The sequence below is a fragment of the Acromyrmex echinatior genome, chromosome 13, assembly GCF_024713525.1.
Source record: "Acromyrmex echinatior isolate Ae372 chromosome 13, ASM2471352v2, whole genome shotgun sequence".
NCBI lineage: Eukaryota > Metazoa > Arthropoda > Insecta > Hymenoptera > Formicidae > Acromyrmex > Acromyrmex echinatior.
Window position 1 is genome coordinate 8,504,246 of NC_141864.1, and position 243,255 is coordinate 8,747,500.

The 243,255-nt window shown below is 33.8% G+C and overlaps 8 protein-coding genes and 4 long non-coding RNA genes across 50 annotated transcripts; 7 read left to right on the forward strand and 5 right to left on the reverse strand.

The window, feature by feature from the left end:
• The first annotated feature begins 8,507 nt into the window (after nt 1-8,507).
• On the forward strand, nt 8,508-12,359 carry LOC147907608 (uncharacterized). Its single transcript, XR_015547106.1, has 2 exons — nt 8,508-9,235; nt 10,410-12,359. It is a non-coding gene; the product is annotated as an uncharacterized LOC147907608 (long non-coding RNA).
• A 2,815-nt stretch (nt 12,360-15,174) lies between these two features.
• LOC147907609 (uncharacterized) lies at nt 15,175-18,669 on the reverse strand. 8 transcript variants are annotated; one of them, XR_015547103.1, is made up of 4 exons: nt 17,878-18,598; nt 17,145-17,385; nt 15,851-16,280; nt 15,175-15,623 (listed from the first exon to the last, which is right to left on the reverse strand). It is a non-coding gene; the product is annotated as an uncharacterized LOC147907609 (long non-coding RNA). The 8 variants fall into 8 exon arrangements; XR_015547105.1 differs by lacking the exon at nt 15,175-15,623 and having other exon boundaries at nt 16,076-16,280; nt 17,878-18,261; nt 18,540-18,669; XR_015547101.1 differs by lacking the exon at nt 15,175-15,623 and adding an exon at nt 17,547-17,741 and having other exon boundaries at nt 16,076-16,280.
• LOC105143064 (uncharacterized) lies at nt 18,457-21,268 on the forward strand. 2 transcript variants are annotated; one of them, XR_015547107.1, is made up of 3 exons: nt 18,457-18,558; nt 19,326-19,374; nt 20,988-21,268. It is a non-coding gene; the product is annotated as an uncharacterized LOC105143064 (long non-coding RNA). The 2 variants fall into 2 exon arrangements; XR_015547108.1 differs by lacking the exon at nt 18,457-18,558 and adding an exon at nt 18,612-18,754.
• Nucleotides 21,269-27,642: 6,374 nt separating this feature from the next.
• Sam-S (S-adenosylmethionine Synthetase) lies at nt 27,643-44,362 on the forward strand. Of its 4 annotated transcripts, none has more exons than XM_011051059.2 (10): nt 27,643-27,842; nt 30,965-31,324; nt 36,052-36,129; nt 36,425-36,547; nt 39,290-39,402; nt 40,354-40,497; nt 40,813-41,031; nt 41,328-41,510; nt 41,634-41,767; nt 42,344-44,362. In XM_011051059.2, the coding sequence occupies exons 2-10, from the start codon at nt 31,210-31,212 to the stop codon at nt 42,447-42,449; spliced, it is 1,215 nt and encodes a 404-aa protein (XP_011049361.1). In that variant the 5' UTR covers nt 27,643-27,842; nt 30,965-31,209; the 3' UTR covers nt 42,450-44,362. The 4 variants fall into 4 exon arrangements, with proteins under 4 accessions (XP_011049361.1, XP_011049363.1, XP_087268524.1 ...); XM_087412398.1 differs by lacking the exon at nt 27,643-27,842 and adding an exon at nt 30,692-30,934 and having other exon boundaries at nt 31,005-31,324; XM_011051060.2 differs by lacking the exon at nt 27,643-27,842 and adding an exon at nt 30,692-30,934 and having other exon boundaries at nt 31,008-31,324.
• Nucleotides 44,363-45,978: 1,616 nt separating this feature from the next.
• Nucleotides 45,979-49,954, reverse strand: LOC105143068 (uncharacterized). Of its 3 annotated transcripts, XM_011051070.2 has the most exons (6): nt 49,503-49,641; nt 48,784-49,031; nt 48,275-48,599; nt 47,812-48,081; nt 47,527-47,709; nt 45,979-47,156 (listed from the first exon to the last, which is right to left on the reverse strand). In XM_011051070.2, the coding sequence occupies exons 3-6, from the start codon at nt 48,570-48,572 to the stop codon at nt 46,786-46,788; spliced, it is 1,122 nt and encodes a 373-aa protein (XP_011049372.1). In that variant the 5' UTR covers nt 48,573-48,599; nt 48,784-49,031; nt 49,503-49,641; the 3' UTR covers nt 45,979-46,785. The 3 variants fall into 3 exon arrangements, with proteins under 3 accessions (XP_011049372.1, XP_011049371.1, XP_011049370.1); XM_011051069.2 differs by lacking the exon at nt 48,784-49,031 and having other exon boundaries at nt 49,493-49,954; XM_011051068.2 differs by lacking the exon at nt 48,784-49,031 and having other exon boundaries at nt 49,503-49,953.
• A 3,667-nt stretch (nt 49,955-53,621) lies between these two features.
• LOC105143066 (uncharacterized) lies at nt 53,622-76,649 on the forward strand. Of its 6 annotated transcripts, none has more exons than XM_011051062.2 (8): nt 53,622-53,804; nt 54,753-55,028; nt 62,432-62,591; nt 64,752-64,852; nt 67,894-67,973; nt 69,699-70,040; nt 70,422-70,559; nt 75,136-76,649. In XM_011051062.2, the coding sequence occupies exons 3-8, from the start codon at nt 62,467-62,469 to the stop codon at nt 75,412-75,414; spliced, it is 1,065 nt and encodes a 354-aa protein (XP_011049364.1). In that variant the 5' UTR covers nt 53,622-53,804; nt 54,753-55,028; nt 62,432-62,466; the 3' UTR covers nt 75,415-76,649. The 6 variants fall into 6 exon arrangements, with proteins under 6 accessions (XP_011049364.1, XP_011049367.1, XP_087268525.1 ...); XM_011051065.2 differs by having other exon boundaries at nt 53,629-53,804; nt 70,425-70,559; XM_087412399.1 differs by lacking the exon at nt 53,622-53,804 and having other exon boundaries at nt 54,774-55,028; nt 69,750-70,040; nt 70,425-70,559.
• Nucleotides 76,650-76,738: 89 nt separating this feature from the next.
• Nucleotides 76,739-86,319, reverse strand: Herc4 (HECT and RLD domain containing E3 ubiquitin ligase 4). 8 transcript variants are annotated; one of them, XM_087412378.1, is made up of 18 exons: nt 86,199-86,319; nt 83,231-83,417; nt 83,042-83,152; nt 82,817-82,939; nt 82,452-82,727; nt 82,142-82,293; nt 81,947-82,063; nt 81,497-81,757; nt 81,194-81,321; nt 80,840-81,008; nt 80,323-80,613; nt 79,880-80,059; nt 79,675-79,761; nt 79,427-79,612; nt 78,937-79,247; nt 78,709-78,858; nt 78,277-78,616; nt 76,739-78,016 (listed from the first exon to the last, which is right to left on the reverse strand). In XM_087412378.1, exons 2-18 carry the CDS (start codon nt 83,343-83,345, stop codon nt 77,864-77,866), a joined length of 3,150 nt encoding a protein of 1,049 aa, XP_087268504.1. In that variant the 5' UTR covers nt 83,346-83,417; nt 86,199-86,319; the 3' UTR covers nt 76,739-77,863. The 8 variants fall into 8 exon arrangements, with proteins under 8 accessions (XP_087268504.1, XP_087268506.1, XP_087268505.1 ...); XM_087412380.1 differs by having other exon boundaries at nt 86,184-86,313; XM_087412379.1 differs by lacking the exon at nt 86,199-86,319 and adding an exon at nt 85,980-86,127.
• Nucleotides 86,320-88,639: 2,320 nt separating this feature from the next.
• On the forward strand, nt 88,640-127,993 carry Moe (moesin). 7 transcript variants are annotated; one of them, XM_087412392.1, is made up of 12 exons: nt 88,640-88,888; nt 98,085-98,140; nt 105,116-105,295; nt 116,096-116,119; nt 117,579-117,611; nt 120,105-120,227; nt 120,836-121,108; nt 121,590-121,919; nt 122,217-122,459; nt 123,269-123,444; nt 123,533-123,749; nt 123,947-127,993. In XM_087412392.1, the coding sequence occupies exons 2-12, from the start codon at nt 98,129-98,131 to the stop codon at nt 124,109-124,111; spliced, it is 1,776 nt and encodes a 591-aa protein (XP_087268518.1). In that variant the 5' UTR covers nt 88,640-88,888; nt 98,085-98,128; the 3' UTR covers nt 124,112-127,993. The 7 variants fall into 7 exon arrangements, with proteins under 7 accessions (XP_087268518.1, XP_011049380.2, XP_087268522.1 ...); XM_087412396.1 differs by lacking the exons at nt 88,640-88,888; nt 98,085-98,140 and adding exons at nt 103,242-103,798; nt 110,967-111,077; XM_087412391.1 differs by lacking the exons at nt 88,640-88,888; nt 98,085-98,140 and adding an exon at nt 103,303-103,798.
• A 224-nt stretch (nt 127,994-128,217) lies between these two features.
• On the forward strand, nt 128,218-140,669 carry Mekk1 (mitogen-activated protein kinase kinase kinase 4). Its single transcript, XM_087412377.1, has 19 exons — nt 128,218-128,559; nt 130,425-130,562; nt 130,992-131,265; nt 131,463-131,654; nt 131,785-131,975; nt 132,123-132,548; nt 132,719-132,964; nt 133,314-133,538; nt 133,906-134,319; nt 134,515-134,625; nt 134,705-134,864; nt 134,930-135,386; nt 135,617-135,982; nt 136,093-136,280; nt 136,357-136,525; nt 136,607-136,729; nt 138,215-138,366; nt 138,584-138,786; nt 139,038-140,669. The coding sequence occupies exons 1-18, from the start codon at nt 128,474-128,476 to the stop codon at nt 138,770-138,772; spliced, it is 4,107 nt and encodes a 1,368-aa protein (XP_087268503.1). The 5' UTR covers nt 128,218-128,473; the 3' UTR covers nt 138,773-138,786; nt 139,038-140,669.
• Nucleotides 140,670-140,671: 2 nt separating this feature from the next.
• On the reverse strand, nt 140,672-236,495 carry ChAT (Choline acetyltransferase). 8 transcript variants are annotated; one of them, XM_087412386.1, is made up of 15 exons: nt 236,193-236,495; nt 233,584-233,821; nt 207,719-207,810; nt 204,326-204,382; nt 189,573-189,764; nt 159,183-159,355; nt 157,504-157,684; nt 157,049-157,223; nt 154,712-154,941; nt 153,127-153,338; nt 152,871-152,993; nt 152,163-152,346; nt 151,537-151,608; nt 149,927-150,127; nt 140,672-147,955 (listed from the first exon to the last, which is right to left on the reverse strand). In XM_087412386.1, exons 1-15 carry the CDS (start codon nt 236,478-236,480, stop codon nt 147,749-147,751), a joined length of 2,625 nt encoding a protein of 874 aa, XP_087268512.1. In that variant the 5' UTR covers nt 236,481-236,495; the 3' UTR covers nt 140,672-147,748. The 8 variants fall into 8 exon arrangements, with proteins under 8 accessions (XP_087268512.1, XP_087268511.1, XP_087268510.1 ...); XM_087412385.1 differs by having other exon boundaries at nt 151,531-151,608; XM_087412384.1 differs by having other exon boundaries at nt 152,142-152,346.
• Nucleotides 159,367-225,377, forward strand: LOC147907610 (uncharacterized). The gene is made up of 2 exons (XR_015547109.1): nt 159,367-169,985; nt 222,715-225,377. It is a non-coding gene; the product is annotated as an uncharacterized LOC147907610 (long non-coding RNA).
• VAChT (Vesicular acetylcholine transporter) lies at nt 225,242-233,723 on the reverse strand. Its single transcript, XM_087412397.1, has 2 exons — nt 233,584-233,723; nt 225,242-231,979 (listed from the first exon to the last, which is right to left on the reverse strand). Exon 2 carries the CDS (start codon nt 231,802-231,804, stop codon nt 230,047-230,049), a length of 1,758 nt encoding a protein of 585 aa, XP_087268523.1. The 5' UTR covers nt 231,805-231,979; nt 233,584-233,723; the 3' UTR covers nt 225,242-230,046.
• Nucleotides 236,496-243,255: the final 6,760 nt, after the last annotated feature.

Consider the following 243,255-nt stretch of genomic DNA (forward strand, 5'->3'; position numbering starts at 1 on the left):
ACCCCGGTGTCTCTTGCTCGCCAATATTCATAATAATATTTTTATTATGCATAAAATGTTGTAATTATGCATAAAAATTTTTAATACTGTAAAAAATTTATGCATATATATAATTACAATATTAATAATTACAATATAATTAAAATAATATATAATATTTTATTTATTTTCAGAATATTTAATTTTCTCACAATATTTACTACATTGAAAAATTAAATTGTAATAATTTGTTTGTATATTTGCAAAAAAATGTATTGAGTAAATATTTGTTTATAATAAATAAATATTTACTCAATCAAAAAAGAAGATAGTTAAATGTAATTAGAAGGTAGATGTAATAATTATTACATTGAAAAAACATTTACTACATTGTAATAAGCTTTAATTTGTACAAAAAGTTTACTAAATGTAATAATGTAATATAGCAATAAATGTAAAATCGTATCTTAAACTTCAAGATTCGATATCTTTTCCCATTGTATATCTTAGTACGAGATACGATTATTTTTACGATTATATATAATAATCGCGTTAATTATACACCAGTTCAATAAACCAGCAAGCGATATTAATCTAATTTATCAAAGAGACACTTGAACGTAAACTTTGAGACAATTAGGGTCGTGATTCAACTTGGGATCCAATTTGAGTTAGGTTTGAATTAATCTTTTATTTGAAAACCGCTTTTCAAATCACAATTTAATCAATCTGAGTAAATCAGGTTACATTTTTAGTCCAAACTTAGCCTGAAATGAGGATCAGTCTACGATTATGAACGGAACTACGGATCCTAAACAAATGAGAATCAAGTGAACAGCTATTTGAATTCATAAATAAATAACATGATAAATAAATAATTCTGTCGCAATAATAAATATAGCAATTTAATTCCGGTGGTTGCCTTTTAACTATTTATCAATGTATAGAGAGAGAGAGAGAGAGGAGAGAGAGAGAGAGAGAGAGAGAGAGAGTTCTCTTTATTTCTTGACCATTAATGAAATTTTTTACTAAGCTCTTTGATAAAATTTCTAATAACATTCTTCCTGCGATAATAATTTTAGTACAAAATTTATTTTATATGAGTTTTTATGTATATAATATATCACATTATCAACATTACTGTTTATAAATAACGCCTACCTTTAACATTATTTGTGCTATATGTACTATATACTAATCCAATTAATCAATTCATGCGTCTGTTCCTTAATCTCGATTTAATTTATTCTTAATCCTCTTCTAAGAATTAGAAATATATTATATCTTCTTCTTGTACAATATTCAGTTACCAAACGTTGGCTTTCATTATTAGCGATGTTTTCTGCTAGAGGAATAAAAAGAGAAATACAAAAGACTTCCAGAGCCATTCTCATAGGTTTCGAAGTACAATCGAAGGGTATCGATCATATACAGGATGCTTCCGATACCTACAGATCGGGTTGCCTATCTGCCTATGGGGACACTCTTTTACTGTTAATGCAGAATAAGGTTAGATCGCAAGAGTCTGACGGGGAATGATAGAAGAGAAATTGAATTTTACATTTTGGTATAGTGTAAAATTCAATAATATGATATAAAATATGTATTTAATAATACAAATAATATCTGACCTAATCTAAATGAAATTTAATATTTAAAAATATGCCTTACAGTTTAACTAGAAAGTGTAGGTATTTATTATTAAGTGTAGATATTTTTATAGAAAATCACAGTAGCGCCTACCTTACCGTAGGTAATATACCGTTTGAATCTTTGAACTAATCTATTTTGCAGTGTGCATCAAAAAGTTGCGTTGAGTAAAAGTAAACATTATTTTTTAAATTGAATAAAACAAAAATTTCTAGGCATATAAGAATCAGGCGCGGATATCGCTAAAAAATTATTCATGCAGTTAAAAAAGTAACAAATAATCTACATATAAAAGTAACAGGTTTACAATAGTTAATAATTTTCGTGAGATAACATGCATGAATAATTTCACCGACTCCTATATGCCTATATTTCCGATCCGTGGAAATGTTGACGACCTGCCAGAAAGAAGACTATCTAGTGCAATAATTTCGAAGGAGGATAAAGCGTTCTTGCGTCTCTTTCAAACGAATCTCAATCTTATTCTGCGTAAGAGTAAATACTATCGTATCCAGAATCTTCTCGGAAATGGGATTAGTTCAGATGTTTGTTACATCCTCCATTTCGTTATTGCGATACTCGTGGAACTCACCCGAGGATTTTGCTCTGATATGAGGGAGATTTCCAATTATTTTTTTCATTGGAAAGAGTCGGACACACCAGAGCGCAACGATAAAGTTTAAATTACTACGAATTCATTATTGTAATTTTGCACCAACAAAATTTGCACTCTTAAAATTGCTTATGAGTAATTAAAAAAATTAAAAAATTATTGTAACACAAATGTGAATGACATATAAAATATTTTATGTTATATTCAGAATAATAAATACCGTATTTTATTTAGAATTCACTTTTTCCGTTGTTTCTCAAAAAACGGTTTTCAAAATGTAAAAATAACCAATAATAACCAATAATATGGATTTTCATGCAAGTATATATATATATATATATATATATATATATATATATATATATATATAAAACTAAATTTTATTTTTAGTTAAATATAGCATATATATTATGAATAAAATTTTACAGAAAAATAAATCCAAATTTATCAATTATTAAAACAAGAGCAAGTTGAATACTGCATATAAAAACCATGAAGAATACAATGTAATGGCGTAGCACTATCTTGATACGCGCAATTAATAGTGATATATATATATATATATATATATATATATATATATAAAATATAAATGTAAGTAAAATTCTAACCGAAAGAGTCTACATATCTCGCTTAATACCATCAAAAGTCGCTTGCACGAAAATAACGTAGATTCACACGATTTTTCAGACATTTTCAACAGTCAAAAAAAGATTGAAACGTGAGTATTCTGTTTCATATAGGCTACAACATGGACATGGACACACACATACACACACCATGCAACCCGGCACCAACCCTCCTCCCACTCACTATAGAAATCAATACATATCAACACTTACCCAATGTCTCGCTACATTGCAAACTTGTATCTCGACATATATCTGAACATGTATCTCATCCATCTAAAAAATATTAAAATAAAGGAGATGACGATTCTCCAATAAGCGATCAAGACTTACACGACAAGCGGAGTCAATTTCATAACCACCCCTTCAATAATTATCAAGAAGTCTTGAATGTTTATATCCTTCAGAGGGTAATAAAAAAATCCTAATTTATCAGATTAATTCACCCCCAAACGTAGTCCTATATATATTAAACCGCGATCACGCGAACCGAGCGCAATATTAGTAGAAGCAGAAGCAATCCCCCAGTTCCTTTCCTTCAACTTATTCTATCTCCCAACTTATAAATCTTTGTTTTCGAATATTAATTTTTTTTTCGTGTAAATGCGTGCATGCATGTGTGCATGTGTGTATCTCACTCTCGGCGCTCGATGTTACTCAAATAATGACGCGGATATGATAGATATTTGTTCTCCATCTCCTATGTATGCACACGCACGTTATTGATTCTGGGTAACGCCGAAAGTAGGTTATATACATTTATAATTATACACACATTTTAGCAAGATATTAGAAAGAATTTAATTTTTTTTATTAAGCGATAGCAGCATCGTAGAGACCTATCTGCCACGAAGGAAGGACGTCATCTGCGGTCCAGAAGGAGAGATCGAGGTCTCGTCAAAAAGGGATGCTGTCCCGTATATCTTGAGGGAAGCAAGGAAGGATGGCCTGATCGTTAGCACAACTAACAGAAGCGGCTTTTGATCTGGTTGGCTCCCTCTTCCACGCGCACTTCAGAAAGCGATAAAGATACTTATCTCCAGAATATAATCATAATCGCATTGTGCCGATTCGTGAATCAGAATAAAGTATTAATCACATTCGACTACGAATCGTAATCAAAGAAGATGACAAGTAAGCGCTCATTAGCCAAACGCATCTCGATTTTGAATTTAAGTTGTTAATTTATTCTAAAGGAACATTTGCGAGCAAATATATCGAAGTGAGTGTAAATAGAACTAACAATATTATCATAATAAAATAATCTGATAATTTCTTGTTGTCATAATCAATCATAAATAATGCAAGTTATTATAATCCTCTACTCATTCCATCCCCTCGACAATCGAACTTTCGTTCAATACTCTCATTTTTTCATCTCGTTCCATTCATGTTACATGCATAAATATGAACGGGCCACCTGATTGTTTGATCGTCATTGCATACATGAAAGCAAAGATTGACTAAATATGGCATAATATTTTTAATTAATTGTCAATTTTTAGTTGTGTTAGCCTATCGAAATCCTATACTGACATTGCGGATAAGCTAACGCAACCAAAAATTGGCTACTGTAATCAATTAAAAACGCTGCGCCATATTTTTCCATCTAATTTATTACAGCAGCCAATCTTTTTTTTAATGTATATATATATATGTATATATGTTCATGCTGTTGACAAATTCGCGACAATATCACTAGCTTTTTCCGGAGTTCGACAAGCTTTCGATTAAGATTATTCAAAAATTAAAATCATAATAAAAACTCTAACAATACTTTTATTAGATATACAATATATGTAGTACCAGCGCGATCTTCCAATCAGTCTGAATAAACTTGGTGCAGTCGGTACCAAGATCTAGAGATTAAATCCGGGAAAAGAACTATTTTAGATTTTCAAATTTTTTTCAGTCACGCGTATAAACACATGCATGTAAAGCGTTTTATCTATTAATATTTACAATGTTTTCATTCAAATAACATTATATTAAAATTGTAAGTGAACATTAATGCAAGAGCCAAATTTTGGAACGAAACTATGAAAAACTAAGGCACTATAGTATGAGTATTTGGGAAAAAGTGTAGTAGCGCAAATCAAAATTTGACATTACTATTGTTTAGTCCTCCTTTCCTGCCTTCTCTTCAAAAAGGCTGTACTCGTACTGTTTCAAATTTCATGAAATTTAATATACTTTTAAGTTATATAATTTGAACTTAATTTCATGACATTACATTAAATTTTATGTATTTATAACTAAAAAGTATTTATGTATATGTACATGAAATTTAATGTATTTTTCATGAAAATTTATGAAATTTAATGTACACGTTCATTTAAGTAACTATTATAACTTAATTTTCAATAATTAAATCATTCACTACTTTTAATTTCATTCATAACCACGAGCTTCATTTACATGTAAAGAAAGCTTGTTCCTACATTTCTAACAGTGTAAGAGCTACTCATTCCTTCCCTCCGTAAATCCACATCAGTTTCGTCAAAAAAATATTTACAAATGGCCGCGTCAATAAATTAATTTTGCCTTTTTATATAATAGAATAATTAAAAGAGGTAATCGTGTTGATAAGCGGATCTAAGTAATCAGACTGTATAAAAATTTGATAGGGAATTCGATTTCCGTCTTTCTTCGAGATCCACACCACAAACCCTCACAACTTCCCTCTATCAAAACATCGCTCACCCTCACACGAACCTAAATCGTAGAAGGAACCTCCTACACAAGAAGACCTACACAGAACCCCCACATCAAGATAAAGGTGCAGCAATCTTTTCATCCCAAACGTAATGCCATGACCGACGCATTTGCCCCATGTTGTCGGAGTATGCACTCTATGTCCATTTCGCAACATGCATCAAAACCTACCAACCGATCACATAATAAGGATATTCCGATATAATTAATATTAAAATAAAATTTGAATTTGAATTGTGAATTAACGGTTCTAAAATATTACAATAAGTAGCGTATAAAAATATTTAAAAAATGATTTTATAATGTGTCTTTTAATCGATAATTCATGTGTCTTAAATATCCATGCTGCCGGAGGTGGTGCATCATTAAATTATTTAAAAGAGATATTTGTTGTCTGCAGAAGTTAGTTACAATTCTTAATTGACAATATAAATCGTAATACGAATATAAATTCTGTTAATAAAACATATTTTTGTACATCTTTTTTTTAGTGATATTTTGTAACTTAATAATGATAATTGAATTACAATAATATATAAGACATAAAATGTAACTTGATAATAATTGAAATACAATAAAATATAAAAAGCCATAAAACATGCATATCATTATAAAATAGTCGCAATTAAATACAAAGTAGTAAGTTAAAAGTACAAAAATATACACAAATTATAAAAATATATATACTTTAATAAATGTGAGTAAAAATTAAAACATTTTTTGGATCCAAAGTGAAATCGTAAAAAGAACGCAGCCAACTATACGGCAGTCAACGAAATAAAATTTAAAAGTAGGCAAAGGTGTGGTAAAATACATCGCGACGCAAACGAGAGGAGAGAGTAACGCGAGAGACGGAGCAGTCACCAAGAATAAAACTTCCAAAGGGAAACTGACTTAAAAATCCTTTTGAGGATTTATCATTCCAAGATAGAAGGGACCAGAACCTGATGCGCTTTGTTCAATGGTTCGAATAGATCGCCGAGTACGAGGAAGTCGAGGAACGCGATAGACTTTATTATTTCAGGCGAACGATGAGGGACAATGCTGCGACCTGGTTTGAACTCAACGAACCAGAAACCTACAAGGAAGTCAGAGCAATGTTCCTGGAGTAGGCGAGATTTAGGCAATGAATCTATACTGGCGGATTCAGACCGGAAAAGGGAATCATGATGGCGAATAACATTGGAGCTCGCCAGGCGAAGCTGCTAATTTTCTCCAATAAACGAGAGTGAAATTATTAGAGCGATCAAGAGTCATTATCACATAGATGTCGCGAGGGAAATAAGGGCGACAATGGTCAGTAACCTTCGTGATCAAACTTATCACGAATATGGAAACAGAGAGGAGAAGTGCAAATTTTGCACTTCTCGGTCGATTTCCGAGAGACTCCGCCTCCCGCTACTCCTCTCACTGCTCGCCGCAGTTCATTCGACGTTTAGGGGCTCCATACAATAAAAGAAACAGGGAACAAAGAACAGAGAATAAGAATTTCAACCTATCAGAAATAATGTATTGTAGTACACATGGAATACACAGTTTCTGATAGGTTGAAATTCTTATTCTCTGTTCTCTGTTCCCTGTTCCTTGTATTGTGCGGAGCTCCTTTAGGAGCGTCTAACGTTCAAAGAGATAAGGTGTTCGCTTTGGGTGCTCACGCTGTAAACTTCATTCTATCTTTTTTCGCTCATTATATAATTAAGATAGGAAGCAACGGATAAGTGCTTCTCAAAATGAATACATCCAATGAATTTTCAATAGTTTTCTACGTCACCCTTGAGATACTATAATATTTTTGATGCATTTTTTTAAGTGGTATTCCCAACAAGCCTAGTCCACTAATAAAAATAATGAATTGTACGACCAAGTAATTAAACACAAACGAAGTGAAATGAAAAATACTTATTCTGATTTTCGGAATCTTTTATTGGCGAGATCAGAAACGTCGATTTGCATATTACACGTAGCGAGCCGCATAAGATGAGAAAAAGAATCATCGTTCAAGGTAGAACGTCTCTCATTTTTTATAAGCTTCATATTTGAAAAGATATCTCACATAAATATATAGATCCAAACATGGAATGAAGTCTAAAATCTCGAAGATTGGGGATGATTCTTTCAACATTTTGTAAAAATCGGCACCAGTTTCTTTAACTGTTTTAAAAGCAATATCATTCTGCAAATCACATAATTCATCTTGCAAGTCAGATGCTGTCCTTCAATTGGCGCTGTAAGGGGATTCTCGAAAAGAATTAATTCAGTTCTGAGTTTTTCGAACCAAATAAATCGTGTATCAAATTCATCTATAAGAGAATCTAGAAAATGAATGTATTCTTTGAAATTGCAATTATTGTCATGTTCTTCGAGAAGAATTTGACAAGAAGGAAAAAAGTGAAAAATATTATCATTTAAGTGAGATTTTAATACCTGCAATTTTCTTCGGAAAGAATCAACGTGACTCACTAATTGGGAAATATTTTGATTCGTCCTTTGCAGTTTTAAATTAAGAAGCCTAAGTTGATTACTTATATCAGTAATAAAAGCGAGTTCAGTAAGAAATGTCACATCTTCCAAAAGAGATATATTCGTGAAATTTTGAGTTGTTCATTTCTTTTAGGAAAAGGAGAACGTTTTTTCCTATCGCAAAAAATATTTTTAAATTTTGCAACACTAAACCAACGAACTAGACAATGAAGGGACATCTATGTAAACAGCTTTATGTTCATCAAGAAATAATTTAAATTTCGGTGAGTAAGGAACTTATGTTACTTTTAATTCCATTAATTATTTTAGTAATAGTCTCCATAGCTATTGAAAGTTTTACAACTTTTAGTTTTACCGGCTAATGCTTCCTGATGTATTATGCGGTGAATATTTATTTTTGAGGAAATTTCGCTGCTTTAATTGACCGATGAATCCTTTCTTTAAACCTGTCATAGCTTTCGCGCCATCAGTCGTAATTGAAGAACATTTACCAAAATCTAAGTTAAATTTTTTAAGAATTTCTTCAACTGGACATCGGTGAAGAATGCGAACGATAAAATCAAATGCAAACAATATGGGCGTGGTAAGCGAGCAATACTAACGTGTTGAACGGAGTGAACACTATGCACCATACGCAGTACGCACGAAATGCGGTCACACGGAGTGGTGAACGACGAGGGTGGGGATACGCAGCCAGCAACGGCAAGCGAGCGATAATCATCGGGGAGTCACCTCGCGGCCGCACTAGGCGTGGTACACTACCAAAAATTAATTGCAAGAGAAGTCCTCCCGACTGTCGTACAGTATAGACGTGTAAATGGAGTAATCTCCTGATCGTAGGTCCTCTCCCGATCATAAGTCCTCTCCCGGTCCTATCGCGGCAACGAACTCGGCAAATCGAGAACGCGATCCATCTCTCAATCGTCCATATAATAAGCGTGTGTGAGCGTGCTAAATATTGTGGAGCTGTTTAATCTATACAACAACTATATTGTGTCAAAAAAACTAGATTAAATTTTATAATAGTTAATCAAATTTTATAATTGTTAATTTGTTAATCAAATGTGAGCTGTGCTATTTTGCAACCTCTCCTTCATTCCAGACAACCTTCATTCTGGACAACAACGGATGCGTATTATCGCTTTAGAAATTTGACTACCAAGATCAGGTGAGACACGTTGAAGGAAGGGAAGTTTTGTGATAGCGATGTTATAATTAATATTTTTAATATTTTCTTTTTGAGTACGTAATTTAGTCGATCTTAAGTTATCTATTTTTTTTTATCAATATTGTAATTTTCTTGATCTCTTCTTTTCTCTCTATTTTGTTAAAATTAATTTCTTGATGACAATGCAATACTAAATTGGAAAAATGCACTACTAAAAGGAAACGAAACATTAATTGATCTATAATTTGTAAAAACCCAGATAACAAGCTACGTCATTTTTTCGTCATTTTGTCATCTTTTTGACGTTATTTTGCTACTAGGGAAGTTCGTATTGCAAATGTGATAATTGTTTGTAAGCATCATTTAATTCTATACGTAATAATTTTTAGATAAAATTGTGTTTGAGTCGATCTATTTTTTGTGTAGAAAAACTATGGCGTGTAATTATTTCATGGCGCAAGATTTTTTTCGAATGTACAGAGATTAGTTTTTCATTTAAGCATGTTTTTAAAAAATGAATTCTTACTCTTAATTTCGCGTTTAAACAAATTGATTTAATAAAAGAATTGATTCTTTACCTAGTGATGTATCACCTTCGGCGTTTTTCAGTTGCCAAGAATTGAATCTTAATTAATTATGATTTAGAGTTCTTTTTACTAAAGGACAAGAAATTATTCTATGATGCTTGAATAATTCATTTTTTATGTGAGCAATTAGTTTATACGCATCTTGTAATTCTAATCCAATTGTTTTTAAAATAAAATTTTGTTTCATTCTATTCATTTTATTCAAAGGAGAACGTTGATATATGTTAGAATTAAAATGTATAATTCCGTATAGGTGCTGCGGAATTAATTTTTCTTTAAGACATATTTTTAAACAATATATTCGTAATTATATAAAATTCATATTGTGTCTCATCAATTTAATAAAATCTTTTAACAGAAAACATATTTCAATCCCAAAGTAAATTCTGATAAATTCAAAAAAGGATAATGTTAAATGCATATTTATGCCCACGTATAAATTTACGTATATTTCTTCTTTTAGATGGACTTTCTAAATTATCTAAAGAATCAATTAAAACGTTTTTAACATATTTTCTTTTCCAGTAGTTTAGAAAGCGTGCTCTAGGTGCTATTTTTTAATTTTAACGAATTATTTTTTGTTCCAGATGGGATCAATTCTGGTTGCCATAATTGTAGGTTGCTTTATTGCGGGGGTCTTAGAGGCTGCGCGCAGGCGTCATCTACGTCGTCAAGAACGTCGTGCTGCCCAAAATCGAAAGTAAAATGCTCTTCATCACTTGCAACCTCATCATGAAACTAGCTTTCGTCACAGCCGCCACCGCTGCGACCGCCGTCGCCACAGCCATAGCCGGCTATCAACATAACATTGCCGGATTTGTTCAATCACTGCCAAATTTATAGCCAATGCTCAACCACCATTATCTATTATCCTGCCTGAATTCTTGCAAAGAAATTTATGCTCAAACGTTTTTGTTGTAGTCGTAGAATATCATTGTAGTAGACAATTATGTCGTAGTTTAATATATTCCTTTTCTTCATTAAGGGGGGATCCTACTCTAGAGAGCTAAGAAATAGGGCAAATTTAGGAATTTTTTTTTTAAACTATTACTCCTAAAAACTTTAAATTTTAGGGGCATTTTTATACATATTTGTTAGTTAATTTATTATAAATTTTTTTAAATGATTTTATTAAGATTTGTCCGAGATATACCATATTGGTACGAGATGTTTCATGTAACCATTTGCTGTTGACATTGTAGAATCCATTCAAACGATGAAACAAAAAAGTAAGATATATTTTCATATGTTATTAAATCCTCTTCTGTCTAAATCTCGCTCCGGATAAAAAATTACAAAATTTTTTTAAGTAAAATTTGTTTGAAAAAAGATTTGATTTTTTAATTTTTTCGACACGTTTTTAACAAAAAAAAAGAGTTATTATTAACATTTTATTAGTTTTATAAGTTTACACAAAAGATGTAACAGTTATTTCGAATTATCCAAAAGATGAAGCCAATCCGATTATTAGTTTTTGTATTATGATATCAACGGACTTAAAAAATACGATTTCGAGAAAAACACATTTAAAGTTTTAGATACTATTTATACACACTTTTTAATACTTACTTAATTTCTGGTTAATCTGCTATTCCTAGTCCATAAAATAAATCTTCTGCTTCCTCAACAAATTTGTTTGCCTCCTTTATGTTGCTTTGGTCAGCAATAGAACTTTTTTTTGTAGCTTGAGCGATTTTTATTTCTGCTCATGCGAATCGCCGTTCGTCTGCGCAATCCGCAAACATTTTGCATTGTTGTCCAATAATTATGAGGTTTCATTTTCGGATGTAAATTAACTGCCTTGATATTTTCTTTTTTTACTTTTGTCTTGACGGTTAGGGCTTCCTATTCTATGTTTCCTTTCCATAATATGTATTATCCGTTCACGTACCGTTCAAGCCAAAGTTCGAAAAAAAAACTGAAAGACCACTAAGACTCTAACTGTTATAGCCGTTGTGTTAAGTTAGATACACACATATAAAGTTTGTTGTGTGTGTAAGAGATCCTGTTTCTTTTATTTTGATGCTTGGAATTCTTGGAATATAAACAGATCTTCGCATTTATACTCAAACTTTTTTGTTGTAGTCATCGTAGAATATCATTGTAGGACATGTTATGTCATAGTCTATACCTTTTCTTCATTAAGGGAGGATCCTAGTTTAGAGCGCTAAGAAATAGGGCAAATTTAGGAATTATTTTTTTTAAACTATTACTCATAAAAACTTTAAATTTTAGGGGTATTTTTATACATATTTATTAGTTAATTGTAAATTTTTTAAAATGATTTTATTAAAATTTGTCCGAAATATACGCCATATTGCACGAGGCGTTTAGTGTAACCATAATTTGCCGTTGACATTGTAGAATCCATTCGAACGATCTAAAACAAAAAAGTAAAGTATATTTTCATATGTTATTAATTCCTCTTTTATGTAAACCTTAGGTAAAAAATTACAAAATTTTTTTAAATAAAACTTGTTTGAAAAAAGATTTGATTATTTTCATTATTTTTTCGTTTTTAATAAAAAAAAAGAAAATTATTATTAACATTTTATTAGTTTTATCCGTGTTCTGAGCGCGGATTTCTTACCTGAGCGCGTGAAACGATCAGACGGTTACCTACTAAATTGTTTATATATTCGTCAATTTTTCGAATTTTGAAATAATACTTTAGGAACATTATTACATATTTTTTAAATGTTCTACTATCAGAAAAAAATTGTTTTCGATTTTTTGAAGGTTCTAGACTAAGATTCCCCCTTAACAAGATTTTGTGCGTCGCTATTAATGACGCTATTAATAACTGTACAATCATCAATAATAATGAGTATTAAATCATCTTGAAAACCAAGAATTGTATTCAGGCCTAAATTATCCCCAACAATATACATTACGCGAAATAATATTTTTTGCTTCTTATTATCATTTATAGTTATGCCATTAATACTGAGATCAATTATTTGTCAACAATATGTGATAAGATTTTATTATCTAATTTTTTGTGATCTTGATAATTATGGAGGCGCATGAAAAAAATATTATCTAAATTGTTACTATACTGAAAGGATAGGCTTAATAAACTCAAAAAACGGTACCTAATTTATGAATCGATTTGCGCGATCTTAGCGGATTGTTGATTTCAAAATCATCAAAAAATAATGTTATTGATAGAATAAATTCATTCTTTTTTAATTCTGTAGAATTCCACATTTTGTCATTGTCACGTCCGGAGTTTTTGGAAACCTCGCTGGGACGATGGACGCGAATCGTACGATACGGGAGTTTGTCGAAGTGAGGAGAAAATGGAGTCGAGATCGTGCAGAAACCTGGAATCCCTTTTCGATTGATTGCCTCTGGCGAATAGAACGAAGAATAAGAACAAATAAAAACAAATGTACTCGGCGATGTTAGACGACGTTCTTTTTATTATATAAGGTAGGGAAATTATAACATGCAACAAAATAATAATAAAAAAAGAATATGAAATTTAACTATACGGAGAACAATCAGCGTCGCGGCGGGATCACTTTTATCGTCCTCGTCAGCCGCCTCTATTCTGACAATTCGCGGCAGAGCGTGGGAATCGGGATGGGACGGCAGCGGGTCTTGGTTTCCTAGAACCGGATGATACTGCGGGATATCCCGGATCAAATGTCGCCGCGCGATGGTACTCGCGTACGAGAGCTCGTAAGGCCTGTTCGCGGTCGGCCCTTCTAGTAGCCCATCGATTGTTCCTGTGAACATTTTCTTTCTCTTACTCGCCACGATTTAAAGCTAATCGGCGCCAGTAAACGAGAATGCATAAAAATAATCGATTTCGCTGTCCTGAAAAGTGAATTCTTGTCTGCGAAAATCTTGCGTTTATATATATATATATATATATATATATATATATATATATATATATATATATATATATATATACACGCCAGGGTAGCTTTTCGCCCTAAGAGAATCCCCAACCATGGCCCGCGTTTCATATGCCAACATTATTAGAGAATGTTCTAGAACATTCGCTAATAATCTGTTAACGATTATTTTCGTGCCGATAATTGCGATTTCCAATACAATCTTTCGATTTTACGTTGCATCATGGATTACAACAGCGATCCCGGCAATGATTCTTGCTCTCTATCTATTTCGACTAATATTTTTATGCAATGCAAGCATTTTTCGTATGGATATCAGACTCAAATAAATTTTTTTACTTTTTGTTGTTTAAAAATAACAATATGAAATTATAAATATTTGAACATAAGACAAAAATACAAAATAATGACAACATAGAGAATATTAACATTTTTTTAAATATATTTTTAATGTTTTGAACTTTTATTGTCAGTAACTAAAATTTGTCAATTATTAAAATGTTTTGACATTTCAATAATTTGTGTCTTCCGACACAATCTTCAAGATAATGTATATAATTTAAAATATGAATTATTTATTCTGTCTTATAATATTTCAATAAAATTTGTAAAAAAATTAATATATTTATATGATAATGTACGAATATATCAAACGACAACAGATAGATAACACACTGATTGATGACGTTGGCTGCATGAAAAAGGATGAAAACTCCATGTTGCTAACACACCATATAATGCTTCCATCGTGGCCATTAGCATAGGTGCATTGCGCTGATGATTTCAAATGTCGCTACCACGCGGTGAATGCGCGATGTCGCTTTCGACCTCGCAGTTCACGTCATATATCGTTGCTATAGCAACGATTTCGGCTTCGCGCGTGTTGCCAAATTGGACTCGTTTATAGTATGTGGAGGGGATATGGCAGCAAGCGTGACACATACAAAGGCAGGTCCAAATTCTTCTTGAAAAGAGGGAGACAATTTTCAGTGCCACCATGGTCTGAACCCGGAAGTGAACTAAAGTAGGTGACATGACAAGAGATGGGGAGCTAGCGCTATATTCGAATCTATGCGCACCTGTATATGCAAATATAAATATTCTAAGTCATAAATTTCTAAGCAGTTAATTTATATTATTTATATTATTTGCATTATTTAAGATTGCATAAAAAGATAGTCTATAAGAAAATATTTTACTAAGAAATAAAATACTTGTATATATATTTTTACTTAGTAAATATATTTATACATAATTTTTTTACGTAATCTTAAATAATGCAAATAACAAAAATTAACTGCACAGAAACTTATGACTTAAAATATCGCAAAAATATTTTTATTTCTTATTAAAGACTTTTATCTCTATCCTAAATAATACAAATTTAAATAAATAAAAATTAAAACTTAAAAATTGATAACGCTTTAATATATTTTTTATAATTATATTAATTATAATATTATAAAGGTAATTTCAAAAAATCTTATTTCTTCTGTATTATGATTTATTTATTATAATATATATATTTTCTACAACTTTCTAATCAAATTTGTTGAATTTCGCAATTTCACAATTTTTTACATTAAGCATAATATTATTTTGTAACTGCATTATTTAATGACTAAATAATATTATAAATATTTTTGTCTAATTTTTGTTTTGCAATGCAATGCAAGACTGCGAATAAAAAAATATTAAATATCCGGTCATTAAAAAATGCAAGACACAGCATATTATAGTCGTTTGAAAATTTTTGATATGATATTATAATTGTTTATATTTCTCTCTATTCTCTTGTTTGATATATTGATTTTAGTTTGCAGTTAGTTTTAATAAGTAATAGGTTCGGAGTTGGCAAAGCAACTTGCTTCCGAGCATTGAGGAAAGTTATATCTGCTCTTTTCGAAATTGCATATCAATTCATTCAATAGCCTATTGGACAAAAAACTGTTAAAGTGATGGAGCAAAAATATTTTTATTTCTTATTAAAGACTTTTATCTCTATCTAAATAATACAATTTTTTCCGCATTTCAATTTTTTTTTCTTGTATTAAATATACAGTACAGAATATTAAAAATATGTGAAACAATTTTAATGAATAATATCAAAATAATTTTTCATCGAAAACAAAGGATAGAAAATTATACTTTATTGTTACCTCGGACAGTTTTTGCGGAATATCACTGGCGATTCTAGTGTTAAGATATAAACTAATCACAATCCTTTATTTAGACTTAATCAATGCAGTCACAATTTAATTTGTACTCTGTATAATCATAGAAATTGATTATTTAAAGGAACTTAATAAATATATATATATTTACTAGTTTTTTATCGAGTTCAATGTTGTTAGTGCATCCAATAGTTTCTATTCCATCTTAAGTTTTTCCTTTTGCATATTAATCTTTTCCTGTCTAAATTTATTAGCATTTCTAGTTTTTTCTCTTCTCATATTTTTTTTTCTTCATAATGGACTTTTGTTGTCATTTATCAATTTCTTTGAGAGAACTTTTCTTTTTCTTTTAAGCACTTTAGGAGTTAATGACAATGATGATGTTGAACTGGACAATGATCGACTTGGACAGCTTCTGAAACATTTTGGAGAAATCTATACTCGATTGCCAAAAATATTATATTCTAAAAAATATATTGTTAAATTAATATCATTTTCAGTTTATCTTTAATAAAATATAAATTTTGAATTTGTTTGTAGTTATTTGTTGAACATAAAGAAACTACTTGCATATTCAATTTAATTCTTTGTCTGTTATTTTTTGTAAATAATGATTTGAAGAAATAAAATAAAATGAAAATTTTTGTATAATTTAAGAAAAATATAAGTAAATTGCGCTTGTATAAGCTTCCACAGTTATTAGTGCATAAATAATATACTTATAAAGCAATAAGATATAATTTGCAAACAACTGGAATATAAACAACTACTTTGCAACTAAATTAACTACAAATATTTCAACTATAGTTTTAAGTCCTCTTTAATACAAAAGTTACATATGTAGAATGAAAATCTATTGTTAATTTCGTTAATAAGTACATTATAATTGTTTGCAAATTATATTTCTTATCGCCTTTTAATAAATTTATAAATATTATTTATTAATAACCGCAGATAAGCAATTTATATTTATATTTGATTCGCATTCTTGGAGCCATAAAACTATTTATTTTAAGAAAAATATAAAGCTTAAATTTTTAGGCTTTCACGGATATTATCTTCATAGATGCCAAAAGGTTTGCTGATTATTGTTGTGTTTCTATCCATTGCTAATGTCAACGTTTCATGAATCTTGCCGTTCACTTCATCAGGACAAGGAGCGCACTGATATGGTCATCACTTCTCGTCATGAAACGTTGGTATTACAATGGATAGAAATACAGCGATAATCCGCAAACCTTCTAGTATCTTTTTAAAAATATATATATAAAGGACTAACCTCTAATGATTTGAAGGAACTTACTCTTCAGATTTCTTCAAGAAAACTCCCACATAAGGTTAAATCTTTCTACATATTAAATCGATCAGAATTGGATTATTAATCTCAATGAATGTAATAAATCTGAGAAATACTGGATTTCTATTGATAACAATGCTGTACATGAGGCCATACTCCAGGCACCACCACAGTTGCAGGCAATAAGGCAGGATAAGTTCCAAATTGTTCTCCATTATTATCACTAAACATATATAAAACAAAAAGTTATATTCTCAGAAGTCAGATATAATATATTTTAAATATTATAGAGCTAATATATTTATAAGATCATATCATTTTCTTACACAATTGAAAGAAAATTAAGATTTCCAGAAAGTAGAAAAAATTATTATTCAACTTAACAGATTATTAAAAAAATATTGCTGAAATAATTCTTAACATAATCAAATATCATTTCATTTCACAATCCTTAAAAAAATCACTTTCTAAATTATAACATTTTGATGATCTTCACGAAGTTAAATTGGTTTATTTTTGATGATTGATAAAGTAATATTTATAGCTGGTTCCATCATAGTAATTTCAAAAGTGATGCAACTAAAAAAATATAACAATCATATGTAGAATATTTTTATTTTAATTTGTTATATGTAGGAATTAATAAAATTCAAAATTGATTTTATTTTAAATTTTAATTCTCTGGGAGCCATAGATATATACTTATTCAATTTACCTCAAAGGTTCTTGATCGGAATATCTTTTGCTATGAAAAATCTCACCGATGTCATTGCGGGATGAATCCGGGTGATCCTGAGTAATCCTGATCTGTAACCTGAGCATTCTATTTATACAGTCTAGTGTAAAGTATTTATGCAGTCGGCAACGGTGTATGATAATCCGAAGCTGACCGGTTTACGTGAAATAAACGCATGATCGCACTGTGCTATCTCAGGATCACCGGCAACTTAGCATTCATCGCTATCACGAGTCGCATGGTCCTCCAAAGCTATCGTGAATTCTCATAAACCATATCTCATTTTGTTTGGCTTTACTGTTTCTTGTATTCCATTCACGCCAATTGTTGCATATATTGCATACACACAAATCGGAGGAAAACCTGAGAGAAGACATGACGGTCTAAAATCTGATGATGTACGTTTACATCTCTATATGTAGCACGATTATATGGATCAAATATCGATTTTTTATCTCCAGGAGTGCTATTCTGTAACTATCCTTACACGCCTACCAACAATTATCGGTGTCGTTGCAAATATTTTATATGGTGAAACAGTTGCGCATCGACACTGACAACTGTCTATAGGCATGTAATGGCTCCGGCACACCAGCACGATGTTAGTCGCACACGACACGCGATATTCAATGACAGTATACCTTTAGAATGAGAATATCGGTAAAGTACACGCATAAAACAGTTACGGAATCGCGCCCCAGTCTTGAAAAGTGGACGATTTGTGTACTCTAAAAGTAGACGTTGCTATATAATTTACATCCACTTTGTCAGAGGGCAGTAGTGCGTGGCAGCATTTTGCGGTTATAAGGGTTGGGTCATGTCCTCCCAGGTTTCTCTCTGCTGCTATTAAAAAAAAGTGCGTACGTCAAATTAAATAGTCACTAAATAGTGACTATTTAACATTTGTACGCACTTTTTTAAAAATAACATTTAATAATAACGTTATAATTTTTCATAAAATAATAAGATTAGCAACAATATACATATATATATATATATATATATATATATATATATACTTTTAGTTTACTATTTAACTTCAACTAAGTGGAGCTTTTTCTTACTATTTATATGTAAATACTTTTTGATAATAAAAATATAGGTAAAAGAAATACCGGTAATGAAAAATAAAAGTCGGTAGAAATACTAGAGTTAGAAGAGGGTGAAAGCGCTCGAAGATTACAAACACCTGGGCGTAAATTTTTTTTATATCTTGCATAAGTGTAAATATAAGGCGAATTTTTTAATTCATTGCATTGTGCACAAATGTAATTTTATTTCATAAAAGCTGCATTTACGATTGATCAATCGATGAATTAAAAAACTCGTCCGTAGTCGTTGTTCAGCCTGCAATAAAAAGCAATAAAACGTGTCATGAACCCTTTCGTGAATAATAAAATTGATTAAAACAATAAAATTGATTTCAGATCATACAGATGTCAGCACAGATGATAGAACAGAGGCATCCCCATAAGTGTAAGATAGATATATGATAGTCTAATGTAAAAGTGTAAAAGTTTGGATACTCTATGCTATTTTCGGTGGCCTCTATTATTTTACTATCTCAATATATTATTATTTGACGCTGTGTATAATTATATTGGGTCATCTAAAAAGTATCCGCGGTTTTTTGTCACTAGATGGGTTGACCATTAACACCATCTAATGACAAAAAATCGCGGATACTTTTTAGATGACCCAATATTATGATTTTGTTCCAACTTAATTTCTAGTGTTTTCAATGATTGTTTGCGCCATAAACTTTTTAGATATAAGATTTTGTCCCCATGTTGTCGCTAGTATTAGTACGCCACCTATCTGCAAGGCTGTAATTGTATGTAAAATGGCTGTGTATAGTACAGCACTCTAGAGCTATCCAGCAAATGAGAATGAAAATTTAAAATAGATTAAAATGGATTCAGATTTTCAGAAATATGGATTCATGAATATTAAAATGAATCCTTTTTAATCCTGAATACATTTTTATTTATTTATAAAAATTGCATATTTCTATGCCTTTCAATCTAAAAATAATATTAGCATTTTCTGTGCTTTGTAAATATTACTCAATCAGAATTGTGAATAAGAAGTACAGTTTTTTTTAATTCAGAGTTAAATTCAAAAATATTAGCAATTTCTATGCAATGTTGTTCAATTCAATATTCTGAATATGAAATGCAGTTTTTCAATCTAATTAATAATAAAAAAAGTTTTTATTTAAAATGAATCATATAAATGCTACTTAAATTATTCAAAATTATAAATAGAACATTTTTCATTTTAATCCAATTAAGTTTAAAAAAGTTGTAAAAATAATTAAGCTATGTTCTTTCGTTTCTTTTTGATTAAAAGTAAAATGAAAGATGTGAACACTTGCAAACCTAATCGAACACAGCCCGAATATTAAATATAAAATTTAAAAATATTAAATTTATGAAATTTAATGTACTTTTAATAAAATTTTATTACATTAATTTTGAAACATTAAATTTCATAAATTTTTATTAGGTGTTGGAATTAATTCGTAGCGTTTTTTAATGAAAGAATGTTATTTATTTCACATGAGCATTAAAAAATACATTAATGAAAGTACTTCCCATCACTTGTAAAACGCTACGAATTAATTCCAACACCTAATATGAAAATTAGATCAAATTTTATGTACATGTACACAAGCATATTTTTTAGTTATAAATTATTAAATTTAATGTAATGTTATGAAATTAAGTTCAAATTGTGTAACTTAAAAGTTAATGAAATTTAAAAACATTTCTAACAGTGTACACTTAGTCCGCAATCGATAAGAACATTTAAGAGAAATTCTCAATGAGACACATACATACGTCCCGCTGGTCATAAAGAATTAATTATTAAAAAATATGAAAACTTATACATATGTATAGCAATATAAAATCTTAAAATACACTATATTGCCTTAAAATTTAGATAAAAGCTAAAGTTTTCTTAGTCACATTGTCTAAATTTCGATCAAAATATTATCTGCATGTTTCAGTCATAGGAGCGTGAAATTACAATTTTATTACAAAATTAAGCAAGTTTCTATGTCAGTTTCTATGTTTGTTTTACAGAATTTTTACGAGATACATAGTCTTCGTAATTTCAGCTGATAACATTTAAACAGATATCTGAGATACTAATTCTTAGTACTTCAGAGATATCTGTTTTTCCAGTAATTATCACCGGTTTTGGACCATGGTGAACCTTTGGAAATACGCGGCTGAGTAGGGACTCGTCTGATACGCAAAAGATTGGAAACCTTATTTTTTCTTCGTTAATCTCGCTGAGGATGACCCCAAGAGATCGAAACGTTTGAGTGTACAGCAAGTCAAATACAATTTATATATACATAACCAATAATTGTGTTTAATTAAGTACCGCACCGAACTTTCATTTCCTACATTATTTTAATTTCGAGAGTAACTAGTAATTCTTAAAAATTAAAAATGTTCAGACGACTGATTAAAAATTCAGCAAAGTTTGAATATTCAAACTACAACTAAAAATTCAAAGAAATATGATTAGAAATTGATTTAACTATGACTAAAAATTTAGACAATATTCTGTCCGAGAATTCAGATAATGTAACTGTAAAAACATTTCAGCTTTTTTTCTGAATTTTAAAGCAATTTTTTACAGTGCAATAATAAATTTTGATTATGACGGGATATTTTGAAATTTTATGTCAATAAACTATTTAGAAAGATAACTATAAGATTAAATGTCACAATAACAAATAGTAAAATATCTTTACTTCTTGATTACGTTCATTAAAAAATCGAATATATGTACAATACAAATCGAATATAGAATAACGAATGCAAAGTAGTAAAGATAACATAATCATTAAAACATATGTATCAAGTATCTGCCAATAGAATTCATGTGCTTCTATTCATGGATCACGAGTTGCATAGTAAAATGCGATATTCAGGAGAAACAGGAAGTTCGCTCAGCAAACTTATCATTAATCTTACATGTTTTTTATAAATAATTCGAATAAACTTTCCATGAATTATGTATTGCAACAAAGTAGTAATATCATATCTATCGTTGAATTCAGAGTATTCGTAGCTCATTGAAAAATATGAATTTATTCTGAATTGCAAACAAATTTGTCATCAGCAGAGTTTAACGTAATTTTATTTAAAAAATATAAGAAAATTAATGTCAAATGCAGTCTCATAAAAATTATACTAGTTCACAAAATCTTTCTACATGTACATTTTTGTATCAATGTTGATGAAAAAAACAACCCTTTCGCAATATTTAACATTTTCTTGTAAAAAAAATTAACAGCTCTTATTCAGCTGCTCCCCCCTCCTTCCCCCACAATGTCGAAATAAAAAAATGCATAACTTAGAATTAGGAGCAATTTATGAGCTTCCAAATCCACTTTACACTGTATCGATAATTATAACAGAAAAATTGTAACAAAGAAAATATTTGTTTATAATTTTTTGTGAATTAAAAGAAATATCAGATTATTCGCATTAGATATTTGGAATTTAATTCTATTAATATTTACAATTAATCAAAAAATATTAGGTGTTGGAATTAATTCGTAGCGTTTTACAAGTGATGGGAAGTACTTTCATTAATGTATTTTTTAATGCTCATGTGAAATAAATAACATTCTTTCATTAAAAACGCTACGAATTAATTCCAACACCTAATAGCATAAATAAAAAACGAATAATAAATAGTAGGCACAATTAAATAATTTTTAGCGACATACATTAAACACAAAATTTTTAAATTTAATTTTCTTAAAAATAAGAATCTCGTAGAAAAAGATATAGTTTATTTTTTTGCTTTATTGTATTAGGTGTTGGAATTAATTCGTAGCGTTTTTAATGAAAGAATGTTATTTATTTCACATGAGCATTAAAAAATACATTAATGAAAGTACTTCCCATCACTTGTAAAACGCTACGAATTAATTCCAACACCTAATACATAATTGGATTATTTTCGGTTGAATCGAGAGAATTACATTCCCATGTATCTTAAATTTCATTTAGAAGTCTTAGTCTTTGCACTAAAAAATTAATGAACTCAAGATTTATCTACTATATCCAGTGAACGTATAACTTTCAAACTAGTCAGCAGTTTAGTTATCAGTACTCAGTTATCTGTTGTTACTGATGCAGATTATATTGCACATTTGGTTTTAAATATTAAACTGCTAACAATATAGCTACGATGAAATTTTTTTTTGTATATAAATATTTCGTCCGAATATTAATTATATTTTGTGTTTTAATTATATTTTGCTACAATATAATGGCGCGCTTGTGTGTGTGTGTGTGTGTGTGTGTGTGTGTGTGTGTGTGTGTGTGTGTGTGTGTGTGTGTGTGTGTGTGCGTGTGTGTGTGTGTGCGTGTGTGCGTGTGCACAGGATATTTGGAAAGTAACGATAAATTTTTCGCATACGAGCAGAATAGATTAAACTGAGAAGAAAAATCCTCTACCATTTTACGATTTTAGCAATAATTAATAAGATATTAATTGTTAAAAATTGCCAAAAATTGGTCCTCAACAATTTTTACTCAAATAGTATCAACTTTACAGCAAAACTGAGACAAAAATTGTTTATTTTCTTCTCATAAAGTTCTGAGAATTTTTTTCAGAATTTTTTTCTAAATTTTTTAATACCGTATTTTTTTATGTTAGTAGAAATAAGAAAATCAATTCTAAAAAGTTGATAAAAAATTCTGAAAATATACTTAGAATTCTATGAGAAGAAAATAAACTATTTTTGTCTCTTGCAGTTTTTCTGTAAAGTTGAAGTATTTGAGTAAAAAATTATTAAAGACCAATTTTCGACAATTTTTTTTAGCAATTAATATCTTATTAACTATTGCTATAAATCATAAAATGATAGAGGACTTTTCTTTTTTAGTTTGGTCCATTCTGCCCCTATGCAGAAAATTTATCATTACTTTCCAACATCCTGTATATTAGTAAATAGCTTTTAAAGTTTACAAATAACTATGAATATACGTAAGAATATTGCGAAAAAAATTTGTAATGTGTTTGGTGAGAAATTTTTTCTGAAATTTTCCTTATATTAAATATTTAAGAAATCTTTTTTCTTCGCAAAAGAACTTCCTTTTAAGTGGAAAGCTAAGCTTGAAATTTATTACAAAAACACTTTTTAACACTAAAAATATTATCACTGATTCACTAACTTGCTTCCACTAGAGTCAGTTCCATTATCAATGTTTACAATAACACGTTTCATTCATCAGAATAATTTCAGAATAAATAATATATTTCATTTAGATAAAAAAAAATTATTTAAAATCAAAAACGTACCAAAACGATCTTATACGACATCATGACACCAGTTAACTAAATCACTGTAGACGAATTAAACTCTGATCGTCAGTTTACATTAATTGCGATAGATAAAATCAAAAATTTCATATTGATCATCCCTTCTTCGAAGATTGTCTTGCGTTAAAATAATCTTCGGTGAAGACATATTAAGTGCAATATTATTACAACACTGCATGTGCAATGTGTTGTTACAAAATATTACTGCTTACTATTAATCTTTTTACGAGATTAAAGTTATTTACAAAGCAGAACCGATAAACAGAGAACATATGTGTTATATTTTTTATAACATTTGATATCATCGGTTAAAAATAAAATACATAGGATCCTCATTTTACTTTCCATTGAATCTTTGTTATACTACTTAAAAATTATTGCAAGTTAAATTTATTACCTCCTTAGGGAGAAGGGGATAGCTTTGAACACTTTTTCTTCTCAGACTCGTAAATACAGGCTGCGTCCTGTAACCTAACTTGATTAACTATTAAATGTGGAAAGATATTTAAAAAACCTGTGTATTCGTATCCGTTATATCGTCGAAAGCAATTAAAAATCTGCAGTATAGAGAGTCCTTATCCTTATACTTGCGTTGTAAATCTTATTATATGTAGATCATGTCTCCGATGCTCATCACCAATCAAACGTAACCTTATCATACAAATCTATGAGCGAAGGACTGAAGCTTACGGCACATACAAAAACGTGAAGCGGGGAGCACACTCTTGCATAATGCATAACACACATAAGGCGTAAGAAAATGAACCAATCAAAATACTTTATGCCTCATGTTTTATGCGTTATGTAAGATCAGGTTTACATCTTAACGGAAAAGCGAAAAGCGGAAAAGCGGAAGCCAATCGAAACTCGCAGTAATAGTAGTACATTTCGCTTGTCTGCTTCTGGCTGTGGTCAAAGTCTCGCTACAACAAATGCTTTGAAGCGTTTGATGGACCAATTAGAAGAAAGAATTTTACAAATTGACCAATTAAAGAACGCTTCAAAGCATTTTCAACATCGCGTTAATCATACCCCTCTGTCTTTCCATGAATTCTGATTAATAACTTTGCAACTAAAACAGATGTCGAAGAAAAAATGCAAAGAGAAATTATGTAATGTAAATGTAATGTAAATGTAAATGTACAATATTATCTGATGTAACTTTTCAGCATTTTTCCTCCGACATCTGTTTCAGTTGGAATCCTGCAAAGTTATTTGTTATAAGTTAACTGGAGCTTGATAAAATTCGCCCTTACTGTCTACGTTTTTATCATTACCTATGTACCATGGGCTTTATGGGAGCTCGCGACAGTCGCGACTGAAATGTTCTAAATTTGTCTTATTTGTTTAAATCTACCCTATCAGTCATATTAAATATTTTATTTAATTTACCAGAATATTGATAAAAATCAAATATTTTATCTTTATTACGTAGAAAATGAACGTAAGAAAAAATACATAGCACAATAAAATGTTAATTATTTAATGGTTTAATTTTAAAATGCTTACGTGTGCGAGAAATGTTTAATACGAAGACACAAAATGTTTCTAGATTAGATTAACAATTGCGACCGCGGCAGCTATCACTTGACGGTTATCTGTGACTGTATAATTGCCATTTCAAAAATGACAATTTGTAATCGCAGAAGAGGACAGTTCATTTTTAATTTGTTAAAATTCAAAGCTGCCTCTGTACAAAGCTGCCTTCCCCCCCCTCTTCCCTCCAAACGAGAATGGATTGAAATGAATTGAAATGGATTCAGATTTTCAGAAATATTGATTCACGAATGTTAAACTGAATACTTTTCAATCCAGAATGCATTTTTATTCCTTTATAAGAATTGCATACAGCATATCTCTATGGCCTTCAATCTAAAAATAATATCAACTTTTTTTGTGAATACTGTTTAATTCAAAATTTTGAATAGGAAATGCAATATTTCAATCCAATTGCAACCAATTGAATTTAATTGAATCCAATTGAATCCAATTAAATCCACCAAAAAAAGCTATTTGCTATATTTAAAATACGCATATTTGGATAAAAAAATTTCAATCCATTTTAATACATTCTCATTTGCTGGGCTACTAATTATTTACATTTACTGCTTTTACTACAATTATTACTAATTAACGGTTACTTTTATAATTAATGAGTGCTATTCCATTGAATGGCTAAAAGATCAGTTCTATTTGTAATAAGTATCAAAGATATTGGATGATAATCATTATCGCGTTTAAACTTAAGTGCTAGTCATCATGCAATCGTTTCACGTTCATTAACATGATTCACAACTCGTCACTTACGAGAACGTATATGACGTATAAAATGATCAACAACTTTAACGTCATTAACGTTTGACAATTCAATGATAAACAACTTTGACTGTGATTACAACATGTTAGTCGTGTATTGCATATTGTATTTTTCCACGAGTCAAATTGTCAAAAAGAAGTACACAAGATTTACCATAAGCAAAATTATCAATAACAAAGTATATATAATATTTTATTACAAAAAAATAATTGGAAATTTGAATATCTCACTTGCTTGCACATTTTTTAATTGCTGGTTCTAAAGTTCTCACTTTTGAATGGTTATACTTCTGCAAGTACAGAATTTATCTTTATTATAATTGAAAGTAATTTTTTCACAATTGAGAATAATTTATTTTTTGAATTATTACGTTTTTACAAAGATTGTAGATGCTTCGTAAATTCTTATTTGTAAGCATCTGTAAGCAAATCATATATATTTCTAATTCGAAACTTCCAAATTCGAAATTTAACAGTTCATAGATTATGAATTTTAAAAATACTCGCTTCAGATCTTTTTAGTTTCATCCAATTTAGTTTAAAGTTTCCTAGATTGTTTCCTAGATTGTTACGTTCAAGATTGCTTTTGATTGACAAATATTTTATTTTATAGTTCTTTATCAACAACAATCTTATCACAAATTTTGAGCAATTTTGAATAATTTTAAACAAATTTAGATAAATTCATCTATAATTTTACATCCAGCTTTATATTGCAAAAACAAAAAGATGAGATCCCTTATATTCTATAACTCTTAACAATAAATCGGTATTGTTATATTATCGTTACGCAATTTGTTTACCACATATTATAATATCTGCGCAACGATAATGTCAACATTGTCGTTAAAAGTTATAGAATAGCAGCACTATATAGATTTTAAATTATATTTCCATCGCTCCAAGAAAACAAATAAGACCATAAACACTTGTGCAATTTGCTGCGAACTGATGTCATTCGAGCATTCTAATACAGTTGCGAGTTTACCGATCCCACTCTAAGAGTTTTTCGATTCGCTAAACGATAATATATAAAAGTCTAGCTAGTTTGCACATTCTCGCATAGTGTAATTCTATCGAGTGACGATAACGTTTGTCTCTTCTCGAATATGCTCGAGTATTACAACTTTGTGGCAAACTTTATTCTTCTTATGTCCTGTGCGAATTAGATATCCGGCTGTGTCAAAAAAACGCGACGACGTTACAAAAGACGCGGAATTCAGCATTTCTCAAGTTGGGACTCAAAGATAGCAACTTAGAATCACGTGGTAAACACTTGACCAGTATTATCAATAAGTATCTAGGCCGAATTGTTAATTTCTATTTATACATTACAACAATAATAATACCCGCCAGATAAAACACAAAATTATAATAAAATCAAAATGATGTCAGGTAGAAGTTATTTTACCAAAAATCATAATATCTTTCGGTACATTTTTGATGAAAATTGTTTAATGAAGTTTTTGACATAATAATGATTTTTAACTAACTTGCTTTTTAATAAAAGATCAATTAAAATTCTTAACATAACGATGGTTTTTAAGTAATTTAAAAAAAATTACTTAAACATCACTGTCATGTCAAGAATTCCCCCAAGTAGAACACAGAAGTCATTATAATATCGGAAGGATATCATCACGATCTTACAATTTGTCATTTATAAGTTCATTTTTAAGAATCAAATGACAATATGATAACGTCTTATGATATCATTATAATTTAATTATGATTACAAAATCATCATCAAAAATGTATCGAATAATCGTTATGATTATTTCTGAAATGATTTCTATTTGGTTTTTTTATCTTATTTTGATACACTTGGTTGTAGGAATAAAATTCTGGATTGGAAACATTTCAGCTTTGTTCACAATACTAAAAATCATTCCGATATCTCGGAACAACTGATTCTAGCATTAAGAACACAGAGTTTTACAATTTATGTTAAACATGAGGATTATGCAGATACAGCGATTACTTTTTATTTTTTTTAATTTTCGAGATCACTCCATATGCAATGATGCAATGTTAAAAACTTCGATAACGTTTCCGAGTATAAAGTATGATGGGCAAATCCTAAAAGTGATTATTCATCGTAAAGATCATAGTGTCATGTTGATAAATCAACAGAAACGTTATAGTATATCAAAATAAATCGTAAATTTATCATAGTGTCCTTCAAGCTTAGATTAGATACATATTATATGTTTCAATAAAGTTTAAATTTTAATAAATTAATATTATTATATAATATTAGGTGTTGGAATTAATTCGTAGCGTTTTTAATGAAAGAATGTTATTTATTTCACATAAGCATTAAAAAATACATTAATGAAAGTACTTCCCATCACTTGTAAAACGCTACGAATTAATTCCAACACCTAATATTAATATTATGAAATATTAATTAATATTTCACACTCGAAAATTAGGAGACCATATTTAAAAGTATCAATACTTCATTTATAAGTAAAAAAAAATTGCAATAATTCTAATAATCTTTCGGTAATTGAAATTGTGAAAACTAAATTAAATCATAACATAACTAGAAATAAATTTATTCGCGATTATAAAAAAATCAATGTAAGAGACAAACAAATAATTGTTTAAAAATGTTCTTAAAATATTGGATAGAGCTTTCAATGCAAATAACCACAGCGGTTAATAAATATTTGCATAAAAATGTTTGTTAATGCATTTCTCATATTCTCTTTATGTATAACAATCTAGCAACAGTGGCAAGCAAAAAACAATGAATTTTATTATTGTACAATAACATTCATACTTCAACAATGATTTTCACTATGACACAGGAACGGAAATAGAGTATTTTATATTAGAAATATCCTCTCATATTACGGGTATCTTATATTACGATTTCCACGCCTTATGATTTCATAATCATCAAATCTAACTTTTGTGTTATAATAAGCAATTCAACATATTCCGTTATATTTTTCTTTATTACGACTTTACTTTATCACTACATGAAGAATTTATTGCCAAATATTTACTTTTTTTTATTAAATAATAAACAAGATTTAAGCTTATGAAACTTGAAGACATTCAAATTCTAAAATCTTTTTACAACGACTACAGGCATGATCTAATAATGAATTTTCCTAACACTAAATAGTTTTCAATCTAAGAGGAATGAATTCATGATGAAACAAATTAATAACGTTTTTATTAATTAGTTTAGCAGAAACGCCACTATCTCATATTAAGCGCCTATTTTATTAGTCTAATAGGGAGTTTTCCTCTATATATTCATTTTTTGGGATTGTCAAAATATTTGGCAATAAATAAAATATTTTATATATATATATATATATATATATATATATATGTGTGTGTGTATGTATATATATATATATATACATATATGTGCAAAAATGTAAAATTATAATGAACTTGTATATAAATAAATTTATCTTGCTGAAATTGCGTATCAATCTACATCCGTTCTCCGCTAAAACTTATCAAAAAAATGTATCTTTTTAAAAAAGAGAGAAAAATTTAACATTTTTGGAAATTGTTCCTCTCGCGAGAGAAACAATTTTCAATACAATTATCCAATTTTACAATTGAATATAATTGAAATCCCCAATCATTCGAAATCTCAGTCGTCAGACTCTGCCTCTGAGAATTCTATTCTATAATTCTTAAAATAATGACTGTAAATGATATCGTTATCATTGCAAGTTTTGTGAGTAGTAAAAAGAACTACGCAAAAATAATACAAGGATATCATTAAAAGCTAAGAATAGATCCTAAGTTTCACCTCTTAAAATCTCATTTTACAACGCGCGTTTCGTTTTTGTAGGAGTAGAGTTGACGAGAGCGAACGAGGACGAGTAACAATTGTCGAAACACACACGACGGGACTCCATTCAATTCAAATTTCGCGCGTATGGTAGCGTCACGTGACTGAATACCGATCAATCATACAAGGGTGCGTTCCAAAACTTAACTCTGTCAACTCCGAGTATTCTTTATTTTTATTCAACATTTAATGACCAACAAGGATAAAATAATACTCGAGTTGACAGAGTTGAATTTTGGAACGCAACTCAGACAGGCGGCCGGAGGTAAACCGAGGTAAGCAAGGCGGAGCGAGGTTATAATTAGAGAACGATAGGCTGCAGAGAGTCTCTTCGACTTTCCGCTACGCGTCGCGGCGCATTGCTTCGCTAATCGCTTCGCCTGTTCATTTCGCTCGCTCGGTTCGCTTCGGCAATTATTACGCGGTGTGCCGTGTGCCTGTGTGGAGTTCGGGTTCTCTCACGATTCGATCACTTCTCCTCTCGTGCAAGTTGTGCACGTTGTCGCTCGCTCTCGACGAAAGTAACTACAAGTAAGTATAATATATAATATCTCTTGCAAGAAACGCGATTGCATTACATCGACCACGCGGTAACTTGGAGCAGAGCGCGCGTAAACGCAGAGAGGCAACGACGACAACGAGAAGGAGAAGGCACGTGGAGAGACGTTCGCCCGCAGTGCAGACGGCCATTTACATTAAAAAGACTCAACGGTGTGGGCGATACACCCAAAACGAATCTGAGTAACGAATACCAACTTCAAGGCGACGCGGCGACTACGGCGGCGACGACACCGAAACGTAGAAAGATGCCGGAGACCGCACACCATATGAACGGCTACGCGAATGGCCACGCGCCGCCTGAGCTGCAACAGGACACTGCGTTCTTGTTCACATCGGAATCTGTTGGCGAGGGACACCCAGGTGAGTTATCCGAGGACCATCTCACTTTATTAGAGGGGCCTTACCGGAGTGATTCTGTATCGGTCGGAAAAAATTTTGATCTCCATCTTTCTCCCTTCTGTCTCTCTCTCTCTCTCTCTCTTTCTCTTTCTCTTGTTCTACGTCCTCCTGTACTTGCGATTTTCTCACCCTTTCTACCAGCAAGGCTGCATTCAGAATCATCTGAGTACATTCAGATATCGTTTTATCCTTGTTTAACATTCAATGAACAACAAGGATAAAACGATATCTGAATACACCGAGATGATATTTCGAACGCGACTCAGTATTATCATCATCATCCCGTTCCGTGTGAACGCCGCCATGGATCGCTTTCCAGAGGGAGTGTGCCGCGCTTTTTCCTACCCTTTTCATTTTCTCTTCTCAGATCAGATCTCGATCAATGCTAATCTTCTTTAATGCCTTCCGGTGATGCTTATCATCGAAAATAGCAATGTTCTGGAAAAGAAAGCATGATTCCCGAGTGAATGAAACTCAGTTCCTCGTTTCTCCTAAATTTCGGCGGGAAGCTCCCGCATTCTTCATTCTCGCCGACATGATAATCTGGCCATGTACAATGCCGCCATGTGCTCGCGCTGATCGCGCTGTGCGATCGACGCGAATCACGAGGCCGGTTCTTTTTGGCTGAACTTTTTGCATCTGTTGATATTTATAAAGCAATAAATAATATTGTTAGCGTTTTAATTCATTCATCATATAGAATACTAACTTGAAAAGTACAAATCGTATAATATTACGCAAACGTTGAAAATTTAATAATAAATTTAATAATTTAATAATTAAAATTAATCGATGGATAAATCTTAGAAAAACCAAGATTTTTATCTGGAATGTTCTTGAATTATTCTTGAATTGATTTCAGCCAGATTTCACTGGACATCATGTATTTAGTGATTTATTTTTTGTTCCTGCACTAGGCTGCACTAAAACTCTCTTTCTCGCTTTTATCAAATATTGGGTCATCTAAAAAGTATCCGTGGTTTTTTGTCACTAGATGTGTGTTGATGGTCATATATCTAGTGACAAAGTACTGCGGATACTTTTTAGATGACCCAATATATAACGTATCTTATCGTATTTAAGTTCCAAGAATGTATACTAGTTCAAGCACAGAAAACAGACATTAGATTTAAATCTTGCTGTTGAATTTTCTATTGTTCTCCAAAAAATGTATATTATTTTCCAAAAATTATTACAAAAAATGATTATTCATTTCATTTCTAATACAGAAAGCATAACAGGATATTATTACATGGAGCGAGATCTAGAAACTTGCAGTAATGTTTGCAATGTTACTGCAATATTAATGGAATGTTGCAGTGCGTTGTTGTAATATTACTAAAATGATGTGTATAAAATAATTCTGCTGTCTAAAAGAATTCTTTTTGAAGCGAGCTTACAATCAAAATATACTTTGTTCCATATTTTTTTAAACAATCATAGAGGGATATGTTTCTATATTGTTTAATCATAGCTTCGTTTCTCTCTCTCTCTCTCTCTCTCTCTCTCTCTCCCCATCTCATCTTTCTTTCTGCTCAAGGACAAAATAAAATGTCTACAATTGAGTTCTATCTTATGTTGACGTTTTTGTACTTGGAATTTAGACAATAAATATATTATTGATTGATCAAAGTTAATCGATCCCAAAAAAAGAAACATCAACAACTACAGTATGGTCAAGAAGATACTCTGATGTTTGTTGATGTTTCTTCTTTCGGGATCGATTTAATATCGTTAATATATTGATTATCTAAATTCCAAGTCTAAAAACGTCAACATAAAATAGAACTCAATTATAGACATTGTATTTTATCCTTTGGCAGAAAGAAAGATGGAAAATGAGAGAGAAGCTATGACTAAGCAACATAGAAGCAGACTTCTCTGATGATTGATGTCTCTATGTTGTTTATGTTTCTTTATTCTTTATTTTGACTTTCCATACCTTAGCTAGAATGTTCAAGAACCGACTTTAAAGTCCATGAGAGACTGATGCTTACAATCGCGATACTCTGTCTTAATAAATAACTATAATAATAATTTTATTTGTAACTACTGTTGTAATGCTTATCTGTAATATATGCAAGATCAAAGCATGAAGTAGACAGAAATTATTTAATCGTTTTAAGTTTTTGTTGAGTCGATATTAATCATATTGTAAAATATGATCATATTATAAAATATTTTTCACATACAACGCAAACACTACTTTTATCGATATATTAAAAACGTGAGTCACAATATTCAATATTTATTTTTTATTTAATAATCTGATATACTAATACGTCCTAATCTTTATGATAACAATCGTTAATAATCTAATGTAATGTTGCATTAGACATAGTATCTATCAGATATCACTTCCCAAGGTTGAACAAAGTAAAAATCATTTCATATATTAAATAAAATATTATAATTATATGCAAAAATATCTTATATACATATAATTGTACACAGTATATTTATTATACATATATATGTATAATATATTCATATTTATATGTAGAATATTTTACACATATAATAGAGTAGACATAATTTCATAAATGAATTTAGAATAATTTTTTATAAAATATATAATACATATGTAATATATATGATATTTTATATATATATATATATATATATATATATATATATATATATTGGGTCATTTAAAAAGTATCCGCGGTATTTTCATTCAAAAATTGAACAAAAAACGGATACTTTTTAAATGACCTAATATATATATATATATATATAATATATATTTTTTTATAATTTTTTATATCTTTTTTTTTCAGAATTATCATTATTACAAATTTTCAATAAATATTAACAGTTGTTTCAACAGAAAAGAATTGTAAAATTAGTTTTTATTTAAATAATGCTCTGTTCTAAATGTACTAGTGATCGATATCCTTTATTTGTTTGCGTATCTATTTATTAACTCGACTATGCTTATGACGATTACTAGTCCGTAGAATGTCTAGATAATAACAATTACGGATCTAATTTTTTTATTTAGATTTTGGATACATTATTCGATTTACAAGAATATTTTTCGGCCCATCTAGTTCCAGTAATCAACAGATATGGCGATATGTGCTTCGGTAAATCAGCTTGTCACGTAAAAAAAATTATGAAATTTGTATGAAACAATAATTTATGATAGTGTGCGTAAAATGCGATCTCGATTTATAACTCGAAGAAGCTCAATTTACCTCATGCAAGTTGCCAATACTCCAGAGTCACGCGAGATGTCAAACAGTGTCTCTTAACTTCACAATGAAGCATTTGATCGAAATCATAGGCTCATTTGCTGCACATATTCGATTTAATCAATAGTGAATTCATATATTTATGAGTTTTATGAGTTTTATAATATAACATTGTAAATATTTCCTTGGAACCAATAAAAATATCAGCAAGCCTCATGATCAACAGAAAGCATTAAAATATGTCTTTAATGAACTTAGCGATTATTGGTACCCTGATTTCTGGGCCAACTACCTTATTTTGGATATGAAAAACAGGTCAAAATCAAACAAAATGACTTCTGTAACTAACTACAAGGATAATTGAAATCTTTCAATTTGATAAAAAATAATCTTGTAAGACATCAAAAAATTTACTTTATTCTGTCAAATTAACGAAAATGTAGTGTTCTGTAGATCTGCTTTATTAAAATTCTTCTAAAATAATTTTATTAAAAAAAAATATGTCTATGTTAATGATAATTTATGTTGCATTTATCAATTGCTTATGTAAACTTCTTTCTTTGTAATATCCAATCTGAAATAATTATAATAAAATTGCATTTCTGCATGTGTTTATACTCTAGTTTTAAATGTATTGTAATTTATTTTTTAAGGTTTTAAAGTAATCTTAATTTTTATATCTTTTAACCACATCAACTATTTTTAACTTAATTATTTCGAAAAATAGTAATTTATTTTTTTGTTCGTGTTGCTAATTATCTTTGCAGATTATTAACTTATTTTTTTTCCTACATCATAGCTCTAATTATATCAAAGATAAAGAAAGAAAGTTCACGAGTCACATGAGCAATTTAGGTGAACTAATCTTGGATTAACGATTCACCGTTTGTCTTATATTATAATACAGACAAAAGAAAAATTAACCATTATTCCTTTAAATAATATTTTTTATGTGAATCTTATTTTATATTCTGTATACTTCACATGTTGCATACAAATTTTTTTTTACATTTGAATAGAATGGAATGATGTAAGGATAGGGTCACTTTAAGGTTGCGAAGAATAAGAGCTCCTATTATATATTTTCTATTTTTGTCCAAACATGCAAATCAAACAATATGCCTTTTATTATCATTGTGATTAGTGTGTCCGGTAAATATATCTAATATTTGAATAAATAAATAAAAAATGAAAGAAAATACTCATTCGAATTCACTTTTTTCTGTTATTTATTGCATTCGTATAATAAAGTTTTTTAATAAGATTTTAATTCTTATGTAGAATTTCCTAATTTTCTAAGGGCTTGTTCCATCTTTAGACAAACTATGAGGTAATTTATTTATTGGATAAACAAAAGAGTAAGAACATAAGAGAATAAGAGAGTAAGACAGTGAGCTGAAGTTTATCGAAAGGTGGAACAACCCAGCTTAATGGTTTTTTTTTTTAAATAATTCATCTGAATTAGTAGATTTATATATTTTATGTTTTCAGATAAAATGTGTGATCAAATAAGCGACGCCATTTTGGATGCACACCTGAAACAAGATCCCGACGCTAAAGTAGCATGCGGTAAGTTACGCCAAGACATGCTGATTTCTTCAAGCACTTGAATATGTATCTATTTATAAATTAGTTTGTTCGGCCCCGAACTAGTTTTAGGTCGAAACTTTTGACTTCTAATTATATTACATTCACAATATATATTATTAAATTAATCAAAATTAACTTTTGAAAAAGAAAAAAATTTTTCCAAATATATTGTGGTTGTCTTAATATTTTATTTAATGTCTTTTAAATCACTTAAGTCACTATTCTGCACATTAAATATATAATGTACAATTATCAAAATTTTTATTTATCACAGAAACCGTAACAAAAACTGGGATGATATTATTGTGCGGAGAGATTACATCAAAGGCTGTAGTGGATTATCAGAAGATTGTTCGTGATACAGTAAAACACATCGGCTATGATGATTCCTCAAAAGGTACAACATCTAGTCGAAGCAATATTTGCATTCTATTTGCCCTTAATTTTAGTGATGCACGTCTTTCACTTTTCCTGATTGTTTTTGACACTTTGTTGGATGTCAATGTTTGCGCGAGAAAAATTGAAATCTATACTCCCAACGAAACGAGTTTCGTCAGGAGTGTAAAGATTTCAATTTACATTATATTCATGTAACACATGCATGCTCTGTGGCTAGAGATGTAAAATTACCGTCAAATTCAATTTAACAATTACTTACGGTAAAATTACGGTAAAATGGTAATTTATTGGTAATTTTTAAAATTTGTTGTTTTTTTATAGTTTTATGCACAAATTGGTTTTATTTATGTTTTTCACATTAATGCATAATATAAAATAATAATAATAGGACAATAGACAATAATAATAGGTTCATTAAATCTAAACGTAAAATCTAATCGGTGCTAAAATCCGTTTTCAATATATGGTTCCTTAGAGATTTGATACAGTGACCAAAAAATAAAAAGCGATACAGATTGAAAATTTCAGTATTTTTTTTTACATAATACCTTGTTTTATATTTTGAAATTTAGCTTTTTATTGAATTATTTAAGATTATTCTATATTTCTATTTAGATATTCCGGCAGTAGTGCAATTACAGAAATATTATTTTATTTTTTATGTATAATTGTGTCTTTGCTTTTACTTTAATAAAAACTTTAACAGTCTAGTTGCTAAAATAGCAAGCAAATAAATGAAAGTTTTATAAATTTATTTTAATTGTAAAGTAAAAAATATAAAAATACAAATAAAAAGATTAAAATATATACAAAATAGCTTAAGATACTGTACTGTTACATTTTTTCAAAATCCTGATAAAAAAATTTATTTGAAGTTTCTTTAGTTTAGACTATGTACCTATGTGCTATTTTGGGAATTGAAAAAACAAAGATTGTTGTTTCATAAATATTGTATTTTTGTTCTACAAAATAAAAGAAAATTGAGTTTCAGAGTTAAAATAATTTGTGGATGATTCGCATCACAAGTATGTCAACGATAGGTTAATATTACATATTGATATACAATATATTATATTGTATACCAATATATAATATAATATTAAAATGAAAATATGAATAAATGAAACATTTTGAATTTAGTAACTAAAGACTAAATGCTTCTACATCAAATTATTTTATTTTTATTTTTTTAAAATTATCATTTTATCAGTTTCCAAAAATTACTGACTAATTTACCGAATAAATTACTGTAAAATTTGATCATTTTCATCTCTCTGTGGCCGAATAAATAGCCAATCTTTGCTCATCTCCTTGCATGATCTTTTTTTTTGTCCGAAAGATAATGAATAGAATACAGATTATCCAATCGATTGAGGCATGGAGGATCCAAGTCAAATATATGTATACACAAAGAATCTTTATTTGTCTTGATATTATTATTTTAATAAAGAAACAAAAATTATAATGTCTACAACTTGAATCTTTTGTGTCATGATTCGATCGTGTTGTCATAACGATTCGATAAGGGAAAATCGTATGAGGTGGATTTTATGAGGACGACGGAGCTATTCAGCCACAGAGTATGCATGTGTTAAGATGATTATAATGTAACACATGCATACTTTGTGGCTGAATAAATAGCCAACTCCCTCGTCCTCATAAAATCCGTTTCATATGATTCTTCCTTATCGAATCGTTACGACAACACAATCGAATCATGGCACAAAAGATTCAAGTTGTAGACATTGTTTATAATTTTTGTTTCTTTTGTACTGAAATATAATATTAAGACAAACATAAAGATTTTTTGTGTATACACATATTTGATTTGGATCCATGCCTCGATCGATCGGATAATCTGTATTCTGCTCATTATCTTTCGAACAAAAAAAAAAGATCATGCAAGGAGATGAGTAAAGACTGTGTAACGTAAGCATATCGTGGCAGGATTCGATTGGCGTACATTGAACCTTTTGGTGGCGATCGAACAGCAATCACCGAATATCGCGGATGGTGTCCATATGGACAGACAAGAGACGGACGTGGGTGCAGGTGATCAGGTAACCCATTCTTAGTCCATGCCACAGAACAGTAAAAAATAATTCAATGTTCTTATTTCTTATTCTCCCCTCTCTCTCTTCCTGGAAAGATTGCCTCAAAATCTGTTTTGCTATTCTGTGTGTCACAAGCGTGTGTTACATCTACGTGTGTGATAATGCAAGCACTCGTATAAGTATTTGTAAGCACTATTGTTGTAAGATAATATTATAACATATTTTTATGAAAAATTCTTCGCAATGCTGCGTCAATCGTGCAGGAAATTTCTAATTTAACAGAAATATCTCGAAGATGAATTACTTAAAGCACTGGAATGTGATTCCAACAAAGTGCCGATATTACTTATCATGTTTATAGGAAGTAAGGCTGTCTGTAATATGTTCAGATACACGCATATAACATTATTCATTATGTATAATAAGTTCATTGTTTAATCTATAAATAAGTATAACATGTACCAGACAGAAGAATTAGTATTTCAAAGAACTGAAATTTATTCGATATTTTGAGAAGTTTGTCTGAACTCGTACATTCAGCCATCATATTAGCCATTTTAATCAAGCCAGGATCAATGCAGTATGATAAAAGCCCAATACATCGAAATGGCGGAATCTCATGAAAGAAGAATGTTGATGTATTAACAGCAGTGAATATCTTTATCTTACATAGTTGATTTCTGCAGGTTTTGACTACAAGCTGTGCAATGTTCTGTTGGTACTCGACGCTCAGTCACCAAATATCGCGGCAGGCGTTCATGAAAACCGTAGCGACGAAGAAGTGGGAGCAGGAGATCAGGTCAATTAGCATTTCCATCGTTGAATTTATCTTTTCTCTTTGTTTCCTGTTTTCTTCTCTTTGACCGTTTGCCTCCTGCGCTACTAAGTACATTCTTTACAGTACTAGTAACATCACTTCTTCTTTACTTCACTTGTATCTCACTAGCCTGTTTCTTATTTCTTCATTGTAAAGGTGGAAGTGGTATTTGATATATTGAGTGTCTTTCAGCATTGCTGCATTATATTGCTGCATTACTCATAGTAGTCTAAATGCACTACTATACGAATGATTCTGTTATGAATTCTGTAGCTGGATCTAGAATATAGGAAGTGTGAAATTGATTGAGTGTATAGAATTGTTTGTGCATGAAAGTTTATGTAGATTTGAAAACATTTATACGTTTTACACTATTATAGATCTCTAATAATCCCATAGAATAATCATTTCAGTATGATTCTATTGTATTTTGTAGTTGAGAATGTAATTTATTGTCAAATAAAATTGATCTGGCTTATAATCCTAATCGAATTTGTTATGTAATTAAATTGGTTGGTTGTGTTATTAATGGTGTGAGATGTAAACATTTTGTAAATAGATTTTTTACTGTAATTATTAATGACAATATCCCTTCTATCATATTTACATGTTCTGTTCTGTGTGTGGCATTCTTTATTGCATTATTTTTTATTGCTTTATTACTTGCTTTTTTACAGTTCTGTATAGCATCACATGTATATTAATATTATGCAATAATTTACTCTTTATAAAAGCTTTTCTATTTTTATTTAAACTTTCTTTTATTTCACGCACAAAAATATATTTACTTTTATATTTTGACAGCACATAATTTCAAATAACTAATCTATATATAAAATTATATGTACAATATTTTGCTTGTGAAGCTTACATCTCATAAATTTTAGTTGGAATCATTAAAATTAGGTGGAATCATTAAAATTCTTCCATCAGGGTCTAATGTTTGGATACGCAACTGATGAAACCGATGAATGTATGCCACTGACGGTCGTGTTGGCGCATAAATTGAATCAGAAAATTGCCGAGCTAAGACGAAGTGGCGAACTGTGGTGGGCTCGTCCAGATTCAAAAACACAGGTTTGATTTTTATATATCTATATATATTTATCTTAATAAAGCGTAGAGTTTAAATCTAATATGATAAACAAACAGAGAAATATTTACCGGAATTTAAGAAATTTTTAGGAGAATTTCAATCTAATCATTAAATGAAATTTATAGACAATGACGATTATTCGAAGATGAATTTTATAAAGTATTTGCTACTCACGAATGCCATGATGTTAAAATTTAAACTGAGAATAATCCATCAAATATATGTGTTTACAATACATTAATAATTTAAAAAATTAGTGTAAAATTATACATAAAATGTATGTAATTATGCGATAGGTAACCTGTGAATACATCATGGATCACGGAACCTGCGTACCTATAAGAGTCCATACTGTTGTCGTGTCATTGCAACATAGTGAAAAAATTGGTCTAGATGAGTTACGTAAGGCGGTTATGGAGAAAGTCATCAAAGAAGTGATTCCAGCGAGATATTTAGATGAAAGAACAGTCTTCCATGTGAATCCTTGCGGGCTTTTCATTATTGGTGGACCACAGGTATCATTAAAGTATCAAAAAATGAAATTTATAGACAGATGATTATTCGATGATGCATTTTGTATATTTGCTACTTTTGAATGCTATGATATTAAAAATTAAACTGAGAATAATCCTTCAAATATATATTTTGCAATGTTTTAATTTAAAAAATTAATATACAATTATATATAAAACGTATATATTTTAAATTATTACATGACAATGCAAATATTAATCAATCTTAAATAAAAATATGCATTATGTTTTATAAGTTATGTTCTCTCTTTCTGATACACTCTTATTACAAATTTCAGAGTGACGCTGGTCTTACTGGTCGAAAGATCATCGTAGATACGTATGGCGGTTGGGGAGCGCATGGTGGTGGTGCGTTTTCTGGTAAAGATTTTACGAAAGTGGATAGATCAGCTGCATATGCTGCAAGATGGGTTGCCAAATCCTTGGTCAAGGCTGGTCTTTGCAGACGATGTCTTGTACAAGTAAGAAAAAATTTATAAGCATCAAGATTTTATTACAATAAATTAAACAAATGTCTATAACTTTTATAATGTGAAATTCCATAACTTTGTATTACATAGAAAATTTGGAATTATTTGTGTCAGGTTTCTTATGCTATTGGAGTAGCGGAACCATTGTCTATCACGGTTTTCGATTATGGCACATCCACGCGTTCACAAAACGAGCTCTTAGATATAGTGCACAAGAATTTCGATTTGCGACCCGGAAAAATCGTCAAGTATGTATAATTAATTTTTCTTGTAATTTTAATACTTTTATAATTATAACAAATATGATTATAAATCAAAACTTACAAAAAGAATAAAACCACAGCATAAGATATTGTTTGATATTTATTATATCATTACATTAATAAAAAAAATTTTTTTTAGACGTTTCGGCCACAATCTGGCCATCTTCAGTAAAATAATAAATATCAGTAAAACGCAGAATTGACATAAATCTGACATTAAATTCAGCCGTCCACAATATAAATATGTATAAACGTATTCTTTCATTTTGTACATCATAAAACGTGATTGCAACGCCAATTATCATATATAAATATTATCATATTGCAAATTATGTAGAACAAGAATTTCCAGGTTCTCTTAAAAATTAAATTATCGTTAATATCTTCTAGTCAATTTATAAAGTTAATCCTTATAAAATGCTCTTCTTTTTGTAAGTTTTAATACTTTTATTACAAATTGTTATAATAATAATAAATATTATTTTGTTTACATGATGTATTATAATGATAATTCATTAATAATAAATTAAGAAGATAAATTAATTATATTATCTTCTTTAGAGAGTTGAATCTTCGCAATCCTATTTATCAACAAACCAGTACATATGGTCACTTTGGACGAGACGGTTTTACATGGGAGCAACCAAAAAAACTGGTCTTTGATTGATGAGAGGATGGATTTTAAATTGATTTTGGCGTTTTTCGGTTTTAGGTATTTGATAGAATCTGTTTCTCATTCTCTAATTCTATCTCCCTCTCTATCTTTTTCTCGGAGAAAAAAATCGCATTTTAAGTAAAAGAAAAGAATTTCGTCCGCGATATACTTCGATCTCCGTGCCGCAGCCATTATCGAGGCCATCGATTATGCCAATACTTAGCAATAGAGAGGACTAAGTATGGGCAATTCTCTTTCTAGTTTTTTTTGCCATGGAATACCGCATTATATATGTGACGACAGGCATAGTACAAATATCGTTTATAATCCAGTATATTACACCCAATCCAATACATTACATCGCATTATGAAAAAAGCGTTACGAAAAGAGCGAACTGAGCCTATATTATAAAGCGCATTTTCATGTTTAGATGTTCAAAAATTTCTTTCTTAAACTGATGTGAATGATTCACAAGAAAACACAGAGAAGTGTCCCTCTGATTTTAACGAATTTTAATTTGTATAGTTCAGACTAAAATAAAAGACGTGTTTTTTTTATACATGATTATAATAAAAACGTGTTTTTTTTATACATGATTATACTCATTTTTATGTAATGGAACGCTTTTTTTTTAGATAGATCATTTTTTTCAAAGCGAATATCAAAACTGTTAAAAATTTACCGTTATAAAATACTACAGATCATTCACACACAACTTTTATCAAAAAATTTTTTTGATTTTTTATAGAGCCGATTTCATCAGTGTTTCATCCCTTCAAAATGCATATAAAAATATATATGTTTCTTATTTTAGTCTAGACTATAACATATTAAAAGCTGATTAAAATCGGAAGAGATAGATACCTTCCTGTGTTTTCTTGTCAGTCTGGTAACAGCTGATTACATGCTGATGCTATTTACTTGCAAATAAGTAAGAAAAAAAGAAACTTGTATTAGATAAAAATTTTCATCTTAAAAAAAATGTATAAAGCGCATATCGATATGTGTTTTCAGATTCGGGAATGTAACTGCAGGTCTTGTAGATTTTTAGCTGTATTAGTCCCTCGCACGTACATGAAAGTTCGATACTCCGACTTGATTAATGTTCATTTTTACCAGTGTAAGTTAAAGTTAATTTACATTGGTAAAAATAGACATAAAGCTAATTTTTTAATCAGAATGCATAAATCACATACCATTGATTTATGTAAAGTATTTTATTTCATTAATGACACGATCGATCTTTCGTGTACGTATCTTCATTAGAATTATTAATCGTTGAGGAAGAAAAAGAAGTGTAAATTGATAATGTATCCTTGATGTATGTGTAGCAAAGAAGGAAATGACGTTGCACATCATGAACGCGTCACGTTCATGAGTTTTACGAAAGATAGTTACAACATAATTAAATACATTATCAATTAGAGTAGAATCATTATTAAATATCTTAGAGTATTTAAAAATCATCAGATTAGAGAGTCTATAGCTTCGTAATAAAATTAGATTTCACATCATTTTATAGTATAGATACACGCGAATATTCGTAACTATGCAATGTATTTAATAGCTCCATGGAATATACGGTCATTTCCCCCTTTGCTATTGTTTTAACTAAATAGAACAATTGCAGCAGATATTATAAAAAGATGCAAAATTGAAAATCTAATCTCGGTAGAGGTCCAGCACAGACCGTGTGACGGAGCTCGAAACTGTTGTAGAATTTTTCATTATTCTTTGGTATATTGTCCGACATTGTCGGATTTTAATAGCAGACAAAAATTTAAAAAAACCCTTGTAAAAATATTAATCATCTTCTGGCAGAATTGATGTGTGCGATTTGCGTGAAAATGATATCGGCAATATGTAATAGTGCACAGATCATGAAAAAAAAAACACAATAAAACGGATTTTTTAATAAAAAGCATTCTTTGTCGTTTTGTGTATTACCGCACCATTACATAGATAAACATTATCCTCGATCTTCCTAGAATTTACAACACATAATTTGCATTTAACACTAATATTGCATTTCTGTGAATGTTTTTCCCGACAAATGGCATGAGCTCTGTCGCACAAGACGCTGCGACTGGCTATATAGTTCGCGAATATAGCAAGTCATTTTTATATGCATTTGCACGGTCACTACAGTATAACGAAATGTTAACACGTAAAATAATCCGAATAATCAAATAGCTCTTGTATGTCACCTGTTGCCGCACATTTTGTTACATTATAGCGATACTTTTACAGTAGAGTACCATAGCGTATCCAATAAAATAGATTTAAATAAAGCGTACACAATAGACTCGTCAGTGCAACTTATTTCTATTGTACATAAGATTTTATAATATTTTTCTCCTTTTATATGTCAAGTAATTATCTTATTTTAAAATATTTCCACATATAAAAAATAAGAGCATAAAAAACCACAGCACAAGTTATAGTTTATGATATTTAATTATTATTACATTAATTAAAACATTAAACGTTTCAGCCACAATCTGGCCATCTTCAGTAATTCAATAATATTCTTAAAACGCAGAGTTACATCTAGTTGACATTAACTTCAACAGTCGAGAGTTGTAATTAAATAAACATGTTCTTTTATATGTGAAGATGCTTCATACAGTAATGTTACACCGTCAATTGTCATATCAAGAAAAGTGTAGAACAAGAATTTCCAGATTCTAAATAAAATTGTATATATTAAAATCTTCTAGTCGGAATATAAAGAAATAGAATCATTACCTGTTTTACAGCAAAAAAACTAAACGATGAATCTCGAGTATTTCTTTTACAGTTAGAATTTTGTCGTGACATTATGTGTTGTTATTTGTTCTATCATATATTTTACCGCTATTTATATTAGGTGTTGGAATTAATTCGTAGCGTTTTTTAATGAAAGAATGTTATTTATTTCACATGAGCATTAAAAATACATTAATGAAAGTACTTCCCATCACTTGTAAAACGCTACGAATTAATTCCAACACCTAATATATCTGAGTCAAAAATTTTTAGAAAGTTCTAGAATTGTTTATTAACGGAAAGAGACATCCTTCTTTAGAAGAGGAAAATAAACCTCAGGCAAACCTTCCGTGTCACTTTGCTTATTGATACCACTTGTTTGTCTTTTTATATGTATCATTTCCGAAATTCTTCTTTTCGCTAAAGATTGTTCTATATCTAAAATTCTTATATTATCCCAATCTAATTCATGCATCTCATTCATACGGTGACGTGAAACCACAAAAATTTCGGAAGAAGGTTTTCTTATATCGGCCTTATGTTCTTTAATCCGAGTTTTTAATTTCCTTTTGGTTTGGCCAACATAAGACGATTCACAGTTTAAGCAATTAATTTTATAAACTACTCCGCATTGGTCATCCTTAGGCAAAGAATCCTTTCCTATCTTAATAAATGTATTCAATAAAATATTTCCCCCTATAAATAACTATACATAGCATACAATAGGTTTTAGGAAGCCAGGTAATAAGGATAATAATCACAATAGAATAGCATTTATGTGCACTTAAATAATTCCATTAAGATAGCTTTGTATTTAGAACTATATACATCAATTATAGATAATAATAAACTTACATCGGAAAGAATACATGATACATAATCATTTATGATATATTGAATATAAAAATTATAATATAAGAATATAATTGCTGCCTAAAAGGGGAAAGCTAAATTATATTAATGCAATCAATGTTGTTATTATTCTATATTTAGCTGACGTTTTTATTATGTTGCATATGCTTCATTCAAATTGCACTTAGTATTAAAAAATGATACGGAATTATAATTCCTTTATGCATACAAAAATATCAATTGAATAAAAAAATGTTCGGAACTTAAAACTAATATTGAGTTTATTTTAATCATTCTTGTATAAATAGCAATGAAGTAATCAAGATGTTTCAATACTTTTTTGTATATTTTACTTGCATTTTTAAAATTTTTAATATTTTTTGTTTTGAATTTTTGAATTTTTACATTTTAGATTCCATTTCGTGTACATACAAATGCATTGTTTGCATAGTTTCTTAAATAAGTTTCTTAAATAAGATTTGCTAATATTTATACAAAAGTGACCAAAATAAATATACGTTAAATGTTCCTTAACATTAAATGTATGAATTACATATAAGATTACACAATTAAGCCCATCTCAATGAAATAAACACAAAAAACTCTTCAAAAATCTAGATTGGAAATTTTTCTCGCTAATATAGACAATTCACTGCAGGTCTAATTCCGACACAGATCAAAAATTTGAAAGAATTTTTCATATCCACTAGATCCCAGGAAAATCACAACAAACTGAACAAATATTGCTCAATTTGCTATGAGTTTCTTGGGCGCATGGATACGACTGTGTCTTAGCAGTGAACTCTTATCTGTAAATGTCTTCTCGCACTCAACGCACTTGTACGTTCTACCAGTGTGCGTAACCAAGTGCCTGCTGAGACCCGACGCGTGACAAAACGCTTTTGGACAAAGTTGACAATGATGCAATTGAATATCATTCGGATTCAATTTCTGATGCCGACGCATGTGTACTTTAAGCGCTTCTCGCTGCGTGAAGCTCTTATCGCAATGTTGGCATTGAAACGGTTTTTGGCCAGAATGTGTCATTAAGTGCCGGAACAAAATCTCTTTCTGAGCGAAAGCACGGTGACAGATGTTGCAACCAAATGGTTTCTCACCTGCAATATAAATAAAGATAACATTAATTGTATTAATGTTATATTCCTATAATAAATTTAATAGTTATGCATTTTTCAACGAATTAATTCATAAACCAATACTATGTGACTTGTATTGAAAAGAAACAATTTGTTCAAAAAGAAGTTAGATTTTTTACGATTGTGATTAAAATTTTTAATATCATAAATGTGAAATGGCAGATCTTTTTCTTAATAGGCAAATTGTCCGAGACAATTTCAGCGAGCTAGCTAGCCAGATAAGCTGAAATCAACATCTTTAGGAAGAAATAATAATGAGAAAAATGTCTACAAATATTTAGTTTATATGTATGTATTCATAATTAATATGCACAAAACAACAAATACCAACCTGTATGTGTACGCTCGTGTCTTACTAACGCAGATCTTGTCGGAAACCATTTTTCGCATGCCTGACACGTAAATCCTCTCTGTGTAGAATGTACTGACTGATGACTCTTCAACATTATTCTCCGGGTGAACGCTTTCGGGCATTTGTCGCATTTAAACACCTTCAATTCTGGATTAGCATCAACTGCAATATACATTTGCCTTTTACATAACTGTCGTATTCTCGTCATTTCTTACTTTTATTACAGATAAGATATCTGTAATAAAATATTGTAGAATTCTTTACCGATTGTATCACCCAAGGGCTGTAACTTCAATGAATCAGGCTCATTAGGATTGTCACTGGTGACCTCCATCATGTAAACATTCTTGTGTTCATTTCCTATTCCTCGCTGTATCTCTTCCGTCTCGTCATCGGACTCCTGCTCTTGTTTGATACGCGATGTCCTTATCGTACAGCGTGCCTTCGCCATTCGTTCCTCAGCAGGTACCAGCGTAATGTTCTCCGGATCCTCTGAGATATTTTCCTCCATCTCCGGATTTTCAGAAGTCATTCCTGCATATCAATTAAAAACGGTACATATATATGAACTAAATATTTATAATAATTTCTCAATGTTACTTTCTACCAGAGTAATAAATTTTAAATATAAGTTTCTAAAATGAAGATTAAGCAATCTTTTCTAATAAAATTTCAATTCTAATTATGACTATAATACAATGAAATAAACTCCTTGTCAGTAACACACCCAGGATATAGCCACCAACGAGTTCCTCCTCTGTCACCTCGATAGGATCTCCATCTGTCTGACCACTGTTGCCTTTCGTTGAAACTAGATCAGCTAGCAGCTGCTTAACTTGCTTGGACTTTCCCGTGGATTCTTGAGACTCGTCCCTACTGCTATCCTGATTCTCGCCTTCTTCGTCCTGTCCAGTCAACTGTTGTATCAACTTCATATGCTTTCTAAGTTTGGAGTCTGCAGCCTGACATTTTTTTCTGAATTGATAGGATTTCTCCAACTGATATTTGCAGGGATGACATATCATGTTAGGCAGGCCATCCTGCTCAAAAACCTAAAATATTGATATCAAGGTCTTCAGTTTCATCAACTTTAATTATATTGAAGCTTAATAAGATAAATGGATGGAACTAAACTGATACTTAAAAAATATAGTACATATTTTATCAATATAATTAACATGAGATTCCACTTCAAAGAATTTAGTAACAATCAAAATCTAACAAAATTTATCTTGCCTTTCTCTAACATAGTCGAACGTTTCGGATCAGAACGCGGAAAGCTCGAGCATCTTTCGGAGTTCATGTGCCATAGAGAGAAGTCGCCATTCGAAGAGGATGGCGCGTTTCAAAAAGCTGCGATTTCTCAAAGAAACTCAGCTGCGAATTACATCGGGACGCTACACGTCCGACGCGTACTAACATTACAGATCTCTATAAATCCGTAGAGTAAACAGGAGTGCCTCCGCCGTGCCGGTTCTAGGTCTCTGTAATGAGGCAGTAGCGCGCGTAAAAGACGCACCGCTATCTATCGTGTCGCATAAGTACGTCGATAACTCGGTAAAGCCGGTACTTGCGAATTCGCGACCGCGCGCAACATCGATCGCCCGTACAACGTCATTCGCGCGCGCACGCGTACACATGCATGTGACGTAGCTACAGCCTTACCGCTGTTACCGTGCGCCGCGCGTGAATGTGTGCGTGTCATGTATTCGCCACACACGCGGCAAAGAGGGGAGATAATATGCGAGAGGACGCCGTGCGCAGAGAGATAAACTAGATTCCTATTTTTCAATGAATGGCTCCTCCGGCCGCTGATTATTATCACCCGATGCGAATCGATCGTGCCGACAACGGTGACGACTACGACGGTGACGACGACGACGTTTTTCGCGACGGTGATTTGCGTCGTGGAATTCACGCGTATCTTTTTCTTTCCTCTCCTCACCTCGACCCACCTCGATATTGACGCAGGAGAGTATCCGCAGCGGCATTGGCACAGTCTCATCGTCGTAAATCGGCACCATCTCCTCTTCCTTCGCCAGGCAGAGCCGGCATAGCTCGTTGACATGGATGATCACGTTGCTTGGGCTGTCACCCTTTTTCCTGCTGTACGTTTTCATCGTGCGCCCTTTCCAGCCGTGGGTGTTCGCTGTGCCGCTCTCGTCGATCTATCTGTTCTACTCCGAAGTATCCCTTTTCCCACCTTCCCACGCTTCAGCCAGCTCTATCTATCCGTGTCCCGCGCTCTCCTTTTTCGAATTTGCGGCAAGTGCACGATCGGAGCGTATAACGTCGAAAACGCGACGGAGTTTTTCCGAGTGAGAAGTCGCAATCGGCCAACGGACTCGGTCACACACAACGGAATCTATAATGGCGGTCGTCCTCAATGGCGGGCGCGTACAGCGGACTGCAGCGCTGCATCCTCAATGGCGGAAGAAGCGCTATGAGTGTATACATACATCCGTCCGCGCGCGCGCGCCATGCGAGAGCGAGAGAGACGTGCGATCCGGACAGCCGCGAGCGCAAGCGAGAGGTAGATCGAACGAAGAGAGAGATCTCTAAAGCCGATCGAACGATGGCAGAAACATCACCGCGCCGTGGGAGAAGCGTCGAGAGAAGAAGCGTCGGGAAGGAGATCGAATGAGTGGCTGCCATTGCCGCGCGCGAAAGTCGGTAAGGGCGATTACGATTATTGATCTTCCATTCTTCCCAACGGCGGGAAATGCGAGCCCTGCCCAGCTCGCCTCCCTCCCCCCCCCGCAGGAAAAATGGACTGTCGTAACGGATAGTCGTATATACATTGTAAAAGTTACAGCAATTACAGTGGCCGGATAATTTCAAAGTTCACTATCGCAAAGGTGTATATTTAGATATACTTGAAGTAAAACCACTATCAACTTACAAGTAAAATTATTCTTCTTTGTAGTAACTAAAGAATTTGAAAAAAAAAAAATTATTCTAATGAATTCTTAAGTTTATAGAAATATTTAAGTATTAATTCGTCAATTAATTACATACAATTTTTCTTAAGCCATGTTATCGAAGTGTACAAATATAAAAATGTAAATATGATTGTGTGTGTGTGTGTGTGTGTGAGAGAGATGCTACATTATCATTATGTTATATTGTTACAAAAATATGCATACATTTTATAAATTTTCCATTTAACATGAAGGTATATTTACACGATTAGATATAAAAGTCCTAGTTTTTGTAAGAACACATAATTTTATATATTTCCACTATAAATTATATATAGGTAATTTTTGCATACATTATTTAAGAAATTTTTCACATTTGTTTACAGTGTATGTATCCGGATCTCTCTCGTTGCACGCACCTCTTCGGCAGGAAGAACCGCCGTGGAAAATGAAGGAGGCATGCGATGTGCACCGCCCGCCGCGTTCACCTCCTCGCCCGGAGCGATACGTATCGACGGATAGACCGAGCTCTGCATCTAAATCCTCTTTCATCATAGCTCATTATCAATTTGAAAACGGCTTCACCTGAATTAGCTTAATCGGCAATTAATTCACCCAGCAAACTCGAATCATCGTTCCTTTTGATTTTTTTGATCTATGTACCCCTCGTTGACAATGGACACATTTCCGTTGTTTCCATTGTCAACGAGGGGTACATATTTATCAGAAAGATCCAAAGGAACGAAGATTCGAATTTGCTGGGTGAATTAATTGCCGATTAAGCTAATTCAGGTGAAGCCGTTTCCAAATCGATAATGAGGGAGCTATGACTCACGTAAAGCGGATTTAAATGCAGAACTCGGTCTATCCGTCGATATATATACTTTTAATCTTTCTGATACATATAACCCTCATTGACAATGGAAACAATGGAGGGGTACATGTATCAGAAAGATCCAAAGGAACGATAATTCGAACGTTTAACATTCTAATGTTCATTTCTACCAATTTAGATTAATTTATTTAATGTCCATTAACTATAATTTATTTAACTTACTTTTTATCTTTTTCTAAACATTAGAAAAAGATAAAGAATAAATTAAACTGTAATTAAACTTAATCTATATTAGTGGAAATAAATGTAAGACAACATTTGAATCGAATTTTAGTTCAGCGATTAATCCTATTAGCAGAATTAATATTGAATCTATTTGTCTATTTTTTCACATATTAAACAAAAGAATTAATATAATTCTGTTAATGATAATAAAATAATACAGATACCACTGAATAAAATAATTACCAATTAAGTCAAATGAAGTTCGTTAATCAGAGTTATCTCTAAATATTCGGATAAGTAATAATCGATGACCTTTTTTCCAAACATGAAGTAACAAAATAGATATTAATAATTCTATTTATATTAGACAGATATTAGTTAATATAATATAAATTAAGAGATAGCACAGATAGTGCTTAATATAAATTAAAACAGTACAGATATTACTTAATAATACTCGATTATAAATTAATTAAAATTTGATCAATATTGCCTTAAAGTGAAAATTGTGAAAATTAGTGATATCAAATTATTCGATTCTTGTGTTATATTGTTAAAGGACTTTGCTGTCGAAACTGTTAAACGTAGATTATTATCACCAGCAGAAGTACGACACACCGATAATCAAAATTAGCGGATTCTACTTTTGATACATGTTTTTATGAAATCATCAATGCGTAATTTTCAATACAGGAGAGATTATGATTTTGCAAGATTTTAATTAACGTATGTTTTTTTTTTTTAGTTTGAAACGCCACTGTCATGAAATTACGCTGCATACGAAAGGGTTAGATTCGGAACAGCAGCATGATTGCTTGCAGACACGGATCTTTTTCCCGAGACGGTAATGTAGAAATCGAAGTGGTACGAATAACTGGCCGTGGAAGTTGCTAACAACTGAACACTATGATTTCATTAGTAACTATCATATCAATATCGTAGGATAATAAAAATAAATAATATCGAATCATGATCAATTATACGATCATCTCAATAAGAAGTAAATTATTGGGGAAGACAAATTGAGCAAATATTACATGCATGACTTTATAATAACTCAAAATTACTTTTTTTTGAATTCCAATTAATTTAATTGATAATCAACTTTTCAAACTGTACTTATATTTGGACAGAGTTATTAATTTTTTTATTGTTTTACATAAAAAAATATTAGATTAGGAAAATAAAATTAAATAAAAAAATTTGTTTTAAGCAATTCACTGATTAAGTTAATCAGAAATTAATTTATCAAAGTCGCTCTGAGAATAATAATATTAGAATTGTTTTATATTAAACAATTTTAGCGTTAAAATTATTTTGAAGGCCGTCAATTAAATTCCGATTAATTTAATTGATCAATTTTATATATCAAATCATTTTATTAATAAAGAGTTATTAATCCTTTATTGTTTAATATATAGAAAAATTAGAGACTACGAATTATATGTATAGTTAAAAATTTTACTTTATGTAATTCTGCTTGTAATCGATTTGAAGCTTGGTTGAAGTTGCTTCCCCAATGTTTTCAAGCAGAAGCACTCGTTGTGAACACCTGTTTCCGGAGATGAAACTTAAAATATCTTTGGAAATATAAATGAATGTTTCAATGAGAAGTACAAAGCAAAACTTTATTCATCTTTCGTACATATTTTCTTAAGAATTCACTCTTTTTTTCTTTCTGTCTCTCTTTCAGTTTAATAAATATTCAATTGAATAATTTTGTAAAATTAACCTCTTTTTCTCTGCTCCCCCCCCCCCTCTCTCTCTCTCTCTCTCTCTCTCTCTCTCTGTCTCCAAAGAAATACTAAATTCACAAAATATTATTAAATTCACAATTTTTTATTTTTTATTTGTTAAAAGACACATTTTAATTAATAATTTTATCTTTTATTATAATAAGTTTATTAATCCATTAATCCTTTGGAATACTTTTATATCAATTTACTTCAAGAAATTTTCATCGTCAATGAACTTCGTTCAGATTATGGATAAATATCATATAACATTATATTTGTTTTTTGATAAAAGATAGATTATCTTCTGATAGCACCATTGTAATACCACACTCTAATTTCAGTGTCTTTCAACCGCAATGTCAGAAAACGTCGAGAGCTAAACATCATGGGAATTGTATCGCATTTCGCTCCAGAACAGACCGGAACAAATCATGGAAACAAAGCGAAGCACGATGTCACTTCAAACAGATTTATTTTCATTTACGTTAGCAGAGGGATACGAGTTACACAAAGCGTAGAATTTACCGGCTGCGAACGCTGGTAATTGTCCGCGGCGTAACACTCGACAATGTTATGCGCCAGATATTCGACGAATATAACTTTTCGGAGTTATCGAATGTGGATATTACATAGATACACATCCGTTTCTTTTCTCCTGTTCTTCATTAAATCATAAGGAATGCTATCACTAAGATAATTATTAAATATAGACCTTCCATAATTAATACGTGAAAAAATTGTTAGATGTTTCCACAACAGATTAGAAAGAATTATTATTTTTTTAATTTATATACAGAAAAAAATTAGAGTCAATGAATTAGATAATTACAATTTTTAATTATATAATTGAAGATGCCACTTAAAGCTCGCAATATGATCAAACATCATTTGTTTTTGTTTATGTAATATTTGATCAACAAAAAGGATGAAATTATTTTTACAATTAGAGCGTTGCGAGCGTTAAATATCTTAAATTGATAATTTTCCTTAGTATAATAAATTATTATTTATTAGGTGTTGGAATTAATTCGTAGCGTTTTACAAGTGATGGGAAGTACTTTCATTAATGTATTTTTTAATGCTCATGTGAAATAAATAACATTCTTTCATTAAAAAACGCTACGAATTAATTCCAACACCTAATATAATATTGTAAAAATTATTAATAACGTAATAATTAATATTTTATTAACATAACACATATCTATATAGAATCAAATTATTAATATCTTTAAGAAGACTGCTGTCATAAATTCTAAACTATGAAATCTCTTGTCAAGTTTTTAGTTTTATCTGCGCATAAAATATATAAAAAGTTGGCTCAATTTTATTACTTATTGCGAAAGCGCTCAATTGTTTATGAAAGAGTGAGAAAAGTTCTTTAAATTCTTTTCTCGTGATATGTTTTTACTAAAAATAAATCGTCGCCGATCGGCAGCGGTGTTTCTTCCAATTACGTAGATCACTTATATTAGATGAAATTTTTAGAAACGACACGCGGGTGAGAGTTTTCCTGATTGCCAGGAAATCCGCCGAATACCGCGAGCATCGAAGAGGGAGAGAAACAGAGATCTCGGGAGTCGAAAATAACTGCAGCGGAGGAAGGTGTCGAGGGAACCGTCCACGATTTCGGCGGTTCCGGGTGAGGGAGGGGACCGACGACAGTTGTCTTCTGCTGCTCTCCGGTGCTTTCGCTTTTCCGAGGGTCCAGTGTGTTTCGCCACCCGAGGAGAACCCGCGTACTCCACGTATAACAGCGCGAAGGTAGGTGCCGCGTTCTTGTATCATGCATTGAAATCTCCGTCATCGATCGCGTTTCGCGAGAAACAAGGATACGAGAGATCAGGTGAGACAGGAAAAACCGAGGAAGTAATAAATGAAGGAGATAGAACGAAAGGCGAACAGAGGCGTAAGAAAGAGAATGCAGGTAATGCAGAGGGAAGTGAAAAATTCATAAGAAAATGTGAGAAAAACGTGAGTGGAAAAACAAAAAAAAAATTAAATGATGTAGAAATTAAAAAATGTGGAAAATTGAGGATCAAAAAGTAAATAGAAAATCTAGCCTACAATTATAGTTTGGGAAAAAAATTCAGTAATAAATTGCATTCTTTTCCTTCGCATTAGAATCAATCGATCGTACTACCTGTCTTATTATTATTGACAACGTGAATGCCGTACTCAATTATTTTGGCATTTAACCGCTTAATTGTCATGAGAAACTAGGCCAAGCCGTCGTTGCCATCAATTACAATTAACGGGGACAGAAATGATCAGTTCTTCTAATAATGATCTACAATGAGATTGATTTAATTGCTGATTCTTTTTTCTTCTTCAGTTCTTCGGCAAACTGCACAATTTATGATTCTAATCAGCATAAAATATTCAAATAAAATCAAGAAAATTTAATTTCTATTCTAGTGTGCACATAAATTATATCTTCATATATAAATTATATCTTCATGTAATTAAATCGTTAAATCGAGCAGCACGTTATAAACAACAGTAAATGAACTGTAAAGCACAATAATTAATTATATCACGAAGAAATCATTTATATTACTACATTCTCAAATTAAACTAGACGTGAATCAGCGAGGCATTGTTTGTAGAGTCCAGCCAAAAAACGTGTGACGTCCCGTCAATACGTATCTCGTCAGTATGCTGCGACTTGCAAATGAGGTGGTGATTGAAATTTACACGACAACGCTCTCTCAGCGCGCCGCCCCGTCTATTCACATCGCTCTTTAAACCGTCGCGGGTGAATCCGTCACAACATATCGCGAACGGCCAAAAGTTGTTTTGAACGCAACGTTGCACCGTATCGTTGAAACAATCGGTCAAAAATAGACGATACGTCATGCGTCATACTGACGAATATAATTTCGCAATGCGCAAAAATTGTCATCGTCTCTTCCATGTAATATTAATTCCCAATCCGATTGTAATATCAATATTACTACATCATATTATATCAATATATATCAATATCAATATGCAATATCAATATAGGATATTATTGTTATCAACACAGAATATTAATCAATATCCTATGTTGATAACAATATTTTATAATATTAATATTACATATTGATATTGATGTAATAATATTAGTGTGCAGTCGATCTGCAAATCGAGTTCCAAAAAGAGATTACTTCAGATTTTCAGATTTTTTCAGATATTGTCACACGTATAAATATAACACGCATACATATAAAGCGTTTTATCAATTCTGCTTTTCACAATGGGTGCATTCAGCCTACTCAACGGTTGAGCGTTATTGGTGTATTCTTTCATTCAATCAGAATTTTAGAGAGCTAAAAGAACACTCCAATAACAGCGAGCACTCATTCAATTATTGAGTCCTCTGGATGCGCCCAAAATGCCTTCATTCAAATAATATTATATTAAAATTACAATACAAGTGAACATTAATACATATACATGTGTAATAATTATCAACGTACATGAGATAAATAGTGATAGAATGAGAGAGAGAGAGAGAGAGAGAGAGAGAGAGAGAGAGAATGAGAAAAGGCGAGAAAAAGTGGAGGCAAAACTAACAAAAGAGAGGAGATCGAATAAATGAACTGCCATCGCATCGCCCGCGTTGCATGCACAAGGATTATAAAGGCAATTATGAATTATTGTCCTTCAGTATTCCCAACATGCAATGTGGAAAATGCGAGCCCTGGCCAGCCTCCCTTAGGGCAGGAGAAGGGAAGAGAGTACGACAGCGAAAAAGAGAGAAAGAGTGGAAAGGAGGGAAGCAATTGATTTTTATTTTTTATTTTTATATATTATTAAATACTCAATAAGTATAATTTATTATTATTATTATTATTATTTTCTCTCTTTTTAGAAGATTTAAATTCTATATTATTACGTTTTCAAAAATTTACAAAAAGTAATGAAATCCCTAAAAAAAACAAATATACGCCAAGTGTATAAAAAAGGTGTCGAATATTACATTCTTCTTAATCAAATACGAAATAAATGCAATTAGTCCAGTATTTTATCACACATAAGATAGACTGAAAGTGACTAAAATGGATTGTAGTGAAAGAAAAACTCTGCATGCTCGGATAGCATTAATTGCACTTCTGTAAATATATTATCTCAACACAATATTTGCATTATGAAAATATAAAAATAATAGAAATATGTATATTAATATAATATATACATATGTATATAGTGACATAATTTGTGAGATATAAAAATATATTATACTTACAAATAATAGATGTAATATTAGGTGTTGGAATTAATTCGTAGCGTTTTACAAGTGATGGGAAGTACTTTCATTAATGTATTTTTTAATGCTCATGTGAAATAAATAACATTCTTTCATTAAAAACGCTACGAATTAATTCCAACACCTAATATAAATTTATATGGAAAAATAATATGTAATATAATATGATAATACTTAGATATGGAAACATTATAGGTAACGAATTTACAAGAATAATAAGCAGTTATTAACACTTCTTTTTATTAATTCATATTGCAAATAATTTTCGTATTATGAAAACATATTAATCTTAAAATATTGCGTTTTAATGCGGCATAGTTTTTTTTTCACTATAATCCAGTTGATCATTTTAGTCACTTTCAATCTTATATGTCTATAATATTATATCATTTGCTTTGTTGCAGCCAAGCTTTTCAATTGCATCTCTGAGAAATCATACAGCATTATCGTATTTATTCAGCGACCAAATATCGGCGCTTATTGATTTCGTGCTGTCTCTTCCATGATAAACGATCGAGAATTTCAAGGAATCTGTATTATATCGCATATTAATATTATACGATTTTTTTCTTAATGGAATCTGCCACGATGTACGCGTAAAGTAGTCGAAGTGGATTTCGACCAGTTTCGACGCGGCCGAGCAAACGCCGTCATCCAAATGCCGCAGCTTGGAATAGATGCGAGTTATGTAAAGGAAACCGGCCGGTCCCCGTGGATTCCGACAGACAACGAAAGCTATCCCCGTATATTTTCATGGATTTTCGAAAGAAAACTTCACTTCAAGCATCTGATCAACTTGCGCCGTTAAATTTAAATCTTTTGACAACCCCAACATTTAGTGATTTAATCTTTAAGACTGCAGATTTTATTAGAAAAAGATCTGGTTGAAAATGGACAAATTAAAAGGTTATATCAATCAGAATTCCAATTATCTCAACTAGAATTTAGTAGATTTAACTAGAAAATTTTGATTCACCCATTTTCAATCAAAATTCCAATTAATTCAACAAGATATGTTTTTCATAGTCGTTTTTCTATTTTTATCAATAGAATTTAATATTAATCTTGGTTTAATTAACTCTTTATTTTTCCCTAGTTCTAAAAATTAGAAAAATGGTTCAACCAGGTTTTGTATTTATTTTAAATTATACATATCTTTACACCGATCAATTTGTGAACGACGGTTTAATATACCAAAATGCATACTGAGTGCGTCTAATCAAATTTTCTGTTATTGTTTATCTTTTTCTAATTCTTAGAATTCGACATCGATTAGAATTGAATATTAAAGTTTATCTCGACGAGAGATAAGACCAATCCTTCAGTATTTATTTCAAAGCTTACGTGGTAATTTACGATTCTTATTATTAGCAAGAAAACATTGCGACGAATTCAACCTCGGCATTGAACGACAGCGCCGGTTGATACATGCTATTGTTAGATCGACATCGATGCCGGTCGTTTTTTTATCGCGGCGTAAGAGCTTTAATGTAATTCAATACGACCCACGAGAAATGGGCTCCAAAGACTAGCTGGTGTAGGAGGGGGGAGAAGTAGAGATTTTGCGGACGATGTAGATATATTCGGAGGAATTTTGTAGGCAAAAATAACCGCGGTAGGCACCGGTGGCCGCCCAGCAGGGACGCGTCAGCGAGAATCTGAGGTTTTCGGGTATTAAACTAGGTCTGTGTAATCGAATTCAGTAAAGAAAGACATTTTATTTATTATTCAGTTTTTAAAGATTTATTTTTTAAATTAAATAAAATATTTGGTATAATTTCTGTTGAAATAGTAAGCAAGCGTTCTTAGAAGCTTTTTAAGATTAAATTTGATTGACAATAATATGGATGAACATTTATTGCCAATTTTCTTTGGAAATGTTGAACGTATACAAGAATAACAATATAACGTGCAATTATTTTGAAAATTTATTGCCGCGAGTGATTTTGTGGCATAAAAATGTCTTATTATACAATTAAATTATATGAAATACTCAGTGGAGAAACATGAGAACGGCATTTCGTATTTACGATTAGGAGATATAAATACGTTCCAAGTTATGAATAAAATGTGAAACGCGTAAGAGATCGCAAGGAAAATGCAATAAAAATAGATCGTTGCAATTTCGGCAAGAGAAGCATTTAATGAAACGTACTCAATTTGTTTCTTTAAGAGAAAAAAATAAGACGTTTATAGCAAATATTGAGTATCAAACTCTTGTTCAGTTGGCCTCCCCATCATGCCGAAATAAAAAACGCATAGCTCAGAATTTGGAGCAATTTATGAGCTTCCAAACTCTGCAAAAAAAATTTTGTTCCAGTTAGCAGAAATCTTAATTTAAAAGTGGGAGGGGGGGAAGGGCTGAGTGAACATCCACTCTCCTTCCTGTTAAAATAAACAATAGGGAATCGCTCCTAGGCTCAGAATTTAAGAGTTCTTTGTGAGTTCTTAAATCAGTGCTTTTTCGATTTTCGAGATCCATCCCTTATTCCTAAAATTAGTTTATATTGCCCTCTTAAGAGTCCCCTCGCAAGAGAGAACTATGTTGCAGTATGAAAAAATAAATCGTTTAATGATTGGAAATTATCTGCAATATATATAATAGCTTTTGAAATACGTACGAATAGATTTTTAAGCTGCACTCTTCCTTAGCAGGAAAACCGTCCCATGCCCTTTTTACTAGAGAGAAATATGTTCTAGAATGAGAGAAAATAAGTCATTTAATGATGAGAAATTACCTGCTTAGACAGGAGCTTCCGAAATACGAAGAAATCGATTTTCGATCAGCAACCTCTTAACAAGGAAATCACCCCACATATTTTTCACGTAAGAGAGAATTATGTTCCAGTATAAGAAAATAAGTTTTATATGATAGGAATTTATCTGCTGATTTACGAACTCGCGAAATAAAAACAAATCGATTTTCGAGCTACAACCCGCCTTAGCAGGAAAACTACGCCATTCACATTTCTTGCAAGAGAGATGTTCTAGAGGGAGAAAATAAACATAGTTCTTTCTTGCACAAAAAAAGGGCAATGGGTAGTTTTCCTGATAAGGGGTTGCAGCTCAAAAATTAAGAATTATATATTTTTATATTAGATTTATGCCAGAATCATATTCATTAATGAAGTTTTAGGTATAGTCCTATTTTCAATGACTTACCTGTTGATTGTGGACTAGTTTTGGGGTTGTTTTGAGGATGAGAGAGAGAGAGAGAGAGAGAGAGAGAGAGAGAGAGAAAATCGAAAAAGCTGATTTAAGAGCTCATGAAGAGCTCCTAATTCTGAGCTTAGGAACAATTTCCTATTGTTAATTTTGAGTGACGGGGAACATCCTCTCAGCCTCCTCCCTCCCTCCCACCTTTAAATTAAGATTCCTTCTAATCGGGACAAGCTCAAAAAATTTTTTTTTGGATTTGAAAGCTCATAAATTGCTCCAAATTCTGAACTATGCATTTTTTTATTTCGGCATAGTGGCAGGGGGGAGGGGAATCTCGTCAAGGGTGTGTATCAAGGTAAGAATGGGCGTCATAATTCCGTTTTTAAGCATTCACGACCTCGATAAATTTGAACGGGAAACCTTGAAAAAAGATTTTACCACGATGGTTCCTAAGAATCGGGAACTATTCAAATATTTCTCCGAATATTTTCTCTAACGATGCTCAAAAAATTTCCCAAACGTCTATAAAGTTATTAACACTTTTACATCAGAAAAATTTCTAGTTAAAAATGAATGAATCAGAATGTTTTAATGATATTAGAATTATATAGTTAATTAGAAATATAATTAGAGACTCTCCAATTGCAACCAGATTCTTTTTTTATTATAATATGGTCTTCGCGTTTCCACTCTATAGATTTCCTGGATTTAAAAATTTCCCGACGTTAAGGATCTTAAAGTTGTTTGTGTATTTTACCAATTATTTTTCAAATAAATATTTTTCTAATTTCTTTTACATATTTAATCCCTTTTTCACAAGTATAAACAAGTATAAATAAGTATAATATATAATTCAATCCGTGTTTCACTTTATGCCGAAAGCGAGAAAGAGTTGGAAAATTACAGTTTAATGTTATCGACTTCTAGTATCGCTTCATAATAATATTTGTTTATTTGCTACATAACGTTATACTATAAACTAATATACATAGTCTACACCCTACACTATTTATAATTGTAGTAACTGCATAATTTAACGTACATTAATTTTACATATAAAACTTGTAAAAGTTGTCACTATTATCTTTTTCTCTGAATCATGGACAAGAAACATTTTATTTTTTCCTCCTTCGTTTAAACGCGCGATATCTTTTAACGCATGCGTCCCTGCACGAATTTCTTGGCACGAGACCGGAAATTTAATGCCACGCTTTCTATCAGACCACAGAATCCGACCACAGATTGACGGCATCGATCGCATCTCACGGAATTGAGTAGCCAAACAATCGCTGAATGATCATTAAAAGATCACAGGAAACGATAGTTCGTGATCCACTTACTAAAATTGCACTCTTCAGCTTCGCACGATTTATGATCGAATTGAAATATACATGAAGCAAAGAAGTGCATCGTTCGTCATGTAAATTCGTCGCTATCGCATCATGATAAATTAATGATTGTAATTCTTTATGACGACTTATTAAATAGTTCAATTTGCGGTTTAACGTTATTGACAACTTTCGCCGAAAAAAATCTAACGTTAAATATAGATGATCTCTTTCCATTTTTTGTATATTTAATTTTTATGTATATTACATAAATACTCGTACCTTATAATTAATAACAAATTATTTTTTATTAAATATTAGACATTAAAACTTAGACGTCTAAAATGTTAAGCACCTTACATTTTTTTTACATACATAATTACGTACATAATTTTTTTTCTATAATGATGTTTTTTATGTTACAGTATAAACTCAAGAGTAGACTGATTAAGGCACCAACATGGCCACGCAGAAAGCGAAATTTGTAAATAAACAATTCAACTCTCCTATCAATTTGTATTCGCCACAGACGATACAGGAAACTCTAGATAGACAGACTCAAGTTCTGGCTAACGGTGCAGTCGGGTAAGTTGTATCAAATAAAAGAGAGAAATAACTCAACAAATGTAATTTGTTGAGTAGTAATTGTTTGAGTAGTAATTTACTAAATAAAACAATAGAAATACAATAAATAAAATAAAAATTCACATTTACAAATGAATTTTTACAATACAATAGAACTCCATTTATCTGAACATGTCAAGGAACAAGACAGTTCTGATAATAATCGAATAGTTCAAATAATATAAACTCACTTGTTTTTTTCTTTATCAGTACTTATTAATTCCAATAATAACAGCTGACGTTTAGAAAACTAAAATCGAGCTCCTACTATTCAATCTATAGCATCATAAAAGCTCAGCTATAAGTTCGTATATTTAGAATTGAGCACAAACTTGTTCATAAATGAAATGCAGATAAACGGAGTTTATTTCTATTCTGTAATAGCAATCACTTTCCAACAATGAACATATTATAATCGTTGATTTATCGAATGAATATTTATTTTTTTTAATATTTTAGAATAATCATTATCAGTTTCATGAGATGCGTCAAATCATTGCGTACTATTTTATTTATTTCAGTCTATAAAGGTCCTATAACAGAATCTGATTACTAATAATTTTGTTGAAATCTCACAAGAGAAGAAGGTATTGTATATACTATCTCACTTTAACTTATACTGTCTCACTACGTAATTTTAATTAATATTAAAGGGTGATACTCTTATAAGTTAGAATGAGTGGTGTGGCAATAAAGTTTGGCAATAAATATTTTTGAAAATCTAATTAACATAAATGACCTTTATTATTCTCCCTAGAGACAATACATTTCCGACAATGTTCATATAGCTTGCGGAACTTTCAGAGCTTCCGCAGCTACACGAACATTATCGAAAATGTATTATCTTTAGGGGAGATTCCTTTGAAAGACAATAAAGGTTTATATATTAATTAAGTGGTGTGTTTACTTTCTCATAACATTCGAATTTTATTGCCACATCACGTATACGAAGACTATACCTTTTTTTCTCATATAGGATTTTGATAAAATCGCGTTCAGGAACGCGATTACACTCTGTTAGACTCTTTATTTCATCCTAAACAACACTACTCCTTGACCTAGTCCGAATCAAATAAACCTAGTTCAGATCCCACAAGTGAATCGTCAATCGACTCGGATGACTCACGAGCAAAACCGCGTGGGGAATCTGATTTAAATCCCGGCGACCACCTTGCGTCAATCATCAGCTTGTGGTCCACGTGGTGTCATGCAATCGTCCGTATATCGGCCGATGTCAGTCGGTCATTCGACGACGCCGGTCGCATGAATCAGCCGACGGCGTTGATTCCGTTCGCAACGTCAGTTATTTTCGGCGGACCGAATCACCGGCCGGTTGGAAATAAACGGCCTGCGCGAAACCGACGGCTTGCATCGCCGCGTCTCGTCTTCGTACTTGACTTAGTTTCGCGTTTGATGGACCGTGGATGCGCGCCGGTTCGCTTGCTGTTCCGTTCTTCTTCACTATTGTAATCGTTATTTCTATTATTCTTGCCACTTCAGGATTACCTCTTGTCAAGATGATCGCCACGAAAAGGTGACCATCAATTTTCAGTCCTTAAGATCTTGCAGACTTCTTCTGAATCTTCTTTTTCGTGAGCTTGAATTTTTCTTCTTTTTTGCGAATTCGTAGTTTTTATAAACGCAAACTGAAAAAGTGTTCTAATTAAATCAACAAAGGCATTTTGCCCTAAATATAGCATTTTGATATGAGCAGAATTTCTGATTATAATAATTAGAAATTCTATTTGTTTTCATCAAAATACATTTCCTTTTGTTCGTTTAATCAGAAAATTTGTTCAGTGTATGAAGCAAAAATTTTCCATATTTTTTTTTTATTGTAATAAAAAATCGACTTTATATTTTAAAATACTTGTTTATAAATGTCATTATTGTCAGAATTAACATGTTTTTTTTTTCATATAAATTTGCAGAAAAATTGTAATGCATATTTCATATCATTTAAGCATTAAAGTAAACATAGAATTTCATTCATAATTGTCGCAACATTATTTTCCGAGAAGTAAAAGCGAAAGCAATTATTTCATTTTATTCATATGGATGTTTTTGTAGCATTCGAAATATTATTAAGCCGAGCTTAAACGTGGAAATCTCTCTTTCCAGGATCGACTTTAGTCAGTTGGCCAAGCCAGCGAACTTGCAGAATAGCGCCGTTCTACGTATGCTCGAAGAAGAAGAAGCGAGGCAGCGCGGTGGTCAACCTGGTAAGTGAAGACATGCCTCTTCGAAATTTACATATTCCCAGAAAGTAACTCAAAATTAAAATTAGAAAGATCATAACATTCTTTTGATGTCCATAATTTGACATCAAAAGAATGTGACTGATATTTATGTCGGCGGAATTCGATGCTTGTTTTCCTGCTGGAAATTGTTAGCTGGATCAGAATCTTGCCATCGTATTGATAATGCCCGCATCGTAGTTAATACAGTGACAAGAATCTAGGTCAGCTAGCAATCCAGCAGAAAAGCAAGCATCGTATGCCGTCAACTTTAATATGAATTTAGGTCGACCTGTTTCCTCGGACAAATTTGCATTCAATTTAGGCTAAAGTGTATTATCTGAGTCTTCAGGGGATCCTAAAGTCATCAATTTTATGGATCCAGTAAGAGTTACACACATACGATTTACGATTTGTCATTGATACATCAATATTGCGTACACACATATATACAAATTTTCTAACTAATCTTTCATATTAGGTATTTGAGCCTAAATCTAAGAATTCAACATTGTTCATGTAATTCCAAACCAAGATTGTTTTATTCGTACAAGAGAGAGATATAAAGCAAATATTGTTACGAATCGATGCCAGAAGCCAATGGCTGTGTTCAATAGTAAAAGCAGTTTACTGTTGTGGAATTTTTTGTAATATGATTGATTTATTTATTATGATCCAAGAGAAAGGAACTAAAGGTAAGGCCAATCATATTAAAGAATTTTACAACAGTTGCAAAACTGCTTTTCTACTGAGCGTAGCTAATAACAAAACTATCATTTTTCAACTATTTTTTTGGCATAAAATTGATCAGTTTAGATAACATTACCATTGATACTTTAAAATTATAATAATAAGCTCAATAAAATTAAATAATAATAATGACAAACGCTACGAGCCGAATATTTAAAAATTTTAATGACATGTAATAATAATATATGTATATTACAATAATAATAAATAACAATACAATAATAAAAACAGACATATGTTTTGATCCAAGCAGATCATTATTAATATTAATTGAAAATTTTTAATTTAATACAATAATAGTCAGTTATTTAAAATTAGACATTAGTTATAAATGTTAACAAAATTCTAGAATGTTCTTGATAGAATCAGAAACGCACAGTAAGATAACACAGAACAGGCCGACTTAGTAAAAATTCATTATAATGGTAGATATTCATTACCATGACGAATACTATTAGAAAGTACTATTTATACTGTAATTGTGTGGGCGTAGAAAAGAATTTTTAAATCTGTGTATATATTAAAGCAGTTAAAAAAATACTTATTTGAAAAATAATAAAATAGACAACTTAGATTCCCTTTAAGAACTTTAAGATGATGAGTTACAGATGCAAATATTATCAGTCATCGATCACCTGATCTGGAACGACATCAGCTCCTTGAGTTAATACCGCTATCGTTGGCAACACGTTTTCAATTTAGCATGATACAACCATTACTCTTTGGCCACGACTCAAAGACGAGTTCACCAGATTAGCAACGTGTTTTCGCAAAATACACGAGCACCTCCGTCCGAACACCGCGTGCGTTGTGTTCGAGAAAGATCCTCTTTGTGAAACACGCCGCATTGATTCATCGCCCAAAAGTTGTCTTCAATTAGAGCGGAGAATCATTGTGTTCGAATGTCAAGCGCGCGATTTTCGATGCTAAATTCGCTGAGAATAAACGGCTTACTATTAAAACGAGAGTCCACTTATATTAATTTATATAAATGATATATATATATATATATATATATATACATATAAAATAACGGAGATATTTTAAATGATCAAGCTAGAGGAAACACCCTGTACAGTGTCAAATTTAACAATCGTTTTAATATAAAATAACGACATATTTAGTAAGAGCAGTAGCGACTTAAATTAAGTTAAATTTCACGCTGTAGATTTAACAGAGAAGGACGCTGCCCCACCCTGATCGGGCACAATGTCAAGCCCCACTCTTTGGCTGGTCACCAGAAAGGCTCTAAAATCGGTAGCCAGCTAGTTTCCGCGATAACGAAAGATACAGGTGACTCCGCATAGCGTTTAGTAGTTGGCGGGTGCCTGTTTTGGCAGAGTCGCGTTCCTGATCGCCGTAGCGGCTGAACCAGCGAGCTCGCTGGGATCGCATCGGTATGTGGACGCATAGGGTCCAGGGTTTATTAGTTGCCAGAAAATATGCGTTCGCATTTTGCGCGATTAATGATGCGCGGCCCCATATGGATGTCATAATATTCGACTGCCTGTTGCGACACGCTCGCGGTACTCGCGATCGATATATGATATGAGAGCTACGTGACACAGTTAAATCGGAATTGTGCATTTCGTTAGAGATACTATTTTGACGGAATGATGAAAGAAATTTTGCGGAAAGAGCGACATCGCTGCGATCCATCGTGTGAATAAAGTTGGATCAAGTGCGTCATTGACAAAAATTGATGACAATGATGGTGGTTCGATGACGATAAAAATGAATGCGATTAAATGAATATGCGAGACATTGGTGATTGATGACGTTAGTGACACGATAAATGAGTGACTCTTTTTTTATCTATTTTCTATCAATTTTTCTCAAGTTTATATTAATCTACAAAAGGACATCGGTATTAAAAAATATCATTTTTTATCCTCTCGTAAACTGTTTAATACTAAAAGTACTAAGATTTCTTACTCTTAAAGGCGAATTATTATGAAAATAAAGAAAGTGATGAAAAACAAAATATTTTTTCAATATAATTATAGGAAAGTCAAAAAGTTTCAGAATCCTATATTTTATATAAAAAATAATTTTAATTATTTAAAAAATAGAAACGGTCAACAGAGTGATGATCACTCCAGTACTTTTAATGTTAAAATTTCATCTTTAAAGAACTTATATATCTGTATGTTATAATTCAAGCGAATTTGTCCAAATCTAACTGATTAACACAGATATATTGCAGTCATAAACTAAGAAATTTCATACCTCGCCAAACCGATCTTTGTCTCTACGAAACTCTATTATTATCCTAGGTCTCAAACGAGTAGCTTGGCCACCGCCTCCAGAAGATCAAGACTTCGACTACATCGAGCAAGCTCCCGTCCAAGCGAAGGTAATATAACAGATAATTAGATACGTGTGTACATATTTTCGCGCTAAAGAATCAGATTTCGTTGTCCCACCATTTTACGCTGCTTCAATAAGACAAAAGGCAATGACAAACAAAATTTGCAACTCTTATTTTTCGAATGGTAATATAAATTCAGCGAAATGATGATAAAATATTGACAAGAAACAAATTAATGTATTAAGATGTAATATTTTATCGCAAAAATGTTGAAATCAAATTTTGATCCATGAAGACCTGTTGCCTTTTTTGTTGTTAGCGTAGCAACTCTAAATTCTTTGAAGTAAATTTTACTCCAAAAGAATGAAATCTCACTCCGAAGAATTTAAAGAGAACACTCATCAGTTCATATAGACGAAATGAGAATATAGACGAGCATATAATGAAATAATTAAATCGATGACATTTTCAAAAATCTCCGAAAGAACACGGATATACTTTTGAATGTCTACGTGTTGTATGCATTCTTTTTTCGTAATATTTTTTATTTCCATTTAGTGCGATAGCTTCTCCTGCATCTTGCCATGCGTGTGAATGCAACGTTCGTTACGTGTTTCTTTTATGTATTGTTCACGCTCGTTCCTCTTTGTGTATGTATATCAGTCCTATTTCGTTCGGAGCAGAGATGGAGAACAAATACGCGATATATACTTCAAGTCTCTAAAGTCAGCAATTTTGATCAGCTGGTTTATTCTTCGATAAAATTGAAATCGATTTCAAGCAATTTTTTTTTAATTGTCATTAAATCGCGGAATAATTATGCTGCAAATAGAAAAATCGACTGAAATAGTTATCTTTAACATAGAATAAAATAAAACTTTGTAAGAATTGTAGCAATTATAACAATCAATATTTTATATATTATTGTTTTATTAAACGAAAAATCGATACGACATGTCGTTCCATCTCTGACTCGCACTCGTGCACGCAATGAATATCGATATCGTTAGAAAGTTTACTATACAAAGCGACATCCGAATATCGTATTTCTTAAACACGCGAATCCGCCCATTGCGGTCGTCGAGGCAGGTCTACCGATTAATTATTTGCAGGAAGCGAAAAAGAAAACGATAGATTGTCAAATTGGTGCATTGGTCTCTTTTGATAAAACCGACGATGCTTGGCTCGAGCGAATCGCGGACAGATTTTGAAAAATTTTTAATCTGAATAATCGAGAATAATATGAATTAATTCGATGTAAAAAGTTAGTCTTACCCTTATTAGCAGTTTGAATGTTCTACATAATTATTTTGACAGTCGAACAAAATTATTTTCTGCATCTAGTTAATTTAAATATACTTCAACAAAACAATTTTTTCTACATTCATTGATTTCTACTTGTATAAAAATATTTTTTTTGTAAATATTTTACATATAATGATACAAGTTTAGATTCTTAATTCGAGATTCAAATAACTGATCTCTCTGCTTTATTAACTCCGATGGTCATTTTTTTATACATCAATTTTATAAATCTTCTTATCGTTCTATTTATCCAAATCATCAGCTTCTAATTTTTTATTATGCAAATAGTGTTAATAATGACCAGTATATCGAAAGAAATAATTTAAATAAATAATATAGGCATACAAGGATTATATTGGGTCATCTAAAAAGTATCCGCGGTTTTTAGATGATCCAATATTTATCGAGTTATTTCTCGCAAATATTCGCGCACCATCTCTCTCTCTTTTTTTGGGACGACACCAGTCCGTGCGTTCGCTCGAGCCTACAAAATTATCTGTTTTCCCCTCCGGTAAGACCCGTGGGTACGGTGAATTCGGCTCGTACCAGAGTAGTCTCTCATCGGGTCCGTCACCCCAACCGTCCTCGACGGTCGCACGGTCGTCGACACAGAGCGCCGTCCCGTCGTCCCCATCGCCGATCAGTCCTGGCGGCACGCTCCTGCGACAGCCCTCGCACTTCCAACAGCAACAGAACCTCAGAGGCTGGACGCCCGTGACACCCCCGGCAACCTCGCCGCTCTCTCAGCAGCATCCCCTGTTACCGGGCCAACAGCAACAACAACAACAGCAGACTCAGCCTTGGCAGGTAGGTGATGCTTGCATAAACGTGGCTGATGGTCGGTCCTCCGCAATTTTGGAAGAAGAGCCGATGAGAAAGAAGATGAGCGGTAAGAAAGAAGATGACACATGGCAATTGCTTGCGATCTTGGATGTAAGAAGCATCGTCGCCGTTGTTGTTTATGCGAGAGATATATTATTAGTTACGCATGCTGCTCTTCCTCTCTGTCTCTCGCACTCAGAATCCATGCACTCAGAATTATGCGGCGTGAGACGGTTTTAGCCAAGCGAGGATAGCGGAAGATTTGCAGGATAGCAACTGGTACGGTCGTAAATGTCTTCGCGTGGGTGTGACACACTCGCGACGGTGGGCGAATCTTTATCACTGTGCCCTTTACATTTTTTTCAGCAGCACTCCCAGGATCCATACGACCGGGCACCGCAGAGACAGCAACAGAATCTATCCGGTTATTATACACCCACCCCTGCGGCGTTCGAGGCACCACCCTCCACTATCGTCCTCCGTCCTGAGCCGCCTATCTCGCAGGTGAGAGTTTGGTAATACAAGCTTAAAGAACTTCAATCTCATCGTCAAATAATTATAATTCTAGTTCTCTAAGCCCAAGAAGCACATCAAGTCAATTAGAGAAAATCAAAATGACAAAATTTTATTCATCATTTTGACTTTTATCACAAAATTTTATTTCTTATTCAAAATGATGATTTTAAAACTGTTTACTGACGTTAAGAAGTCATTTTGATTTCTTTGTTGACATACAGAAGTCATAATAATATCATTAAGACATCCTCATCTTATTTGTCACTCAAGATAAATGTCCCAGTTTTTGATCATTTATTAAAGAAGCAGTTATTATTAAGTTGTAAATATAAATCTTAAAATAAACATTTTAAATAAAATATTGATATATTATTAGGTGTTGGAATTAATTCGTAGCGTTTTTAATGAAAGAATGTTATTTATTTCACATGAGCATTAAAAAATACATTAATGAAAGTACTTCTCATCACTTGTAAAACGCTACGAATTAATTCCAACACCTAATATGTTTTGCATATATCAAAAATTTTAAGTCGTTGTGTAATATTTTATTAAATAAAATTTTATTAAATAAAATTTAATACAATGAGCGGAGATATATGAGATGATTGACTTTAATCCTTAATTATTTTAAAAACAAATAATTTTTATAACGTGAAGAAAAACCTTATACCTTTTTGAAAATAATTTTACGTTACGTTTGATATTATGTTGCAATTCCCGCAAAACTATGATCCGGCCAAGAATAACGCGGTAAATATTACGCGAGTTTCCAAAATTTCGTTTAATATCGGACGTGGGTTGCGCGGTGCGATACAATATTTTTGCGAGAGTATCCGTGCGAGATCTCTAGCGAGAGCTGCCTTTGGCAGCATATCAGCCGTTAAATATACGTCGTCGTCATTCCGGCAGCATCGATTACATCTCCCTTGTCTGAAACTTACTTCTAAGAATATCCTGAATATCTAGATGTTTCTAATCTGACCCACGACTTCGAAAGAATAGTACAGCTGTTGCATCGCTATCCAAAGAGAACAATTAAAATAAAGTCAAAATGATATTATATTGACTGAAACATGACAAAAGAATGACATAAATTGACAAATTCGGTCAATGATCAGTCAATGTAAAAATATATATAACGTCAAATTGATATTATTTTTATTTTCTTGTTCCCCTTGGTAACAAGAATACGGTTCTTTCACATATTTCCGCTTTTGGTATTCGTAAAGTTGAATTTTGAAAATACTCAAAAAAGGATGCAATCGTTTTCTCAGTCCGCAAATATAATCCGATAAAAGTCTGAAAGAATTAGATAATTTACAATATGATGATATCATCTTTCTTGTAAAATAAAAAAGTTTTTACACTTCAACTTGCGCCTCTTTAATCACGTTGTACTCTTGATTTTCTTTGTTTCTTATGCTAAAAGAATGAACTTAAATGACGCCAAGATAAAAATATGATACGGACCGCTTGACTATTTGACTTGATGCGAACGACATATTTATGTATGTTCGTGCCGCTGCCAAATTCGTAATCACTAGCTTTTTTGAAGTTGTGACATCGACAAATTTTCGATTAAAATTACTCAGAATAGTTTCCGACATCATTCAACATCTTGCATCGCTTTTCTCTCTCTCTCTCTCTCTATTTGTTATCTTTTTGTTTCTTGTTTTTAAAATTTTTTTAAATTTTCTTTTTTTTATTTATTTTTATTTTTTATTTTTCTTTTATTTTTATTTTTTGTTCTTATTTTTATTTTGTATTTTTTGTTGTTCGTTTTTACTTTTATTTTTATTGTTATTTTTATTTATTTTTATTTTTTATTAATTTTTTTGTAAAAAATATTTATTTGGAGGCATAGTTCTGGGCGTTTAAGGAAAATAGTTTCGTATTACGGTTATCACGAATTTTTGTTGTAACCTCAAGCATGTTTGTCGATCAACCTCCATGCTTCGTATATTGTTTGCTCAGGCAAGGGTAGCAACAGTACAGAGGGGCGGAACTTAGGGTAGTCCTCTAGACAATTGTCTCTAGGCAATTTTGTTATAACGTACCTATCTCGTGTACGAGCTTGCAAATTAAAAATAATAAACTGCGCAGAAACCGCATACGAATAGAGAGCCCGAAGGGCAGTTATTCTATACCCTTCTCGTCCCTTCTCCCTCCGCAGTTTCCGCACGGGTCATCCATTTTTTTTTATCTGCGAACTCGTATGGGTATTATATGAGACAGGTACATCCGTCGTGACAAAATTTAGCTATAAATATGTGTATATATTATTATGCATTGTATATTTATTCAATAAGTAATTCGATATTATTTGAACTGTGATCATGGCACACATATATATATGTATATAAAAACTCAATCAAATTATAAATTTTATGCTAAAATTATTGTTACGAGAAAAATGTTGTTATAATTTGCTTGTCAAAGAGCCCAGTAAAGAATTTCATTAATTGTCAAGAAATAAAGAGAACTTGATGTATTTACATTCATAAATAATTAAATATTAAGGCAATTATCATAATTAAATTTCTACATTTATTATTGTAACAGAATTATTTATTTATCACATTATTCATTTACGAATTCAAATAGCTGTTTATTCGCTTGGTTGTCACTTGTTTAAGTATCTCTTTGACAAATTAGATCAATATCATCTGCTGGTTCATTGAACCGACAAGCGTCTCCGTGAACGCCGCGTATAATTAACGTGATTATTATATACGCGTAAATATATCAAAGTCAGATAACTGCTAAATCGATCCTTTGTGCTCATTATCATTATTATATGTAATTAACGTCAATGTATTTATCACCGTTTACATCCCAACGGTTTCTACTGACAGTTTCCTCTAATAATAGATATAACAAACGGCTATTTGCATTTAGACTGTTTAAAAAAAAAAATCATCAAATTGACATCGATTCCATTGTCATTTCTTATTGAGATAGTCGCTTACTACAAAATTCATTTGTTGTACATTTGTTCTGAACTTGCAAAATACAACTCTGTCTATATTTTGTTTATGCTCTGATTCTACGTTTATGTCAATATTGCTCAATATTGCTTTATTTCACTTCGTATCTCGATACGTTTTTTTTTGCGCTGTCCAAACGCTAAAGCTACCCACGCGCAACGTATTATACATACATCATTATGTATGATATTTGTCGATGTTAGTATACGTTAGCCGTATCGTTTGGGGATGCCTTTGTATAGCGAGAACATTTCAGGGGAGAAGAATCATTGTCAGCGAAAGAGATTAACAGCCTTCCAATTAATAATGAGATAAACACTGCTTTTGTTTGAATTAAATTTCTGATGAAATGTAATTAGACTAATTAATTTACAGATGTATTGTAACAATGTCTCCGAAATTTCCACATTACAGAGACTGCGTGATATATGTACTTTAATTGGCGGGTAACATTAATGTGTATATCGATGTACATAGTTTATGATCCTGAATACTCGACTCCTTAATCCTTTCGTTACGACGCCTCGCGGCGACGATATATAGTCGTTCACAAAATTCCGTACATTTATACTGGATTTGTAAAATACTCTGTCTATATTTTGGTTTATAGATATTGCGTTTACGCCCATGTTATTGATACGTTTCAATATTGATTTCTCGATACGTTTTTTTTTTTTGCGCTGCCCGAACGCTATTATACTGCCTGCGTGCAATGTGTATCCAAGCAGAACAATTATGATATCAAAATAATTCCATTAAAAGTCATTTTTCAATCATCTCTCATTCATTCATGATTCATTTTGACGTTATCATGATTTGTTGTTCATGGATAAATTTCTGGCGCAGGCGGCGTCGTCTGGCACTTATAAATAAACGATATGATCAATTTATGCGGCACCTTTGTGCACATTTGCTAAATATTGATTTACAATATAAATATTGATTTATATTTGGATAATGATGTGTATCATATATGTGTATGATATTTGCTAATTAACATACGTTGGCCATACCGATTGTTTGGAGACACCTTTATGTAGCGGGAAGTTCCAAGGGAGAGAAACCATTATAATGAAGGGGGTTTAACAAACATCTAGCCTCTTCCAATTAGCCATGAGATAAACACTCTGCTTTGAGTTCAATTGCTGATCAAACACAATAAAGAGGAACGTTTAGAACGTCGTATCCGGTTTTTAGTAAAAAGAATGTAATATTCGATACCTTTTTTATGCACTTGGCGTATATTTTTTTCTTTTTTAAAAAAGGTTTTTTTTTTTAAGATAACGTATATTATCAATAGATTAAATTTTTCAATAGAAAAGGACAAAATAAAAAGTATTCTCAAAGCAAAACGCGGGTAATGATGTAAAACTTCAGTTTACTCGACATTTTCCATCATTCCAATCTAGCTTTTATTTCAATTAGAAGTAACAGAAGTCATAATAATATCATCAGAACATCTCATCGTCACTCATAAGTTCATTTTTAAGTATCAAATGATGTGACGACATTCTGTGATATTATGACTTAATCATGACTCTGTGTTCTATCTGGGATTCGGTCTTGATCCACAGGCACCAGCACCGGTGTACCAGGCCCAACCCGCAGCAACAAAAGCTCCGGCAACAGGCAATATGCGAGGAGATTTGAAGTGGCCGCCGGCGTCCGTGAAGGCCCAGTTCGAGGCGGAGAACCGTGCCAGGATAGAGCTCGCAAAGGGCCCTGCTTTTAGGCCTCGTCGAGTGCACAAGGACTATAGCGGTTTCTTCGCGCAACACGCCCTGAACAGCAGCTATCCGGGCTACCGAGCACCTCCTGGCACCCAGTACTTCACCCCGGCTTACCAACAGTAGCGAATATTCCGTTTCCGAGAGCAACGCATTCGAGCATGAGGCATCGTCCCGAGTTTCTCATCGATTGGGATGCTCAGGACGCTGTTTGTGAATCTTGCGAGATTCGCAAGAATCAGAGAAACGCATGAAAGTCGATTTCTTTGTGAATAAAAAAAATCACGATTGTAAAAAAAAATCGATGCAGAATTTCGTCTTTTTTTTGCAATATGATTTCTTCTTTCCTTCATTCACGCGTATCTGCACATGAATGCTTGTGCTGTAGTTCTTTCAGAATGTGATTCAGTTAATTGAAGAGAAATTCCACGTCATGCGTTTCTCGGGTTTTTAGAGATTTTCGATCTGGATTTCTCGAGCTTCAACGAACCTGTATATACAGAGACTGAACGATTACCTTTCATCTTTGCAGGGTAGCGTAAACTAATAACAATTATCGAAAATCTGGCTCATTTACAGCATTCGGTTTATTATTCGAGCATCGTCGTTCGGAGTTCCCACACTTGTGAGCGTCGCGTTCTCTTTTTTTTAATCTAAATTCTTAGGTACGTTTACATTTGTAATGAAACAATAGGATAAACAGCTTATTTATTTATTTAAAAAATTTTATTTCTTCGCGCAAAGAAACTGTTTTTTTTTCTTTAATCTATCTCTAATCTATCTAGAGATTCTTATTTGTACGAAGACATCCCCGGTTTGGGAATTTCTGATCTAGGTGGACTCAATGTTGTGATAGAATTAACGCTGCGAACAGATTTTACAGGTTTACAAGACTAACGCTTGCCATACGAATCACAAGAGTGGCGGATCACAAGCGATTGTTTAAAGAAGAATAATAATGTAGTAGCAGATTGTGCTTTTTACTGAAAAATCACAATAATTTGGGAAAGCAACGAACATCGAATACAGATAAAAATCCACGAAATAAACGATCGAATCATATAATCGGACTGGATTCGCTTTGGCGCTCACGCTTTAAGTGTCATTTCATCCTTGTTGATTATTAAATATTAAACAAGGACAATTGATGTTCACAAGCGCTATAAGCGCCAAAGCGAACGCAGCCTTGGAATACAAAATAATGTATTCGGGAAGAAAGTGATATGTATCGAATCACTGAAATGCGACGCGTTAGATAATGCGACTTGGCGACGATCTGCCCGTTAACTAACTAACGAATAATTTTTAATAATGTAACATATCGATGTGAATAAATAAATATTACAATTTATGCTAGACAATATACCGGTAATTATTATTACAAACTACACTTAAAAATGTAATATGATGTATATATACATATTTAAATTTTATAATGAAATGTGAGACATAAGAGGTAGATAACAATCTTTATTTTTTCCGTTTGCTTTCCAGATAATACAAGACACATATCTAAATAACAATTTAAAATCTTTTCTATACCGTTTCATAAAAGAATGTGGCTCGAAAGTGCAATTCGAGTCGTTTAAATCATTCTCATCAAAAAAATGCGTAGCAATAAAACCTAAAATATTTGATTATTGTTAAAAAAATATTTTTTTACCGCTAATGTCATGTGAAATTATTATGCTAGCTTGATATATATATATCTTATATATACATATATGTATATATATATGCATATATCTTATATATACATATATGTGTATATATATATCTTATATATACATATATGTATATATATGTATATATATTTATTTCAGTAATACATCTCAAATCCTTATATATATATATATGGCAAGCCCAAAAATATACTCTCAAATTAACAACATGTTTTGCAAAAAATATTGAATACATCTCTTAAAAAATTATGGAATTTATCTGCTTTATCGAGCGTAAAAAAAAGTTCTTATTAAACTAGATAACTTTCTCTGAGTATCATCCTCTCTTGACTATTTCAAGTATATTTATAAATTAACATTATGCATTTTTCTTTCCTCACGGTTAACCGATGACATTCTATATAGCACATGTTATACATAAAAATTTCTTTGTAACAAATATCGCACACAAGATATACGTAACATAATTATTTTATATATAAAATTTACACTGCATAAAAATTCAAGAAATTTTCATTAGTCGTGATTGATAATTACTAGTTACAAATGATGTTAATATTCAGTTTTTTCATTTCATATTATACAATGACAAACATATAATAATAATTAAATACTTGTCAAAGTGCATATCAAATAATATTATTGTTAAATTTGATATGATAAAAACTGATGTTATAATCGGTTTAATTTAAGTCAGAAGCATGACATTTTTATTTTCAGATAGTCAAAAACTTAAGTTACTTTTTTCCACGCGTTCATCTCATATTTCATTTATAGGTTATTATTATATCATAATAAAAGACTATTAAATTTGCATATTCTTTCAATTCACTGTTGATTTATACATTTTATTATATAATTAATTATTGAGCTTGTTTAGGCGCTTCACGATCTCACACGAGTGAGAATCCTTGATTATGTTGGATAGCTTGCAACAATTTGTATTTCAATCTTTCACGAGTTTGATAACGCGGCAGATCGAGAAGGTTAAAACATGTATGTGCAGCCGGTAGAAAACGTTCGTCAGTCATTGGCTGTATCGTTATCTGTAACAAAAATAACAAATAGTATATTATATTTTTTTTATGAAGATCTATTCTCTCTCTCTCTCTCTCTCTCTCTCTCTCTCTCTCTCTATATATATATATATATATATATATATATATTATACACATATATATATATACATACACACTCACACATACATGTGTGTGTATATATATATATATATATATTTTTTTTTCTACAATTTAATATGTCATTATCATATATGTATTCTACAATTTAATATGTCATTTTTTCTTACTTTTATAGCTTTCATGCCCTGTATAGGTATTCTATCACTGCCTGTTAAGAAAAGTAGAAATTTCTTCTTCTCCTCCAACGGCAATTCATGAAAGACCTGCCAGAAGAGCATGATAGTAGGATGATTTTTGGAATAGCAGTCCTTATAAGTGGTATTCTTCTCCAATTCTTCCCAATCATAATTCTCATTGCCAATGAGAAGCGACATCAATTCGTGACTACGGAATAGCTCTAACACCCTTCCACCGCACACATTATGAAAGCCTTTATGGAACGCTTTGAATTGCGTTTCTATTGATTTATTTAATATATAATCCACGTAAAGGTCAACGTATTGTTGCCTGCAAACAAAAGCGTTTTGCTTTCCTTTTCTTCTTTTTCTTCTTCTTCTATTATTATTACTGGTGTCGATATACATGCAATGTTTACGTACTTATTTTTTAATGTTACAGGAATTTTATCACCGCCGGGTATCAATTCGAAGTTCTTCAGCTCGCCAAACACTTCTCTACTTATCTCGAAGCACAAACCGTATACTTCTTCAAAATCCGATTCATTGTATTCGAGAACACTTTCTAAACTTCTGCAATGCATATATTCATTGATAATTAATTTAATATGTGATAAATAACGTGTACGGTTTTGGGAATGAACGAAATACCTAGCTATTGTGGGTGACATTTCTTTGATATCACTTAACCCGACCGATTCTCCCAAAAGTTTCTTATACATGACCAGTGGAAATGGTAAGTTGATAATTACAAAATTGTAAATGGCCAAGCCGCAGAGAACGCCAATTAGAAAATACATAACTTCTTCTTCTAACGAATCCGAACTGAACCAAATTGTTCTTGTTTCTTCGTATTCTTGAAACATACCATATTTAAAATCGAGAATCTCTGCGAAGAGAAGCATAAAAAACTCTTTCCTCACGCCACCCACATCTTCAGCCTCTTCATCACGAAATTTAACCTGAAAGAATTTGAATGCTGTAACTATACATTAATTATCTAGTGCTTGTTAAAGTTATACGCACTATAACATTTCTTTTAAAATGTAATATTGAATTTTAATAAATTCAAAACATTTATCTAATTCTTAAAAAAAGGCTATAAATCTTTAAAAAGGCGTTAGAAACTTTTAATACTTACTCTAAGTGGTCTCTTTAACTCGTTAGAATCGTATTTCAGCAGTTGATCCAGAGTGTCATTGACTATGTTATTCCGTGATACGTGCAATATTACAAATTGACTATACTGTTGAAAGTTTAGGCTAGGTGTTCCGAGCATTATATCTCTCACAACTCGTGATGCCACTTCATTCATCGCGGTTTGCATCTAATATAAATATAGCTTATTACACAATGCATACAATTATTTTTAAATAGATTCTTTTTTACCTGTATAGATTGATCGGTTTCGAGCAACTTTGTTTTCGCCTCGGCATCAAACAGAAAAGGATAATTGCAGAAGTATATTTTATGGTACTGAAAAATTGTAGAAATTTTAATATTATATGTGCATAGCAATAAGTGTACGATGTGTTACTTAATTCACTGTATATACATGAATTAAGTGGAGCATAGCAAATTTAGAGTGACTTACAAAAGATCGATCTTCTTCTGTTAGCCATTTGCAGTATTCATGAGCAATGTCTACATATTCCGATAATTCTGATAAGTGGAAAGTCTCGTGGGGTACTCGTATACCAGCTATGATATTTAGTTTATATAATAGTCCTAGTAGTTGTAAAGCACATTGCAAGCTTTCAGTCCACATGATGGCCTGTGGAACATGTTCTCCAAAATTATCATATAAAAGAAATCTGCTCTCTTTAAGACAAAATTTTCATAAAGTATCTTATGTATAAAAATATTTTTATAATTTTGCACTGACTTATTTTTTTACAGCGGAAACAAGAACTAGTTACAGAACAATTTTTTGATTGCTAAACTTATAACATAACATAGAAAAGCTCAAAAAATTTTTGAAAATCTTTTCTTTCTAATCGCTTATCGTTCATGTAAACATTTCTGCGCGCAATTTACTTTATCCGCCGTCGACTGCTTCACAAAGTGCAGCACCACAGACTTGTACATTCTCACGAGTCTCTCGAAGTAGTATGGAGGGGCTGAACTCCACCACATGCCTACGATCTTACAAGCCTCAGCCTTCAATTTCAATACAGCCTTACAGAATGGCGTTTGCAAAGAGCTATAGTTGGACAGATTTGCGAAGCGATGATATAGCGGTAGCGTTAAGTACACTCTTAAGGATTCCACATCGGGCGGAGAGTCAACAAACGATGGTATCAGACTTTCAGTTACACATGCAAAAATCTGAAATGAAAACGTCGCCATTTAGAGATTGATCGAATATTTTACATGTATATCTGTATATCTGTAAGTTGAGTATAAGTTTAACAAATACCGAACGAACTCGAATGTTCAAACATTCATGTTTGTATTTGTAAACAATTTACTCCTTTTCTTGATTGCATTGAATACCAACATTGAATTAGATCAGTATTTGCTGTATGTAGGTGAATATCCAGCATATACGTACCAGTTCTTGAATTGTGCTGTTGTCCAGTTCTGAGATAATTCCAAATAATCTGATAGTGTAGTCGATATTGATTCCATGATGCTTGCTCGAACATCCATAATGCGCGTCATTACTGAGCAAAAAGGATGCATTTATACACGCTTGACTTTTGAATACAGTTTCTAGATACCTGAAAAATACCGCATAAACACTTAAAATCTACGCGATAACTGAGACTATGGCAAAATCGATTAGATCAAATATATCGAGACGTTATGTCTCGGCAATAATAAAAATATGAAAAAAAAGTGTGAGTGCCTAATTTCTGTGTTAGATTGCATAATTTTTCTTTAATACGTATTTTTTTTCACTCACGTCATTAATTCATGATTCACTGGTGAACCTGGTGGGATCTTCTGACATTCGGCTAGCTTTTCCTCCATCACTGTAAGAATTTGGGAAGTCGGTCCTAATATTCTACAGTCGCTCGGTTCTATATTATCCTGTAGATATATTTAAATAAAGATAATTTTTCATAACTTATTACAGAAATGATGCAAAATTAAATATTCGCGTTGCGCTCTTCTTTTCTTTTTTAAAAAGAAAACTGCTGATATAAACTTATAAATTTGGAAAATAACTTAACAATAAGAGCGTGAGTAATATGGAAAAACACACTTTTTTATGACTGATAGTAACAAAGCAATGATCGCCTCCACTAAAGATGTGCTTAACAACACAGTCGATTTGAGGGCTATAGTGTAGGTCGAGCATCACCGATGATCCACTCGGCGAAGACCAAGGTCCTAGAACGACTTGCGGTGTGGTAGCGCTCTGTGAAGCACGATTGCCCAATTGTCCAGCGCCTCCCAAACCCCAAGCGTAAACTCTTCCTCTAGACGGCACTAAGGCCAATGTATGTCTTTTACCACAAGATATCTGTATAATAAAATGTTAATATAATTAAGATGTAATTTTTTAAAATAAATTAACAAATATATATAAATTATGTAAAATAAATAAAATTAATGTAACATTTTCATCATAATGTAAAATTACATTTTAATCATGTACACAATTATAATATTATTTTTTTACAATATTATTTTTGTGTAAATTATAGCTTACTTGTGTTACCGTGCTACCCATCAGCTCCATAACTTGTCGCGGCAAAATCTCATTTGTAGTATTCCCATGGCCTAATTGACCATACATTCCAGCACCGCATGTAAATACTCCACCGTCCTGAAATAACCGCAGAAAGCATTATTTTAGGATTTCTCTAATTTTCAAAGTATTATCTGATGGATAAATAAAATTTACCATCGTCAAAAACACTGAGAATTCCTCGCCGCATGTCGCATAGCATACTTTCGCGTTTCTCAAAGTACGTAACTGACATGGTAAATTCCTCTGTTGTACGTCATTTAGTCCTAATTGTCCAAAAGTATTTCTCCCCCACGAGAATACAGCTCCTGTGAGAAAACAACAAATGCAGGAGCCTTATTCCTGAAAAATATTCCATATGAAATCCTATAGTATACAATATGTATACAGATTTTCATATGCGATATAGATTCAAGAATAGGCTCTATTCACATGAAATGAAGTCGAACAGTATACAATGCCTTACCTGATTTTGATATAACTATAGTGTGATAACCGCCGCATGCGATAAATGCAATTGGTACGGCAGCTAAAGTAGAAATTCTTTTTGGTTTTATTTCAGTCGTCGTGTATGACCCTAATCCTAATTGTCCCTCTCTATTACTACCCCACGCATACAGCTCTCCATCGTTAGTTAGAGCGATTGAATGCTCTGTACCACAAGCAATCTGCACTATCACATTTGTACCCAATACTTTAACCATACGTGGAACACGCTCTGTACAATCGACGCTATTTAATCCTATGAAACAATAAATATATGATCATATTTAATAGCAGTCTCTATATATAGATAAAAAAATAGATAAAAAAATAAAATGTATACGTTACCTAGTTGACCATTCATATTACAACCCCAACTGAAAAGTTGTCCCCATTCATTCACAGCCAGAGTATGACAATTACCACACGCTATTTTTCTGAATACAAATGCGTCTAGGCCAGGTATCAGTTCTATATAAAAGAAATCAATATATTTTAGCAAAGTTGATAAAGAATTTTAGGAGATGTCTAAATGGCACATTTAATTTAATTGAAAGTTCTTATTGTACTCACGTAACCTTTTCCTCGCCTTCTCGTGACCAAGTTGTCCATAGTCGTTATTACCACAGGAATACACTTTACCTTCTTTTGTAATAGCTACGGTATAATTTTCTCCACATGCAACTGAAATTTAATTTTCGTCAGAACATTCTCGTGACAGAAATTTTGTAGACTTTGCATCAAGATCTTTCAAGGACTTACTTTGCTCGACATTGCTGGCTTCTATAAAATCCACTTCTCTTGGCATAAAAATATTCTCATCTTCAATACCGCCCAATCCTAGCTCTCCATGAATAGTACTGCCCCAACAGAACATTCTGCAGCAGTTCTTGATCCGTTTCACTGCTAGATCACTCTCATCTGTCGAACACTTTCTTGATCTGCCTGCCTATATGCACAGATATAAAAATTATATATAAATAAGTTATACATCATTAAATATTCAAAAAGGAATTATATATAATATAGCAAATATATTATTTGCTTAATGAAATATTAAATTGATATCAAAGACATACAAATATTTATGTTCCTATAACATAAATACTTATATAACATAAAATTTTTAATCTCTAGATTTTTTTTGCTCAATTTATCTTTACTGTTTTTCTCCCCAACATAAATGAATCGTGCAAGAAATTCAACTAAAAAGAACAGATCTCATATTTTATACAATAAAATAAAAATAAAATATATATATGTCACTTTCAACATAGATGTGTATTATATTATGCAAAATACTAATAAATTCATCCAAAAATAAACAATTCTCTTCTTGTAAAGCCCTTGTCATATTTTGAATTACTAATATCTATAAATACGATTCATGTATCTAACAACAATCATTAATTTCTTAACAACTTAGTAATTAACTTTTGCCATTTATATCACTTCGATTTTTCCGCTTCAAATAAATAATTTCCAAACGCAAGAGAATGTCCCAGACATCACGCACATGGCGTCGGTTTATCTCTGTTTTGGATTTCGATAAATAAACGCTTCTCCCGGACAAATCAATTAGTAAAACAATTAACTCTGACCGATGCTTCTCTCTCGGCCGAGCGGTAGGCGTCGCGATGTGACTCTACAGAGGGCCATGAATCCACGTGTCTTTTTAGGTAAGCCGAGCATACCTAAAAAGAGGATATCGGCGTCTCGCGCCGAGGCTGAGTAAGAGAATCTGAGTGTGACTAACCATATTTATCTATATCTCCCTCGATTTTCGCGGCGCGCGAGCGCGCGCACGCGAAGAGGCATCAGGCTCGCGAGTGGCACATGTGTGTGACGTGTGTGGTGTATTTACGCGAGACGCGTGGTCGCAAAAATAATCCTCCGGATGTTCCGAGCTCCGATCTTTCGTGTCAAGGATGTCGATACGTCGAAGTCGTCAAATGAATGATACCGGACACGTCCAAGTCGCGGCGGCCACGAGGATTGACTACCCGCGTGTCTGTCGCGATTAGTGCGCGTCCCTCAACTTCGTAGACGACCGTAGCTGGGCTCCAAACAGTCCTCGTGTTTCCACCGCGTGTATCAAAGCCAGACGAAACGAAAGAATAGGAGACTCGCGGCGCGGCCGAGAGGTTAGCTCGGGCACCTTCGTGAAACGCTCCGCAAAGCGAATATTCTCGAGCAAGCCTGCTTCTCCGCCGCTCCTCAGGCTCATTGTCTCAACAATGACAAAGAAAGAAATGTATATAAAGATGTTGGACGGAACAGATGGAAAAGATCGTTGGAGAGAGACGAGACGAATGATGAAATGATCCCTCGTAATCCCTTCCCCTTCCGCAAGATTCTGGTCATGAAATGTAAATGTAAACGGAATGACTTTGAGCGAGTTCGATTGTTCGCGATCGTTCGATGATCTCGTGACGTCGATGGAACGTCGATGGAACGTCGATGGAACGTCGATGGAACGTCGATTGAACGTGGGATGACGTCGCGTAAAACGCGAAATTGCCATTTCATCTCTTTCCTCGTTTCTGAGTTTTTTTTTTTTTTTTTGAATGATTTTGGATACTTTTTACTTGGTGACGCAAGTCGACACAATTAGTCACATTCTAACTTTGTTTTTTATTTACTTACCGAATGATGTCTGTGTCGACTGATATCATTATTGTCCATTTCTATATTCAATACAGTTAACTACAATTTCGGTTTATTTTTCATCCTTTTCGTTATGTCTGTTTTTACCAAAATAATATTAGGTGTTGGAATTAATTCGTAGCGTTTTACAAGGTGATGGGAAGTACTTTCATTAATGTATTTTTTAATGCTCATGTGAAATAAATAACATTCTTTCATTAAAAACGCTACGAATTAATTCCAACACCTAATAATTTAACTTTAATCCCGATTCATCTTTTTTAATTGTAAGAACTAGAAAAAGATGAGCTGTGCCCGTTTCTATCAACGTAGATTAAATTTAATTTCAGTTTAACTTACTTTTTATCTCTTTCTATTTCTAAGAATTAATCTCGATTTAATTTCGATTTATCTTTAGATAGTAGAGATCTCGAAACGATCTGATCACGAATGGTTTTGTCAAAACAAGAGTAAGAAAGAAGGATCGGAGCATAAATTGATTGTAAAGAGAAAGCGACAGAAATACATGCTTCTTTTATGTACGTTTCGATTGTCTCAATTTTCTCATTTCAGAAGCTTCTGTCTTATTTTTTCTTTACACATTCGACCTGAGTCAGCGGCACACGATGCATGTTTTCTTGACGGATTACTTGTGTTCTAGTAAATTCTTAACATTGCACCACACAGAGCGCAGAATTTCTAGTAATTTACTAAAATGCAAGCAACCGTGTAAGAAAACACGCATCGTGTGCCACTAGCTTTACACTTCGATTTTTATTTTTGTCAGGATTGTGTTGAATAACAACGGAGCTTATTGGAAATCCAATCGTCTCTGAACTTCATCACGAATGGTTGATTGATATACCTCTAAAACCGGCGAGATCCGAATGGCGATGGTTTTATTTAGGTTTAGGTTATCACATCGTTGCACATCGATGAACGGAACACAGCTTGTTGCGCGGAACAAGTAAACGAGAACGAGCGAGAACGAAGAAGACGTGATGTGTCATTCGTACCGTTCGTATAGCTACAATCTATTACTGTTATTATTTATCAACTGAGAACGCACCTACACCTCACTTACATTTTTTAGTAGACCCCTGCAGAGTCCGACCGGAAAGCGAAACAATAGAGATCGACGAATGACAATTGCAACGTTTCTCTAAACTGACATGACGACCGATAATCCACGGTAATCAGATACCGCATATAGCTTGCGTGCGTCGTATAGCTTGGTGTGTACATATATATATATGTATATATGATATATGATATATGAATATAGCCTCCCATTCGCGCGAGCGTAAGCACAAAAAAACTGCAACCAGTAATATAAAGCAGCCAGAAATAGTTGGATATACCGATGAGTTGTTATTAAAAAAAACACGTCGATGCTAAATACATTTTTATAAACAATAAGGGGAAATGCGAGAAATGTGGAAGAATATAATTGAAGGACATCTGGCATTTTTTATGTCGAAATTAAATAATTAACCAAACAAATGTAGTCGGTTAATTATCTTATTCTCAATAAATATCTTTTATATAGCTCTAATAAAAGTTGTAAAAAAAAAATAGAAATTAGTATAGATAGAGAAAGAGAGAGAATAATTAAAGGAATACTGTGGAGCAACGGCCGAACTTGATCAATGTCGATAAAGCAAATTTTTAATTTCATGTAAAACATAATAATATAAATATTTATTAATTTGGATATTAAATTATTAAATTTATGATTTTTTATTATATGTATAAGTGTTGAATAAATAAGTATGAATACTTGTAATGCTATAATATCTGTTATAGGGATGCGGATATCCGAAAAGTATCCGGTATCCGGTATCTTGCATTTTTTTATTATCCGACTTGATATTATTAGTATCCGATTAAATTTTACATCATTAAATTGTTGATTTTTTTTTATATATAAATGTTCTACAAATAATAAATATGCATATTTATAAATATAATATCTTATTATGCAGTTGCAAATTTAAATTACAATTTTTTATCTTTACAGGTTTTTTTAGAAGACATTTTTCGAAAAATATCGGATATCCGACTCGAAAAATTGCTTTCCTGAATATTCGATGTTACATTCTTTTCGGATATCCGATATCCAGTATCCGATAATTTTACGATCCGATTTTACGATGCATTTCTAATCTTTTATATCACCAAAAATTATAACTTTTTTTTTTACAGTTATCATGTCTATTGATAATTAAACTTGGACGACATTAAAATCATAGTACATATTTACGAAATTAATAAATTATAAAATAAATAAATAATAAAATTAGTATTATATATTATATCATTTTCTTACTATTAATCATTTTAATTTGTAGTCACACGAACTTTCATAAAATCTGCAATTTTTAATAATATTTAATAATATTTCGGACTAAATATTCACAGATTATATCTAATAAATTTATAATTGTTTAAAATAAAAATTTACAAATAATATTTTAATTTAATTTTTTGAACATGTTTTCGTTATAGTATTTTGAGTCGCGAATTTAAAAAAAAATTAACCCACATGGTAACAGCTACATGGAAACTGTAATTTACAATTTTTTTTAATTTTTTATATCGGATTGTATTTTTTTAAAACTATTTGCGTTTTTTTTTTTTTATTATAGAGAAACCTGAGAGTGGACACATCTCGGCCTTTTTCGTGTATCAAATCTCGTAAGGTAATATCCACGTTTTTGTGGTTCTTTACCATGCTACGTGGAACGTTTCTTAAACAAGACAATCAATGATTATTCATCTTTGTCTAATCCACATAATAGTATGGAAAAGAACCATAAAAATGTGGATGTTACCCTATGAGATTTGGTATACGAATAAAAAAGCCAGGATGTCCACTCTCAAGTTTCTCTCTGCTTTATTCTGAAGAACGAATTTTTTATTTTGTATAAGGAGAACGAAAAAAATGAAAAAGTATGAAATACCCGTTTCGTCGATATTACAGACGATTTCATCATCTTAATAAATTACATTTGAACACATTTGAATTCATACGGTCACATAAGTGAGGAACTCTAAAGAGTTCCTTCCTGGATCGACATATACAAATCAATTATTGTATTGGGTCATCTAAAAAGTATCCGCGGTTTTTTGTCACTAGATGTGTGTTGATGGTCATATATCTAGTGACAAAGTACCGCGGATACTTTTTAGATGACCCAATATATTAAAGAATTTCACAACAGTTGCAAAACTATACTTTTTCTACTGAACGCAATCAAGGCTTTAGCCTAATATTACATTTGTTCTTTATATAATATATTAATGTAATTTTGTTTTACAATAAATGTAATATCAGCGTTAGATCTAAAAATAAACAAGCCAATCAGTGTAAAGTGCTTACTAAGCGCTTGTGCTAAACGCGGCCAATCTGATGTCTCTTGAATTTTCTAAACCGCGAGCGACGCATCTTCATCAAGTGCGTGATTCGTGCTCGTTTTTCCCCTCATTACCCCTTCCCAGGCCGTTAAATCACCGCTTCGGCGCTTCGCACCGCACACGGACGGACAGACGGACGGACGGACAGGCGGCGGCGGCGGCCATATTATCAGTGAGGTGTCAGTATTTTCCGAACGTGACGGGATTTTTGGGTGTGGATCGTGCGATTTCCTGTTTCGCCGGCTTAGTCGTGGGGTTACTAGCGCGAGTGTGAGCGCCAGGCGGTCCAACGTTGTGGATGCGGTGCGTCACACGTGTCACGGGATCCACGGGTGCAAGCAGAATCAGGTTAATCAGGTAAGCGCGCCGTCGACGTCGCCCGACGTCGCCGACGTCGTCAGTAGTCACGCGGGGCCTACGTTCGTCATTCTTCTCCTCCTCCGCCGTCAATCGTCATGTCACGAAAAAGAGTGTTTGATAATCGAGCACCGAGAAAGCCGAGTCATCGTCGTGGCGTCGAGACGTTTGCGGGATTGTTGCCGGTAACGTCGGTTATGCGGCGATATATTCCGATTATACGTTCGATCGCGAATTGCATCTCGCGATCTGAAACGCGTGACGAGAAGAGGAGCCAGAGTCGGTCAATCGAAGCGACTCGCGAGATCGACCTCGTAACGACAACGCCGCGCCGGTTGCTATAAACTTGCCTCTTTTTTTTTTCCTCGTTTTTGCAGTACACGTTACAACTCGGAACGTGATATAAGTATTTATCCTCGGGAAGAAACGAGGGAATCGAGGTTGGTTTGGTTCACCAGAAAACCGGTTCGAATGTTCGATTGTACCGACGTCGGTTAAGTTAACTGCGTTTAACTTAATTTTCTTTTCTCTCTGTGTGCCACGTTTGCCAACGTCGATTCCGCCTTGCCATAATTTGGGCGGGTTGATTCTTCGTAGATTCTTCGTATTTGTACGATGTATATATTAATCAACCGATAATCAACAGTGATTCCTAATTGTTTCATTGTTTGACTTGTTAAAGAAACAAAAAATTAAATTAAGTTCGACGAAACTCCCTCGATTAGTAAACCATAACTTATTGTGATTGTTTCTATATTCAGATTGGAAAGAGTAATTCAAGAAATAAAAAATGTAAATAAATCAAATGCGACTGTTTAATTAATTTTTTTTTGCTGTAAAAATATAGGGGAACTAGAAATAATTTATTATTATATTAAGAGATATGGATTGATTTTTTTATTGTATTAAAGTTGAAGAGTGATTCAAGGAATAGAAAATGTAAATTGATCAAGCAAAGCGACTGTTGATAAAATATATTTTTCCTGGTAATTTAGAAATATGAGAGAACTAACGATGTGATTTATTATTATATTAAAAAATATGGAATAATTCTTTTTCTATATCAAAGTTGAAAAATAATTCAAAATATGGAAAACTGTAAATTGATCGAGTAAAGCGATTACTAAATTTTTTTCTTGTTATATTAAAAATATAGGGGAATATACAGATGTGATTTATAAATTTTTTTCTTACTATATTAAAAATATAGAAGAAAAATGTAGAAATGTGACTTAGTATTATTTATTAAATGTTAATAAATTAACGTTTAATAATTTATATATATATATTTTAATAATCACATTTATTTTTTAGTTATATTTATTATTATTTATTATATTTATTAGAATATTTATATAGTTTAATAATTATATATTTCCTGCCAATTTAGAAATATAGAGGAACTAAAAATGTGATTTATTATTTTATTAAGAGATAGAACGTTAAATTAATTGAATCGGTTGATCTGGTTGCACCCGCATATTTTCCTTTTCCATCTATAGGGTGTCTCAAACTTACCAGCACATATGTTTGAGACAAATATTGTGAGTAGTCAGAGAAGTATTCAACGTAAATATTTTGACGACTTTCCGTTAACGATTTAGAATGATAAACTAATAATAACGAACATTCTTCAATTAATCTCAAGCTACAATGAAAATTCAAACTTATTGTTAAAAGAAAAGAACAGAATTCGGGCTTCGATCTTACAATTAAAATCCCAAGCTTCCAGTTTCGATTGAAAATCTAGTGACAGAAATGACAAACACAACATCTCCAAGTTTATTTAAAGCTTGTTTTTACAATATATAAAATGTTATGTAAATATTAAAGATTACTAAGAAATTCATGAATGAATTTTAATGGTGTAATTTTATATAACCTTTAATTCTGAGGTAACCACATATTGTGAAAGTAGACCTGTGTTGATGAATTTGATCATTTCACACTATATTGGATCAAGTGCACATTAAAGGCTGCTCTATATAAAATACTTAAATGCAGTAACATAATACAATCAACTTTGACAATAAAATAATACACGTATATTTTGTAATCAAATAACATGACGATATTATTACCAACTGAATTGTTTAAAATATTTATATTTTACACTTAACTTTTTAGTTTGATATAATTTAGTGCAATCTAATCTAACGTAAAGTCTGTCACATTAGAGATTGAGGAATTAAAAATGAGAATTCAGTTAATCAGAACGAAACGGATGAAAATTAAAACTATCTGACTGGTTGAATTCAGTCTCTATATAATTCACAATTCTCAGTTTCCAATACATAGCGTGACACGAGTTTTATGCAAGTAACCAAATTTGGTACAAGATTATATCCATTAAGTAACTCGCACGAGCGACACCTTATATAAAACACTCGGAGTACAGATTTAGAAAGGAATCGCCGGATTTACAACTCCAGAACGCGCTGGATCGCGTTCTCCACTTTCGTTGCCTCTGATCACGCTTGTCAGCAGTTGTACTCATGATGACTGTAAGAACGGGACGGGAAGTGATGTCGGGTGTTCCGCGGCTCGACACATCCCGGACCTATCTTGGTACTCGCGACATAGGCGTCTTCATCTCTCAGTAAATCGTATAGAGGTTATGGTGTACGATGCTATCTCGGCACGCTCGCCCTGCGGCGCCTTTCTCGTTGAGAAATCCTTGGACGTTCATTCTTGTCGCACGTGTAGCGTTTAAACGTGGCCGCCGTTAGTCCTGCGTTCGTGTCGATCATGATCGTCACGAATAACATAGAGTTTGTGACGAAGAGAAGACGCGAGAAAAGTACCGTGTCGAAGCACGTTTTTTACATGGAGAAAATTAATTTGGCACGTTATTAGTTGAAAACTTTATTAACTCCGAATTTTGTTCATGTGCAAATTTTTGTAATATTTCTCTGTTTTTTTTTAGCGTTTTTTTTTTAATGATAAATTGGTGTATACATATTACGTGGAAAAAATAGTTTTAAAATATCTAAAAATTTATTTTAGTTAGATACAGATTTAAAAATAATTTTGTCGAATCATTGAAATAATTAGATAGGATACTCAACGTTGTTAAATAATGTTATGTCAAATTATACCCAACTTGAATTATTTCTGTGACTCGCCAATGTTTCTGCTCAATACATATAGCTAATTTAACTAAAATAATAGTGTCAAATAATTTAATATAAGAAAATTTATTAAATTTAACTCAAATTTATTAGTTTATTATTTTTTAAGTGCACATGTTATTAGGAACGTCTTTTAAAACTAACTGCAGAAATGGATGATTTGCATTTTGACATATGTGAACATTACGTGAAAAGCAGATTTTACTAAATTATTTAAAAATTTAAATATATACAGATCTGAGAATAATTTTGTTGAACCATCAAAATAATTGTATAAGAATCTCAAGCATGATAAATAATGCTGCAAAAAATTTGGATAATTTCAACAATTAGCTTGATTCATAATTATTTTGATGGTAGAACAAAATTATTTTTAAATCTAAATCTATTTAAATTTTCAGGTACTTCTCCAAAATCGTTCTTTCCAAGTTACAATTATTTTAAGACGTGAACTAATTGTATTTTTAATTCCTTCTTGTTAAAATTCCACTTGTAAAAATAAAAGAACTGAACGTGCTAATGGTTATGAATTACACGTCTTTCAAAGAAAGGTGTCGGGTCGACAGTTTTAAATTAATATCTTTCGATCGTCAGGTATGTATTTATTGGCCCGAAGTGATGACAGCGCTTTGTTTCGACATTATGTAATATATTTTCTTAGTGATGTCATCTGTATTTTATTCTGCGGCGGAATTGAATCATCCTCTCTGTTTTATGCGGAAAGGATTTATCATTCTCGGATATACTCATATAACAAGGATTATCGCGATAAACTGTATGGCTTCCTCTTATTGATATTTCAATGACTGTCAATCTTAAATCATAATTGCAAGTCGTTGTAAAACAAATGTTGAAAATCCGGACGTTTATCTTTGACGAATAATTATTTAAGAGAGTGACGCAATATATTGTTATTTAAATATATATGTAATTATTTAATTGTTTTTTATTTATTTCCCAGTGCATTTATACAATCTGTCGATGACATTAAGTAAATCGGTTACACAAACAGGAACATGTAAGAAATTGCATTTATATTTTATTTAATTTAATTTGTTATTACATTATATACGGTTACACATGTACGGTTTGCAAAAAAAATATTTTTACAGTGTGATTAAGATTATAAAAATTTTTTACATTGTAATCTCAAGAATTAAGATTATAATCTTAAAAAATATTTACATTCTTAATTATATTGTATTTATGTTTATATTCTTAATTAAGATAAAAATTTTTAAGATCATAATCTTAACATTTTTTATCTTAAGAATTAAGATTATAATCTTAAGATTAGAACAATTAGTTTTGAAATGAGTGTTTAAATCTCTGTTTTTTTCGTAGAATTCTGAATCTCAGACTCAATGACACACTAAATCGTATGTTCGGAAGACAGAAGAATCGAACACACAATGGATTGGATTTTCTCTGAGGAAACACCGGTTTCCGGGCTTTGTTCCGCATAAATCATCGTCGCGATTCTCAGGGAAGGAGACCGGACTTCGTCTCATAGGTCAACTGTTAATTGCACGTATATTGAACTCGGCGTACAGTTTAATTACAGCAATCCGTGACCTTGCATCTCGTGTGACGACACTCGCAAGTAAATCTACCGTGTAAATTAGTGTGTAAATTTGATGATCAAATGATCATGAAGGAGTCAATGGAAATCACTCTTCTCAGGGAAATAATCATCATATAAAGGATTTATTTCACATTCTCTTATATTACATTTAAAATGATAAGTGTGTAAAAAATGAATGCAACATATGTAATTAGTTTCCCGTGTAAAAATGACACTATACTACACGTTTAAATACGTAAACCTATTTTTGTATGCAGTTTAGTGTTATCTTTACACGGAAAACTAGTCACACACGTACATTGTAATCATTTTTTACACACTTTGATTTGCAATGTATTTTATACGTTACGGCAAATTAAAAATTAATTACGAGTTAAAAGGTCAATGCGATTGACGATCCGTAGTCAATAATCACTGATTAGAGCTTGTCGATGAAATGGATCGGGTTATTATTATAACTATCGAGAACCTCACGCATTTAATGATTAAAATATTCACGCGATCTTTATCTCACATCGATTCCGAATCCTTTCGCGAAGACAAGATCTTCGTCGCGCCCGAGTTGTTACATTTCATATAAATAGTGGTTACAACTGAGCGCTAAGTGGTGTTAAATGGTGATAAGCATTTAAATGCCGGAATGTGATTCCGTATATTATTTGCCCAATGTCAAGATCGCATCGAATGTAAACACGGGATGATAATTAAACAGTCATATCTAGCCGTCAGATGTGACGGCCGTGATGCCCATAGTACGAGAAGGCTTTTGAAGTCTATTGATTGGCTGCAAAACAGAGAGGTTCTCGGATCTCTCTATCCTTGAAACCAATCAATAGATCTCAATAGTTTTGAATCAAGCGTTCGGAGAAACGTTATTCGCGTTATTTAGTACTACGAGGTGTCTTCGGAGCTGTAGATAACGTCAACAAACACAATCATGACGTCACTAATGGTAGCGTTTTACATCATAATGCGCGCTATCTATATTTCTTCCAAGGTAATCAGGAGAGGAAAGGATAGCTTTTTTTTCATTTTTACAAGTATTTTAAAGTTATTTTGTTTTACCCAAATTTTCTTTATTTACAAATGGCGTGCGGGAAACTTCAACGTGTCATTTCTCGCTTATGACGTGATCCAATATGGCCGTAGTGACTACTCAGGGCCTTAATATCAGCTCGAGCAATCGCTAACGGAATTCGTCTTTATCGTAAAAACGCAATTCGCAACGAGCGCTAAAACATTAGAGATTAATTAAGATAAATCGATAGCGCAATTTGATAGTACGATTGATAGTACTTCTAATGCCCGGCCATGCTCAAGATACGATATAATATGCTGTTCAAATAAATGTTTTTAAACGTGACGCTTGAACGATCGTGAATCGTAAAAAATATACTAATTGTCTGTTTTTCTTCTTTTTTGTACCGCTTATATCAGCAAGGTTGAACAGAATATCATTCCATATCATAGTTATATAAATAGCTACTCTAATACGGTTAGGTGTCTCTCATATGATGATGCGCTTTGTTAATTGCTTAAATAATAACACATTTTACATTGACATAATTAACATATAATAATCGTTATAATAATTTCTCAATAATTTTCATTCTATTAATTAATCTTCAGACCCTTTAATTTAATGTAATGATAAAAAAAATACTAGACTATGTAAAAAAAATTTTTTTAATTATATTCAAAAGCACTTTAATAAGTAATTCATAATACTAAAAAAATTTCTTTTCCAAATGTTGACTATTTTGCCAACGTATATACATTTTTGATTTTTTATATACTTCTGGTCTCAGATGATAGAACTAAGGTTCCAAAATTTACTGCTAGTACCGAAAATCTATAGTGCACATGACGTAAACTACAGATTTTTAGTACTTGCAGTAAATTTTGAAACAACCTAAATAATTTCAACGGATGCGTTCAAATTTGATGTACGTTACAAGATCTGAAGAAGTTAAAGTATTTTGATTAAGAGGAATTCCTTTCAATCACCATAATTATTTTATTCATCCTTCCGGTTGCCGTTATCGATAAATGGCGCGTATCCCATTCTCCGCGTCGTCGGCCTTTCGACGAGTGCGCGACGAGAGGCGAGAGATAACGGACGGTTCAACGAACGTCTGGACGGTGGGTTGGGTCCTAGATGATAAAGAGAGAATGCTAGACGACGGGACAGATCACGACGATCGGGCACTCCTCGGCGATCGCGGCAGATGTCGGTCACGCGGATTTGCATCACAACCCGTTGCTCCCTCCCTGCATTTCCGATGCCGACGACTCGTCGTATCGGTCCGGGCTTTAAATCCGGCGCTGGAAAGAGCCAGACGGAGATCAACGAAAGGGGATTACGAAAGTTTACCGAAAGATTGGCAAGCTCGCGGCATTAAAGTAACGAGTGGTAACAGGTAGTTGAATGTTCGTGGTGCAGCCCGCATCCGAGGCGTGTACACGCAACGACAGGCTTATGTAACTCTATATGGCTGACTGTTATTCTTACACTGAAAAAAAATTTACTATATCTTTATAAATTATTTCTTTGAATATATATAAGTATAAACATTTAACTGTTAACGTATATTTATTTGATATAAGAATCATTAATTTGATTTAATTATCTTTTTTTTTTAGTAAATATTTATAGAGATAAATTTATAGATAAATTTTTTTTTACTTACAAATATTAAAAAACATATTTATCGAGATAGTAAATTTTTTTCCAGTGTACACGGAAAGAATTATTTTGTTGAAGTATCTAACAATTTAGCTATGTAAATTTGAAAACAATTTTGTTTGTGAATTATCAAAATAATTTATAATAATGAATCAGCTTAATTTTCAGCTGATTGCTAGGATGTTAACATTTTTTGTAGCATTGTTTATTGTGCTTGAAATACCCACATAATTAGTTTTGTCCATAATTATTTCAAATCTATATTTAGCTAAATTTTTAGATATTTTAATATAATTGTTCTTTTTATGTACAAGATATTCATTTACTCAGATACGATTAGCGATATCCAGTTAATTTCAAAACGATATTTTCTTCTTTTATTTATTAAATGCAGGAAATGAGGTCAATTCTGCATTAATTCTTACATAAAATAATTTTTATTTACGTGGAGATTTATTTTATATACCGGATGTACGTGATGTGAATATTGAGAATTCTTTGCGTAATTGTTTCTTGTGTAAGATATATCTATTTCTATCTTCTAGTTTACGATAATGATGATAATAATAATTAGCTGCACAATTGTGAAACTTGTCACTGAAGGGCCGCATCTTCATTACTCATAGTAAAAGTAACTCATCTACCAATGGGTTTGCATCCGGTACTTAATGCATCGCTACTAATTAAAATTAACTATTGTGACGTTAAAATTTTTATGTGAATTAATTACGTTGTCAATAAAGATTACAGGCTTGTATTTAATAAAAACAAAACGTTTTTATTTTATATCATTATTTTTATTATTTTTTTCATTACTATTTGTCTCACATTTTTCTAATTCTTTTTTTCTTAAATTTTTTAGAATTAATTAAAATACGTTATATATTAATTAAAATGTCAATATGTATATCGCCGTGAATCATAAAATGATTATTTAAATTCATTTCACATATACATAAAATTTTATAGATTATCTCGTATTTTAATATATAATATTTAAACGACTGCAAGAAGGAGGAAGTTTACATAATCTTTCTCTGTGCTTACGTCAACACGTTGTTTATAAAATCTTTATTATTATACTTAAAATAGCGTCACGAATTGCTCGCAGAACAGTATCTCGATATCACTTACTAGAATCGATGACAAATCCTTTGATGGAATTATCTATTTCTAATCTTGTGTTAAATTGACTTCACTTTTCAGAAGAAGTTTCACTTGAAGTTTAATTAACGGTTATGTAATTTGATTTTATCTAAAAATCATGTATGATTAAAGTTTAGAAAATTAAACTAGGATCTATTTTCAAGGATTTATCAGCGTTCTGATAACATTCACAATCGACAACGAATGACATCGCTTGTTGCGAATTTCCGCACATAAAGTCAAGTATTCATTGTCAGCTTTTTTTTAATCTGATTTATATCGGATTAATTACATGCATATGTCTATGTCTGATATAGAATGATCTAATTGATGTTCTATAGAAATATATGCGATTTGACATCTTATTTAACATCTCAAGATCTAGTTGAGTAATTAAACGTCTGATCAAATGCTGTAATTATCTGCCTACGTGTTTGAACGTATAGCATTAAGAAGGTATAAAGAGTATCATTTTCAATGATAGTAGCATGATGTTGTCTAAATATGAAAATCACGTGGAGATTCCACCCATGTGTCCAAGGAATTAGAATATGAGAAATTCAAACGTGCTTCGCACAAATTGTAGGATATCAATTATCTTCATCTAAGGAACTCGATTTTAATCAATATTCTATATGTCTGTTTCAGAGGGATAATTTCGCCATTTAGTACGAAAAAACACAGCTGCCACGATGCCGAAATCGGTATGTATCACATTTGAAATATCTTAAATCATATGTTTTATTAGTATTAAAATTTTTGGAGATGATTTTAGAAGAAGATTTTATGAACTGAGCATTAATCCATAATTGATTCTTGATAAAAAATAACTTGAAACGCCGCGCCAGTACTCACTTAATAATTAACAGTAATCCAATATTTTGTTGTGAAAAAATTGAAAAGGATAAGAAGCAAATGAAAGACATTAGGAAAAATACTGGGGAGGTATTATTTGAAAATAATTCAGATAATAATAGGCTCAATAGATAGTAAATTAATAACATAATGAAAGGAGGATTAATGAGCCAAGCTGGATGGTCGTGCTAAATTAATAACAATCAAGTATTAAATATACACACATGCACACATATTCATTGCGAGTGTCCCTGTGACAATGACTCATTGTCACATGGCCACTCACAATGAGTACATTAGTTATAACATTTTCCTGACAGCCAATATATAGCAGTATGGTTCTAACTTAGTTTTAACGTAAACATAAATAGTTGGTCTTTTGAAAATAGACTGAAATCGCGATTGCTTATTGCAAGACATCTTAGTGGAAGAATTGAGGAAATCATTTTCATCTTCACCAGACCTTTATATCAAGGAAACCAATTCGACAAAGGACTATAAAATTTGAAATATTTATTAAATATATATAATGATTTGTTAATCACACTGAGGATGACTTTTTGGTGGGTTGGAGTGTTATGTTTGTGTTGCGACAATTTTAATTTTTAGACTCTATATTTCTAATCCTTATATTATTTTGAAATCGATAATTGATTATTACTAATTTGATATGACCCTGGAAGGTCATTAGTTTTCCTTTCATTAACTTATTGATATATTATCCGAATATTACAGTTGCAATTTTTTTTTTATTATTTTACTATTCGCAGAATATCGTCGAATCGAGTTTTACGATGCGTACCTAAAACGTCACGCATTCACTTTGCAGTAATTTTTTGCGATAAGATAGGTATTCGACTTGTTCGACCGACTAGTGGCGGCCATACATCTTGCGATGTTGGCGACATTTGAGCTTTTCAAAAGTCAAATTAATCGACTTCATGAAATAAGAAAACAAAGAAGAAATTATAAACTCATCGCTGGTAAAATTAAGAAATCTGTAGAAAGTGAAACTAATCTTAACTCCCGAAAGGTTTCGTTCGTTCAGAGAGGAAGTGGAAAAGACGAGACTCAATTGTAATTTTGATTAATTTAACTCGTAACTGGAACATATGGATCCTGGTGATCCTGGGACATTTTTCTAATTTTTAGTGATTTCGAATAATTTTATGTTTCATAATTTTATTTTTCAGTTTTTAATTCATGTAGCGAATTATCGTACTATATTCATGCTATTATATAATACTATAATTGTAAGTCAAGTGTTGCAATTTTTTATATAGTTGAAAATTTTCAAACTTTTAAAGCTAATAATAAAAAATTTTAGTAGGTCCTAAGAATCCATATGTTCTTTTAACGTCATAAAAACTGTGTTTCTATTATGAGTTAATTTTTGTCGCTTTTTTTTGTAAATCAGAAATATATGCATGGTACTCGTTGTACAGAATTATATTGCAATTTAGTGTAATTAAACCGATGTTGGTGACCGGATAGACGTGCATACTTTGCACTTGATGTTCGAATAAAACGGAAGAAGATACACATCTTTCGATACAGCAAAGCAATGAATGATGAACAGAAACTGTGTTATTTCCTGCAGACTGTGGCGCTTTTTTTAAGACGGTTTTATCTTCTTTTTTTGTTAACATTATTACGCAAGGTGATATCTTTTATTACACTCGGTGGTAATAAACACTCGTGCGCAAAAATAAAACCATTATGTAGACGTGTTGTGACTCGTCTGCCATTCACGACTGAATTTCTTTTTTATGTAACTTCATTATGTAATTCGCGACATGTATACAAAAAGACAATGGTCTTCCAAGTTGCGTGTAAGTCTATGTTGGATTAAAAAAAAATTTTTTCATTTAATTCTCCGAACAATCGAACGCGGTTTCATTCTCTTTCACAAAATTCAAGTTGTTTACGTGAAACGAGCGATCGTCTGTTTAAATCAAGATACCGATACTTATTTGCATAAAACTGAAGCGGTTGCGTTACATAACGCGAAACTGATTTAAAATCACAGCACAAACTTTTGCATAACGCATAAGAAACCGATCAGAGTCCTTTATTTTCCCCTAGAATGAAAATAAAAGGCTGCATCAGTACAGACTTTTACGTAACACTGTATAACATATGAAGTGATTAAACTAGAGATTGAGCTTGAGATTGGATTAATCAAAGCAAAACTCACTAAACTTGAGATTGTTTTTTCTTTCTTTTTATTGGTTAAATTACAATCCAATCTCAATCTCTAGTCTAATCATGGCTTAAGACATAAGCAAATCAACTAATCAATGTATGAAATAAAAGACTGATTAGTTGATTTCCTTATGTCTTAAGCGTTATACAGTGTTACTGAGAAAAATGTTTTGTATGATATGTGACTTACAAAAATTCACTTTTTAATTAAAAAATTTTGTTCTAACAATTAAATTTTGATCAGAACAAAAATTTTTTAATTAAAAAGTAAGGTTTATGTAAGTCACACATCAACAAAATAATTGATTATTCATAAAATATTTCTCTCAGTATATAAGAATACAGACCTTTGCATAATGCGTAATGCATAAAGCATAAGAAAATCAATCAGTCTTTTATTTCATGGGAAAGAAAGAAATGAAAGACTTCGATTGATCCATTTTCTTACGCATTGTGCGTTATGCGTTATGCAAAAGTTTGCGCCCTGAAGGACTTCGAACAAATATAATTATTAAGGATTCTCGAAATTAGGATTTAAGGTAATAGGGACTTGAGAATTTGCTGATAAGTAATTTCCTTTTCTCTCTCTCTCTCTCTCTCTCTCTCTCTCTGTTTTTATGCATTATGCAAAAGTCTATGCTGCAGTCTTTACAAACTCGAGAAAAAAAAAATCGAACACCGAACTATTTCCACCGTTTGGGCCTTAAAAGTCGCGCAGAAAATAGCACCGACGATTGCTGAGACGAATCTAAAATTTTCATTCTCTTATTTTATTCATTTTATTCTTTCAATCATGAATATCTCGCATCGTTTATAGGTCGGCGACGTAAGGAATGCTGATATCGCGTGTGTCGTAAGGTGAAAGGCATCGGCCTTTAACGCATCCAAGAGGTCGTCGAGTGTCCTACTCGCTAGACTACCGGAAGCTTTTGGACTTTACGCGTTTATTTTTAGAGGAAAGAATTTTTTTCAGAACGCTAGTTTTTACGGAAGTCTATGCGATTCGTAATGATCAGGCGATTAGGACGAGAAAACCGACAAAGATTGATTGCGTTCAGTAGAAAAAGCAGCAATTGTAAGATTCTTTGATACAATTAGTTATCTTAATTCCTCACTGGATTTAAATGTATACACATTGAAAGAAAAGTGTTCGACATTTGTGACTATGTAGGTAAGATAATTAGAAACTCTATTTTTTTAATGATTATTGCTATAATATTAGTAATAATAATATATTTTTCTCAAACATGAAAAAATTGTGCTATAAATTATGATAATTTTAAATATTAATATAACAAAGTATCAAGATAAAAAGTAAATAAAATAAACATTTTTATTCATTAAATGCGATCGCAATTGTAGAGATGTAACTATTTTATTAAATTTATTTACTATTTATATAACACTAAAAAATATTAAGAAAAGATTTTTAAGCAATGCGACTTATTGATATCACAATTGACTATATTTGTATGTTAAAATAACTATAAATGTATTCTCAAAAAAGAAATTATATAAATTATAGTTAAATTATGTTAAATTATTATAATTAATTAATTTGCAACCTTCTTTCCTCGATATATCTACCAATCATATTAGAGAATCTTACAGCAGTTGCAAAGTGCTTTTTCTGCTGAATACAGCCTGAGATTTCAGACCTTGATGTCATAGCTGATGTCGCAAATAAAATTCATAAATAGCATTAAGTAACGCTATAAGACATAGCTTCATTGAAATGCCCATCGAACAACGTTAAATCTATGTCACATTCATTAGAAATTGAGAATTGTGAATCGGATATTAGAACCAGCCAATCAGAACGGAAAATTAAAATTAAAATTATCTAACTGGTCTAATTCTAACTCTCAATTCGTAATTCTCAATTTTCAATGCATAGTGTTATATGGATTTTATGCTAAGGTGACCAATCCAAAATTTTATATATATATATATAGGAAGGACAGTCCCAAATTTTAATTCTTTGTTCTACTTTACAATGCGTTCTAAATTAAGGATATGATTATGAATTTTCCCTTTTTCAAATGTTTAAAAATAATCAGAATGTGAAATATAATTTTTAACTTAAGGTATGAAGAATTTTATGATTTTTTATTTAAAACCTCTTGATAGGTATGTATAATATTCAGTAGAAAAATGTAATTTAAAAACAATAAAATGTGATCTCGTAACTTGATGTAATTTTTGTTACAAGATATTAATTATTTATTAATATAATATTGTTTATGTGTTTTACTAACAATTATAAAAAAACATTCATCTGTCAAAATTTAATTACGACAATTAATGTTGATTTTTTTTAAACATTCCTTTTTCCCCTTTTTATAGAATTGGTCACCTTGCTTTACACCTGTATCAGATTAGAGATTCAAATTGAATTTAATCAAATTGACGCATTAAACTTGATGCTGATTTTGTTTCTTCTAATTGAATTCTTGTGATTAAATTCAATCTCTCTCTAATCTGATACGGGCATTACAACGTCGATCTCGCGAAACAGGATCCTGCTCGTTCGCCTGGACATCCTGCATTAACTCGATATGAATAGCATGCAGCCGCGCCACATTCTCTACGCCTACGCTCCGCATTATACCAGGAACGTATGCAATCTGACTGCCGCACAGAGATAAATAAATTAAACGCGCGCGCGTTTGAACTTCCTCGTCCTCAGGAAGTCCGTCGACAGAAGGGAAAAAATTACGCAATCAAATCAGCGTGCTCGCGCGCGCGCGCGAGAAGAGTTGCAACGGTCGCGCGCTCACAACAGTTCGCAAATTCGTTAGGCGGTTTCCGAAAAATGTCGAACCAAGCGGACTATGGAATCAGTTTCTTTCACGGCACCCGGTATCTGCCGGCGCGCGCGGCGCGCCGTGATTGGTCGCCGTCGTCGCGCCGCCGACCGGCATGTCCCACGTGACCACGCTCGCGCCGCCGCGCTATTCAGAGCGGGAGAAGCGTTGCAGCGTTGCGCGTCGTGTGGAGGAAGGGGAGATATAGCCGCCAGTTGCATTTGTGTTTTGTATTTCGGGCCCCATTGTCCGGAGACGGGCTTGAAGGCCGCGTTAACTTGTTCGATCGCTCGTTGTTACGCTCGATCACGTCAATTTTGCACCATCGACATTATCGAACGGTTAAGTACTGTGTCGCGTTTTGACTTTCGGCGTCTCGTGTGTTCGCCGTGTACTCGCTCTTCGCGACGTGACTTTCTCGCGATTTTTGATTCTCGCTGTGCGCCGTGAAGGTGTTCGACGAATCTCGCAGACATGGTGGCCGGCGGCAAGATGGTAAGCCGGCCGTTACCGGTGCGACTAGTTTGAACTTCATTCTGTATATTGGCGATAAAAATATATCGAGATTGCGGTAATTTTGTGGCACAGACTTGTCCTCGAAGAAACATCTCGCAGTTAGATTCTTGTTTTCACGAGATATCAGCCAAATAATGTCTTTTTGTCAATATAGATTGGTTTTAATTTCGGTTTAATTTATTTTTATCTTTTTCTAATTCTAAAAATTAAAAAAAATAAAAGAATTAAAAGAAAATAAAAAATCTCTGTTTTCTATCATTTTTAACAAATATTTTAATACGTAGTAGGTATTATTATATTGTTGCGCATATAGTACGGATTTTATACATGGTAAAAGAATTACGCAAAAGAATAACACAAAAAAATACTGTATACAATAATTACTTTGTTTCAAGTATTTCAAAAATTCCCAAATATCCGCAAATATTACAAGTTCATCACAAGCGTTAAATTTATTCAAAATATACTTATTTTGCTAGTAAGTTTAATACTTCATCAAGATTAGTAAATTAAAATAAATTTGATTTGCTTATTATATGAAGTAGCTTTTTCGATCGATTTTATAATATTCTTTAAAAGAAAATTTTTGTTTTGAGTACATAATGAGGTTTCTAAAATTATTAGTAAATATTTTAAGATTAATTATTATCAAGAAAATATTCTTTTTAAAGATAATCGCTACTTAAAATGAAAATAAATTGAGTAATCAATTTTCTTAGTAATAGAATAATATTTCTTTATACCGATATTGTCATTATATAATGCCTGTTTTTATGTATAGATTAACTTTAATCTTGATTCAACTTACTCATCTTTTTCTTATTCTTAGAACTAGATAAAGATTAGTTGAATCGAAATTAAAATTAAAATACATTTATAGAATCGGGCATTTCTAAGAATTAATAAAAGATGAAGAATGAGTTAAACCGAGATTAATCTATAATATATTGATAGAAATGAGCAATAATTCTCCGATTATTAGGAGATTTGGAGCCAGCTCTCTCTCTATTAAGGGAATTCAAGAAGATTTAATGTTTATATGAAAAAGTCTTCTATAATACAATACAGTTATATGATATTTTTTTAAGCAATAGTTTTAAGGAAAAATCGTAAAGAAAAAAATTAATATAGAAGATAACAAATTAATGTAGAAGATAATATAGAACGAATTTGTTCTTTCTCGAGAGATGCCAGAGATCGCATAATAACGCCAATTGGATTTGGTTCTACCGGGTGACGCGTTTTACTCGCACTATCTGATGGTGTCGTTTTGTTTGCATGTGCTGTGCCGCGAAGATGAACGTAAGGGTGACGACGATGGACGCGGAGCTGGAATTCGCGATCCAGCAGACGACCACCGGGAAGCAGCTGTTTGACCAGGTCGTCAAGACGATTGGATTACGCGAGGTGTGGTTCTTCGGTCTTCAGTACACCGACACTAAGGGCGATCTTACTTGGATCAAGCTCTACAAGAAGGTAGGATAATACTTACGTATTCGTCTCGTAACGCTTCCTGCTTACTCGGTGCCCTGCAGCCGGATTTAATCTTCCTGTCTCGTAATTTTTCTGACATCTAACTGGATTTCAAGGAACGAAGTTTTTCTGCAATCAGAAAAAAAAATTTTGGTGTAAGTAATTATAAAGATGACTGTTATACAAGTTTTATGTATAGCATTAATGTACATACACATAACTGAATAAACTATTTTATTGTTGCAATAATTATACAATGTACAAATATTAAAACTTGTATAATTGTCACTTTTATTATTGTCACCACTGTAAACCTGTTTCTTTTCAATGAGTGTTCTGAATTGATGCAATAAGTTGAAGTAAAATAATAATAATTTGTTTTACTCCGATTTATTGCACCAGATATATACTTGAAATATTAGTATGGATTTATCATCATGCAATGGGGAGTTTATATAATTTTTACTGTTGGAGTTAATATTAACATAATGTGAATTTAACATCATAGGTTTTAAATCCATGATGATGTTTAATCCATGATGAATGTTGATATTGCATAAACAGCAGGTTTATAGATCCACTATGTTGATGTTAATATTAACACGTGAGAATTATATATCGTTAAAAATGTCATGAAATTTAATGTATTTTTAAGTTATGTTTATGTATGTTTGAGACACTAGATTAAATTTAATGTGTTTGCAATTAAAAAGTATATTTGTGTACATGTACATGAAATTTAATGTACTTTTTATAAAATTTTACGAAATTTAGTACATTTTTTTATTAAATTTTATGTAGATTTGCATGAAATTTAATATAAGTAAACTTTAAATTTAAGTTACTTATAACTTTATTTTCATTGACAATATTAAATATTTTTAATGTACCTACTTAAAATTTGCTTCTGTTACATTACATGTAACAGAAGCAAATTTCTGTTTTTTTAACAGTGTATACTGATTTTAGAGTGCTTAGTTCAGAACATTCTTGGAAAAGAAGAACAGATTTCAGGTTTTTTTATCTGACTGTAGATCTTGTATCAAAATTAATAATGTGCGATAAATTGTACGATTAAACTTAGTATTAAATTATTCACAGCATCAATATGAAAGTTTATGTTACAGTAATTTTTACGACAAAGTTGACGAACGATATTCTCAAAATTACCTTTAATTTTCATGAATCATGATTTGCGGCTATCACTCAAACGCGAACGATAATTTACATAACAAGGATCATCATCGGTCTTCGGCGTTACACAAATAACTTTTGAAGCGATTTCAAACTCAGGACGAGGATTAAAACCGGTCGAGAGGTTCCGTGATAGCTTCGTTGGCGGTTCGGAGGTGTTCGCTGTACGTGAAATTCCATCGTGATCAATTTTCGGTGTTGATGGCAGTGAAAACTGAGCCCCGTGGTAACGGTTGTTCCATCATCGTCGCATGACACGCGAGATTCACTCGCGCGTATCGACGCGTACATTGTCGAGAATGAAAGAAAGTGGAAATGCTCCAAGCGACACCTAATCGTCATAGAATAGCGTCTGCTTTGTAAAATTGTAGTCCTGCATTATGGAAGTATTCCAAGGTATATAATTGTATCTCATACCCTCTTCAGAGTGATGGTGGGTCTGTTGGACTCGCTCAATTAAATCTTTTTGTCAAAAATGTCAAACAATTCATTAGAAATGTCAAACAATTCAATTTTTATGTCATATTATCTGTAAAGAACCCCGCACAAATTATACGGAAAATTGAATCTCATTGTCAGTGAAATGAGTTTCATACTATGTGTATAATGTAGCTTATAATGTGATGAATAAAAGATGTCGTAAGAGACATGTCTTAAGAATAAATAAACAGTAACAATCTTTTTTTATACTGAGTTATGTCATTTAGATTTCTTGAAAAATTAATTAGTGCTTTTTCATTAACATAAATGGGTCCTACAGATCAACCGTCAGTAGCTGTGTTACAGATTTTGATCACCTTCGAAGAGTTAAAAACGTAGATATAGTTGAAATAATTAAAACGTAACGAGTAAACGAATAATTATTCGCTTGGACTACATTGCGTGCAAGCTAGCAATTTTTTATATTTTTCTTTACCGACTTATAATCGCATTGATAATTATCGATAATTTAAAGAAATTGTTCAACTGTGAAAAAAGTACACAGGAAGGAATTAGTGTGTATCTTGTTGAAAGTTCTGCGAAGCAAGAAAGAAAGTATAGTTTGCAAATAATTACTATAAATACATTCGTGACGCATTTTAAGATTCCCATTTTGATTAAGATTCATCACAGGAAGTATTCATTCTCATCGAGAATTAATTGATCTTTTTAAAGTCAATTTATATATATTAGATTATCGATCTCGCGTATAATTTGCGTGTCTTCGCAGTCGACTGTGCATCAGATTTACGCTTACGCGCACGTAAAGTGTATGGAATTAATGCACAAAGTAGCAAGTAATTGCCGACTTCCTAAGGAATTGCACGCAGCCAGGTATCCCGGGGTCGATGTTGTACGCAGAGGTCCTAAATAGCTGTTCATGAAGTACATTGCGCTGATTCACACGAAACCTGTTCTTAGACATGGCAGTCGAGAGACTTTCTATAAGAGTTATATTCCCTTAACTTATTTTCTAATGACTTACGTCGTCATATTGCATTTTGTCGGGATTGTTAATGTCTCCCAGGACTGTCAATGCTTAATCCTTTAATTCAACATCTTTCTTAAATTCTCGATTCATTACTCTTTCTTTATTTCTTAGTCATATTTTTAATTTATTCCCCGTTTCTCTCTAATTTGTATATCTTTTTCAATGAAGATTTTCGTTCATTCAGTGTAACATCACGCATGGTCGAAATTGGTTTTTGTCTCGCCGTTTGCACAGGCAATAAAAGAGCTCTCTTGATTTTTTAGATCATACTTCGTCGGTAACAAATGTTGATGTCATCGTCTTTCAAGTGCGAGACACGTGTTCAATATCTTTGCGCTTCTTTTTCTGATCACGATGCAGAAGCGCGGTTTGTCTAACTATCCTTGTTCCTCAAAGACGTCATAGAAGTTCGCAAATTTTCCCTATTTCTGTCAGAAATTACTGATTAATGAATCGCCAATATTTCCGCGAAAATTTATTTTTAAAGACTCTAATGTTTTATTTTTTTCCAGACCTCTATAAATATTTGGAGAAAGATAAATTCCAGATTGGTTTTCATTCTGCAGATTCGAGAGACAAATTACTAGATTTATTTTTTCTTCGTTCAATATACCTAAAATATCTTCGCTATTTCTTCTGTTATACAGTTTAGTTATTTTGTTTATATTTTATTTTATATTAAATTTTATTTTATTTTATATCAATCTACATGAAACGAGAATGACTTTGCTGAAGTATCTAAAAATTTAGCTGAATATATAATTGAAAATCTTTTTGTGGGACAAAAATTATGTGAGATGCTCAAACTGGTTACTAGAATATCAAAACTTCTCGCAGCATTGCTTATTATACTTGAGTTTCCCCTAACTATTTTGGTCCAACAAAATTAATTTCAGATTTGTCTCTACCTAAATTTTTAGATACTTCAGTAAAATTATTCTTTATATATTAAATTTGTGATTAGACATTAAGGCTATTTGATGTATATTAAACTCCAGCGATTTTTCCAGACTTATATTATTAGAAAATGTGCGTGTGAATCAGCCACACTAAAAAAAATGTATCAAATTTTAATAAATATTTGTTTAAATAGTACTAACTAAACATTTATTTATAAGAAATAAAAAATGATATTTAAATTGGTTTTTGTATCAAATAAATATGTATGTATTTAGTTAGTACTATTCAAATAAATGTTTATCAATACTTAGTACATTTTTTTCAGTGCAGATATATGCATATAATCTGAAGGATTAATATCCGTTGAGTGACTGTGCTATCTTTAGTTTTGCTGTTCAGTCATCTCCAATTTTCGAATTCATGTACAGTTACTCATAGATCAAGACAAATACTTCATCGGCTTTCACCGGCTGGTGTTAGTGCCGGAGATGACGCTCCTTCACCTTGACACAGTCGCCACTTGTTTCTCGTCTGGTCGGTCATCTTTTTTTTTTTTAGTTTTCTCATCATCAAGAAAGGCTTCCAGATTTCTCGTCATTCTACCTTAATCGAGCGCCATCCTGCACATAGACTTTCAAACCTGCCTCCGACAGGAAAACGGGGAAAACCAACGTAACAGGTGCTCGCCAGGTGAAAATGGCGGTGGTTAGAATACAGACACGTGCTTGTATAAGTGCCAGACAGACCACTGAAAAGCAGCTGGCGTGGCAATAACGTTCCCACGTGATCTCATTTTAGCAGTCGCGTCTGTTTCATGAAATTATTCCACGGCTCATCTTCAATTTTATTTAAATGTCGTGTCATATATGACATTTAAATGAAATTGACTTGAATCTAAATTAATTATGCGATAAAATTATCCCATAAATCTTTTAAGCGATTTTTTTTTTAATAATTTTCAGGCATTTCTTTAATATTTATATATATTCCTGTCTTTATAAATATGTAATAGCAATCCTGCTTTAATAGAAGCTAGATTTCTAGACTTATTGCCGTAAATTACGCAGAAACGAATCAAAGTTGTCAAAGTTGTTCCATTTGTTATTTTTTATACTGAAATGAGTATAGAGAAATGAAGTCACTTCGAATCCTCTGCGGAATTTGTCGCTTTTGTGAATCACGATAGGCTATTTACGCAACATCGTTGTTCGTACGTTGAACTTTAAAGTATACTTAGATATGCGATGGTAACACACTTCCATACGATAAATAAAACATTAGAGCTAGATTCCAATGTAAGTGAATAGCTGCTGAGAAACAAAGATGGGAAAGGATATATAGGTTAATGTGTTAACACACGAGGGAGATCTCCAATCGTTTTAATGTGACTTGTACTTAAAGTGAGACAGCACTTTGTTGATTTCGCTCTATGATAAGTTTTAGTATTTGAAAAACCAATATTCATAGTCCGTTCTTATTACAAAAGTCTTAAGTATTGTCTTCATTAATATGACTTTGTGATTATATGACATTAAGACTGTACTTAAGATAGTTCGAAATATAAGAATTGATTATGAGTATCGGTTTCAGATGTTTAAAAATTTATATTTACATTTTGAAATTAAAATCTTTGTATACATAATCAGATATTCGAGTTTATTTAGGTGTAATTTATGCCGCAAATATTAAGAGATCATTTTTCCTATTATTCTTCTCACACTTCTGAGGATTTATGTTAATATTAAAAATACTCGTGGATCGTAAAAAGAAAAGCTTTTTATGGGATCAAGATGTTATTTCAGAGACTTGCCGCGATTCTTTTTGATGTTTTTAATCTGATTTGCGAAATACATCAATTTAACATCAACGCAGATTAGATAATAAAATTATGTTATCTGTTATTACAGATAGCCGTGACTATTGTGTAATAATAATTAATTAATACATGACTCATATTGTATCGATGTAGTTTATCATATGTATTGTTGCATAGTAGATAGACGTAGAAATTTGCTTCGTTTATCCAGCTCATGTTCCCATAATGAGCCAGCTGGTATCGAACGTATGTTCAATTAAATTTTTCCTTAATGACAACACGATTGCATGCAGCCGGAAAGTGCGATAGCAAGGGTGGTGAAGAAAGAGGTGAAAAAGAAAGTTCGAAAGCTGCGAGGTTACTCGGACTCTGACACGGATGACGACGAGTTCGACGACGGCCTGGTAAGAGCCTGAAAGGACATGATCCTTTCGCACATACCGAGACTTACTACAGGAGGAATTGCTGGAGACTATAATTGAGAGATGATAGTCGAACGATGATCAGTCATACATAGAATAACATTTTTATGACATTTTTGCGACTGATGTTAATTTCTATTTTCTAATGTAGATTAACTTTAATTTCACGATTTAACTTTTTTTTTTATAGTAAAAATCAGAAAAAGATGAAGTTAAATTGATTAAAGTTAATCTGTACTGATAGAAGTGGATGTAGGACAAAAGTTTAAAAAATAGATTAAACCAATTTTTTTATTATTTTTTTATTTATTAATTTTTTAGTCATTAATGTTTTCTTTATTATCTGTTACTAAACAATATAAAAAAAAGAAAAAATATATGCGATTATATATAAAAATGTGATTTCTAATAAAATAGGATAAATATTTAGAAAATTTGAAATAAGGATATTTAAAATTAACAAAAAGATTTTGCAAGAAGATTGAGAAATTGATAAATCAATTACAGAAGAAAGGCTTGCACAGGTTCAATCATATATGTGCAGAGGTGTACAAATCTTTATGCAGGGATATATAAGGTGTTCCAAGCCTGGCGAGGCTACCTTTCACCTGTGGATACTTGGCGCAATTTGGAATCGGCTTTTTCTTCGGTGAAAATGTCGAGATAGGTCTTTCATCGCAATCTTTTAACTTTCGACATTGAATATCTTTATTACCAATTCTCATAAATCTAATAAATTGGATAATTCTGCTGGATTAAAATCTATTCAATTGAAATCTAATAAATAAATTTTTATCTACGTTTCTATTTTTAGAATATCCAAGAAAAATTCTTTGGCTGCAATATCTCTTTTAAGAAAAATTTACTACAAGTTCAAGAAATCTGTGAAGTGACATGCAATGGATCTAAAATGCTGGACGATTCGTGAAATAGATTCTCCAGTACTCCATCGCGTGGAATTCTCATCTTGGGGGGGAAAAAGATAACATCCTCAAACGAGTCAACCGTTTCACTAGACTTGCTAGACGTGCAAAGGCCGAAGAAAAAAAAATGAAAACGAGGACGATGTGCCGCAGTCTTCGTAGAAACGGACCGCTTATCGTGCGGTTGCGATAAAAGAGAGAAACAGGAAAAAGATAAATGGAGGATCACCCATCCTCGCGCGTGTTGGCATTGTCTAAGATACGCGTGTTACTTATTAAACAATTCAGTCGAGTGTGTTACATCACAGTTGTACGTATGAAAATATCATCTGATGAATCACGCGATGAAGAATCGCCTAAGGAATTTCCCCGCGAGAAAGTACGGAGGAGCTTCATTATTAGTCGTTTATAATCGAGGAAATAAAAAGGCTAAAGCATTAATCAGAAATGTTAAGATATCGACAGATCCTCCTTTTTTCTCGCAAAGTTAACTGGTAAAAAACGACACTGTTGACATTCATAACATATCTTTGAAAATCTATAATATTTTTTGTATTAAATTATTTTTTCGAAAATTACTTGCTACAAAAACTGGAAATTAGGGAATAGTTAGGCAATTTTACAAAATTTTCTGGAAAATTAAAATTCTTAGCTTTGGAGAAGTTTAATATGCGTACTTTATATCTACACAGTTGGAATACTACCAACTATTTAACAATTAAATCCAAACAGTATCAGCAATACTAATTTACATTAAATTACTCCCGCAATAAAATATTTGATGATTTTGAAATTAGAAAATACAAAACATTTTAAAATATTAAAATAGTAAGGAAAATCATAAAATTTCTTAAAAATCTTGTAGAAATCAGAGAAAAGTGAGAAAATTTTAGGATGAGGAATTTATAATATTATAATCTTGTCAAGTAAAACATCATTTTGTCGTCGTTTTAAAACTGTATTTTATTCAGCTTTTTTCTTTGTGATTTATTTCAGCTTTCTTGTACTAAAGTTGTCTTCTGGAAATTTCTGCGTTGCCCTAATTTGTTATACGCGGAATTGTTGATTATTCCGTGTACGGCTTTTCTCTTACGCCCTTTAATGGTGCATCACTTTCTCTCAATTAGGATTCATATTAACCCTTTAACAAAGGTCGACTCTCGCATGAATTGCGAGTGCTTGCCGAGTACGATACACTTGTTGAGATTACATCGTGTGCGTTTTCCGTTCATGCTCAATTCAATTTTTTTCTAACGCTAAAGTACTCGTCGCAAATTATGCGATATAAAGAAAAAAAATACATGTAAGTATATGTCAGTCCTATTCTGGATTGCTAGAAAAAAAGTATAAAAATATTTTCCTCAAGATTAACAATTGCAGAAATAAATCCAAGAAATATTCCTTAATTAGTTATTAAAGGAAAAAAAGTTAATATAACGATATTTTTGCTTAATGAGTTTATTAATAAATCATTCCTAGTTTTTTCAGGAAATAAATTTCCAGAAATTACATGAATAAGCAGTCTTTCAGTTTACAGTATTGATTCATAAAAGCCATGATATCGAGTAACGTCGCTGCATGTAACATTGTTAATACGTGATAGGAAATAGCAATTTTATCGGTTTCCAAGACATGGACATCGATAAAGTTGAAATGGTTGACATAGCTGAAATTCCGCAATAATGAGTAATTTATGACGTATGGCTATTGCTTGCAATCACTCTTGAGAGCGTGCGTTTTGCAATTAACGCGTGCGATGAATTTATCGCTAATTAAATCGTAATTCGTTGTGATGACCGTGAAGCACGCGTCTAATATTAAATATTTTTCATGAACGCGGATTTAACGCCACAATAAATCTTACGGAGCATAAAGAAATAAACGATAAGTCAATTCCACTTCATTTCAAAATTTAAATAGTAATATATATTAGCATATGATTGCATAAGAAATAAATTAGTATTGTAGATATAAGTCGAGAGTAAGTTTAGTAGAGAGAGTAGTTTTTTTTAGTTTTTTTAAACTGCAACTGAAAAATTTACCATCCTCATTATTTCAATTGATGAATCGAGTAAAAATGTATGCCTTCCTTTCTGCAATAAAAAAATACAAAAATATAAAAACTTTATAAGAAAAATACAAAAACTTTATAGAGAAATTCGGTGGAAACAATTCCACTTTGTTGTCAAAATTTAAATGGTAATATATATTTGCATAAAGCATAAAAAATAAATTAGCATTATAGTAAGTCAAGAGTAAGCTTTAGTTTTTTTAAACTACAACTGAAAAGTTTAGTATCATTATTTTAATTGATGAATCGAGTGAAAATGTATCTTCCTTTCTGCAATAAAATAAATACAAAAATATAAAAACTTTATAAGAAAAATACGAAGACTTTGTGGAGAAACAGTGGAAACAGCATTCTTCAATTCTCTCTGCTTCTTTTGTTAAACCGTGCTGTATTGCAATATTTCGTTTTATTGTCGCATCAGTGTGTCACTGTCATGTTACAATGCCTGTAAAGGCGTCGTGTAAAACTCGTCTTGAAGTAGGCGACGGATGCGTCGTTTCAAGGACTCCCATGAAACTGGGCTACATCCTGCGGGGATGCTTGATCATTGTGCTTGATCTTCGCGAACAGGTTGTGAGTTGAAAGCTCCTGTGGGCTGTTATGTAACATAGCAGGATCTTTAATGATCGACACATTCTCGTTTTCCTCGTGTCATTCCGACCTGTTCGCCAACCGCGTCTCTCTCTTTGTACATATATATATATATATATATATATATATATATATATATATATATATATATCCCATACCATATTTCCATTATCGCACGAATACTGTAAAAGGTCACATTGGGCCACGCATGCAAACCTGGATTGCGTCGAATGAGAACAAGTGAAGAATAAGATTATAGGAAATTAAATCTGATGATCAATCCGTTATTTCAAATTCAAATTGCGTTGTGATTTCATCGCGATCTTTAGAGTATTAATATTCATGATATTAATATTTCGGGAAAATATATAGAACTACATAGTCTCTTCGATGCTTTTAGTTAGAAAATCTAAGGAATTAAAATTGGAAAAACTATGAAATACTTTTATTTAATGATGGACTTCTTCAATATTTAACATAATATCTCTTTTAATCAAATTTTAAGAATATAAGTAAAAATAACTTTTTCTTTTTAGTTTTAATTAGGCTCAAGCTTCTCTCGACAGAGAAATTTAATTTAAATTTTAGATAAAAGCGAATAATTAATTTCAAAATTAAAAATATTTCTAATCTTGCCTATAATATTGATAATTAATTAGGCAAGTAAATAATATTTAAATGATGTGATGCAAAAAATTTATTAAACAGTATCATCAGATAATCGTCTTAAAATCATGATTTATCAATACTTTATTTATCGATGATCACATGAAATTTAACTGGCAGCTCAGTTATTTTGGGTGTTTAACAGATGTAGAAAACGTCATTCCATCAGAGAAACGAATATTATTTTCAAGACTGACGACCGAAATAACTAGCGATTTATGATTAGTTTTTGTATTTCCGATAAATAGGGATAAATGATTTTTAATTTAAACGAAGAGGTTGAATTATGATTTACAATGATCGATAATCGAGTATTACAAATTTTGTCACTACAAAACTAACAAAAATTATTTTTCAGCCTGTCAGTTGGAACTTTTTTCCAATTTGTCCAATTTATATTTTTCAAGCATAAAGAAGAATAATAACATGAATTATTGTTTATATCATAAGACATTACATTATATAGAATTAATATTTGGACATAAGGCGACACTTTCTTTGTCTGCCTCGAGTTACATTTCTTCTCGTATTCACGACAGTCCTTAAAATTAGTGTCATTATAAGTCACGTCACAAGTGGCATCTGGTTTACCATAATCTAACATACGATATCTTGAATGCTGACACGATAATTTCAAGGATGCGCTCGTGGCCGAGATACGCAGAATGGTTTTTAATACCGCAATACTTTAACATCACCGTATTTTTATTCTTTGAACGCATGCCAACCGCAATACTAACAACTGGAAGCGTGGACTTCCGTTCTTGTCTAGGGTAAGTTGCAAACAATTTGATTAGCGTGTGTCCAAGCTGCATGCCGAAAAGTGATGCACGTTTGACGACACGAGACATCTTTCCGTGAAATATCTAATATTAAGTCTGATAATTGTGTTCCTAGTCCATTCTCATTTCAAGATCGTCTTAAATAATAAGGCCGATAATTAGCGTCTAAGGTATTGCTTAAGACGGTTTTGAAATAAGAACCGACTATGAACACCAATCTAAGATGCCAATACAGCTCTCCGATTGGTTTGTGACCATCTTAAGACCGTACACTGTTAGAAATGCTTCCTTTACATGTAAATGAAACTCGTGATTATGAACGAAATAAAAGTAATGAATGATTTAACTGAAAATTAAGTTACAGTAGTTAGTTAAATGTAAGGAATGTGTATATTAAGTTTCATAAATTTTCATGAAAAATATATTAAATTTTAAGTACATATATACAAATATATATATTCCAGTTATAAATACATTAAATTTAATGTAATGTCATGAAATTAAGTTCAAATTGTGTAATTTAAAAGTATTAAATTTCATGAAATTTTTAACAGTATACTTAAGATAGTCTTAAATATAAGAACGCATTACAAATACCATCCCGAATCCGTTTTTATTTTAAGACCATTTTAAGTAACGTCTTAAGATGCTAATACAGCCTCCTAATTGATGATGAAGAAGTCTTGTAAGAATAAGAATAAGAATTTCTTACACGAGTATATGAATAAAGAAATTTTTATTCACCAAGATGAATACTGCCCCATGACTGTGTAACTTTTTTATAAATTGTGTAACCTTGTTGTTACGAGGCAGACGCATTGTACTTGATGCCGTCAAACGAGACATCGCTTATTTGTCGTACCTTTTGACTGGAAAAAATAGCGATAACAAATCATATGTTGTTTGATAATGAAATGAAATAAGAAGGCGTCCATGCTGTTACATCATGATCATGATCGTGACTGGTGGGTTTTTTAAATGCCGTCCTTGAAACGTATCTAACGCATGGATGCAACTCGACGATCCGTTTCTTCGCGAAAAACTGTACCTCCCGTGAAAAGTATACACTGAATTTTTCATAAACTAATTATTCTTTGTTATTTTTGTTTGACGGATGTGCAAGTAACGTTTTTTTAATTTTACGATAAGCCGCGCTTATTGCGTGTGTCAAAACCATTTATTTGTTATGACTTTTGGGTTATATTCACTGATAAAGAGAGTCATTTGAAATTTTATTATAATTGTTTTAGATTATATAGTAAAATGATTGCTGAAATGCAGTTTCATGATATCAGTTATATCAGGTTATCATCAATATATTATTATAATCTCATTTTATTTATTTGTGACACTAAATATAAAAACTGATATTTTTAATCGAATGCATGCACTGCACCAATAATACACTGCAGATGTATGGGCAATATGTGATATTAGCAAATAATTGCAGGTGGTTCCTTGCGGTCTTCGAAAAATCTGCAACGTAAGAGCACATAGAATTTTCTGATCCTTATATATTATTTTGATGTATTCTTGGCACCTGATTTAAATTCCCGAATTGATTGGAAGTAACACATCATCGATGATCTTTTACTTTCGTGCTTTACTATATGTTTAATAGTCGATCGAATTAATTACGCTGAGGAAAATGTCTGGTTGAATTAATTGGAATTCTAGTTGAAGATGGAAGAATCAAAATTTTCTGGTTAAATTTGCAAAATTCTAGTTGAGGTAATTGAAATTCTGATCGATATAATCAGTCTTCTGCTTCAGCCATTTTCAATCGGACATTTTTCTCATTGCATTGAATAACAAATTCATAGTTCCCATTAATATTCATTCAAAAAAAAGAACATTTTATTTTATTCACGCATCTAAATTATTCAAAGAGATAAGATATATCTATGCTTTTTTAGTTAGTTTATTCATTCATAATGATGTATTATACAACACAGATATACAGCAGAATTTACCACAAAATTTATTTTCAATTTTAAGTGAATAGAATAGGCTTTTTTTATTTTATATAATAAAGTAAAATTTAACAGACATCACTTTGATTGAAAATTTTTCAATTATTTTAATTAGGAAAATTCTTTTTTCTTTTGTCAAGTTTTACGATACGAATAGAGAAATAAGTATTTTTATATTTTTCTCTCTTAAGATCGCTCATCATAGGTTGACATGATTGACATGATTAGTTTGTGTGCACTATTATTTTATTATCTCTATTATGTATTACAACTTTTTTTTATTCCTTATTATCTTATGTCATGCAAGTCCCGCGACACAAGAAAATATAATAATCTCAACATGTGTTTTTTTAAAACAATATTACTAGTAACATAACGCGCGAGTTATGTTTTTGTTTCTTATGTTTTATGAAATATAAATTATAACCATCCATCATATGTTTGACAGTTGCTATAAAAAAGGAAAAATGACATAGCGAAGTCAAAAGAATCTCGCGTCACTAAATCCTTTCTGCTTAATTTTATTTTTAAAATAGTGCAAACCGCATACGTTACATAATTCTGCATCGCAAATGTTATTCGCGAATGTCAGAGATATCGCGGAAAAACGCGTTAATTATCGTCATGGTAGCTACTAGAAACGCTGTCGATTGCTTATCTATTGCTTCGCGCTACATTTTTTTTTATATATCCTCGTTAATAACGTAGATAACTACTAGGTAAAATGTGGCAGGAACACATTCCAAAAGTCGACCGTCGTCGTGACGTAAGTTCTTTCGGTGATTTGGATAAGATTCCACGAGAATGGATAATGAATGACTAAGGCAAATGCATTTCTCGCGTATGGAATCGATCTGTTAAAAAATACTTTTGCGCTTAACAATTCATTAACCTTTGCGATATTTATCATTTCGCGTGTCTTTAACGTAATAAAAATGTGTTACAACTTTTTTTTATTCCTTCGATTGTGTATCGTAATGGATCGTCTATAAAAATGTATCCATTCTAAGAAAAAAAATATTGTGTCAACTTCATTTATCTGTAACAGGAAATTTCGTTGATATAGTTTTATTAAATAGGAATTATTACTTCATTTCTATAATATAATAGAATGTATCTTGCTTTATCTTATCTTTTCTATTTTTATAATGTAGCTACATTATATTGTAGCAGTATATCGATTTATTTTATATAAAAATCGTATGAAAGTTGAGAGGAACAATTTTTTTTTGTACATTTTTTTTGTACACAACTGTCAAACATATGTGTTAACATTCATCAAGGTAAATTCCATCGTAAATTACATATTTTCATAAACAATGATGAACATTTTTAAACTATTCGTACTTAAGAGACGCAACGGCAGATATTCAACTTTGATCGTACCTGCAACACTGATATCGCAAACATTATGTAATTATGATAAATTTTTTGATAACAACGTTGGCAATATAGTGCGAATATATCTGACGCTACAAGGTATCGTAATAAGAAAAAGAATTTATATAAAGAATGATATCTTTTTATGAGGAAAAAGACAGAACTTTTAATAGCATTCACTAAAAACATTCTCAGATATTCTATATATCCCTCTATTAATTTTTATTGCGATATAAAAAATATATTGAATTACATAAAAAAAAGTATATTGAAGTAATAGAGGTAAATATATTAAAATATTATATATTAATTAAAATATTATATATATTGATGTAATCTAATGTATTAAGTACTTAATAATACTCTAAGATATGTATATAATTAATGGATTAATTTCCTTATCTGCGAAACCATATCTCTTTTAGTGAAAAATATTTTTCTACTATTTCATGATCTCATATTCACCCATTATTCTTTTGATGTCACGAGAACTATTTGTTCACATGTTTAACTATTATCTTATAACACGATTCACAAACACTGCACGCTTTTTACCTTTGAGCGTCAAGTGTGAGAAGCAAGACAATTTCGATCGCATCATTTATTTTTTTCAATATTTGCAGGTGATGAACCAAGAGGTCAAGAAGGAGACTCCACTGCAGTTCAAATTCCGTGCAAAATTCTATCCCGAAGACGTCGCCGAGGAATTGATACAAGATATCACGCTGCGACTTTTTTACCTTCAGGTAAAAAATTATTATTCACGCCTCATTTCATTTCGCGCCTCTCTCTCTCTCTCTCTCTCTCTCTCTCTCTCTCTCTCTTTCTCTTACTCTATCTATCTTACTTACGATTTTAATAACAATTTTTAATTTGCTGCTTTTATTTTTAAACTTATGATTGATGTCCAGAACAAATTGATCTAACATACAAACAATGCATATCTTATTTATTGATTGGATTAAGTCATGTATCGAACTATCATTCGTTTATTTGATTTAATTCTTCCCGTCATCTACTATCTCATCCTCCGTGGTGGATACACGAACACAAGGAATGCGCATCAATTTTTTGCTCAGTTGAACCAAACAAATATATTGTGTATAATAGTGTTTAAGAACAACGATGCTTAGCGAAATATCACTTACAATTTGGAATAATATCTCGAATAAAAATAAAATCTGTATTTTTCTTATATTAGTTAATCAATATTTTATTAATTGCTTATAGGCTTATATAATAGATAGCGATCTTATTATTGAATTTTGTTACATGTATTAATCGGTATTGCTGTTAGATTAGAATTAATTAGAAAATTTTATGTAATCAATGATAATGTTTGAATTGATTGCAGGTGAAAAATGGTATTCTCACGGATGAAATATACTGCCCACCGGAAACTTCCGTTCTGTTGGCTTCGTATGCCGTTCAAGCGAGACATGGAGACTATCAGAAAGGAAATCATCCCGCTGGCTTTCTGTCAAATGATCGGCTGTTACCACAGCGTGTTGTGGATCAACATAAAATGAGCAAGGAGGAATGGGATAACTCCATTACAAACTGGTGGCAGGAACACCGTGGTATGTTGCGAGAGGACGCCATGATGGAGTATCTGAAAATTGCTCAGGTATCTGTTAAATAGCATGAATAGGATATGTAAATATATGGCGAAATATATGGCGAAAACTTCAGAAGGGATTGGATATTCTAATATACATCATCGATGTTTATATTGCAAAATTATTTTAAATTATTTTATTTTCACATTATTTGGATTCTATATTAGAAATTCCTATTCGTCTTTAAGAAATTTTATTCATATGAAGTATTAAACTTGTACTACAATCCGTTTTCTGAAGGCTTGCGCATTTGTAAAGCAACGAGCGTTTATAATTATACTTTTTAATTACTCGCATAATATTGTATTTTAACTCGATGTTTATTTATGACATAGTATTTTTTAACCAGTCTTGCGAAGAACATTATGCGAACTCCATTGCTGCACTCGGAAACATTTTTATCATATGAAAAATTGTAAAATATTACTATTCTTGGACTGATATTACTGGTACTATTTTAGTATTTTCTTTCATTTTTGTTTTTCATAGGACTTAGAGATGTATGGTGTGAATTACTTTGAAATTCGCAACAAGAAAGGCACAGACCTTTGGTTGGGTGTGGATGCTTTAGGTTTGAACATCTACGAGAAAGATGATAAGCTCACGCCGAAAATCGGCTTCCCCTGGTCCGAGATACGGAATATCTCGTTCAACGATAAGAAATTTATAATCAAGCCAATCGACAAGAAGGCACCGGACTTTGTATTTTTCGCCAACAGAGTCAAGATTAACAAGAGAATTCTTGCGCTATGTATGGGTAATCATGAGCTTTACATGCGCAGACGTAAGCCAGACACGATCGACGTGCAGCAGATGAAGGTAGGAACATTACATTATATTACATTATTGAAATAATTAAAATTAATGAAATATAATTATTAATGCATATACTTATCTAAAGTTGATTATATAACTTTCTCATTAGCAATACGTATTTTACATCATTTTACATAACCATTGTAGCACATTAAAAATTTATTTAGGAATTAAAATAATTTAACAATTAAACGCTATCGCAATCTTGTGATTGTTAGGATCCACTTTAATTAATTATAAGAAATAAAAAATATATTTAGCTTCTGAAGTTGTAACGAGATTGTAATAAAATTTTTTCAGGCTCAAGCAAGAGACGAAAAGATGGCGAAACAGCAACAGAGAGAGAAATTGCAATTGGAGATAGCTGCCCGAGAGCGTGCGGAGAAGAAACAGCAGGAATACGAAGAGAGGCTAAAAAATATGGCAGAGGAAATGGATAGGCGGAATGCTGAGTTGAACGAAGCTCAGGAAATGATTCGGCGCTTGGAGGAGCAGCTGAAGCAATTGCAGGCTGCTAAGGAAGAGCTAGAGAATCGTCAGAAGGTGAGAAAATCATCAGAAGATAATCTCTTTAATTAGTTTAAAAACTTTTTAAAGAGTTTAAAAAACTACCATTATAACTATCAATGAGCGGTTAATTTTTTTATTTTTATTCTTTTTATCCTTCATTTCTTACTTGAGCGAATGGTTAACATCAAGTTCTAGATTAACATCAATTACTATAAGTCAAGTTCAAATTACTATAAGTCGTCTTATAAGATATAATATTGATGTTTATTGTTCGTTCAAATAAGATATATAAGTTTATCAGAAACGCTGAGAGTGATTTGATTTTTCGATCATAATATAATTTTTTTGCGCTATTCTACGAATTTGTGAGCATACGATAGTGATAACCGTACAGAATTTATGATTCCTGAATATTAAGACAATTGCGGCTGCTGTCAAATTGGAATTAAAAAATTGTTCTCGGTTAATTCGATGTTTTCTACGATTTTATAGATAAAAAATTTGAGGACTATTGAGGGATCCTATAATGTAGTCGTAAATTTAATTGCAGATTTATAAGTAGCATACAAAAATTGTGACCGTTATAATATTACATATAATAAATACATAAATATATTACATATAACGTTTATGTTTATTATATGTTTACATATAATATTACATACAATATTATTAAATTTATAATATTATTAGGCGACAGTTTTATATAAAAATTGTCTTTCACTAAGAATCAATGTAGGTTTTAATGCTCTTTTCTTTAATTATTTAATTTATTTTATAAGCCGTTATTTGAACTGTTTTTTGAACCGTTATTTGAACAATTTGTATTGTGTGTGACATAGGAATTGACAGCAATGATGGAGAAATTGGAACTCTCGCACGAAATGGAGGCTGCGGAGCGCGCTAAACTCGAACAAGAAATAAGAGCCAAGCAAGAGGAAGTACAACGCATACAATCTGAGGTGGAGGCTAAGGATGCAGAAGCTAGAAGATTACAGGCTGAGTTTGAAGCTGCCAAGTACGACCAGTTTTCTTCTTTTTCTCATCCTTTGTTTCTTAATTAACATAATTGGGGATAATTGCATATTTATCATTTATTATGCAAGATTAAGACAAGAAGAAGCTGACCGACAATATCAGGCTAATCAGACTCCGCATCATCATCACGTCGAGGAGAACGAAGAGGGTGAGGAGGAGGGTGAGGACGAAATTCCTCAAGGAGACGTTACTAAGGACCTCGCGACTGACGAATCAATAATCGATCCTGTCGGGGAGCGACGCACTTTAGCGGAGAGAAGTGAACGTCTTAACGACCAATTGAAGGTACGTTGATATGCAACGTTAATATATTTTATTCAGATTTTATTTCTTATTTTAAATAACTTTGTAATTTTACGTAGTTAAAATTTTTTTTAACTGCTTTTATTCTTTAAAATATGGAAATACGTTTTTAAAATGATGCAAACTTTGTAAAAAATTCTACTGTATACACTGTTACAATGAAATGCTTTTATTGACAGGCATTAAAGCAGGATCTCGCTCAGTCACGTGACGAGTCCAAGGAGACGGTGATGGACAAGATCCACAGGGAAAATGTGCGTCAAGGCCGCGACAAATACAAGACGCTTCGCGAAATTCGCAAGGGCAACACCAAACGCCGCGTTGATCAATTCGAGAACATGTAAATTAATGAGCGTGCATCTAATCATTTACCTTATACATGTCCTTTTCTACTTTCAATTTCTCACCTGACTTTTGCGAAGAATGCAGTAAAATGAAAATGAGAAGGAGAGGAAAAAAGAAAGCGATTAATAAGATAGAGAGAGAAATAGAGAGAGGTATAGATTCTACAATAAATGTATAAATAGAATAATTTGAATAGCAGACACATTATTAATCAATTACACTTCAACTTTTCTCAAAAATTGCGTGAATGACAACCGTAACTATCGTATATCGAGAATTATAATCAATATTTACGCCTACGTTAGCTTGATGACAATTCTATACCTTCACGCAAACTGATAATCAAAGATTTTACCTTTTTGGTAAGGAACGCGACGACAGTGAGCGACTCGCGCGCCGTCTTCCACATATACTTCCACGTTAATTAATGCTGCATGATTGGCTTTATCGCGGAATCGTCACCCGTCTCAGGAGCGCGAGTAAATTTTCTCGCTACTTCGCGCAAAAGTGCCTTGCTTGTGAAGCTAGTAATTCTTGTAACTATCTCTTAATAGCAAAAATCAATATTATTCTAATAATTTAGCGTCATGATATTCTTGTTTCGATAAAGGCACTTTGCGTCCAAGTGACAAGAAAATTTCCGGTAGTGAATTCGTTACCGTTACTTAAACTTTTCTTGGCACATCGATAAACCAACATCTCGACTATCGTGTTAGGTGCTAGTATTGTCTCGCCTCATCATAAGTATTACTGCCGGTCATTTATTCGTGTTGCGAAACGCGATACTTAACTGCTAGTTATCTATCGGTGCTGTCCTGCCCGTCGCAGTTTTTATCGCGCCGTCATGCGATATCGTCCGTCCTCGGTAATAAGGATTTATTTTCGAGAAGCCATCAACGCCACTATCACCATTTGCACCTCAGCTGATGCATCGCGACGGCAATTGCGATCGTTACCTGTTTACGAACGGTTTTCTTCTATTGTACGCTTAATTCGGGCCACATTTAAACAGAAAGCTGTACGTTACTCTTGACATTTATTAATTGGCCGGCGATTTGTAATTACATCGAATATCGATCAGAGAAGAATCGAAATAGGACACATGGCTTATATCATAGCGAGTTAGATGAAAATTTAGGCATAATCCACCTTAAAGTTCGTATTGGGCAACGACCGTTCCAAGCAAGGAGACATTTCATGACATCCGGTTTTATTTTTTGTTTTTAAAGATTAGTTTAGGTTTTCCTTAAATATATTCTTAAACAATATTATTTATCAAATAAATAATTAATTTTATGTATATATGTACGTATACATATATGTACGTATGTTTAGAGAAAAATCATATGCGAACACATATGAATCTTTATGTATATTGTGTTTCCAAAATTCCAATATTTTCTGTTTTGAGATGAATATTTTATTCATTCCGTTTATAAATCGCATGTCACAATTGTCCCCTTGTACATTACACATAGATCACTATTGCGGCGCTATCAGTCATTCCGGATTAATAAAGCGATTCAACGATGGCATGGCCTATTTACTATCGATAAAACCGAACTATTTTCGTACGAACGAGTTTCGATAACACATTAGCGATTTTATATTGAACACACTCGTGGCCTTTACTTGATATACATATAAATATATATAAATATATATATATATATATATCTCGAAGTACTATAGATAGTACTAAATATAACGACTAGCTGAAAGAAAGAGATGTAAAGATATCGCGCCATAGAAAATTTGTTCTGCATACCTTCAATACAAGATCGAACCGCGCGGTACCCGCTTTAGCTACCAAGATTTTCGAAAGAATGAGGGAACGAGTGCAAGAGAGGGAGAGAATGTGATAAGGGAGATAATTAACCGTGTGTGTGCGAGAAAGAGAGATGCCGAGTGATAGAGAAAACACATTTATGGTGGTCATATGCCATTATAATTTTTAAAAAAATCTTTTGCCTTTAAGAGAATGTTTTGTGCGCAACGGGACTAAAACTAATGAAAACTCGAACCACGCTGCCAATTTTTCACATGACGGAATGCAAAACGAACAACGATAGCAAGTGTGATACGGACAAAACGTGTGTGAGTTTCACGTAGGAGAGAAGATCGCGAAATGTAAACAGTCGCACCGTATCACAGAAAAATATACTTTGCTACATAATTATCATACGCCGCGCGTTACAACAATATGCGAAGCAGAAAGGAGAAAAAAAATACAGAAGTAATAACGCGATAGATATTTTTTGATTATATTTAATATTAAAAATTTATATACAAATTAGTAGTGTTATATTATTAATATTAATGTTTACAATCTAGTAGCGGTATTATTATTTTATTATTATGCAGATAATATTGAACGAAACCTAAAGGAAAGCATTTTATAATCGTCAATTTATATTCTTAAGATAATCTAGTACGTAAATTTGGTCGTAATTTACGATAAAAGAACAAGTTCAACCTTTTTATTCAAATTATTTTTAATTACTTTCTGAATTCAAACAATAAAATAACCAAATTTTTTTACTAGCAAATATAATTTGAGAAAAGTTCCAATTTTTTTTAAATTTTCAATTTTTGAGTATATAGACTTGCAACCAGATATATGTGTAAACAAGATGGAAAAAAAACAAGATTATTACTAATTAAAGAGATCGCACGATAACATTTCGATAATCGATAAAATAGAGGACAAGCTTGAAAGCTCGTCTCGATAATCTTTGGCGAAATCTTTGATGAATTTTTATTGAGACATTCCAGAAGAATTCCTCGTAAAGTGCTTCCCGCCCTTCGACTTTGTTTCGCCGATTAATAGGATTAGATTCATTAGATATTTGATTCGAACTGTCGATTTGAAGATCGCGCCTTGATCTTCCTTTCTTCGCAAAATTTCGCGTTTTTATTTGTCTCCTGGAACGTGCTTAACTCTAGGATACGATTTAATTTCTGCCACATTTGCAAAATGTAGATGATATAAATTCAAATATAGGTGAAAAACGAACTCGTTCGTTTGTTTCATGACGTTTATCACTTCAACTATTTTAAATAAATTGTATGTGTACGACTAAAACTGTGGGTTTGTCTAATTAAATTAATATTTATACTCTCGTATTCATAGTCAAATTTTATATTTAAGACTTCCTTAAATCTTTTAGATGCTCTACGAATTATTTTATTGGCTACTGAGCATCTAAAGATAAATTTAAGGAACCCTTAAATATAAGATCCGACTATGAATACAGACCTTAGATCTTTAAGGATGGACAGATCTGAGATCTCAGCAATCTATTTAAGAAATTTCAACGGAAACATCGTACATTGCGTTCAAAGTCATTTTTCTCGAAGGATCCTCGAAGTGCCTCCTAGAGTTAAATAACGTTATCCAGTTCTTCGTACTTCGCCGCAAACACGAAAGTAGGTCTTAAAGTAGCAAAATCTACCAAAATGTACCGCATGTCCCTCGTGAAAGTACACACGCACGTACATACATAAACATGGTGCTACATCATTTTCTCCTTCCTGAAACATCGAAATGTGTATATTTGGCGCCAGGCATGCATTTCGTTTCTTTTTTTTTCGTCTTCCTTTCCAAGCTGAGACGCAAAGCTCGGCGGTATTGTAATAATAGAATTCGAACGTCCTTTTTCCGTTTCTGCAACCATTAGGGGATCCTCGTAGCAATATTATCGAGCTATTAAATTAATCAGCGAAGACACGAGACACAAACACAAGATGCAGAGACGCATAGACATTGTATTTTAATGGAAACAATATTATTTGTTGGTGCGAGGATATAATGAAAACTACTTGTACTTTTCTGAGAAAGCTAGAGATTGTTTAAATAAAAAAATTCATATAAAAAAAAAGCTACTAATCCTGCTAATTGAAATAGTTCATCGATTATTCCACATCCCACAAAAAAAACATAAGATAATCCAGATTTCTAAATATTTTTCAAAATCGGAGAATAAGACGAAAAGATGCCAGCATCTCATTTAATTAATTTTATTTTATCAATATACAGGGTGTACAAAATAAACCATTCGATATTTATATAATAGATAGAATATATAGCATTTCCAGTAAAAAAAAACCACAATGAACGTAGAAAACTTAACCGTTTCTGAGATACAAACAATTTTATATTAATATCAATTCCTACGTGTTTGATCTTATTTGAAAAATCCCGCTTCTGCGATTATCGATATATCGATACTCGCTGGCGGCACGCCGCGCCTGCGTTCTCCGATTTCATAGAACGAAAGGTGATGTCGTGACGATCGGCGATGAGTAGTGACGACGTGCGCGTTTTTGTTACGTTAGTGGTGAAGTAGTGACGAACGACGATGATGCGTCGAGATCTTAGATCGAGCCGTGCCGCAAGAGTTCCTGGCAGCGAATTCACCGACGACGAGGATGTCGATCACGCCAGGTGGGTTCCCGGCGATCGGTGTCCAGCCAGCGACACGTGGCTTTACGTGACTCGTCACGATCAAACGCGGACTCCGGATTGACAGAGCGACCGGCAGATCCGTCGCTTTCGGTGATGGGCCCTTTGTTTACATACCGCACGACAACTAATATCGGATTAGATTTCAGCTACTTGGCCAGTGCGCTTGATAGGAATTTACCGTTGATCATGCCGTCGTTGCTGGTCGCGCGAATCAGTCGCGCGAACAGTTCCCGTTATTCATTCCGTCAGTGTGATAATCCGGCGACAAGACATCGACGACAACGACGGAGATTCCCGATTGCGAATTCCTGGCGATTTATCGCGCGAGACATGTCGCTTCTCTTTTGCTCATCGGTGTACAGAGAGATATCTTTGTCTTAATTTCTTTTGAAAGAATGTCAAGAGACGAAGATTTAAAAAAGTTTCTGTATTCACGGTTGTTTTTGTAGTACATAATAAATACTCAGGAAAGAAACATTAATTGTTCACAGCAATATTATTTTATACAAAATTTTTTATGCAGTAGAAAAAATTCTGATTATTCTTTTAGATATTAAATGTTATAATAATTATTAGTTTTGCCGGTATTTTACTTTGCAATTTTAATTAATCAATTTATCACTATCTTCTATCAAATAGCAATTTCTATCAAAGGTCGAATCAAGTTTGGAAACAGGTTTTGTAAAAATAGGTTTATTATAAATTTTGTCGATGTTATATTAAATCAGTAGAATGATGTCAATCTGTCTTATTCTGCTAAAATTTGCTGGTGTATTTTTAACATTTTGCTTTGAGATTTACCCAAATAAATAATTCTGTCAAAAACAGATTTTTCAAAATGGACTAATTAGCAGCAAATTTAAAAATATAATGGAATGTATTAACGGAACGTGACGACAGATTGTTTTTTTATAATCATTTCTATAATATATTTTGTTTTTAATAATTAGGAGATGAATCTAAATCCACCTTTTTCTGATTAAATTGCAACTAATTGAAAATATCATTGAGAAAAAAGATTTAAAGCGTAAAACTGTAATTGATAAATGAATTATCTAATCCTTTACATCTGACAGCTAGACAGCAAGACTTTCCTTTTATATATCGAAAAAGACGCAAATTATTCAACAGGATAAAAAATGTATTCTTTGTAATATAGGAGCGATGAAAATAATGAACAAAATACCTATAGATTTAAATGTAAAAAATGTAATGTCGGTCTTTGTGTAAGTGAGTACTGTTTATCACACAAAAATAAACTTTTAGTACATTGTTATTTACTAAAATCATTATTTCGAATAAACATTTTTTTTTAATGTCCCTTGTCCCGAAAGAATTAATGTCAACCCACTGTAATATTCTACTAGATCTATTGGCAAATTACTAAAACTATACTCAAATTCTCATCCTGATATTATCTTTGCTATTCACTGAATGTTAAACAAAGATAACATAATATTTAAGGAGCACTCGGGGTAAATCTAAATATGCCTTAACATACTGCTAACATTTTGTTTAATATAAATTGCTATTCATTTAATAAATTTTCTTCAAAAGAATTGTGCGTAAGTTTGCGTGAGAGAATCTGCGAGTGCAACTTTCATGATAACCAATTTATAAGAAGTAAGATGATCAATTTATAAGAAGTAAGAGAAGTCAAGAATAAAAAGATTTTTGCGCTCCAACTACCGCACTTGACTCTTGTATGCCCATTCCATTTTGTAATTAATTTCATGATAACGTTTTTATTTCTGAAGTAACATCCCGTCTCTATAAAATTTCCCGACAATCGGCGATAAAGCTTCCGGCGGAAATTTACATTTGATTAAATATCTTATTTACAGTAAAAATGATTCAATCAGTCCGCCAAACGAGTTCGAAGACTCGTTGCAAGCGATGTCGGATATGTATGGACACACGCCGCCTAGGACTCGTCTCAATCGTAAGAAAAGGCACATGAAGCATAAGCTTGCGTCAGGCAGGTGCGTGCAACAGAGTTGCAAATTAAATCCGCGAAGAATCGCTGGGAGTACATAATTATTACTAGATACGTTTCATTTGCGATGCGTTATTTTGCGATGAAACACAAATGAATTTAGCGAATAATTTTAAAACAGAAAGCCCACTTCTTTTCGCTTTATATGCATTTTATTTTAAGATATAAATCTATATAGCACAAATCTCCAAGGGACGTCCTGAAAACGTCCAGAAGACGTCCTAAGGATAAAGAGTGTTACACGATGAATGGTTTTGAAAATTGGAAATTACATAAAAAAACATTTTCAATGTACAGAGAAATTGCTTTTATGCTTCGTAGAATTTTCAAATATAAATTAACTCAGTCGCTAATTTGATTATCACACGAGTGACTATAAAATATGCAAATTATCTTTAGTCTTTGTCATTTGCAGCGATCTTAAGTCAGAAAAAGAAGCTAGACCAAGGACAGCTATCCATCGACGCAACACTTTGGACACTATCATCTTTAACGAAATGTGCGATAAAGCGGACAAAGATTATGAGGATGAGACGAAGGAAGATGTGAAAGAGGGCAGGAAAAGCAAGAGAAGTTTGAAACTATTGCGGGGCAATGAAAGGGACCTGAAGCTTGACGTGGAAGCTGCCCACAATTATGCCGAGAGATATACCGGCGAGATAGCAGTTTCGACGCCAAATCAAATCAAGGTTCAAAAAAAGCAGAGAAGTGATTTTGAGTATTGGCTATGTTTGGAAAAAAACAATCGTGCCTATGATTAATGTACATTTCTGATGAATATCCTTTTTCCCGATCCATCAAATGTTATTGCTTTCCAAACGCAGTCGTTCTTATCTTTTTGCAAACATATTTGGCACTTGGTCAATAAATATGCTCTTTCTCGCAGGTCGAGACTAGAAATAGATTCCGCTGCCTGCGATCTAAACCCGTTGACGTCGAGGAAAAGAAGGTGGAGCGTGAAGACAGCGAGCAAAGTGTGTTGATAAATGAAGAATGTTTACGCGCACAGTCGCCGAGAACACAGAGCTTCAGAGAGAGAGAAATCTTTCACGATACATTCTCTTTTTTGATAAAATTGGTAAATATTTTATTGCAAAATAAACTTGAACTAAATCAAACTGCACTTTATTATCAATACAGTATATTATATTTTTTATATTTTTATTTTCAATTACTAACAAAATTATCTTTTTTTTTTAATTGCGTAGGGAAGCACAGAACGGAATTGTCGTCGCCAGATGAGTCACGAGGAGACTCGATGGCAGAACGAATTAAAGGACTTGATATGGCTGGAATTGCAAGCACATCACGCTGACCGTAGTCTGATAGCACAGGATGAATATCTTTGTCGCCAACGAGAGGCAGTGGAGGGTTTACTTTCAGAAATAATGGAGTATAAGTAAGCGGGAATGTACTTGAAGGAAAATCTTCAAGGAAAAATTTGCGATATAATTTTAAATACAAAATAATAATTTTAAATACAAAAAGAAGAATGGTAGCACTTACATATTGATAGCACTAAGAGAACGCAATTATTGCATTATAGATACGATCCCATCGCAGAAAGAGAAGACGCGCAAGAGGGAAGCTTAAGTTGCGTCAGCCCCGGTGATATTGCGAGCGATCGATCCACGAATTCCGGTTCAAGCTCAAATATTGAGCTGGGCGTATGCCTGGGTTGTCTCTCCATGTACTGCCGTGCGTGCGCCCGTGCACAGGGAGAAGCATTGCAGCAAGTGGAAGCTCTACTGGCTCGCTTGGAAGTCGCGGAGGCTCTGTATCCATCCTCTCATGTATTCGCCGTTAATTATCCGTTATACAAAAGCCCGGAGTTCACCGACAGGGTGAAAGCTATGTGCCTCTGGTACAACATGACGAAACACCATCGATTCAAATTGCAGATACTAGGTAGATTACTCATGATGCTACACAGCAAGAAGAAACAGGATGATTTTAACGATTCCGGCATCAGGTACGTTGATTTGAATCGCGTTGACTCTTGACAATAGTATGGAAATTGTACTATTTGAAATGGAATTTTATTCTGTTTGCAATATGTTTGAAAAATAAGATGCTTTGGAATTTTTTTATGATGTAACTTGAGGTATAAAAACTTGGATAATCGATTGTCCCTATCTTTAGTTCGCGATCTTCAGATACTGTCGATTCTGCGGAGCGACAATCCATGGTGCGATTTGAACTACCTCAACAGGATGAAACTTCCAGTCCCTCCGACAGCAATAACAGCAATAATTCTTCGATCGGAGGTCTATCATTTATATCGCAATCACTGCCACCTACTCCGGAAACCTCGTTCTCGTATTTTGAGGATGAAAGAGTCGATCGTCTCGATTTCTATTTGGTTGAATTTGATCGACACGCCTACAGGTACGAAAAATATATACTTAATATATCAAAATCTATTTTTAATTTTTAATTATTATTAAATTTAGTATTTATATTTACATTATAAAATTTACTAGAAATTTCTTTTCTATCCTTATTTTACTTCCAAGTAATTAAATGAAATTTTAAACTTTTATTAGAGCGCGCGCTATATTAGAATGTAAATATTGGGTCATCTAAAAAGTATCCGCGGTTTTTTGTCACTAGATGTGTGTTGATGGTCATATATCTAGTGACAAAGTACCGCGAATACTTTTTAGATGACCCAATATACAACTTATGAAAATTATATAACGACGCACAATTTTTGTTCTTGTTTTTTTGTGCTTAGAAAATACATTGAAGACGTACTTAAAACGCGAGGTCTCCGGAAAAGTTTGAATTTCTTGGATCGATTACATACATCTATATTGAGAAAAGCAAGGTTAACTTTGGAAAAAAATGATTGCGAAGGATGTGATAGTAGTGCGAATGAAGAATACGAAGGTGACAAAGAATTACGACGGTATGGTATTTGGAGCTCTGAGGCGAAGCAATTGAATCTACCGTCATACAGGTGCGTAGAATTTTTTATTAAAAGATTTCTTGATTTTTAATATTTTTAGCTTAGATATTTTTTTTGCGTTTTTTATCACAATCGCGTTTTTTATTTAATTCAAGGACATTAAAATTTGTATCAAATTTTTTTGTCAAATTTAATTGATAATAAAATTTAATTGATTAGATTAAAATTAAACAAGGAAAATAAACGTTTATATATGACTGTATTTTTTTTTATTTTTAAAACATTTTTAACTACTGGTTGAAATACCTTAGGTAATTTTTTTTAAATCGAAATCGAAAGAAATGTGAATAATATTAAACTATATTATGTTATTGATTAAAATAAACGATTTGCATTATAGTAATATTTCTTTTCTTAGGGCAGCTTTTGTGTTTCTTTCGCGTGTGCCTCTGGATGTCGTCCATGAATTTTTAAGGATGAGACTGGAACAGAAGCCGGAGCAGCCAAGTCCATTGTCAGTCCGACAGCTCATGCGGGAGCTTCGCGAAGGTCTCAGGATTGCTTGCATTCATCGCGATCGATTCGCTGCGCATTCTCGTGCTGCTATCGCCAGTGATCAAACTTGTGAGAGTCTGTTTGAGGAGGACGTCAAGGACTTCGACGAGAGCTTGAGGGCTGTGTTCGAAGTGTACCTGGATTATCTTCAGCAGTGGGTAGACATGGTACAACACGACAGCTTCCACAAAAATCTAATTATGGATGAGTGGTTGTTTGTCAAATCCATCGCTGGAAATATAAGTGATGGATACAAGATTGCTGGTGTGAAATTCTAGTAAGTAAATTATCAAGATGAATAGATATTTTTTATATAATTTGTATTGAGAAGATAATATTAGATAATAGAATGAACTAAATAGAATTAATATAATTAATATGTAAGAGAACGATAAAGTTAAATTATTATTAAATATTCTTTATTTTAATTTACCTTGTTTTATATATTTGATATGAAAGATATTTCTTGTAGTAAGATTGCGCGTACGATGATCAAGCAAGTGAATGAATTTTTCGTCGAACGGACTCGCGAAATACGGGAAATTGCAAATTTCGAAGAGGAAGATGACGAGTTGTCAAGCAAGTAAGAGAAAATTTCCATTTATTTATCTCAGTTTCGCTGCTTTTGTAAACTGTTTTTTCTGTAATGAATTAATGCTTAGATTACACCAGATGAATGTGGGTCGCGAATGGCAAGGAATGTTTGTAGAGAGTCGGGAGAAAATTGTGAAGAGCATCAATCTCGCCAAATGCTTGAAACGCGACATTGAGAAATGGCCTGTCTGCGATCAAGAATTGGAGGAATCATTAAAACTGTTGAAGGTAAGATTATATAAACGATTTTGTAACTATTAAAAAGCTAAATCTTCATGTTCATACTTGTATAGGATATAATCCTGGATTTGAGACATCGTATAACGATGATGATCGAAGATTTTCAAAACGAAGCCAACAAAGTGGAACAATTAAATACCGAGAATGACCAGTTGCCCTTACGATCGAGAATCCGCGAGATCCTCCATCAAGCTTACAAAATGGGCTTTGATTTTCACAAGGAAATGTGCAAACTATTCTCGCTAGAAGAGAAAGCTATTCTGGCGCGGGGTTTAGTATCGTTTGCACTATTATGGATGGAGTTCGTGAGAACAAGATGCGAGCGTGGTCGCGGTTTGAGACCTAGATGGGCAAATCAAGGTCTGGAATTTTTAATAACAGTGTGCGAGCCGCAAAACACGAAGCATCTCACCGATCAGGAGTTTGAGGAATTAAAGATGTGCATGGATCGCTGCATATCTCATGTCGTGGGAACCGTATCGGTTACGGGATCAACGCCGGAGACAGAAAGTAATACATGATTTTTAGTCATTAATTTTAATATGTGCATGATTAGTTTCCATTTATCTTTATGACTTTAAGTTTAATAGAAATTATAAATATTAATTTTATTATATTAAATGTCCGTTTTGTTATATAAAATTAACAAAGTTTTTGAAATTTTTTGAATAAATAATTTGATCTGAAAATGATTAAATGAATATATTTTATAACATATCATTGGCAACATTTGTTTTCAGGCTTGAGAAGACTGTCACGATCAAGAGCTTCATCACCTTGCCATGGTCGCACTAGAACCGCAAGCATCAGTATCTCTCAGAAGCCACGGGACGCTTTGAAGTCACCCGAATTATTGATCAATGTGAAGAAAAATAATTCGCCGAACATAATTGACGGAAATCTCGCAGTGATAATAAACATGCCCGAGCGAGGTACACAAAGGCACGAGATAGTCATACGTGCTATTAGGAAAGTCGAGGATGAACTTGACGAAAGATTACGAAGCCGGGAACTCATCGGACAAGTCGTCGACAGGAAAACAGTGGACAAAGTTCACATCAAGGCTAGGCGAGTTACATTTACATGGCAGCGAGGTATTAAAATAGGTACGTTTTATGATCATTTGGAGTACAAGTAAAAGAATTATTGTTTTAATAGATAATTATAATAATTATAATTTTTAGTATTGTTATTTCAATTAAATTTTATTATGCAGGCCAAGGAAGGTTTGGCAAAGTGTATACCGTAGTGAACAATCAAACTGGTGAATTGTTGGCCATGAAAGAGGTACAACTGCAACCTGGTGATCACAGAGCAATTAGGCGTGTCGCCGAGGAATTACAGATATTCGAGGGAATTCAGCACCAGCATTTAGTGCGATATTACGGGCTAGAAATTCATCGTGTACGATAAACAACAGAATCATTATGATGTATTAACTTGTGGTTATCGCATTTATTACGATAAATTTTACTTTCAGGAGGAGATGCTGATCTTCATGGAATTTTGTGCGGAGGGAACTCTCGAGAGCTTGGTGGCGGGTAGCGGTAATGGACTGCCAGAATCTTTAGTCAGAAAGTACACTCATCAGCTTCTTTCGGCTGTGGCAGCGCTGCACTCTCACGGAATTGTTCATCGTGATATTAAAAGTAATTACATTTGAATAAAATGAGCTGTTCTAAAATCCGTGCTATTTTTATGATTCCATAATATTTTTTTTCTTTCCGCAGCTGCAAATATTTTTCTAACAGACGAAGGTAATAGTTTGAAACTCGGCGACTTTGGTAGTGCGGTGCAAATTAAAGCACATACAACTATGCCTGGCGAACTCCAAGGCTTTGTCGGTACTCAAGGTTAGTATTATTTTAATTGTTATGTATTAAAATGTCATACATTTATTGCGATTGATTAAAAATAGACGAAGGAAGAGAGAGAGAGAGAGAGAGAGAGAGAGAGAGAGAGAGAGAGAGAGAGAGAGAGAGAGAGAGAGAGAAAGCGTTTATGATATTCTAGGGCAAGCCTTCTAAGAACAAGAAGAAAATGTAATTTTTAATACAGTAGTATAATCGTAGCAGTATAAGCATAACAAAAAATTTGTGACAGAATATTCATAGCGAGAAAATAGAATGTCGCGGCAGCATTACAAATTACTAAAATTGAAATTATATTAGGTGTTGGAATTAATTCGTAGCGTTTTTAATGAAAGAATGTTATTTATTTCACATGAGCATTAAAAAATACATTAATGAAAGTACTTCCCATCACTTGTAAAACGCTACGAATTAATTCCAACACCTAATAATACATATTACAAATTACAAATACAAATATTACAAAGTTACACATAAAAATTACTGATATTGCTAGAATTGCAAAAATTACAAGAATTGTGACTGAAGTACAAAGTTATGAACGAGAAGTGTGTGCTCGCAAGTATGATGTTGAAACTAAGAAGAAAAAGATGAGAAAATAACGCAATTTATTTAAAACTGAAATAGAGTTATGTGATAGATTAATGGAAGATACATGAAACTAGAATGAATTGAAATGAGATAAGATAAGATGAGATAAGATATGAGCAAAGTTATGCGATATTTACAAATTGATAGAAGATGAAATGAAAATAAAATTGAAATGGGACGAAACAAAATGAAGTAGTAAGACGTAAACTATTCATCCCTCGACCCCCGCTGCCGCAGATGTCAGAAGAGCACGCGTTTAAAAGCATTGAGCGAATCAGAGTTCTCTCTGATTCTAGCAGGAAGATTATTCCAGAGAGCGGAGCCCGAACATTGAAAAGAAAGTGGACGTTCTACAAGTGGCAACTGCGAGGATTGTGTTAGAAGAACGTAAGTTATTGTGAGGAGAAATGTGAGAGCGGAAATTACAAGAAAGATCAGGAGGGATGCCGAATCTGACAATGGAAAAGAAGAGACAGTAGGTAAGATTCTTCTGTCATCCGCGGACAGCCAGTCCAGTGAGCGATAGTGCTCAAAGACATGCTCGTCTCTATGCAGATTTAAAATAAAACGCACGCAGGCGTTCATCAGTCTTTTTAGCTTTGTTTTTTGTTGGCAAGTTAAATCGATAAGGACAACCACGCAGTAATCGAAGATTGGAAAAATCAGCGAAGTTACAAGCTGAGTGCGCAGACGAGTCCAAAAGCAATTTTTGTGAAAAGCATGTCTGTCTATACTCGCGCGAGCGGAGAGAGAGAGAGAGAGAGAGAGAGAGAGAGAGAGAGAGAGAGAGAGAGAGCAAGAAAGCGATTAAAAATTTAATATACTCAAAAACTTTATTATTTATATTTTTTAATCATTTCTTTAATTTTTTTAAAGCTTATATGGCACCAGAGGTATTCATGAAGTCTGAAAGTAGTGGACATGGTAGAGCTGTTGATATCTGGTCAGTGGGCTGCTGCATCATCGAGATGGCGAGTGGACGACGGCCTTGGTCAGATTATGATTCAAATTATCAAATTATGTTTAAGGTAATTGCAATTTAATGCATTATTACAATAATAGAGAGTAATTATTTATTTTGACGATTTGAGAAAGATAAATTGAAAAGGAAGATATTTAGAATTAAATCTTTCGTCTCACATCTTTATTTTTTAAATCGAATTTTAACTATATTTTCTAAACTTAAAATCTATATTAATCATTCAATTTAACATTAATTCAAACATTTTTGTATTTTCGTTGAAGGTTGGAATGGGAGAAACACCAGCACTTCCGAAGAATCTTTCCGCAGAAGGTATAGATCTCGTTAAGAAATGTCTTCAACACGATCCGAAGAAAAGGTCAACAGCGAGTAATCTCTTTGCGCATCCTTTTGCGCATGGAGAATATGAAGATGTTAACGATGGTGATTTAACAATGTCTGTGCGATACTAAGAGCTCAGAAAGATGTAAGTATCATTTATGAATTATAAGCCTTTAATTTTTTTTTCGTACGTTATAATCTTTCTCACAATCTTGAAGCAGGATACTATAAGAAAAATTAGAATTAGACAAATTTAATCATTTTTTTGTAATCTGTGCAAAGATATGTGTATCTTGTTCTAAAATCTTGCATTAAAAATTTTAAGCAAATGATTTCAGACGAAATTATGATGAAATTAATTTTTAGAAATAATATTCATATCTATTTTTCTTGCAGTGCACAATCTCTGTTAGGCAAAGCTGGTATTTGTGTTCGCACTTAATCGATAGAACTGTTCCACTCATTTGCTATATCGTATTATTTGAACATGTTCTCGTTCTTCTGCACAATTCAGTGTGTTTTATCCAGCTTCAACGACACTTTTTAAACGTAAATATTTTGTTAATATTATGTTAAATGTAATAAGTTTATTTGCAGTAGACTATACAAAGAAGGCAGTAGTCTGAAAATGTTTTATCCATTGACAAAACCAATATAATATATTGTACTATTGTGATCATGTTATACTTAAGCATAATTATACATTATGCGTTCCAAAGTACACTTTCTTTCCATTATAATTATTAAATAATGAGACTTAAATAATGAGACAACTTTAAGATTACTATTAGCAAAGCTATTAGCATTTAAAGTTGTAAGTTAGATTTTGACATATATAGATTATATCAAATAGTTAGATTTTGACGTATATAGAATACACCAAATAATATTAGGTGTTGGAATTAATTCGTAGCGTTTTTAATGAAAGAATGTTATTTATTTCACATGAGCATTAAAAAATACATTAATGAAAGTACTTCCCATCACTTGTAAAACGCTACGAATTAATTCCAACACCTAATAATTTGCACTGTAAAGTGTAAAAAAACAAAATTTAGTTTTTTAATTAATTTAATTATTATAAAACGGCCTTAATAGAATGTTCGGCCTTAATAGAATTCTAGCTTCAATGATAAAGATATTTAATGTTGAAAATTTTAAATGACATTAATGATGGCGATGATTTAATCATTTCGTAATGAAGTGTCTTCAATACGGTTTGTAAAAAAGATTAACGGCGAATAATTTCTTTACGCATTCTTTTGCGCATGGAAAAATATGAATGATGCTTGTTTGTAAATAACAAATTCAACTGTAGTTTTATACCAGGTCTAGTGGAAAGAAAGTGCAACTTTGGGATTTTCTTTATATGTGTTATATGTGATTTTTAAGATAGCTGTGCTAGAATAAGTTTGATAATTTGAATTGAAAGAATTAAGAGAGATCTTGAGTGGGTTTTAATGAAATGTAATATTTGATTATCGTGATTCAATGATCGCGCGTATTTTCACTCAGTCGAGTGATATTATATATTTACAAGGAATATATAGTGTTTAAATATACAAGAATGAAAAAAAAATATATATTTTTATTTTTATCAAAATATACACAAATATAGTTTTATAATATATGCATTTATCGTTTTATATAAACTTTAATAGTGTGTATTCCTTATAAATATATGACTGGTACAAATGATAAAGGATACATTCTGAAGATTATATTCACACCTCACAATTAGTATTAAATGCGGCTGTCAGAAACTCGTTATGTCAAAATTTGTATTTTTATTTTGGATATTTAGGCGCTCGTATTTAGTGTTAGTTGTAACCTAAAGTGATCTAAAGAGAGGTGTAATTATAAGTGTTGCTAAGATACCCCCTTTTAAGGTACAATAATGGCAGCTTTAAGCATGCGTGTTATGCCTATGTTATATGATAATTTCGTAGGTAAAATGACTTGTTATTATTATAGAATGCATATTCTATTTTAAATAAAATAATGATGAATAAAGAAAACAACGAACAATCTGGTATTCCGATGGCGTTTATTTCTGCATGAGGAAACGTACACATGTGATACAACATACTTTGACATAGGTCAATTACTTAGCGGAGGTATGCTGTGTATGCTTTCCGCGCGAACGGTAAGCCGAGTGTATATTCGTTTATCTATCGAACGCACGAAGGTATATATAATTTATGCCTCGATTTTTAATTCTTATCCGAACATTTTCTCTGTATCTCTTCAGAAATATCAAATTTCGATCGAGCATTTATTTAAAAATATTTTTTAATTAAATTTAAAATTTTTTTGAAATAATATCAAAATGTATTAAGAATAAAATTAAAAATAAATTTTCGAATAATCTCGAATAATCTTTCTCTTACGAAGATCCTTAAGTGGAGATGTTCGCATAAGAATTAAAACGAGTCATATATTACCCAAGATTTAAAAAAAACTCTATGCAAACTGTGAAGAATTTGTTAAAAATATTAGGTTTAAAACTATATCATACGTTAAATTTTGAACATATTTGCGTCAGAGTTTTTTTTTTTTATGTAAACTATTGGATTATGTATAAATTATTTCATACATGGCATTAAAAATATAATTAGAAATTAGTTTATCTTAACTTTTCAGTTTATGGTCTATCGGACCTCGTTTTTAAATTATATATTTTATTATTATTATTATTATTACCTATGTTCAGTTTATGAGAAAAATTCAGGTTTTTTCTTCTAGATTTATTATATAAGAGAGAGGGATAGAAGCAAAACAAATATAAATTATATACATCATATGTATACATGGAATTGAACAACAGAGTTAACAACAATATTTATACAACATATTGTGCAAAGAATTAAAAGTAAGGAGGATTGTGAATTTGTTATGTGAAGAATCGGAAAAGACAATATATATTACATGGGGAATTGAAGTTAAAGATAAAGTCAAGTCAGTCTCCTCAAAAACTTCCGGGGAATCATATCGATTAGTCAGACACTAAAGTATAATTATTATTCGTATGTGTGCCCTGACAATTCTCGTTTCATGTAGCATCTATATTTCACATTTAGGCTTGCAAGATCCAAGCACTGATCGAAAAACTGAAAGCTTAATAATATATATATTGTATGTGTATATGTATATATATATATATATATATATATATATATATATATATATATATATCCACGAAGTCTTCAATAAACATTTTAACAACGATGAAAGCCACCCTTACCCATAACGATTATGAATCGTATGCGTGAATCGCGACTTTTTAAAATAGAAGAAAAAATTGTTTCTATTCGATGCCTAAGAACGAAATTTATGATTTTATTTTATTCAATTATAGTCGTCACGAGATAAGTCCTACATCTATTAACACACTATAACATTATTTTCACACGAATATATGCTACAATTATATAATCATACTTTCATACCTGCTATATTTTTTATCATACTCTGTGACGATAACATTAACGCATAGTTTAAAATGTGTATTCTAATAATCAACATGTTTGTGAAATGATTCGCAAACTAGACACCGATTATTCATAAGATAGTTCCTTGGATATGAAAGAATAATCCTTAAACACTAATTCAAATATCAATGCAGTTTCAAACGCGTGCTGTTTTCTGTTTATACGAGTATATTTTTATTGCTTTGGTCATCTGCTTACTCTAGAAATATATCTTTTATGCTTTCGTCACTGTACATTCAACATTAAATGCATGTGATTTAATACATATTTAAATCAATGAATTGGTAACAAATTGATATTTAATATCGCTTTTATGTTTTCTCAATAGAATCAATGTTTATCAATTTATATTTACAATTTATCAAAACGATTTAACGTTTCAATTAATAATTATGAACTAAAACGAAGGCATTATCGTTTAAAAAGTCACGAAGTAGCAGAATTGTAGAATTGTTCTGTCGCAATTCACGCAATACGAAACATCCCGGAAACAACGAATAATTTAACGCACTGATATATTTCTCTATCTACTACTTAGAACTCTCGAGTTATATCATAATTACATTCGTAAGTGCTCCTAACGATTTATCAGGATATGTGCTATCCCGGAATAATATCGTCGCTACGTTGGCTTTCGCCTGATATGCGTATGATATTCTTGGCCGCAAAAGTGCGATCACAATTGGCTTCGCGATATGTATAAGTAAAGTATCTCTAGTCGTACTTCCTGGCTTTAAACTATGCAGTAATAATAGTGGTATTTGTGTGCTTCTTAGAATCTAATATAGAACATGGCACGTGTATATCGGATGTATACAGGGTGCAATTGAAATAAATGCGAATCACCGGGCGTCGAAAATATACAATATAAATTCTGCAATTATATATAAATCCAATTACATATAAATTCTTAATTTTCCAAACATACGTGCGATTCGGCGATTCCGAGAAAATGCTTTCAACGGCATACATTTTGACTGTACCCTGCATACGCGAGAACACGTGTATCTTCAATCTCGACAGCGGAGAACCGAAACTTCTCTTCGATGATTCCTCTCGATCAATTCTGTAAAAATACACGCGTCTCTTATGGATGACATTTCGTATTTTTACAATATCGATGCATTTCGAAAGTCGGAACCCATACAACACAGAATTTGCAGCAATATTGCATTGTTGCTGCAACTTTTGTGCTGTAGGGGAAAAGGAGTGCCTCGAAGTTTTCCACCATCGAACGTATTCTCGAATGCACAATTTATTTACGCGTTGTTATAATGTACATGCATCTTCTTTTCCATTCCTTTCTCAACAATAACGAGGAGGCATCGTGCTCCTTCGTACTTTTCGCTAAATTAACTTCCCTGATTAACTTCCCGTAAAATTCGAACGCGTAACTCGCGGCTACGTAACACAATAACGAAGCAATTGAATAATAATAACCAGATATATAGCTCATAGAAAAGAACGAAGCTTTAACAAGGAAGAACCGGAATTTCTTCAAGATTCTAATTTTAAGAATATGAATAGGAAAAACTGTAACTGTAACCTTTCATTGAAGATTCACTAATCCACTTTCTTCAAAAACTTGACGAAATTAAATCTCTACAACATAGTAAATTTAAAACGCGAATTTAAGACGACTTCAAAAAGTATGAATAACGTGAATAAATTTATCGCAATTTAACAATGTTTCTGTAATAAGAACAGTAGATAAGGAGATGAGGGAGATTCGATATATAGTGAAGTCGTAATAAGCTAATTTTTCTTTTAAACACGCAAGAAATCAGTAACAGTGTTGATCAGACAGATCGCGATGGGATATGAAACAGATCGAAAATTTATATCTTTTTTGTATACAACAACGCATTGCCTTTCATACAAATCTGACAGTAAAAAATCTTGTCCAAAGCTTCTCCCATGCTTCCATCCATTTTCCCTCATTTTCTCTATTAGCAATTAATTACAATTATATCTTAACTAGAGGAACTATCGAGAAGCTAACTAAACGCTGACACCTAAAAACTTTATCTTATAGCCGCGACTTTATCTTATAAAGGCGATTCCTCGCGATCAATCGCCGTTACAACTACAACAAGCACACGATGCTATCGATAACAGCAATACTCCAGTACGAGAAAGGCGAGTGCGACAGATCGCCTAAATTATTTAAATCGCGGAATCGAAAAAATGCGGATTCATCTCTGCTCCAACGAATTAAATATTAAATATATATTGTTCAGAGAAATGGGATCACGGAAAAATCAGCAGGAAACGATATTACATGTCTAATATTTGATATGTGTTTGGTAATTTGATATGTATATAAATAGATATGCTATAGAGATTTTGATAGAGAAATAATTTTTAATTAATTAATTAAATCAATAACATCTGAGAAGAAAATAAAATATTTCATTTCTGCCGTATTACTACTCGTATAGATTCTTCAGCTAATTTAAAATTGATTTTTCCAGCGGAAACCTCGAGAGAGATCGTCAATTTCTAGTAATTTATAAACTTTTAACGCTGCTTATTTTCACGTAAAACGTACTCAATTTTAAACTTCTGTTAAAGTTAAACTTATTTAAAATGTACTGATAATCTTATAATTTACTTTTCTTCGCTGAGCTCATCAGAAACTAAGTTCATGGTTTGTTTTATCTTTAATCGTTATAATATTATTTAAAAACTATAAATGATAGAAAAGCAGACTTTTTAAACGAGTTAAATCATTGTAGTGGTTGATGAGATGTGATAAAAGTGGGACACCTATTTCTTAAGATATGCAATTCTTTGGCCCTCTGCCATGATCTCATTTAAATGAACAATAATACATAAATAATATCAAACACGAGCATAACAACGCTTGACAGTCATGTCGAGCGATAAGTTTATCTAAATTGTGTAAAGTTGGAGAAATTTGTTTCTTCCTCATTCGTGAAGTGCGTACCAAGATTTCAGACCGATATATTATTTCACCTTCATACATTTGAAATCCGGTTTCAACAGATTTATGTCATTGCTACACAGTTATCATTATGTTAATTATATACAGATCATCCCAAAATGATTGCATGTCTTTTCCCGAATCTCTGAATTCGGAAAAATCAATAACAAAATCATACTGATCTTAATTAAATGGTCAAAACTTGAAAAAGTGATAATCTTCTATCAACATTTTCATCAAAGAAAAATTGTTTTCTGGATTAGTTAGAAAATGACAATTAAAAGAATCATTCAATGATCCCTTCAAGAAAAACTGCACAAATATTAATGACGTACATAATTACGATTATGTTAATTACACGTGCAATTTTGTCAAATCAACCGTATGTATAGCCATAGTTTATCGGTCGCAAACCCTGGCACAGGGTAGTCAGCTACGGTAAATCGTAGGGAGTAGAAGAATAGCGCGATAGACAGATAGAGCTATACCGTCGACGATCGATCGGCTCTTGACGAGTTGAGCGATGCGATCCGCCGACTTACCTAAGAATTGGACAAGAGTTTACTGTGCGGGCGCCAACATACGTACGATTGGCCATATTTAATGTGTTTCTGCGGTGGACGAATCCCACGCGCTGGAAAGTTCGTAACACAATTGTAACATCGAATGACGGAATTATCCACGAAAGTTCAAATTGAATTCCTAAGAAGATTAGAGAACACTGTCATGAACAGCTTTACACTTTTATGTCCACACTTTTATGTTTCTATCAATGTAGTTTAATTTTAATCTCAGTTCAACTAATTCTGTGTCTACTTCTAGTTATAAGAATTACAGGATGAAAAGTAAATTGGACAGAGATTAAAGTTAATCTACAGAATTGGAGATTTTTTTTTTTTTTTTTTTTTTTTTTGGGTAAATTTAACATATTCTAAACATGGTCTAAACGGTCCACTTAAATTTTTGTGTTAAAATAACACAAAATGAATATGTTAGAAAGTAATACAAACTTATGTAAAAAATTAACACATAAAACTGACATAATTTGTAAGCAATCATATTTCTTTGTTAAAATTAACACTTGTAATATATGTTATATATGTAAATTAACAGATTTTATTTATTTATTTATCTTAGAATTTTCGTTTTAAAAATATTATTTTTACGTTCACTTATACCCATAATTGTGTTATTTTAACTAGGAAATATTGAATATCAATTTAACACAAAAATATTCGAATAACATAATCATATTATGTTAAATTAACACAAACTTTTACAACAGATACTAAAAATTCAACACAAAATTTTAAGGACTCGAGTGAGCCGTTTCTAACACAAATACAAAATATTTTTTTACCGTGTTCTTTTAGAAACGGGCATTGGTAAACCAAAAATTTCTTTTTCGATGGGAAAGATCGGAGATATGTTATTCCTTTTCCTTCATGCGGAAATTCAAGGTGTCCGAATGAAATTCTCGGCGTTTGTAACAAGCGGCTTTCCGACCGACGAGTAATTTTTATCGTTTCAGCAATTTTTCCAGCGCGTGGGCGTAACGCTCGAAGAAACTTTATTCTTCTCTCTCCTGGAGCGGACTAGAGTTTTAAAACGACCGATCGATCTATAACATACGACGCCTACTATACGACGGCTACCGCTGAAGGATTTTTAATTCGCTGTCACCGCGAATGAGATTATGTAAACGCGCATGTCTTGTGTGTGTATGTGTGTGTGTGTGTGTGTGTGTATGTGTGTGTGTTTTGTACATACTTCTCTAGAAAACAGACAACGAGAGATATATTCATTTCTAGTACACCAGCCCACGCAACGAAGGACACCCTAAGAATTACGACAGTTTCGCACCTTTCAATAACGCTTCTCTTCTCCGTGAAGAGAAAGAACAATTTTATATCTAAAAATTTAGTTGGATGCAGATTTTTTTAAAAGTGATATTTTGGAATCGTCAAAATAATTACGTCGAACATCCAAACTGATCCAGAATGGCAAAAACTTTTTGCTGCGTTGCTCGAGTGTCTCACATAATAATTTTGATAGTCCAGCAAAATTAGTTTCAATTATTATCTAACTAAATCTTTAGGTATTTCAACAAAATCGTTCTTTATTTCTACACGTTCCATAGAGATTTATTATATCAAACCCAACGATATATTCAACGAGTTGTGCGGGAACGAGTTGATAAATCTCTCTCTCTCTCTTGCGCTACACCTACGCTCGCGTTCCTTAAGTCTACAAGTTATACTTTCATACAGTATTTCATGCAAGGGTGCTCCGAAAGTCGTGCTCTCCACTTCGTCCGAATGGAGTGTAATTAAATTAAAGTCAAGTGTAATAAAATAAACCTAAAGTTTACCGCGAGAAATCGAACGAAATTGACGACGCGTGAAAACGAAAAATGCTGCTTCTGATACAGACGCTTTGCATTTGCGTATTTTTCAAATGGAATACATTAGGACATCGTAAACGAGGGAAAGCGGCCTCGATGTCATTCGATTGTGCATCTTACGGGTCCAATCTACCCGCGTTTCGAACCACCCTCGTGCGACGCGCGAAGCTCTTCTACATCAGCCCTACGTCCCCGTCGAGGGAAGCTGTGCTGCGTTTTTGCAGCTCTTGTGTCGTGTTTTGCGAAGCTATCATGCGCGCGTCTATCACTTCTTTGAATTCTTTATCATAGCCGCCATGTCCCGCAGACTCTGCTCCAAAGTTTGCGCGAATTGCATCGCGCTGGTCCTGCCGTCGCTGTGGAAGGCCGAGACCGAGAAGATGAAGCCATTCTTCCTCACGTTGTAGGCGCATCCGTAGCCGTCTGGCACAACCGGCCCGTATCCGACGATCACGTCGTTCTTCGTGGTAACCTGCGGGAGAAATCTTACCTTCATTTCAAGCTTCACGCGGTTAAAACGTATGACGCCAAAAATGTGTTATCCTTATCCTTTTAATGACAGCTCGATTGGCACCGTTAATGAGCTAAAGAAGATGATATGGCACATAGATGGAGACTTCCTTATGGAAAGTATGGAACTTTCCACACTCAGAACTCCTGTAGGTATTGAATTTCACACCCATACCATAGAAGTTGGAATATTTAAAAGAAATGTTCATATTTCTGAGGAGGACCTTATTGAAACGTTTGACGTAATAGATTATATTTTGTGAAAGAAGTTTGTAATACAAGAATTGGTGTAAGCGAATTAGCCAGGCTCAAATAGTTCCGAAATTTAGATTTGATTTAAATTATATTTAATTGAGCCAATGAATTTAATAAAAAAATATGTTAATTTTTGACAAATTTTAAAAAATTTTAAGTGATTTTCCCAGAAAAGTTAAAAGTGTTCGTCCCTGCTATGACAATAAAGTTCGATGAAAAAATAAACATCGCTTAATATACAAATGACCTTTATTGTTTTTCAAAGTAATCCTTCCTGGAGACAATATATATACTTCTGACCGCGTGACAACAAGACTTAAGACAATGTCGGAAATTAACTTTTCACAGAGTTTCCGCAAGCTTTACGAATGTTGTCAGAAGTCTCTAAAGGAGATTTTTTTGAAGGACAATAAATGTCATTCGTGTATTAATAAAGTTGATATTTATTTTCTCAAAACATTTATCGAATTTTATTGCGATACTACATATCTTCAAACGTAAATTTTCTTTAATGTAAATTAAGGATATAACTAATCGAAAGAGAAAAATCTTTTGCTTCGCAAAATGTGTATCCGCGAAGGAAATATTCTACTGATAATTAGATAATAAATTTCACCTTGAAATAACGAGCAAATATACTTTCATTTTATGTTAATTAAGATCGTATTCTCTTAAGATGTAAATCATCTCTTCATTTATGTAATTTTTCTTAAACAAACTAATCGTATCGCGTCGAGCTCAAGCTGTCTGAGTCATTAAGTACCTTTATAAAATGTGCTTACGACATATCTGGGATCTTGACTTCTATTTCGTCATGATAGTCCACTTTAAATAACAATCTTTATGGCATGCATCAAATAGTAACCAATCAATAATCAAGAGGCGAAACATTCTCGTCGAAAATTTTTAGACTTCCGTGACTTGACATCATTTTTTGGAGAAGCCAATAATTCTCTTTGTGCCATTTCATTTCACAATTATCATAAATACACACGTTTTGCTATAACAGAGAACTTACGAAATATGCATTCGTGCATGGGCGTTCCAGTCAATGAGAGGCAAACATTTATATTCGTACAAAATTATTATTAAAATACTTATTCTGTCAGCAGAGCTGGCATCACCTCTTTTAATATCTCGTCTTCTATCTTGTCAAAGAATTTTATGAACTTCAATTATTTTAATATGACAGCATAAATTATTTTATACACTTATTGGTGGGACTGCAATGGATAGAAGATTCGATTTAAACTTTAATTACCGTCTCATATTAATAAGCATCGAAAAGGATTCGAATTGAGATCGAAACGAATATTGTATGTATAATTTGTATGTAATTATTAGCGAATATATACAAATAATTTACGCGTTAATAACCGCATCGGTTATACAGGCATTCTTTCTTTTACTTCAAAATACTTAAAACCAGTCTTCGAAAATCTTCAGCGAACTTTCTAATAAATAATGAATTATTCATTGGTCAATAAATATTTAACTTTTCGCCATAAAAATTATTTTCATAATTTAATCGTTTCTTCTTCCTAAAATTTAAAGGGAGGGGCAAGCGCTCCTCTACCCCCTCCCCTTTGCATACGCCCATGCATTCACGGCTATGCTAATTGAAAGGCAACGACGTCACGAATTTGGCTCCGGTGATGAATTGACCCTGATCACTGACCTGTGATGTCGAGAGGGCGAAGTGATTAACGATTGCGTAAGCCTCGTCCGTGAAGATCTCTGGGATCGGCTCACCGGCCTCCTTCGCCACGTAACGCAGCCCCATCAGGTGATTATCGATACCCTGACCATGTATATTGTCGTTCATCTCTTTCGTCTGCCTCTGCACCGCAAGGTCGAACAGCTCCTTGATCCTTTCCGCCTGAGGAAGCGAGCCGGAAGCAACGTTCAATTGAGTCCAACGCGATGGATCATTCGAATCTTTTTTCGATGAAGATTTTCCCGATACATATATCGAAGATCGACAGAGTTCGGAGGAATCACGAAGGAATTTTGGTACACTTCATTAATTTTGATCAGATGGTACTCGATCTGGATATCTTAATGAATTTTATGAATTCTTTCTATATCTAATTGTGCTAATTTGTACCGTAAATTCCTTTTCATGATATTCCGATTTTAATAAACAGTGAATTTCTTTTTTGCGATTACCATTTTGTGAAATAGACTTATTGCTTTTGAAACATGGAGGTGAGAAGCAACATCGAGCGTGTGAAGGTATTTGACATTTATTAAATCAGCTCTCGAGACGTCGTATATTAAATTAATAAGATTCGAAAAGTTGCAAATAAAAGAAACAAATAAAGAATGTTAAGCAGAAGATAAGTTGATAACTTCCATAAAATGAAGAAAATAAGCTTGGCGGGAATTAACTCGCAAATTTTAGAATTGTTATAATAATTTTGAAGGAATATACCTTTGTAGAAAATTCAACTCACTATGAACAGAAAATGACGAGGGAAGAAAAAAGGAGCAGCTGAAACAACATCTCCGCTAAAAGGGAAACAACCGAGTACGATAAATGAGAAACAATAGCTCGTTGCCACAGTATTTTCCGAACGAGGGCGAAACGTGTGTAAGGGAAACAAACGGAATATCCCCGCGGATATTCCGGGTGCCTCTCGAGGATCGTGCAAATACTCGATCGTGAAGGACGAATGAATCGTGCCGGCGGACCGGGACTAATTGATTGCCTTTTCCTCGGGGAGTTCCCTATTTTTTCTTTCGTCCGGCGGCTGCTTAATTTACGGATCTTACACGACAAACTGTTTTTATAACCACGGTTTTCATCTTTTACATTTTGAAACTATTATTTTGGAGCACTTGTGCATTTTAAGAAAATATAAATGTAAAGAGAGAACAGAAGTATTACTTAGATATAATATGAGAAGCATTATTCATATATAACGTAAATGAAAATCACATATAAATAACGTTGACACTTGTACATAGGATTTCTACACACCGATGACTTTGTGCACCTTACAGATAAAGATCAGCTGAAGCGTAGTGTATACATAAATATAAGTAACGTACACCAATAAATCGTAATTGCAAAAATCATATAAGTGTAACGTCAATATAAAATTGCAATAATATCACATAAACATACATAAATATCTATATAATTGGGCGGCGAAAATATATTTAAAAAAACCGATATGATCTAATCTAAATGAAAAGAAAAACATAATTTTTTTAATAATAATGTAAGACAAGAGACACGTGTCTGTAAACGGAAAGGAAACAGCGTAGATATTATACCGAAACCTTCTCGTAGGTAGGTGCATTTGGCAATGCAAATGGGCAATACGACCAACCACTCAGAAACTTGTCGTAACACTGCAAAAGATGCATCGTGATGTACATGAACGAAATTACTTCGAACACGCGATTGTATTTCTACTACGAAGTCGTTATTATTACGTAGCGAAAGTACTCGAGGTAAAATTTTTGAAAATAGCGTTTTTAACCGGCGATCCATCAAGTCGTGAAAATATTGCGAGTGCTCAATCATCCAACTGTCCATTATTTTCAACATTAAATTTTTTTGAGACTAGCTTAATAGAAGAATATCGCTAAGGTTTCGTTATCTTACGCAAACAAATTGTCCTAATTAAATTATCTATAAAATTACCATATAAATTATATAAAGAACTTACGCAAAATAATCCGTACAAAATAAAATTTATTTGTATTTACAAAACAACGGCAAGGAGCGCTTAAAGAATTAAGGCATTGAGGCGAGATTGGAGAAAAGTAAAGTAAGTAAAACGCATTCCGCTCGACCTTGTCGCAGTTCTGTCGAGTGTACTCGAGCTGTGTTTGTTACACGACACGAGAATCGCATAGGAAAAATGCCAAGTTTCAGTTACACTGTAAATGGTGAACTGAACTCTTTTGGGGCTCCCGTCCATGGCGTTGTTCGGCTGATTCATCTGGCCGTGAGGATCGCCCTGGCACATAGCCTTCGCCCACCCCAGCGCTTCCGGACTGGCGGCCCGGATGCAGTCCACGCGACCCAATGCGAACCTCCGGATGCCGGCGCTTTCGTAAGTGGCCACCAGCTTCCCGTGAAGTCTGCGAACACGACAAAATTATGAAATAACGATTTGAGAATTTATCAACAACTTTTGTCTGTCATGGGCTTCCTTTACTTTCATTAATAATCAACAAATGACAGTTTTTCATGTAACATTCTATTCTCCAATATAATTTTTGCTATCAAACTTCATCTAGCTGTATTTTGAACCGACTGATACGAAAAGAATGGTTTTGTGGAGGTGTCTAAAATTTATTTAAATACAAATCTGAAAATAATTTTGTCGGACCATTAAAATAATTATGTAAAACTTAAATAATTAATAATAATACTAAAAAAAGTTTTAATATTCTACAAACAGTTTAAATGTCTTACTATAATTATTCTGGTCAACAAAAAATTATTTTTAGATCTGTATCTAGCTAAATTTTTAGATACTTTAGCAAAACCGTCTCGTGGTTCACTAACTTTAGGTACATTTAAAGGGAATCTGGGAGAAGGTAATTTTTAAGATTTGAACATTAAAGAAGAGAAGTTCTTCTTCACTTCTAGTATATTTCACCTGAAATATGTAAGTTGGAGTGCTAATTGTATATACGAGTCCGGACTGACTCTGCAGGACTTTATGAACTCCTTCGAGTAATCCTCAAACCACAGAATACAGAGGTCCAAATCTTCGACCAGACTGAAGAACAAAAAGAAATATTATGAATGCAGATTTAATAATAGAATATTCAGAATTATGTTTTCTTTAACAATTTTCATAATTAACAATTAACAAGCTTTCCATACTATTTCTTTCTTTTTTCCAGACTTACGCGTCAAAGTTCATCATGGCTTCTCGGATGTCGTTCAGACTTTGCTCGGTGAGGCACCATTCTAGCTTTTCGGGTGCCGGCAAATGCGAGGGTACCAAATTCTCGTCCGGCGGCGACATGGAGTCCACCTTCTCCGTTATATCCTCGAATGCATTGAAGACGGCCGGTGCTTCGCCAGCGGAATGTTCATACGTCAATCCCCACATTCCGTCCTACGTTAAGTGTTATACATTTGCAAAATGAAATCTGAGTAAGTGCAAACAAAAAATTGAATAGAATTTTCCTTTTTTCGAGTACTTTATCGAGAAGTGACAGTTTGTTTTAAATATCAGAAACGATCGTGAATAAAAAAAAATAATGTATCACGGAAGACAATATTTGATCAAGAATTCGTGTAAAGAATACATGACAAAATTTAATAGAAATCTGCTCCGTTCCATTTCGAGAAAGTCTTTTTTGAAACGATGAATAAATTATATCATGTAATAAAACTATTGACATTAAACAAATAAATTATATTATAGCTGTATGCTCTATAATTAATAATTACAATTTAATCTCAAAAACATAAAAGAATAATATTAATAAAAATACTATCTGAAATATGCTGCAAGAAATATTATATACAGTAAATAATTAATGTTTGTAAGTCATTCATTATTTGCAATAATTGTTACAAAAGTAATTATATATGATCGTTTGCCTATTAACATGTTATTATTATTGCGCATTAATAATTCATGTGAATGGCTAAAAAAGAGAAAACGATCGATCAAACAATCTCGTTCATTAAAAGCAATATGATTAATAAATAGAAACTATAGAGATATCCCCATCGCGAAAGATTAATTAACCAATCAATCGTAAATGAAACACGACAGGGAGATAGAGATCGAATGCGCGAGACTTTTATCATCTATGAAAATATTCCGACAGGAAGTTAAGTTAGACAACACATTCCGTCGTGCGACGTATGAAAGCGCAACGTTAACGTAAAGTCGCGGGTTCACGAACGGTGATTTCGCCCGTGAACCCTGACATCAATCAAATCGAAGAGTCATCTTGGAAGCGGTGAAAGTGATAAGTTCAATTCGACCGAGCGTAGAAAACGTACCATCACGAATTGTTACCAGCCATAGGAGGGTATATAGTTTCTCAGGAAATACGCTAGAAGTATCATTTGATATCGCGTTGTGCGTTTTCTCAATCTATAAAGAACTCTATCAAGTGTCTCTCTAATTGCGCCAAGCACGCTTGGATTTCGATCAGATTGCGATAAAAAATCAATTCCACTTACTTCACTTCAGAACTGAATATCGGATGCTAAATTAAATTTCGAATCGATCTCAAATATTTACATATTCAATTCTCTTATATATCTTGAAAAGGCTTTTATTGGCTTTCACAATGATTCTCAAATAGATGAAGTCATCTCGTTTCATTTCGAGAGACGGGAGAAGTGATGATCAAATTAAGTATTATATAATACGTTCATTGTGCAATAAAAACGAAACGTGAGCGCATTTACGTATCGTAGTATCGACTGTTGACTGTGTAGTAATTAATGTATGTCCGTTAAACATACTTTGCCGAGGATAGCGTGGAAAGTTTTGTCGAACCAGCGATTCGCGCCCAAGTGCCGGGACCCTCCACCGTGGAGAGCATGATGGAGCACGTTCGCGTAATCTCGGTCGCCAATCCATCGGTCCTCCTTCTTCATGGGATTGTTAAATGTGGTAGGCAGCACGTCGTCGTCGATGCAAACGACGCAGAGACAGCGCTCCAACAACTCCAGATTGTGACGATTGCGCTCATCTAGAAGCCGTTTTGCAGTTCTCGTTAATTCGGACGACAGTCCAGCTTCGATATAACGATTTTTGTGAAGCGCAGCAAAAATGTGTCCCTCGAGTATTAGGGATTGGAAGCGTAGTAACGTTACTCTTACCGTTACTTTTTATAATGACAATTTAATAATGAAACTGCAATTTTTTATGACAGTAATAGTAATTAACTGAAAGCTAAGGTTGGGAAAAATTCATTTATTAAAAGTTACTTGTCACTATCATGCGTTGTTTACTAAAAAAAAAAACACTTATTGCTTATAACCGAGTCAAAGTTAAAGTAAACAAGTCGATACGTTACAAATAATAAGTTACTTTTTGCAATAAATGAGAGAGAGAGACGTACGATGGTGACAAGTTACTTTTCAGAAGTTATTGTAGAAAGTAACGATAAAAGTAACATTTCCATTCCTGGATCAACATGTTGAATTTATCGCTGCCTACATTATGGTCTTATATCTCTACTGCAATTAGTTTTATTGCTTGCGTTTTACGGTTTAAATTTTTTTATGTGCCATGATCAATAATAATAAATATTATTCGAATATAATATTACGAAATAATACGAAAATAAAAAATTAAGAGCGATAATGAAGAATTGCTGCAATAATAATGGGAATCGAATGAAAAATACTAGAAAATTTGCATTGCCTGCAATGGAAGGTTAAAAATGTTCACTATTTTTTTTCGCAGCGATTCGAAAACAGGTCGTTCCTTTTTATTTCGAAGTGTGAAGGAAGATAATCAAATTTATGTAATATAAGTTTCAAGTAGCTTCATTGTACAAGACTTACGCCGATAAATACGAAACTGGAACGCATTTATGAGACGAGGTCTATTAGAACGAGACGCCGGGAGCTTGCCATTTTAAAGTTACAATCTCTCTGTTGTCTTCGCGACGCTTTTAATTAATCAACATGAACGCGGGTCCCCGTTAACTCGTTAGTGTCGACCGTTCATTCGATTTGTAGGCGTAGGTTCTCGTTGAGCAAGGTCGGGTTAGGGAGTTAATAGGAATATTGCGAATATTGGCGAAGCGGTGAACGCGAGTGAATAATTATGGCGAGGGCACGTGGCGACGAGGGTCGTCCGAAGACGACGAGCTACTTTTTGGGTAACCAGATTATTACATCTCTCTCTCTCTCTCTCTCTCTCTTTTTCTCTATCTCTCTTAATAATAAAATAAACCGCACGAAAAGGACGGAAAGGATTTTGCTCAAGTATTTAAACATTTAAGTAGATACAGATATAAAAAAATTATTTTGTTCCATCATTAAAATAATTATGTAGAAAACTCAAGAACGATGAGCAATATGCCGCAAAAAGCCACGACATTCTAGCAATCAGCTTGAACGTCTTATATAATTATTTTTATAATTCAACAAAATTATTTTCTGTATTCAGTTAAAATTTAATGTACTTCAGTAAAATAATTTTTGTAAGCCATAATTGAAGAAGATAAATTTCATGAATAAATCATTAACTGACAACATGTAACATTACGAAGCATGAAATTTATTTCACACATGACACATGCCATATGTAAATTTGGAAACTAAATGAAATTATATATACAATTTTATATATATAATTATATCGTATCAATTATATATATAATAAGCGATATAATTATTTTGATAATTCTGAAAGAGTAGCTGTTGTAAGATTCTGCATCATACGAAGCTGAACTAATTGTGTGATTATTCGTTGTAAGAAACTGAACATTACACGCGTTATGGATCAATACAGTATTTTATCTCCTTTCTAGATCCTATAAAAACGATATTAACAATGCTGCTCGAAGAAGCTCGACATAATGACGACAAAAAGAGACCTTAGATTCTGCTTTAAAAGAATTATGAGCTTTCTCTAATTAAATCGCTTCGATGCTTATTGATCTACCTTTAATCATGAAAGTTTAAAAAATCGACAATTTTTTTTACAATCGCATTGCTCTTTTTCCGCAAAGAAAAATCCGCAGCGTGAGAGCCTCTGAATTAAGCGCTTAAAGTACGATGTTCCCTTCTTCCTAAATAGAATGCTTATACTCAGTGAACACCTTTAATCGTCGTCATACGTACTTTTTATCAGCTCCTCCCGCGCTTTTGCCCAGGCCGGGCGCTTTGTGGTCGTGAGAATTCCAACTGGCGGAGTTCTAGGATCGGCTTTGGTTTCCATGATCCTTAATAATTGCTGGACCAATTCGATTTCCGTGATTCGGCCTCGATCCGATGCCCTCACCGGCACGCTATAAAACTGCGGGAGAATAAACGAAAATCTCATGACATCATTTGTAAAATATCTCTTCTCTCGACACCGCATCGTTCAATAAGATATTTTTGATAGTTTAATAAATTAATTAAAGTTTCAGAAATAATAAGACAAAATTAATCTATCGCTACATATAATTTAATTGGTGAGTAAATCCTGAAATACGAATGAAATCCTTTGAAATATATTGTATTAAAAAGCGAAATGTAGAAGTGTACAGAAATTATTGTCATTTCCTATCAATGCGATATAATATCCATCTCACCTGATTATGATGCGCGACGATAATGTGGTCGCCGGAGGACGCTCTATCCAGGACAATTTGCTCGTCGTTGTTTACACCGGGTCGCCGATAAATCCGAAATATTTGGTAATGCTGCGCCATGCAGAGCGGTTGCATGGTCTTGCCATCTTTGGATTTCACACGTTCAATCTCCAATCCGGATCTATTCAAATCCAGAGTTTATTCTCTCTTTCGAATCGTATCCGCGGATTTTATTTGTCATGACCGAGTTAAAGGCTCAAACAGCCGTATGAATTAATATGCTTGAGTAATAGAAAGTATACAAGCTCATAAATATTTGCTGATTTTGACATTTTTTAAGTTAGTCGCAATATCGAGAAAATCTGCAAATTTCCACCTGATTCATGTTAATTTATGCCACGATATCAATTTAAAATATTAATTTATTCAATTAGTTTATTTATTCAAGATTCCATAGAAAATTTATTATAATAAAAGAAAAAATAAACTTGTGAGAAACAAAAAGGCAGGAGTAGAGTCGACTTTCTGTTGACTTCGTTCTCGCCTTTCAGACCTTTCCTTCTCGTTTTATTTCAAAGAAACGCGAGACAAGATGAGCTATATTTGCAGTTAAGAAAACTCAGGGGCGGGCCTCCCTTCGCGAATTTGCGTTAGTTTTTGAAAGAAAGGAGCACTCTCCTCTCCCGCGGCGCCGGCTTCTTCTCGTCCGGATGCAGGATTCCGAGGATCCTTTGAGCTCGCGGAAACGTCCGCTCATTGCCTCTCGCAGGTCCCTTTCCTCTTTATGCTTTCTATGGATCTATCTTACGGCCCGGATTTCCTCGCAGACGTACGTCCTCTCTAAATTGATTTCAGGGCGGCTTCTTTTTGTCCTCGATCAAGACGAGATCAGCACGTCGGCTCGTCGCGTCTCTCCCTCGATTATTAGCGAATTTGCGCTCTTCAATCTCAATGATTGCTCCAAAATGAAAGGCAAATTGTATACGATAAACGCATGGAAAGAACAATTTTGTTGAAGTATTTAAAAATTTAATCCAATGTAAATCTGAAAATATTTATATTAGACTATAAAAATTATTGATTGACGCGTAAATCCTGAAATACGAATAAAATCCTTTGAAATATATTAAAAAGCGAAATGTAGAAATATACAGATAATATCCATCTCTGAACAAAGCCGTGATCGGACTAAAGATTAAGGTTGAGATTAAATCGAAATTTAACCAATCGAAGCAAAATTCACTAAACTTGAGATTAGCTTTCTTTCTTCTATTTAATTAAGTTCCAATTCAATCTGTCTAGTCTGATTACAGTTTAACATCCAAACGTAATAAATAATGCTGTAAAAAGTATTTTTGATGTTTCAGCAACCAGTTTGAGCGTCCTACATAATTATTTAGATGGTCTAACTTTATTTTTAAATCTGTAAACATTTATTTTTAGATACTAACAAAACAGTTCTTTCCAATGCTCGCATAGAAATGATCGTAAAAATCGACGAATGAAACGAAACTTCTACATTCGAGTTTAATAAGATTGAAATGTGTCTTCTGGTGTATTTCAGCGACGGAAACCTAGTTTGCTTGCGAAACTTATGAAACTTTTGAACGCGATTCACATTTCGGATTATCATATAGAATGAATGGAAAATTGCAGAAAATTGCATAACGCTACCTCACCTGTCCAACAATTCCTGATAATTAAGCAGCTCGGTGAGAAATCGCGCGAGGAATACCGCGGCTTCCTGCTGGTTCGCAAATCTTTTCGGTTTCGCGGCCAAGCCGGGGTTGCTGTTAATTGGCAGGGCCAATGGGATGGACAGGTACATGTCATTTAGCCACCATTCTGTCGCCTGCAAACGGAATTAATCTAGCTTAGCTTATTAATTAAATAAATAGCTGATTTAATAGCCATATATTTTCGTATACAATTAGAGAGTCACAAATTGTTATAAATTATTAATTATTATTACAATTGAGTGCGATCGTTGTTAATTATCAATTATCCAGTCAAATGCAAAATCATTCAGCAATGATCGCGATTAAAAATTACGTAGGTTTATGCGATTCAATGATGGAGAACGACAGGCCGATGATCGTTACGTCACAATGTATGAGAAGCATTATCAGCGTGAGATTGCATAATAATAATTATGCTAATTACTCAAGATGACGTCGCGCAGCCTTGCGTGAAAGTATACCCGGAAGACTGCCGCAGGAAAAATAAAATATATTGACGAAAAGAGATTCTCGAGGGAAGTTACAACCAAGAACGCATCGGTAGTTGCGAGCGTGATTATTTTGCGAAGCAATGATTTGCGAGAAGACACTAATGTGTAGCCAGGGATGCTTCAAACTTCCCGGAAATAAATCATTCGCGATAAATTAGGTGTTATCGTGCGTTAGAGTCGATAAGCAGATAATGATAATAGCTGCTTTTTTTCTATTTACATCAAAACTTGGATAATTCTCATTTATGACGTCATAACGCAGTTCAATGCACGTTCGTTTTCATTTTGACATGTGAGATGCGACTGAGTTTTTTACTTACAATCCGCACAAACTCGAGACCGTGTGCTCTACTGAGTATTATTAACTCACATTAAAAGTGAGATTATAAACTTGTGTTGTTACGCGAACTTACATCAAAGTCACCAAAGTAAGCAAGTAGTATAAAATACATAACTTTACTCAGTATCACTTGTGTGAAAATGGAAAGTAACTAATACTATCCGGCATGTCTCGAAAGCAAGAAAGTCTCGTAGATGTGTATTGAAACGCACTCGCAGACGTTTCTTCCGTTGTAAATTATATTGTCGTACCCGGAGATTTAATTTTATTGTCAGTTTAACCATCACTTTCTTGTCTTTTTAATCACGCATAATTTTGTTGCGTAATTCAACGTCGCGACATCGTTTTTGACGCTCGACAATCGGGGATCAGCCCTGTACGTCATTAAATGCGGATTAAACAATCGAGTTTTGTCACCGACTTTCGCGTGATAAAATCACTGAAAGAGGGAATAGCAAAATTGCGTGAAACTTCAAATCCATAGTTTACAAATCCTTTTAAATTGCTTTTTAAATTAGTGTAATGTCTCATATATAGAGCAGTTTTTTTTTGCGTTAATTCATTTCTGCCAATACTATAATATATATAATTACAAATATAATAAATACGAGTATAAGTAGCTTTAATTTTGGTTTAACTTATTTTTATCTTTTTCTGTTGCAACAATTAAGAAAAGATAACAAAAAACCGTTAAATCGAAATTAAAGTTCATTCATAAGAAATAATAAAAATGGATTTAAGTGCAACAAAGATTTTCAGAATTAATTAATTTAGTGCGAATGCTGAAAAAATCTTCGAAATATTAAAATTTTATAAAATTACTTCAGATAACTTTTTACAACTTTTTTTATTTATTTTGGAATTCAACCATAGAAAACACTTTAATATTTTATTGGAGTTTTCAGAGTAATAAAAAAAAATTTTTTTTTTAATTTAATTATTACACCACATATTTAATAATTTACTAATAATGAACTACTTTAGAATATTAATTATGTCATTAATAATTAATCATTTAACGTGTATGCATATACAATTATAATAACTAAATTTTAAATTCGTCTACAATTCATGATGTTTAACATATCTTTTATATTTATTTTACAACCTGTTTGAAAGAGGCATCAACGTTACGGACTTTCTCGCAAATATAACGAGACAGTCAAGACGATACAATGAATATGTTTTGTCATGTCGAAGAAAATATTTTCCCTGGTCTCTCACAAGAAACTCGTAGTAAAACATATCTTCTGTCGTTATATCTTTATTCGTGAAAAAATGAGTGCTTTCTAAAAAGAGGCACAATATAACATAATGTAACACAGTGATCATTAAATTTCATCTTTGTTTAATGTTAACAAATAATAAGGATGTAATAACACACTATATTATACTGTTATCTTTGTAACACAGTTAGGTGTGTTTTTAATTCTCTCTCTCTCTCTCTCTCTCTCTCTCTCTCTCTCTCTCTCTCTCTCTCTCTCTCTCTCTCTCTCTTTCAAAATCTATTTGCAATACTAACGTTCCGCGGATACCTGAGTTAATGTTTTGCCATTATGATCGTATTTAATCCTTCCTGGTCACACTTCTTAAAAGTTTCGTAATCGTCGCACTGGAGTTAAAATGATCCCATAATTGCTATGTTCACTTTTCGATCTATGAAATAAAAAAAATTACTTGTTAAATACACTCTGTTGCGGGATTCTCTAAACGTTTTATCAACAATTGTTGCTATCATTAACTAGCGACAGCCAATGAAAGTCGCGCTTTCTTCCAAGATTGTCCTGCCATTGACTGTCGCTAGTTAACGATAGCGACAGTCATCGATAAGATATTTAGAAAATTCCGCATCTAGGATTTTCATTTTGACCTCAGGTGACCACGAAGGATTAACGTCACGATATACTGCAGACGATATCCTTTTACGATTATTTTAAATAATTACTTTATAATCTGCGATCTCGATTCAATTCGACCAACATTTCCATGTGGTTCACCCTTCAAAAATATTTCTTTTATCAAATCAATTGCTGACGTATTCAGTATCAGGTGCTTGCAACGAGAGACGATCCCCGATACCTTCGTCGAAAATGGAAAATCAGCTACAAATTGACGAAATAGTGAAGAATGGTGATTCGATAGCGACGGGATATGCCACTATGATCGAACTGGAGACTTTAATCTCATCTCGGTCGCAATTGTATCATCCCCCTGAGAATCGGGACCTCTTCTTTCTCTTCGCGCGATTCTAGGTCAGTGTGACACGCCGCGTGTCGAAGCTCGCGTGCATGCATGTTTCACGAGATCCGTCTCCACGTCAATACAACGTATCGCAGCTCCGCTTTCGAATCGCCTATAGATAGAACTTACGAGCTTGAGCTTGTCGCGTATTCGCAGAATAAAGGGCTATATTTGACCGAGGAATGACACCGTTTTGATATCACAACGGGGGATGTCGGTGGAGCACTTGTATTCTTTTTTTAGATCGCTAATATATAGTTTCGGCGACCCGACGAACAAAGGATCATGCACGGGCGAGACTTCATCGGTTTTTTTTTTCTCCGGATGCAGGTACTTCCGATTGAGTTTAAAATCGGGATTTTTCCTAAATACCGTAAATTTTATCACACATCCGATCGAATTTTCTGTCCACGCATGACGGAAATCGACGAGAGTTAAATGAATTAAATTGTAGAGGGATTTTGCGAGGATACGTTCATTAACTGAATAAAATAAAATTTCTTTAAAAAGGTCTCGTTCATTCCGTTGTCCATTTTATTTCTTAATCAACTCGTAACAATCGTTACACGCAATAATAAAATCTCCTTTTTGTTGAATTTTAATTTAAGAGAACTCGAAATGTAATATTGATTTAATTGAGATCTAATTTGAAGCCATGCTTTCTTATTTATGTTTCTTATTTATGTTATGATATTTTTTCTAAAAGATTTTACTTTATTTCACTTTCTGTAAAATATATTAGGTGCGCAACTAAGTTCTCGCTGTTATTTTCATTGGCATTTGCATCAAAATAACAGCGAGAACTTAGTTGCGCACCTAATACTTATATCTATTACATTAATTTGAGTACATTAATTTCAATACATTTTCTTGACTCCATTGCTTTAATCAAATTAACGAATAGTGGATAGTAACGAATATTGGATAGTGCAGTGGATAGTGGCGACCTACAAAAATGATTAAAAATAACTTCAATTATGTGTGTGGCTAATTTGACATAAATATAACTTATTTAACCGTGCGGTTCATTTTCTATGCGGTCTATTCCTGATCGCTATTATCGAACGCCTTTGGCTCGGATGAACGTCTCCGCTGCGAATCTGGATTACGCAAAGACAAACCGAGTTGCAGGTCGAGCGCAACGCGTTCGCAGCAGACGCAAATCGGTTCATCGCAACGAGGGGTCGAACCTCGGGAGCTCGTCGCACTCAGCACGTGGACAAGACTTATCCGACCGGCAACAGCCGATCGCTTTGACTGCCGACAGTGATGCTGGACGGTTCCTTCAGGCACGAACGAATATGTTTCGACAACCTGGATATGTTACGCCATGGATGCGGATGCGCACGTGCAATGTGCTGCGCAATACGTATGCATGCGACGAGCGAAACTGTCAGATTATATTTGTTATTGAGCATTAGATAGTGTGGGAATAGAATTCTGGTCTCAAGACTGAACGGTTTTCTGTCAACTTCTGCTTGGAGGCCGGTTTAACGAACATTCACCTCCCTTAAATCGCGCAATTGAAACACGCGTTTACTTGACTCGCGTGTAACGACAGCGCTGCTTAAGCGTGACTTTTATTCGCTAGAAGCCGCGTCTAGTGACGTCATAGCGAATTCGCTACTAAAAACTTCTTCTAGACGTGGGTTTGTTCTTATAGCGTATAGTCGCGACGAATATCGCTTTCGACGCTTGTCGCTGGTTTCTTGCTGCTCCTCCAGAGCGAATTTTTCCAAAACGCCTCGGCCACTCAGATCATAAGCATCAGAGAATAATCATGTCATCGAATGACATTCGAGCCATTGTTGTGTTTTGTGATCAATTATTCGCTTGATCACTAGCGGCCACTTAACGCTGCGACTTGAAAATTTTAATCGCTAACGAATAAAAACCAAGCGTGTACAAGAAGCTTTCATCAGCAAATTGGCGGACAAATTAAGAAGCTTGCTTCAAGCAGCAGAGTCGAGAGATTTCATTGGCGAATTAATGACGTCACTAGACTTCCCGATTAGAATTTGTGTCAGGTTAACTTTATATGTTATAAGGACCTAATTTGGTTGACGTAAGGTAATCCTAAATAAGATACACTTAATAATAAGATTCTCATCAGGTTTGAGTATGATTGACCTAAGATTATATGTTATAAGGATCTGGTTTGGTTGATCTAAGTTAACCTTGAATAAGGTATACCTAAGCAAATCCTCATCAGGTTTGAGTACGATTGACCTTTGTAAAGTTGTATGTTATAAGGACCTGGTTTGGTTGACCTAAAATAATCCTGAATATACCTAAGAAGATTTTGTTAGGTTTGAATATGGTTGACCTCGTTTCTAGTACGCAGCCACGCTATGAGATGGACGAGTTGCTCGTAAAAAGAAAACATCCACAAGTTCTATGAGAAGGCATATGCAAGTCGATTTGCAATAATCTCCTAGAGATTATAAAGTTCCTTCAAAGTATGCCTCCTGGACCTCTGAAATGTTCTTTGCTTTTTTAAGAATGTGATGCTAAATTAATAGCATTTGAACAATTCTCGATTTAGAAATTTATCCAGTGATTTTAGCAGGTCCTAGGTTGACCTTATTTCATTATCAGGTTCTAATGAGGTTCTGATAAGGACTTTATCAAGTCCTCATCAGGTTCCGATGAACTTACCTTATCAGGACTTGATAAAGTCCTGATAAAGTGAAATAAGATCAATCTGATTAGGACCTGCTAAATTCCTTGGATAAATTTCTAGTCGGGTTCTAGCGAATAAAAGTCGCCCCGTGTAAATCACGCTTTAACTATTGTAATTATTCCGACGTGACGCCGCAACCGCGTGTTTCAAAAAGATACTCATTGGCGTTATTAACATCTTGCGTTATCCGGGCCCACGTTTGTGCACGGACGTCATGCACGCACGCATAATTGGTGCTCCCGCAAGGATACGCATGGGGTACTTTAAGTATCCTATTGACGTGATGAAGTCTACGAGCCATTCGACGATAGCGATCGTTCACACGTCTCGGAGATCTGTGAAAGTAGAGTCGGCAGCATCCGTCCCAATCGCAATCCCTCGCAATCACGCGAACAATTACCAGATGCTTAAGTAATTGCAGTTGTTACCTTGTGAGCACACTAATGCTCACGTTTTCTAATTAAAGATCCCGTGTATTAAAATGATATGTCCTGCATAATGGAGCACGTGAATTTAACACATTGCGTTTAATAGAATATTCATGACGTTACTTCTTCGAAAAAAGTTATACTTTCATTAGTAATATCGCGAGTAAAGGACTTCGTACACTTCATCGTTGGAAAATTTGTGTTAAATTTAACACTTTTCACGTGTTCCAAGCGATTCATTCTAATTTATGTGTTAACAAGATGAGTATGTTGAAACAATTATTATTTAAAAAAATAGACACAAGAAAGGACCATTAAAAAACTATTAGTTTATCTCTTTTAAACTAGATACTTTAAAGTTTGCTTTTTGTTTTGCTAAGACAACCCGAAAGAAGTCTGGAAAGTTACAGGAAGGGTCTAAAATAATACGAAAAAAAATTAATAATTTTGTATAGAAAAAAAACACAACTTTTGTAAAATACACAATTTTGAGTCTATTGAAATTTCTGATCAGCATCATAAAAGTGATCGCATAAAAAAAATTTATGACAGGAACCGATTTCTTCACAAGAAGCGCGAGATCTTTTTATGGGTTTTAAATGCGGATAAACGTGAACGGTTAGATGAGCAAAAAGGAAGATAGCTCTCTAAAGGAGAATTTTATTCTTCGATTAATCTCACGATTCCTGCATATGTCGGTGGAGAAAGAAACTTCCAGGATCAGTCAGTGACACACGCGATCTCGACTTGGATGCTGCCGCGAGATGGATGTTTGCGAAACCGGCGTTCGATGTTCCGCGATGTGCGCCGTTCTCCGCGGATTAACGAGGTACTGGTGCACGTGATCGGTGCATTAGAACATCAGAGTAGGAATATGGATTACCCGTCGAATCATCGTCCGTCGATCGTCGCATCTCCTTGTGCATCTCCGAGCCGAGGTGTTTCGTTATAACGTTGCTCCGCGACGAGAGCCTCGAATGAGAAACGAATGACCTTACGTTTCAGTCATAATTTTAATAAGAGTTGCGACGAAAGGAATCGATGTGACACGATTTATAAAGACGAGACGATTTCTCATAAATAGATAGAACGCTCAAGTATAAGTATAATGAGAAATGTTGCAAAAGGTTTTGACATTCATAACAATCAGTTTGAGTCCTATATAATTTTGATAGTCTAACAAAATTATTTTCAAATCTGTATCTAGCTGAATTTTTAGATACTTTAATAGAAATTTTTTTTTCATATGACGCTAATCTTTACTCTTCTAAACTTTAGTAATTAATACGGTTGGTTAGTATTATTATGATAACGCTTACTAAATATTGCACCAATACTCTAAATAAAATTAATTCGGTAATTTATCAAGATTTTCTCAATGTACGACGTCCTATTCTTTTTTTTTAGAAAAAGTGTTCTTGGATGTTGAGGTTTCTTCTCCTTCAAATCAGCTTATAGTCATATCAGTTGATAGTTTGAGCGTAATTTCGACACGAGTAACGAAATGCTGCGAGGTCTAAAAATTCCGCAGCTACAAGCGGAAGGAAAATTAACCGTAAGTTGTACATGTACGACGAAACGGGCATTTATCATCGTGATGATCTCTCGCGCGATGCGCATCTCGTGAAATAAAATCCTCGGGATTGCGCAGAACTCCTACACGTCGGATACACCGCGTTTCTGCCGCGTAATAGCGCGATATGCGAGAGCTTAACGAGCGCGAGCAGAATTATGAGAGGAGATCTATGTTCGTCATTCCCGATGAGGAAACAGCTGGCGCAATAACGTCTCAATACGTCATTCGATGGGTGATATTTGCTTTGCTCCCCCGTTGTTTATCGCACCTACGCGCGAAAATTGCACGAGACACTGACCGGAAGACTTCCTCACAGCGGGATTCTCGCCTAATTTTATGCAGCAAAGATTCCTTTGAGAAAGTTTTCATCGCGGAAGTGTGCCTTTTACGGTGAGAAAGCAAAAGGGTTCTTGCGAGCTAACGGCGAGCCATATCTTAAACGCTTTAATCGTCCGTGGCGTCGGAAACTCGAAGAGAAGACGCGATTTATTTTTTAATTACGGTTAATTATTCTTTTTCTTTTTCCCCTCATTACGCTTAATCATTCTCCTTCATTTTCCTTCAACGTACAAAAAGAAACATATAACGGAAAATGATGAAAAGCTCTATTAATTCTTGATTATGATTAAGGTCGGTATTTCATAGTCGGTTCTTATTTTAAGACTGTCTTAAGTAATGTTTTAAGTCACTAATGCAGCCTTCTGATTGGTTCGTGACATCTTAAGACTGTATTTAAGACTGTCTTAAGATCCGACTATGAATACATAAAAGCAAACATTAAGAAATTTCATAAAATAAATCTTAACCATCTTTTTTACTTCACTTATTTTCAGTATACATACGGCCTGTTCAAGAGTGAGATTTACTCTTTTGAAATGAGATTCATTCCAAAGGAGTGAAATCTCAATCCCTTTTTTGGAATGTAATACCAGAGTAGATGGAATTTCATTCTGAAAAAGGGATTTCACTCCTTTGGAGGGAATTTCATTCCAAAAGAGTAAATCTCATTTTAAAAAGAGTGAAAATCTGCCACTCTTGAACAAGGCAAGCTGCATTTTCACTTTTTTTTCAAGACAGGCTAAATTTTCAGTCTCTTCGAATGAGATTTCATTCCACGAGATTTAAAGAGTATATAAATAAGGCGGGGAGCACAGATTTTTGCATAACGCATGAGGCATAAAAATCAACCAATTAAAATCTTTTGTTCCATGGAAAGGGAGGAAATGGAAGACGTTGATTGGTTCATTTCCTTATGCATTACGCGTTATGCAAGGCTCTGTGCTTCCACCCTTGTCGCGTGAATAAACAGCATTAACATTATTAATCGCCGTCGATGGACTGCGGAGGGTGCACGGAGTATAATCGAATAATTCGTCGAGAATTCAGTTTCATCCCGGAGACAAGGGTAGTTGGGGAAGGAAGACGATTTGTCTCGCAAGAATGACGGATGATGGTGACGGGGCTAATTTAGCGGTCGTTCCGGTTACCGCAAACTTTCGTCCTTTGCCGTAGTCGTTACGCGATTCTCAAGGGTTATCCTCCGCCCTTTGCACGATCGTCTCTTATATCAACCTGATCCCATCTACCTCATCGAGAGACACGATCATGTCACACGCCGTGAGCAAAACTTAAGCTCATTCGCTAGTGTCTGTGTACATCCTCGTGCAATCATGTCGCGGCGCAATAATGGTATAATGATGTGTAATAACGCTATCAGGTAATGGAGCCCTGTAATGATTATGGCTATGATCTGTTCTTTTGTTGCGCTATCACGTAATCGAAAGGTGTTCTCGGTATCTTGCGGAGGCACGTGAGATTATAGGAATTAAACTGTTCGCTATTACGAAATACAAATCGGGAATTACGGAAAGTTTATGATTAACGCCATGGATCATCGGAGAATCGTTAAAGCGTGATCCACGCGATGCGTGTCCCGATCCATAATGATAATTAATATTATTTGGAAAAAATAAAGTTTTGTCTTTAATGTGTAATCTCTTTGCTTCCTATTTCTTGCTTCTTAAATAAAATTTTTAAAAACAAAATTATTAAAGGTGGTTCGATAACATGAAATATAAATAATAGAAAGGCCACGTATACAAGTTGTTTTTCACAAATTAATTACAGGATAATTTTTTTCCGAATTTTGCACTGCGACAACTAATTTTGTTATTTTAATATTTAACATTCACTTTCTTTTGATTACTGATAATAGTCACGACTTGACCAAAACGTTTACATGTAATTAATTTTAAATATATGACTTGTAAGAAAAACAATTGTATGTGGCTCTCTATTATCTATGTTTCTTGCTTTTTACTTCTTTGCCTTTTTTCCCCTTTACATTCGCTGTAACATTCTCTGAGCGTTTTTCATTTAGTGACACAAGTCGATACAAACGTCATTCTATTTATCTTTGCATTCCGTGAGTAACAAAGACAGAACGACTGATGTCACCAAATAGAAAGCACCCTTCAGAATCTCTAGCACCACGTGACCGCCGGAGACATCAACCTCGCTCGGTTGAAGTTCGGAATTCGGAGAGGGTGTCGAGTTACGGAGATTTCAACAGGAGCCAAAACACAGGGCGAGCTGAGCGAGAGTCGGCACTGCCATCGAGCTCGAATTCTCTCATCGGTACCTCGTCCTTTCCCCGCGTCATTCTCTCTCTCTCGCTTTTTCCTTTTCTCCCCTGCGCTCTTCTCTCGCTTCCTCTCGTCTTCCTCCTACGCCGTGTCGGCGCAAACGCGACGTTATCGACCACCCGTCGAGGCACGGCCGCGTGCGTGTCGCTTCCGTGCTCGCGACGCTCGCGTGCAGGCGCCGCGACGCGCTGCGTCGCGCCGCAGCCGACGTCGCACGCAGCACGCGTTGTTTAAAATTAAAATCCGCAATCGCGCTCCGATCTATTTCGACCACTACGCGCTCTTGAAATACTTTCGACGTTGTGTAACGCCTGGTGTATATAAATTATAGTACATACGGTGGGTAACGCGACATGCACGATGTAATATTAATGAGTAAAACACACGCATCCGAATGTGAATTTTTTAATCGCTTCTAATTACTTCAATTATCGATCGTTCTTAAAATGATCGATACTCCATTCTAATCGTCGATGATATTGATGTAAATATTTATGTCTCACACAGTGTTTACATAGCTTCTGTTTAAATCACGCTTAAATTTTTTAATTTTTTGATATAATCCGAGAAAGATTTTCAATCTGGATACAGATTGAAAAATAATTTTGTTGGGCCATCAAAATAATTATGTTGAAAATTGGAAAAACAATGTTTCAAAAAATTTTAACATTCTAGCAGCCAGTTTAAGTTTCCAACAAAATTATTTTCAGCAATATTTTAGATCTTTCAACAAAATAATTCCTCTGTAATTAAATAAGAAAAATTTTATATCCGATCAAAGTAGATCTTACTACTTAAATATATTTGTATGAATTTATATACATGTCTGATACTGCACCCTGAGCGTCGAAATCTTTTTCAGTCTTGAAACGCAATCGTGAGCAGAACCAGAGTAGGGATGTTATTTATTAAATTGCAATTTAATAATTTTTGATTGACCAAAAAGGTATCTTTACAAGATAATTCTCTCTGTGTATATTCGTTTAAAGAAACAACGAAGAAAAATTGATCTCATCTGATTTATCCGTACAGTTTTTCGATCGTTCTAGCACTTCTAGCGCCGTTCTATACACGTTATAAGCCTCGCGAAAATTTGGCGGACTCCTGTTCATCAGCAGCTCCCCGAGCGCGAAACCGCTCGTATTTCAGACAACTCGCACGACGAGTGTACACGGTATATCGAGTTTCCCCCGTTTAACGCGATACTTCATTAGCTACGGTGAAAACGTGCGACCATCGGTGTCGGGTCATCAGGGGAACTCTTATGCGTTCTCAAATCGATGGATACCTTCCTCGCTTTATCCCTTCAGTAATACATGGTCGCGTACGCAGATAGGGAAGCTCTCTGCAGTACGTGAGATGAAATTTAAAAAAAAAAAAACAAAGATGAAACACCCCTTTACTGACACGATCGACCCGGAGCGTAAAGGTGCACGTTGCAGCGTCCTGCTGAAATATGACACGTTAGTGAGATGCCTGTTATATGTATAACTGTATACAGTTGCGAAACAGTTGCGAACTAATTGACTGGATAGTGCGCTATTATATCAATTTCTTCAAATTGTTGTCCGGTTCCACGCAATTAGTCTCGAACACAATAAGCGTAGTAAGCTTCAAACCGTATATAGGAAATCAAGAAGTCAGAGTCGATTATTCTCCTCACATTCGACTACTCACATTGTCCAATATCTTATGGTATAAAGCTTACTAGATTTAGGCTCGGGTTTTTCATTATCCACTTGTGATTTAGACTTAACTCCACTTAACTTGATGATATTGTAAATTGTGTTTTCCTAGTTATGATTAATCACCAAACTAATGACTTTGTACTTAGTAACTTTAAAAGTCATTCACTAAATCATCAGTTTAGTGATTAAAATTAAATTGAAAAATACAATTTTTATTACTATTATTAAGTTAAATTTAACCATAAGTTAAGTAATAAGTGAACAACCAAGCCTTATTTTTGTTTCGGAGCTTATCACTGATGGTTTCACAATTAATTAATTATCCAAATATAAATATAAACTGTAAATGCCGTAATACGTGTGTAAAATTATAATTTTTGAAAATCTGGACAGCAGTTTGAAGAAATCATCGATAATAGAGCACTGTTCAAATAAAACCTAGATGACTGCAGATATATATATTTTTATTATTTCATTTAAACTCGATGCAAATATTGACATGAAATTTTAGACTTCCGTTTTTATTCGAGCATGTATAATCACGCGAGTATAACGTATTAGAACGAAATAATTTTACAAATCGATTCCGTTCTATGCAGAATTGCATTTTTATAACACTTTTAACGCCAATCTCGAGACTATATCTGCGTATATTTGGAGTGCGATCAATGTCAGAACGAAAGGAGAATCGGTCGGCTACGTTTGGCGTTAAATATATCATGAGTGCACGTAACCCGTAATATCTCTTCATAAAGCTTTCAGAATTCCCCGAAACTGATATATGCAACGACGTAGCATGCTTAGAAAATGAACAGCCGGCTCGAAGAGAGAGGTCGTAAAAGAGTTACACGTTTCGAGAAAAGCATTTCTCGCTGGAAAAAAGATTGTGCGTGCAACGAGGCCAGCGTAGAATTACAACTATTGCGGATGCAATTTCGTCTCGTCGTCTCGGAATTTGTTTTGCCGTACATGCAATTTTCACTTACAACCGTATACTTCGACGTGCTCGACGTGCTAACATCGCACGGGTTGCGTATCACCGTAATTACGAAATGCAATTGGAAACTGAACGATCCGCAGTGCATTCGGTGCACATCGCCAATCCATTTTACGCGAAGCGCCACAATTCGCATAGAGTAAAACATCGATTGTGTAAAACAGTATAAAGTAAGATCATCATTTCAACGCATGTCACTCTAGGTGCTATTACGAAGTAATTTGCTGCAATATAAAAAAATTGAGTTGGATACGAATCTGAAAATAATTTTGTTAGATTATTAAAATAATTATATAGGACGGTCAAAATGAATATTAGAAATTTTTGATATTCTATAGCAATCAGCTTGAACGTCCTATATAATTATTTAAATAATTCAACAAAATTATTTTTAAATTTGCATGTAGTTAAATCTTTAGTTTTTAAAACTGAACAATTTTGTTGAACCATCAAAATAATTATGTGGAAAATTCGAGCTATTACGGTTGAGTTTTCTATATAATTATTTTACAATTATTTTCAGATTTTATATTTTATCTAAATTTTTAGATATTTTAACAAAATTGTTCTTTTGATGTAACATTACAATTCGAATAATATTAATGATCACATGGAAGTAAATGACGCTCGCAACCGCACAAAGAAATCTGAGGGCGATTTTACGATAGTTAATTACGCGTTGCATCCACTCGGCTCGAACGCGGTATTAATTCCAAATCGCTTGGTTAGACATCGGCTCTAATTCTACGACGTCGAACCACAATAATACGCGACCACAATTACGACGAAATTCGTTTGATTTTCCATTAAATAAATTCCGTGCTGTAATTCTGATACTGTTATAACGAAACAGCTTGTGAAAACAACGTCGGAATTTTATTCAATTTTTCTAGTATATTCTAACAACAAGCACAGAGGTGCACTTTAATCAACTTCTTTCTGCCCTATTAAAACACAAAATTAATTGCAAAATTAATTACACCATTTTACTCAGCTTAATTAACTTGACATATTTTCGTTAGCGTTATGCAATTAATTGTCGAGTACAATACCGCGTACGGAACTGACTTGCGAAAGATTTGCGATGCGTTCACAGATCGCCGGAAACAATTTGTGAAAATTTCAGATTGCATCGTAATGAAAACATATGAAACGAATTAATATAGTAGATGATCCTGAAATATTTCAGTGATGCTAAAATACGGAACGTTTTGCAAAACTGAGAGAAAAAAATAATCGCAATTATCATAATTTAATTATAATAATATTATAATAATTTATTATAATAATTATAATAATTTATAGTCATTTTTTGGGACAACTATATATTTATAACTATATAATTACTATGCAAATGTCCATTGTACTATTAATAATTATCACACACTGCTTGAAAATCTTTAGTTTGTTTTTAACATATTTTTTAGTTATTATTACCACATAAATATAATTAAATTTAATATAATTATAAGAAAATAATTATATTTACTATAATTATATTGCGATTGTATTTATTGAATAAAAATGTTTATTTTATTTACTATTTGTATCTTGATATTTTACTATATTAATATTTAAAATTATCATAATTTATATAATTTTCTCATGTTTGAACGAATTATAAATATTATATTGGTTATTACTACTATATAATATTATAGTAGTAATGACCATAAAAATGAAGTAACTAGCTATAATTATTTTACAGACACAAATACTTTTCTTTCAATGTGTACTTCACTCTTCGTAATAAATATCATATCGTGCATGCGTCTTGTCTAATAGACTAACGTACCGAGTAATGAGCCCAGAACTCTCATTTTCTTATTAGCTCTTTGCTGCACTCAGACGGATATACGTAGCGCATGCATAATTTGTTCCGACATGCGAACGCACATCGCGAATTATCGTGGGCGCGAAAGTGCTAATTATATGGGAATCGCATTTTGTCACGATGGAAATACCGGCGATTACGGTTAACTTCCGATTCTTTGTCCGCCATGAGATAATCGAATAGGGAACTGCTGAGTAATTGTCTATCATTTATATCGGAAACGTAATCTCATTTTCTTCTCCATTTTAATAGAAAGGTACTTTACAACTTTCATTATCGTAAAGATCCTCTTTATCAAACTGCTTACATAACTTTCGGTGATTGTTCACTTTAAAAGATTCAGAGGAAAAATAATTAAACGCAATGCTGGGGCTTATAAAAGTAATTAATAATTTTCGAGTAAAATTATTTTCTCATTAATTAAGTCAATTGTTTCACTTTCTGATACTTTGCGAAAAAATAATTATCAGTGGTAATTGCAGATTTAAGACAAAATTTCGCCTAAATTTCACGTAAATAATTTTTTTTACAAGTTGAATAATCTTTCCTGAAATATGTGAATAAATTTTTGACTCCATTTTTTATTACATTCGTTCCGAATTGTTAGAATATTGGCAAAAATTCCTTTCCCCAGCTTGTAGCTCGTAGCGATTTATCATGGAAGATTCATGGACATCCTGCGCTCGCAAATGGAAGCCACGATCGATCCCGGCGGTGTAGGAATAGGAAGCCGGATTGCCGGAGACCTCGACGAGGAGACTTCGATGGATTCCGCGTGCACGTGGGATCCGTTGATCCGCGAGGAAAACGGGATCAAGAAGTTCTTCGCGACCGCGAGGATTAACTAAGCGTATGTTCTCAATCTCGGAGTGAGTTTCCGGCCTTGGAAAATCTCGAATTAATTTCCCTGTCCCTTCTTTCGTCGTGCTTTCTTTGTGAGGAAGAAAAAAAGTGCGCGTAGAAGGAAACCCCTGTGAGTAGTTGAGCTTTTAGTTAGACACTCTGCGGATTCAGGGAGACTTTCCTGTAAGCTCAGTAAGATCTGTAAGTTTCGTCGTAGCCTGAACTCGCGGGTCTTCCTTTGATAGCTTTCTTATTGGACATACTATGATTTTCATGATTAATATTCTTTCACAACGAAAATCATCCCCAGTAAATCAACTAAGAGTAACATAATGTTTAATGTCTTACTCAACTGTTATAACAATGTGTGTTACGTTTATATTAAAAAAGGATAAAGAACGAGCAATACAAGAGGTAGTATCACCAAATCGTATAATTATCTTTATCATTAAATCAATTGGTTTCGTTTTATTTGCACTCTCTTTCAATATATACGTTGAGTAAAAAATTTGTATCATAGCTTCTAGTTTATAATTTAAAATAACTGATAAAAACCGAGTATAGGTCGAAATGTATTCTTTTGATTTGTAAAGTTAATTTAGATAAAGATAATTATACAATTTTGTGACACCTTGTATCGTCCTTTTTCAAATTTTGCTTTGCAAATTAGAAGCCTGTATATTACATTTACATTTATATTGTTGAGTGAGAAATTATAATATCGGTGTAAAGTTATCGTTAGTTAATATTCAGCGGGATTCATATTACGCTAAATATTCACAGACACTGAAAAGATACAATATTGATTTAGAGAATATTTGGAAATTCAAACTTTTCAGGCTGTCTTCTCATATTTTCTTTTCATTATGCAGTTTGCTTCGTGAAAAGACGTATCAATTTTGCTATCGCATAGGCGATGCCACGATGGAATGTCAGACGAAAGTCGGAACTGTACGCTGCGCAGATATTATTCTGAGAGAACATGATATAAGAATCATACGTCAGCGTCAGCATAAATGAAGAACGAAACGGAATCTCTCCAACGTTAGATACGGTCGATTCGATTTCATCTTCCGTTGGCTCGAAAGTAACAAGACGGGCAGAGAGAGATACTCGTTCAACGTGTTTCGTAAAAACACGTCTGAAATGTTCACAATGTGCTGTACATCCCCCTGTTGTCTCACTTGATACCGCGATCGAGACTTGACCGTGATGTTATGGCTCGGTTTTGATCCGAAATCACGGCATTGCACGCAGGAGACAAATCAGCCGGCTTGGTCACATCAGCAGGTCGGTCGATGCGAATCGATCCGGCTCTTTAAGCGGGTCGTAACCTCTAGCAAGTCCGGCCTTTGGGACGAGGTCGCGGTGACCCAAATTAGGAGCCTTACCTCGCCTTACCTGCGTGCGCTATGGCCGCCTCCGGTGCTCTCCTGCCTGCAATCGTTACCCCGGATTCTGCGCACTCTCATCGTTACCGTTGAGGACACCTCTCTGCGAGAACGTCGAGCTTGCACCTCGAGCAGAGATGTAAACGATGGAAAAATACTAGAATTTTTCGGTAAAAAACTCGGAAACTAATGGTTTTTTTCCTCTTACATTGACAGTTTTTTACTCGGGTATTTTTTTTTAGGTCACTTAGATCTGTTCGCATCGCTTGAAGTCCCCCAAAATTTTTGCACTTAAAGTGATATTGTTAGAAAAATAGATCCGGGCGTTGAAATTAGAAAAGGCACAGATGCTGAATGCAAAGAGTGCAAGCAACGCAAACAGATCTATTAACCTATTATCATCTCGTCAAGAATTGCAACAGTCAATAATACATATTTCCGCTTCGATATAAAATTATAAAAACAAAAGTATTAAAAAGTATCGAAATAACGAGGCAAATGATTTCTATTTTTTCTTCTACATATTTAACATGAATTCTAAGGTTTTTCATAAATTTTATGTAATTTGATCAAAAATACGATTTTTTATGCCGAATAATCTTCGTTCGGGATCAATCTCTCATTCCTTTACGGTAATATTGTATTCAAGTTTCGCCTGTACTGCCAAAAACAGAACTTCGGACTTAAAAAGTAACTTTGGATACATTACACACACCGAAAATACGGTTTCGCTAAAGTATCTAAACGTTTAGCTGGATGCAGTTCTAATTAACTCGTTTGGAACTATCAAAATAATTATACAGACCGCTTAAACCATAACAATACCGCAAGTTTTGACATTCCAGCAACTTAGTTTAAGAGTTCTATATAATTATTTAGATGGTGATGATTCAAATAAAATTATCTACATTTAATTAAATTTTTTGATACTTCAGCAAAATTATTTTTCCATGTAGGTACATTATTTTTATTTTATTATTATTATTATTACTTTACATATGATTGTCAGATATTTCTTCTTAATGATTGACATTACAAGAGATTTTAATGCTGAACAAATCTTATTCAGTGTATAATTGTGATTCTCACGATTAATATTCTCACAATAAAAATCATTGTTTATATTACGTTAAATCATTGACAAGCACTGAAAAAATTTAACGTTTTTATTTAGAGAATATTTACTTTTGAAGTTTTTCATTAATATTTTCTTGAAGGAAGTTACGCGGTTTATGATATCTCTATATCATAATATCTTCATCAGGCAAACAATCTACAAGTATCTATATTTTTATAAAAAAAACTGTAATAAATTTAAGCAAATAAAGTTTCAATGTATCCTTTCTCAATATTCGATCAATACTATCAATCATTGTATGGAATTATTCATTATATCTGTAGAAAATGTGGGAAATTGCGAATTTCCTTTTCTCTTCGGAATTATCCATGCAAAATAGAATCTTTCTTTCTCCGGTATTGAAAATTAAATCTGACAAAACTGTCACAATTCCAACAACTTAACGCAACTTAGCGTAACTGCGACGTTTCTTCGCGAGAGTCGTCGTTCCATCGAGTCCACAACGTCTCGTTGCCCTGCGTGAAAGTAACAACGGCGGACTCTTTTCTGAATTCTAACGAGTTACGTTACGCGAGTCTGAATTTTCCCAAAGCCGTTCATCGGGTATTTAATTACCATCCGCCAAGAGAGATTTCGAAAGTAGACCATCACCGCAACGCTGCGGAAGGATGTTGCTACGTGCGAACGAATTAAACAACGCCAAACTCTCTGCAAACTCTCCACGTACATTACGTACACATGCAAATGTATCTCCTTTCGCTGGCTAAGGGCCACGACACAGACCTTTGCATAAGTCTGGATCTACAATAGGTGTTTTTAAATCTTAAGCCGTAAGAAACTGACCAATTACAGCCGAATGCGAGAAGAATGATCGATTCGTCCATTTCTTATAGCTTAAGGCTTAAAAATCTATTAGTAGATCCGGGCTAAAGTATAACGCACAAGAGAATCAACCGATTTGAACCCTTCTTTTCCTTCCACTTCACGGAAAAGAAGAATTTTCGTTGGTTCTCTTATGCACTGTATTGCAAAATGCAGTTATGCAAAAGTCTGTGTCGCGGCCCTAAGGACAGGAACTCGTGCACAGTGGCTCGCGAAGGTTTGTGGACCGCCGTAAGCAACCTGCGATCGATCCACCTGGCTTGCCCTGCCGCCGTCGTCCCTTCTTGCATGTACACGCCCAAACTCGGGGATGATTTCCCCAACTGCGTTCGTACAAGTCTGTCCCTTGCATTCGCGTGATAATGGAAAAGTTTTGAATTAACTATAGATTGTGATTTCTTCAAATTCGAGCTATGTATATATAGCTACAAATTTAAATGTAAAATATAAATATTATTAGGCATCAAGATTTATTCTTGACCATATTTATTTACGTATTCCAATTTACTTTCTATTGTTACTAATTTATATCGTTGCTAGTATTTTAAGATGCTTATTAGCATTGTTATTAGATTGAATTATTTTACTTTCTATTTACTGATATATATAAGTAAATCAAATAGATAAATAATGGCTAAATATAATCGAGTGTTATAGACCTTATTTGATGGTTAATAATATTTATATTTTATATTTAAATTTCTAAATACTTTAGCAAAACTATTCTATCTGTTGATTACTGTCGAACTTGAAACGCAATCATAAACTGAAGCTAAAATAATATGACAAATTAAATAATATGACAATTTAATAACAATACTAATAAGTCTCTTAAAATACTATCAACGATATAAATTAGTAACAATAAATTGTGCACTTTTTTTGAAAACATCCCTTTTAGCTTCTATATATATATAAAACTATATTTTTATTTTGCACAGCACTTATTAATAGTTCGAATATCTTCATATAAATAATCAATTTATTACGTAACATGTTTTCGTCAAGCCGGTTTGAAATAATTCTTATTACTATCATAAATAATCTTCTAGAACTATATCTCTTCGTTTAAAACAGATACTGTCTTATTCCTTTTTTTAGCTTTTAATATCTCTTCGAGCGACGTGGCAAAGGCAACCAATCTCGTAAACCAAGCCGCTCGTCAAGCCATTTCGAAAATTTCATTTCGGTCTTGTTCTTGGCCCATGTCGAGGGCATTTGATACGCACGCCGAGGACCCTTCTTCAAGGACGAAAAAGGGGCTGTCGAGACGGGATAGAATTAAAGGTTAATCCCACGGGGTATATCTACTCGATGAGAAAGAGAGAGAAAGACAGAGAACAAGAAGGAGCAAGAGAAAGAGAGGAAGAGACGGATTCCTCTCCTCCTCGTGTTCATCTTCTTCTTCGGGAGAGGAGAGTTTTGTTTTTCGCTCGAGACTGGAAGATACCATAAATATTTGCACTCTTAAGTGCTCCTGGAATATAAGAGGAGGCGTCGCGCTGAGAGGATTCTGGATCTTCCGTACAAGCTGATAAATGCTCTTTTGAGTAAAGAATTTTCCCTGACTTAATTAGCTTCTCCGGAAATGGCAATGGAACTATCGTTGAAGTGTCCTTTAGAAGCTTTCATGTGTACAACTAATTTACACCGATTTATCTGTATTAGTACAAACTGAAACCTGATATACAATGTGCTCTTTTTTTCCCGTTTCTTCCTTCTTACTTTTTACTTTTTACCTCTTTGTGATCGTTTTATCAACAACCGTGTTCCTCGTCTCTTTCAAGGTTCGTCAACTTTTATCTCTTTTCTTTTTTAGCCTAGAAAATGAAGTCGACAGGATAAGAAGCAAAAAGACAAATAAAAAATAGTAAAAAAATAGGAAAAGAACTGAAAGTAAAGAGGACATTGTAAATTAGACTTGAGAGATAACTATTTACTTGTATTTTTATGCTTACGGTGGTTTACAAAACGAAGTCGAAACGTTCGTAATCACGATACTATATACATTGTACTTAAGATTTTATTAAAGACACTTTGTTTTAAATAATTTATTAACACATTATTAATTGCAACTCTTATAGTCTTATCTCTAGTTTTTGATTGTTATTGGATAAAAAATTTTTTAATTGTTAATATATTGTTAATATGTATGAAAAACGCTTCTTTCTAGTTACGTGTAATGTTACGTATAAATTCATGAAATAACACCTCCGAATCTCTGTGGAATCATCGTAGTGTTTTGCATTATTTCCTTTCAAATTATTCGCGAATTTTTTTAGGATCATTGAGTCATTTGTCTCCGCCTTACATTATTGTTCATCGCATATCGATCTCCCGGGTGAGATTGGCTTCGTGCATCCCTTGTTCGCGTGGGAACGATTTATACATTGCATATCGGATATATCGACAATATGCCAATTTCGCGAATGGCATTCGTTTTACTCCGATCGTTTGTGTCTCTTGGGCTCGTTTCCATTCTATTCTATCGTTCCTGGAAAATCGGGAAGGAAAAGAGTAAAATAAAATCATAAAGACTTTTTGTTGTAGTGTGTCTCGCACTACACCACTGAACATGCTTTTGCGATTAATTCTCAAACAAAAAAACATTTTCCAATTTTAAGTTGAAATAGAATGAACAGACGTGACGAACATCCATGAAACGCGGTTAACGAGCAGTAAAAGGCGAGACGAGCAGGACAAAACCGCGAGAGCGAAAACATCGGATAGGGGTTGCCGCCCTTCGGATAGGCCACTCGCTGTCGTATCGCCGTAGCGATCCCGCAGACAATCCGTAAGGGCTTAGCACTGTTTCAACAAGGGATTACCGAACGCGTCCCTAAGTCGAGCGATACACGATCCCATAGCGGACCTGCGTGTCGGGGACAAACATTTAAATTGCCAAGATTAGGCCAAGTAGCTAGCAAGTGTGATGCCATGACGCCATTCAGAGACACGCGATTGTTCACGAACACGGATCAACCACGTTGGGTATCTCTTCCTATTTTGAATTCATCATACGGTATTCATCATACGGATTTATTTAAATCAAGTCAAATCTAATTTAATCTGTTCTTTTTTCTTTACCTTTCTGACGTTGTTCTTGCAATACAAAAAAGAAGAATTTTGTTTGAAAGATTTAAAATTTTGCTGGATACAAATCAGAAAATAATTTTGTTGGACTATCAAGATAATTATTAAAAATTATGAAGATAGATTGATGAGATTAAATTATTTATAGTTTGTTTGTAAGATGTTTATTAGCATCAGATCATTAACAGCTTTCTAAAATGTTTATTTGTAGCAATAATATTAAATTATTTGTCAATTTAATTACTATTTTAGTTTCAATTATAGAACTATGTTTCAGGACAAATAATCAGCGTACTTAGCTTAAATTAGAAATTATATAAATTCACAGGAAATATTATCAGACATGAAAACCTTAAATATGACGTTTTGCAAAATAAAATTATGTTAGAAAACGATAAACAATGATATAAAAAATTATGATTTTTCTAGTTTGAGTTTTCTCAAAATTACTTCGACAAACAAAGTTATTTTGATAGTTCAATAAAATTATTTTCAGATCTGTATCCAACAAAATCATTTTTCCCGTGAAAAAAATATGGAATATTTTATAATAGATATTTTTACTAGTCTTTTGACTATTTTTTCTATTATTTTCTCAATATATAAATTGAAAACATTTTTCAAAAATACGAAAGCAATTTTAATAAAATCACTGCTTGTTAATTTGCATCAGAATTTTTGACAAATAAAGTCACCGATGACTATAATTTAATTTAAGCAGGATAATATCATACCTGGTGGTATGATGGCATCAGAACCGCAAGAGAGATACAATTTTGCCGCGGGTCGTATCCTCGTCTTAAAGTGTGACGCATGTAGGTATTTATCTCCTTCGAATGTGTCAAGCCAACAGCTATTTATGAAGACGCAATGCTGTGTATATTACCATCGCATATACGGGATGTACCGAAAGTTGCGTACTTTCACTTAATTACAAAGCGCTTGATAAATTTTCAAGAAATTTTTCAAGACAACAGCCTCGTAAGACACTATTGTGTGACTTTTGACATAAAAGTTTTAATAATAAGTATTTTGATAATTAACATTATGCGATAAAATAATATTATTTGACAAAAATTCACTTAAAATTCGCTATAGATGTAAAATTATATCATTTATTTTATTATATTATGCGTCTTTAAACCTTTGGCTGGCTCCACTCGAAATATTATTAATTCAATCAATAATTCAGTTACGTACGGATTGAGAAAAAAAGTACCGTAGTTCTCCAACACCTTGTACATTTATCTGTCGCGGTTTTACATCGCAAGATTGCGTGTCAGTAATCACGCTCAACCTCGAGCATCATCGATACTTGAATGGCTTGAAAGCGTGAAAATGTCCTTTCAAACCCTCCGATACCACGGGGCATAAGCGATAATTTTGTTTTCTTACTCACGTTTACCTTCACGCTTTTAAATTAACGTTTGTTGCAAATAAGATACTTTGGCTTCTCTGAAAGCAATAATGATGGTAGCGTTTATGGGATACAATACCGCGATTTTCTGCTGAAGCTAAATAATAATCGTAATTTTTTTTCTAAATTTGACTACTAAATAAATATTCGTAATTATTACAAACTTTATACAACTCTCGCTAATATCTGATGATTAATTAATGAAATGTAATTAAAGTACTGTATGCATATAATTGAGATCAAAGGTCTTCGGGGACGAGACACGTTGTTGGAAAAGAAAAGAAAAGAAAAGAAAAAAAAAATCGTGCAAATAGCTGCCATAAAGGTACGGAAAAAAGAACATACATCCCCGTAGTATATCGATTTAGTCGAGGTTTCAACTTTATCGCCTGCTACACCGAAAGGTCCTTGAGCAAGACCTAAAATAGAGAAAAAAGAAAACGAAATACGAAGGAAGGAAGGAAGAAAGGAAGCGCAACTAGGATCCTTTGTACCGCTTCTTGCGTGTCGACGAGAAATATTTTCTTTTTACGCGAGACGAGTTCCTTCTCCTGGCGCTTGGTGGATTGTGGAATAAAACGACCACCCTCGTTCACCTCCGCGTTTTCTCTCCTGTCCGCAGGGATTCATAAGAAAAGTTACGTACTTTAGGGCGGGGACATCCCTCTTTCGAAAAAGCACCAGCTCAGTTTAGCTTTCGATCCACTCGTTACGGTAAACGCTCGGCTTCGCGGGATCAGCCGGTTTCCTCTTTTCGTGTATTTTCTCCCTGGGAAAAGTTTCCTTTCTTCTTGGTTGTTCAGTTTGACAGTAGTTTTCCGCGTTCTCTTATCCGCGGAAAGTGGATGTAACAAATACTTGCACACAGAGTTTGTCGAATCGGTAGCTTTCTGTTCCGTTAAACTGCTCAGAGATATTTCACCGTTGAATTTTAATGTCAATTAAATAATTGAATGATTCACTTATTTAAATAAAAGAACTAAATGAAAGAACTAAATGAAAGATGAAATTAAACAGATTAAAAACCGCTTTATAATTCCTTTCGAAAATATTTAAAAATGACATTTACGAGCGCAGTAGGTAAATATTATTCGGTTCTTTTATTCAACATTTTGAAAAGCTCTTTAAAAAAAAAAGACATTTTTAAGACAATATATTATACAAAATATTTTTTGAAGAAAATAAAAAAAAATATTTTTATAACTTTTTAATAATTTCTTACATAATCCTTTTTATCGTTCCTTGATATTTATTTCGCGAATATATCTCGAGCCATTAAATTATCTCTTCGTTCGCTGATATAAACGTCTTCCTCTGCAACAATTTTGCGAGTCGAGGAATGAAATTATATTCCTCCCAAGTTTCGGATGCTCGCGTGCAGGAACGACCATCCGCGCAAGTGAGAGCTTACGGTCATAAAAGTTTATTGCTTCTCCTTTCCGTACTTCACTCCTTTCCCAGTTCCTTGTAGGGATGAGACTTTGTCGGTTCCCCGCAGAAGAAGATCCCTCCTGAGTCTCGACACGCGGCCATTTGCACGTGCTCGCGATATTTCTGGATAGCATCCACCTGCTTCCATCCTATCCGCTTATTCCACCCTCTTGTATCCTTGGGGAGGATACATCTACTTTAATCGTTTTTGCGGAGAGCAACAGCGTTACTTTCGCACGCGTTTTAACATATGAACTCCTCAATATTTAGTGCAAATAATTACCAAGATATTATGTAGTAAGCTATAAGTAATAAACTATAATAATAGAATATTGTTAATCAAATATTGAAAAAAAAGTTTTTTTATCTTCTCAATTATTGCAGTAACTTGTGTTATTTGTCGGACTATTTCACTTTTTTATTGTATTATTTTTTAAGATCTTTGATCAATTTGATGTGGATTTCTTCTTGATGGAAAAAAAAAACAAAACGCTTCTAAGTTTTGTATAATTGTTGTAAAAGTGAAAACAAAGAATTTTTTGATAAGTTTTCAGAGACAGAAATTAAATAACAATTAATAGCATATTTTCACTGTAATAACGCAAATTCATTTTGTACAAATTTGTAAATGTAAATTCATGACCCCTAATACGTTTTCTTTTTAAAAAGCAACCTCTTTAAAAGGAATGTCTATTTCGAAAAATAATGGCGAGGTATTGTGCAAGTTCTATAAGAGAATTGCAGTTTGAAACGAGATGCAAAATTAGTTTCCTGAAGATCTTCGTAAATTCATAGACGATTCATTCCGGTAAAGTCACGAGGCAGTTAATCGCATCGTTTTCGTCGCGTCGGTTGTGAACTGTGAATGAGGAGAACGCGAGAAAGGTCGAGGGTGACGACGAAGGGGAGGGGGAGGGGGAGGGGATTAATTCCGGGCGTTTGTAATTCGAATTGAATTTATCACGGCGGAAACTATGAAACGACGAACGGACAGACGGACCGACGAACGAATGAACGAACGAACGAATGAAGGGAGTCGGCAAACTCGGGCTTGCGGATGAATAATGGAGGCCCCAATGAGATTTTCCAGTTCGCCGCGGGGCACCGTAATATTAGCTTACCGTCGCCATCGCGACTCGTCCGCGACGTGCACGAAACGACCATCAGGCGTACAATCCGACCCGAGGTTTTAGGTTTGGCCACCCCTGTGTTCTACGATGCCTTCATACTTTTCTCACCCTGCAAAGTTGACGACTATCATCGGAGAACAAACGCGAAAAAAATATCAGGGGTTAAAGAAGATGCCGCTGGGTAGAAGGGATAAAGATTTACGCTCAGGTGGTTAATTAAAATCGCAAACTAGTCAAAGACACGTCTAATAATGGACATACACACACACACACACACAATCGAAATTTTTTTCTCATAATATAAATCTTAACATCACGCCATTACTTCAATAATGACACAATTAAAAAAAAACATGAGTTATTATCATGAATAAGTTAGATAATCATTAACTTATCAATCATTTAATGTGAAAGTTTTATGAAATATAAAAATCGTCGAAAAGGATGATTTTTAAAAATCATCAAAATCGTCAAATAATAAAAAAAAAATTATTTTTTTAAAGGTCATGAAACATGAAAATAATATTTGATCATGTTAAGAATACATTCTTTTTGCTAATATAATTTGATTAGTTAATAATTTCCTCTTCTCTTTTCTGGAAAACTCGATTTTCTGCTATTATTTCCGGAAAGATCGAATAATTTAGTCGACGAGTCCCTCAATTGACCGGCGCTCGCTTTTACAAGACCGGTGTGTCATCTCGAAACGCGTAACTGGATAATGCGAGCGGGCATTCCCATCGATCAGATGAATGGAGAGATAGCGAGAAAGGGAAAGCAAGATCGAAGGAACGGCGGCAATTCGTGCGACAGCCACCGTTGGCGAGAAAATTGCTTTCAGTCTGGCTTTTCGCGACACTTCGCTTGGGACTGGTGGCAGTGGAAAGCGAGGGCAGGAGTGCGAGAGGTCGACCCTTAAAGAAACGAGAAACGAAAATGTATTTCCGGATGTATGCCAGCAAATCGAAAACCCAGACCGGCGATTGTGCGGGTCGAGTCTCCCGCTCAATGCTGAATGGGCCATTCGGCTAAATTAGAAAAATTACGTGAGAGAGAAAGAGCGGAAAGAAGGACAGATTGCTCTCCCGGAGTGGTAAGAAATGAGATATTTCTGTGGAGGACCGCTGGAAAAAGGGAGAAAAGAAGAAGGCATTATCGCGCTGCTTATAAATGTATACCTTCGAGATAAAATTGCGAATGAATTAATCTGGCTTGTAAACAGATGTATTACACAGAGCGAGAAGAGAATTTAGATGAGATATGACAAAACGAAATCTGTTAAAAATCACAGAAAGATATCTTCCAATCTTGGGAGACGGAAATTCTCGGAAAAATTAAGTTCAAACAATTTAAAGATATTGAGTTGCTGCACTTAATTAATTAGTACTTTATTTTTATTACTTGATTACTTTAGTTTGAATATACGCAAGTGACAGATATTTTATACGAGATAAATTTTATAGGTAACAGAAGTCTGACAGGAATAGAAATTCAATTTTGCTCGAGCATATTAATCTTATATTTATAGTCGTTCTGATTTTGCGGTTGTCGCGTTAAATCATGGAAATTTTACAAAACCAACATACAATATTCTTCGTATCTTCGTAAGAAGATATTTATATCGAATACAAAGCTTTAGTTGAAAAATGCAAAACTAAATAAATTTACCCCTATCCAAGTAACGTTCACAAATATTTGATCGTCGCAATTTGTCTCTTTTTGATAATTATGTAAAACGTAAATCCGTAATGCGTTTCTCTTGTTCCCTTTCTGTGAAGTTATTTTATCTTGACAGTAAAACGTTGCACAACTTTTGTTATATATTGGGTCATCTAAAAACCGCGGATACTTTTTAGATGACCCAATATATATATATATATATATACGTTTGGTATGTCTGGCGTGTGCCGTCACTGCGTTTTTGACAAGTTCTCCCAGAAAATGAACACATTTTGAAACCGTAACTCCAAATTTGAGTGAAGTGCATTATTTATACATTTTGACTGACATAGTTGTCATCAGTGTTGACACCGGTATCTCTTCGCCTGGCAATCGCTTTATGTACGTAGAACGTAGCTCCGTGTGTGTCACCCTTCCCGCCCTCATTCCTCTGACAATATTTGCATTGTTCCGGTACAGTCCGAACGACCCTTACGTCCATCCCCTTTCACCGGTGCGTTGCAAGAGTGGAGTGGAGTGACGCAGACGGGGAGGAGGGAGGCGCCGGGGCCCTCGCGTAAATCCATTTATTTATTTATTTATGTGCCACGGGGGGGCTCGGGCCGACGAGGGGGTGCGAGGTGCGGCTTATAGCCGGCGCATGCATCGAACCGGGAATCCCATGGGAACGACCGTACGGGATGAGAGGGATAGCAAAAGTCACGGGGAACTCGCGCGCGGATACTCGACTTCGTCTCCGGGCCTCTCCAGGAGCTCGCTTGGAATATACAGGGTGTTACTTATTCATAATGTTTAATGTGTAGAATGATGATTCTTGCCAAGGAACAGTTTAAATTTTTGGGAATGAAATTTTACTCCAAGGAAAAGTGATAGTTGCGGCAAGGAATGAACTTCACTCCTTCAGGAGTAAATTTCTTAACGTAAAATGTCAACTTTAATGATTAATATCTCGCTTCGTAAGATAGAGCGATGTTTTTTTTTCTATATTCGTTCGTTTTATGCAAAAATATGTCAAATGAGCTTGATAATTTTTAGATTAAATGTAGGAAAACTAAACTTTAAGACATTTATCAGAATGAAATTTTAGTCTGTTCTTTTAGAGAGTGAAATTATTCACTCTCCATACAGATTGAAAATTGACTCCCATTTGGAATGATTCTTTACTCTTTGGGAGTGAAATTTCACTCCCAAAAACTTAAAGTATACGAGAACGTGTCGAGTGCCAGAATTTAAATGAGATATATTGTCACAATTAGGCATATAAACAAAACTAGAGTTATTGACATTTAATTCTTTATATATCGACTAAAATATTTTTAAATATTTTTATTTTATTTAAATAGAATTTATATTAAATCTAAATTTTATTCTCTCTCTATTGGAAAAAATTCTTTTATTCTGACTCTCATATGTAACATCATACACTATTTTTCAATAAAATTACGTAAGTAAAAAATTAACAAACGTTTTCATCCTAAAAATTTTTCTTACTCTTCCTAATTTTGATATAAAACAGAATTTATACAATAAAGAATTTATCCATCTGTATAAAAGGTCACTTAAATTTTATTCGAAATTTTAAAATTTGCTAGGCAGAATTTATAAAAAGAATTACTTCTGTGCCTCTTAATTTCTTATAATTAATTTAATATAAACTCTATTTAAATAACATAATTTTTAGTGTAAAAAGTTAATAAAAAATTAAACGTCAATAACGCTTCAATTGAAAAAAATTAGGAAACAAAGAATTCCGAAAGAATTTTCTTCTTGTTTAAATAACTATATTATAACGCTACATTATTTTGAAGTTTACGCCTTCAAGACATTTTCTTCAAAATTTTCAAACGTTACTTAAATATCATCTTTTAAAGTTTTGTTTAGATTTTCAAATTTTTCTATTTTAACTTGCTCTATATATGCATCGATCTCATTCTCGCAGATATTACGATCGATCGAACGATAGGCGAACACCCTGTGTAATAGCAAATTCTCTCGAGGCATCGCGAGCTTGAAACGAAAATGGTGTTGTGCCACTTAGACGCGGAGAGGATCTCTTTCCCGTTCGATCCCCATGACTGTGACACACACCGCAGTTTTTTCTTCTACTTTTTCGCGACGGGATAGACCCTCGTTTTAAAGCGACGGCCGTATTACGGATTACGCCGTCTGACTCGGCTTTCCGACAGAGTCGATGTCTTCTCGGCAATGTTACGGAGAGAAGTAGACAAAATCTCTCGGTACATTGACGGCTTACAAATAGAATTCCAAGTAAATCCAAGAAAAATAACATGACTCAAAATTGCATATAATCTAAACACAATTTTCTTCTGAAGTGAATCAACTCCTCCAATTCAATTTCAATGAAAATATATTTTTATTTATTTTATAAAAGTTAAGTGTAATTTGTTTGAAAATGCGACCATTGTGTTTGAATTGATATTTGTGTAAAATTGGTTACTCACCCAGTTGGCCACCTTCTGTCTACGTTCGAAGAGACGTTGCTGGAGTTTCGGGCCAGGACCCGACAGGAAGGCTCGTACCAAGCTTCGAGTCTTTTCCAGGTGATTCGGCGTGATAGCTTCGACCTGCGCCAAGTATTTCTGCAAGGTCGTCTCGAGGTCCGGAACCGGAAGACTCGGTAGAGCCTCCTCCTTCTATAAATCGAACGGAAATAGGTGATTACTGCGAGCGAGAAGAAAGAAGATTGAAATGAATTATGCGACGAGTAACAAAAGGCGGACATAGACATTACATTTTCAATTTAAGTGATGTGTGCATTTATAAAAAAAAAACATTATATATATTTTTAAGATTTATTATAACATATGTATATAATATAATAATATATTGTTCTGTTAAAACTGTAGTAACCGATTCACCACTTTTAATGCGAATGAAAGAGACATCGGACGGTAGAGAAGAAAAAACAATAATAAAGTTATCAAATTATGTTTAATCGAAAGCAAAACGCTTCTGATGGACTCTCTCCATTTTAGAGTTCAAGCTATTCCAAAAGCTTTGACTACTATTGCATAACGTAACGTCCGATAGTCACAATCATCGGAGACGAATAAGCGATGTGGAAAACGATGACATAAGGCGACCGGAAATTGGCAGACGAAAGGGTCACGGCTGGCAGCGTGTCCTACGTCCTACACTGGACATGTATTCGTTGCCCTTTGCGGGGGGCCACGGCGATTGTAAAATAAAGAATCAATCGAGAAACGAAGCGTGCCTCTGATGGAGTAAGGACCCTTAAGGCTAGCACGGTTGGTTGAACGGAATCCCCTTTTGCAGGCCTAACAAGACCAACTTTGCGATCCGAACACCCTCGTCCTTCAGCTTGAGTGTTTCCGGCGAGCTTGTGTAAGAATAAAAGAGAGGAAAGAGAGAACGAAAGAAGGAGAGAGGGGGGAGGGAGGGGAGGAAAGACTATCCTCCTGTAATAGATTTTATTCCCTTTTTAGCAGATTCATATGTTTTGTAGACTCATTAGTCCTTAGATCGATTATTCTGTCGTTACAAATTATTGATACATTCTTCTAAAAAATTGTAAAATTCATAATACTTAATTTCACTGGTTGATACAAAGATATTTTTGGACTTAATTACTTTCGAACTTATTACGATAATTAACACACGGAAATGACAGTTTTGCTGAATCTAATAATTTAGTTAGAAAGAGATCTATAATTTATTGGGCCATCAAAATATAATTATGCAGAACACTCAAGCTAATTACTAAAATGACAAAACTTTTTGCAGTTTTACTGATGCTTGAAATTCCCACGTAATTATTTTGAATGGCGTGCAACAAAATTACTTTCAAAATTTTATATCTAACTAAATTTTTAGTTACTTCAGCAAAACTATCAGTTTTTTTTTTCGTGTGGGAGAAATAAATTTAATTCGTTGTAATAAATCGTCTAGGTACTCCGTCTAAAAACCACACGAGTGGAATTCAATGGAAAAACTTGAGAATTTCGTACATGGAAACGTGCAGAATTCATTCCAACTTTGCAGAGTGTCAACTTAAGCTACCTCCGACTTCTCCAACATTCTACCGATCCCCCAAGTTTCCTTAGAAGAGAAAACTTTCCCATCATATTATTCCGACAACTGGAGTCCTACCTATGTTCACGTCAAGGAACTCATTCACGCTAGTTCCTGAACGATTCGCGAACTTTGTCGCGTCGCGATCAAAGGGCTCGGTACTATTCGCGCGCGCGAGGAGCCGAGCGAGCGGAAGGCGATCTTAGATACTGAAAATCGTGTGCGAGATGACATTCGGAGGGGCAGAGGGGTCGCGGGTCGGGGGGGGGTGTAAGGTCGTTAGCGGAGTTTCGAGCGGTGCATAGCAATGAGGCTTGAAAAGGGGGTGGAAAACCTCCTGGGAATCCGGACACCCGTTATACGGAGAGCGGAATGAAACGGAGGGCGTGCGTCGTGTTGCGGAGGTAGCTGCAGGAACAGGACAGGAACGACTGACTCATGCCGTGCCAGGATAATCGAACTCGTTACGACCCGACTCCCCGGATTCGTTTCGTGCGTAGAATCGTGTATCGTCCTTCTGCGTGGTGTATCGATGGATCGGGATTATAGCGCCCAATACAATCTTTTATGAACTTAACTGTTCTTAGATATACCGAAAAAAGCCTTTCTTCGCTTTTCACAAGGAAATGTAAGATAAGCAAACTTCGTAAAGTAAAAAAAAAAATCAAATTTGGATTTTAATGAAACTTTGTATGTATATATAAATTATATAAATAGATAAATTTAGAAAATATCAATTGCGGCTAATAAACGGTTTTAAAGGGTGAAATCATCCCCTATATTTAAAGCAGTTTTAACTTTTTTCATATCTCAATAACTACTTATCAAAAGATTTATACAAAAGATATATAATAAATTTATCTACGTCATATTAAAAAAAAATTTTTTGAAATTTATTAATTTTAAGATTTATTTTTTATTTTGAATATTTTTGAAATATAAAGGGTGATTTTCTAAATTCATTTATTTATGTAATCTACATATATGAAAATTTTTATTAAAATCAGAATGTGACACTTTGCGAGGTTTCTTTGTTAGAGAGAATTATGTGACGTTTAATAAAATACGCAATCTCGTGAAAGGAAATAAACGATCAATGAAACCGATTATGTCCTTTCAAAGAAGAAAGAAAGCTCTCATTAAAAAATCTGTATAGCTTTCCAAATCTTTTTGTAAAAGAAGAAGAAGAAAACTGAAATGAGAGTTCACTATCGCGCAATTGCATTGCGAGAATGCAGAAATAAGAAGAGGCGGTAGAGGGTTGAGAAGAATCGTTAGATCTCGCTGAATAATCCTGTGAAGAAGTCAGATCGATAAGCGAGATCGACACGGTCCGCAAAACAAACGTCCGTAGATTCGACTTGCGCTCCTTACCGATGCAAAACAGCGCGGAGGGTCGTAGCAATTAAGAGATAACAAGGTTTCCTCCCCTCGGTGCCCCTCCAATTAGTAACACTCCCGCTGCACCACGCTAGAACGGCGGAACAACCACCTCGGGCTCCCCTCGTCGCAGTCCTTCACCATCGCCACCACTACCCCCGGCGGCGGTTCTCCCGCTTTTTCGACCTATCTCGCCCTTGTTTGCATACCGCGACGGTCCACCAGGGACTTCCGCGGGAGATTGCGAGGTGCCGTTCTCGTGACGGTAGATACACATTATCTGAGATGCGCTTGCAGATGGAAAATTCAAGGGAGACGATTCCACCTCCGCGCGAAGTTAATTTTTAACTATCACAGTTTCGCAAGGCAATGCATAAAAATTTCATTAAACTAATTTTTTCTGTTACTTGCTTCCTAGATCCGTTTTTGTAACATTAATGTTAGTCTCGAGTCGACTTGACAATCTATTCTTGGACTTAAAAATTCCTGCATATCGTAGACGCAACAGATATGTATAAACTAAGCGTTCTCTGATCTTAACTTTTATTCTGTTGAAAAGAATTGAACATTATCAACATTTCTCTTCAGTTTTGTCAGCATTTTTCTTCAATTCGATATTTTAGAGAGAAAAAGTGATGTACTTCAAGCTAGAATTTTTTATTATAAGAATTCTATTTCAAACTACCTCACGTTTTTTAAACTGACAGTGACAACTTCATAGAAATGTGCAGTCTATTCTTATTATGTCTATATTTTATATATATATATATATATATATTATATATATATATATATATATATATATATATATAGGATGTCTCACAATTATCACATTTCTTCTTAAAAACATATTTTTGAGATAATTTTGAGACGAAAATCCTAATACAAAAATGTCGAGTACAATAATTTTTGAATTATAATTGATTAAAGATAGTATGTAATATGAAAATTATATAGTCTCGATATTTTCGTATTAAGATTTTTGTCTTAGAATGTTTAAAAGAATCCAGAATTAATAATAGAGTAATGAAAGTAAATTTTGATATATATATAAGCATTTAAAATTATAATTAAAATAATTATTACAGTCTCGACATTTTCGTATTAGGATTTTCGTCTCAAAATTACTTTAAAAAAATATCCTTAAGAGGAAATGCGATAGTTGTGTAATACTCTGTATGTACGAAAAGAATTTTTTATTCATTTTAATATTTCTACATTACAATATTCTATGTAACCTAGTATAACTCATAATAACATTTGCAGTCCACAACAATTTTAAACAATTACGTGTGCATGTAAAACTGTAAGGATTTAATAAAAAATGAGATAACGCAAGAATAAAATATATACTTTAATTTTTCATACCGAATAAACATAACTTTAATGAGCTACGATTAAAAAAATATTGCAATCATCGATACTCGGCGAGTCGTGAACAAAGATAGTTGCTTAAACGCGATGACAGAGATAAAATAATTTAGCGAAATCGAGCAGAGAGACAATGAGCAGCGAACTATGAGAAATTAGTCGATTAATAGATTGATAATTTGCTGGAAAATGTGTTACAACAAACGGATTACGCGCTTTCGCCATGCGAGAAAGAAAGGAAAAGAGAGCAGCCCGGCGGAGCGGGATGTAGAAAGGGAGGATGCCAGGGGGGGGAGGGATGGACAGGCAATTATTTCGAATTCAGTACGTTCGAATGGCAGCCACGTCCGATTGATTATTATCGAGTCGAGCAAACGAGGGTGCTTGATCGAAGCCAGCCGAGCGTTGCGCGGACTTGGCGATGCTGATTAATATCGTCGACGAGATCGACCATAAACACACGTTGCGCAGTTATCGCCGGACTGATTACAGGTAAACTTGGAATTGTAACTGCTATTTTAACTGCTGTTTATGACGGCGATATTTCCCGAGAATGAGCAGAGCACGAAACGAACTCGCATTAACACCCTAACGAGGCTCTTCGTTAAAACTTGGTAATTAGAGATCAACATTTATTTGTAGCTATCTAAATACAGCTGAACATAATTCCCTGGAAAAATGCAAATAAAATTATACATCGTTGAATTATAAAAAATGTGTCTCAAATTTTTGTGGCGTTTATTTTCGTTGTATCTGTTATGTTAGATCTCTCATTGTAATTTTTTTATCGCAGCACATAGAATTCTTCATCATAATCTTTCATTGTGACACACGAAAGAACGATTTTGCTGAAATATCTAAAAATTTAGCTAAATACAGAATCTTAATGAATAATAGATCTAAAAATAATGTTATTGCATCATCAAAATAATTATATACAAGACTCGAGCGTGCTGCTGAAAAATTTTGAGTTCTAACAAGTCTGAATATCCTACATGTACATAATTAATTTGATGGTCCAACAAAATTAGATTTTTATCTAGTTAAATTTTTAGGGACAAAGCCAAATTATAGATTCAATTGTAAGTTCGCCTCTTCAATTTTACGAGTTTAAGATGAACTATTTTTTTCTACTAAACTATAACTGTGAAGAACAAAGGGAAAAAGTGGGATTAACAAAACATTATTATACTCTCATCAAAACTCGTTTCTTCGTCAGTCGAGTCGAGTGCAACTCGCTGGCGTAATCTCTCGGGAACATTTTCGCTCGCGCTTTCATAACGAACTGCCCTCTTCCCTCGACAGGGTTGCTCTTCAAGGAGAAAATAAGTTTTTCGGTCGCCGACGCAGGGGAGAACGGACCGGTTGCTTGGGGCATGAAAGTTCGCGCCTATTTCTCCGGAGGAATGATGATCAAAGTGAGATTACGCGCTGCGACCTGGGCGCAACGGAGAAATTCCGTTCTGCAGACTCAAAGAGGATGCTGCGAGCGTTTGTCCTGCCGAAGGACCCCTTAACGCTTCTTCTTTCCTCGTTAGCACGATTTTCTCGCAAGCTTAATGATATTTGCCGAGGGACGTCGACGATGAAACAGACTAACTGCCTCGACATTTCGCTGCCTCAGCTCGTGAAATGCAACTTATATAATTATATACAAAAAAATTTTGGCTCTTTCGTCCGTAATTTTAACTGATTTTAAGACAATTTAAGATTAAAAAGAAATTCTGATTTTACAATTTAAAAAACGCTAGATGTTTGAAACTAAAGTATAATACAGCTAAATTTTGATGACAAATTTAATATCGTTTTATGTAAAAGGGAAACTTCCCTTGTTACTTTACAGCAAATAAAAAATATAGTTACAATGTGGAAAATTTATTAAACGGTGAGATCAATGTAGCATATATGTAGAGTTAAAATAATTTTGAGCAAACGAAACACCGCCGCGGCGCGGCGTTTCTATCGTAACGCAAACAGCGGCAAACCGAGCAAATTGGCAAACAGTCGGGGATGTGCAACCGTGCGAAGCAATTACGGATTTTGCGTGAACGACGCGCACTCTTTGTACGAAGGGCGAAGGGTGCGGAGAGGATTTTTCTCCGTTGCAATGGCGTAACTACTGAGTAGACCTCGGGACAATTTCAAAAGTATAATTTAATTATGCCCCATAAAACGATTTTTCATACAGATAAATAAAACATTTTAATTTAATTTTAATTTAATTCTCCAGAAAGCAACTTCCATTCGCTTTTTATCTGCCCGTTATATAAAACTTTTTCAAGCTTTGATGTCTATTTATTACATAAATTCTCAAAAGATGTTTTCTTAAAAAATGTACATTGAAATATTAATTTGCTTTAAAATTTGTTAAATTATTGTTAGAGCTTTCCATGAAATTAAATCTCTTTGATGCTGTACGATAAATTAAAATTATCTACTGTAAAATTTCACGGATAATTTTTAAACGGGAGAATATAAAATATACTTTGTAAATTTGTCTCTGCAACGTTTCTACGCTGTTGCATCGAGCCTAAACTTTGTCTGAACCAGGAACGAGTGAACAGTAATTGGAGAGCGAGGGTGGGGATTATGCTCGTGTTTCTAATGAAGCGACCGAGAACTTGACCCCCATGGAAGAATGCCTTGCACCCCCGACGAATTTGTCTTTCCGATTTGCGTCGACAAATTCGACGTTGATGTCAAAAACTGCGGGAAACACGCGGCCTTGGAGAAAGAAGAAAAAAATAGCTCGCACATTACATCGAACAATCTCGTCATGTTACGTCGAAGTCACGCGGATTCGCGTGTTTAAGTTTTTTTCGTGTAACTTCTCGATTTTTATTTATGGCACCAAGAGTAGTTATCGCGTAGTATGAGTAAGCAAAACTCACGATCCTATTCTTCGTTCCTTTTTTTCCTAGAGAAAAATTTTCCTTTCTTATAAAGAAATATATCAAGATTGAAAATTATAAAAAGCAGACTAAAATTCTCAGGTTATGAAAAGAAAATCAATAGATTCTATTACAAAATGTAACGAAATGTGTATATAATATTGTAATATTAAATATTAGTTGTAATATAATAAGCAATCGAAACGATTAAATAATAATATATATTAGTAATATATCTTTCTTATTATCAATGTGCTAATTAAGTATCCGTTGTATTTCAAGATGTCCCGCATGACATACAAAAAAATAGATTTCTCCATTTTGAAAACGATGTCGAGAATCAGTTCACTTATGACTGTTTTGATGTTTAAAATAAATATCACAAATCTTCTACTTCTCTCAAATTGCAATATTCTTGGCATATTTGATTATTTCGAGATCGACATTTCCTTGATTAAAAAAAAGTAATTTGATGTAAATTTTAAGTCTTTTAAATATCATTGGTTTACATTTTTTACAATCTAAAATTTAAAATAACTCAGATCGAAATAAAAAATCGGAAACTTCTATCTTCATTAATGATCTGGATTAATCTTCACAGTTACATTCAACTAAGAAAGTTTTGTCAATATATTTTTATTTTATTTCATTTTAATTGATTCAATCGCGAGAGAAATTATCAGATTAAAGAGAAGTTAAATAAAGTTTTATTTGCCACAAATCTTAAGTTACAGAAAATTGTATAATTTCAATCGTTGAAATCACGCGAAAATTATTAAAATCTAACTCGAATCTACTTTTTTTTTCATCAAGAAAATCGATCTCGAAATTATCAAAGAATATGCCAAGGATATTGCAATTTGAGAGAAGTAGAAGATTTGTAATATTTATTTTAACATCAAAAAAGTCGTAAGTGAACTGATCCTCGATATCGTTTTCAAAATGGAGAAGTTTATTTTTTGTATGTCATGCGAGGCATCTTGAATACAAGGAATACTTGATTAGCACGTTAATAATGAGAACAGTTTGCGGGAATACATCCAGTAGCGAAAGCATAAATTTTCGTATGACTTACAATTCCATCAGAGAGTAATTTGGCGAGTATTTAAGAGATATAGAGACGGTGGGAACGCGAGGGATGTGGATCGCCAAGAGAAACCGAAAAAACGAAAGGGAAATCTCTAGATAACGATAGGGCCCACCCTTCAATTATCCCAACGCGCGTTTTTATGGTAGCTAGTTTGGCTTACACCATTAGCAACCTGATATCGATGAGACCCATCAGGAAGACCCTTCCTTGCCATCGGCCCCGTTCATGATTTGTTTTCGTTCGTGCAACTTTAAATGCCTTAAAACACCCGCGCTGCACGCATTTACGGGATCCTCTCGATTTCTATGATCGATTCGGCTTTTAACCCTTAATGGTACCGATATATAAAAAAAATACATCATATATATATATATATTTTTTTTATTGTGACCAGCCTCCAAAATATTGCGACCTATCGATATAATAGTACTAGATGGAGCGTGCGACTGAAATTTCTTTCATTTTGACGGACTAAAAAAGAGAAGTAAATGATATATGTATAGATCACTTTTTCTATTATTGTTCTATTAGAAATTTTATGTAATGTAAAAAGAATATATTATTTCAAGTCAGTGACTGTATTGTCTATAATGTTAATGCTGCATACATAAATGATTAAATTTTACATGTATAAATGTGGTTTGTTCATGTAAGAATTTATTGTAAAAATAAATACTACAAATGTAATTCACTCGTAAATAGAATCGGTGAAGCGCCTTACTTTATGATTCCTGATTACATATACGATTTCGTATTATCCATATCCTTCCTTCTTTTTCTAAATCTGTTAAAATGATGTTGGTTCTACACTTCTTCCAATATTACACATTGATGTTGTCATCATTAATGATAAATAAAATGCACAACACATAAAATTCAGATATAATAGAGAATTATGTTTTACACGGAAAAATTTATCGCTGTACCGTAACTTTTAATTCGTCTTTCCCACACGAAATTTTCCTCTCGTATAAATTGCAAAAATAAAATCAGGATCAATTCAAACTTGACTATGTTTTTGCAGTAAACTTTACGATTCCGAGGTTTGTAAAGCCACGCTCTCATGAATACGAAGCGCCGGGTACGTGTACGCATATTGTGCGTATTTGCGAACGTCCTCAGGGGCAGCTTCAGAAGTTTGCGCTTAATCATGAAATGGACTCGGATTGGAAATGGCAAACTCACTCTCTCCGAGTTTAGTTAGCGACACTCGCTACGCTTTGAAGTTCGACAAGCCCCATCCTCTGATTCTCTTCCCTCGATCGCGCTTATTAGCGAGAATGGATCGACGCTATACGTACATCCCGAGACATCTCTCTAATAGTTGCCGATGCTTATCGCAAGCTAGGACATTAAGGTGGTATAAGCGTCAACGAGCTCTTTGATTTCCGAGAACGTTTTGCATCTCACGCTGGAATTTATGCGGCATTTGCTCGTGTCGAGTTGCTTTAATATGATTAGCTCGTATTAGCTTCGCCCGTGTAGAAATATGAGATGTTTAAAAGCAGCGGAAATTCCGGAACTTAATTTGAAATCTAGAACTGCATGTCCCTATACAGGATGAATTCATTTCACTCTTTGAACCTGTCTCTTCTAATTATCTCTTCTAATTATATTTTTATTTTTTGACATGACATATTTATAGTGAGTTTAGTTTTCCTCCCCTTAGGCTAATATTAAAAAATAAATGTCATTCTAAGATTTTAAAAATATAAACATTTTGCACTAATTGTATTCGCAATTATAAATTATATATATAATTTATGATTATATATAACAAAAATTAGGACATGGAAATTATTTACATAAAATGAATATATTTTTTGAGTCTTACATTTTAAATCCGGCTGACATCAATGACAAAAAAATTGATAAATAAAACAAAGTCGAATTTCGGTAATTTATTCTCTCTTCATTTATTTTAATACAGAAAATTGCAGTTTCTATTCTTCGGTCTTGTTAGAATCATGGATTTTTATTTTCACGAAAGAGACGTCAACAACGTCAACCAGAAAATTGTTTCGTGACAAGTTAGACATACTACAAATTAAGCCATGATTAAATCACTTGCGCGTGATTAAAAATGTCAATTAAGGACATTAAATTAAGATATCAATTAAAAGATAAAGAATTGTGCATCAAATGTTGCATTGCTTTGCTTCTTACTTTCTTAAGTTTTTTCATGTGTTTCTAGTTTTACGCTCTGCAAAATGTAGTTTAACACAAGACAAAAATATTTAAAAAATTAATACTTAAAAAATAAGTTCATCAATTACCGTAATCCTAATTTTTTTCTATACTCGCCAATTAATCTCATCGATTACCTTACACTTCAACGTAGTTCTATCGAAATCTATTCGCCGCGTTTGTCGAATCACGTTCGTGGGGCCGCGGAAAAATTCGGTCATCACGGATAATAGGATGCCGTGCACTTTACGTGTCATAATAGAACGGGTACCAGATAACAGATGGCACGTGACTCACGCGTGCACCACCCCGACGATTCGTAAATAAATTAGTCACTATCGGATCTCGCGATAACACATTATTTATGATCGTCTCGTGACGTGCATTCTTAGAAAATGGGTAGGAACGCTTAAATTTAATAAAGTATCGATATCACGCAAATCTCATTTTAATATTTTCGAAACGTTATACTTATTACATTGTAAAATAAATTTGTTATACATACGAATAATTAATGTCAGCTTGTATTAACTTAATTTGACATTTTTGTCAATTCTGTTTTTTGATATTCCCGCCCAATACAAATAACACAGACACACAAAAATTTTTTGATTCGGAGATTAGATCATGTATTCTTATGTGTATTTTGACATTCTGAATCAAATCCGATGTTCAAATTGCTCCATTACGTCATAATTTTTTTTATTGAAGAAAAACAGCTCAATTTTCTAGTTTTTATTTTTAAACTATCAAATTGCATATTAACTTTATATTGCATAATATAATATTGTTGGTAAATTTACTTTCTCTCTTTTATCTCAATTTGTATATTAAAAACCAGACTATAAATGATTCTAAAAATACTGCAGGAAAATTGAGTTATTTTTTATTGATAAAAAAATTTCGATTTGTTTTCAGAGCGTTAAAATACATGAAAATATACATGACTTAATCCCCGGATTAAAAATTAAATTTTATTTTCGTATTGTGTAAAAAATATAATTATACAAACACATTCTAAAAATAGTATTATGAAGTTATTATTGTTAGTAGGTATTCATAGAAAGCTAAATTATGGGCTTTCTATAATAAACTGTGTTACCTAAGTTTTAAATCATAAGAAATTAAGTGAATTACAGTCGAATGTGAGAAGAATAATCAAATATGATTGGTTAAAAGTTCTTACAGGTTAAGACTTAAAAACTTAAATAATGGCTTATTGTATGTTAATAATTAACGTGTTGATATTTAATATTTAAAAAAATTTATCATCATCAGAGACATGCTTTTCTGTCCTCGAGACTAAAATGTCGTGAACATTATATATTTATTGTTAGTACGTTTAAGTACCAAGCTCAACAAAAAGCATCGCAAACATTTCTATCCTATTAGGGCTGACCGCTCGGCTGTGCTTAATACAATACAGGGGATCAAATAGGAGCATCGCGGAAGTACTCAGGTAGAATAAGTAGACTTGTGGCTGACCAACATTGCGACGCGTGTCATGATCACCAATTGCGATCTCGATCGTATTTGATGAGATCTCGGATCAACGATTTACAGATGAACGCCCTTCGTAGATTTAACAATACTTTAGGACTCATCGAAGATCAATCATTTCAAGAATTGAAAATATTTCAAGAAAATTAATTTAAAAATAATTAATTAATTAACAAAAAATCGAATGCTATTCATCTCTCAAAACAATTAAGGTATTCTGAGCAAATAATTGTCTGATACACAAAAAAAAAGATTTAGTTAAGTCTTAATACATATTTCTTTTCAATACAAAGTAAACATTAACTTACAGTAAACAAATATTTACTCAATAAAAACGATAGCTAAAATAAATTAATGATTTTTGTATCAAATAAATATATGTTTACATTTAATATGTGAGAAGAATAATCGATTATGATTGATCAATTTCTTACGGATTAAGACTTAAAACTTAGATAATAGCTTATTGTATAGAAAGCCCAATAAATGTGATGTTATCTGATATTTTAAAAGATTTATTATCGTCAGAAATATTATTATTGGTATGTTTAAGTATCAGCACCGACAAAAAGCATTGCAAATATTTCTATCCCTATTCGCAGGGCTGACCACTCGGCTGTGCTTAATGCAATACAGGGGATCGGATAGAAGCATCGCGGGAGTACTCAGGTAGAATAAGTGGACTTGTGGCTGACCAACGTTGAGCCGCACTTGCGACGCGTGTCATGGCCACGAATCGCAATCCCGATCGTATTTGATGAGATCTCGGATCAGCGATTTATAGCTGAACGCCTTTCGTAGATTTAACAAGACTTTAGGACTGATCGAAGATCAATCATTTCAAGAATTGAAAATATTTCAAAAAAATTAATTTGAGAATAATTAATTAATTAACCAAAAAGTCGAATATTACTTATCTCTCAAAGTAATTAAGGTATTCTGGGCAAATAATTCTTTGAATACTAAGTAAACATTAACTTACAGTAAACAAATGTTTACTCAATAAAAAAAGGAAGCTAAATTAAATTAATAGTTTTTGTATAAAATGTGTTTACATTTCGTAAATATTTAGAAGTATTCAAACAAATATTTACTAAAATTTAGTATTTTTTCCAGTGCAAAAAGTACTATTTGATTCATTAATAAAAATGATTCGACCTTTTGACTATCAATGAGTCATCAATCAAAATTATCAATTCTGAACCGATGTAATCCTCTCTCACGTTTCACGTAAACGGATTAATTGATATCTGGGCGTGGTAACACCTGGTTTGCTGATCGATACCGAGGACCTCCCGGTAGCTGCACGTATATTTTCACCCTCCCTGCGTACGCTCCTTTATACTTCCGGAAAGAGCAACCGACTAATTCGGGATCGGCTAACGCTTTTTTTTCCGCTGAAATCAAAGACATCACCGCTCTTGCGTCGCACACGAGGAACGAAAATCCAATATAAAACCAATATCGGAAGTGACGAGCCGCGAATACCTCCACCTTCTCACGAGTCGATCTCCCTCTTGCTTTTCGTACATCTTCTCCAGTTCGCGAAAGTAATTTTCTTATGGGTGTCTGGAATTTCGCTTAGTGTGGCTCTTTGAACGAATGGGCAATGATTGATGCAAAGACTAGGATTTAAAGGAGAAGAGTCAATAAGGAGAAGAGTCAATAAAAAAAAAAAAGCTTAATAGCTGCATTTAACTTAAATTCAAGAATGCGAGTTTAGGAAGTGGATCAAGAAGATCATTTTTTATTCACTTAGGATTTTCAAAAAACAATTTTTTTGTATTACATACAATATACATGAATAATTATTAGGAATGTCAAAAATAATCAGTAAAAAAAAAATTTGATCTTTTGACATTCTTAATGATGACAATAAAAAATTGTTTTTTGAAAATCTGAATAGATAAAAAAACGATCTTCTTGATCCACTTCCTAAACTCGCATCCTTGAATTTAAGTTAAATGCGGTTATTGAACTATTTTTTTTTTTTAAATAATTTAATGGAAACTTTCCATAGAAATAACAATAAGTATATTTAATTTTTTGTCATGTTTAAAATTAATATTTTCCTTCAGAAATATAATACTCCTTCTTTCCTTAAATATTTTCTCATAATTCTCTTTATTCTAAAGATGCACTCAGGGAGACGTTATTAGTGCTATTTGTGTCATTCTATTCTTGTTTTACGTCTAAAAATAACGAAGATAGAATGACAAAAGTAGCGCTAATAGCCTCCCCAAACACATCATAATTATTAAACAAATATATGTGATTTATTAGTGCTACTAAACTATTCAGCTCTTTTAAATGATCGACACGTTCGATTCAATTACCGGCATCGCTGTGTCGAGAATAAACATCTAAAACACTGATTCACATGACGTACGCACTCTGCATGCAAAGCTAGTGAAGAATAAAAAAGACAAAGTGTCTTTGTACAAAGACACAGCGTGTACACCATGTCAATCAATGTTTTAAGTGTTTATTCCCGACGCAGCGATGTCGATAATTGAATCGAGCGTGTCGATTGCGCGTGTTTTTCAGTGCAGTCGTTTAGACAAACAACACACCATTTGCCTCGATAACGAAATAGCGTGATGGAAACGGTGGCTATAGAAACACGTAGGTACATGGCTACGTGGGCGCGATGAAATGCTCGCGTAATACGTGAGTGCTAGTTTAATACCAGAGTGACGAGATCCTATTGCCTTTAAGAGCGACGAGTTGTGAGATACTCCACCTTATTGAATGATCCATAGTTGACGGCGGGGTTCACCACAATTTCTTTCGACGACACCTGCGACGCGCGATTTATTTATTAGAACGTTATAGGATCGATGCGACATTGTGAGATGCTAAAATTAAACTAAAATCTACGGAGAATTAATTCAATGCTGATTCAATATTGGTTATTACATTTTTAAAATAGTACTGAAATGTAATATTTTTCGAATAATTTTTTAGAATGTACATTTTAAAAATAACACGGATATCTCGAAAATGCCTTCAGGATATTTTAGAAAGAAATTTTTTCTTCAATTCTTCATATTAAATTTTGCAAATGTTTATTTAAAAATCTTACTTCTTTATTATAGTTTCGTCTGTATCTATTATATATAAGTCACTAATGTTGTAATTGAATAAATTTCTTTCGATAAAATTTTTAATACATAATAATTTTACTTAATTAATTCGCGTCGCACTACATAAAAAAAGATTGTACATATAATCTATTAATAACATAATCGAGTAAACAAGTATATAAAATATAAGTTTACCTTATTATTACAAAAAACAAGTAACGTCAAATAAAAATTTACTAAAAAAAAAGGAGGAAAAACGTGGATATTTTTTTAAACACTAAAAATAACATTTAGGATGTGCGACATTCTATGTCCACACACAAGGTAATCAATATCGCGAATGTATTATAAATATGTATAATGCGAATGCCTGTATCCCTTTTATAAATTCGTGGGATTTTCCGCGGCCGAAGTTTTCCTTAAGGGAAGCCACGCACAAGGAAAGTTTTCCGACAAGAACGCCTGCTGACGAAGTTTCCGCAGGCGATTTTCCGAGTCAGATTATTTCCTCCCGACATTTCCAGACCAGAGAGCTGCACGTGTCCGGCGCTTTTCTTTCAGCACTAACGCCGATCGCACTCTCGGCCAAGTTCTTGCCCTAATGGAATTCATTATCCCGACTCGCCAACATATTTACTCTCTTCTCCCTCTGGCACTAGTAGTTCAAAGTTCGCGTAGTATCCGGATAAATTATAACCGGGTTTTCTTCCACCCTTCTAATTATCTCATAACGACCGTAATACGTGGCTCCTAACCGGAAATCGTAAAAAATTGATAAATAATATTACAATATAAAAGAAATTTAATAATAATCCTAATAAATGTACCCTATTTTGAAAATAACGTTAGGTATTTTTAAAAATGTAGCTAATAAAATTCTCCTTGTTATTAACTTATTTTTCATGTATTACAAGGAAAATCATTATATAAGAGAAGAGAATCATTACAATGTTCTAAGATATGATTTTGATAAACATTACAAAATAAATATCCATGATATTATGATTTCGTAATATCATGATAGATGGAACAAAAGATGCTATTAAAGTCGGGTAACATTTTCTTGTTGTTCTCGATAAATAATTCTCGATGATAAATAATTTCACAGGCGAATAAATAATTTGCGAGTGAACGGAAGATCGGTGTATAAATAGGGAACGTGCCAAAACGCGATCTTTCTCATTGAAATGCGCCGTCGAGCAAAAGTGATATATTTCACAAGTAAATTTGCATCTATTCCCTCCCTGCGGCGAGCAGGTGAGACTTTCGCGGCCGCTTCTTTTCGTTATCCACGCCAATCCCCGCATCCGTCAGCTCGAAGGCACGGCTGATCCTCGGCCGCGCGTTGGAAAATGTAAATCAAACCGAGGCCGAATACGAGGCACAACCCTCGCGTTGCCTCAGGGCGAAGAGTATGTAAATGACACGGCACGGCGCGTCAGATACGATCTCGTTACCAGCGCGACAGACGCGAGCTCGAAAGGGGGTTGAAAGGGAAAATTTATTGCGCGACCGGATCAACGTGGAGTCCGCTCGAACGCACTCAGGTAAAACGGCCGTGATCGAGTTCCTTGGAACGGAATGCGAATCTCGAATCTCCCTCCGATCCACTCAGGTCCACGCGAGGTCAAAATCGCGAAAAGGTCAAAATCGTTTCTCGAGAGATTGCAACGTGTAATTCTCACGCCTTGAGATCGAACATCTATTTGCTTATTTGTTGTTAAGCTTACCTTTTGCTGCATGAAAAGAACGATTTTGCTGAAGTTGTCTGCAAATGTAGCTAGATGTAGATTTGAAAATGATTCGAAATGGTTGTATCGTCGAAATATTATAGGACGCTCGAGCTTAATAAATAATACTGCAAAAAGTTTTGACATTCACAACAGCTTGGGCATCTACATAATTAACTGTCTTTCTTAATTAAATGAAGAACAGTGAATTTCATTTTTTCTACTCTTCTACATACTAGACTTAATAATAATGGTTAATATTGTAGTTTTAAAAATTTATAATTCTACGTACAATAAAAAAATGGTACGTACAAAAATCGGAATGAATAAATATTTTTGAGCAATAGTGTATTTTAACAAAATTGTTCTTTCCATGTATCATAGGTTTAATATAATTTAATTTATTGCAATTATACCGGTGTAATTTTTTTTTATAAGAAGAAACTTGATATTTTTGATGTTTCCTTATTTAAATAAAATAAAAAAAGCCAAGCTTGATACATTCTGTGTGCTAAAAAATTGAAGTCGTAATGCATGTTGAAAGATATCAAAACGGTGACGGTAGATGCAATTGCATTACCGCAACTGTGATTTATTCGCCGGCGTAGTAGGCATACATAATATGCAGGACCATAAATTTTGAAGACACAATTGGTACCGGCAATCGCGTCGAAATGTTAACGAAAATTTATACATTCCACGCGTGACGCCATTTTCACTGTAACATCGCAGAAATTCGTGACGGTACGATCTCATAATTTCGCGCACGGACGCGCCGCAAATTTTGCGAATACAGCGCAATTTCTTCCGAATCATTCACGTCGAATATCAAGAAATAAGACAGGCTAGAAAGTATAAGGATATAAATGTCACGTTTTTTGTACTTTAATCATGCTTTCCTAAAAAAAAAAAAAGGTACGAGTATGTATACAATGATAAAAGTTTGGTGGGTTTCACCTCTAATAAAAAAATCCTAAGAATTAGTTTGTTTTAATAAAAATATACCAAACTTTCCCGCAATGTTAAATTTTTGAAGGTAAAAAAGTTTTTTTAAAAACGAGAAATAAAGTATCTCTTCTGATTTCGTTATTCAAATCTTAAACGTATTGTATCGCGATCCCATTTTTTTTTTCTCGTAATATTCAGTATTATGTCGCGTCGTGTCTGCTGTAAAACGACAAGAAAGCTAATTCCTTCCAGATCTTATCGACCATTGCGAATCCCTGCTCGTATCTCACTTTGTCGCACAGCCAGCAAATAAAAGATCGTAGCTTGATCGCGGGGCTTTGTTGATAAGGGATGAACAAAGCGGTGACTTACCGCGGCAGGACATGGCGAACTGTCCCTGGAGAGACTGCCGAGAGTCACCAATAAACGACGCGGGGCCCCCAACACCGAGTCTCGCCATCCCTCTGCAAAGAAGCAAGAAACAATTGCATTATACATCGATGGACGTTTTTCATCTCAGCGTGCAATGTGCCATCTGTTTCTCGTAGGAGTCGACTAGAATTCGACCACCATACGACAAAACAGCAAATTATTAGCGACGTAAAACGTATTTTTAACTCTTCCAGATTTTATGCAATGAAATAGGGAAGAATTCCACGTTACATATTTCTATATACTTCTATATTTTATTATATTATACTTTGTATTTATGTATTGCGGTTATAGTAAAATTTTATTTAGAAATACCAGACGAGATCTTTTTCTGCGTATTTTTTCTGCTAAAGATTTCGAGGAAATGCTGCATACCTTTCTATACCCTTCGAGCTGGTCTTAATCATTTACTATCATCGAGCAATAACGCGCAAATGAAACACGGTCACGTAACTGGGAAGTCTTGAATTAAGGACAGTCGGGTCTCCGAATCGTAATATCGCCGTCTAAATCTGGTTTCAGCACCACCCTTAATACAAACGAAGACAAGCGATCTGTCATCGAGCTGTTTAATGAAAGTCGCGCCTACAACTTAGGGCCGTTCGGCTTAAGACGTAAACGGAGAAGATGGAGAAATGGAGAGAGATAGAAGGGGGGGGGGAGAGAGAGAGAGAGAGAGAGAGAGAGAGAGAAAGAGAGAGGAACTAAGGTGAAAGTCGAACGCTTAATCTAGCAATATGAAACTTCCCTGCGGGCTTAACTAACGGCTTAACCCGTAGTCTACCCTCTGGTAACCACATTATTCCATAAACATGTAGAGTAAACTTGGGTAAAACGGCCATCTTTAAAAAAACATGCTTTAATCTTTGTTATTTTTAATAGTGTTATATTGACATATCTTTTTTATATGGCGGAGAATACACTTAGTATACGTTAATGTGGACGTTTACTTTGTCGAATTTAATATATACATTTTCTTGAGTTTAACTCCATTATTTTAGTTAAATTAATTAATATATTGAATGGTCAAGTGACGACCTATAGAAATGATTAAAAATAATTCAAATTGGCTATAATCGAGGGATCAATCACTACTAAAAAATGTACAGTGATTGCTAATTATGTAGGCAATACAACACGCTTTATTGTGTTAGCATTGCTATTGTTTTCCCTGTATTATGTGCACCTATTGCGCACAATATTGTTGCCAAGTATTGTTAATGTACTACTATGTATTGTTAGTACATTGTTAGAATTGCTAGCATTGCTTGTTTTATTATTGTACTGCCGCAATATATTTCTAAAGAAATGTACATTAATTGTGCCATAGTGGTTGACCCCTCGGATATAAGTTGACATTATAAATTCCACACTGTAACAATCGTACTCGCAGAAATAAAAGTTATTTTTATTTTTTTTCTTCAATTCTTATCAATGAGATTCTTATTGCAAGCAGAAGTTGCGAAATAAAATGTGAACGAGGAATACTCCGAATTGATCGTTCATTCATTCAGGATGATAAACGCCTTTCTGCCCCCGGAAAAATCCTACGGGCGAGTGCACATACTTCGCTCCGTAATAATAATAAAGTTACAGCCCAACCTCGGTTCGGAGGAGAACAAGATACGGCTGGTGCGCGGCCACTAACCGGCCGCTGGATTAATAAATCTCAATTACGCGAGTTAATGCAGAGGGTAATTCTCTCCCCTAGACCTCGCCGTGGCTGCCGGATACGAGGGTGAAGGCATTTCTATTCGCGCATTGTTCCCGGAACAATGACGCCGATGATTCCGCCGCGCTTGTAAACTCGCCATCGCGTTCTTGAAACTTGTATCCGCTGCGGAGGCCTGTTGTTGTTACCTCGCGCAAAGACAATCAAAGCGTCAATAATGGGAGGACCAGAAATTTAATAAGGAAAAATAAGTGTTGTTACATGCAAAATGCTGGATAATATTTCTTACTAGTATCGCCTTATGAAACTTTTTCTTTATAGTAACACAATTTTTATCAATTGTTAAAAGAGATTTTCACGAAATGTACAATTGGAAGAGAAATTAGAAATAAATCTCAAGATCTTAATTCTCCATTAACGTAAAATCTATTTTTAAATTTGAAAAATGTAGTAATTTTTCATCTTAAAATATTTTTTAACAATTTTAAGATTAAGTATTCAAAATTAATGTATTAATTTAACATCAAATTGGTTTTATTTTGTATTTTTGCTGTGCAAAAACTCATGAATCTACTCTCTATTTTCGTTATTAAGTTTGAGAGAAATTTAAAAGAAATTAAATTTCAAATTATATTTTATCTTAACTTATTCTTTGCTCTTCCGTTTCCGTTTTATATGGTGTTCTCACACAATACGCGCCATAAATCAAAAGCAGTGCAACTCGTGAGGCAACGAGAATTCGTAGCGCATTCAGATTAGGACTAGAGGAAAACATCTTCCTCTCTTCTCGAGTCAGAGTAAAGCTCCGTGCTTCAAGTCAGGATCCGAGGTCTCGAGGGATTAAGACGTCGCGTAGCGAGCAGGTCAGCCAGCCAGCCAACCAGACAGTCGTTGAATACAAATACGCCTCTCGTTTGCACGTCGAATTAAACCGAAATAAATCATAAATATTAAACGAGGCTTTCAGTCGCGGGATTACGAGGGCTTGGGGCGCCGTTCCCCCCTGATCGTCGAACCCCGATGGGCGGAAATTGCGCGCAGTGCGCCCTTTCCTCATCCCCTTCGTGTCCTGGGACAGCTCGGGAATCTCAATGACAATGGACTCAGTGCTCGACCGAGATACGTCTTGCGTATCATCATGGTGGCCACCAGAGAAGATCTCGCTGGTCTTCCATGCGGTGCAAGACCAGAGCACTTCACTCGATCTTCCTGAAGATTTTGGTTGACCAGAAGTAGTCGCCGTTCTCTTGTCGACATTTTGACTACCAAAGCTGATTTCGCTTTTAACATAGAGTTTAACAAATAAGAATTATTTTAATACTTTTATTGGTTTTTTAATATTTTCATATAATTTATATTCTTTTTTTAATGTCTTAAACACGAAGCAAAATCATTTTTATAAAATTTCTTTGCTAATATAATAGTATAATTTGTCGTTTATAAAAAAATGTATTATATAACGATATAATATAGAGAGTAAGAAATAGGTTTTTATTTAATTTGAAGATGACCTTTTCTTAAGCAAGAAGCATTAAAATTCTCGATAAATCTTAATAAGAAAAACTTGTAGTTTTCTTTCAATTTTAAATTATCTTTGCTTTAATGGAATTATATTTTTTTTAAATTTAAATGAAAAGACGTACAAAGTCGAGATTATTCCTCTAAAACTTGGGATTTTTCCATACGATTTTATTAACAATGAATTTGAGCTCGTTTATATTGGAGTTCAAATTCTAAAAGGATTCAACCATAAGGAAAGTTGAAGAAGTCGTTTTATTGAAATGCTGGAGTTTCTGATCTCGTTTCGCGGTGAGCTACACAACTTCTGTAAGTGGATTAAACCTCACAGTAAAGGTACAACGAGATTACCATACCGTATGCCTTTATTGATATTCGCGAGGCGATATAAATATTACGCTTGTATTTACTTTATATTTACTTCGTTAAATGAGAATATGTTTAAATTCGGTAAAGGAAACCTGGAATTTGTCATCAAAAGTGTATATTTGAATACCAGACTTTTCCTGGAAAGCGTAATCCAGGAAAAATTCTAAAATGCTTTCAAAAAATTATAAATTATATTTGAAGTTAAATCGAATTTATAAGTCATACTACAAGTTATATTTCTCAACCTAATTGCCATTTTTTCCTTCCTTTCTCATCTGTCGACGGCAAAGTGCGTAAATTGTCCTGAAGTGCACGAAGATGTAAACTCCAACTTTCTCCTTCGTATTCCCTCGGAAGTTGGGAAAGTTGTACGACTGCGGCCAAAGCAAAATCGATGGTCGTCGTTTCGACCGAATCCTCATTCCAATCCCGCAGGAACGAAATGGCTTGATTAACTGACGACGCGTCGTTACTGCGGCCACCCTGCCGGTCCGCTATTACCCTGTAGGGGTGGACCAGGCTTAAGGGGTGCCCTAGGCAAGAAGAAGAACGGAAGGGAACGACGTCCACACGCCCTTTATCCACCACGATCACGTTCGTGGTTTTTTTCTTCTGCTCGATAAAGAGTCTTTCACCGCCAGTATGCGTGTCTGATCGACGCCATTTAAAGATCGTACAAAAGAAGATGCAATCGTTTCATCCCTTTTCTCTCGAAGGTCAAAGTCAACCGCATCCTTCAATAATTTAACTGTAGCAGTTAGGGACAGCGAGGCGATTTTTACGGCGTTAGAACGAGAAACTTTTACGATCAGTGAACCAATCCGAGACTTTCCGATCCATTTTATTTGTCCGTTCGTTTAATACATTAAAATATCAGTATTCTCCAATACAATCAGTATTAAAATCGAATAAAATCTCACTTTAGATACTAACTGATCAGAAAAGACAAGCCACAGTAAAGGATTCGTATTTTTCAAATGTTCACAATCAATTTCGATGATCACGTGCTTTAACTGCTTTTATCAACACTTGCAAACACTTTCATCAACACCGCTTGTGATCGAGTTGAACGATAAAATTGTCGAGTGTCTATCCAGCAATCGGATTAAACTTGAAATTTAAACCGGATCAACTTCAAACTAAAAATTTGATTCGATAATTTCATTGAATTTAAATGGAAAGAGTGATTTTACTGAAATATTTAAAAAGTTGGCTAGATCTAAAAATAATTTTATTAGACTTATCAAAATAATTATGTAGAACGTTCAAGCATAATAAGTAATACTGCAAAAAAGTTTTAACGTTCTAATAATTTTGAACGTTCTGCGTAATTATTTTAATAGTCCACAAATTATTTTCAAATCTGTATCTAACTAAACTTTTAGACTTGGATATATATGATCTTTTCTTATGGCCAAGCAAAATTAATGAAATGGGAATAATCATGATAAAATATATAGATATCAGATTTTTTCCTAAAAATATAATATTTTTACGTTATTTAAAATGTCAATGTATAACAAAGACTTTATCTTATACATCGACATTTTAAATAACGTAAAAATATTATATTTTTAGAAAAAGTCTGATATCTACATATTTTATCAAGAAAATCATGACTACTCCCATTTCATTAATTCTGCTTGATCATAAAAAAGATCATATACTTTTTTAACCAAGAACTAGTGGACTAAAATCCATCGTTAAAGTAATTTTCCTCGACAGCAAGGTTGCCCTTTTCCTCTCGTACGAATAAACTCAGCCGGTCGACTGGCATATGGGGCTAGTGCTAATGCCGTTTTATGAGTAGCTTGATACCCATAACGCAACATGGTACCCCGACGATGGTACCAGCTCGCGTGCGAACGGGAAGAACGAGGGCGGAAAGATCTCATCGTCGTCGTCGTCATCATCGTCGTAGGGAAACGTTGTGTGTCGAATAATGTGTTGCGTCGTGCGACATTTTACTTTATTCATAAGGCGGGGTGGTCTTTTACGGGCACTCTTGATGGCTAAAGTCGTAGTGCGATATCAGATGTTCCTCGGAAACGTGTTCGGAGACACGTCGTTCTTTTCGAGCGAGTCATTAATCCCCGCAGGAAACAGAGGGAGTTTGAGAGGGATGTGGCGCAGTGCGCCACTCGTATATCACTTGCGGATGTTACTTCTAATCTTCATACTTAAATTCATACTTTCATCTTGAAAATTTGCAAATAGTTCCAATACTTAACACATAAACAAATGAATGACTAAATAATTTTACTTATTCATTGTCAGAGCAGCAAGCAAAAATTTTTGCATCTTTCGTGTCAATCAATAAGGTAAATTTATAAAAAATTTTAGCCTTTCGAAAAAATTAATATAACATTGAGCGAGTTCTCTTCTTCATATTTAATACAACTTAAGTAGCAAGATGACATTTTTGATATTAAAAACGTCGTTAAGACATCATTTGATATACTTGGGAAATTAATAATATTATTAATATATAAACGAGCTTCCACTAATTACATGGAAAAAGTGGTTTCAGTCAAATTAACTGAAACTGATGTTTTAACTGACCTTCTAATGAATCGCATAAATAGTTTTTTTAAAGCAATTAATACAAATTTAATTTTTTTTCTGTATCTTTTTTTTAGCAATTTTATAGACAAATACTTGTGAACAACTTCTTGTGCGCTCGCCGACTCATAATATATATTATGTCTTTCGATTAATGTTATTAATGAATTGCTCAATTAATAGCTTTTTCTTTAAAAAGCAATTAATATATTTATAAAGCGTAATTTAAGCTTTTCTATGTCTTTTTTAAACAATTTTACAGACAAATGCTCGTGAATAACTTCTTGCTCGCTCGTAATATTGCGTGTTTCGTCATTCGAATCGACTCTGTAACCCGTTTCGTAATTCCTGATGCCGATTGCGCACAGCGAGAGATCTCCGTTGCATCGTCATTACTTTCAAGACCAGTGGCAGTTCGAGAACGGAAATTAGCGCGCGTTGCGAAACTTTGACGAGTTATTAGAAATTCGCGGCTTTCCGATAATAGTCAGTAAATACGCGATATTTGTCGGGAATGCAAAATGTTTATTTAGGTTGCAGGTAAATTATCGAATCATGCTCGAGTAACGTCGACCTCCTTTAACTGCCGGCAATATTGCATATAGACTCGACTAACAGCGACTATAATTTCGTTACGTATGAAAGGATATTATTATTTATTAAATTCCTGCAAGCGGTTATGATTTAAAATGTATTTAATTTATTATTTTAACTCTTCCTTCTCAATAATGAGTGGGAAATATGTAATTTACGTTTTATTGTTTTTGACATTTTACAATTAAAAGTAAGATAATCAATACAAGGATTCTTGATGTCAAATAACAATACAAATAATAGACAGGGCATGTAAGAGTCAGTCATAAAATTCTCAAAAATAAAAAAGTTAAGATATAAAATACACTGTAATTAAACTTTACAATTAATTAACGAGTTTATAAAATGAAAATTCGTAAATATAATAATAGAGTGCGATGTGAATATTATTCAAATATTAATATCAAGAGTTAAATAGAGTTAGTTTAGAGAAACAAAGTTCTTAACACCTCGTGCTGGCCATAAATCTTACGACTTCCTTTAAGTTCAACCATTTAATAAGCTAGAAGAAAAGCAGTAATACCTGCCCTATCTCGTTCCCTTTATCTTTTGATCATAACGCCAAAGCGACGTGAGACAAAGACACACCCATGGGAGCCTTTTTCTCAAAATTCAAAGGAACAGCAATCACACGTGTCTCGCCGTTAAAGGAGGCAAACGGGGTGAAAAGGAAAGCCGAGAGGGAGGGATGGGAACATGTAAGGGTATAAAACGGGTGGAGGCTTGGAGGGCGAAGCGGAAAGGAGAGCCCAAGTGAGATTTTCAGACAAAGGCTCGGGCTCGAGTAGTTGCTCGCGGCATTGTTGCCCTTTACCCTCCCGCAACTATACGAAGGGGTTGCCGCCCCTCGCGCGAACGACGCAGGAAACACTTTGCCGCACGAACCGGAAGTGCGGTCGTTTGGCGCTTCCCGAACGATTCGCGCCGCGAGCGCACTTCCTGGTTATTTCTGCCGCTAGTTTAGCGAGCGATTCCCCTAATTCGACCGAATTACCGGCCATTCCGGGAAATGACGCGTCCATTTTTCGAGAAACATTCAATCATTCTTTTTTGCTATTTACGTAGAATATTATTGTAATAGATCAAGTATAACAAATAATAAATTAATTTATAGTTAATATATCAGTAGCTTTTCTTTAATTAATTTGAAATCAAGAGATTATATTTCTTTCAAACATTGAATATTTTAATATTGTCTTGCAACTTATTGTTTTAAAAAATTAAGGATATTAATTAGCAGCAGGCAATTTACGTTTTTGAGGAACCAAAGAAAAAAAAGATAAGTTAGATCTGTAGTTATATCAAAGTCTTCAATTTTATTCAAGACTATAACTTTTTAAGGATTAATCATTGTTTGGAATTTTACTTTTATGTCAAAAGTCTTCATTGTTAAGAGAAATTTTTTATTTATGAAAGTACTCAGTTTAACCGCATCTTTCTTTGATACAACTCTGGCACTTCTTCGAAGAGCTCTAGAGCTTTTACATTCCCAAAAAAATTCTGATGATTAACATTTAAAACAATAGAGACAAAAATAGGAAAATGGTGTGTTGTATTAATTATATAAAGCGTATCGTCTATAATGTTTAACCAAAACAACAATTTTAAAGTCAGAAAGCGTTTGCAGTTAACTTGCAATTTAAAATGTGTAATTCACGAGTTTTAGTTGACTTCTATGTGCTACGAATGGATAAGACGAGTGTAGGATTGCAATTGTTGTTTGACTCAACCGTGTCGCGCGTGGTCGAGAAGCACGCATCGTCGGACGTGATGCTACTTTGAGAAATTTTAATACGCCATTACGACCTGTGCATGAAGTCGTGCGCTATCTTATTCGGTCGTAAACGCGGTTTCAGCTTTCTCAAGTGAATCCGAAGAAGCACGTGGTTGTACATACGTTCAGCTCTACTTCGAGGTAACGCAATACCGACGGACACCGAGATGCGAAATGATTGGTAGATCTGCCTTATAGGAGAAACTTAGTACGTAAATTTGCGATAGAACGTAAATTTTATGATAGATGTTAGATAAGAATAAAGTATGCAAGGATAATTAATCATAAATATTTGTGGTGTCTATAAAATTTCTCTACAAACTTGTAATGCTAGTTTCTTTAAGAAAGGCTGAACAAAAGTATTTTTCAGTATTTTTCTTATCGCTTCAATGAATGTGTGTCTTAAATATTTTAAAAATTAAATTTCTTCTATATTTTCCGTTGAATCGGATATCTCTCTCATTACGTAATTTTTTATAAAAATCTTTTAGCTATAAAACTTTAAGACGTCAATTACAATGCGTTAAGAGTGATAATTTATTTTATACAATTTTGTAAATATATTGCAAAATGATTATTTTCTTCACACATGAGCGAAAAATGTCGTATTCGATCAAGGCGGTTCTTCATGTCTGATAATATTTCTTGTGAATTTATACAATTTCTAATTCAAGGAAACTGTGCGCTAATTATTTATCGATCTTGAAACACAGTCTTAAACCAAAGCTGGAGTAGTAATATCACAAATTAAATTGACAAGCAATTTAATATTATTGATGCAAATACGAGTCTTAGAAAGCTGTTAATATTGCTAATAAGCACGGATCTTAGAAAGCTGTTAATACTGCTAATGACCATCTTAATATTTTCTTGAAATTTAGGGATGAGAAATAAATCAATATTTTCACAATACATAATATAAACTATAATATAAAAAAAAAAAATTAAAAAATTACGTACATATGAGGAACAATTCTACCTCCTTGGTAAAATTTTTATAAAATTTTTTATATTGTATATCTTCTGATAAAAAGATTGTCGTGGGGTCGATCGAAGGACAATCGGGCGATTTGATCGCTCCTTGCGGCAAAGACAATGCCCTCTCCATCGCCGGATACCACCAGCAAGATATTCGCATCGGAAACAACGGCAGAGGGGGCGACCGACTCATTCTTCTCAGGCGATGTACCAATTTCTTTTCTCCTCTGTCTTGCAGCCGCTCCCTTGCCGTCCGGCCTCGAGACACGATCTCATTTTATCTCCTCGACCCCTTACACGATCCACGTTTGTTACGGAGCCTCTCACCCCGTCCTCCTCGGTCCGTCTATAGAGGGTTAGTTGGCCTCGGGGCGACCAACGGTAGATAGAGCACGCGAGCCGTGGTGAAGGGGATGACGGGACACTTGGATGGACCGTGTATACGAGGATCGCGAATACGAGGATCGGGGAGAGAGCAGCGTCCGTCTCCTTCACTCCCGCTGTTCATCCCCACGTCGAATTTTTCTGAACTTTAGATTGGCATGTCAAGCGCACTATTTCAGAGACTCGCTTTGAACATGGCGACAAACGGGATTGGCGAATGTATCGAGTAAGGGGTGGGAAGAATGGTATCAGTTTAAAATCAAACAATTATCTTAATAAATTATTTTAGCTGGATGTGTTGCCTAGCCTAATTAATTTTAAACTTTTAACTTTTAATTTTTATTTGACAACTTATTATTTCGTTCGGGTTTATTTTGATTTATTTTTCTTATATCTGAAAATTGCAATAACTCCGTAGATATAATTATAAGTACTTTAAATAGTTCATAAAGCTTCTTAAGTTTTATTGCTGAGTATGTCTTCAAACATTTCATTGTAAATTAATAAATTGCATTAGAAAGTAATTAAATAAGAGTTTAGAACTATAATTTATAAATATAATTATATCATTTTAGGAACGAATTAATTTTCTACGGTATATCTTTGGTATTTATTTTTTCGTGATTGTGTTTCTTGATCAACATTAAACTATTTCCGGTACCAAAAAGAAAAGGGAGGAGCTCACATTAAACACTAAATGTAAGATACGCACGCGAAACAGCAACTATTTTCTCCCGCATGCAATATTCCTTGTTAAACGCGTATTTCTGTCCAGTTGAACGTTCCTGCATACATCACGTTTATATTTTACAAAACTATTTTACACAAATAAATTCCAAGTAAGCTTTTGTAAGGTGAGCTACAGTTGAATGAATATGTACATAGATTTCAGAAGTTTAATATTACGGGAATTCAAAGAGAAGTGTAAAGAAAATTCAAAGAAAACTCTTTTCAGAGAGAGGGGCGCAGGTGCACATAGTCTAAATCCCCTTCAGCTTTTCAGAATACACATCTATCAACACGATGGCGCAAACTTTCAACTCCGTTTTCAACTTTTGAATTTCTTCTTCTCCTCTCTCTCTGTCTCTAAAAATTTTCTAGGTAAAGCGTGTCTTATATACCTAAAAATATTCTAGAGAAAAATATATTATATTTTATCAATATATTTTGCCAATTAATAACTGAATTGAAAAAAGAAAAGTCAACGATGTAAGGAAGAAATAAAATATTACTGTATCTATCAAATAAAGTTCAAAAAGCACATTAAAACTTTTGATGGTTTCCATCAATCCAGTAGTCATCGATTTCAATATAATTTTTCCATTTAGATAGAAGTTTTCTCAATTTTACTTCTAGAGAAAACTCCAGGCACACACTACTAATTTTATTTCAAACAATTTACTGGAGAGCATGGACAAGTTCTTCGCATCGCTTCGATAAATGTATCTCTCCTGCCTCCGCATCCGGAAATGGAGGAATTCCCATGCGACACGCACCATCATCTCCGCACGGATCCTACGATGATGGATGTCTGTTCAAAAAAAAAAAAAAATTGACATGCCCACATCCGCGATCTCACGCAGAGGTCCGCGACACCAACAAAAGTGAGATGCATTATTTATGTTTCCGTCGGGCGCGAAAACCCGCGGAGAGACAAGTCGGTCGCTATATATCTTCAGGACGAAGACGACACAAGAGTGGTCCATTCTCACTCTCTTTCTACCCTCTTTTGTGTTGCTCTCTCTCTCTCTCTCTCTCTCTCTCTCTCTCTCTCTCTCTCTCTCTCTCTCTCTCTCTGCGCTCCCCCGCTCGTGGCAATCCCTCAAGTCGTCGTCCCCGTAAGAGTTATACAAGATATTAACGCGGAAACAGATGTAGGCGTAGACCGACGTGTCTCTTTCTCTCACCCTTCCCGTGGACCGACAATTTGTCACAGCGATGCTTCCCCAACCCCCTTTCCACCCACGATGTTCTCGGAGAGCGTCGCCGACCGATACGATCGCGTTTGATAAATCATGCGATAAACTAGCGTTATTATCGGCCACACCATGGCATCCCTATCTGGGATTTTTCCCGGCTGCGAGGAACCACAAATACCGATTCGACGTACCTTCAGGGCTATCTAGGATTCGGAGTGTAGCGAAGGGTGCATGCGTGGCGTCCTTCCTGAAGGAAATTTATCGCTGTGATAAAAGGATCCGGCACAAAACGCGCGTGAAAGCATGTCCGGTAATTTACTGTACTACCGAAAATGCTGGTAGCAATGCGAGTCTTTGGTTCTAAGGTTTTATGGTGGATACTCTGAATTTATACACTGTAAAAAATAAAATGTTAATTTTAACTTAAAGACATATAGTGGACTTTCTGAGACATTTAAAAATGTTAAAATTAACACAAAATGTTCATTTTAATATTTTTGCATGTTTCAGAAAGTATACGTCTTTAAGTTAAAATTAACATTTTATTTTTTTACAACGTTTTTCGTCTGAGAAAATTAATGCAAAACACTGGTGCACACTGAATGCAATTCATGTTATGATTTTTCAGTGTTAATAAATAGTTTAACCCTATTAATTACATATTATTTGTTGTCACGATAACCTCATAACATTAAAAGGATAAAATTATTTATAAACAATAAAAATATGTTGCACTAGTTTCCCCAGTAGAAAACGCCATTACACAATCGTCTTTTTATCTGTAGATACGAGTATATCCAGAATTAGTCCTATTTTTATATGTTTCTGAAGCTTAATTCGAAAATAGCTTTTCATCGATTTGTACCTCGAAAGTAGGTTTTCAGAACTGATATAATTTCTACAACGGATATGAACTAATTTTACAAAAAATATATGTAACGTTATGAATAGAGATGCCACATCTCGTTTTGCACGCTGCTAAAACAGTTTCAAAAAATCTATGTTGCAAAATGTATAACGAAATATCATAGATCACTTTAATTACCTTTCTAATCCTTCAACAGAGAGGAAATAAAATATATAAATCTAGATAAATTCGACATATCGACGAGTTTCAATGTTGATGACTGCGATGTCTCATTTGTCACCGATGTCCTGTTTGTCTTGCTAATAATTCCCGAAATCGATGACGATACGGGCAACGACGGTTACGGTCCGGTACCGAAAAGAGCTGATAATCCCTAAATCCGATTATTCGCCTCATCGGTTCTCGACAACACGGCGTGGCACCCTCCGCGTTCAATCAATGTTTCTTTTGCCACCCGCGAATGCTACTCGTGACTCGTCTCTTTTTCCTCTCTATCCTCTCTAGTTTTTTTCATTCCTGATTAATGATTGCAGCTTGAATCCGCGAGAATTCTCCAGATCTCGCAGGTAAAAATACTTTTCGTACTTCTAAATTGAATCTCTGAATCTGGCACGTAGTGCCTGTAGTGTCACTCTATGTTTCTCAGATAGTCTACTATCTGAAATGCGGATGCAACTCCCATTTCAGGAATATCAAATGTCACTGTAGATCTGTGAATGAAGGCACTTGCCCTATTTATCAAATTTTAATATTAGATATTTCAAAAATAATTAATAATCTCATTTTAGTAATTTTAAATGGACGCAATATATCATAATGACTATATTTAATTTTATTTACAAAATAAATTAATTTGAGACAAATATATAATAATATTCTGATATTTCCTTCTCTCTTTTTCTCTCCTTCTCTTGAAATCATTGCTGCTTTTACGGTTCGAACACGATACGATGATATCCTATACATAGCTTCGCTTTCATTTCTCACACGTAGCTTCGGCCGAAGACAAATGGGCAGCCAAGTTCTCATTCTAGATCCCGTCCTGAATTTCGACTACGGCGGTCGCCGTGGGATCATTAATTAACAAGCATTAACAGTCGGTCACTAACGATAGGCGCATGCATTGACATGATAAATGGGTTTATACCCGGGGGAGGTACGTAATGACGGCCGTATCGTAATCGATGAACGTGTAACACGATTATGTCATGGAATCTCCGCTTTTGCCATCCGGCACAATTATACAAAATAGATGAATGAAGTGCTAGTAAACTGATTGATATATTTGGCAATATATTTGCATGCCATATAATAGCAACATAATATTGTATATAAATGATTCGAGAAATGTCAGAAACTTTTGAAAATTTTATTCTGTTAAAATTTTCTATCGATACTTATAGTCTACGGGTTAAATAAGTTCGTAAGATATCTTTCGTACAATAATAAAAATTAGAATTTCTATAATAATAATTATAGTAAAAAATTCCCTGAAATTCGCGAAATATTCTTCGTTTAATTACATCTTAATTATATCGCAGAAAGACTTCCCTTCAACCTCTCGACAGATTCCAAGACAGTGTAACGTAAACTTATGCTCAACAAGTTAATCTAAATGACTTAATCTTAAAGCACTGACATCCAACACGGATCCACGTCGAGTGCGTATATCCTTATTCCTTTCTTCGCACCCTCCTGGAATTCGTAGCTGTCGTTTCGAATCTCGTCGAGAAGTCTCGAAGGGACTACCGTCAATTAATCGTGCCTGGCCAATCTCGAGGGGTCTGAATAAGAAGCGAGGAGCAGAGACGAAGAGGCGCCAGAAACCTAATCGAGTTCGGTATGGATCACCTTATCCCAACCGCGCATCTCCCGATGTAACGTCCAGCGTCCTGCGAATCCAATTTGTCGGCTCGTTTACCGCTTTAGAACCATTCCTGAGATATTCTTAACGGAATTCCTACAAACAAACTCGAATAATCGCCAATAAATTTGCTTCAAGAAGAGCTAATGTAAAATTTCAAGTGAGTGACGTATCCGAGAACAAAAGAAAAATATATTCCTTCTACAAAATTTTTTTGCATAAATGAATTTTTATTTAGATATCTGATTTCCGCAATTCGATCTCTTGGAATAATAAAATACCACAGAAACTGTTACTATCTCTTTGTTATTTTTTTGCGTGCAAATGAGATAACATGTTACTATAAAAAAATCATTATTCATGACTATAAAAATAAATAAAATAAATATTACACATATGATGTTATAATTGTTCGTTTAAATTTTTTTTTAAAGATGTTCAACGTATCACAATTCATTGAAGTCCTCGAGGGTTTCGTTGAAGTCTCCGAAAAGACGACGTTGTTCGTTGGAACCACCGAGAGTATATCCAAGACAAAGAAATCCAGGTCGAACTTTAAGCGCAAAAAGTTCGACGCTACAGAAATATTTGCTAAAAAAAAAAAATTTGAGCCAGAAGTTCGATGGAAAACATCAGCCCCATTTTCCGCGAATATACCAAAAATACAAGACACAGCTATAGATAACGAGAATAGAAGTGAATCAATATTCGCGCCTTAAAACCGTCCGCCGACGCGTCAACCTTAATCTAGGACAACCTTACGATCTGGGGCACGTATAGATCTAAGAAGATGATTATATGCGACCAAAGTATACGTATATACACGACTTATGTAACCACAAAATAAGCGCATAGCACATAGCGCTTTGTCATAGTGAGAAACTAAAACGGTTCTGAAATTAATTGTTGTGCTTATAATTAGATACAATAAGTTAGGAAATAATTCGTTGCATTATCACGTCTTTGTTTATTATTACGAGGTAATAAAAGCGTATCTGACTCACACCTATTATGTCTTTTATGAAAACTAAAATAATTTTTCTCTGCACCTTTTCTAAATATAATAGAATATTATACTTTTTTACGCTCTTTTTATATATATATATTATACATATATATGTATATACAGAGAAAACAATTGATGAAATATCTAAAAATTTAACTAGATATGGATCTGAAAATAATTTTGTTGGACCACAAAAATAATTATATAGGACGCTCAAATTAGTAGCTAGAATGTTCATCATGCTTGACATATTTTTACGTAATTACAATATTTTTATGGTCCAACAAGATTATTTTCAGATTATTTTCATCTGTGTTTAGTTAAATTTGTAAATATTTTCAGCAAAATCATTAAGAAAAGATTGGAATTGTGGCGAAATGCGCCATGAATATACATGCATCAACCGACACAAAATTATTTTCTTTCACAATGATGAAAAATGAACCAATAAAATCATCACATTCCTATTAAAACTACTACAACTTGTGTCTCCAATTACGTTAATAAATTCACGCAATCGCGATGCTTTGTTTACACGATGCGAAAAATGTATTACAATATAAACTTGTCGCGTTATTTGCATGTACCTCGTGTGTACATCTCGTTTGATTAATCGATATGGCGCGGGGGAATAGCGGCGTTATCGATGCGGCGTGCTCGTTAACGGGGCCACGATCGATATCTGTGGAACAACCAAGCCGCGGGCCGGTCGTTACCAGGAGACACCCGGTACAGCGGATGGGGAGGAGGGGGGGAGGGGGGGGGGAGGGAGGGACGCCCCCGAAGCAACTCGTCACAGCCCCTACGCGCGGCGTGCCCTTCCCTTCTTTCGGGCTGCACCCTAATATAAATATTATTACACTTTGATGGGGTTACGGTGACACCAGGGCCCCACAGATACATCTCCATGAATGCCTCGCTCCTCTCGCTCGCTTTTCCGCGCTCGCTTTTTCATTAGGCCCGAATCCCACGTGGCGCGTGCCGTACGACAATGTTCTTAAGGACTTAAGCCCTTTCCTCGCCCCCCCCCCCCCTCCTCTTCCTCCTCGCCGGACAACCCTTTGCAACCCCGTGGTATGTGATACCGATATGAGTATCGGTAGCCGATTCTCTCTCGAGCATGTCATGCGCGAACGAAAAAGGATAAGCGATTCTATTATAATGTTGATACCGAGTGAAGATGGATTTACAAAGAGTTGACATGTTCCTTTTTCTCTCCCCGATCATGGAGAGACTATATAACTTGCTGTGAAGATCATATCTTATTGAAGTATTTTCACTTCATTTTTACTTATTAATGCTTTAAAATGAATAAAATATCTATGAGGACCGAAATTTTTCTCTTTCAAGGAAGAAGCAACTACTTCAACTTCAACTAAAATCTTGAAAACATAAGAAATAAATTCAAAAAGATTTTTATTTATTTAATTGTATGATATAGGATGACAAAAAAGTTTAACCACAAAGTTTTGTGTTTTTCAAATAATCAACAACGTATTGTATATTTACAAAAAAAAAACTCTAAAGTGTTAATTGTATATCTTATTAAATATAAGAAATAATAATTAACATTCAAAATGACTATTTTTGATACAAGTACTTTAAAATACTTCGAATTCAGTAATGGCCGCGTTCTTTCCACAAATAAATTCTCCTAGACAGCCAATACAGATCTTTACCAATAGATGAAAATTTTCTGATACAAAATCTTTTTGGATTTAAGAAGAATAACTAACTTTAGAGTTTGTTTTCTTTAAATACATGTTACTATCCAAGAAGGAACTGAAGTTATTTGACATCAAAATAATTTTTCAAAATTTTTAATGTCAAAATTGTTTGGATAATTTGATAAGCACACAAAACTTGGCCAAACTTTGTTGTTTCTGTATATGGATGAGAATTTTTAAACGAGTAAACTGGATAAATTGACGTGGCATGAAGTGCAACACGTGGTATTCTTCGGTAACAATGACATCTTTAATAACCGGTTCAACAACATTACAGTGTCATAGGATTTCAATTACATACGCATTTCGAATTACTTGGTTTTTCATCAAATAAATATACATACATACATGTATCTTTACGGATAGAATCACAAGTGTATGTATTGAATGTGTGTATCTGTTTTTTATGCATTTGTGTGTCGTGTATGTATGTATGTTTGTATGCACGTATATCCTGTGTGTGTGTGTGTGTATGCGCAAAGTGCGGATGTATTGCAGTTAAGTTACACTACGCTTATGGATAATCTCGGGATGCACGATCGCCTCTCTTCATCGCATGGATAATATGCGTTATGCACGAATAATTAGATACACATAATCCCGGTGACCATTTCTCCACGTTCTGTCTCTCCCTTCCTATGATATGTATTCGCATATTGCGACGTTCTGTCGTAACGGATTGCTCCCGTCGCCGTCCTCCTTCTCGTAACACTTGGGAATTAGACTCGGTTTCGAGATGAGAAAAATATCGTTGGGAAACTAAGCGCTCGTGTTTTCACTTTAAACGTCGTTCCCGATAGTGCTGAGCAAGGTTTCGATACACAGAACGCACTGTGCATTCGTCTTGCACGACGTATGTCACCGAGGAACCTACTTACACGTTTGCAATTTGAGAGGCTAGTATATTTTGAGGACTCAAGATCAATTTAGAATTTTTCCCAAGTATAGGAGAAAGTAACAAATAATTCGCGAATTGTTTGATAATTATCTACAGGTTATCATTATGTAAAATTTAGGAATATTTTCTATACACAATAGGGAAAATTCTCACCATTTTCACTCCGAGATTTAATAATTATAACAAATAATACATCGTATAATCATCGAAACTTAACGAAACTTGTGTATGTGTACAATAACAGCGAATTTTTCATATTATCTAATTAGCTGAGGATCTTAAAAGCAAGACGAAATTAGTCTCCTCTATCGGAAGAGAAATAATTCTTAGGAACAAAATCATTCTTTTCCAATAGAAGACCTTTGGTTTGAAATGAAAAATTTTTTAATGCATTTACCATGTTTTTAAACATGACAACCTTTCGACGAAGGCGTATGTTTCTTTTCTTTATTAAAAAAAAAAAAAAAAAAAAATTTATTTCATTCCAGGTTTCTATTTCGTTTCTAAGATCCTCAGGTCCTATTCCTACGAGTGTCAGGACAATAACACCTTTGCCCAGCACTGGCCTTCAGTCCCGACGCAGAAGAAAGAGGATTTTATACTCACGTACACACACCGTCGCGTTCACAACACTCACGAACGATATGATACAAGTAGGCAAGATATACCGAGTGCCCCGAGATTATTGCCACTATCGAAGATCACGAAGACTTGTAGGTCAGACGAACAATATTTACTTCAATATTTGTGGCTACGATCAGAATATAAGCGCGGTTAAAAGTGGAGCGGATTATTTCGAGTAGTAAGCTGCGCATATAAAAAAAATTAACAAATTCAATTTCAAACAAACGTTTTAGCAGAATTTTACAAGCTTTTATTACGAAAATAATGATCAGAAAACATGTAGAAAGAAATAATAATAATTTCGGGACACTCGATACGCGACGTATTCGCGTGAAGGAAAAAGCTCTTTTCCTTTCCCTTTCGCACGTAATATATATTTACAAGAGCAGAAGAAGCTACGAATATAACTTTGTATCCGATATATATATATATATATATATATGTATATATGTGTAATGTGTATGTATAATGCACTGACGCAACGTCTTGCTGGTATAATTATCATACATGCCAGTATAATGATCTTCAAAATTCTAGCTTGACTTCGCTGGGAAAAAAATTAACGTATAACTATAAATGTAAATTTAAAATAATGAATAAAAGAACAAATTTTTGTCACAGCATGGAAAGTAATTAAAAACAAGTCATAAAATTGTATTAACATATCGTATTTCATTTTAATCTATAATAGATTTGAGCTAAAAGTGACACTTTAATATAAGAGAATATAGTTAAAGGTACATCATACATTATATTTCATTATTTCGAGATCTTATTGCATTGATCTTCGCTGAATTTATTCAACGGAGTCGTGACGATAATCATCAACAGGCCAGACGTTGCCGTTACAATAAAATACCTAATTTTAGAGGCCAGCTCATAGAAACAAAAAGCCATTGCAGAGATTAAACGCGTTCTTTTCTCTTTCTTGGCTATAAAACAAAAACGCGTATATGTTTAGGTACATATGTATAGCGGTCTAATAGAGAGTGTTGTCTACGTTACGTTAGGTCGGGTTACTCGCTTGGATCTTTTGCGGGGAGAGCTTTACAATTATTCGCTCGTACTACGAGTCTCGCGACCACGGGGATAAAAACTGCGAAGTTCAGGCACTGAATTAACTCAAAGCACTCGCGAATCGATCCTCGAGGATCCGCGCGACGGGCGAGTGGTCCTGAAGTCCGATCGATGCGAGCGAAGCGGATTCCTTGGCGATCGAGGAACCTCTTCTTTTCGCGCCCAACACGCCGGCAACTAATCACTGTGCCGGTATAGTGTGTATAGTGCTAGTTAATTAACAACTTATTTATTTGCTTCTCGCGACGCTTCTTAGTATTGACGAGTAGGTACGAATGTGTGCTGTGCTCTTAGTCGTAAGGCTTCGCAGATATCGTGACAAGAAGAATTATAGCAAATTTTGACTGTTTTATATCAAGAAGTTTTTATTTAATTTTTATTTAATCTTCTTCTAAATAATCTAGAAATAATCTTTTTTGTATTGCTTTATTCAAAAAAAAAGATAAGGGATAATATAAACAATGGAATTGGTCGTTGTTTGAATAATGGACGTTCGAACATGAAACAAAGTAAATAATATATCTTTAAATATGTATCTTAAAATAAAATGAACAGAAGATTAAAATATAACAAATGAAATAGAGTAAATATCTGAAATGAAAAAATAAAAGAGTATTTTGCGATGAGAACAGGCTCGCGATAGTTATCGCGAAACCTTGCGTCCAAGTCACTCCGACACATAATGAAATTTTTGATATATTTATATACATATAGAAATTATTATGCATGCCTAGGTACGTCTAGATATCACACGCGATTTTGCTGCGTGAACAAAACCCCCCTGACAAGGTTCGAACGAAATATACCCCTACAATTAGAAAAGTAATCTCATAAAAATACAGATATGTTTACTTTGACGCACTCGCGCTTTGGTACTTGGTATTGCTCCATTATTGCGGCAAAGTACTCAATTAGTGCGAAAGAAATCGTATAAAATTGAGGCAGAAAAAAGAGATAATTAGAGAAAGACATCTTCTTGAAATATTAAATATTAGAATAATTAAAATTACGAATAATGATAACAATCTCTATTATTCAAAATAGAAATTGACTTCTTCAGGATTCTTACAACGATATCTGTTTTATTGATATATATTGCAATAATTATTGATATATATTGAATAATATTGCAAAAGACATCGCTTCAGATTCTGTTAAAATATAAACTGTTCTTAAAAACGACGAATAAGTATAAAGAGACAATATAAAAACAAGTTTTCTGAAAATTACCTAAAATAAAATATCTTTAATAAAACGGCTTTAATTATTATTTGCCATTTTTATCAACGTTTATAACGCTTACTCCTATCATTGACAAAATTAATATTAATAATAAAATACATAACAACTAACGATTTTAGAATATATACGCGGACGTAAAAATTTCAAGTTTGAATCACCGAAAATAATTCTCGTAATCCAAATTTTATTATTAACGTTATGGCATTTCTTAGCAACAAAAAATTTATTTAAAAATCGAAACACGGACGAGAGTACTTTGCCAATACAGAGCGATTCGTAGGGCAAATCGACCGCCCTCGTCACAACCCTCTATACCGCCTACTTAACTTAAAGCCTTACTTTCTAGATTTCTGATGCCTTAATTAGTGATATGATATTTCCGTTCAGCAATGTAGAACGATTCTCAACGAAAAAGCGTTAAAAACTTAAAACTTGCCCAGCGGCAATCCGCGAGCGAAGGTCCTTGCTGACGGGAAGCCTTCGTCGCGGTCGTGTATCCTCCCTCTTTCTTTCCTTCTAACACTTTGCGCAATGACTTCTCGCATCCCGAATAAAGAACGTTGTCTTTTCTCTTTCCTCCATAACACCGACACATCTCTCCTCCCCCCCCATCTTCTCATTCTAATTTTATTTCGATGTTGCGACTAGTTGTTCTCCTTGAGGTCCTTATTCTCGACAAAGACGGCCACTGTCCTTTCCGCGTGCTTATCTAATCTTTTTTCCTTCTACTTCTACATCTTACAATTTCAACGTCGCGTATCCAGCAACGTTTCCTATCTCCCTTTCCCCTCTTTTCTCACGATTCGTATTATCAGCTGCGCGCGGAACCTCGAACGTATATCAGGATCGGGATTCACCTTTCGCAGATGAATCCATCGCGAGAGCTCCGAGGGAATCACTTTGGAAGTCGTTGCCTCTGCTATCCCCGATAAACACCAACGATACTCCGAGTACGATCGAGATCCGGCGGGACACCGCGCGATCGGCGATCCTCCAACCCCTCTAATCTTGATCGAGCGTCCCGATCGCCATCGTTGTCAAGAGTTTCGCCGAGCAGCCGTGTCCCGCGACGATTCTCTCTTGCCGATATACGTGGAAGCCTGTCACGAAGACTCGAATACACTCTCGAGCGAAGGGGACGTGCACTCGATCAATTGGATCGCTACGGCGACACTCGGCAGGGACCATCGCTCTAGTACATTCCTTGCCTGAAGGGGTTGCTGTCCCCGGCTGGTCGCTGATCCGCCGGTTCCGGCCTCCTGAAGGGGTTCACGTCAGCCTGGGAGCCCCGTTGATCCTGACGCTCGGCCGCGTAATTCCTCTGTTGGCTATAGTCGCCGGATTGACCGTAGTTAGTCGGTTGATTGTATACCGGTGGTTGTTCGTGAGCGGGTTGGTTGTAGCCGATCGTGTTCTGCATGCCGTAACCACGTTGATCGCCGTCGTAACCGACTTGTCCTGTCGTCTGATAGTTTTGATCGTATCCCTGATCGATATTCGTCTCCATACGCGTCTGGTTCAGATGGTTGCCGATCTCGCCGGTGATCGGTCGCTGCTCCTGCAGCACGTACGTCTGGTATTCTTTATCGGGTGGATCCTGCATTAGCACGTTCGCTTCATCCTGGAACGGCTTAAAGTCGTAGATATGACGCAAGTAGTAGAGAACTGGAGCATACAGCAGATTCGAGAAGGCGATGCCGACGTTAAGTGCGGTGAAACCGATCGCTTCGACGACTCCGCCAGCTATAATCGGACCTACCGCGTACGCCACGCTGTACGAGATGTCAGCGATCGCGTAAATGCTGCCGTACACCGACACGTACCTAACGTCCACCAGGTAGCCCAGGGTGGGCAGCAGCGCGGTGTCGATGAGCGCGATACCGAAGCAGATACCACACAGCGGTATCATCAGCACTTTGTATGAGCTGCAGAACGGTATGATGAAGCAGCAGAGACCTTCGAGCGCGAGGCCGCCTGCCGCCATCAGCCACTGATATTGCGGATATTGCTTAGCCATCCTCACGGTGATCACAACACCGATCACATGCGGGAAGAAGGCCGGTAACCAGATCATGCCGATCTTCCAATTGTCATGCGTCATTGTGTCCTCCATCCATAACGATATCGTCGGCTCGAGGAAGGCGAGTGCGACATTGGACATCATCAGAGCGCCCGCGCACACGGCGATGTATGGGTCCATCAGCAGCCGCCAGATCGGTATCGTCGACTTGGGCTCGTGATGGCGCTCTTGCAACTGCTCCTTGATCGGCTTCATCACCAGCAATAACATGAAACCGTCTGCCAGGCTGACAAACGCCAGTATCAGGAACGGTACTTCCTTGCCGGCGAATTGGTAAAGTGCTCCTCCGAACGGTGGCGCGACCAGACATCCAAAACTGATAAACGCCAGGGCAATGCCAAGCGCCTTCGAGCGTTCCGATTCTTCCGTGAAACGATCGGCGATCATAGCGAGGCCAGCGGTATCAGCGAACGCAGATCCAACGCCCTGCAGACTTCTCGCAAAGAACAGCACGCCGTAGCTTTTGCCGCACGCGAATACACTGGTCGAGAGAAACATGATGGAGAGACCGATCATCATGGGGATGTCGTAGCCGATTCGATCGATTAGCGCGCCGGAGAACGGGTTCACCATCAGTTGCACGATCGCTTTCGATGCGAACAACACCCCCGTGGCGGAATCCTGGCCAGGATGACTAACTGGACCGCTGGCGTTGACCGGTGGCTCCTCTATCTCTCCGAACGCTCCGACATATTTAAGGTAATCGGGTATAATTGGTACTATCACCATGTACAGCATGTTGTCCAGTAGCAACGCTATCGAGACGATGACCAGGATCAGCTTACGCTGAGACTTGGGCTCCTGCAGTTTTGTCCAGACGATCTCCTTGAGCTCGCTGAACTCCATGTTGAGTATCGGTATCGTCGTCATGGTTCCTAGGTAGTCGCCCGCGAAGTGCGACCGACGTCTTCCGGGATTTTTTTATGTATGTCTTAGTGGAAGGGACTAACCGCGGTCACAACCAGTCGTGCGACCTCGGGAAGCGAGCGTGACGAGGAGATCGTCGCGATTGGGGCGGCGCGCATCAGGCCGGGCCGGGGGTAACCTACAACAGATCACCGATTTGGCAACGATTAGCTCGCGGAAATCAATTGACTTCACGTGCGCGCACGTGGACGCGCTTAAACGCGCTTCTCGCGCTTCTACGCGAGACGACGCAACCGCTTCGCGAGAACGCGAAATCGAAGAAGCGACTCGGGACTGAGGGAAAGAGTTGCCGAGGAGAAGAATAGGGGAGCCCTGACCCGGCCTGTGGTCAGCGCGAAGTGCGAACGACATCCATCTACCCATTCACTCAACCTTCCCAACCCCAACTTCGTAACCTCGCCAACATCATCAACACGCCGACATCGACTACAGTCTTGCGTGCGGGAAAGAAACACGTTGCGAAAACGCATACGCCCGCACTTGACTCGGCTTTTCTTCGTAGGCTCTGCTCCCCTTTTGTGCGCGTGAAAGAGAACACGATACCGGATGAAGGCTCCCCCACGATCTACGATAAGGTGCCGCGAGATCGACTCTGTGTACCTGAGCGAGCCTTACTATAGTATATCGTGTATCGTATTACGGCGGAGATAAAAACAGCACGAAAAAAAGCGTCGAGAAAACAAGAGGCGAGGGTCGATGTGACGTGCTTGTCATCGGGGTCGTCGCTAATCATCTCACGAGTGTTAAGTGCAGAAAGAAATAGCTCGACAGTAATTGTGAGCGATATTGTTTTTTGTTAAATTGTTGATCGTTGAAACAATTATGTAAAATAAAGAATGAACGATAGTACAAAATTTTTTTTCTTTTTTTACTTAAAGAATATGAAAAAGCACGTACATCAAATATTTCAGTCAAAGATCGTTATGTCATGTTGTTAAAAAATTTGATTATTCAACTTGTATCTTATTTATCGTCATTTATTAAAGTCATGGAAAGTTAATAGCTAAAATGCTTCATAAAACAGAAGAAAATTGCGCTGAAGTAGCAATTTTCTTCTTTGAGACGCAATTCGCCAATTCTTTTGAATCTCTCTCCTACAATTTTTCGCTTTTCATGTTTTTTTTTAACTGCCAAGATAACAATGCAAAAGCATAGAAAATAGCGGATTTAAATTATACTTCAATAGCGTTGTGACATAATGGTATTTCTCGCAAGATTTGAAGCAGAAAAAACTGGGGTACCTTTTCGCGAATTGTACTCGCAAGTATACTTGATAAATAGTACATTTATCAACTCTTTTCCAATTTCAGTAATCTAGATCAGTCTACCTGATTTAACTTACTATTTTGGAGAATAAATATTTTGTTTAGCGGAGACTTATATCGCACAGTTTTATTTATTTATTTATTTTTTTTTTTATTCTATTATTATCCCGACTTGTCTTTTTCACGAAAGTAACAGGATGCACGATCGATTGTAAATAATCATAATAACACGCGGACTAACATTTAACCTAGAACCTCGGGTGATCATCCGGAACAACGCAATAGTTCGATTCTTCTCGCGTTTGCGAAATGGCGCCTGTCAATCGTCGTTGTTGCCGGTGATTCTCGTTAATGGCGCAACGCGATCGATCGACGGGCTCCACTACGGCAACGAGCCTCCCTGATGTACGAAAGAAGGCCGCGTGTGAAAAAAAAAAACAACGTATCACCGACTCACCGGAGTTGCTGGCGAACTTCTGCTTGAGGGAATTGGCGAGGCGTTGGGGGCCCGCCAAGGTCGGAAGACCGGCGAGCAGGCCGCTCAAAGTCGAGGCGACGTCTGATCCGTCTTCGTCCTTCGAGTCGTTCACCGACTCCTTGACTCCTCGCGTCCCCGGGCCCTCCACCTTTTCAATCGAATTTACAACCGAGTCTGCAACGGCGACAACATTTTCCAACCGTTTAAAATTCGCGTACTGTTAAAAAGACAATGATAAAAATTCATTCGTTAACCCCAATACAGATAGATACAATTACGGATTTGTGCCACAAAAATAGTGCATTATTTCCATCTCGTGACACTTTCGATTAAGGTCAATTATTATTTAAACATTATCCTCAATTTAGATCAAACATTACTAATAAATCAAAAGGAAAGAAGAAGATTAGTAATCTGAAAACAACCAAGTGGTCTAGTAACCCGCGTTCAAGTAGTTCTTTTCCACAACAAAAACCCTAATAGAAAATATTAGATTAAGCGTTGCGGGACTATATACACATTAATAATGCAATTATGTGCGAAAGTATAATTCGTGCCCGTTTCGCAGAGGGATATGTTATGAAGGGGTGGGACAGAGTCCGTCGACCTTCGAGAAGTTAAAATTCATCATCATCATATTTTTAACTCGCCGCAATCGCGCGTGAGGCATTACATCGTACAACGCGTCCGTACTCTACATATTCTATCGTATATGTACTATCGACACAATTTTTACTAACCTTTCTATTATCTTATGTACGCGTTACCAATGGGCGGATTTAAATTTAGCGTTTGTGCATCTATCTATAACGTCCCGTGTCCCATACCATGCACATTTGAGGAAGACCGGGCATTACACACGTGCGTAACTTCCCAAGGTAATTTTTGCTCCCTCTCGCAGCATCGCAATATAGTTATTTGGCAGCCATGTGTTATTTCGTGCGCCATTGTTTGCAAGAGGGTTGCGGCAGATAATCCCCCTATTACCTGCGTCGCTTGTGTGATTGCAAATTTCAACTAAAACACAGAGATTTCCTTCGACGATGATTGGACCGTGTTACACAACATTACAGCGAGCTGTACTCGAGGAATTTGACATAATGAATCTGACTTGATGAAAATAATGTGTACCGATTTATAAAATTTCAATTCCTAATTTCGTAATTTTTATCACTTTCTGATAGTAAGTGTTATTTTATTAAATGATTATTAATCGTAATTAAAATAAAATAAAAATGTAAAAAATCGAATCTCTGAATCTTGATCTAAAATGTCGGATCGCAATATTAATATCTAAAGTATTTCATTAAAAAATGTTGAACAAAATATATAGATATTTTTCTCTAAAAATTATAAATATAAAACAGGACAGAAATATCAATGGTACTACTTAAGTTATATTCTAGATTTTTGAATGAAATTTATATCGCACTAAAAATTTAACAAATTGTATCAGCTTCATTGCAAAGAATAGAGACAGATTTATGGCTAAAATATTGATACAAAATTGGAGAATAAACAATTATATGGGGAATGTGATATTATTTGTGTGAAAAAAAAAATATATAGGGTGTATTTGAAATAACGCCTACTAATCATACAGGGTTATTCTTAATAAAAAACTAAGTCAAAAAGTCCTCTACCATTTTACAATTTCTGCAATATTTTTTTTTTTTACTCAGTAAGCAAAATGCCTAAAATCAATGTATAAAACAACTTTTAAGATATCTTTAAGAGTTTTTTAAGAAACATCTTCGAATAATATTTCGTAGAAAAATATTTCGTAAAGAACACTAAAAGATATCAAAATTGTCTTATATATTGATTTTATTCGACAATCTTTAGAAATTAATATCTTGTTAATTATTGCGAAAATTGCAAAATGATAGACTTTTCAATTTAATTTTTGATTAGGAATAGCACTATATGATTAATGAACAATGTATGATTATGATTATTTCAGATACATCCTATATATATATATATGACTCTAACCATTGTTCCAAGTGACATTTAAGCAAAGCAAACCAGAAGAAAGCGTAAAAATAAAGAATCGTGAAAGAATATTGTGCATTGTAAAGAAGTTGCAGAAAAAACATAAAATACATTTTGTTAAAAATTCAAAAAAAGTATTGTTTTATGAAAATAATTTTAATTAATAATTTTAATACTGAATAAACTAAATTTACAAAATTGAATATTAATAAGAAATAGCTGAGAAAATCGGAAAATCGTTAAAAAATTATCGTTGTTTTAACATAAATCTTCCCGAACTGATCGACGAGGTTTCAAGAGACGAGAATAATTCTTGAAAGGTTGAATAAATATCAAAGAGGCGGAAAAAGGAGGAAAAAGCATTGATAAATACACAGGAGTCATGTCTGAATCGTGCCGGAAGCTACACCGATTTCTGTCAAATGATCCCTGCGAGTCGCGCATCGAAGTACCCAGGGAGAAATTTCACCGCGGGAACACACACGCATATCCCTTAATGAGAAATACAAGGGCGAGGAGACGTGCTAGCGGGAGAAAGGACAGTACGAGGAACACAGATAGGAGCAGGAAACGAAATCGGCCGGAATACTTACTAAGACCGAAGGGCTCCCAATGGCAGGGGCGTCTCGGCGTGTCTCTCCGTCGGGGTGGCTTTGGAACGTCTGCCCTCGGAGTCCTCCCCGCCACCGGATCGCCGCGGCGCCCTCTCTCACCGTCGTGACGACGGCGGCGGTGGCGGTGGCGACGGTGGCGGTTTCGCCGCGGAAGGCGCGGCAGGGCGCAGCCGCGACCGCCAGGATCCAGGGATTGGCGGTGGTGAGACCGTGCGTCAGCCCCCAAACCCTCCACCATCGACTACATGGCACCCTCCGGCATCGCATCCTCCGGGGGTGGACGGCGGCGAAGAGCGGCACGGAAGAGGGTGCGGGCGGGGGAGGGCGAGACCAGGTATAACGACGACGGTCGATGCTGCGCGGTATTTCTGGCGTCAGGTCGATACCGGCCTCACCTGTGTGCGAGGTAACTGTGGGCTGCCTGCCTGCCTGCTAGCCTACCAGCCACCCACCCACCCCGCAACGAAGGGGTTCTCGAACGTGCCCGCTCCCCCCAGCCAGTGGCTCTTCAATCGGCGGATCGTCAACCCTCTCGCGTGCCTTTCCGTTGCCCTCACCTGGTCGCAGTAAGGGTAAGGGTAAAGGTGAAATTGCGAGACCCTGCTTCGAGTGCCGGCTCGACCGTGAGTGTGGCGCGCTCAGTTTTCTAGGAGACATCGCCACCCGTGCTCTTCTTCCTTTCGTCTTCGTTCATCGCCGGGCTCAGGGAAATTACGATCGTTTGCTGGCATTTGATGCGCTCTAGCGCGTTTCGGCATCATGGTGAATGTCACGCCGGAGTATCAACTAAGATAATGGCCGCGGGCGGAGTTTCGATGCTGTTACGCTGCGTTACGCATCAGTCAACATTCGCTCGTCACTGATTATTGGATCGCAAAATCGATCAAATCACGTTAGACTTTGTTCGCATTCGTTTATTGTTTGCGAAACTGTAACTTATGAAATAAATTTCCTCGCAAATTTTTTTCATTGCCTGATAGATTAATAGCAATTATAATAACTTACGGTACCACCTAAATAAACCTAATACTTGATATTAAATGCAGCATTAAAGTCTCACGAGACGCTACTCTTTCCCTCTCGTTTGAATCAATATAAAACTGGTGATGGCAGACACGTCGAAATAATAACACGGGCATACAAATAATTTTTTTTATTTAGAAATTAGATGATATTTTTATATATTTTGATGCTTTCAAATCGAATTCGAAGTCCAAATTGCTCCATCATACGTCACCGAGCACGTCACAATTTTTTATCAACAAAAAACAGTTCGAATGTTAAATATTTTTAACCTACCAGCTTGCATATTAACTTTAGATTGCATTTGAACTTACTTTTTCACTTCTACCTCAGTTTGCATATTAAAAACCAGACCATAAATATGTGTTGTGTGCGTGTGTGTGTGTGTGTGTGTGTGTGTGTGTGTGTGTGTGTGTGTGTGTGTGTGTAACATACTTTAAAAATACGGGAATATCGAGTTGTTTTTCATCAATAAAAAAAACTGTGACGTGATGGAACAATTTGGACACCGAATTCGGTCTCACAGCGTTGAAATACGTAAGAATACTATGATCTAATCTCCGGATTAAACATTAAAGTTTTTATGTACCTATGTAATTGGAGTTCTTTTTTATCTTTGTCGACGAACAATATCATCGTAAAGTTAAATTAACATTGACAATTTTCCTTCCATTTTTATATTATAAAAGAATGTTGCGAAAATCAAAGGCAAAGTTAATGCTAATCGTGTTGGAGATTACCGCCGTTTTTCCTGTCGGTGAGAAACATTGAAAGGACACGACGAAGTCAATGGCAGCCAGGTAGCTGCGCACGAGCGAGTTGAGAATCATTAATGTTCGAAGGGGAATGCGAGAGGTCAAAAGTCGGGTGACTGAAGCTGCGTAACAGGTTCGCGCTGCCGTAGTCGCTCCACTCCTGCGTAAACCGATCAATTTTAATCATCGCAGATAAGGTCAGAGGTATTTTTATATCGGTTGCGAGCAAAAACGAGCACGTGTTATTCGATACGCTATCGAAAACTCAATATTCTTCACTATCGCTTACATATAATACTGAATTGCTCTGATTACTTTTACGAGTACAATATTTTCTAGTTCCATTTATATTCTTTCTTTTTTTTTTTATCTTCCAGAATGTGGAACACTCCAACGTTGGAATAAATTGTTTTTAGAATTAATTTGAAATTTGTTGTAGGTAAATTAATTCGAATTTTATTAAAAAGCTTAATTTGGATTATTTAAAATTTATTGCAGGTAGATTAATTGAAAATTTAAATTAAAAAGCTTTAATTAAATGTTAAAGGGAGTTGTTGCGTATACTTGATGAATACGTATACAAAAAATGCTCGATAAAGTGCAGAGAATTTTTTTAATTTTTAATTTTACTCTTACTTAATTTTTTAATTTTAATTTTTTAATTTTTTTTTACTTTACTTTTTAATTTTTTTGTGTGTCGTTATTAATAATATAATTATTCATGAGAACGATTTTTAGTGATTTCATAAATTATTGCAAGTAATAAATTCAATTGCAAGTAATAAATTCATTGATTATAATTGGCGAGACAAATCTTTTTAATAATTCTCAACAAGAAGGCACGAATTTCCTCTCTGAGTATTGCACTCTGAACGTCCACTGAAGTTTCCGATGTTGAAGCTGTAAAGCTGAGGAGTTTCTAGGAGTTTCTAGAAGTTTAACAATGAACAAGTAACATCATCTATTATTATACCTCTGCCATCTCTCAAGCTAAAGCAGACTTCTCTATATTCTATCAACTGTAAAATCTCGGAAAACAACTTTAGAGATAACTAACCGAGACAGCTAAGCACAAAGTTATTTTTCATCGTTTTGTAAATCATGAAATCATCGTGCAACAAGTTTTACTATAATTCTCACAATGTTTCGCTTCGCGAAATGTGTTATAAATGTGTACGATAATATTTATTACGTAAAATGAATTACGTAGAAAATATTTTCATAATGATTGTAGAATTCCATGAGATTGTTTAACGCTGTAACAAAAATAAGTTCACAGGCAACTGAAACTGATGGATATGAAAATTCGCAGGGGATTGATATTCTACCCTTAGCTTACGACGTCCTTCGCGTTACGTGGTAGGCGTCATTGCCTGCGAACGATCGAATGTTAAATTAAGACTGTTTCTGACATCGGGCTGGAATGTCGTGTCATTCAATTCATTTGATGGCATCGCCAGATGATACATCGCGTGATTATGAGCGACAGGAAAATTGACGAATGAATTAATAAACGAAGAGACAGGTTTTCTCTTTTAGGCTCTTCAGGATCTTCTTTAAAGGCTGTATTGTGTTACGAAGAATAATCGTGCGCGCGGTACAAAATACCTATTATATCCTGAGAAATTTATTCATTCCTTTTCCAAATTAATGATAATTGGATTACGCTGTAACTTCAAGATGAAATGGTAATTGGTAACTGAATTAACAAATGATCAAGAAAATTGATCAGGTTCCTAGAATCTAGTAATTAACGAGAACAGAATTAACAAAACGATGGTTTCGAAGTTGAGTGGAATTGTTCTCCCCTTCGCTTCGGCGTGTAATATACTGTTAAATATCAAAGGAATAATGATAACATAATCTTTTAAGTTAGATAACAGTTTGTTATTTTTAACTTCTTTGTGTATCAAAATGTAAATTAATCCAGTTTTGTAGTTGAATTGCTCAATTTTAAAGTCCAACAACGTCCACATTAAATAGTATACACTTAATAAATAATTTATAAATTACATTCAATACATTTCCATGAGTTAAATTATTCAGCTCTATTGTTTTAAGTAAATTAACTGTCTGAGTGGTCGTAGTGGCGACCGTAGAAATGGTTAAAAATAACTCAAATTGAATATAATTTGACAGTGTATGACTTGTTGAAAAGTATACAATTTTTCTGTATCTCGTTTCGTATTATATTTTTCATTTTTATCTCTCTTCATTTTTTTGTCGGACCGCAATCGCATGCCGCTAAATACTTGGCTCACGTGTCTTTTCGTTCGGGATCAGAATAGATATCGATTAGCCCCCGTCCAGCTGTTGACCCAGCGGGACAACATTTACGCGGACAAGTTCGTACAGAGAGAGAGAGAAAGAAGACACACCGATCACGTTGTATCCGTTGTTAACCGCGTGAGAGGAACCCGCGTCATCGTTTTTCTCGTCACCATCGACTTTCGCACGACTACGACTTTTATTCTGCGGCCGAGCCACCCATCGACAAACGAATACTGAAATAAACGATCCTCAGCTGATCATCCCATTAGTACACCTCGAGAAGCGCGTTTATTCTGACAGCTCCGCTTTTCCAAATTGGGACGACTTGGGATCGGCGGTCACGACTCGATCGGACTCGTTTCTGCGGCGTGAGAACAGCGACAGGACGCACGCGTGTCGTGCAGAGGACAGACAGGACTTCGTAAGATTCACGGCCCGTGATATATCTCGGATGACTTAACCGATATTTAACATTCCGCCGCTTTTGCGTAACGTAAATTGAATTGAAAAACAAATTGAAACCTATTGTGCAAGCAGCCATCTCTTCGTCGTTTTATCGTAATAAGCGTATTAAGAGAGCTCTCCTTTAAAATTTAGCAATATATACGTATATTTATGATATAACTATGTGTAATGGCAAATATAGAATCGTATTATGTAATAAAAAGAAAAGTGCTCTTATGCATAGTTTTAGATGCTAAATGTGATGTTAAAGAGATATACAAATATTTCTCCAATATTCAATATTCGTGGTACAAATAAAAAAAGTATTACGCAGATTTGTATTATTTTTTTATAGGAAAAATTCATCATCTTTACGCAATTTCTGTGATTTCGAAATCGGAGAAAGAACAAACGCGACTCGCGTATACGTCGCAATATCGAGATTGTCCCGATGAAGCATTGAGGCCACGTACGGTTCGCGCACTATTGTTTAAAAGAGACGAGCGGGGAATCGCAAAGTAAAATGGTTGACGACGAAACAGGAAGTTAATTAACGTAAAATATTCGTACTTCGTAGATAATATTGATAGTCAGATAAGGCTTTCAATAGGACGATGAAAGCGTCATTTTATTCCCGCTCTAATGATTTTCTACGATTCACGTTAAGCTAATGAATTATTAATTCTTGCCGTCTCGGTTCTAATTATAACTTCTGCCTTTTGATAATATAAATAGATAATGTATTTTTTATCTTCATAATTTAATTGTACCTATATAGAAACAACGGTTTTGCTAAAATATTTAAAAATTGAGTTAAATAAAGATCTAAAAATAATTTTGTTAGACCATAATATCCAAATAATTATGTAGGATGATCAAGCTGATTGCTCGACATCAAAACTTCTTGTAGTATCATGCTTGAGCATCCTATATAATTATTTTGATGGTCCGGCAAAATTGATTTCACATTTTTATCTAGATAAATTTTTCAATCTTTCAGTAAAACAATTCTTTCCATGTAAACATGATTAAATATCAGCTTTCTACACGTTAGGCGTAGGTCATTTATCAATTATAATTTTACGATGTTGAGATTCTTACACATATTACTCAAGCTATATTGTATTTTTAACGAGCCGCTGTTTGGGTGGCTGGAAATGCCGTGTTGTAAGTTAGTGAACTTCCTTGCAACGTCTTATATATAGCGACGAGTAATTACGCAGCGCGTACGTGAATGCGTGACGAGTCACGTCCAAAATTGCGTAAACGCCTCCGCGCGATACTGGCAGAGAAAGAACAGGAGATAAAACAAAGAGTACATCATAAATGAGTGAGACGAATGATATTAATGGGTCACCGTTATTATACGTAAATATACATTTCAACATTACGCTGTTAGATATCAAAGGAATATTGGTAACCCAATTCTTTAAGTTAAAAAACATTTTGTTATTGTAATTTCCATATATAATACATATGTCAAAATGTAAATTAATCCATTTCTGTTGTTGCTTTTAAAGTAAACAACATTCATATTTACGTATGCATTTCAGTAAATAATAAATTAAATTTAAATCTCTCATATTTCATACATTTTCTTAAGTAAATTCTTTTAATTCCATTATTTTAATTTTAACAGCATATTTAACAGAAGCAGTGACGACGTATAGAAATGATTAAAAATAACTCAAAAATTGAATAATAATTTAATTATTATGAATTTAACACTTTAACATTGTACTTGTATTTGAACATCAAAGAGATCCAGATACATACATTTTAACATGATATCACTGAGATCATTATGTCGAAATGATTATACCACGTCGACATATTAAAATTATCATATATGATATATGTGGAAATATGACGACTTGAAAGAGAGATATAGAAACGTAAGGATGCACAGAGACGTTCAAATACAAAACATTCAAATACAACATAAAAGTGAGAGATGCAGATTCTCACGTAACGTCTACGAAGCAGAAATTCCGCGCACAAAGAGAGACTTCCGGACGAGCTGGTTCGTAATTACGAAAATGCGTGTACGTGCGTAAGGATCGCGGCACGTTCCAGGTCGCGGAGCTCTCGGTGGCTGAGGAAAAGAAAGAAGAAGAAGACGGTGAAGGTAGGCATGGAGGAGGAAGAAAGTATCCGATGAGGAAGAGTCGACGAGCGGAATACCAAGCGAACGGCCCGTGTAATTCGGTTCCGTACGATCGAGTTCACAGACTCTTAGGCCGGCGGGGGCGGTCGGGTGCCAAATCTCTCGCAAAATCTCGTTAGGGAGACAAAAGAGTCGCAGGAAATAAAATCCTACCGGATTTCAGCAACCGCGTGCGCGGCATAACGGGCACGTATTGTGCAAGCGGCGTCTCTCTAAAGTGTTCCTCGGTTCATAATGCCCCCCCTGCTATTGTAACGCGAGGGGACCAGGACGAGACCAGGCGAGACGTCGCGTCGCACGCGCGAAATGTTGGCACATCCAGAAAAGAAAGCGAGAAAACGCGTGTATCTTTCAAACTTGGAGTCAAGTTCAAAAACATGAA

Excerpts from the sequence above, each read along its gene's own strand:
- Moe (XM_087412396.1), top strand. The coding sequence starts at position 103,778 with ATGGTGGCCGGCGGCAAGATG. Across the intron at positions 103,799-105,115 it reads TGGTGGCCGGCGGCAAGATG|ATGAACGTAAGGGTGACGAC; the intron begins GTAAGCCGGCCG and ends TGTGCCGCGAAG. Across the intron at positions 111,078-116,095 it reads ACGAGTTCGACGACGGCCTG|CGTGGACTTCCGTTCTTGTC; the intron begins GTAAGAGCCTGA and ends AACAACTGGAAG.
- Mekk1 (XM_087412377.1), top strand. The coding sequence starts at position 128,474 with ATGATGCGTCGAGATCTTAGATCGAGCCGTGCCGCAAGAGTTCCTGGC. Across the intron at positions 128,560-130,424 it reads GAGGATGTCGATCACGCCAG|TAAAAATGATTCAATCAGTC; the intron begins GTGGGTTCCCGG and ends TCTTATTTACAG. Across the intron at positions 134,320-134,514 it reads ATTGCTGGTGTGAAATTCTA|TAAGATTGCGCGTACGATGA; the intron begins GTAAGTAAATTA and ends TATTTCTTGTAG.
- VAChT (XM_087412397.1), bottom strand. The coding sequence starts at position 231,804 with ATGACGACGATACCGATACTCAACATGGAGTTCAGCGAGCTCAAGGAG.
- Herc4 (XM_011051072.2), bottom strand. Across the intron at positions 81,322-81,496 it reads TTACTATCAGTCATAAAAAA|GATAATATAGAACCGAGCGA; the intron begins GTGTGTTTTTCC and ends ATATATCTACAG. Across the intron at positions 79,248-79,426 it reads AGTTAAAGAGACCACTTAGA|GTTAAATTTCGTGATGAAGA; the intron begins GTAAGTATTAAA and ends AAATTCTTTCAG.
- ChAT (XM_087412383.1), bottom strand. The coding sequence starts at position 236,480 with ATGCGATGCCGGAGGGTGCCATGTAGTCGATGGTGGAGGGTTTGGGGG. Across the intron at positions 189,765-204,325 it reads ACTATGGATCATTCAATAAG|AAGGAGGAGGCTCTACCGAG; the intron begins GTGGAGTATCTC and ends TTCGATTTATAG. Across the intron at positions 152,347-152,870 it reads CTCCAACTTACATATTTCAG|ACTTCACGGGAAGCTGGTGG; the intron begins GTGAAATATACT and ends TCGTGTTCGCAG.
- Sam-S (XM_011051059.2), top strand. The coding sequence starts at position 31,210 with ATGCCGGAGACCGCACACCATATGAACGGCTACGCGAATGGCCACGCG. Across the intron at positions 31,325-36,051 it reads TGTTGGCGAGGGACACCCAG|ATAAAATGTGTGATCAAATA; the intron begins GTGAGTTATCCG and ends TTATGTTTTCAG. Across the intron at positions 40,498-40,812 it reads GTCCAGATTCAAAAACACAG|GTAACCTGTGAATACATCAT; the intron begins GTTTGATTTTTA and ends ATTATGCGATAG.
- LOC105143068 (XM_011051068.2), bottom strand. The coding sequence starts at position 49,667 with ATGAAAACGTACAGCAGGAAAAAGGGTGACAGCCCAAGCAACGTGATC. Across the intron at positions 48,600-49,502 it reads TCTCCTGCGTCAATATCGAG|GTTTTTGAGCAGGATGGCCT; the intron begins GTGGGTCGAGGT and ends TCAATATTTTAG. Across the intron at positions 47,157-47,526 it reads ACACGAGCGTACACATACAG|GTGAGAAACCATTTGGTTGC; the intron begins GTTGGTATTTGT and ends TTTATATTGCAG.
- LOC105143066 (XM_011051062.2), top strand. The coding sequence starts at position 62,467 with ATGGCCACGCAGAAAGCGAAATTTGTAAATAAACAATTCAACTCTCCT. Across the intron at positions 64,853-67,893 it reads GCAGCGCGGTGGTCAACCTG|GTCTCAAACGAGTAGCTTGG; the intron begins GTAAGTGAAGAC and ends TTATTATCCTAG. Across the intron at positions 67,974-69,698 it reads AAGCTCCCGTCCAAGCGAAG|TCCGTGCGTTCGCTCGAGCC; the intron begins GTAATATAACAG and ends GGACGACACCAG.